This window comes from Mauremys mutica, chromosome 11, assembly GCF_020497125.1.
Source record: "Mauremys mutica isolate MM-2020 ecotype Southern chromosome 11, ASM2049712v1, whole genome shotgun sequence".
In the NCBI taxonomy this organism is placed as follows: domain Eukaryota; kingdom Metazoa; phylum Chordata; order Testudines; family Geoemydidae; genus Mauremys; species Mauremys mutica.
In genome coordinates, this window is record NC_059082.1 from 24,633,035 (window position 1) to 24,873,559 (window position 240,525).

The 240,525-nt window shown below is 41.4% G+C and overlaps 7 protein-coding genes and 1 pseudogene across 24 annotated transcripts; 3 read left to right on the forward strand and 5 right to left on the reverse strand.

Annotated features, from left to right (window-relative positions):
- Nucleotides 1-15,416: 15,416 nt before the first annotated feature.
- On the reverse strand, nucleotides 15,417-89,537 carry RAB27A (RAB27A, member RAS oncogene family). Of its 3 annotated transcripts, XM_044980850.1 has the most exons (9): nucleotides 89,416-89,537; nucleotides 70,473-70,665; nucleotides 63,868-63,988; nucleotides 40,388-40,484; nucleotides 31,797-31,970; nucleotides 29,602-29,687; nucleotides 28,265-28,368; nucleotides 26,520-26,643; nucleotides 15,417-17,743 (listed from the first exon to the last, which is right to left on the reverse strand). In XM_044980850.1, the coding sequence occupies exons 5-9, from the start codon at nucleotides 31,947-31,949 to the stop codon at nucleotides 17,545-17,547; spliced, it is 666 nt and encodes a 221-aa protein (XP_044836785.1). In that variant the 5' UTR covers nucleotides 31,950-31,970; nucleotides 40,388-40,484; nucleotides 63,868-63,988; nucleotides 70,473-70,665; nucleotides 89,416-89,537; the 3' UTR covers nucleotides 15,417-17,544. The 3 variants fall into 3 exon arrangements, with proteins under 3 accessions (XP_044836785.1, XP_044836783.1, XP_044836784.1); XM_044980848.1 differs by lacking the exon at nucleotides 40,388-40,484; XM_044980849.1 differs by lacking the exons at nucleotides 40,388-40,484; nucleotides 70,473-70,665 and having other exon boundaries at nucleotides 89,416-89,511.
- On the forward strand, nucleotides 54,790-56,956 carry LOC123344057 (annotated as a pseudogene).
- Nucleotides 89,538-95,608: 6,071 nt separating the features above from the next.
- On the reverse strand, nucleotides 95,609-112,386 carry PIGBOS1 (PIGB opposite strand 1). Of its 4 annotated transcripts, XM_044979534.1 has the most exons (3): nucleotides 97,461-97,593; nucleotides 96,720-96,845; nucleotides 95,609-95,988 (listed from the first exon to the last, which is right to left on the reverse strand). In XM_044979534.1, the coding sequence occupies exon 3, from the start codon at nucleotides 95,902-95,904 to the stop codon at nucleotides 95,743-95,745; it is 162 nt and encodes a 53-aa protein (XP_044835469.1). In that variant the 5' UTR covers nucleotides 95,905-95,988; nucleotides 96,720-96,845; nucleotides 97,461-97,593; the 3' UTR covers nucleotides 95,609-95,742. The 4 variants fall into 4 exon arrangements, with proteins under 4 accessions (XP_044835469.1, XP_044835473.1, XP_044835472.1 ...); XM_044979538.1 differs by lacking the exons at nucleotides 96,720-96,845; nucleotides 97,461-97,593 and adding an exon at nucleotides 112,364-112,386; XM_044979537.1 differs by lacking the exon at nucleotides 96,720-96,845 and having other exon boundaries at nucleotides 97,461-97,550.
- PIGB (phosphatidylinositol glycan anchor biosynthesis class B) lies at nucleotides 97,652-112,522 on the forward strand. 4 transcript variants are annotated; one of them, XM_044979522.1, is made up of 12 exons: nucleotides 97,652-97,840; nucleotides 99,449-99,584; nucleotides 99,982-100,099; nucleotides 101,172-101,276; nucleotides 101,477-101,607; nucleotides 102,529-102,669; nucleotides 103,174-103,225; nucleotides 104,652-104,863; nucleotides 107,411-107,475; nucleotides 109,402-109,615; nucleotides 110,390-110,567; nucleotides 111,167-112,522. In XM_044979522.1, exons 1-12 carry the CDS (start codon nucleotides 97,711-97,713, stop codon nucleotides 111,284-111,286), a joined length of 1,602 nt encoding a protein of 533 aa, XP_044835457.1. In that variant the 5' UTR covers nucleotides 97,652-97,710; the 3' UTR covers nucleotides 111,287-112,522. The 4 variants fall into 4 exon arrangements, with proteins under 4 accessions (XP_044835457.1, XP_044835458.1, XP_044835459.1 ...); XM_044979523.1 differs by having other exon boundaries at nucleotides 102,610-102,669; XM_044979524.1 differs by having other exon boundaries at nucleotides 97,696-97,723.
- Nucleotides 109,401-168,449, reverse strand: CCPG1 (cell cycle progression 1). 5 transcript variants are annotated; one of them, XM_044979519.1, is made up of 10 exons: nucleotides 168,210-168,449; nucleotides 143,384-143,454; nucleotides 133,613-133,730; nucleotides 129,618-129,697; nucleotides 129,212-129,419; nucleotides 122,403-122,657; nucleotides 118,382-118,509; nucleotides 114,016-115,427; nucleotides 112,364-112,455; nucleotides 109,401-111,837 (listed from the first exon to the last, which is right to left on the reverse strand). In XM_044979519.1, exons 2-10 carry the CDS (start codon nucleotides 143,441-143,443, stop codon nucleotides 111,821-111,823), a joined length of 2,370 nt encoding a protein of 789 aa, XP_044835454.1. In that variant the 5' UTR covers nucleotides 143,444-143,454; nucleotides 168,210-168,449; the 3' UTR covers nucleotides 109,401-111,820. The 5 variants fall into 5 exon arrangements, with proteins under 5 accessions (XP_044835454.1, XP_044835453.1, XP_044835451.1 ...); XM_044979518.1 differs by lacking the exon at nucleotides 109,401-111,837 and having other exon boundaries at nucleotides 111,870-112,455; nucleotides 118,388-118,509; XM_044979516.1 differs by lacking the exon at nucleotides 109,401-111,837 and having other exon boundaries at nucleotides 111,870-112,455.
- Nucleotides 160,916-202,420, forward strand: C11H15orf65 (chromosome 11 C15orf65 homolog). Of its 4 annotated transcripts, XM_044979533.1 has the most exons (5): nucleotides 160,981-161,005; nucleotides 179,438-179,546; nucleotides 182,969-183,017; nucleotides 194,514-194,626; nucleotides 202,258-202,420. In XM_044979533.1, the coding sequence occupies exons 2-5, from the start codon at nucleotides 179,484-179,486 to the stop codon at nucleotides 202,339-202,341; spliced, it is 309 nt and encodes a 102-aa protein (XP_044835468.1). In that variant the 5' UTR covers nucleotides 160,981-161,005; nucleotides 179,438-179,483; the 3' UTR covers nucleotides 202,342-202,420. The 4 variants fall into 4 exon arrangements, with proteins under 4 accessions (XP_044835467.1, XP_044835468.1, XP_044835465.1 ...); XM_044979532.1 differs by lacking the exons at nucleotides 182,969-183,017; nucleotides 194,514-194,626; nucleotides 202,258-202,420 and having other exon boundaries at nucleotides 160,916-161,005; nucleotides 179,438-180,036; XM_044979530.1 differs by lacking the exons at nucleotides 160,981-161,005; nucleotides 182,969-183,017; nucleotides 194,514-194,626; nucleotides 202,258-202,420 and adding an exon at nucleotides 168,532-168,676 and having other exon boundaries at nucleotides 179,438-180,036.
- On the reverse strand, nucleotides 168,989-195,905 carry DNAAF4 (dynein axonemal assembly factor 4). 3 transcript variants are annotated; one of them, XR_006572406.1, is made up of 10 exons: nucleotides 195,610-195,905; nucleotides 193,736-193,883; nucleotides 192,071-192,204; nucleotides 190,148-190,385; nucleotides 189,119-189,264; nucleotides 187,471-187,580; nucleotides 186,163-186,316; nucleotides 184,992-185,097; nucleotides 183,069-183,350; nucleotides 168,989-169,098 (listed from the first exon to the last, which is right to left on the reverse strand). XR_006572406.1 is itself a non-coding variant. In XM_044979526.1 (9 exons), exons 1-9 carry the CDS (start codon nucleotides 195,730-195,732, stop codon nucleotides 183,241-183,243), a joined length of 1,269 nt encoding a protein of 422 aa, XP_044835461.1. In that variant the 5' UTR covers nucleotides 195,733-195,905; the 3' UTR covers nucleotides 180,433-183,240. The 3 variants fall into 3 exon arrangements, 2 of the variants coding, with proteins under 2 accessions (XP_044835461.1, XP_044835463.1); XM_044979526.1 differs by lacking the exon at nucleotides 168,989-169,098 and having other exon boundaries at nucleotides 180,433-183,350; XM_044979528.1 differs by lacking the exon at nucleotides 168,989-169,098 and having other exon boundaries at nucleotides 180,433-183,350; nucleotides 190,151-190,385; nucleotides 195,610-195,904.
- A 462-nt stretch (nucleotides 202,421-202,882) lies between the features above and the next one.
- On the reverse strand, nucleotides 202,883-217,992 carry PYGO1 (pygopus family PHD finger 1). The gene is made up of 3 exons (XM_044979529.1): nucleotides 217,671-217,992; nucleotides 212,259-212,344; nucleotides 202,883-210,143 (listed from the first exon to the last, which is right to left on the reverse strand). The coding sequence occupies exons 1-3, from the start codon at nucleotides 217,717-217,719 to the stop codon at nucleotides 209,010-209,012; spliced, it is 1,269 nt and encodes a 422-aa protein (XP_044835464.1). The 5' UTR covers nucleotides 217,720-217,992; the 3' UTR covers nucleotides 202,883-209,009.
- Nucleotides 217,993-240,525: the final 22,533 nt, after the last annotated feature.

Here is a 240,525-nt window from a genome sequence, read left to right on the forward strand (position 1 = left end):
CCTGCTGTGGGGACCGTGTTTCTGTGGAAGAGATGGCCCAGACTGCACTAGCAGTGAGGTTCCCCACTGAGAGCTCAGCTGAAATCACTGAGAGCTGGGTGGAACCGCAAGAGACCAACTCACAAAGGTCACAGTGGCAGGTGGCAGCAGAAGGTGACTGCACAGGGCCATTGGCAACAGAGTGGTGGAGTGAAGGGTGGCAGAACAAACACAGTGGCCAGAGCAAACAGTGAGCAGCTGGAGGAATGAGCAAGGTGCCTTCTTGCCCCCTACCTGAGAGGTGTACTCATGTGAAAGCACCTCTGAACTCTGAGTCTCCACTGACCAAGGACAACACCGGTTAGTGGGGTGCGGTGGAGGGAAAAGTGAGGGGCATGTTAAATAAACATTTGTTGGACTATATTTTAGTGACTTTCCTCCAGAATGCTAGATTTGTGACTGGGGATAGAAACTTATATAAATGTTTCCCAGTAGGCCAAGATTTTTAAAATGCTTTATTTGCCAAGGTTGTTATCTCACATCGTTGCTATTGTTGCCTGATTTGGGGAGGGTTAGTAGGGACAGTGGAATTTATCCACTTAATTTGGTTGTATGTAATAATTAATTTTATAATTAATTAAGAGTGTTAGTAATAATTAATAGATATTAATAATATGGGTATGGCTTGCCAATATGTGTGATTAGAAGATAAAAGTTTGTCTTGAATTAGGCTTTACAGAATTTAATACAAGGAGATTGGGGTGTATTACAGGAATTAGGACAGAGACAGAGTTTAGTTAAACAAGACCTTTTATTTAAAATCAACAAAACAAGAAGTAAATGTAAAATGTTAAAAGCAGTATGAGATTACAAAGTTACAAAATATCACAGTTCTTTAAGAGATATAATATGATATTATACAGTTTTAAATGTACTCTACAGCGCTAGAGTAAATTTCACACCTTTGCTAGAGGAAGTTACAAAGAAACTGGTTATAAGTAAAACCCTTTTTTGTTTAACCTAAATGCTCTAGCAGAAATGAGAATATGTTTATACTTACAACTTTGAGAAGAATCAATACTACGACTTAGTATTAACAGCTTTTATAGGAGAAAAGGCTTTGAAGCAGGTTGAGACGACAAGGAAACAGAGAGATGTATTGCCTGCTCTAATGGTGGATTATCACACCTTTTATAGGGAGAACTCCTTCCTTTTACGCCCAAATTTGGCTTTCCCCATGGAAAGGTGAGGGTACCTGTTTTCATAGGCTGACCTTTGTATACGTATTAATGACAACTATCTACGTATCTTGTGGTGTACTTGTTAGGTCCTTTTGCACCTAACTAGGTGAAAGGTTAGCAGATATTCAGAAAGTCCCTAGACAATTTGCGTAGGTCTGTTTTCTATTATTACTTTTCTGAGTAAGGGTCTTAAAGGTTGCTTTCAGCGTCACAGAGGAAATAGGCCAGGATGTCTGGTCTAGAAATTTCTAGGTATCTTGCGTTTACAGCTATTGCAAATTCTATTAATCTATGCAGCCTACACACTTTTATCACAAAGACATTTTATACAGACCAACAGATTAATTCTTAGGGCTACACGCCCCCCTTTGACGGGGTGGTTTACATAAAGAAACCCCGTCACCTAGGACTTAACATTTGTGGGGCCCTTTTTAGTTTTATACCTGGGCAAATTTTGGTAGGTATTAGGAATGGGCACCATGTATATATATTCATTTTTATCCCCAGATGGTGCTCGTCTGTGCATTTGTTTAGGTGATTGTTTGGGTGTCTGTTTAGGTCTTTGCCTAGTTTTTGGCTTGGGTTTGTTGCGTTTATACAGCATATAACCTAACATAAGGAAATTAATTACAATCCCAATTCCTTGGATAATTATCCATACTTCTAATCCGAATTTTTCTTTAGAAGTTGTTGCAGGCTCATTCCCTTCATTCATTAATTGGGTAATAACTTGTTGGGCTTCATTCATATTGTTAGTAATTTGAATGAGGTGAGTCTCTTTACGAGTCATTAAGGATTTTAGTTGCAACCCTAATGGTGGAATATAAGCCAGAAAAGTAGGTGTGCTTTGAATAGTTAAATTCCGGTAATTAGGGTTAGACTGAATAATGGTAATGTTCTTAAAAATAGGAATAGGGGAAATAACTTGATTTCCTATTACCGTGGGTTGCTTTGGGGTAAAACAGAAATTTGGCTCTGTGACAGGACACTCCAAGGGACCATACTGGTACCTCTTTTGGTTGGTAACCACGCAAAATTGGTTCCTTCCAGCATAGGTCACCCTCTCCATCGGAGTCTTCCATGTGGTCAGCCTCACCAGGCATGACGATGATGAATTCTGTGCTTTCTCTCCCTGTAGTCCACACAAAACAGTGTCTGTTTCAAACACATTACACCTACAGATATACTGGGGTCCCTTTTTAGAACAACAGGCCATCTGTGGTACCTTCCAAGTCTGAGTTGGAGTGTGATAGACTACCAGGGGAGGTGCATTAACGCGTTCCCTGTAGATGTCATCTTCGAGGTGACCTATAGAATGGATAGCAGCCAATTGCCTGTACACATCTTTGTCTGGGTCAAACACTGGTAACGAGACCGTGAATGAAACATACAAAGATTGTGCCATTATACACTCTTTTGTAAGAGAACAACTGTCTTGGTTGGGGTGAGGTGTTACAGATCCTATCTCTCTCATAGCACCCACTGACAAATGCTGGCCTTTTCCAGCTTTTGAAAACATTTAGGACAATACCAACTCATTAGTTGTTTATTCTTAATTAAGTCAGGGACTTCTCCTAATTTTAAGGATCGCAATGCATCAGTAATTGTGCTTACAACATATTCCCCATATGCAGAACATATAATTTCTTTCCCCAAATGCTGATCTTTTTTCTGATCATTGTTTAAAGAAATTAACTGGTTAATTTTCTGTTGAGTTTTATTAAACAATTGGGTTATATTATGCATATTATAAACAGTAAATTGTTCTTCCTGTGCCAATTCCTTTATTCCCTGTAACATTGGATTGACTACTTGGTTAGCTTCCTCCTTTAACACATAATTTATATGCTTGCGGATTTTTCCAATATCCGCTTGGTTTCAAATTGACATGCCTGCACCAAATAGTCCAGTTAGGGATCCTAAACCTCCAAGGAGATTTAGGCTACGTTTTCTCCTAAGAGTTGGTGACTTAGGGACTTTATTATCCTTTAACAGAACAATATCCCGTACTTGTTGCTGATAGGCTACAATCCTATCCACAAGTCGTACTGAGAAGAAAGAAGCTACTTTGGTATGCTGACAATAGCTAAAGTCTCCCAAGTACCAATTAGACAAATTTAGCACTACAGGAATATGCATAAATTGAACTTGATTAATTATTTTCCCTATTATGGGTGTTGTGGTAAGACCACTAACAGGTCCTGGGCTTAACACTGGACAATTTACATCATTTATTTTTGACTGATCAACATCATAGTTAATAACTGGGTCCTGAACTCTAAGTTCAAATGTTATATTTTGGACATATTTTTTGTTTCCTGTTTTGGTTTGAAAGGTAGCTATAATGAGCACCTCATATCGCCCTTGGTCCTCATATTTAAGCTTATACAAGGTTAAACTTCCCCCTGTTATTAAATTATTACAGCTAGCCTTATTTTTTCAAGTTCCATAAGCTATACCATGTTTTAGGGAAGTTGAATTTATAAACGTCTTGCAACCACCACCCTTTGAATCCTTATTCAAGGGCCACATCTTTTTCCAACCACTAGAGGGTAGTGTAGTTACTTCTACCAATTGATATTCAAAAGTAACATCTTCCCCCCGAATTCCCTTAACCTGTTGAATTGGGTTGTTGACCAGTTCTGGATTAAGGATAATAGTCCGTTCCTTTTTTGTTGGTATGTTCTGTTGCTTGGGCTCAGATAACTGAGTACGATTCGGTCGTCTGGTTTCCTGGGGTTGCAATATTTCGGTTTCAGACTTAAGATTTTGGCATAGTCCTACCCTTAGAGCAACAATAAGGGTGTAATAAGTCAAAAATGTTAATGTCAATTTCATGGTTGCAAACTGCTGGGCTCCAATTGTTGCGATTTCGTTTGATCACTTAAGTCCTGAGGAGGAAGTTGCTCCTGCGACCTGGACGATCGATACAGCTTTAACTGGTTAGCATGATAAATCTTGTCTTTATTATGCTTTCCTCCTGTTATTCTGATCTTATATACTGCTGAACTGAGTTTATCAATGATTTGGAAAGGACCAATCCATCGATTACACAACCCATGTTCTGGTGACTTATATGACAACAACATTACTTGGTCTCCTACTTCCCAAGTATTCTCTCTCTGGTTTTTGTCAAAGTAAGCCTTTGCTTTACGTCTGGATTTTCCCAATTTAGCAGCTACCTGCAAATGAATGTGATTTAAATGTTTTTGCAGATTTTGCAGGTAGGTATTCATTTTTATTCCCTCTAATTGAGTGCCACTAGCTTGCCAAATTAAATGTTCTGGTAATTTCATTGTTCGGCCTGTCATTACTTCAAAAGGTGTTTTATTAGTAGATGCAGCCGGTGTTGCCCTTAATGCCATTAAAATTAAAGGCATGAGGGTGTTCCAGTTACGTCCATTGGCATCAACCAGTTTCCTCAACATCACTTTTATAGTCCGATTGGTTTGTTTCACCATCCCAGATGACTGTGGTCTATATGGGATGTGTAGTCTTTGCGGGACTCCCATCAATTTAAGACAATCCCTAAAGAACTGTCCTGTAAAATGTGATCCCTGGTCTGATTCTACCTTTGCAGGGATCCCCCAGCGAGAGAAGACTTGTTTTACCAAGACCTTGGCAGTGGCTTTTGCAGTATTGGCCTTAAGAGGAAATGCCTCTATCCACTTTGAGAAAGGATCAATAATTACCAATAGATATTGGTTACCTTTTTGGGTCCTTGGCAAAGGACCTACAAAGTCAATCTGCAAAGCCATCCACGGACCTTCATACACCTGGGATCTTAGTGGCGCATTTCTTTTGGATGGAGTAGGATTAGCTTGGGCACATGCCAGACAATTTTCACAATATTGTTGCACATCCATCCTAAGAAGTGGCCACCACCCTACAGATGCAAGACGTTGGACAGTTTTGTCCACTCCCTGATGTTCTCCTGTAGGAGTGTCATGGACCATGTACATCATTTCCCTCCGTAGGTGAGCTGGAACTACCCACACAGGGAAAGGACCTCCTGTATACATGAGAACTCCATCTACGACTTGTAACTGCTGTTCATGTCGTTTGTACAAAGGGTCTATTGTTAGTGATCCCTCTTTGTTTATTTTGGAAAGCTCTAAAATTACTTTTTTTATGTCCTTATCCAATTTTTGCATGTCTTTTAGATCTGGTATATTGGGTTGTACCAATTTAGTTGCAGCTATAGGACATTTAGGATTAGGGGTAATAACAGAATACTCCTGATCCTTACTTTCCCAAAATTTTCCTGATTGGGCTCCTTCACGGGCCAATTTATTAGCTTTCTCATTTTCCATAGCATAAGGGTCTAATTTTCAGTGAGCTTTTACCTTTTTTATTTTGATTGGCCGCTTTGAAACAGTAACTATTACTGTTAACCAATGGATGTATCTCATTAGTGATGCATACCTAATAGGTGTGCCATCAGAAGATGTAAAACCATTTGTTTCCCAATATGGTAGGAACTCTGTGAGAGAATTGCATACCCATGCAGAGTCTGAAAACAGACAGATATCTTGGTATGTGGTGGTGATGGAGAACTGCACACAGTACTCCAACACACAAGCCACTGCAGCTAATTTTGCATATTGAGCCGAATGTGGAGTGCATGAATATGCCTTTTCCCAAGGCTCTCCTTTCCCCTCAGGGGGAACTGCATAGATTCCGAACCCAGTATAGGGTTTGCCTTGATGGTAATAACTAGAACCATCAACAAAGAATTTATACCTATTAATGGGATCTGTCTCCTGGATTAAAGGTTGAAAGAGCTTTTGTTTTTCCTCCCCCCTTAGATCCAATTGAGCAAAGTTGGGACACTTGTGTGGCTCTCCCTGATATAATAGAGCTGTTGGTAACAAGGATGGTGTCCTAATAGGTTTGACTGCAATATTTTTTCCTTGCAGTAATAATGCCCAGTGAGCAAGGCGAGCATTTGAAACTTGCCCATCTTTTACCCTGTTGGACAGTAAAAACTGAAGAGGAGTGTGCGATGAGTGTAATATGATCGGGCTGAGGCCAATTAGAAAAGAAAAGTGTTGTATGGCCCAACTGGTTGCCAATAGATACTTTTTACAATTGTCATATTTGAGTTCAATTGATGACATTAAACGTGAGGCATAGGCCACAGGTCTGATTTTCCCATGCCTTTTTTGTGAGGCCACAGCCGCCAACGCATTAACACTCACCGCTACCTCCAGATGATAGGGTATTTCAGGATTTGGTGTGATTAACACCGGAGCCTTGATAATGGCCTGTTTTAGTTGGGATACTGCCTCCGTGTGTTGCTTAGACCATTCCCACTGTACACCTTTCTTTAGAAGTTGGTACAAAGGACCTGCAATAGAAGCAAAATTAGGGATGAAATCCCTGTGGTACCCAGTTAAACCTAGGAAAGCTCTTAAAGCCGTAGGTTCCTGTGGTAAAGGCAATGTTTGGATTGCATCCACCTTCTGTTGCGCTGGAGTCCTACCCCATTTTGTCAGGGTGAGGCCCAAGAAAGAGACACAATTAGCCATTAGCTGAGCCTTGGCTGGATTGCACTTTAACCCTGCTTCTTTTAGAATTTGCAGGAGCTCATCAAGTTTTTCCAAATGCTTCTTTTTTGTCTGTGTTGCTAAACACAGATCATTTACATATTGAAATAGAACATTTGGTTTAGAAAATGATGACAGTATTCGTCTCATTTGTGCATGGAATAAAGCTGGAGAGTTTTTATATCCCTGGGGCAAACGTGTCCAAGAATATTGCACTCCCTGAAAACTAAATGCAAAACGGTACTGTGAAATGTGTGCCAATGGTAATGTCCAAAAGCTGTTACTGATATCTAATACAGTAAACCATACAGCCTTTGGATCAAAGGATTTGATTAGATTTGGCATTTTGGCCACTGTGGGGGCACAAGTTGGTGTGACTTGGTTTAGGCGTCTGTAATCTATTGTGAGACGCCACGAACCATCCGGTTTCTTAACAGGCCAAATAGGTGAATTTGCAGTGGAAGTACATTTTTGTAGTACTCCCTGTGTCAGCAAGGACGTAATAGTCTTTTTTATGTATGGATTTGCTTGTTTTGGGTAAGGATACTGTTTTTGGGCTGAAATTTTTCCTCCTTCCACAAAAATAGTGACGGCCATGCATCCACAGTCATGTTTGTGTTTAGCAAAGGCATCTGTATGTTTGTACAGTAATGCCTGTAACTCAGGTTGGTTTGCATGTTTAGCCACTATTTTGTCCAAATCATACCCTTCAGGTTTAAAGTCCTCCACTGGAGATACCATGCCACACTTAGGTATGACCACTGGAGAGTCATCCTTTTCCTGTTCTACTGAAAGACACAATAATTGGTTACACAAATCAAGAACACATCCCTGTTTGTATAAGAAATCAGTTCCCAATAAGGAATTCTTTGGGTTTGCTAACTTCATTAATGCAAAAGTATGATTTTTTTTTAGGTGACCTATCTGTACTTCAAGGGGTGTAGAAAGTGTGGTAGTAACCTGATTACTTGCAAAGGTTGCAAGTGTCTTGGTACATCCTGATGATAGAGGAGAGGATCTAGGATCCTCGACATGGAGAATACTGATTGCTGCTCCAGTATCTATAATGAGATTTCTGTCTAGTCCCTCTATCACTGCAGATATTGTGGGTCTTTCACTTGTATCTCTGTCTAAAGGGGTTATGACTACACTCGGGGTTGTTTGTAGTCATGCAGCATATGCTGTCAGATAATCAAGGGGTTCCTCCTCTATTTCCTCAGAGGCAGCCAATTCTGGAGGAGTGGCTGTCCACTGGGGAAAAGGGGATGGATCGACGGAGGCCACTGGACGGTTCAAGGTTGCTGAGCCTTGGCCTTCCATCATCATTAGCTCATTCACACGGGCATGAAGTTTTTGGATAGCCCGTCGTTGAGCTTCAAGCGTCTGTTGCACTGTTTTAAACATTTTCACAACTGAGTCCTCAGTTTTGTGCAAAGGCGGTGATTTGGGTCTTTGCAGACGTGAACTGTTCTGTGCAGCATCTGAAAAGAAAGGAACACGATCCCGGGCTCCTGCATAGGATCCAAACGCATAACCCTGTCGAGGGGCCTGGCCACTCGAAGGTCCAGGGTTATTACGTGGGTTAGGGTCATTTTGCCAACGTTGATACTTAGGGAATTTAGGAACTCCTTGTTCTAATCCTGGCTGAGGTTGAGGTCCCTCAATCCTCACCGTAGGATTAGTTTGTGGTTCCTGAAGTACTGCAACCGGGGCTCCACGCCGACCTAATTTAGAGCCTCCCTGTGCATGTGCTTTAGCCAGTAAGGCTAATGTTCTTTTTAAAGAAATATCATCAGTGATATGCATATTAACCATTTCTCTTAACTGAGGAAGGGAATTATTAACAAGCAGACTGATATATGGCAGTTCATTTGTTTCTTCTTTGATATGACTTCGCCAAGCTGCACTTAACCGCAAATGAAACTGATGTGGAGTTTCATTAGGTTTCTGCTTTAAGTTAGACAGAATTGCTACTCCAGCTTGCCCTGGGTGCTGATTATGTTTCAATAGGGCTACTGTCTCTTGAAAAGTTTTCTTTCCTACCCTAAACTTAAGTGGCAAAGTACTCCACAATGCTTGATTCACTGTGAGTTGTAAGATTTTAACCCAATCCTCCCTTGGTAAGCCAAACACTTTTGCTGTCTCCTGCACACGTTGTGCATGCATAGCAACTGAAGAATCCTCCATCATTCCTACTTGCTTTGCTACCAGGTCTAAGGTTTTAATATTTGTAACAACTGCTACAGGACAATCAGAATTGGAACCTGCAGTTCCTTCTTCTGGATTTGAATCTGAGCTTTCATTTGAGCTTTTATTTGAGCTTAAATCTACAATTTCTATTCCTTGCCTCCTTTTACCTGGATTCACATTTTCCTCATCTGAACCATCAAAACTTTCCACTGGAGATAATTCTGGATATTTAGGATAATTTTCCATGAAATGTCTATGGCTTACATTCAAAGTGTCTTCACACTGACGCAGGACATCCCTTAGTTCACTAAAGTCTGGCGTGGTAGGGCGTTCTACCGATACACTAGGTGATACCAGCATATACCACGGGGGTGTAGAGGACCCACGAAATTTCTGGAGTTTAGGCAATGTTGATTGCCCGAATGCCAATAAATGTCCACCCAAAGGGACTGGATTTTTTACTCTATATGGTGCTAATGTAACATTGGGTGGAGGAGCAGGAATTCTATTCCCTGCTTGTTGTTGTAGCTCTCTTTGTAACTTAGAGATTACTACATCACATGCATTAGCTACCTGTGTTACTTGTGATACAGCCTTTTCTAACCCTTGAACAATGACCGATTCTAAAGGTACACTCACAGAAGCTGTCTCTACAGAAGTAGAGATTTTTTCCTCTTTCTCTGCTTCTTTGTTTGTGTCACTAACTGCTTCACTGACAGTGACACTTGTTTTCGCCTCCTGAACTGTCACTTCAGAACTTCCGTCTTTTATCGGCAGACTGTCAGTGACTGCTGCACTGCCAATTTCTTCTGACTCCACAGATTCAACTTGCAAATTCGCTTCTGAAGGTACTGTGTCTGCTTGAGCTAATTCTCTTGTTTTACTTCTAGTCACTGGTCCAATAGGATTTTCTACCTTTCTCGGATCTACCATACCAATAGGGATGGGAATCAATTCTTCAACCTCCTCTGCTATATTTTCTCCCTTTTCTAGTTCTTTAATCTTTTCCAACAGCCGACCGCGGTCTACTCTATAGGCTACTAGCATCTGCTGAACTTCCCTGAGTAACTCCATTTTTTTATCCAATTTCTTTCCCAATGAACTACAAGCTACAAGCAAGCATTCAACAGCTATTCCCTTCACCACCTTAGCTCTCTTCTTTTTCTGCTGTGTTTTATCCTCAAATACATTACTCACAAAACCCCACGGGTTTCTTTGCTTAGAAATCATTCCACTATTTCTCAGCTGCTCCAAACCTCCACCATGTTCCTGAATATATTTCCTAGCAAAGTTTTTCAAAGCTAAACTGCTAGAAATTCCAACACACTCCATTCCAGTTCTATCTTCACTTTTAACACTCTTACTACGAAATAGAGAATTCATCTCTTTCTTTTCCTAGTATATTCACTAGAATCTAGTATAGTCTAGTATATTTACTAGAATTTATTCTTTGTTGATTTACTTTTGATACACAAAAAGGCGTTCCTTTTACAGAAACAACAGGAATATAACCCCTTAACACCGGTTTAAGCACTGTATCATAAAAGTCCCAAGTAAATAGAGGGAGTGGGGGATACTCTCTTTTCTCTTCTCTCGATGGCTTATAGCAGATCGAGAGGTCTTTCCCCTCTGTCGGGACCTGCCAAATATCGGGGAATACTGAGGCAGACGGATCAGAGGTGCAGTCCGGAAGAGTTAATGGGACTAAGATAAGGTATCTTTGAACTATTTAAGTTCTGACTGATTGCGGCCTTTTTGGCGGCTATGAATACCTTGCTTTATTAACTCCCCGCCACCACTAGTGTGGGTCATCGGATCCAGATGCGGCTGCTATTATTTTATTCGGTACCATTTATTAATTTCTTCAACATATAAAAACCCCTTTCTGTGCACATATATCACTTTTAAAACAATATTACTTTAATATTCAGTTAGCTAATACAGTTAAAATCCTTTAGGCAAAAGTGAAAGTAAAAACCTTTCGGATGTATAACCACAATACAAAACGGAAATACTGGGCGTACTGCCAGCAACAATAATCACAGGAAGGTGTTTCTGGTTTAAGAGTTCCAGAGTGTACTGAAGTTAACTATTTACTTACGTTTCAACGAAAAATTCTTCAAAGGGTCCAGAAATATTTCTGGATTCCTGTCACACTCCGCAAATCTCCTCCTGGCTGGCTCACCAGTCTGTTGCCTGATTTGGGGAGGGTTAGTAGGGACAGTGGAATTTATCCACTTAATTTGGTTGTATGTAATAATTAATTTTATAATTAATTAAGAGTGTTAGTAATAATTAATAGATATTAATAATATGGGTATGGCTCGCCAATATGTGTGATTAGAAGATAAAAGTTCGTCTTGAATTAGGCTTCACAGAATTTAATACAAGGAGATTGGGGTGTATTACAGGAATTAGGACAGAGACAGAGTTTAGTTAAACAAGACCTTTTATTTAAAATCAACAAAACAAGAAGTAAATGTAAAATGTTAAAAGCAGTATGAGATTACAAAGTTACAAAATATCACAGTTCTTTAAGAGATATAATATGATATTATACAGTTTTAAATGTACTCTACAGCGCTAGAGTAAATTTCACACCTTTGCTAGAGGAAGTTACAAAGAAACTGGTTATAAGTAAAACCCTTTTTTGTTTAACCTAAATGCTCTAGCAGAAATGAGAATATGTTTATACTTACAACTTTGAGAAGAATCAATACTACGACTTAGTATTAACAGCTTTTATAGGAGAAAAGGCTTTGAAGCAGGTTGAGACGACAAGGAAACAGAGAGATGTATTGCCTGCTCTAATGGTGGATTATCACACCTTTTATAGGGAGAACTCCTTCCTTTTACGCCCAAATTTGGCTTTCCCCATGGAAAGGTGAGGGTACCTGTTTTCATAGGCTGACCTTTGTATACGTATTAATGACAACTATCTACGTATCTTGTGGTGTACTTGTTAGGTCCTTTTGCACCTAACTAGGTGAAAGGTTAGCAGATATTCAGAAAGTCCCTAGACAATTTGCGTAGGTCTGTTTTCTATTATTACTTTTCTGAGTAAGGGTCTTAAAGGTTGCTTTCAGCGTCACAAAGGAAATAGGCCAGGATGTCTGGTCTAGAAATTTCTAGGTATCTTGCGTTTACAGCTATTGCAAATTCTATTAATCTATGCAGCCTACACACTTTTATCACAAAGACATTTTATACAGACCAACAGATTAATTCTTAGGGCTACACTATCTTGAGAGGACATTATGTTGGGGAGTTTCTGTACTAAACATTTTGATTATAATAATTAATTTTTACATAAGAATGGTCATACTGGGTCAGACCAATGGTCCATATAGCCCGGTATCCTGTCTTCTGAAGCACCTGGCCTTGACCACTGTCAGAGAGAATGAACAGAACAGGTAATCACCAAGTGATCCATCCCCTGTTGCCCATTCCCAGCTTCTGGCAACAGGCTAGGGACACTCAGATCATGGTGTTGCATCCTTCCTCATCCTGGCTAATAGCCACTGGTGGATCTATTCTCCAGGAATTTATCTAGTTCTTTTTTTAATCCTGTTATAGTTTTGGTCTTCACAGCATCCCCTGGCAAAGAGTTCCACAGGTTGACTATGTTGTGTGAAGAAGTACTTCCTTTTGTTTTTTTTTAAAAACCTGCTGCCTATTAAATTTCATTGGATGACTGCTAGTTCTGGTCTTATGTGAAGGACTGAACAACATTTCCTTATTCACTTTCTTCACACCAGTCAAGATTTTATAGACCTCTATCATATTCCGCCCCTCCTTAGTTGTCTCTTTTCTAAGCTGAAAATTCCCAGTCATTTTTCTCTCTCCTCCTGTTTCATACCCCTAATCATTTTAGTTGCCCATCTCTGTACCGTTTCTAATTCCAATGTATCTTTTTTGGGATGGGGTGACCAGATCTGCACACAGTATTCAAGGTGTGCACCTACCATGGATTTATATAGAGGCAATATGATATTTTCTGTCTTATTATCTATCCCTTTCTTAATGAGTCCCAACATTGTTTGCTTTTTTGACTGTTGCTGCATATTGAGTGGATGTTTTCAGAGAACTATCCACAATGACTCCAAGATCTCTTTCTTGAGTGTTAACAGCTAATTCAGACTCCATCATTTTGTATGTATAGTTGAAATTGTTTTCCAATGTGCATTACTTTGCATTTATCAACACTGAATTTCATCTGCCACTTTGTTGCCCAGTCACCCAGTTTTGTGAGGTCCCTTTGTAACTCTTTGCAGTCTTAACTATGTTGAATAGTTTTGTGTCATCTGCAAATTTTGCCACCTGTTTACCCCCCCTTTTTTTCAGATAATTTATGAATATGTTCAACATAGATTGTCACTCTTAACACAGTAAAGGATAGCTCAGACCACACTTACAAGTTCTAGAGCAGTGGTTCTCAAACTGTGGGTCGGGACCCCAAAGTGGGCCATCACCCCATTTTAATGGGGTTGCCAAAGCTGGCTTAGACTTGCTGGGGCCCTGGGTGGCGGGGTTCAGGTTACAGGCCCCATCTGGGACTGATGCCCTTGGGCTTTGGCCCCCCGACCCAGGGCAGCAGGACTCAGGCAGGTGTGGGTTTCGATCCCGCCTCCTGGGGTCATGTAGTAATTTTTGTTGTCAGAAGGGGGTCACAGTGCAATTAAGTTTGAGAACCCCTTTTCTAGAGCTTGATCTTATGAGGTGCTGAGCACTCCAGCCCAGTCCAGGAAAGTACCTAAGCACATGAAGAGTCCTAAGTCAGTAGAACTACTCATGATTCAAGTTAGGTACTGCGTAAGTGTTTTGAGGGATTGGGTCACCATGCTCAGGACCTTGCAGGATCAAGTCCTTTCATGCAACTTATTCAGTGTAAGGGCAAGACAGGGCTGATTTCCTCAGTGGTTTTGGAGTCTTTGAGATGGGGAAAACAAAAAAACACCATCTTACCTTCTTCCTCCCCCAGAGAGGGCCAATAGGAGTAGGATGTAAGGAGGTACTCCCTGCACCTGCTTTCTGGGGATAGTCCTTCTTGTATTGTCACAAATGGGGGTGTCAAATTCACCCCTGCAGAGGACACAGCTGATATTCACCATTCCGCAATCTTCAGATTGCCGCATCTGATGCAGGACGGTTCTACTTCCCACTCTGCACCTTGCTGAAGGGAGATGTTGCTCCTACCTCTGTCCCTGGCATGCAGGATCTCTGCACCAAGGCCAGTTTACTCCTGCTTGGTGCAGGTGGGGTGAGGATTTGGACCAATTCACATACTAAAATATAAAACTATTTACCATGCCAGGTTACTCTGGTTTGGTCACCAACTCAGAAATGGGCTCCATTTACACCGAACTCTATGCTGAGTCTGTATGCTTTGAGTGAAAACCAGACTGACTTTGGAGCAAAGACAGCTTTCCCAGTCAAAACAGGTACAACATTCAGGCTTTGGCAAATTTAGTGTACAAAGAGTCATTTTATTGTAACTGCCACTAATGTGACTCTGGGGAAGGCACAAAATGACTATTTTCATGGTCAATTCCACCAATTCAAAATGGTGAAGTTGGCTCAACTGATAGGCACTGTATCAGCCCAATAAAACCCTTAACCATAGCTGTCTAGGAGTCAAATGGCTGTTTTCTAATCCCTCCTGTTTATTGATGCAAGGAGCCCAACTGTTTATGCCAATAGCATAAAATTCAGTATTTCAACCTTTTTTCCTAGTTTGGCACAAATAAATTTTAAAATATCAGAATTTTCCACACCATGGAAATTCTGATTTTTGACCAGCTCTAGATTGGTTTAATGGTGTCACTAACCGAACTGTTAAGAGACTCAAATCACTGGGCTTGATCTCTGATGAAAGTTGCAGTAGGTGCAAAGTTGTGCTATAAATAACTCAAATAAATTGAAATATTGGTATAACAGATTTTTCATACAGATATATATATTTATGGCATTACATCAAAGCAATTTCATGAAGATAGATTTTTGATTTTACAGCATTTTAAAATAGATACATACAAATGTAGGACAAATTATGGCAATTACAGTATTCAGTATAAAATCTAAACATGTGTATTCAAAGGGAAATATACTTAAGTAACCTCAGTAGTAATTTAAACTCAGTAGTTGGCTGCACTTATCCTTACTTTTTTCAGGAACTGGAAATTATTTTAGCCACACAACTCCTATTAACTTTAATAGGTGGCAAAATTCCATTGGAACCCTCTGAAAAGCGAGGGGTTACATTTCTGCATTAAAAACCCGGACACTTAAGTGCACTGAAACGTATTGTGCCCCACAGAGGGGCAGCTCCAGGCACCAGCATGCCAAGCACGTGCCTGGGGCAGCAAGCCACGAGGGGCGCTCTGCCGGTCGCCGCGAGGGCGGCAGGCAGGTTGCCTTCGGCGGCATGCCTGCGGAGGGTCCGCTGGTCCCGCGGCTTCGGCGGACCTCCCGCAGGCTGCCGCCGAATCCACGGGACCGGGGACCTCCCGCAGGCAAGCTGCTGAAGGCAGCCTGCCTGCCGTGCTTCGGGCAGCAAAATACCTAGAGCCGCCCCTGGTTCCACAGTAGAATTCTTGTTACTCTACTGGCCGCCCAGGCGATGGCAACTTTGAAAGGCACTCATGAATTAGACTACAGTAACTCTGGTCCACAGGCATTTTGATTCTTGGTATGGTACAGTAGAAAATACAGTAATTCATACAATATAAAATGCTTTAACTTCTGTCATAGTGCCTTAGCATTCAAGTTATATTGCACATGGTTATATCTCCTGGGTAGGTTGTGATAAAAATCTAATATTTACATTTTGTTTGTTAAAGAACAAACTCATTGCTTTATGGAATGTTTTTTTGACAGCTAGCAATGAGTTTTAACACTTTCTATATTTCTAAAAAGCAACTGAAAATTTACATCAAAGTTTCTATTCAATTCAGTGAAGATATCACTTTCTTCTCAGATACCTTTCTAGCACACATTTTTGGTCCTTTTAACATTCAATTTTTTAATTAAAAATATATTACATGACATCTCATGCTGCCATCTGACTGTAGAAGTTTGCCCGAGCATGTGGTAGCCAAAATAACTAGCACTTTTAAATAAATAAATATTTAATTGCTAAAAGCAGCAGTAGCTTTGGAGTTCTGTAAACAAATTGCTATGAGAAGTCTATAAAAAGACTCTGAATTTGGCATGTTGAGACTTTACTTGGCAATATTTTAGAGTTATATGAACCTGCTACAGTAGAAAACAGTTTATTAGGCATATCACATAATCAGGTTGAAAAGAAATGTAAAAAAATACTGATTATTCCTTATATCATATCTGAGGATAAATACAAATGATCATCCAGCAGAAAGAGTATTCCTTTACAGAATCAAAACATACTTTAGGTGAGACTTTAAAGGGAATGAACAAAACACATACAAAACGTGTACAAGATGTACAGGACCCAGAGGTAAACAGAAGAAAACCAGCTTTATAAATTTACAGATATACTAATTTAAACAGCATTGATATCTTAGGCAGTTATAGCTCACCAGAATAAGACCAATATTAAAATTTTCAGTCCAAATTTGAAGAAGAAATGTTCCAAGTGTACGCTTGGTACAAACACATTCAGTGCAAAGCACTAGCTCTGGTGAAATTTTGCTGGCATTTAGCTTGCCCTAAATTCCTGTTAAAACATAAAAGAGTTTGTATATAAAACGTATCCATTCATAAACACACCCCATCTACCATCTGATCTACACTGCAGACCTATATCGGTATAACTACATTGCTCAGGAGTATGAAAAATCCACACCTGAATGAGTCAGTTATCCCGACCTAACCCCTCGTATAGACAGTGCTATGCCGATCAGAGAGCTTCTCCTGTCGACATAGCTACTGCCTTAGAGGGCAGTGGCGCAGATGCACCAATAGATCATTTTAAGTGTAGAGCTGCCCTTGGTATGTATATGCCTCAGCACGTTCTTGAAATTCATGTTAGGTGATCTATTCTAATGTATTGAATCTTTCCTATAGTACAGTTGGAGTTTAGGAGATCAAGTTCAAGACTGCATGGCATAGCAGTAGTGCTGTACAAGTATCATCTTGGCATTTCTCCAGACAGCTTTTTATTCCATATAAAAATAGCCCTATTTTAGCTCCTGTCATTAGAAACGAATAATTCATGAAAAAACAAGAAAAGTTATTTGTCTGCTTTTGCAAAGCACATACAGTTTGCTGTTTATCATTACTGCTGTAATGATGGAACATTTCTGTTCAAATTGGACTTAGACCTCCATAGTCTGTAACAATGGTAAACCAGTCAAAGATACTGAAAGTTGAGAGTGTCCAATGTTGCACCAAACCTAAACAAACAAATGTCTGGCTAACTGCTAATAAATTAAACATTTGCCAAGCAATGGTTAATGTTGTTAGAAAGCAAATACCAATAATTAATACAGCTTTGTTACTATATATCCATATGGTAAGAGCTGTCCATAAATGAATCCATTAAGCTGCAACTGTACTATACTTTAACATAAATATGTTAATTTAATTGTTGCAATAAAGTTTGTTTCTCAACAACCACATTTGCCTTTATCTTTCTCCTCATGTAGCTGCTCAGTAGAGCTGTGTCCATTGGACCGTACTACCCCCTCGGGTATCCATGACTTGTCCACGCACCGTTCCATGCGCTTCATGATAAGGTCAAGCAGAGTTTCAACTGCCTTGCTCACATTAGTTCCATTAGCTGCACTTGTTTCAAAATATGGTATCCTGTAAAGGATCAAACAAACAAACAAAAAAACATCATAAATCAAGTGAGACCTTCCCTGGAAGGAATGCATTATATGGTTATGGCAAAGTGCATCAAAACATTCTCCTTAGAGAGGTCAACAGAATTCAACAAAAGATGAAACTAAAATGCAACCCTTTGTGACGTGCTTAGAGATGCAATAGCAGGACAAATATTAATTAACCTCATAACAGCCCGGTGAGGAGGGTATTAACCCCATTTTACTGAGGCACCAGTGGATTATGTGAATTCCACAGTGAGCCAGGAAAAAAATAATCCTGGAGTTCTGTGTTCCAGTCCTTTCTTTTAACCACAAACAAATACAACTGCTCTGCTGGGCCTCGTCTTCACAAGCATTTTTCTTAAAATTTACCACCATGGCTGCTCTACTGGTGGTAGCAATCATGGGAGTGCTACATATATGGGCTGCCAAGAGATCTTGTTCACTAGCTACCAAGGGTGTAGCTGAACTGGTGCGAAGCCAATGCTTATTAAAGAAAAAAAATGTATGTACCACAGCCACTGCATGTGTGTGATGTCCCTCCCTCAAAAGTTTCCCTCCAGCAGAAAAGAGCCAAGGACATAACACTTTTCACACTATTGTATTCCTCCGGCTCCTAAGGACCTCAAGGTCTTGGAGAACAGCTGTCTCTTCAACTCCTGCTCTAGGTGCTTCCTCCAGGGGCTCTCCCATTATGTGAATCTCACTATTTCCAGCACAGAGTGGCAGCTGCAAGGAATGCAGGGAGAATGGGCCACTTAAGGATTCAGATTTGGGGTGGTGGCAAACATCAGAGACAATGGGTAGTGCATGTGGGATGGTCAGTCATGGTCTCTTCACTGATCTGGACTCCCTGTTCCTCTCAGGACCTTAGGAGACTGGTGACTCAGGAGAAGAGGCATGAAAGCAAGATACGGGACAAAGATAGGCATTGAGGTGGGGGGGGGGGAAGCAGGAGAGAGAAAACAGAAGGAGGAAAGCACGTGAAAGTGGTAAAAGAGGAAAAGAAAGGGATGGACAACCCTGATTTGCGCATATTGGAGAAGAAAGACGGGAAATGGAGATGAGAATAAAAAAGATAAGAGTGAAAACACTAGGCAGAAATAAGAAAAGGGATATGGCAATGGAGGGATGGAGAGAGAGATGCAGAAACAAGAAGCAGATAATGAAATTGAGGGAAAGAAAAAGAAAGAAAAGTTAGTGACTTGGATACTGTAATACTATGGTATTTCTGAGGCTCCAAATATCCTGGAGAATGCTGCTACTCCCAAATGGGTCTCAAGAGCATTATTCTCCATCCATAAAAGATCTCTCCATCCATAAAAGGCCTTCACTCCATCCCTTACGGTATGGAAGTTCCCTGTTGTTTCCCTTAACTTCTATCAATGATGATGTACATCAGACAACCCCCTATAATAGCTTGGGAAAAGAAAGAATCTATGGGTCAAATGAAGCTTCCCTTCCCACCTACACCACAGGCAAGGGTGAACAGTAGCAGAAACATTCACTGGAGACAGAATGGCTGATGATGGGGGTGAGAGCATAAACAGAGAGGCATGTGGTGATAATAGAGAATATAAGAGGGTTTAAGTGAGATGCTGACATTCAACAAGAGGAAGCTACCAATTGCTTTGATGAAAGACAATGACAAGGTGCAGACGGAAAAAGGGAGCTCCGGGCAGTGATAAATTCAGTTTATTTCCAGGCTTTAAATGAAGAAATGCAGAAAATTCCTCATAGGATACTGTGCAGAAAGGGATGGAAGAGGCAGCTCTGGGACTGAGGGGTGAAGGAGGGATTCAATCAATAGTCCAGAATAAGCATCAGAAGTCACCAGCACAGTGAATCATGGGCCAAAAAAAGGGGTGGGGGGGCATACACTATGGAGAGAGAGCCTGTAGACCAGGGGCAGGCAAACTTTTTGGCCTAAGGGCCGCATCGGGTTTTGGAAATTGTATGGAGGGCCGGTTACAGGAGGAGGTCGAGGGCCGGTCCCCACCTCCTATCCACACACCCCCGCCCCAGGACTCCTGCCCCATCCAACCTCCCCATTCCCTGATGGCAACCCCCCCCCCCCCGGACCTCTGCCCCATCTACACCCTCCCACTCCCTGTCCCCTGGCTGCCCCCCACCTCCCCATCCAACCCCTCCTCTCCTTCCTGACTGCCTCCCCGGGACCCTGCCCCCATTCAACCCCTGTTCCTGCCCTCTGACCACCCCAACCCCTATCCACCCCCTGACCACCACCCTGAACTCCCCTGCCCTCTATCCAAGCCCCCCTGCTCCCTGCCCCCTTACCGTGCTGCCTGGAGCACTGGTGGCTGGCGGCTCTACAGCCGCGCCGCCGAGCCACACTGCCGCAAACCGCACAGCACAGAGCACCGGGTCAGGCCAGGCTCTGCAGCTGTGCTGCCCCAGGACCTCCCAGCCCTGCCACCCAGAGCATTGCGCCGGCAGCAGGGCGAGCTGAGGCTGTGGGGGAGGGGAAACAGTGGGGAAGGGGCCAGGGACTGACCTCCCGGGCCAGGAGCTCAGGGGCCGGGCAGGAGGGTCCCGTGGGCCAGATGTGGCCCACGGGCCATAGTTTGACCACCTCTGCTGTAGATTCATCAGCATATAGCATAGCTCACATTACAGTTGAGCTCATGAGAATAATCCACATACCAAGATGGAGGAGGAAGAAGGAACTCAACCCTGGAAACTGTATTAGCCATACAGAGCCAAGCAGACAGGAAATCATTTGGTTAAATCAAATGAAACTCCTGCATGAAAAAGCCATGGCATAACAGTGAAAGGACAGCTGTCCTCATCACTATCCTGATCCACACTGTGTAAAAAGATACAGCTTGGCCAGAGCAGTAGTAAATCCCAATTCTTTTATTTTGTCCCCCTTAATTTTTAAAAATTGTCCATGAGGGAAAAGGTAGCTTAAGACCCCTTGGACTCACATTTCACTTAAACAATAAGCTCTGCTACTTGCCATGACATCTGGGAGAGAGCCCATGATGCCAGCCTCCATTGCCCACTTGTTATATTTTTAAACAAGCACCCTCATGCTTTCTCCCATACTGCCCCTCATGCTTGGGAGGAGCTTCCCATAGATATCCTAAAAGCTACCTCATTATCCTCCTTCAAATCCCTCCTGAAAAGTTTCCTTTCTCCATGATGCCTTCAATACACTTGACAACAAAAATTTAGACTGTTGGTATGCTGAGACCACAGCGTACCATGCGGACCAATACTGTCTTATTGTTTCCTTATACTCCCTGCATATCTTGTCTTGGTAGCTCTGCAAGTTCCCTCAGATCCCTTGGGTATTTAACAGCTGGCCTAGGTTTGTGCCACTGCCTCCTCTTTCATAACTCCAGTCTCTGATAATACCTCATCCTTATTACCAAGAAAGAGTATGGGTCTCCACAACATCCTCTGCAGTGAAGATGGATACAAAAGTCATTTACCTATTGTGCAGTGTTCTTCTCCTCCTCAGCTGCTCCTTTTACTCCCTGGTAATCCAGACAACCCACTATCCCCCAACATTCCTGCTTCTTATATATTTAGTGAACTTCCTGAAAGTCTGTTTAAACATTTGAAGCTGTGCTCCAGAGCTAAAGAGGGGATAATCCTTGTTTATAACTCATTAATCTTCTGACACAAGATGCAAACACAGTGGAAAGAATATTAATTTGATGAAATAAAGGAAATGTGTTTAGTAAAAAGGAAGAAATACATTGTGCTCTTAATATTTTGAATCTGTTACTGGACAAAAATTCTCAGAGTAAACATACTTTTGAAGCCTTTGTCATGTATCATCTACAAATCTAGTACAATTTGCAATATTAATCCAATAAACAGGCTGCATATTAGTGAAATCCTAGATTTTCCTACTGAAATAAATCCCTCAGGTGAGAGTGGCCCAGGACAATAATTGGAAACTTGCCCTAATCATTGCTTTATACACTGCTCTTCTGGGCCAAAGTCATTTTGCCATAAAAGTACAGCTCCATCTAGAGTTAGCATGTCACCCTGCAAGGGTACCTGCACTCATGAAAACTAAGTTACAGCCTCAAAATTTACACTGTATAACACTAAAAACACTAGCATCTTTTAGGACTGCATTTATAGGTCACACAGCTGCTAAAGGAGTGAGGAGGAGAAAATTAAAAGTAGAAGATCCATTTCAGAAACAGGAGAGGCAGTTTCCACAGACATCAAAGTCTTGATTTGCTGTGATCTCTGAAACTGTTACTTGGGATCAATTCAGGCGGAAAACGTACACTTTTATCCTTTGTAAACTACTGCCATATTCCCCATGGAAACTGTTCAGCACAGAAATGTGAAATTCTCAGCCTAGCCCAAATAGGCAAACACTCGGAAAAATCTCAGGTGTTGCCTTACAGGAAGGGCATGTAATTATGTCATTTACATTTCAGCTATGTAATGAATCACCAAGCCATTCTTATTGCCAACAGAAGAATCCAACAAGTCATGTCTAAGACTGTAAGTGTAACTGGCAGCTTCACCCAAGTGAAGGGAGCTAATGATTGTTCCAGACAACATCACTCTTCCACTTCAAGACCTCTTCAGAAGCTGTAATACACAAAGCATTTTCCTTTCTCCACCTTGACATGTTACTGCTTTCTACTGTATGCAGTGTTGTTGTTTTAACCCTGTCGGTCCCAGGATATTAGAGACACAAGGTGAGATAATAGGTTTTAATGCTCTTTTCTCAGGCTCTGTGTAAGCTTGAAAGTTTGTCTCTCTTGCCAGCAAAAGGTGGTCCAATAAAAGAAATTACCTCACCCAACTTGTCTGTCTGCTTTCTATTTTGGCAGCCTCAGAATGCCAAAGGGGTGTGGTTGAATTTTAAAACCAATTGACTTAAGGAGGGGTTCAGAGAGGAAAGAACTGGATGACACTTCCATTTTGTCTCATTTAAAATCAGTTACTTCCTGATTATATGAAATGCAAAGAATAAGCAACATGATAAATTAAGCAATGTACACAAGACCAAAGGGAGATGGGGGAGACTATCCATTGAACAATTTAAAATCTATTAATTTATGGACTTTAACATACTACATACACGAAAATTAATCCTGATAGCCTGAGGAATGACTCAAGGACCCTGTTACTGGACAAGCTTGCTTTTTAAAATACTTGTATATAAATAAATTGGGCATCTATCAATGGAAATAAGGACCGGCGTATTCAGGTGCTAATTTTCACAGCTGAGGAAATGACAAGATGAAATGCAGTTGCAGGAGCAGAGACTATTTTTCCCAAGAGCTATCTCCCAACATGTCTTTTCAGGTCTGGATCTGAAAAGAACACGTGGATCTCTATTCACAGGCACTGTGCTTGGTGGTGATAAAAAACAAACAGTCTCTGTTCCTAGAATGCCTTTCCTGATCAAGCAGAAACAAACACAGGAATATTATGTGTGTGCCAGGAGGGGGCTTGAGAGTGAATCATGTCTAACCCAGTTGCCTAGTTCAAAGGTATACTGAGAGTGGTTACTCAAGCCAGGGACTCGGCCCACCAGGGCAGAGCACCTGTATTATGCAGTATATTTTAAAACAAGATAGAATTGCAAAATCTGTCCTGGCCATTTAAGGCCCTTAATATAAGAGGTGTGTTTCAGCCACTGTCCCCAAAGTAGTGGGCTATCACGCAGGCTGAGAGAGCAAGAGGAACCTGAACTTGTACCCAATTTGCCTCCAATATCCACCCTTCTCTCTCTTATCTCCCTTTTGACAGGAAGTCAGCAGCCTCCTGCTGGTCCCAGTAAAGTCTGATTATGGTCTGTCTTGGTTTACACAGTCCGCTCAGTTGCATTCAGCTTCCTGTCATCTAATTTGACTGAACATGTTTGTGAACAACCACAGTAACATTTTTAAATGGAGATGAGGGCTGATCATAACTAAAGCAGTTAGTCTCAAACTAGCACTCTCACTCTCTCTCTTTCCCTCATGTGCCAAAAGTGGATTTTAGCAGTATCCTTGGTGCTAGGTCCAAAAAGCTGGAGAGAGGTTTATTTAATACACACACTGCAAAGCGTTGGGCCGTATGTTAAACATGAAAGTGTTAGGAGGAAATGCTGGATCCTTCTGCAGATGATTAAGAATGACTCAGTAATTAATCATGGAGTTGAAACAAATGACAGAATTACCTGAACTTCCTGTAAATACAGAAGCATTTCTTCCTTTTCTTATACCCATAAAAAAAGTTTTAAGCCACTGAAGATCGAACCATTGGGGTAACATTTTACCAACCCATTTCATGAGAGGGGAAATCCTTTTCGTTAAAGATATTTTAGAGCCTCAAGGAACTCTGTCTCTTGGGCCCACTGCTGAGCAACCTACATGCTTCTGTCATACTGCGTAAATCTTCCATTCTCATTAGGTGAAGAAATAGCTAAGGTAGCTGAAGGTCAGGAATGCAAGGGTGGAGACTGCAAGAATGAAAAGCTTCAAATGACTTTCACCTGAATCCGTTGGTTGATAAGATTATGCTTCTGTTTATATAATTAAAGAGAAATGGGAGCCTGGATCTCTGTGAGAAACAAGGTAACTGGGCAATCATAGGGCAAAGGAACCTGTCGGATTAGTAGAGGGAGAGCCCTATTACTATTTATTTAGGCACAAATTTACACAGATAAATTATAGGTGGAATTTTTAAAATCTCCTCTCTTGCTCCCATGCATGGTAGCCTTAATAGGTGACTACCATCTGTAAAAAGCAGATAATTCTTGCCTGTCGTCTCTTAATTTGTGAGGTTTAGTTAATGCTGTTAAAATGCTAAGTGTTAAATATTTAATAATGGACTAATCAGTCTCCTAGTGACAGTCTCCTCTACACCCCACTCTAAATGCAACATTTACTGGTGGTAGGCATGGGGGGAAATGTTCAGTAGTATCCAGAATGGTTAGCAGTAGCAGCAGTTGTTCACCCAGTAAGGCAGGGTCACTCCTCTTTCCTACCCCAACTTTTGAAGATGTAAGAACATTCCTATTAATAGCAACCTTCCTCATCCACCTACAAGTACTCAGAACCATATAGCAGCTCACAGAGTGAAATCAGATCTACGAATCAGCCTTCTAGTTTTTGATTCCCACATTGATCAAGTTGGTATTTTGACCACAAGATTAACAGACATTTCACCTTCTGCAAGTAATATCTATGTATGAAGTGGCATGCAAAAAGATTTCGATATAAACACACATCATCTACTGCTTCACATTTCCCAAATTTCCATTCCTTTTTATAAAGGTACATGTTACAAAACTATGCTGGTTTGAGGTTAGTGCCCCACAAACAGAATTACACAAGCATGTAAGTCAGGGCAGGAAAAAGGAAGGAAGTATTATTGCACTAAACCCCATCTTGCTCTGTCCCTCCCTAATAACAGGGTTGACAAAATTGTGAGGCTAAGCTTAACTTTAAAATAAGAGTGACACTGTTTAGTACTGCCTCCAGTTTCTTCCAGAATTTAATGTGATGCACAAATGTGACTTGGTCAGTATACTCTTGGGTTTCACTGCACAAGGAAATTAGGCCCTCTGTCTACTGTAGTCATACTAAATACTACAGGGTAGTATTAATCGGATTTTGGCTTTTGACACAGTCCCATATGCAGTGGTGAAAGTAACTTAACGGACTTACCGGTACGCAGGGCAGCCTGGGTCCTGGGCAAGGTGCGGAGCGGGAGGGGGAGAGGGCCTCTGGGCCCCCAGAAGGGGCGGGGCCTCAGGCAGAAGGGGTGGGGCTGGGCCAGACTCCTGCAGCCAGCCCTTCAGCGCTGCCCGGCCCACGCCGCCCAGGGCTCTGGCCGCTACTGCGGCAGCAGTTAATTGTTCTGCTTTACTCAGCACTGGTGAGGTGTCAGTTGGGCTATTGTGTCCAGTTTTGGGCACCGCACTTTTAAAAAAGACATGGATAAATTGGAGAGTCCAGAGGGGGTAATAAAAATGATAAGAGACTTAGAAAACATGGTTTGGAACTAGAAGAGGTTGGAACTATGAGAAAAAAAAAGATTGAAAGAACTTTGCATGTTTAGTCTAGAAAAGAGAAGGCTGAGAGGGGACACGATAACAGTCTTCAAATATGTAGACGAGGCTGTTCTGACTAGGACAGTGATCAATTGTTCTTCATGTCCACTGAGGGTAGGACACAATTAAATGGCTTAATTTGCAGAAAGAGAGATTTAGATTAGATACCAGGAAAAGCTTTCAAACTCTAAGGATAGTTAAGTGCTGAAACAAGTTACCTAGAGAGGTTGGAGGTTTTAAAGGACAGACTAAGCGTACGCCTGTCAGGGTATACTTAATCCTGCCTCATCATTAGTTGGGGGAGGAGGGGGAGGAGAATGGACTAGATGATCTCGAGGTCCCTTCCAGCTTTATAGCCATCTCTAGGATTCTGTGGTGTGCTGTGAAGCTTCATATCCTCATAAATGAAATGTATTTTCCATCAAGTAATCGAGAGGTGTTTACTTTGTTTTCTACTGCAAGGGCAGAAGGGCACAAAAGATACCTCCCCCATGCTGGAGTATTGCTCAGTAAGGTGCACATCTTGGCTTAAAGCATGTGGCATTTGCCTCTGTCAGAGACAGGATATGAGATCAGACAGGTCCCTGGGGTGTTCCAAGACCAAGATGACCATTCTGATAAGAGCCTTCCAATACACAAAGAAACATCACAGACCTTTAAAAAAAAAACACATTTAGTTTTGCTTTAAACACAAGAAGAAGATACTTGCCCATATTTTTCTGCAAGTTCCTTTGCCTCCTCTTCTTTCACCATTCTCTGGTCTTCCATATCACTTTTGTTTCCACATAATACAATATCAGGGCTTTCACAATACGCATGCATTTGTAGCTGGCCTAACGGCAAAACAAACAGTAAAAGCAGGGCTTATCTTATTCTGTTATGTATAAAGTTCACTTAGAACATAAGTGTCTTTTTAAAACGGAAATGGAGAACTCTAGTGAAGTAATTCTCGGACATGAGAAAAATAAGTTTGCTGCCAATTTCTTACCTGTTTTCTTCCCCAACCCTTTTTTAATTTATTTTATTAAAAGCACTAGAGATATTTGCACCCCAGTGGGATCTTTGCTGCTTATAAGTTCATTTGGTCCTCCTGCTTATAAGACCCCCCATTACTATAGCATTCAAGAGCTTAAAATCCTTAATGTATTTACATTCACAACACCCCAGTGAAGTAGGGATGTGCTTTTATACCCATTTTACAGACGGGGAACTCTCTGACACAGCGATTTGCCAAAGGTCACACAGCAAGTCTGTGGCAGACCAGGGAACTCAGCCCAGTATCCTGAGCGCTAGGACACTAGACCACCCTGCCATCCACATGAAGTCATTACTCCATTTTGGGACAATCATCTCCACAACCGGTTGTGATACCAGAGTGGTTTGACATCGGGTGAAAGAAGACAAGCAGATTATCTCAAACAAAAATCCTACTCTAGTCCAAACATGCCTAATATTTAAAAAGCAAGAGAAATACAGAAAATACACGGAACAAGCCAAATCCATTCAAACGGCAATTCCATGAAGTCAAGGGCACAATATTTGATAAGATTTTCTACAACACTCTCGCAGTTCTTCAATTACAGTACTGGAGAATGCAGTATTTATGATATACAGAGGAAAGGACGTTGCCATAGACCAGTAGCCATGGATGGTTTTCGGTATTCTGTACACATGCCTCTTTTCAGTAACAATTCACACAAACTGGTTTTATTATGTGCAGATTTCATGTTAAGCACAATGCTCCTCCCCATCAGCCTGTAGGGGGACGTCATCCAGTATTGCCCATTACCCCTCCCAATAGTAATGGCTCTGACTGGGGGACAAAATGCACCAAATCTCTTGCTATGGTGCAGTGGAGTGGAGCTGGGGAACATGCCTGCACCCATTGCCAGCCAATCACTGGAAATCCAAATCACTGGGGCAGATGCGCCTCGTAATCCCTAGAGTGATAGATTGTGAACCCACAATCTAAGGATTAAGGATCTGCCTCTGAGCTTTTCCAGTGAGCTGCTGGTAATGGGAAAGCGAGTACTTCCCTGTTCCTGTCGTAGTTAGGCAAGTGTTTCCTGTCTCTTCCATAACAAACTCCAGAACAAAACTGCCAGGTGTTGACAAGCTCTCAATCAAAAGAATCAGGACTGAGTTTCAAGTTGGCTGATTTCAAATTTCGTTACTAAACATCACCCAATTTTACATTGTATTTCAAACATCAGGGGCATGAAACCCGCCTGACTGAGGTTTTGTGAGTGCAGCAAGCAAGTTAAAAAAGCCAAGGCTTCAGACACAGTGTTGGAAACCAGATTCACTCACAGCTATTTTATACAGGATTTCCATTTTGTTCCCTTCTAGAAAGCTTTAAGTCAAATATTTTTGGCCCTATCCCCTCTGTGGAGCTCCATATTTCTAAATGCAGCACAGGAAAAACAGTGACATACAAGTAAAGACGTGACATACTTATCCAGTTTCTGACATTGAGAAAGCTTTGCTCATTTGTCAGATCAAAGAGGAGAAGAAAGCCCATAGCATCTCTGAAGAAAGCTGTTGTCAAGCTACGAAACCTAGAAATACAAAGCACAGTTGTAGTTCATTTCCCTTTCATAAGGTATAGCTGATGAATCAATTATTTTGAAAAATGATCATACTATAAAATAGGCAGATAAGTGAGGTAATCTAAAATTTAATTGGACTAGAACCATCACTAGTCATGTCTGATTTCTACTGACATAAGGCCTGAACCAATTAAGTTACTACAGGCCTAATCCAAGTCCAGTAAAGTTAGTGGAAAGACTCCCATCAACTTCTGTGAGCTTTGGATCAAGCCTTACATAACACAGCACATTTTGATCAACTTGAAAAAAGCATCTAATTCAAAGTGAAATACAAATCATGTTGAAATTTATTACTTTACATTTAAAATTTGACAATATTTTAAAACATCAGACGAAGAATGTTGCGATGTTAAAGCCTTTTGAAACACAAACAGGACAGGTGAAGAACATTTACTTTCTATATGAAAAGAAACTGCCAGCAATATTCAGGACAAAAACTTGATTCCATGCAGGATAGAACATTAGAGAGTGACTCTCACCAGCCATCTATCTGATCTTTACAAAGGAAGGGATGAATCCTGCATCTCTACTTCCACATCAAAGACAATGGAGGGTCTGCCTGCCTAAGAACTGCGTAAAGACTGCAGGATGTGACCCAGAGATAGCTACTGGCTTTGGTCTTGAAAGAAGGCAATTGGTTGGAGATACAGTGCTAAATATAAATTTGCTAGCACAGCATTATATATATATCATCCTCAATAGTTACCATTTAAATAAATTACAGCCACTTCTAGCTGGCTACAAGAGCTAATGAAAGCTTAAACAGAGTGCAGGTCAATATAACCAAATATGCGCTGCAGACTTCTGGCAGACCCCTCATTCTGACTTCATGTGTATGGCTTCCACTGAGTCTTAATATCTTCAGAAGAACGAACGAAAGCACAAGAAGATAAACTAAGAAAATAGATTTGAGAGAGAGAGAGAGAGAGACAGAGACATACACACACACACACGGAAAATATATAGAAAATAGAAAAAAAAATTGTCTATAGGTAAGAACAAACTCCCCCCCCCCCCCAGGAAATTGTGATCATATTGCTGTTAATGTCAGAATAAAGGCACATTTTGATTCATCTAGAGTCATGCTCATAAAATACAACAGACAACAGGAGAATTCATGCACTTGAGTTCAGTTAATAGTTTAGTAAGCACAGTCACATTTGCTTCATATAAAGGCCAGACCTTTCCTGTCCTGCAGTATCCCACAGTTGCAGATGTATCCTCTGTCCTCTGCCGCTAATGCCATCTGGCCCATTGGATCTATACACCTATAAACAGACAATTTTCAAAGTGTCAGCAGTCCACTCTCAACAGCATAGCAAAAAACTGACATTTAAAATGTAATACTTTAATCAGTCTTGATGCCAACAACAATTAATGCATTGTTAATCTAAGAGTCAATACTACAGACAGACACCATCTCTTTGCCTTATGAGGCTGACTTGTAGGCTCCCACTTTGATCCTGCCCCTAGTAAAATATTTAAGAAAGGAAAAGCATCAAATGAGAGAAAAGAAAATGTTTCCAATAAGCTATGAAGACCTAAAGAGAAATTCAATGTGGCTATGATTTGCATTAGGCAGGCGTGATTCTTTCTAGTTTTTATTTTTACTGTTTCACTCTGTTCAAATTGAAACAATTATAAAAGCACAATCAGATAACGTAATATGGCAATATATTTGTACCATTAACAGAACTATGTCAGCAAAACAGAATATGACTGTAGAGATAATGACTTCTGTTTAACTGTCACAAGGTTGCTAAGAAGAATCTAGTGTAGATCTTATCATATTATAGCTTACAAGAACAGGAACTGGAATAAAAGCTCAGTAGCTTATTTAGCAGGTGAATATAAATAAAGACATCTGTTGAGTATGAAGAGAATCAAATGGAAATAGTGTTTCAAGTCAGTGTCTAGAAGACATCTCAGTTTGGATTGTCCTCTCCTTTTCCTATTGGTATTACTGAACCCAAGGATTAAAGAAGTTATGGATACACAGGCAATACCATTGGCACAGAATGTGTCACAGGATAATGGTCACAGAGCATCTGACAGACATATCAAAGCAAAACCATCAAGTTTAACTGTCTCTTGCTTGGAAAATATTCATTTTGAGAATTTTGTTTTGGTTACTCCGTTAGAACAATTACTCACCCATCAGCAGCAAGTCTGAACAAGAACATTCTGCACCACGAAAACTCCTTGGTACTCATGCATGTTGAGTGTGGGGTGAGTAGCCCAGGTAAAGTGACTCTGCCAAAAAGTTGTCTGAAACCCCTATATGCTGACAAGATGGGCTTGGTGCCAACTATAAATGCGCAAGTGTGGCAAGGAGTGGTGGTATGGTAATCACTGTGGTTCTACATTGCCTCAAATAAAAAATAACGTTTCCCATACATTTTAGATAATTTAAGAGCCACTTAAATTATCTGGATTCTTTGAAGACTATGGGAAAATGGGTTTCCCAGGTAATCAAGGCCCAGATCCAACACCCAATGCCAGATTATTTTCTATACTGGATGCCCTGTTGGTATATTAACATTATGGCATGAATTGTTTACAATATTTACTAACAGCATCCTCACTTCAGATAAAATTTCAGCAAGTAAAATTTTCCAATTTTATGAAAAATGTCTTTAAAATATTTAGTATGTATCACAGATTTTCTCTATAAAGTGATTAAAAAGGAGGAAATCTTGTAGACGTCCATTTAAATTCTGTTGCATTTAAAATTGAGACCTTGTTAAATAAATGTATTAGAATAGCTTTTAGTTTTCACATTTTGACCTCTGATGATTAGGAGTTTGGAAAACATAGGTACCTGCTTAGGAAACTTAGGAGTCCTACAAGCGCTGCCCCTTTCCTTTAGAAAGTATTAATTATTCACCACTGCCCTACCCCATATTTTTCAGTGGTGCAAAAAATTAACATGGTTGTCTTTGTTTACTAGCCACTTTGGCTTATAAAGAAATTTATGCCAATACATCTTTAAATGGGGCCAGTTCTGCAGGCCTTCCCTTGTGGAAAGTCTACTGATGAAAATGGCAGTTCAATTTACAGGGAATGGTCTGAATGCCATAGCATCATCCGTTGCTATCAGTACAGGTCACTGAACTTGGTTTATTAGTTAACTGCTTTTGCAGAAGGGAGTAACAAAATAATTCTTTCGTGGACCTCACAGAAACAGCCTTTTTTGTTTTATTTGCAACTCCTAGAGAGAGAAGAAGGTGATATTTTGTGCCCATGATATATGGTCAACTACGCAGTGATGATCAGGAGATCAGGTTTTAAAAGAGTAATTTTTATGCAGTTGATGGCTAGATTTTTTTTTAAATAATTGTACATTCAAAGCAGCACACAGAGTTGCTGCAACTTACCACTCTCTTTTCCCGAAAGTCAATACCCACTGTTGTGATAAATCTGGAATTAAATTTGCCATCTGTGTACTGGTAAAGGATGCTGGTCTTTCCTACTCCCGAGTCACCAAGTGCTAGGAATTTGATGAGGTAATCATAGTCTCCATCAGACATAGTGAGATCTTTGTAGACCACCTTTAAAAAGCAAAACAAAAAAAACCACTTCTCATTTCATTACACAAAGCAAATGGCAGTATTCTGAATACATACGTTTGTTAATTTTAAGTCTCCACTAAAGCTTTTTTGCAACTTACTTATTTAAAATAAGGATAAGAACGGGATTGATTTTGCCCTCCTTTACACTGGTTTTATTCTGGTGTAACCCCACTGAAGGTCACTGACGGAGCGGAGGCTCAGGCTTAACATTTTGAAAGGTCAATGCCAAATTCAGCTCTGACATAAAGGGACACAAATCTACTGACCTCAGTGCCTAACTACAACAGAACTGATTCTGGCTCATAATTTCAGAAGCTGTCAAGGGCCAATTCTACTTTAACCCCAGTTTTACACTAGGTGCAACTCCAACGGCTCTGATTGAATTACTCTTGATATATATCAAGAGTAATTCAATGTAAGTGAGAGGAAAAATCAGGCTCAATTTGTTAGATAAAGAGAGAAATCAGCTGTCTTGGATAAACTACTTGCCAGTCAATGGAAGGTGCAAGTGAATGCAGTATGGTCCTCCCCAATAAGAGCTGCTACAGATCATCACTTATTAGAAACAACAAAGGAGAACATGAAATTTTTTCTTTTTTACAAAAAGCAACGAAGTACAGAATTAAAGTACTCTGGAAAACCATGTACACAGCATTAGTCACAGAACTATTTTCATCCATATCTGAAAGTTGCAGCAGTTATATAAATGCATCTGCAGTATTCCTCTGAACTAGTATTCACCAGAGCATACTAGATTTGGAATACATGAAGAATCTATTTTATTCTCTTGACTTTGCCCACCACAAGCAGCAATTCAATAAAAGGCACTGTACTGCCATAAACAATCAAGCTATATTGCACTTTTTCTTTTGGGGGGGTGGGGTGGGAGAGAATGCACCATACCAAAAACAGCTTAACAATAAGTGCTCCATGTCTTATGCAAAATGAATTTGGCGGGAGTTTCAGGAGATGCTCCTCTGGATGGTCTATGAAGACTGACCTCTCAACCTAAGTGTTGCTTAAAGAGTTCATTTTCTTCATTAGTCATTGAAGGCAGATTATCCGAATAGTCTCTCCAACTCTTTCCATCCATGTTCTTGATGCCGAAGTCCATAATTAATATAAAAACTCACTACCCTTTTTATAAGGCATGATGGGAACACTGTTAGCAGCATTCAATATACTGAGTCACAGTTAAATTCAACCTACTTAAAATGCCCTTTATATACATATATATGGTATCTGTACTAGGCCTTTAAAACTAATTTGGGACTTAAATTGTACATGCATGGTCAAATTTTCAAAGGCCACCTCAGACTGAAGCCCAAATTCTCTATATCTACCTTCTTGTATGAAAACACTAGGATGTGAGCATATAACTGGCAAATCCAGGTTCATGTGTACACAAAAACTTGGTTTTAAAAAACCCCTGTGGGTGCAGTTTTAGAAGCTAGTTTGAGCTCCCTTGAAAAATATGGTGTTCTTTGAAAAGCACATGTGGACATTACAACACAGAAAATAGCCAGCTAACCAAAACCAAAACACTAGAACTGCCTGTTATTAAAACTTATTTTCCAAGATTTCACTTTCCGCAAAATTTTGAAGAATTAGTATTTTCACATGGAATACATGCAAATGAATGAGACTGCCTATGTGTCTTATGCAAAGCTATTTTTTCCTCCAAAACAGCTCGTTTTTCACTTAAAAACATATCTGAGTAACAGTTTTCATGAAAAAAGACCATTTTTGAGTTTGTAATGAAATAGAAGACAATTTTCAAGTATTTTTGTAATTTATTAATGATAGTTTGAACAGTTTTACCAACCCCTAAACCTAGGTGTTTGAATACACAACTAAAACACTACTACTGTATCAGTCACTACAATTTAAAATGTCTAGTCTTACCCCCTTTGGGGATCTTAAAAGAAAAAAGCATAAGATTTAAAATTTGAAGGGAAAATTAGGTGTTTCAAAATGCCTAGACTCTACAAAACAATTCCTAAACCAACCACATCAATTCCAGGAAAAATTCAGTGTATGTGAAAAAGACACATGGGGATTGTGCTCTAGTAGTTTCCTGTTTGAGTAGCTACTGATCTCCCCTTCCCCAAACCCAGTAGCTTGCTGCCTTATGCAGCTTGTAAAAGAAAACATCTAAAAAGAAACCTGAGGAACTCTTCCAAAAGCAATAGAAATCTAGCACAAAAAATTACCAATTACCAGAGGAGAAAAGGTATCAAAATATGAAAAGAGACCATAAATTGAAATACATTTTTGTTGCAAAATGTGCAATTTGGGCTTCAAATAATATTATTATTAGAACTGTAATAATATTTACTGCTCTAACTACACAAAGCTGTAAGGCTAATCACTTCATTAGGTCCACAGCATTTCAACTATATTCTTTGCAGTACAACTGTCCTCAATAGCATAGCATCAATTCAGTCCTTAGTCTCTGTTGGAACAAACTCCAGACCTCCAGTGTGTGGGCATCAACCACCACCACTAAGGTAGGAATGTAACTATCTCTGAGGCTTTGGCTTTATTGCAAAATTTCATATTGTAAACAGAACACGACTGTGATGAGCTTAGTTAGCCAACATGGTGCAGATCCCATGACTGTGGTCAGTGCAGACAAGAGGGAAGATTTTTCAAAGGCACAAGTGGAAGGTAGGTGCTTCATGGCTACTGACTTTTAATTGAAGTTCGGTGCCCAGCTGTCATTTGTGCCATGAAAATTTCCCCCAAGCACCACTCCTGTTCTGCATCATTTCAGCTACTCATGATGGAATCCTACTGGGGTCAGGGTTGATGAACAGCTGACACAAATTCTCCACCTCTACACTCAACACAAAGTCATGGTCAGCTAAATCAACTTTCCACACTCAAGTTTTAAAACATGATAAAATGTGGTCATGACATTAAGGCCTCAGATGAAATGAGACAAGACATTCAGAACTAGCAGCACGATTTCCATGCTGTGTTGCAGGCTTGACACTCCAGAAACACATTCACCTACCCTCTATGCTATAACATGAAGGAGTGCAGAGTCTTACAAGCAGCTAGAGCAGAAGGGAAGGCTTTACCTAGATATTAGAAGTCCTCATCCACCCAGGTGCTCAAAGACCCGCAAAATACTTTTGGGGATGAGCGAGGGGAAAAAAAAATAGGATCACACAGCAAGCAATTCCCCAGAAAAGTTTCCATTGAGAGGTATATATTTTTAAAAAACCCTAACGTTTTTTAAAATCTTCAGATTGACTATAAAAACAACAAGGAGTCCGGTGGCACCTTAAAAGACTAACAGATTTATCTGGGCATAAGCTTTTGTGGGTAAAAAACCCATTTCTTCAGATGTTTTTGTGGATATGGACTAACATGGCTACCCCCGATAACAGATTGACTATGACTCCTTCCTAATGTTTAGTTTGTGATTAAATTAATGCTTCCACATCTTCTGCCAAGCTACTTTGCAGTCTTTTGTAAACTTTTCCTCTTTTTAAATATACAGTCTGTTGTGCATAAATCTCTAAAATTACTAGTATTTTAAAAATGCCCAGATACTCAACAAGTGCAACTTGGGATTAGTGTGTTATGAAGACAAGTCATCCCTCTCCGGGAGCTTATCTACATGGTGCATTAGTCTGAACTAGAGAGGTGTAAATTCTAATGTTCACAAATGTGTTGGACTGCTGTTGTGAGTAAAGTATATGTGTATAAAGACCTCAGAAGATAGATACAACAGAAGTGCAAAGTATTATTAGCAGCAGCAGCACGTTTGGAAATGGAGGAAACTATTCTACGTCATCTCACTTTGTGTAGTTTGCTAAAACTTACTGTAAATAGCTACCGCCCTCCACTGAACAAAGGTCAGAGCTAGCACAAGATTAAATATATCTCTTCCAATACAGGAATTTGCAGAATACCTGTTTGGATAAGCTGCCACACAATACAGACTGCTTTTACCCCTTCTTTAATTCACCATATAGCTTGTAATTAACAATTTGCAAATGGCTGGGAACAGGGCCAGGAGTCCTTAACACAAAATAAAAGAAAAATGCATTCCAATCAATCCTTGACAAGGAAAAGTTCTTCCTCGGTCAAGTTACAGTGCATATCACTCCCACCTTTCACCCTACAAGATAAACCCAGTATTCAAATATTTCCAGGGTGTGTTTACTGTGAAAGCCTGAACCTAACCCTGAAGAGAAGCAAGAGTTATTTTCATAGTCAGTTCCAGCCCTGTCCTCCTCCCTGTACAAATATTTAAAAAGTGTTCTCCATCTTCCGCCTTACAAGGCTTACATTCCAGGAACCTAGAAGCATCCAAATTTCTACTATGTAAAGTGACAGTGTGTTAAATAACAAAATCCTTCAAGGAGTTAAAAAAACCCAAACTGATACATTTAAACACTTTTTATTGAGGTTTTTTTATACAATAGCCAGTGTCTGTTATTTTAAAAAATATGTATTACATGTTTTTATAAACCTTTACCCATTAATGAAAAAAAGGTGGAGATGGGACAGATGAAAGTGATAGTTTGGTGGCCCAAGTCATAGATTTAAAATATACAGAGGATGAATTTATGCCCCCAGTGAATCAATGGCAAAACTCCCACAGGCTTCAGTGAGGCCAGGATTTCACCCAGCTCTCTAACCACCAGCTCAGAACCTAGATGGGTGGGTTTAGTCCTTCATTCTTCCAGTAAATAAAACCAATTTCCTTGCCATTTGCTTTCAAAACAAAATTCTTGTCTGCTCAGGCTGGACGTTAAAAATGCCACGGAACTTCCATAAATTGGGGTTTGCCTGGATCCTTTGGTCAAAATTCCCCACCCACTTCTGTATGTTATGCATTGCTCAGTGTTGGTTGCTACTCTCTATACCAAAGATGCCCTCATTTCAGTGGCACCATATGCATACAGCTTGTGAAGCTCTTTGGAATCTATCAGGGTTAAAAGTCATATATAAATGCAAATTAGAGACAATAATTCAGCCTGTGTCCATCTTATGTCAAAAGGGGGAAGAAGAATTGTGGATGTTAAAATAATTAAAAAACAGAAGACATCTAACATAGTTAAGAGTTAGTATAACTCCTTCATTCACCTGTTTTTTAATCAAGCTCTCAGCACTGCAGCACACTTTTCAGTCCCTTCCATTCACATTAATGTGCCCTAAAGGAAGGCATAAGAAATCTAGGAGGGAGTTGGATATAATTAGAACCCAGCAGGAGGTCCAAAATCATTTTGGAAGGGACTTCCTCAACATTATTTTTAAGAGTAGGAAATACAAGAGCAACTCCTTTTTGCTGAGAACTGTAAGTTACCAAAGGAACAGGTGACATAGCAAGCACTCCAACCAGCTCTTCTCTTTTAATCAACCTCTCCTGTTGTGGTTACATTTGATACTTTAGTAAAACACTGGGATGGACAGAGAATATGAAAATCTAGGAAGCTCCATTGGCAGTTTGCACTGCTGGTATGATTTGTATGATCATATTATTATCTATTTCAATGTGGCATCTCCAAATAATTATGCCTACTCTACTATTTACTTCTTTGCCAATAGGAAAGACTACATGTTTCTTGAGGCAAGTACTGCTCCTGATAAATGAGTCTATTCACATTAGTATAAGGTGGTTTCACATGAATAGGCTTCTATCGGCTTTACATGGTCACGTTTCACCTAGGGTACAATTGGTTATAAACAATACCATGATGTTGCTGTGTTGTAAAGCTTCCTTACTCTTGAATGCTTTGTTTGTGGATAAATTAAGGAAATAAGCCTGGCATACACAATTTTTCCCTTTGTAGTGCAACATGCCCTCTGTACACAGCAAATTCATGTTTTCACTAAAAACATGTAGCTACTGATCGTGGGGGGTGGGATGGCTTCAAAACAGATCAGCTTACAGCAATAAGGGTGAAGCTCAAAACAAAAACAGACTAATCATGGAACTGCTAGTTAAAAATATATGAAGGCACAGACACATGCATTTTAAACTACTACCTGTATGCCTGCTCTTAATCAAGCTGTCCTCTACTATGTTAAACGCAATTTTATACCAAAAAATGTATATAAAACTTACCTCCACTCTGTTCAAGAAATGTGCTGGTCTAATCCGAGATACTTATTATTCCTAGCGGGAGTATTTTTCTAGCTCCACCTGTTTAGCACACAGCCGAGCAGCCTGTGTGTCACCTGTTTGCATTTGTCAGTGACTACAGATAAAAAGGTGTGCCTCATGTATGTATGTGTAAAGAAGGTGCTGGCTGGCAGCAGTGTGGGGGAGCAGTTACACACTTACAATATGTCCCGTTTGTTCTCTAAATGGAAACAGCACTTTAAGAAGGGATCTGTATATATCCCATCAGGGAGCAGATAAAAATGGCAGTCACACCTCTTATGTGTATCATAATAAATCTTAATATTTAATTGCCTGTTAGAAACAATCTCACTATATAAATGATATAGTATACTGATCACAGTCAAGCCACATTTTAAAAAGCATATTGATCTTAATATGTTTTGCGACTTTGCATCCCCTCGTCTTAGAGGAGGCCAACATGGCAGCAATCTCTGCTCTCTAGTGTTAGTTTTCATTTATTATGTGTTTCTCCTCTGTATATAGAGCTGAATGCACCGAAGAGCTTTGGGTGGGTCTGACAGGTACCCCAACTTGACCATTTATTTCTAAAGAAACTGAGCAAGATCTTGTAATAATGGAAGTGACTCATTGGCTGAAATCGTGAAAGCACATTTTCTGACAAACAACATATGCCAATATCAATTATACCACTCTAAAATGTCAAAGAGAAGCTATGTGTACTCTAGAATTTTGAGACTTTTGAAATCTGGAGATTGAGGGATGGGGCTAGTTTTCCCTCCTTTCCTCTCAACACCAGCTCTCACAGCAAAGCAAAGGCCATTTGTTCTCTAGGAAAACATGGCAAGTGAAACTTGCACCTCCCCCCACACCAAGAAGAAACAAAAATGTTATATGTTAGGATCAGTCATCACCTCCATATCTCTGCTAGCAAGGGCAGCCAACCATAAATGCATTGACTAATTTTCATGGTATAATTTACCACACAGAGAGACAGATGTTTAAAGAGTAAAACTAATTAGAACTTGCCAGATAACAGAGAACAGGCCTATATAATTAATTTATATGGTAACTATAATTTTAAAAGGTCACGTGACAGCCACCCTGTTCTTTGTTTGCTATTTCACAGGTTAGAGTCAGATACAGAGGACGTTTCCACAAGCGACATAAAATTTTCAGGCAGAGCTTACAACCAAAGAAAGGATCCATGTTTGTCAAACAGGGTCACATCTTTATTCAACCTTGCCAAGTACCTTGCCTTCTGTATTCAGCAAGAAATCAATTCTAGTATCATAGGGGGTAGATTAATTGGGGATTAGGTCAGGGAGGTGGGAGACAGGCTGCAGTGAGGTGTGCATATTCTCTCTCTGATTCAGGTAGCAGAAGTCAAGCCAGAGAAGAAAGAAGTGATTGTGGGAAAGAAAAGGGAGTATGTTTCTTGGGAAAGTGTTAGATTGACATTGGCATGTCATAGCAAGAGGAAATGGTAGGAAATAGACTGCAGTATAATCAAAAGGCACTACCATGTAGGTACGTGATAGGGATCTATTGCTGACAAGTACTCATTTGAGGAAAGCTACCAAAAATATAGTCTGCCACAAATCTACTGATACTTAAGTCCTAGAAAATGCTGATATCCAAGAAATCCCAATGTGTAGCTCTGCTCTGAAAAGCAACTCCATATGGGCTTCCATGTTTGTTGTCTCTTGCTGAATCCATACTGAATTTGCTCAGTTTACTGGCTGAAAGATTTTTTTTCCCCCTCCAGCTACCATCCCTGCAAAGTCATCATTGGGATGTGGGACTCAAACTGGGTTCTTTCAGGCATCACCATCAGTAGTGCTGATTCTGCAGACCAAATTAGACCTGCAGGGACACCTGTGCATCTCCACTCTTTTCAGTTTGCCCTCTGACATTTGTGCAACCTCATTGCCCATCAATGGGCTTTAAATAGAATTGCACAGATGTAACGTTGAGGGCAGAATTTAGCCTCCAGAACCTGTATCAGTAGTGATGAGGAGCACAAAGGAAATAACTCCGGCTGACTCAGATCCCAAACTGCCCAAGGTTGGCAGTTAGGAACAATAGCCACCATCATCATCTTTTTACTTGTAAGCTGTGTAAATTGGCTATAGAAATCATGGACAATTAGAGCTAATCCCCCAATAAAAATACTTCCCTCTGACAAATATTTTTAATTTTTAAAAAACAAAAAATATGCAAAATAGTTTTAAGTTTTTTGAAAGGGCATTTTCTGAAGAAAAATGTTGATGAAAAATATTTGACCAACCTCTAGGCACAATGAAGATGGAATCCCACATTTCACAACCACTTTCCAAGAGATATGAATGGTGGCTTCACTACTTCTGAAGACTCAATTCCTGTTTCTTTAAAAGAAAAATTATCCTGAGGTTAATATAGACCCCAGCCTCTAAGGCCCAATTTGTAGAATGTTTGCTCATTGAGTGCCCTGAAAAGCTTGGCCTAAGGGTGAAGTCATGTACTGAAGAGCAATGGAGTTACACAGGTTTTTAAAACATTGTGGACGTGCAAGCTAGTTTGCATTCATGTAGGGCTGAAGTTGTTGTACACAGTGAATTAACTACAGTAGAAGTTATAACTGACCTGGTTTGTTGTGATGGAAATGCCCTTATAGAAGGGGGACTCCCTAGGACTCACATTTAACCAACTGATATAGTGGACTGCCAGCAACCTTTTCTCATCGCCTGGGTAAAAAGTTCAGAATGGCCTTCCTTCATGCCAGCTTTTTAGGAGTGTGACCCTCTGAATAAAGCCTCATTTGGAACCTTAGTCCTTGCTAAGTAGTGTGACGAGATGGCCAATGTTAGTATGGTGGGTCCTGCGCTTTTCTTAGTGGGGGGGCTAAGATGCCACCCCTTGCCCCTGCTGTTGGGGTGCTGAGGGCCCTGCTAGTGGCCCAGGAAGATGGTAAAGGAGGGAAGCAGGGGAGTGGGCTGGGTTTACGCTTTACTCTGAGCCCCAGCCAGTCTCAACCCCTGTGGGTACTTACCCTCTTCCCCCTTGGGTGGGGTACCTTCGGTCCTTAGTCTCCCTCCCCTGCTGGGGCAGGGTCTCCCTTACTGTGGTTCTCTGATCTTTCAAGTCTCACAGCACACCTCCAAGCTCCAGTCCTCTCTCTTTCCCCCGGTCTGCCTGAAGCAGGTGTGTGTGTGTGTATTAGGTTCCTGACAGGGCCTTAATTGACTGCAGGTGCTCCAATTAACCTGTAGCCACCCTCCCTAGTCTACAGGGTACCATGCCTTAATTAGCCTTCGGCTTATATATTTCCCCTCTAACACTTTACCACTGCTCGCTGGCCCTCCTGTATCACAGTAGGTCAACGTAGTAGTAAACGGGGAAAATACACACTACTCCCCATTCAACACTTTAAAAATAAAATAACATGATTTTGCACATATGGCAGCTGTCAGCCAAATGGATCCTAAAACTACTTAACCATTTTTAAGCGATTGTTGTCTACTAAACCTCCAATCACTCATGCACATACTTAAATTGACATACAAAAATAGTGCCACTGAACTAAATTGATTTAGAAATACTCCATAGGAATCACTTCACCCTCCACAGCCATCTCTCTAGGGTGAAACAGAAAATATTTAATGATATACAGATTAGGACAAGAAATGAAAGATACTATAGCCAATAGAAATTACAGGGGGAATTTAGATAGGTAGACGCTGAAATTTATCCAGGACCCTGGAGTTATTATTACAGTAACTCCTCACTTAACGTTGTAGTTATGTTCCTGAAAAATGCGACTTTAAGCGAAACGATGTTAAGCGAATCCAATTTCCCCATAAGAATTAATGTAAATGAGGGGTTAAGTTCCAGGGAATTTTTTTTTCAATCAGAAAAAGACTATATATACACACACACACACACTATATATATATATATATATATATATATATATATATATACACATACATACACATACACACACACACACATACACACAGTATAAGTTTTAAACAAACAATTTAATACTGGTAAACAGTGATGATGATTGTGAAGCTTGGTTGACATGGAGGAGTCAGAGGGGAGGATATTTCCCAGGGAATGCCTTACTGCTAAATGATGAACTAGCAATTGGCTGAGCCCTCAGGGGTTAACTCTCAAGGCAGCAGGAATGGAGGGAGGGGAGAGAGCATTGTATGAGACCTTGTATGAGAGAGAGAGAGAGAGAGATGCACATTTCCCCTTTAAGTACACTGCCTTGTTAATTAGATCAGCTTGCTGCTGGCAGCAGCTGCGGTCTCAAGCTCCCTCCGTCCTGAGCCCTGTCATGTGTCCCCCCTGCTCTATGGAAGATGGGGTAAGTGGGGTACAGGAGCAGGGGAAGGGGGCACCCTGACATTAGCCCCCCTCTACCTCCTCTCCCCCCTGCACAGCAAGCAGGAGTCTTGGGGAGCAGCTCCAAGGCAGAGGGGCAGGAGCAGCACATGGAAGTGGGGGGAGGAACAGCTGCAATTGCTAGCCTGGTGGGCAGCTGCTGCACAGGGAACTTAGGGGAGTGGAGAGCTGATGGGGGGCTGCCGGTCCACCCTGGTTCCAAGCTCCCACCAGCTAGCTGCAATGGAGTGTACTTCCTGCAAGCAGTGGACAAAGCAGGCGGCTGCCAAACGATGTTAGAAGGGAGCATTGCACAACCTTAAACGAGCATGTTCCCTAATTGATCAGCAACATAACAACGAAACGACGTTAACCGGGATGACTTTAAGTGAGAAGTTACTGTGCTGCAAAACTGGGGTTAAGAGTAAAGTCTTATTGTCCAGCTGAAAGATGGCATGTCACTTGCAGTGTTTCTTAACACCATAGTGGGACACTGGTTCAGTGCTCATGGGAACCATACAAGCTACTGAATCACTTAACAGCTGCAGGACCTGAGGTTTTTCCCTAGAGAACTTCAGTTTCCCATCTAACTATTGATTTACCGCCACTGTGACTACTTTATCCAATCTAATGAGTGCACGGCCTTTAATGCTCACCAGGTCAGCAGAGAAACTATGTCACTTGTAGATATTCTTGATGGGAAACTATTAAATCTTTCCTTAACCCAAGTAATCTGGAGAAAGAAAGGGTTGGATGAAGTAGACCTAGCAGAACTTCTCCATATTAAACTTTCTTCATTACTTTGTGCTGATGGAGCACTGTGGGGAAAGCACAAAATAGACTTTCCTTAGAGAGAAGTGTTTTATATCTATATTAGACAATAGATATAAACAAGAATTAGTGCTTTTTTTTTTCCATATAGGTATTTCAAAAATGTCTAAGTGACTTAGGAGGCTTACACTGCAATCATGTGACTGCAGCTCATGTAGACATACCCGCACTAGTCTTAATCTATCTAATAGGGTAAAAGATAGCAGCACAGACCCTGGCAAGGAATGTGAGTATGTACCCAGCGTTCTGAGTCAGTTTGCACAGCCCATGCTGAAGCTTGCACTGCTGTATACTCACTGCTATTATTAGTGAGCTAAACTAAAGCTATCACAGGTATGCTGACATAAGCTGCAAAACAAACCACCGACTGCAATTAGACATACCCTATGTTCCACTTTCAAAAATGACTTTGGCCCGTAAGAGCCTGGTATCTTAGTCTGCACCAGTGGGGTATGAATTCCAGTACACACTAATGTAATGTGTGCAAACTGGCCTGTGTGGACCCTACTGGAGCACACGAAAAGCTCCCTTGTGTGCATTAATGTAGTCTCATTTCAAACAGTACTATGGTAACACCCACTAAGGAACTTCTAATCTGCACCAGTATGTTGCACATTAACTGGTCTGCGTGGACCCTGCTGGCATGCACTAGAATTTACTCCTAAACTAGTGCAGACTAAGGAATAGTGAAGATAAGCCCAAAGTCTTATTGCCTTTCACTTTTGAAAAATGGGACTTAGGCATAAAAGCAAAAGTGCTAACATTAGTTTAAAAAGCAGACTACTGTGCATCGTTCGACTGACACCGGAACTGCATACTTACTGTATCCTGTCTTCAACAGTGACCAGTGCAAGATACTCTAAGGAAGATGTAAAACCCCCGTAACAGTTCAATAACACGATTATGAAATTATCTTCTTGGAAGCTGACAGTTAGTGGTTGAGCTATCTCCTGAAGTATGAACCTTGACATCACTTTTCAATTTCTTATTTCAGCTAGAGAAACTGCTACAGTAACAGTTTTAAAATGTATAGCTTTTTAATGCATTTGCATGTCCCCCTCTCTTAATGCAAGACAAAGGAAAAACTAAGTGCACCTGACTGCTTTCCTATATAGCATTTGTTTTATACATTTATACCATATCACCTCTTGTCTGTCTCCTCTCTAAACCATAGTCCTAATGTTTTTAACTCTCTCCTCACATGGAAGCCTTCAAATGCCTCTAATCATTGTCAGTACCCTTCTGTTTATACTCTGTTTCCCCCAGCTTCCCCACCCTGAGTAGTTAGAACCAAACATAGTACCTCATGATGAAGGTATGTCATGAGTTTATATAACAATACGAAAATATTCTGAGTGTCACTCTATATTCCCTTCCTAATAAAAATCTAATACCTGGTTTGCTTTTTATGGCCATTGTTGCCATGCATTAAGCAGAACTTAACGTACCATAGTCTTTCCACTAACAAAATATCAGACAATTATGGGATGCAAAAAATCATCAGACATTTATGAGGTAATTTTTCCTCACTATTTCCAATTCATTCCAACCTTTATTTATATATATATTAGATAGATAGATAGATAGATAGATAGATAGGATAGATAGAGATTTGGATACTCTCAGTATTTGCATCCCCTTATTTGGCATTTGATTAGAGTGGAAGCTGAAAATGTGCACAGACCAAAGGGAATAAGAGGAATCAGATTCTTCAAGAAGCAAGGAAAATCTTGAGCCTTGAGCCCCCCAACTAGCTGCATGCAGGCTGAAATTGTGCCCATGCAGAGCCCCATTATTTCAGTGGGGTTCACTGTGGGTGCAAGGGTCTATCCCTATTAAGCCAGTTGTAGGGCTTCAATTCACAAGTAGCAATACCACACGTATCCCACCTGAATATATTCTGTGGCATCTGCATCCACTGTCAGCTTATTTAGCCCAGAATTGCAGAATTTTCCAACAGAATGGTCGAAATGAAGAGCAGGAGAAAGCAGGCATCAAAAAAGCTTCACAGAAAAGCTCTTTATTGTGAGAGAAGTCAGATGCCTTAAAACTCTATCCTCTTCCCCCAAACTCCCAGAAAACGGACATGGAAGCAGTAAGTTAAGCAATAGCTTTGCGGATGTGGTGTATAACTCCAATCTTACATAACAGGATAAGAGGGGAAACTAGAAGTCCTTGATATCATTTTGAGAAAGCCAGGGGACTTTTAGAAACGTAGAGGCTGTGGGAAGAGGCCAGGGACTACAGTTAGTTTCATAACTCTGGTGAAAGTAAGACCAAACCAAGGAAAAGTAAGAAGTTGAATTTCATCAGAGCAAGGCTTAGAGAAATTTGTAGGAACAAAATGGGAGGGCACAAAAGCAGGAGTTAAATGGAAGAAGTTCAAAGTTAACAGTGTCAGGGTTTGTGTGTGTGTGTATCACCTGTGATAGCAATAAAAGAGAAAAACCTATGCAGAATATCATGCATCTTCAATAATCATCTGTGCTCAAACACAGCACAACACCTCCACACCCATACTCTGAAGTCCTCTGATACTGTTGTAAAAATGAGATGCATGCATATGTATCAAGGAAACAATAAACCCCGAAGAAAGAAGTATTCATGGGTAATGGTGGTAAAAACAGTTAACACTTCTGTGCAATAGGTAGACTGGACATCTCATGGGACTGGCAGCTTTCTCTTCCTGGTTTCCCCTTTGAATCCAGCCCAGCAGATGAGTGCAAGAACTGCAGCTGTGCACTGCCACTGCCTGAATAAGACATGTGGGGAAGGTCTTTTGCACCCTGCCTGGAAGCAGCACAGTATAACACACAGTTGAGGCCACATTTGGGATAGTGTGCGCCCTTCTGCCCCCTTTATTATTGAAGGCCAAGAGTCATGGCAGTGATATGAGCCAAGCTAGTAAAGCTGCTCCTTTTCCAGCTCTACTAGACTGAACTTGCTGTGGAATTTGGGGTATTGCTCTTACAACTAAGCAACAAAAGGATTCTGATTGTGTTTTGATGCAACCAATACTAATATTTCTGTAGAGGCCTTATTAATGGAGAAATCTATAATCAGAATGTAGGATAATTTTCATCCTCTTTATCTTGTATTTTGGTTGAAGAAGCAGGAGACACAGCAAGTGGTTCAATCTTCCTAAAATTCTGCATGCATGTAGATTAGAGCTGGTTGAAGGTCAACAAATTCTGTCTCATGACAACTTTCAAGGTTTTGACATTCATTTTCATTTCATGTTGGAACAAAAACAAAATCTTTTGAATGACTTCATGAAACAGGATTGTGTCAAAACTGTCATTTTTGCATCAAAAAGGGAAGGTTTTCGATTTGGTTCTCTTCCCCATCATCTTCCCCCCTCCCAAAAAAAAAAAAAAAAAAAAATAAAGTGGCCAGAGAGTCCACCTCAAAAACCTTCCGGTCAAAAACGTTGTAAAAAATCTATCAATGTGTCTCTGTGAAATGTTTCAGCTTTGATATATTTTGTCAAAAATTCAGATTAGCTCTAATATAGATACAGGAGAATAAATTGTAGCATTAACATTCAATTATGATTGTGCTTCTAAAGGCTTTGGCCACTTCTAAACATTTCTCTCTATATGTCTATCTTTCATTGAAGCCAAACTGTCTGTACTTATGTACAGTGTAGAGGTCACTGTCAGTGATAAATGATATAACTTCTGGTAGAAAACTATTTGTACCCCACATAGTAAACTGCCCTAAGTTCTCCTGTAGATGTCACATATAGAAGATAAGGCAACGCAGCTGTTATGAGGTAGTACGGTAACAGTTACAGTAACTATACGTAAGTCAAAGCAATTTTTAAAATTAATTTCATCTCACTCCAATTCCAATGAGGCTTGACCCCTTTTTTAATTTGACTGCTATAGCTGCTTTGTCACAGCATACTGTAGACTGGAATGGCTTTAACCCATTTGTTTGAAACCCAACCTTAATCTCTTTAATACAGAGCAGCAACATAGCTGTCATGGCCAGTATTACATAAGAATTTGTAATGAATGACAGCATAGTTCCTAAGCTTCCACAGATGCCTTCTGATCTGTTTACATTTCCAACCTTTCCCCACATATTACATGGAATGACCGGAGGCAGAGGCAAGAACAGTTTCTGATCTATTTTCCACTACCCCATAATGGTCTGGTTATACAACAAGACTGCTGCTGATGAACCAATCCCACTGGGTTGGTGGGGAAATGCAAATGTCAGGCGGGAGCAAGAAGTCAAGCATACCACAGTGATAGAGCATGCAGCAGGGACACTCAGCCCATGCTCTACAAGTTGCAGGTAGAACATCTGGGGCCCACATGCAGCTCTCAGAGTCTGCTTATCAGACTGGCTTGACTTGGTCTGCCTGTGTCTCGGCAGACTGACACAGCACAGGTCCCAGGCAACTTTCCCACCCAAACACACACACAGGACAGTGTAGGGCAGGGGTTCTCACAACAAAAATTTTGGTAGCCTCAAAGTGCAGCCACCAACTCTTGCTGGTGGCCGCTCTGACAATTTTTCCTAAAATATTTACTTGACTTTAGGCAAAACAATAAATATGCACATATACATGTCCAAATCATTGTAATTTATCTATGTAGGAGTTTGGGTTTTTTGCACACTCAATAATAAAAATAATGTACAGTTGTCTCTATTCTTTACTGGACCTAAACAGAATAGAAACACAAATAGGGTGCTTTAAACATTCTTGTCTGTTTTCTTGTGGTTTCTTTTGCCTTTTTGGGGTTTTTTTTTGTTTGTTTGTTTTTAAGACTTGCTAGCTATAAGTAAGTCTACTGTGAAAAGTGATATTTGTATGTCTATCAATATCACTTTTCACAGCAGACTTACTCTGCCCCGGCAACCCAGGGACAAATTAAACCCTGGCTGGGGAGGTGGCTACAGAGGCAGCAGGGGCAATGGGGCACACAGCAGGGGCCAGAGGTAGTGAGGGATGAGCTCGGGGTGAGCCTGCCACAGTGCAGCCAGGGAACGGAGCCCAGAGCCCCACACCCAGAGGACAGGGCCTAGGGTCAGAGTCCCATGGCTGGAGCCTGCCGCTTGCCATCCCAGGGCTGATGCCCAATCCCGCCACCCACGGGAACATGGGGAACTCACTGACTGCATGCTCCTCCAGCTTGTGTGTCTCCAGAGGGGGGGCGGGGCCCCAACCACTGCTGGTGGCCCCTGGGGAGGGGCCGCTGCTCCCCCCCCCCCCAAATCACTGACCAGAAGGCTGTGGCTGCAAGAAAAGCCCCTGATGGCCACATGCGGCTACAGTGGCCACATTTGAGAAATGGTGGTGTAGGGTATCATATGACATTGCTAAATACAAAGTGATACTGTCTCCTAACACCGACTCTCACAATTAGGATAAGGAAAAAAATATTACCTAAATCAGCTGCTCTGTCTTTCTCAGCTTCACTACAGAGCTTCTGCCTAGAACTATTCCCTGCTGGACTTCCTGTTCAAACTTAAAGAACAATACAGAGTATTGTACATGAACTATCAGCTTAGGAGCCACCAGGATTTCCCTAATAAAAGACACACACACTTGCCAAAGGAAGAAGATAAACAGAAGCTTGTCCACCCTCACAGCAACATAGTGCTGATAGGGAGTGGAAACCACCATCTCTAGGGAGCTAGGAGAAGACAAGGAAGGGAGAAAAAACAAGCCCCCTCATTTCCTCACCCCACAAAAGCCTCTGGGGAAGAGGGTATATTGAGGACCAGTGCTTTAGATATTTATAGGAATTAAACTTTTCTTTAAGGGATGGCTGAATGCTCCTGGAAGAGAGGGGGGAAAAAAATGCATGTCACTGAAATTATGGTAGTAAATGAAAAAGCAGAGTGGAGGGAATATGAAAGGGAGGAAATCCCAAAACTGCAGGAGAAAAAAACAACAACTCAACTTCAAGTGTGGTTTGTAAATGCAGAAAGTGACATTGCCCTTCACACAAATCATGAGCAGGTTTGTATGAGTGTGTGCAGCTAAAGGCAACATAGATCATAAAATCTAATCTGATTGGCTGTTTCAGAAGACTATGCTATAAATTAAACATGCCAGGCTTATTTGTTTAATTTCTTTGGAGTGTGGTATCTGTAAACAGCCTTGGGACGATCTGCTTGAGTTTACTTCTGTGGCTACTGGGAACTTCTTTTTAAGAAATCAAGCAAGTTTGATGGAACACTTAGAAACCCCTGCCAGGTACTTCAAAATAGCTAGTCTGAGTAGGAGAGTACTAGACATCTTCTGACTCTTTACTTACGTGATATATCCATGATCATCCATTTTGGACATAATCCAGTCACTAAAGCTGGTTGGGAAATGTTTTTCCCCTACAAAAGCTTTTGAGTTGCGGGGTTGGGGGGGGAATAAAAAAATTTGTCAAAACACTTTCAATATTTCAATCTCAGCCAAATCCCAAATGCTCCTAGGATGCTTCATGGGAAAAGCTGTTCAGGTGTTTCATGCTCTCCATTCTCCTCAATAGGCCTGGCTGACTGCATATCCCTTGATGCACTGCAAGCTCCTCTCTTGACAAGGGGAGGTGATGCACCATGGCAATTATATGGGCATAGTGCATCATGGGAAATTTGTTTTCAGCTGAAAAACTGAACACATTTTGGTTCTTGGGCATTACATATTTTGTATTTCAAAAATTTAATTTTCCATGGAAAGCAGAAACTCTTCACATACAAAAATTGTTCTGTTAAAAACTCAACTTTCGTCAAACAATTTAGACAATTTTTTTGACAAGTTCTAAGAGTTGCACTCTGATAGTGTCTAAAGAGTAACTAAAAACTTATTCCACAGTTCCTGTTTAAAAAACAAACCAAAAAAAAAATCCTTCTTCCCTTAGGATAGGAAGGCTCTCAGCTGTCTTGTACCCTGATTTTTGGAAGACTGATGTATATGGAATATAGATAATCTGTCTCAAAACAGTCACATAGCCAAGCTCAGCAGGGATACAAGGTACATGCTGTATTAGAGGAGATCTGGCAGAGCCAATGACAACAATGACTATGGCCATTCGTAGTATATCAGGTGTCCAAGGGACAGATTAGGCATCAGTCTCTTAGAAGATACCTAGCAGGTCACTCTTGCGATTTCTCCATATAATTTATTAAATCCACACAGATACCATGAATTATAATACAAAATAAAACTAACTGATGTATCTGACATTATCGCGACCAGGACAAAGGGCTAACATGCAAAAGAGTTGCGGGGGGAGGGCATTTTTCAAAATTTGATCTGATCAGATTCTTTTCCTTATGTTTTTGATAGAGTTGCCTATTTTTTTCAGCAGCATAAGAATCTGTTCCTTAGTGGTTGGAGGGTTGCGTTTTTTTGTTGGAATACACCAAAAAGCACTTTCTTCTCGTTAGCTGTTATTTGCTAGCATGGAGCTGCTTCTACTTGATATTGAAATGCCCCCACCAGCTCTCTTATTTTTGGTACAAGAGATGTTTGTCTTAATGTCAGGTTTTTCCATATCTGATTTTGCTTTATCCATTCTAGTTTTGCTTATTCTATGTCAGTTTCATCTGATAAACAAATAAAAAACCAAAACTAGCTAATTGGGAGTCCCCCTAAGCCTTTGGGGGTATGAGTTGAGCTGCGTCACAATTTTGGCAATCAGTAAAAGTATCCTGTGTTGTGTTAATAATCTTTTGCTCTCAGATTTATCAACACCCAATTTATTGACTTAACTGAGCATGCAATCAATGGCCATTGTGACAAATTGGAAAATATCTTTGTATTATTTTTATGATGACTGTGCATGCCTTTTTATGTTTGCTTATAATGGGTTACTTGCCATAGAATTAAATCAAAAGGGGTGGTTAGAGAGACCAAGCAAAAGAGACAAAAACAATCACAGATGAGATTCCTTGAGGAAATAATGGGGAAGCTGATCATGTTAGAGTGGTTTACTCTTGCCAATCCTAAGCCTAGGATCAAAGGAGGATATTAAAGCATTACAGGACCCCAGGCCAAGGAAAGGAGTTTGAGTGAGTTGAAAGAGACTGCTCAGGGAGTGACAGGGATGAAAGAAGCATTCAAGGAAGCACTAAAGAAGCACTCAAGAAAGATAAGGCCATTGCAGAGAAACTAAATGAATTCTTTGAACTGCTCTTCATGGCTGAGGATGTGAGGGCGATTCCCAAACCTGATTCATTCTTTTTAGGTGACAAATCTGAGGAACTGTCACAGAATGAGGTATCATTAGAGGAGGTTTTGGACTAATTGATAAATTAAACAGTAATAAATCACCAGGACCAGATGGTATTCACCCAAGAGTTCTGAATGAACTCAAATGTGAAAATGCAGAACTACTAATTGTGGTATGTAACCTAACGTTTAAATCAGTTTGTGTGCCAGATGACTGGAAGACAGCTAATAGGATGCCAGTTTTTTTAAAATGCTCCAGAGGTGATCCTGGCAATTACAAGTTGGTAAGCCTAATTTCAGTAGCAGGCAAATTGGTTGAACTTATAGCAAGGAACAGAATTATCAGACACAGAGATGAACATAGTTTGTTGGGGGAAGAGTCAACATGGTTTTTGTAAAGGGAAATCATGCCTCTACCAATTCTTTGAGGGGGTCAAAAAGCATATGGACAAGGATGATCCAGTGAATATAGTGTACTTAGATTTTCAGAAAGCCTTTCACAAGGTCCCTCACCAAAGGCTCTTAAGCAAAGTAAAGCTGTTATGGGATAAAAGGGAAGGTCCTCTCCTGGATCAGTAACTGGTTAAAGGATAGGAAACAAAGGGTAGGAATAAATGGTCAGTTTTCAGAATGGAGAGAGGCAAATAGTGATGTCCCCCAGTGGTCTGTATTGGGACCAGTACTGTTCAACATATTCATAAATGATTTGAAAAAAAAGGGGGTAAACAGGTGGCAAAATTTGCAGATGATACAAAATTACTCAAGACAGTTAAGTCCAAAGTAGACTGCAAAGAGTTACAAAGGGATATCACAAAACTGGGTGACTGAGCAAGAAAACGGCAGATGAAATTCAGTGCTGAAAAATGCAAAGTAATGCCCATTGGAAAACATAATCCCAACTATACAAATAAAATGATGGGGTCTAGGTTAGCTGTTATCACTCAAGAAAGATTTTTGGAATCATTGTGGATAGTTTTCTAAAAACATCCACTCAATATGTAGTGGCAGTCAAAAAAGCTAAAAAAATGTTGGGAATCATTAAGAAAGGGATTGATAATAAGACAGAAAATATATTGCCTCTATATAAAGCCGTGGTACACCCACATCTTGAATACTGAGGGTAGATCTGGTCACCCCCTCTCAAAAAAGATATATTGGAATTGGAAAAGGTACAGAAAAGGGCAACAAAAATTATTAGGGGCATGGAACAGCTTCAATATGAGGAGAGATTAATAATTTCATTTGGTGACCCCCTAGTTCTTGATTTCCTTTTCATAACACAAGAACTAGGGGTCACCAAATGAAATTAATAGGCAGATTTAAAACAAACAAAAGCAAGTATTTCTTCACACAACGCACAGTCAACCTGTGGCCAGAGGATGTTGTGAAGGCCACGATTATAAGAGGGTTAAAAAAAGAACTAGATAAGTTCACAGCAGATAGGTCCATCAATGATTATTAGCCAGGATGGGCAGGGATGCAAAACCATGCTCTGAAGTGTTCCTAACCTCTGTTTGCCAGAAGCTGGGAATGGGAGACACAGGACGGATCACTTGGTGATTACTTGTTCTGTTCATTCCCTCTAAAGCACCTGGCATTGGACACAGTCGGAAGACAGGATACTGGGCTAGATAGACTATTGGTCTGACCTAGTATGGCCGCTCTTATGTTTTTAAGACACTCAGACCAACTGAGAATCAGAGTGTGCAGCAAACAGGCTGTACCTTGGTCTCCAAAAGAATGAAATCACGGCACTTCTGAGGGATTTGAGGGGAATGCCACATATACATAAGACACTATTTAAGTCTCTGTTTTAAATCCATTTTTCTGAGTGCTATGAACCTTTTGGCAAATAAACCATATGTTGCTTTGAAGATTCTGTTTCTCTGTCACTGCAAAGTATTACTGTCCACAGGTTCCCACTGGGCCTTTTAGGTATCATGGTTGACAACTGGGAGGGAGGTGCAGCATGTAACCCAGAGACACAGTCAAGAGCAGATGGAGTGTAGGGCCCACCCCAAAAAGAAGTGACAGCAGGGGTCTGTCACTTGAAAGGTGTGTACTTGGTGTTTGGAAACTGGTTCACCCAGCTTACGCAGAGACTGTAACAGTCAGTACCTTTGAGATGTATTTTCAGCCACAGCTGGGCAGGTTCCTACTAGTAATATATATCTGGAATTTAATTAGAATTCCTGATGTTTCCAGGTTTAAGTGTTATTTGTAATTCAGAAACATTTTTTCTGGGAATGTTTAACAAATCTGTTATAGAATAGACATACTATTTCACCCTGGACAAGAGCTAGTCTGTAGCTTGTGGGAAGTAACTTGTTTTCTTCAATGAGTTAGCAGCCTGTGACAGAAAAGCAGAGATCCTAACAGATGTCACATCAGGGCATATGCATTCTTGGAGCACAGTCTGTTACTGGAGGAATAAGTTTCTAATCCTTTTAAAAGGGAGCACAACTAGGATGTCAGTGTACTCCTGTGCAAGACCTTAAAAATCAAACAAACAGTCTGTTGCACGGGTTTGCCTCTCCTGAGAGTCACACTGTGCATTAGCATTGGCTATGCTCTTCATTACAGGTGCGAACTCTGCCAAAACTTTCAGGTTATCCCTTAGCAAAAAGATTATTTGAATTGCTATTCCAGTATAGTCAGTTTTCCAGAGCCATGAAAAAGATAACGATAGGACTTTAATGGAGGTATTGGTTAGGCAGGCTGAACTAGTCTGTACAAGTTGTCCACCCATACCAGCCTCTTCTCATTGTTCTTTTCATTTTACCACTCTTTGGGCAGGATCCTACATTCTGATGTGATCTATACTTCAATGAAAGGACTGACCACACTTGAATAGGACTTCCTGTTCGCCACATATTCATAGTATATTCTCTTGTTAAATCTACCTAGCGAGGTAGCCTTAGCAACTTCTCTTATTAGATTATTCCATTATCCAATTGGCAAATGAGGAACTTGTCTAGTATCTGTCCTGAATATACTTCCTCCCTGCTGTCGTCTGGTGTCTGTGCCTTGTCATGGCAGGACAGTTTCATGCTCTAATGATCCCCAGAGTCTGTGTCGGCAGGGGCTTTTTGCTCCTCGTAGGTTCAACCGTGCCGTACTGGTCTATGAGGAAGGGGCCAGACCAAAAAAAGACACTCTTGTTGGGGGTTAGGCACAGGGCTAACAACTCTGTCCCGTAAAAAACAGCGACTGAAAAATTGACCATTACTGTGGGTGATGGCCTTCAGGAGTCAATGACCCGTATGACTGCCAGTGGTGAAAGCTGAAAGGAAGCCACTGGCATGAAGACTGACGTGCTCAACACCAAGACAAAAAACAAACTTTATTTTTGGAACGTATGGACAATGTATGAAACAGGGAAGCTAGCTCAGGTCACAGCAGAGATGAGATGCTATAGCTTACACACCCTGTGTGTCAGCGAGAGCAGATGGACAGGATCAGGGAGATTAACAGCAGCTTTGGAAGAAACTTTGCTGTTTTCTGGATGGGATGATGGACATCATAAGGGTGTTGCCATCTCTTTGAAAAAGGGAATGGAGCATTTCCTGCTTGAATGGAAATCCATCAGCAGCAGACTCGTGAGAGCCAGACTGAAAGGGAAACAGAATAATATCACCCTGATTCAGTGCTATGCTCCGACAAATGACAGTGATAAAGAAGTAAAGGACAAATTTTACCTTACACTACAGGCAGAGTTAGAGAGAGTACCACGCCACAACCTAACTATCATCATGGGAGACCTGAATGCCAAGGTCGGTAAGGACAACACAATGACATGGGAAGACATGGGTGTGGCACCATGAATGAAAACAGAGAAAGGCTTGTTGATTTCTGTAATATGAATGACCTAGTCATTGGCGGAACCCTATTTGAACATCGTGAAATTCACAAGCTGACATGGTGTTCTCCAAATGGCAGAGAAGAACCAGATTGACCATATCACGATCAATGGTAAATGGTGACGCTCACTGACAGATGTGAAAGTGAGAAGGGGTGCAGATGTTGGCAGCGACCACCACCTCGTGACAGCCTCCATCAAGCTAAAACTGGGAAGTGTGGGTCTACCAAACAAGGGACAGACATTAAGATACTGACAGGCTAAAGTCCCTTGAAATACAGAAAGCCTTTGTTCTGCAGTTAAATGACTTTCAAGCACTTGTAGATCTTGATGAAGAGGAGGGGAATGCGGATGAGGCGATCAACAAGAAGTGGGATAAAATAACAGCAATTTATAAACACAGCAGCAAAGCCTGTCTAGGCTACAGGCAGAAGAGAAGGAAGGAGTGAATTACACCGAGCACATGGAATGCCAAAGAAACCAGAGAAGCCCTGAAGAAAAAAAGTTTTAGACTCAAAATCCCAGAAGCTAAAGGACAAATACCATGAGCAGTATAGCAAGGCACACCGGAAGGTCAAACGCCATGTGAGCGTGGACAAACGGCATTATATGGATAATCTTGCAACACAAGCAGAGGATGCAGCTGCTCGTGGTGAACAAGGAACCATCTACAAAATGACCCAGCTGATCAGTGGTAAATGGCAGACACCAACAAACACTCTTATCAGGAACAAACAAGGCCACCTACTAACAACCAAACAGAGCTTTTCAAAGAATTGCTGAACAGGGAGCCACCTAAAGAGGAAGCAAACATCCAGGAGGCAGAAGAAGATCTTGATATCAGCACAGACACCCCAGCTAAGGAAGATATTATTCAAGCCATCAAATCCTTTAAAAATAGGAAAGCTCCTGGCAAGGGTAACTTGAATGCAGAATTGTTCAAGGTAAATCCTAAATTAGCATCATCTATCTTGGCCCCTCTATTTACATCAGTCTGGGAAAGGGAAAAGGTGCCAGATGAGTGGACCAATGGGGTTATAATGAAGATACCAAAGAAAGGAACTCTCAGTGACTGTAATAACGGGCGTGGTATCACACTTTTATCTGTGCCAAGCAAAGTATTATGTAAAATCATAGTCCAGCATATATCAGAGGCACTTGATAGCATTCTCAGAAAAGAGCAAGCTGGTTTTCGAAAAGGGCGTGGATGCACTGTCCAGATCTTCATTCTACGAAACATAAAAAACCAGTGCTTAGAATGACAACCGCAACTCTACATAAATTTCATAGACTTTGAGAAGGCTTTTGAGAGCATTCACAGGACCAGACTATGGCGCATTCTGCAGGCATATGGAATTCCTTTCTGTATAATCAACGTCATCAAAAGTTTCTATTTCAACTTTACATACAGTGTTGATCACAGTGAGCTCAGTTTTGAAGTCAAAACAGGAGTATGTCAGGGGTGTGTCATGTCTGGCAACGTTGAAGAGGATTGCATCGACTGAGTAATGCGTCGTACAACAGAAGACATGCCAAGAGGCATTAAATGGACACTCTTCTCATCCCTTGAAGACCTGGACTTCGCAGATGATGTTGCTCTCCTATCACATACCCAACACAATATAATATACAAGAAAAAACAACTCAACTCAATGCAGTCAGCCAGCAAATTGGACTGAAAAATCAACCACAATAAGACAGATATCACAACCTTTAATATTGCCTCACCATCACCAGTACGGATAGAGGATTATGTTCTCACCAATGTAGAAACGGTCACATACTTGGGCAGCACCATCAGCCAGGACAGTGGAACAAGCCAGGACATCCGGAACAAAATCAATAAAGCCAGGAACATCTTCAGGAGCTTAAATACAGTCTGGAAATCATCAAAATACAACACCAAAACCAAACTCAAGACTTCTCAGAGCTGCGTACTTTCAACACTACTTTATAGAGCAGAATGCTGGGGAATGAGAAAGTATAACATGTCCCAACTGCTTCATTCCATACAACCTGCCTCAGAAAAAACTTCCATATCTTTTGGCCCAGAACAATCTCAAATCAAGATCTATTGACACAGTGCAGCCAAGAGGATCTGAGCACCATCACTGCCAGGAGGCATTGGAGATGGATCGGTCATGTACTTCGAATGGAAACTGATTCCATCACCAGAGTAGCAATAAAATGGACATCTAAAGGCAAGTGAAAATGAGGCCACCCAAAAACAGCATGGCGAAGAGCTGTGGAAGCTGAGCTGAAAAACTTGGGGCACAGCTGGGAAACTATTGAAAGACTTGCCAGAAACAGGAGGAGCTTCATCACAGTCCTAAATGCCAGAGGCATAATAGGAACATTGATGATGATGATGATGGAGGATACTTTCTCCCTGCCCCGCTCTCCAAGCTTCAGGCCAGTATTATTCAAGGGAGCAGGATGAGAAATGTGGAGCTCAAAAGAAAAATTAAGGAAAAGCAATCTCTAGTATATTGCTTATGATTTTCCTACTACCAATTGTCTTTGTTAGTTAACTAACTATAGTTAACACACATCTCCTTAGCTGTAAGCTGACAGACCTTTGTCATGTGATGGTTACTTTTCATAAAGAGTTCTTTCTTTATTTTGAAGAAACTGCATGGCCAGGGAGGTATTACATGACATTTTTCTTTTGCTATGTTCAGAACATTACATGCCAGACGGACTTCCTGCCCTTCTCCAAAGAGGCATTTCCCACTAATATCTTTATTCAGAACATACCTACATTGCCTCCAAGAAAGGTGCTCTACTGTCTTATACAAACATAAGTGCTGTGTATAGTTAAGAGATCTGGGGGTGCACATGTGCACCCTACCACTTTCCAGAGAAAGTGTACTAAATTACTCAGGAAAAATAGGTTGCCAGTGATCAAACTAATGTAACTAATGTAGATTCACCGCATAAAGATATTAGAGTATCTCAAAGGCAATGTTCAACTCAAGGAAAATTCAGACCAATAATTACTGTACAATCAAGATCAGCAAAGTCTAACACACATTAATAAGAATCAGAAGATCCCATGCAAACTGTAACCATCAAAATGAACACAGTGATCTGAACTTAACAGTTTCCACAAAAATTATGACTATAAAAAAAAGGTACTGAAACCCATGAAATGGAACTTGCATGATAAAATGCAAATAGATATGAAAGAAGACATTCAGATATGGATGTCTACCCACAAATCACAAGAGAGAAGCGGTATACAGAACATTTCCCAACAAATGGAGTTTGTCTGCTTCAACAGACCATTAAAATAAATGCTGCCTTTCATGGCCTGTATAAAGCAGTCATAGAATTACATATTAAAACCTAGGCCCCAGTCCTGTACTTGATCCATGAAGGCAGATCCCTGCACACATGCAGAGACCCACTGACTTCACAGGCTTCTACACAGGCACAAAAGTCCATCCATATGGATCCAATTGTGGAACTGGAACTCTAGGCAGGGAAAATGTCTGGCAATAAACATACTTGTCTCCCCTCTCTCTTTTATATTTGTACCAACATATAGGCTATATTTAAATCTAACCTTTCAGAAAATTGTTAAAAATTGAGATCTATAAGTAGTGCAGAATGCTTGTTACTATTTCTGCAGTTTCAAAGCATTAAGTGAAAGCTACTTCATCAAACAGTGAAATAGATCATCTTAACTGATATTAATCAGCACAGCTCCGCAGCCTGTAATGGAACTACACCAATATACACTAGCTGAGAATATAGCCAGAGAATCCCAAGCTCATTTTGTCGAACTCTTAAAACAGCCACATAGGACCCAATCCTGCTCCTATTTAAGTCAATAGCTGGCCCCTCTTTTATTAGTGGGAGCAAAGTTATTTGAGAAGAATGCATTATTCCTATAACACTTGTTTTAAAATGTAGAAAGAGGTCAAATATATTCTTGGTGATGAATGAAATCAGTCAGAAAGGGGTTAAAAGCAGCCCAGGGAGACTGGTTGGGTAGTCAGCCACATGTGTGGTTGCATGCAACTAGGGCACAGCTGGCCCAGATAAATGGGCAGGCTGAGAGAGGGGACTCTTGCTCCAGCTGGGAAGCAGAGAGGACCAGGCTGCCTGGGAGAGCAAGCAGGGAACCTGAGACAGAACAGGGCTGGGGAAGGGCAGGCAGAGCTGAGGAGCTCTGGCCTGGTGAGTCCCCAGGCTGAGGCCTTGCTAAAGGCCAGGGAAGGTACTAGAGCTGCAGGAGGCAGCTGGGGCTAGAAAGGCAGCATCACCTTGACAGTGATGAGGGGGCATTTCAGACTGCAGTATGCCTGAGAGAAGGGGCTAGATGACAACTGGCAGTAGCCACTGAGGCAAGGGAGTATAGGAGTTGGGGTTCCCCTGGGAGGAGAGACCCAGAGTGTGGGGGCACTGCTGTGGGGCAGTACCCCAAGGTAAGGGGCATCGGAGTCCAGGAGGGACACAGAACCAGAGGTGGTGGAGACAACAGGGCAGGTAACCGAGGATGAGAAACTGGCCAAAGGAGGGCACTCCTGAGCTGGATGAGCTAATTCCCGGACTAACTAGTAGGAAGCGCTGCACCAGTGAGTCGGCGCTCTGCTACATGGAGTTACACCAATTTGACCCAAAGTTGCTTTCTGCAGAATTATCTCTTTTCCTTATGACACTTCTGTTTCCTTTTTTACTTGAACTCATTTCCTTGATTCTTCTAGGATTTCTTCCAAGACTGCTTTTCCATCAAATGCTAAAGCAGAGTTCATTTTAGTTATTTAATTGGAGGAAACTTGCTTAACTTTTGTTGGTTGTCCATTTTAATGGATTAGAAAACTAGATCGCTGAATTGTTTGCAGTTTATTTGATTCCCTTCCTAATGACACCACTAACTAACCTCATCTTGACTAATTTTCCTATGGTTTAGTTATTTATTTTTAGCAGCACTGTGATAAAAGTTGGAATTAAAGAAAGTGCTCTGAGCAACTCAGACAGAGAATGATGAAAACAGAATATATGCTGGAAAATGGGCAAGTTCACCAACACCATCTTGAGGTCGTAACAGAAAGTGGGGGAAATTAGCCAGAATGATAGTAACCAAATACAGGGGATGCGGGGGAAATAAATCCCCAAATGAGTTAGTTTAAACTGTTTTTAAAAATTCTTTAAATAACCAGACAAACTAGAATGGATTACGAAACTGATTTCCAAACAGGATATTTAATACCCACTTTAAAATTATTCAGAAATATTACATTAAAAGAACAAAATGGGCACCTGAAATGATAACAGCACGTCTATCTAGCAGAGCAGGAAAAGAATTACAATGAGTCTGACTCTGGGAAAAGGTGTTTACAGGGAGTTTTGTTCTGGGCTATTTTACCTAATACTGTTTTGAACAAGATAATTCTTTATAAAAGACAACAGCATACTAATCCCAACAAAGAAGCTGTTCATGTATCTGCTTAATACATGGTTTGGGGCTCAGCCTTGTAAGTATAATAAACTGACTAAGAAAGGGACGGAGGGAAAGGGAAATAAGCCCAATGCCAGCGAGGTGGTTCATCCAAGTCGAAACATTTATAGAACCTAATTTTTTAGGCACTTACATTTACAATAGAAAGTCTGGTTAAGCTTCAGTGCAGTGTATCTGAGGTCTTTTCAAAACCAGACAAGCAGAATCTGGTGACTTCAAAGCTAAGAAGGACCACGAGTTTGGGAGCAGACATGTGATTTTCCCGCAAAATGAAGGATGATAATGGTTCCTTCTGCTCTGTGAATAATTCCTTCTAATTTATTTATGGTATGGTGAAGATGGCAGTCTTAGAGGTCACTACAGTTAGTTCTTTATCCCAGCTAGAGTTGAGCATTATGTGAATAATGGGGTTTTCAGGTCATTGATTTTTATTTAGGGTGGGTCAATTGCCGAACAAAATTTGTTTCAGATCAAACGAAAGAGTTTGTTTTAATTCTGAGCATTTCAATGTTTTTTATTTTAATAAATTGGAAGGAAATTTCTCACAACTCATTTCAAACCAAAAAATTTAAACATTTCATTTCAAAGATATAGTCTTAACATTTAGACTTGTAGAGGGGTGGTGTGTGTGTTGATATACACACACACACACACACACACTTCATGAAATTGTTCTGTGTTGCTGCATTTTTCACCAAAAAAATTTCACCTAGCTCCAATGAGCACTGTGATGGTAACTGCCAACATGTGCTCAGGGGCCATAATGGGGAGTAGTGATCTGAGGATCTGTACAATTTATGAACCCTGTATGCATCATTACCAAGCTACAAACTCCCTTCTGAATATGGAGGCTAAGTATCTTCTCTGTGTTTTTTTCCTTTATGTTGGATTTGAAATGCCAAAGCTGCTGACACAAGAGGGTTGCTGACTTCAGTGTTCAGCTACTGAAATGTAATTGCTTATTGCTCTAGACCAGTGCTTCCCAAACTTGTTCTGTCGCTTGTGTGGGGAAAGCCCCTGGTGGGCCGGGTCGGTTTATCTGCCGCATCCGCAGGTTCGGCCAATCGCGGCTCCCAGTGGCCCCCGCGGTTCGCTGCTCCAGGCCAATGGGAGCTGCTGGAAGCGGCACGAGCCGAGAGACGTACTGGCCGCCGCTTCCAGCGGCTCCCATTGGCCTGGAGCAGCGAACCATGGGGGCCACTGGGAGCCGCGAATGGCCGAACCTGCGGATGCGGCAGGTAAACAAACCGGCCCGGCCCACCAGGGGCTTTACTCGCACAAGCGGCGGAACAAGTTTGGGAACTATTGCTCTAGACAAAAGACTGGCTCTGACCATGAAAACTGATTTGTCAGGGAGAAGGTCTCCTGACAACAAAGTGTCCTGGATTTGCCTCCTCAGATGTCGCCTCACAAAGGGACTGGAAGGTTACAAAGGGCAGGTGCTGATCTATTTGGGAATTCTTCAGACTTTCACCAGCTCACACTGAGTGGAGCTGCATATAGGAAACTGATGAGCCCAGGAAACATGCCAGAGAGGCCAAGAGAGGAAACAGTGCTGCAGCCTGCTGAGACCCAGGGAAGCTTAAAGCACAGAGGGGACTCCATGTTGGGATCCTCTCAATCTGATCGCCACCAGCAGGGGGAGCCCGACCAGATCTGTGACATGGAGTTGGTGGGGGGGAAATGTGGCTTAAGATGGACCAAAGACATTTCAGGAGCCTCTGAGGAGTATCCTTTGGGCTGAGGTACAAAATCCCACATGGGTCCTTCAACACAGATATGTTTGCAGTCCTAAAACTGTCTTTTTAAAAATCAAGTTGCATTTGTTATACAATTGGCCATCCTTGTTCTTTTGATCACTCGCATGTTAATTATGTGCAAGAGCTGGCCCAACTTTGTAGGACGCACAGTTTAAAAATCAACCCACAAAGAGAAGCAGCTCATGATGTTTCACACATAAAACTACACACTCTTCTACCAGCAGAGATAGTAGAAAGGGAGAGCTAGTCTCTTTCCGAATAGGCTATTTCACACACAAAGATCCTGCATCAGGATCCACTAGCACAGACCCTTGTGGTCATGGAATCTCATCGATATACATTGATCTACATGAATACAGAAGTTTAGCCCAGTGGATCTTGATGCACGTTCAGGGCCAAAAATCAGATTTCTCCTTCCTGTAAATTGTTTTATCCTCCATAATTTAGTTTAGCTATAAAAAGCTTATGCATTACTGCCATACTTAGATTAAATATACAGCTAAAATATAGTTCTACCCTATAACAGAAATTCATACTACAAGATCATTTAAAAAAGTCATTTTTCAGTTTTGTTTTATATGTACATATCGGTAGTTATTATTTGCATAATATTTTGCTAATGTATCTTTACATAAGAGTTTAGGTAATTATAGTCTCAGACTATGGGCCAAAAAAATTCTACTCGGTTAAATACAGATTAAATATTTAATCTGTATTTATTTATCCAATGACTGACTCAGTTGTAAAGCAGAATATCAGCAATCTGAGAAATACTTTTCAATAGAAAGCATATATAAATCAAGAGTAAAATAAACTTTCCTGCCTCTAAAGTTTTTAAGACCATTTAGAGAGAAACCCTCTGCAGCCTGCAGCACTGACAGCCTTAGCTAGGTCTCCCACAACCTCAGTCAGGTTGGTTTTTACTCAAACATTTACAATCACTAAACACATCATTCTAAAACAAAAAAGCCATTTTACTCAGCACCAAAGAGCTGCATTTTGTTTAGCTCCTTACAAAAGATAGAGCAGCACATTCTACATAACACCATATACTGCATTTATAGAGTCTTCACTTCACTTTCACCTCCAGGACTTGAGGATTTAGTACAGCTGATTAAGTCTATATCAAAGATGAAATAAAAATGTTTAAAATCAACCTGTCAAAGTACAAGGAAATAACTGTGTTAAAAAAAATCACAGTATTTAGATTCATTTTTTATAAACTCTTATCAGCACCAGAAAGTAACACAGTAAATACGTATGTAAATCACTGAGAGAAAAGGAGTTTACATACCTGGGATTAACAGGAACTAGATCTGTAGTTTTCCAGATCTACTTTAATTACAAGTTTCCCAGTGCTGATGCAGTTTGGATCTCTTGAACACCACATCCATGCAAAGAAAGTTGGTTTTCATCTACAACGGATATCAATGGAGAAAAAACATGCAATTTAGAAAAGTATATTTAGACTCAAATCACCATTTGCACTCGGACGTTATGCTGCCTATATCGTAACATACAAGATCAACCAGCGCTGGAAAAACATCACAACCCACCTAATTACTTTCAGCTGTTTGTCATGTGGTCTTGCTGACTGATCAAGTGACTTCTTTTCTTCCTTTCACAAGTCTAGCAACACAGTTAACTAGCCCATTTCTACCATCTAAATGTAAATGTATCAAACCTTTGCTTAACCCAGGGACCAAGTCTGCGTGTGTGTAGCTAAAAAAAAAAAAAGTGCCTTTTATCTATTTTTAAATAAAACAAGCTACAAAAGGATGCTAGCCTATTATTGTGAGGGGTTTTTTTTTTTACAAAATGTTTATAAATGGGACATCAGCCAGCATCACGCAAAAGCTCCCCAAATGTAATGAGCAATATCAGCTCCAAGCATGCTGGGTCCACATCTTCCCTTACAACTGATCCATAACAACAAAAACAGATGACTTCCTTTAAAAAAAAAAAAGAGGCAGGGAAATCTTCAGTTAAATAAGACATATGACAGCAGTAGGACGAGAACAAGATGCCAGAGAATTTTAGTAAGTGTTTAACCAATCCTGCAATGAACATTGGACAGACAGACCCCTGCTCTGCACAGAGCACCACTGTAATCACCTCTGTGTGGGTGCAGGAATCCACCTGCATAGAGTTTGTTGCAGGTGTGGAGTATTAACCATTAAATACATATTTTCTTAAATAACTTTTTACACTTAAAATGAAGTTAGAGACATTTCATCAGTATTGAAAATTTGCAGAGTGGAGGACATGTCTATTATTTACTTCTATTTCTTCCCATACAAAAAAAATCACACAATACTAAGCAGTATAGCCATGTACATACAGACGTTTCCCCCTCACAAAATAATGTTGCAGGCTGCATAGAGGGCTATACTCTATAGCACCATTTTACTATGGTTTTCAGATTTAAAAGTAAAAACCTTGGCTAACAGTTGTGGCTAGCACTGTTTCAATTATAGTATAGATGTGACAGCTCTATGGGAGTGCAAGTCTTACTTCCACTTTGAACAGCTGGTCACATTAACCTCTTCTGGAGTATTTTACTGCTTTCAGCTGGTGGATTTAAATCTTTAGCTCAAGCAACAGAGGTTCATGCTTTATAGTGCTCTCTTGTGCAGGGCACTATACAGACAAGAGAATTTGTTTTACAGCTTTGTTCAAATTATAGTTACAAATTTCGAACATAGTATATATAAGAAAATATAAGTTTACGAGTTTCTTTAGAATTCCACCAACTCAATAGTATTGAGAGAACATTTTATAACAACTGTTCATTTTGCAAAAAGCTACAACAACGATCTAAAAGACAAATTCCATGCTCAGAGCTAGCATCATGGTGTATATGCATGCAGCAATATGTCACTTAATAAATTAGTATCACAGTTTGCCAAAACCCCACCCATACTGTCCCATTACATTAGCTCAGTCAGAAGGACAAGTTTAACAGTAGCAGGGTGGTGCCGGAGCAAAGCACTACCATCTTTTGTTGCGAGCGTGGGAAGTTAAGCATGAAAATTAAGCCAAGACTACAGGGTGTGAACGTATAGGGCAGTGTTTCCCGAACTTGGGACGCCGCTTGTGTAGGGAAAGCCCCTGGCGGTCCAGGCCGGTTTGTTTACCTGCTGAGTCCACAGGTTTGGCTGATCACAGCTCCCAGTGGCCGCAGTTCACTGCTCCAGGCCAATGGGAGCTGCTGGAAGCGGCAGCCAGTACGTCCGCTGGCCTGCGCCCGTTCCGCAGTTGGCCAGACCTGTGGATGATGCAGGTAAACAAACCGGCCCGGCCAGCCAGGGGCTTTCCCTGCACAAGCGGCGTCCCAAGTTTGAGAAACACTGGTCTAGGTGATCGAGATCCAGGAAGAGATTCCCATGAATTCATATGAACTGAGATCACCAAGTTTTCCACAGCTCTATAGCATCCTCACTTCACATATTGAAATGATTTCAGAGGAGTCCCTCTAACTCAGGGGTCGGCAACCGGTGGCTCGCGGCTCGCCAGGGTAAGCACCCTGGCAGGCCGGCCCGGTTTGTTTATCTGCCGCGTCGGCAAGTTCGGCCGATCGCGGCTCCCACTGGCTGCGGTTCGCAGTCCCAGGCCAATGCGGGAGGCAGGAAGCCGCGGCCAGAACATCCCTGTATGTGAAATTAGATGTTCAAATTTCACATACACAGCAGACTATTCTACGCCCCAACAGGTAGTAATCCTGAAAGAGGAAGAGGAGGGTATAAAAATAAGACTGTGACCTCATCATCCCTCTCTTCCTCCCATCTCGCTGTTCATGACATCAGTGAACACCTGAAGGACTCTGAACTGAAGGAGGGGTACATGGCTGAAAGGAAATCCAGTCTGTGAACTGTTGCAGCTTATGGTGAGAAAGTCATTTTGCTTTTAAGTTCATTTAGGTATTAGCTTGTGTTTTTATTTCTTCTGTAACCAATTCTGACTTTTATCCCTTATCACTTAGAATCTATCTGTAGTTAATAAACTTGTTTTGTTTTATTATTTTATCTAAACCAGTGTGTTTGGATTGAAGTGTTTGGGAAGCTCTACATAGGATGACAAGACTGATGCATAATCATTGCCCAGTGTTGGAATGACAGACTTACTATGAGCTTATACTGTCCAGGAGGGTACTGAGCAGTGCAAGTTGCACATTTCTGGGGAACAAGGCTAAGACTGAAGAATATGCATATGTAATTCATGAATGGCTGGAAAAGCATTAATGTAACATAGCTGGGAGCGACTTTACATGCTAGTGGCTGTATATGAACAGGACCGGAAGCGATGGCTGTTCACAGCAAAGCAGTGTAAAAGACACCTCAGACTAGAGAATTAAGGGGACTCACCCATTCAACAATCCAGATTGTACCCTGGGGAAATGTCACAGAGGGTCAGAATGAGAGGCTCTAAAATCACCAAGCCACGCGTCAAGCTAGAGTCAGAGCCAGGAATCCAAGCCGAGTGTCAGAACCGGGTTACCTGGAGTCAAGGAAGGCAGGAGTAGGGCTGGGTCTGAGGCAGGAATGAGGCTGGGACAGGGCTGAAAAAAGGGAGCGGTGAGACTTGAGCATGGCAGAAAAGAGGGTCTGGAACATGGCAGGAGCAGAAGTTAATGCAGCCCAGAGCCGAATGCTTTGAGCAGCCAGCACCCTGCTGCTGCCCTTAAGAGCAGGTATGCTAATCCCTTCAGCCAACTGGGGGAAAGAGGGTGTGTGACCAAACAGGCAACTCAGTTGGGACCCAGCTGTGCTCGTTAGACTGTCTGGGGGTTAAGCAGGCAGGTAAGCAGGCCAGCTACAGGCCCTTACATGAGACAGGCAGAGAGATGTCAAGCAACTTGCCTAAGGTCTTTCAATGAATCAGTGGCGGAGCCATTCTCAGATTAGACCATGCTTCCTCTGTACCTCTTCTGAAACCACTTGTCCCTGATCACAGTATGTTGTCTTTTGGGGAAAGAAAAAAAATACTGTGATCAGGGACCACTGAAAGTATTTTAGTCAGTGACCCAATTAACAAATTAGTCTGTTTTATATTAGGTAATAATGCTTATTAAATTCACTCTGCCGTGTTTTTTCAGCTTAGTAACTCCTTTAGGTTTTGTGAGGGGAGCTGGTTTGGAGCACCATTGGCTCCCTCAGTAATCCCAACATGATTAGTCAGCTTGGGGACAATTAAGACCACAGTAGGCTAAAGGATTTATAGATTCATAGACTCTGGGACTGGAAGAGACCTCGAGAGGTCATCGAGTCCAGTCCCCTGCCCTCATGGCAGGACCAAATACTTATTGAAGCACTGCTTCTGTAAATGTGGCAAGAGGAACAGGTTAAGAGATGGTGAAAGAAGCAGCAACAACCTCTTTGGCATGTTGCAATTAGCCCTCTATGGTGGTTATGTACAATGAGCATGTACAACCTACTTGTCTGGAAGGGTCTCAATATAAGAAGTAGAAGGATTTCAACTGGGGGGAGGAATAGCCCAGTGGTTTCAGCATTGGCCTACTAAACCCAGGGTTGTGAGTTCAATCTTTGAGGGGGCCATTTAGGGAACTGGGATAAAAATCTGTCTGGGGATTGGTCCTGCTTTGAGCAGGGGGTTGGACTAGATGATCTCCTGAGGTCCCTTGCAACCTTGATATTCTATGATTCTCTCCAATACATTAATATGTGTTCCCTTCTTTTTTGAAAAGGAACAGCAGGGGGAGTTAAGGGAATGGTTTATAAAGAATTTCCTTCCTTCCAGTAATTTACTTCAGGTAGTAAATTATACTTCCTAACTTTAGGGAATTCTTTTTTCATATGAAGTTGCATGGAGCTAAAACCGACTTGGAGGCAAATGGTGGAGAATAGAACTGAAACAAAAGGCAGCATGCAGTCCAGTGCATCAACAAAGGAAAACAATTAATAAGAGACTGGAAATTTCTAAATATACTTGGAAAGTCAAAAACTAAGAGCCGAATTGTAGTGCAGTAATTTGAGAGATTTTATGGAGCTTTGAAGCTACAATTCTACAGAGGAATGCCAAGTTCTTATTACATTTTCCTCCAACTTCAATCAAGCTCTTCTGACAAGATAATTTTAGCACTTGGAATTTGTGATCTCAGCTGAGCTCACTAGAAAGCTGTTAACTTTAATAAGGAGTCAATTATTTTTCTACTTTGTACAGACCTATGAACTTGAAAGGTGAGTTGGAGAAGGCCAAAAGACACACCTGCTCTGCTTGGAGCATTCTTAAACCCAAGTACCAGGAAGATGGTGCTGTGTACATTCATACATCTTCAGGGATGGTTTATAAAGAGAACAGAAAGTCAGTGGTCATTTGAGTAAGATTCTCCCCCCTGGAGGAACATGCCAGATCAGTTACATATTATGCCATGATTCCTACTGGAATCAGGGCATCTGACTGTGGGGGAAGGAAGGATCTACGAATGATAAACATTGTAGTCTTCAGATAATACTGCAGAACAATTGTTTAAGTCCAGTGCTGAAAGCAGTGTGTACTCAATGTCACTGCTGGCTGTCTTTGTTCTTTGGCAGAAGTTTGTCAAGGAAATTTTCCAATTCAGTTGAGGATGTCTATCATCACTCTTCTGACTTTTGCTCCCTTTAAGTCATTAAAATAAGATATGAACACACAACATGGGCTTAACTCTTCACAAGGCCACACAACAGATGTTGAACATGAGGCTTGCAAGGCTGGCAGGCTGAAAGCAAACAGTCAAGAGCCAAAGTTGATGTCATTTGCCAGCATCTACAAAGCCAATTTCTGCTACAGAGCCTCCCTGGCAATTAAACACGAAGCTCAAAAAGGTATGACACATTGCCAGCAGATCGGTCTTTACTGCCTTGACAACATGTATTAAAACCAAAGTGCAAGTTCAACTGATTCATGGCACTTTGTTTTTAAATCATTGACAACTAAGCAAAACCCAAAACAAAACTCTTAACCAAATGATAAGGGAACAGGACCAAAGGAGGAAAACAAGGAATATGAGACAGACTGGTAATGAAACTGATTCTTACTATTGTACTACAGAATTAGGTAAGATGCTAGAGAAATCTCCTCTGAAGAGAGAGAGCCTCTCAAAAACCATCATCCTTACTTGATCAAGCATCAAAGGTCAGACTCACTGGCAAAGTAAAGGAGGAATTGGCAGTTCATCTATGGATAAAGTACTGCAAAGAAAATCGGACCATATACTGTGTGAGTTCCGTTCAGAGCTAGTATTACGAAAAGTTAGTGAATGCAGCAACGCTCTCAAATATGCAATTCAGAGCTGAAAGCATTATGTTGATCCTTTTGTACTTGCCTCACTACAGTACAAAGACCAGATGACCATTCTTCATGGTAGAAAGGTAGAGATTAAACTTTGCCAGTATCTAATTGTGAAATGTCCTTGCAGTGATTAAAATAAATGAAGGTCAAGCTCTCTTTGAAGCATGCAATCCAAAAAACATTTTGGAAGCAACAAAGACACAATTGCTTATAACAGAGTACTCAGCAGCAAAAAAGGATTGAAGTAAAATTTCAATGTTCTTTCGTTGTAACTGACAGTAAGTTTAGGCATTATTTATACTAAATTACTGCATTTTACCATTGCAAATAAAAGTAGATGAGGTATGTTTAAAGTCAGTGGCTCCTTACTCCTATTGTCTCATATTAAAGAGCATAAAAGAGACAATCCAGTTTCTCCACTCTAGTAGTAAGTAACTAGTTCCCAAGGAATTAAGAGGTTACAATATTTAGTAAAAAGCTACAATTGTTATGATCTTGAAGACACACTTCACTGAGATACAAATGTCTCTTCAATAATACGACACACAAATGTACCACTGTGAAAAAAATACATATTTCAAAAGCACTTTTTTTTTTGTTGGAACTTACCTTAGCTTTTACCCCAAAAAATAGCCAAATATTAGCTCTCCTTGCCAGCTCTTCTTGATCAATCTTCATCAGCACTGTAGAGACTCCTAGGCTCCATTCTGCATTCCTACTGACTTCACCTGAAGGCAGGACAGGTAGGTCCTATTCTCAGCTCCTTCCTGAATCACTTCTCTCTGTCTCTCTGCTTCCTCATCTGCAAACATAATGTTATACTACTACTTATAGCCACCCAGGAGTTGGGGGAGGCTTAATTCTACTGGCCAATTTTTTTTTACCAAAATCATATTTTGACAAAATAATTGTGTGACCAAACTGAAAGTTAGAACAGAAAATTTTCACTTTGGTTGAATTTTTCTGGTTTTAAAACAAATTTTTTCCAATAAAAATGTTTGGTTTTCAAACATTCATCTGAAAAGGTAAAAATACCTTTGTGTGTGGGTTGGTTTTTTTTTAAATGAGTGTTTTTGAAGTTTTCCAGAAATTTTGAGCTTTTTAAAAAAAATCTTATTTGCTATTTTAAGTGTAATATTGAAGGAAATTACAAAATGAAGTTTATTTCAACCCAAACAAATTGAAGATTTCAAAAGTACTGAAACAAAACATGTAAACTTTTTCCGAATGGGGGGGAAAAAGGAGGATTGAGATAAATGATTTGGTGAAACGGACATGAATCATGAAACATTTTGTGTTGCTGAATCTGCACCTTTTCCCGAAAAAAAAAATTGACCAAAATATTTTGCCCAGCTCTACTCCAGAGTTCTCATCACAGCTCTGTCATTGACCTGCAGTGTGCCCTCTCTACCTCACTTTCTCCATCTGTAAAATTCAGGTGCTGACTTCAGATCCACATGAAAGGGACAAAAGTTATGTTAAGCCACACAGTATAACTCATGCAAGGCTGATCAGACTCAAGTGTTAAACAAGTTTCAATTTATAAGATGTTCAGTTTCTTATCTTGAACTTTTTTTTAAGATAAGGGAGGTAAGAGGAGAAATGTTGAAAGAAAAAAAAAAGTTGAAAGCATTCCAGCCCCTTATAGTGTAAAAGTAGAAATGGATTTTATTAAAAAGTTCTAAAATAGAGAACGAACAAACAAAAAGCGTAGAAAGAGATTAGAATACAGATTGCAACATCCTAGTCAAGAGTGTGTGTTGGGGGTGAGAGATCGGGGTTGGAAAGAGGTTGTTTGTGGGGTTCTTTTAAATCACAAGAAGGGGGCACAAAAATAAGTAAACGATTGTTGTTTTTCCAAATCAATCATGAGCTGAAAACATGTCATAAACTGGAACATAACAGATGGATGAAATGCAGTTATTAGCAGGCTATAGCTTTGGTGTGAGTGGGACATCTGCTGGTTTCGCTTTTTGTGAGTACTCATTTTGAGCCTGTTTTTATCAAAGTGGTATTTAAGCTAGTAAAGACTAAAAATAGCAAGCCCCCCATGTTCTTGAAAGAAGCTTTAAAAAAAACCAAAAAAACAACTTCATCTGATGCCTCTGCTTTCAGTATGAGAAGAGTTAGAAATCCACTATTTTTTTAAATAGATTGGTGATCCTTATCTGTATGGCAAAAAGGGGTGATGAGTCAGTGCATTTTTAATCTCAAAGAGAGATTGCAATTTACAGGAAACTGTGGTAGTGATGAAAAAAAGAATAAGTAACTGTACCACAGTTTCCTTAGAAAGAAGAATTTTAATATACTGTATAATACTGTGAAAAACTATAATGCAGTTTCTAGTTGTCTGGATATTTTTCTCCGGGTTTAAGCTTAACAGTCACATAGAATCATAGAACTGGAAGGGACCTTGTGAGGTCATCTAGTCCAGTCCCCTGCACTCGTGGCAGGATTAAGTATTATCTAGACCATTCCTGACAGGTGTTTGTCTCACCTGCTCTTAAAAATCTCCAGCGATGAAGACTCCACAACCTCCCTAGGCAATTTATTCCAGTGCTTAACCGTCCTGACAATTAGGAAGTTTTTCCTAATGTCCAACCTAAACCACCCTTGCTGCAATTTAAGCCCATTGCTTCTTGTCCTATCCCCAGAAGTTAAAAAAACAACAATTTTTCTTACTCCTCCTTGTAACAATCTTTTACATACTTGACAACGGTTATCATGTCCCCTTTCAGTCTTCTCTTTTCCAGATTAAACAAACCCAATTTTTTCAATCTTCCCTCATAAGTCATGTTTTCTAGACCTTTAATCATTTTTGTGGCTCTTCTCTGGACTCTCTCCAATTTGTCCACATTCTTCCTGAAATGTGGCACCTAGAACTGGACACAATATTCCAGTTAAGGCCTAATCGGTGCAGAGTAGAGCGGAAGAATTACTTTGTGTGTCTTGCTTACAACGTTCCTGCTAATACATCCCAGAATGATGATCACTTTTTTTGCGACAGCGTTACACTGTTGACTCATATTTATCTTGTGGTCCACTAGGACCCCCAGATCCCTTTCCAAAGAACTCCTTCCTAGGCAGTCATTTCCCATTTTGTACGTATGCAACTGATTGTTCCTTCCTAAATGGAGTCCTTTGCATTTGTCCATTTTGAATTTCATCCTATTTACTTCAGACCATTTCTCCAGTTTGTCTAGATCATTTTGAATTTTAATCCTATCCTCCAAAGCACTTGCCACCCCGCCCAGCTTGGTATCGTCCACAACCTTTATAAGTGTACTCTGTATGCCATTATCTAAATCATTGATGAAGATATTGAACTGAACCGGACCCAGAACTGATTCCTGCGGGGCCTCACTCATTATGTCCTTCCAGCATGACTGTGAACCACTGATAACTACGCACTGGGAATGGTTTTCCAACCAATTTTGCACCCACCTTATAGAAGCTCCATCTAGCCTGCATTTCCCTAGTTTGTTTATGAGACGGTCATGCGAGACAGTATCAAAAGCTTTACTAAAGTTAAGATATACCATGTCTACCGCTTCTCCCCCACTCCCATCCACAAGGCTTGTTACCTTGTCAAAGAAAGCTATCGAGTTGGTTTGACATGATTTGTTCTTGACAAATCAATGCTGATTGTTATGTATCACCTTATTATCTTCTAGATGTTTGTAAACTGATTACTTAATTATTTGCTCCATTATCTTTCCGGGTACAGAAGTTAATCTGACTAGTCTGTAATTCTCTGGGTTGTCCTTATTTCCCTTTTTATTGACAAGCACTATATTCACCCTTTTCCAGTCTTCTGGAATCCCTCCCGTCTTCCATGACTTTTCAAAGATAATCACTAACGGCTCAAATATCTCTTCAGTCAGCTCCATGAATATTCAAGGATGCATTTCAGCAGGCCCTGATGACTTGAAGACATCTAATTTGTCCAAGTCATTTTTAACTTGTTCTTTCCCAATCCTACCTCATTTTCACTGGCATCACTACACTAAGATGTCCAATCACCGCCAACCTTCTTGGTGAAAACTGAAACAAAGAAGTCATTAAGCACCTCTGCCATTTCCACATTTTCTGTCATTGTTTCCCCCCCATCCCCTATTGAGTAACGGGCCTACCTTATCCTTGGTCTTTCTTTTACTTCTAACGTATTTGTAGAATATTTTCTTGTTACCCTTTGTGTCTAGCTCAGGGGTCCCCAACCTTTTCAGCACCAGGGACCGGTCATGCCTCCGGAGGGAGCGCTTGTCCCGCGGCTCAGCTGGACCGCCCGCCGGCGTGCCTGCGGGAGGTCCACCGGCTCCGGTTGAGCTGCCGCAGGCATGACTGCGGACGGTTCGCTGGTCGCGCGGCTCAGCTGGACCGCCCGCAGGCACGCCTGCGGCAGCTCAACCAGAGCCGGTGGACCTCCCGCAGGCGTGCCTGCGGGCGGTCCAGCTGAGCCGCGCGACCAGCGAACCGTCCGCAATCATGCCTGCGGGAGGTCCACCGGAGCCCCGGGAGCAGCGGACCTCCCGCAGGCATGACTGCGGAGGGAGCGCTCGTCCCGCGGCTCGGGTAGACCTCCCGCAGGCACGGGATCTCATTTTGTTTGATCTCATTTTGTGCCTTGGCCTTTCTAATTCTGTCCCAACATACTTGTGTTATTTGTTTATATTCATCCTTCTAATTTGACCTAGTTTCCGCTTTTTGTAGGACTCATTTTTTATTTTTGGATCATTGAAGATGTACTGGTTAATCCACGGTGGTCTCTTGCCCTACTTCCTATCTTTCCTATGCATTTTGGATAGTTTGCTCTTGCGCCCTTAATGTCTCTTTGAAAAACTGCCAACTGTCTTCTATTGTTTTTCCCATGTAGGGTGACAGACAGTAAGTGTGAAAAATTGGTACAGGGGTTGGGTGTCTTATATAGGCACCTATTACAAAGCCCCAAATATCGAGACTGTCCCTATCAAATCGGGACATCTGGTCACTCTTCCCATGTAATCTTACCTACCAACTCCCTGAGTTTGCTAAAGTCTGCCACCTTGAAATCTACTTTCTTTATTTTGCTGCTCTCCCTCCTACCATTCCTTAGAAACATGAATTCGATCATTTCATGATCACTTTCACTCAAAGTGTCTTCCACTTCCAAATTTTCAACCACTTCCTCCCTATTTGTCAAAATCAAATCTATAACAGCTTCTCCCCTGGTAGCTTTCTCCTCCTTCTGAAATAAAAAATTGTCTCCAATCAGTGGTGAAAGTAAGCCGGTCCGGTCCGGTGTACCGGCAAGAGCCAGTACGCCATGCTGGACTGCACCGGCTTCCACGGCGGGGATTGAAAGGGCTTGGGGCTGCCCGCGGCTGCGGGCAGCCCAGAGCCCTTTAAATCCTGGCTGCAGCTCCGGCGGCCGGGCAGGGGCTTTGTCTTGAATAGAAGGGCCTTAGGCCTTGTCTACTCTGTCAATGCTTTGCAGAGCCTTTAGTGTAGATGCAACAGGAAGAATTTTTCTGTTGGTATAGTAATATCACCTCCCCAAACAACATTAAGGGGTTTTGCTGCCCTAGCAACGTCTGCCATGAGAGAGGTTTCCCTCCCCCCCACACTGCTGACCAACATAGCTATGCCAACAAAACTTTGTAGGGTAGACTTCCTACTGTAGCCGCAGAGTAACACCATTAGCTTGGTTTTAGCTCATGTTCTAGCCCAGAAAGAAGCTTAAGCTACAGTTTGACCAAGTAACTGGTGCAAAATTTTCAAAAACCATCTAAGTGACAGGCTCCTAAATACCATTTTCAAGAGACTAATGAGTTTAACTAACACGTTAGCTAAACTCAACCACTTTTCCTGTCAAGACAATGCCTGTGTGGACATAGTTAGCCAGGAAGCATTGTTATTTAGCGCTCTCTCTTGACCAGCAGACAGAAACAAACATAAAATTGCCCAGTCTTACATCTCAGATTAGACTTTATATCTAATACAAACTGAAGGAACATGCCTTTTCTTGGGTGACAGCCACACATCACATTTGTCCCATTACTGCTTAGCCTTTTCTTGTAGTGATGTTAACGAAGGTTGATCTCTTGTAATTCCCATGTATTTTTTTAAACCATCACCACATTCGGTACTGTCAACATAGAGAGTGCTGCATTTCCCCTCTCATTCAATTTCTCCCTCAATTAAGCATGTCCTACCAGGCTGACAGAGTTCTTCCTTCATTTCTATAAACAAATATAGCCCCACAATTCAAGACCCAGCATTACAAGTATTATTAGTTTTTTCCCCCCCAATTTTCACCCTACTTTTTTATCATTCAATTATATAAAAAAACCAACTTGTTTTATTAGGAAAATATAATACATTGCATGAGATATAGGTTTTACGATAATACATTAGTCTATGTAGAGATTGGCCGGAAATATAGTTAGTTCTTTGATTTTTGACAAATCACCAGATGTTTTCGACCGACCCGCCCTGGTGATTTTGTTTTCATTTTTTTATTTTGTTGTGAAGAACCCTGCACTCATTTTGGCAGATTTGGAGTTTGTAAAGTCAGCTTGTGTCAGTAAAACTTGAAATGAATTTGCACTTACTTGGAAGGATGTGGCAACAGTGAATTCTGACTCTGTTTCTTACTGTGTGAAGTTCACACAAAATGTAAAGCAGAATAAAAAAATCTGAATTGCTTTGTTTTGTCTTGCCTAGCTCACCTGCTGCATGTTTCTGCCTCATATACAACAGGTGTTCCCAAAATGGATGATTTGAAAAACTTTGTAATGAATGCTTGAAAACATCCAGCATCTAAGTGGGAAAAAAACAAAACACCCCCCCCGCACACACACACACGTCTATGATGTTTGCAAAGAGATCACGTTTGAATGCAGCATTCCAGTTGCAGTTGTACCGACAGGATAGTTTAGTATGTATTTGGCTGTACAGAGTGTTCAGAAGGCATGGGGAGTCTTAACGTGACTTTTAGACCACAAAGAGTTCAACAATGCAAAAGCCAAAAAGCTGAAATCTCAAGCAGCTACTCAAGAAATTAGGTAGAGCCTTTGTACAAAACTCGAATTCCTGATTGAAACATTTCAACTACTACATGAAGCACTGAAGGAATTGGATTTAACAGATGGCACATTTTCTAATACAGAGGTGTTTGGCATTCTGGTTAACAATATCTCTGCAGAACTTTCTCACAAAAGCACATCTGGGGAGATTCCAGAAAAAACAAATCTTTTCATGTCTGTGTTGCCAGTCACTGAGCAGGACAACCTCGCAAAAGCTTTCATACATTTTTACGAAGAGCCATCAAAGAAGTGGAAAACTACTGTCATTCACACTATGTCCCCTGAAGCTTTTCACAGTGAATCATCATTCTGGAAAGTCATTGTGATGTTTGACCCTCATTGTAAAAGTGTGGCCTCAGCTGATAAATTTAAAGAGTATGATCATATAATCTCCCCCTTTGGAGCTTCTAACGAAGAAAGTAAAAAACTGGAAAGTGAATTCCGCGCCTACATAGCAATGCTTTCCCCAGACAACCACTCCATCATTTCTCTTGAATTCTGGAAAATCCACCACACTGACTTTCCAACTTTGAGCTGTGCTGCCTCTCGCATCCTCGGTGTCCCACCTTGCTCAACTGATGTTTAGAGAGTATTTTTTAAATTCAGCTACATCCAAGACTGTAGGAGAATGGGCCTTGGAAGACTCCTTAAAAAGACTGCTACAAGCCTACGCTACGCAGGACTTTTGGAAATTACACTGAAGGACTTCACATAAAATAGTGAGTATTTATAAATATTTTAAAATATTGTGCCCAATTATTAAATGTAAATATTTATAGACTAATAGTTCAAAGTCTATAACAGTAAACTATTTATTAAAATGAAAAGTTTTATTTGGGAATTAGAGATATATTGTTTTCTTAAACTCAGAGATGGCATTGTGTTTTGAGTTCTGTTTTAGTTCTGCAGCAAACCACATGGAATTCCATTCATCAAAGCATTAATCTACTGAATAATTTTTCCCCATCCTTCCGTCCACCAAAATAACCCCCAATATTTACCCTGAAAAATTAATAGTTTTTTGCACCGATTTTCAGCTCTATTATACTACAACAACAAAAAAACACTGATAAATTCCCAGGAAAAAATAAATAAAATAACCAGAAATGAAGAGCCCTAGGTATATGATGTTATGCACCAGTAGTAGCTTAAAATACTGGAATCCTGCCTGAAACAAAAGTAAAAACAACTCATAGCAAAACCCAAAGAGGATTAAATCTAAAATACTGGCTGCACCCTGGGGCACAAGTCAATCACTATGAAGCCTAGTTTGAAGTCAGAAATTAAATACATAAATGATCTGCTCTAAAACCTGGAGAAAAAAATACTAACTTGTTATCACCATTCACACTTTGGACATGAGTGAGTTATATTTTAAAAAGTAAAAATATTTGCTACCGGAAGGCACTACTTGCTGCTGATAACACCAGTTTGCATTGTGTAACTTTTTACTGTTTTGTTGGATGGCTAATGTTGTAACCTTAGCATGAGAAGTGCATAGTAATTGTGGTTGTGTGTGTTAATTAAGTGAATCCCTTAAGTTTTCACAATGCAATGCAATGCAAATCTAAGTATCTATAATGCAGCTATCACCATGTGTTTACAGCAACATAGATGTCCCTTACTAATTATGAATTTGAAATATCATGCACACTGGTTTAAAAACAGGTGGAGAGAGAGAGAGATAAGAGAACCAGAAAAGCAGATACTCACTTTTCACAGGCATTAAAGCAAGTTAGCTAGCAAAAATATGCTACCTACAAAATCAGTCTGATTTGGGTAAATCACTAGCCCACAATAACCATCAAGTTTTTTTGGCATATCTATTGCCAGGAGGCTAGAGGAGTTTCAGTCTGTTAGTAGTCCTCACCTCTGATGCTAGCCTCCACTCTACTTTGTTTGAAAGGGTTGTTTTCTTCCTTCTCAGAGCTCATAGCAACCAATTTCATTATACCTGTTTGACTGGGCAGCAAGGAAGACTGAACAAAATAACCAACAGTTATGAAAGCAACAAGACAGCTGTCTCCAAGCTGACCTTGGTGCGCCACATGCTGTTCATTTTCAGGGCTGTATAGCAGCTGTCAAGCCAGCCCAGACACTTCTAAGTAGATAGAAATGGAGAAAAAAATATCTTAAATGAAGGTACTTCTGCAAATCAGCATCTACCCTTCCAGATAGTGCTGAGTGCTGCCAACTTTGTCAATGATCTTAACAGCAGTGTTCCAAAACCAATAGCTCAGGGAAGGACATTGCAACAATCAGGAGCAGGGCCACCCAGAGTGGGGGGGCAAGAGGGGCAATTTGCCCCAGGTCCCGGGCCCCGCAGGGGCCCCCATGAGAGTTTTTGGGGACCCCTGGAGCAGGGTCCTTCACTCACTCCGGGGGCCCCGGAAAACTCTCGTGGGGCCCGGGCCCCTGGAGCTTCTTCTGCTCCGGGTTGTCGTCGGCAATTCGATGGCGGGGGGTCCTTCCGCCCCGGGACCGCCGCCAAAGTGCCCCGAAGACCCGTGGCAGGGGGTCCTTCTGACCCGGGACCCGCCGCCGAAGTGCCGGGTCTTCAGCAGCAATTCCCAGGCCCCCTGAATCCTCTGGGTGGCCCTGATCAGGAGTACAATACTTATTGCTTTGTGATGCCATTCCTACAGGTAGCTCTTTCCATCACCCACTATGTGATTCACCAATAAGAGGACCTGAGTTTCAGAACTGCAGGCATGGAATTATTTCCTTGATTTACATGTGCAATTACCAAAACTGCATGCACAACATAGGTATTTTATTTGCACATACAAATTGCTAGTTAAATACTGTCTTGGCAACCTATACACCCATATACTGGATACTTGTGCAGAATCATAGTAAAGGTGTGCGCAAGATTAGAAACCGAGGCACAAACTGTTCTAACATTCTAAACAATTCATGGATCCCACACATTTATCACTTGATAACGAATCATTTGTATCCTCAAATAGAAGTCCAGCACAAAGGGTGTCTCTGATAGCGGTTCCCCATATTCCTTCCTCAGTGCTCAGACTTTGGGGGGAGAGGCATGAAACAGAGAGCTTTAGTTTATAACAGAGGTTCTTTAAGGACCCTATCTAGGCTATGCCTCCTCCTCAACCAGCACCATGCACAGGCTCAGTTCTGCCCTCATCACTGGAAGATTGCAACTACTTTCTGTAACCAACCACCCCTACCCCCAGGCAGATTTTGCATTGCCTGGTTGAATCCAGCTTATTGACTACATTTTGCCTTAAAATAGTATTTTTGTGCCCATCATCGTGGTATCTGGGCACCTTACAAGGCTTGAGGGCTCAGACATCATACTCACTCCTGCTGCCTGCAGCTTTACCAGTCACCTATGAAACTAGGTTTAAATTAGTTGGCAAGGTCTTGACAAAGAGATGCACCCTGCATCTGTTTCTAAGGGCAAGTCTACACTATGCCGGTATAGCCGTACTGGCAGAGCCCCCTACCATAAACACTGTGTATGCTAACAGAAAGAGGACTTTGGCCAGCTGAGTAACACCACCTCCCCAATTGACAATAGCTATGCTGACAGAAGCCCTCTTCTGTTGGCATATCTACATCTACACTGGGGGTTTGCCAGGATAGCTATGTCAACTGAAGAAGTGTTTTTGTTTACCCCCTAACTGACACAGCCATGCTGACAAAACTTTGTAGTATAGATAGGGTGACCAGATGAGGGGGAGAAAATATCGGGACACATGGGGACAGGGGGGATGTCTGCCGGCAGAGCCAAAAAAAAAAAAAAGGCAACTGCTGTCAGTGGAGCAGCAAATAAATAAATAAATAAGGCGAGTGCTGCCGGCGGAACGAAATCTCAGGACAAATTGCGTCCCAACCACAAATCAGTCAGGACGCGGACAAACACCTAAATATCAGGACGTCTGGTCACCCTAAGACATAGCCTAAAAGGGGCCAGGCTCCTGCTTAAAAATAGCAAATTACATAAGTGAGGTCCTACTACTAAGAAAACTCAGCCTCCAACATCAAGATTCTTAGTCCTAAAGACATTTAATTCCAGTGTTCTAGATAAGCATAGCTTGCGCAGTGGGTGAGACATTGCCAGCAATGCCTAAGACAGCCTAGCATGCTACATTTACAATTAAATAAAAGTTTGTATAACAATTTCAGTATTGTTCTAATTAACAGAATTAAATAAGCTCACAAACTACTGAGGCTATAATGAAACAATTGCAGGCTTTGTTCATAGACTTAAGCTGCTTATTCTTGTAGTTCATAATTAGGGATAGATGAACCAGTTCATAGAAAGTTAGAAACAATTCCCAGATTGAATCCTCACCTTTAAGGTTCACATTAGTTTGGATAAGGAACTCCATGGCTCCATCTTCTGGATGATTAGCTAATCTGCCTGTCTTCCGCAATGCTGGCCTGCAGATTCCTACTAAAGCTCCAATTCATTTTAAAGGGACTACTCACACACATGCGTAAAGATAAACACGGGTCTGCAGAACCACAACCTACGATGCTACCTGTTAGTTCCCTCTTCCTCCACCAATGTAGGATGCTACCCATTAGCCTCCCTCTTGCCTCCTCTTACTCATTTTTCTCAGGTCAAGGGAGGACTAGTGTGTGGGTGAAAAGCCAGGAGCCAGTCATTAAGCAATTCACCAAAGTAGTATTTTGGCATTTTGAACATTTTTGCTCCTTGATTTCTCCAAAATTAAGTTCTCTCAATTTCAATACAACATTTTGCAAACAGCTGGCCCGCAAAAGAAGATTAACCATTTCAACATCTGCAAAACAAGCAAACTAAAAAATACCCACCCACCAACCTGGTGGCTCACTTATTGGCGAGAAAGTACTGCCATACGTACACTGTGTGGTAAAAGAAAAATGTGTATACTAACAGAATGTTCTACATTATGTGCATTATGCATCGTTTGGATACCTAGCCAACTACCATTGTTTGCATCCAACGAAGTGGGTATTCACCCACAAAAGCTCATGCTCCAATACATCTGTTAGTCCAGGGGTCCCCAACCTTTTTAGGTCCAGGGACCGGTTTCGTTTGCCGGACCCTCCGCAGGCGTGCCTGCGGGAGGTCCAGCTGAGCCGCGGGACGAGCGCTCCCTCCGCAGTCGTGCCTGCGGGAGGTCCGCTGCTCCCGGGGCTCAGCTGGAGCTTCCGCAGGCACGCCTGCGGGAGGTCCACCGGCTCCAGTGGAGCTTCCGCAGGCTTCCGCAGTACGACTGCGGAGGGAGCGCTCGTCCCGCGGCTCAGCTGGACCTCCCGCAGGCATGCCTGCGGAAGCTCCACTAGGTCGGTTCGCGGCCCGGTTTCTAAGAGGCCGCGGACCGGTACCGGGCTGCGGACCGGGGGTTGGGGACCCCAAGGTGCCACAGGACTCTTTGCTGCTTTTACAGATCCAGACTAACACGGCTACCCCTCTGATGATTGTTTTAAAAGGAATTATAGATAATAAAATTGAAGTAGTATCTAGTACATAACCTTTGGACTCTAGAGGATAGGTCAGAACTTGAAAACTTTACCAGACACCTCCATTCATAGATTTTTTTTAAAGCTATAAGGGACACTTATGATCATCTAGTGCAGTGGTTCTCAACCAGGGGTATGCCGAGGTCTTCTGGGGGTACATCAACTCATCTAGATATTTGCCTAGTTTTACAATAGGCTACATAAAAAGTACTAGCAAAGTCAACACAAACTAAAATTTCATACAGACAATGACTTGTTAATACTGTTCTATATACTAGATCAGCAGTTCTCAAACTGTGGACGAGTTCATTTTAATGAGGTCGCCAGGGCCAGTGTTAGACTTGTTCTGGCCCAGGACAGAAAACTGAAGCCCAAGCCCCACTGGGCCGAAACTTGGGGTATGCAAGAAAAATCAGACTCCTGAAAGGGGTAGAGTAGTCTGGAAAAGTTGAGAAACACTGATCTAGTCTGAACTCCTGCATAAACACATGACAAAGAACCTCATCCAATAATTTCTGCATCCAACCCTGAACTTCTGTTTGAACTATAGATTTTATATTGATATCCAGTCTTCATTTAAAGTCTTCAAGTGATGGAGAATCCACCACATTCCTAATATAAGTGTTCCAATGGACAACTTTGACCCTCACTTTATTGTCTGTGTTCTGCTTCCAACCACAGTCTCTCAGGATATGTCTTCCCTACCAGCCGGCTCAGCAGGCAGCGATCAATCCCCGAGTGCTCTCCCATCGACTCCTGTACTCCAACTCAGCAAGAGGTGCAAGCAGAGTCAATGGGGGAGAGGCAGCAGTCGACTCACCGTAGTGAAGACACCACGGTAAGTCGATATAAGTACATTGACTTCAGCTACATTATTCATGTAGCTGAAGTTGTGTAAGTTAGATTGACACCCCCACCCCCACCCCAGTGTAGACCAGGCCTCATTATGCCTTTTATAGCCATAGGATTAAACCTACTATCATCCCCAGCATGAAGGGAAGAAAAGCAGGTGCTGGTGAGAGAGGTGGGAGGACCACCACCAGTATGGGACAACCAATCCCCAGCAGTTGTGAAGGGGCGGAGTTCTAGAATTCCTGTGCCTAGATCCTGCTTGAAAACTCCATCTTAGTTATCAGCGTCTGGCTAGTAGGTACCTGAAATCTACGAGTTCCTTCCCTCCCCACACCAGTTGCTGGAAAAGTTATCCTCTCCACTCCCCAAGATCCAGAGCCTCCTCACTGTTTGGTGAGTGGGATACTTAACCTACTTTCTACCTCTCTCCTAGCCTCCTGGCTTCTGCAAAGTGGAAAGAAAAAAATGTTTCTTCTCTACCTTTCTCCAGACTTTTTTTTTTTTTTTCAGATCCAGCTCCCACAAATGCCAGTAACAGCCTTTACTCAGTTTTGTCAGAGGCTGTGTGAAATTGTTGATTCTTGCACAGATTGACGGACTAGTTCCACTTTCACCAAGGAAAGCTGCCCCTGAGCTGTCTGGTGAGTAGCAAATGGAATTTCCAGATCTTATAGTAGGCAAAATCCTGACAAAGATCATGTTGTGCCAATTCCCAGGAGCCACAATCATGGTAAAATTATATTATATATCAAAATAAATATATGGAAGATCAATTACAAAAATGAAGCATTTGGGTTGCTACACCGATCAAGGCTTCATCCACAGTGAAGACAAAAAGTGTGTTACCAGAATTGGTGTAAAGCATGGTTCAAGCTAACCCTGAATACTCAGGAGTGGTGTGACCTTTGAAACAAATTCCATAAAATCAACTTTCTGCTGATTGCAAGAGATTGTTTTTGATGCACACCAGTGCCGTCCCCCTGTTTAAACTGTATTTCCTTGAACCAGTTTTAATCATGTTTAAGCCAGATGGGTGAACACGATTTTTTATTTCCAGCACGGATGGGGTTTTCAAGACAGAGGAGAAACATGCTCCGGAGCAGACATAATCTCAATCCTGCAAAGATTCATGCACATGCTTAGTTTTAAGCACACAACTAGTCCCACTGAGCTAAATGAGTTAAGCACAAATTTAAATCTCTGCAGAATCAGGGCCTGTACATGCAATAAGCTAAACACAACAGTGGGAAAATGTAGTGTGAAGCAGAACATTTAAGAATGTCTCTTGCATTTTTTTTAAACCAAAAGGGTTTTTTTATTATTTTTTAGAGACACTTACTACATCAGCAAAGACTTATAACTAATAGAGGATATAACCAATAACAACTAATGTGTTGTACCACTTCCAATGGCCATTATACCGGCTCCTAAATAAAATACTCACTTTCTAGACCTCACAAAAGGTAACTTGTTCTAAGTAACATCTATTGTGTGTGAGCAAGGGGGTGTGTGATGGAGTGATAGACTAATTAACAGATACCTGGCAGTAATAGAGCTATTCTCCAAAAACAACACCTACAGAAAAGTCACTGATTACTACCAAAAATATTTGTCTGTGTACCTAAATCCAGTTAAAAATCCCTTTAGCTCAACATTCTTCTCTTTGGAAGGAAAAAAACCCTGAGTGTTTAAGTGATAAACCAGCATGTTTCTGCCTCATACAGAGAAGAAAGAGCTTAAAACAAAAGCCACATTGGGCTCAAGGCTTTAAAATTCTAGTCTGTAATGTGTTATACCTATTAATAATTTTAAATGACAAATTCTAAGTTACACAATGTACCACCAGTGCAGAACTACTTTAGACTCTGAAATAATAAGACCTTTAACAACAAATTTGAATCCTTGGCTAGACACAATAGCATATTAAAATACCACTATTCATTTTTATTATACATTAGAGATAGTCTTTCAGCATCATAAACTCTATCACTATACTCCTTTTCAGATTGTGTTCTTTTGTGCCAGCCAGGAAAACAGTGACAGAAGTGCTATTAGCACCTAGCATAATGGGGTCCTGGTCCATGACTAGGGATCCAATTCACAGGGTTAATAGAAATAATAAATAATAAGGAAAAAATAGCTTTGAAAAGGCACAGGGAGGGAATACAACACAAGTGACAATATATGTCCAAGACACAGGATACTTAAGGTATGCTAGTTATATTTTAGAAATTAATGGGTTCTGCTAATTGAGTTGTTTCCATTTAAATTGAAACATTTTTAGTAGGTCACAAACAAATCTGACATCATACTGCAATTCTAGAGAAAATTATTTTTCCAATAGTATCTGGGATAACCTTTTACCAGGGCCGCCCACAGGATTCAGGGGCCCTGGGGCAAAGCAATTTCAGGGGCCCCTTCCATAAAAAAACATTGCAATACTATATTCCCGCGGGGGCCCCTGCAGGGCCCGAGGCAAATTGCCCCACTCCCCGCCCCCTCCCCCCCAGGCAGCCCTGGGAAAAATAAAACCTTCCACATCTTAGCACAAACCCAGTTTTGAGAAAACTTCTTTTCAAGTCACCTTTACAAGGTATCACTGGTTCTCAGCATCAGCTAGTGCTAAAAGGCACTAAAGCGCATTAGAAGGGTTGGACAAATATTTTCCATCAAAACTTTTTTTGGATCGAAAACTAGGGGTTTTTAAAAAGCAGAAAAAAAATCATGGATGATGTCTGCTTTCCTTCAAAATTTGTTGTGTTTTTTTTTTAATTGAAAAGCTGAAATTAGTCTGTCAAAACCTGAACATGGTTTGGGGTTTCAGAAGTGTGTGGCCAAATATTTGCTGCTCGCTGTGTTTGTTTAAAGAAACAATAAAAAAAATTCTGCTTAAAAAATAATCCAAAACTTTTGAACCACCTCAGCTTGTGACTAAACACTTGAGCCCATCCAGTCAGTCAGAGATTTTTCCAGGTTTCTGATACTCTGCTGGCTTCCTTGACTCATATCTGTCTCCATAACTTTGGGTTCATTTAGCTTAGAACATAAGAATGGCCATACTGGGTCAGACCAAAGGTCCATCCAGCCCAGTATCTTGTCTACTGACAGTGGCCAATGCCAAGTGCCCCAGAGGGAGTGAACCTAACAGGTAATGGTCAAGTGATCTCTCTCCTGCCATCCATCTCCACCCTCTGACAAACAGAGGCTAGGGACACTATTTCTTACCCATCCCGGCTAACAGCCAGGAAAGGACTTAACCTCCATGAATGTATCTGTTTCCTAGAGACTGGCTCCATGGGGTCCCTCACAAACTGGAGACGGTTACTGTGGGTTTGTCTTTAGTACAGCTTATGTCCATACTCCACGAACTGAGCATTTGAGCTTGTTCCAGAATCTGAGGTGAGCCTATGTTGTGAAAACTGAAATGCTCAAAATAGCACATGCATGTGAATGGACACAGGGTGCTAAAATTAAATTAACCCAGGGGTTCTCAAACTGTGGGTCAGGACCTCTCAGGGGGTCATGAGGTTATTACTGGGGATCACGAGCTGTCAGCCTCTACCTCAAACTCCGCTTTGCCTCCAGCATTTATAATAGTGTTAAATATATTTTAAAAGTGTTTTTAATTTATAAGGAGGGGGGTCACACTCAGAGGTTTGCTACGTGAAAGGGGTCACCAGTACAAAAGTTTGAGAACCACTGAATTAACCCCTCTGGAGCCTCGGGGAATGCGGGGGAGGGGGGAATGCCCCTGATCCAACCCCCCAGAACCTCCACCCCCTCCCTGGCCCCAGGACTCCCTGCCCCTTATCCAAACCCCCCCCCCAGCCTCCTGCCATGCTACTTACTCCCACCTCTCCCGGGGGCTCAGCGCGCCGCATCCAGGAGCAGCCCTCAACAGCGCTGCAGTGGCGTGGCTCCAGCGGGACCTAAGTTCCCGCCGGTCGGCCCGGAGCTCACAGCCCCATCCTCTTACCATGCGGCTCCAAGCGGGGCGGAGCTCAGGCCCTGCTAGAGCCATGCCGCTTTAGCTCTGTCCAGGGCCACTCCTGGGTTACCCCCCTCTCCCCTCTCTCGGAGCCTCAGCGCGCCACGTCCAGGAGCTGCCCTGGCCCCTGAACAGCGCTGCCGCGGCCTGGCTCCAGCGGGACCGGAGCTCGCAGTCCCGCCCCCTTACCATGTGGCTCTGAGTGGGGAGGAGGCCCCACCCAAGCCAGGCCACTTTAGCTCTGTCCAGGGCTGCTCCTGGACGTGGCACGCTGAGGCGCCGGGGGATGGGGGAAGGCGGAGGCGGGGCCGGAGAATTCTCATGGGGGCCCCTGCAAGGCCCGGGGCAAATTGCCCCACTTGCCCCCCCAGCCCGGGCAGCCCTGCCTTTTACTCCTAGTAAGGCTTTTCTATCATCAAAGTATCTAAGCATCAGTGGTTAGGAGTATGTCTCTGATCATTCACACAATCAAGATGTTCAAATTAAGGTATGATGATGCAGCTCAAAGCAGAGACTGAAATTAAAGTTGTTGATTTCAGACAGTGAAGACATGCCCTTTTAGAATGTACATTAAAATAAGGTCAAGGGTACTGTTATCTGTTACTATGAAAGTTTTACACAGCCAGGCTAAAGGAAGGGGAAGTTATCTTGATTACTCTTTGCTGTTCCTTAGTTCTAACATGATCAAAGTCTTGGTTCAGAGATGGCAGGGCTATTATTAGGTAATGATGAGATTTCGAGTAGTTATTATTAGTATGTGCATAACTTGTTGACATACATTTATATTTCCCCCTTATCAGTAATTGACTCACCTCAAAAGTCTTTTTAAATTACGTAACCCCATTAATTTTAAGTCCTCAGTGCTGGGAAATGTGCAGTTTCTTTAGCTGCTGTGTGCTAAGGCCCTGATCCTGCAAGCTGGACTACTTGCCATAATAAAGTTAAGCAAATGCATAAATGATTGCAATATCAGGGCCTAAAAGTTCTTCCCTCCAGTACGTGAATTTGGCACTGATCCTGCAAACACATACATATTTATTTTAGGCATATAATCAATCCCACTGACTTCAGTGGGACTACTCCAGTGCATAAAGTTAAGCATGTACTTAAGTGTTTGCAGGACAGAAGCCTTAAAAAGTTCACAGCAGAACTGAAAGAACATGGAAAAGCTTAATTTGCACCTGGCAAACCAGATCTCGAGAAAACCAAGTCCAGCAAAGCTCCCTTTAAATGATTCATTATTTTTGTTTTGCAAAGTTCACCATGTTTGCTGAGCCTGGAGGCACAAGGAAAACATATCTTGATTATTTAAAAAATATACCCCAGGACAGCTTGGGACCTATTTAATATGTGTTACAATTAAAAAGAAATCCTCTTTGTCTTTCACTCTAATTCAACTCCGGATTGGCAACATTAAATAGCCTAAAGCAATAACACCTGTCATTTGTTCTACTCCAGAACCCCGGTCTAGCCCCTCTTTGATAGCAAAGAAGAACAAACGCAAACTATGAAAAGTTATTCCCAGCCCCTCACGTCCGTCTGGAGCGTCTCCCTTGTGTTTTGTTTTAGTGCAACGATCTCTCCCCTTGACACAAAGTTTCTCCCAGGGCTGTTTCTATGGGAGCTGCCAAGCTCGGGTCAATCCGCCGAGGGAGATTTCAAACGGCTCCACACGCAGGGAAGGGAGGTCACTCCGCATCCAGGCCAGGGGAGAGAACTCGCGCTTGGCAGCGCCCTTCCCAACGGGGAAGGCTCGGGGGGGGGGGCGCAGCGGGTTTCTGGCGGGGTAGGCTCGGGAGGCACTTGGAGGGGTTTATTCCCCAGTGTCCAGCAGCTTTTCCTGAGGCCTGGCGGGGGCTGGGATCCTGCCCCCGAAGGGCCCGTGGGGTTTTATTTCGAAACGAAGCATTTGGTCGCCTCACACCTGCGCAGGGGCCACGCCCCGTAACGAGACGGAGCGACCAGCTCCCGCCGAGCCACAGCGGCAAGGACCCGTCCTCCGCGGAGTAACCAGCTCCAGCCCTTCCCCCTGGACGCTGCTGCCCAGCCCGGGCTCCAACCCCTCGCCAGGGTGCTCCTGCCCGGCCCCTGGCTCCGCGCCGGGCGCGCCGCGCCTCACCCCTCGCCCCGGGCGGCCAGCGAGCGCGCCGGGCCGCAGCCCCCTTACCTAGCGGCAGCTCCCCGCCCTGCTCCGGCCGGCGCCGAGTCCCTCTGGCCCCTGCCCTGTTTTAGGCAGCGAGCGTGTGTTTTCCGTCAAGGCGACATCACTTCCCGTAAGCCCGAGCGAGGGGCGGTCACTGCCCCTCCCCGCCGGGCCGGGCCGCCCCGGCACCCCTGGCGGAGGGAGCCCTAGCCACGCCCGGGCGGTAAGTGCTGAGCTCCAGGCCGCGGGGCCACAGCGCCCGGGACTGGCCGCCCTGGGAAGCCCCCCTGCCCTGGCCCTCAGCTAAATTCACGGAGAGGAGCTAACCTCCCTCCCTCGGGGCCAGCTCCGCTGTAGCGCACCTTTATAGTGAAGTCAGGGGTGCTGGAAGTGGGGATGCGGCCACAGCCCCTGGCAAGAAGTGGTTTCATTATATGTAGGTGACCAGCTGTCCTGATGTTAGAGGGACAATCCAGATGGTTGGGGCTTTGTCTTCTATAGGCACCTATCTCCCCCATCCCAATTTTTCACACTTGCTATCTGGTTCAAGGGATCTCAGCACACACACATACACACCCTTATAAAAATTCTTTCAGCACCCCTGAGTGAAGTTGGGGTGCTGTCTAAACCCCCTAGGCCTTATGTACAAGGATAGTTGCCCTGGCCCAATAGGATCCTGGGTGAGGAAGAGGGCTCCTCAGTGCTATATTAATAACAAATCAGCTTTTTAAATTATAGAGTTAAACTGGGGCAAACCTCTCTGTGGAGAGTCTTATTGCAGTTTAGTGACTTATCACAGGGCAAGCAAAGGCCCAAAATTGCACCAGTTCAACATCACATCTTTACTTAATCTGTTGCCATCTTACATAGATATGTAAGAGTGATCCTAGCATATGCCTCAATTGCATTGTAAACACAGGTTTGTGGGACCCACTGTCTCTAAACTTACACCTGAGCAGTCACACTCCATTGTAAACCTAGGTTTAAAATTGCTGGATCCCCATCCCACAACCAATCTATTATGCCTATACTACATTATGCAGACTTTCTGACTTGGCTTGAGCTGGCTTGAGACTTTCTGGGTCGGGGGCTTGAGCTGCATCTCACACATACACAGCAAAAAATGACAAGACTTGAACCTGAGTAACATCGGGATTCTTACTCTCCCTCTCCCACCCCCCCCAGAGTAGGGGATTTGAGACAGGTTTACAATGAATCGTAGACATAGCCATAGTCTGATATTGCACAGGCCAAAGCTGGCTCTAACTTACTCATATTCTAAATAATAAATAGCAGTTGTCCCCAATTACTGCAAAGCCTAGCTATTTTAGATCTTGGATTTGTAAACCCTATGTCTACTGCTAGTAAATATATTACATGAAAGAAAATCTTGTTGCAAATAAATGGCAAAGCATTTTACAAACTAGGTATAATTAGTACCAATTAAGTGCAACTTCCTCTGGGGCAGAGGCCAAAGTGGGACACTACATAACACTGCTGAAATTTCTTGAGCACAAAGTAGTAAAAGTGCAGAAAGGTGAATAGGTGATCCTTTTTACTTAAAAAAGGTGTCGTTTATTCCTCTTGTACAATATATCTTTTTTCAAAGCATCTTACACTCCTTGAGTGTGAGACAGAATGCTTATTACAGGAAGATACAGCAGGCGTCCCGGGGTAAACATCACTTTTTGCCCATAGTTAATTTTGATAACAGCTAACATCGTGAATCGTTGCTGCCCCCTGGCAGCTGTTTTCCTTTCGAAACCAACCCAAAACAATTGCAAAAAATTTTCTCCAGACTGTCCCTCCCCCTTCTGTTGTAAAACAGGTGCTCTCTCTCAAATATTCCCCACCCCTGATATAATGATATGCTGCTTTAGTCATACACCTTAAAGCAGGCATACACTAGAACAACCTAATGCAAAAGTGCTTTGGAAAACTGACAGATTGCATGGCCTAGTAAGTCAGACAACCTCAGTTCTACTCCTGGCTCTGCCACATACCTGTTGTATGACTTGGGCATACTTCACCATAATTTCTGCATTTGTAAAATGGGAAATAATGACACCTCCCTTTGTAAAGGTCTTTGAGATCTGTGTTCTTAGTGTCAGAGGAACAGCTTAGTTAGGCTGATAGTTGTGGAAGAGGATAGTTTTGTTTCGAGGATGAGTTTTGTGATGGAGGGTTAACTGGTGTTGTATTAATTGTATTTTTAATTCATAGTGCCTAGCGTATAAAATAAACCTGTTCTATATATTGAAAAATCAAAATAAACAAATAAAAAAGTATTATTTCTTATACTGTTGCTATGCAGTAGGTACAACCCCTCTCAAAAGAGTTTTGAACATTTCAAGAACCACGTAACGTACTCAAATGCTTGGGAATATGCTTCAGTTTTCCATGATCTTTTCAACTATCTGCAGTGAGAGAGGGGTTGGCACAACTACACACAAAGCCCTGTACACAGCTCAAGATTTTTTAATGTATCTAATAAATTAACTACGTATGCCACTGTTAATCTCCCTCCCATCTCTTACACCATTTCCTGTTCAAAACCGAAAGCCTGAGTTTCAGAGGGTGCAAGTTACCTCGCCCCTCTCATTGACAGAAAACTTAGCTATAAAGCCAAACAGGAGAGGCAAATTTTGAATCTGGATTTCACACCTCAAATAAGTGAAATGAGTCAGAATTAAGTTTTGCCGTACAAAAGAATGCAACACCAAGCTTAACAGCAGACTCTGGCCACTTTAATGATTTATTACTAGGGAATGAATTAAGGCATAGTGCAGGAGCATGTAGTTCTTCATAAGTCAAGAAGAACAAATAACAGACACGGATCACAAACAAAGCATCAGCAATGCCTTCAGTTTCCCATAAGAAATGGAACAAGATTCCAACATTTCAGATAAATCCATTTGCCATCTTCCAATGATCTTGCTCAGAGCACAACATAGCACCAGCATATGATTTCAGTCCTTTCTAATTTCTTATCTGCCCCTGACAAGGTATACACCAGGTCCAGGACCACCAGTGGTATCAACACACCAGCGGCCTAACAGTTGTCAAATATTTTTGATTGGCTTCATGGTAAAGAAGAGTTTTAAAGGAGGAACATGGAGCAGGATAATAGGAAATAGTTGTGTGCATGATTACAAGATGCTCCCCCAAGTCTGAGGGGCAGCATGGAACTAAGGGGCTAGTTTGAAAATTTAACAAATGGGGGATGGAAAGTGGTAGCATGGGCCAATAGGAGGTGTGAATCAATACAGAAGAGATGACAGGTAGAGGGGTGATAGACTGAGGAGCCATGAAAGCGATAAGCAGTTTATATTTGATGTGATAGAGTAGAGGGAGCCAGGGAAAGAACCCAACGAAGGCTGACATGGCTAAACAGATGAGAGAGGGACAAGACTAAATTTCTCAAGTCAAGAGATGAGGTTACACTAATCAAGATGTGAGATGATGAAAACTTGGACAAGAGTTTTAGCTGTGTGGATGGAGAGGAAAGACCACATCTTAGAGATGTTATAAAGAAACAATTGGCAAGATTTAGACATGCCCAGATGAAGGCCTAGATAACAGTTCAAGTCAAAGAGGAAATCCTCATTCACTTCCTCAGTCTGGGGTGCCATCTTGCTGATTGGTCAGGTCATTTTCCTTTATCAGTCTCCTTCAGGCTGCGCAGAGCTGGAGGGCTGTCTCATCCTGTCATGCTGGTGCCTTGCAGTGCAGTTTGTCTCCAGATCAGGTGAACAGCATAGAGCAAGACAGAGAGAGAGTATGTACGAGAAGAGAGAGGGAGGGGGACCAAAAGGAACATAAGGAAAGACAGACCAGCATCTTATGTATCAGACCGAGGTCCTTGCTGGTCCAGTGACATTGGTCAGGAGTCCTCATCAGTGCGATTGTTTAGACATCCCAATGATCAAGGCTCCCCAGTGAAGGACAGGCTCTGGGCTGGACAGAAACCTATGGTCTTCCCCCCGCCCCAGTCTAATCCATTCTGTTGATCACCAAAGGCACTTTTTGGGGGGGAAGAGGGCAGATCCACAAAGGGGCGGGACGAGTGGAATACAATATCCCCTCAGATTTAATTGAAAAAAAACAGACCAAAATTGGTGTATTGGGAGTTTATTAATTTCCAAATTTCATTTGCCTCTTTACCAGTCATGATTATAACAGTCCGTAAGTTGTAGGAGTAGCCATTTACATTTGAAAAAAATTCAGATTTTTTTGTCATCTTATTGTAACTTTTCTATCAACACTGATTGTTAAAGATTGTTGTAACATTTTATGAACTTTCACCCACTTGAACTCACAGTTAAGATAGGCTTTCTACACTCCAGTTACTACAACTGTAACCCTCTCCACTCACTACCTGCCCGACCTATTCCACTCCTTATTTTTCCTGTCTCATTTCACCTGCTATTAACCCACCAAAGAATCCAGCTGCCACTTCCTTCAGTCTTAGGAAGGGAACTGATTAAAAGTTTAATACTAAAATGTTATGAGTTGAGGGAAATACACTTTTCTTGTGCTGTCCAAATGGGATTCCATATGGACACCACCTGGATTTGAATTAAAAAAGCTCTTCCAAGACAGTTATGCTTTTAAAATTAATACTATGAACGTGCGCACTGCCATTTCACCATAACACCAGATTTTGTTTATTATGGTGACCGTTTTCAAATTCACATATACAACATCTCAAACTTTGTGCTGAAGTAGTCTCCAAAGGGTGACTTCTTAGACTTCCGCATTGACCCCTAAAGAGTCCCATCAAGTAGAACATTAGAACCACAATGGACAAGACATTAAGAAAATAGTTGGTAGGGAGCAATCCTGCACTGAGAGTGGAGGACAGACTAATAAGCACACCTACTACCACCAAAGCACTTGACATTTACTAGCTATCTAGTCACCACAATTCCCTGTGAGAAATCACAGGTAAGCATTAGCCCCATTTTAGTAACAATGAAACTGAGGTACAGAGAAGTCAGTGACTTGCCCCCCTACCCCCAACAAGACACATTGAAAGTCAGTGTCAGATTTGAAACTAGAACTCAGCAGGCCCTGACCCTTTCAGCCCTCTGCTCACACCATTAGGAAGCATCTCTCCCTAAAAGGCACTCTTCATGCTGTAAAAGTAGAAAATTAAACATAGAAGGTTGTAACATGCTGTTAAAGAGCTAAGAAACTCAGTGTTGGGTAACACATTCCACTCTCAGATCACACATACACCTTTACCCCGATATAATGTGGTCCTCCGGCACCAAAAAAAAAATCTTACCGTGCTATAGGTGAGATCGTGTTATATTGAACTTGCTTTAGCCCCCTGCTCCTTGTCCCCTGACTGCCCCCTCCAGAGACCCCTGTCCTAATCACCCCCAGGACTGCACTCCCTACCCAACCCCCCTGCTCCCTGTCCCCTGACTGCCCTGACCCCTATGCACACACCCCACCCCCTGACAGGTACTCACTGGCATCGGTGGGAAGTGGAGCAGCCCAGCCCCAGCCCGCTCCACTCTGCCAGCTTCCCGCCACCAGCAAGAGCAGGGTGGTTGAGGAGAGGATGGCTCCTATACTCACCTGCAGCAGGAAGCGGAGCACCAGGCTGATCCGCTTCTACTGCTGCCAGTGAGTGCAGGGAGATTGGGGAAAGGATGCCCTCCGCACTTACCTGTGGCAGGAAGTGGGGCGACGCGGCCTCAGACCGCTCCGCTTTCCTTGCCCCGGCCCCAGACGTGTCACTGGGGTGTGTGTGTTGGGGGTGGGGGGGGGAGGGAAGGCCCCACACTCACCAGCAGCAGGAAGCAGAGCAGCCCAGCCCGCTCCACTCTGCCAACTCCGAGCCGCGGCGCTCTGCTTCCCGCTGCAGGTGAATATAGGGGGCGTCCTTTCCCCAACCTCCCCGCGCCCACCGGTGGTGGGAAGCAGAGCACCCCGGCTGGGAGCTGACACGCCGATCTGCCAGAGTGCTGCTTTACCACGTTGTATGCAAACCCATGTTATAGCGGGTCGCGTTATATCGGGGTGGAGGTGTACAAGTATGCTTTCTATTCCCAATGGGGTTAGGACTAAGGGCAGAGTGACAGACCTAACTCTAAATTTGCATAAGACTAGAAACCTATAATTTTAAAGAAAAATGTCAGTGGAATCAAATGCAATTCGGTCAATGTACGTGGAGCTGGCCATATTAGAAAATAACACATTTACATTAATTAAAAAGCATATTTATTCTTCACCAAGATAAACCAGTTTCATTTTGAATAGACTTATTTTGTTTTGATCTCAGAACAAAAGTTTACAGTGTCCAAGCCAATATCACCAAGCAGATCCATGTAATCTCTGCTATTCTTTCTTCTCTTCTAGTTCTGTTGCTTGCAGCTTTTCTTTTAAGTTATTCTGTTCTCTGCGATATTGTTCAAATATTGGTTTATAGATGTAGAATCCTCCTGCAACTCCAAGGAGAGCCCCCAGAAAGATATGAGGTAATGGCACTTTACCATTCATTTTAATAGCCAAAGCTGTAACTTGCCACACCTGTCTTCAAAGATACTCTAAAGACATCTGAGTAGCCAACCAAAATCTTCAGATCTGCATATAAATGAAAGTGAATGTAAATTGTTACTCATTGTAATGTTTGTTACAGTCCAAAAAGAATGAAGTATGGACACATGACTATCAGTTACTGTGGGTAGGGGCTGCTATACAAAACAAAAAACAAAAAATATTCTGCCATCACCCATGCACACGATTTCCACTTAAATCAATTTGAACTGTAAACAGATGGGTCTAAGACCAATATAAATATTTATATTTTGCACCTAAAATGAGATAGCATAAGAATTATGGCTCTGTTCCACTTTTCAGAGCAAGAACTCCAATCATGATTAACAGTGTTCAGTTACTGATGGTAAGATAGAAGTGCTGCTCTCTTGTAAATACTGCTTCATGTAAAAAGCAGGTTTCTCTTGGTTTCATGGAGGAGCTGGATCACACATTCTGTACTGTATAATACAAAAAGATCAGGAGCGTGGAGGTCTTTTTCCTCTCTCTCCAGTACAGGATTGAGGTTTTTATGGGTACTAGCTCCAATATCATCCAATAGATCACATTTGCCTGTCAGCTCTTCAGTAGAGGAGATGTGTTTGTCCATTCTGTAAAGCACTGCCATAGTTAAATGATAAACACACAAAAATTACGGTAGTAAACTCTCTCAGCATTTCCTAAAACTTTTTAGAAGTTCAACTCCCCTTCAGAACGGGGAAGCCGATTACAGTCTCCATCAACAGCAGCGTTAGTAGGGCAGGGTAGGGAGAACTTACACGGCCACTGCTCTGTGTCCGTTCGCAGTTAGTGTCTCCCCCGAGGCAATGCCCCCACACGGGGGCACGCTGCCTTAGCGCACGGCAATCCGGCTTTCCATGGCGGTACACTAGGTGTATTGGTCACTAGGTGTAATGACAGAAGTGCTACCTGAAATCCCTGTTACCGGCGCCTCGGTGACAGGCGCCGCACGGATGAAGGCTCGGGGCCACGACCCGCCAGCTCTTTCCAGGCGCCAGCGGCGGGACTACCCAGGCAGGGCGGGCAGCACAGAGCTGGGCACTGAAAGCGCTGAGCTCGCCGGGCACGGGAGAGCTGAAGCCCGAGAGGCGCCTCAAGACGGGAGCACCCAGCTTCCCGAGGGGGAGGCAGCGTGCGGGAGAGGCGCTTCCCGCGGCCCTTCGCCCGCCCACGAGACCGGGGAGGATTTAGGGGCGGAGGGAGAACGAGGGGGCGGCGCCCCATGGCCCGAGCGCACCCCACCCGCGGGCCGCCAAGGAAGGGCACGGAGGCGGGGGCAGCTGTGGGGGGAGCCGCACGCGCCCAGCAGCCCCCGCTGCCCCGTGCAGGGCTCAGCAAAGCTGAGGGGGGGGCACAGACACGTCCCCGCCCCCGTCATCAATCGGGGGCCGGGATAGAGAAGCGCGAGGAGAGACTCCGGGAACATCAGCCCCCGCCTCCCTGCCCAGAGCCCGGCCCCGCAAACCCCTCCCACCGCGGAGCCGCGCGCGCCGCCTTACCTCCGAGGCCCCTTCGTCGAACCCATTAAACCAGAGAGATGAAGCCTCCATAGGCCAGACAAGCAACCGGAAGTACAGCGCCTGGCCCCCGCCCCCAGGGAGGTTACCTCTCACTCCGCTGAAGCGCCCGCCCCTAACTACTCTGCGCACATGCGCTCAGCCAGCCCCCGAAAGCTCCGGCATGGCCGCCCCATGCGGACGGGAGAGGGGCCCGACAGGCCTCTAGGTTCCGTGCAGAGCTGAGTCCGACATGCAGGCGGGGGGTGAGGGCGGGTTCTTCTCCCGCCGCCGGAGCCGCAGTGCCGACACCGTGCGGCTCCGCCAGAGAAAATCTGCGCTGTACAGCGCTGCCCCGGGGGCCGGCGGGGAGCGGGGCCCAGGTGAGGGGCAACCGGGGGAGGAGAAGCTCTGGGGGAAGGGCCTGAGGCCGGACAGGCGGTGGAGGAGGCAGAGAGCGGTGTCGCGCTGAGCCCTCTGACCCCGGGCGGCAGTGATTGGAGAGGGAGCTCCGCCGCTTAGCGAGACACCCCTACGGAGGGGCAGGCTTTACCCACCGGCTGCTTGGGCCGGGGGTGGTCTCGGCGCCCTCCCAGCCAAGAGGGGGCCAGGTGCCTGCAGTCTCTTGTTAGTTGTGCAAGTGGGAGGAACCCAAGGGGCAAGTATTTTCTGCAAAGGGCGGAGGAAGCAGTCCTTGCTGAAACTCTGGCCTCCTCGAGACCCCAGCGTGAGATGTCATTTGCAGCAGATTGTGCACTTCAAGACTTCGTATATATGTTCTGCTAGACTTCACCATTGGTTAGGATAGAATAGGCTACACCCATGATTACATGAAGACGTAAGAAAAGTAGCATGTTCCCAAAGTCAAGTGTTGACATTAGAATCTAATACTTTAGGTTAAAAAGTTCCAAGCTCACATTTGTAAAGAGAAACTGGAGAACTCTGTATAGCTGATGTGCTTGAGTTGAGTTTGTAGCCAGTCTCCAGCAGAGGGGAGGAGCAGCAGTTGCAGCTAGTGGCAGTAAGGGAGGGAGCAGCCTGACCCGGCAATCACCACCAGAGCAGATTAGGCCCCTAAAGGTGTCATTCTGCTGCCACCATTGCTTGGGAAGAAGGAGGCTACCATAACTGACCCTGTAGCAGGGGACTCTGAAGAACATTGGTTGCAACCACTGGAACCTTGGGAAAGTAACACTTTTTTGGTTGCTCCCCCTGTCCTCCATCCATTCCTCACTTTTCTTACATGCTTTGATAAGTTGTGAAATAGTTAATTCAAATGGACATCAGAGTCAGTAATCAGTGAAATGAACAGGACTACTCACCCCTCTCAGCCAATTTTTCAGATTCTGCAAAATCAGACACTACTACAGCAGTTACATTCCATTCATGTTTACAAACTTGAGAGCCAGTGGCTTACTTTTAAATTTTATATATATATATATATATATTATATAAAAAATAAAAGCTGAGATTCCAGAGAAGAGAGCAACTTAAAAAAAAAAAGGTGGGGGAGGAAGCCCACTGTGGGGAAGAATAACTAACCCAAAGCCATTAATGCTTTCTTCTCACTAATAACTGTCCAAGGTACTTGGTTGAAAAGTTCTCACTAAATTCAGTTTTAATTTGGATTTGGATCCTTCTTCAGTCACTGCAATTGATTTGATAATACAGTAGTTTGCAATCATTTAAGACTTCAACATGGAATCAAACTGGAGGCTATGAGGAATAATGCTGTTAAAGTGCAAATAGCAAAATGGGACATAAAATGATGGAACTTCTTGAGAAAAGATTAAGTATGATGGTATTTTTTCTTATAATGAAATTTGTTAAAAAATGCTACCATATATCTAACTTCTAAGATCAGGCTACAATACAGTTCAAAGCTATCATTTTAAAGAGAATGCCTTTGTTCAATCATCAGTAGCCATAGCAATTATTATTTCAGTGACTATAACAGGGACTTTCTCCAAACTAATGTTTTGCTTTCTCAGAGCTTTTTGGCGAAAACATTTATCTGGTCTTGTTTACCATAAGTCTGCGAGTACTTAACTGCTTTTTAGTCCAGACAAGCTTTGTTCCAGATGAATACTGGCAGTCGCTTGAAGTTGCACATCATATGGTTTTCAAATATCCTTTGCTTTTTGAAGTTAAAATGAGTGGAATCTTTCTAGAACTGAACTAAGTGTGCTCACTTTTTCATTTTGTTGTAATGGTGTCCTCAATACTGTAATAACATCTCTTTGTGATGACTTTATTGCCCCACAATGCTCTCTCTGCTCCATGCTTTTATATCCTAATAACTTTCCTGGAGCTATGTCACTACCACTGTCCTTTTTTTGGTAGGAGGGGTGTTAAGCTAGAGGTTTCCCTGGCAGTGAGAAATTAATATGACCATTGGCAGAAATCACTAATTGACAATGGCCACAGAGTTAAAATTTTTGACATAGAATCAGGAAATCCTGAGAATAAGCAGAACACTAATAGGAAAACTTTTAAGTTCTTTAAATATCCTTAATATTACTAATTATGGCTACTTGACCTGGGAATGGGCAGAAGGTTTAAGGGGTTATTCATACCCACTACTCTTTGCAACTATCTACAGAGTTTTACAGCTACTGGCAAAGGATGATGTTCAGCTGCTGGTAAGTATAAAGGAAATATTTTTTAAAAGCCCAGCTACTACTTACAATTAATTTAATTTCAAAGCATTGTAGGTAGGAAATTTAACTGCCCTCCACATAAAATGAAAGACCCTGGTTTGGCCATTGGAGCCATGTGAGTGAAACGGTTGCTGGTGCATGAAGTCTCAATTAAGTTAATGTGGCTCTGCCTGGCCACAAGGGTCCACTTGCATGGCTCCAGTGGCAGGAGTGGAGCTGAAGACTGTAGATGGTGATTCTTGCCCTCTATCAACCTCTTCAAAAGTCAAAGAAGATAGTGTTGTACCACTAGTAAGGTTAAAATTTTGTCATGATTATTTTTTGTAAAAGTCACAGACAGGTCACAGGCAATAAACAAAAATTCATGGAAGCCTGCAACCTGCCCATGACTTTTAGTACAAATAATGGAGTGAGGGGACTGACAGCTCCCACCCCTACTGCAGCCATTGTGGCAGGGGCTGTAGTCACAGAGGTTCATTAAAGTCTTGGAATTTGTGACCTCCGTGATTAAACCATATCCTTAGCCATTAGACTCAGAACATGATTTACTCAGTAGTTCTCTAATTAGTAGATTACTTTGGCTGCAAGTATAAGACCAGGTACTGCAAATAACTAACAACTGAACAGAATCTGAGGGTAGGTTTTTTTCAAAAGCCCTCAGTATTGACATAGCTCTGCTTCCATTGAAGATAATGAATAAAACTCCCACTGACTTCATTTAAAGATGAGTTACATCATTGTGGAACAATTTTGAAAGTGCTGCCTTGAGTTTCTGGAAACTTTCAATTGAATGTCAAATTGACTCACTGTCTTTGAGTGGTTTTAATAGAAACTCTGGACTCATCTGTCTCTAGGACTACGGTATTTAAAATAAGAGCTTTCCACCAAAACATAGGACAGTCATATACCTTTAGTTTCCTCAGTGGATTGATGTTTCAAGAATCTCCTAGTTTTATATATTGCAATTAAACTTGGGAGTTAATAGGGGCTTCAGAAACAAGAGTCAGAAAAATAAGTAAACTTTCTCTCTCTCTTTTTCTTTTTGTTAATATAGATTTGGATCCCTAGACTTGTGCAAGCAGTTCTGTCAGCTCTAGCAGACATAAAGCTTTACTCATTAGTGAGACATCTAGAAAATGCAGAAACAGCAAAGTGGGTGGTGAGTCTCAGCCTTGAAATACATGTCGTGTGTATGGGCCTTTAGTATTTTAGCATACAGTGTACTGCCGAACTTAAGAAATGGGTTAATGATATTATTAAATGTCTGAAAGGTTTATCACCACTTTCATTAAAGGCTATACAAATATTGTATTAACACTTCCCCACCCCCCATTCCCTGTTGTTCATAATTGTTTTTAGTACCTTTGCCAGTTGTGCTCTTGGTTTACATGGTATTGCTGTACCAGAACTCTAACAAACACCATGGAAACTGTTCTCACCATCTTTGCTCTTTTCTACTATCCAATGGAAGGCTCAAAGACGAGGAGCAGGTGAGAGAATTTACACTAACAACATTGGTAACCTTTGGTTGGGATAATCAAAATGGATGCAACTGTTAAAATAATGCTTTCTGTTCATCTATAAACTTTTCCTGCCTTTTTGTTATCCTCCCTGATGTCTTACATCTGTCTGAACAAGTGCACAGGCTTCTGAATTTAGAAAGATTAGTTCAACTTGTATAAAGCTAATGTAGAAGATAACTATTCCTTTTGTTACTGAGGGTGAAATTCATCCAAAGGTTCAGTGCAGTGGCATGCAAACCAATTAAGCCTGAAGGCAAGAATGCATAGATGGAACACTTGCAAGTTCTCTATGTGCCAAGAGTTCTTTGTGCTGGTTCCAAATAAGATGTTGGGGATGGGGCCATAGGAAACTAATCCTTAGTTGATCCAGCAACCCAAACCCCTCAGTTTGTGGAGAAACTGCAGCTGTTCTAGTTCCTGTGTGGAATGGTAACTGGTGTTGCTGCTGCACGTCTGCAGGGGATGACAGTGGGTGTGTAAAATTACTACTCTGCTGTTCCTCATTTCAAACCAAATAATCACCTGTGCGGGACATTAATTTCACCTAAAGGGCAGTGTAGAGACACTTAATTTGTGAGAACTTAGGAAGGACATGAAAGATGGTTACTCAAGCCAAACAAGTATCAGAGTCAATGTATTAACTATAGTCTTGCATAGTTTAATTTACTACACAGTTTTTTCATAGAAGCAGGCCAATAAGTAAGTGTTTGCACCCAAAGATTCAAGGTTAAAGGCAGAGCTGTGTACAGAAGTCTGTATGCTGTACTTGCCTGAGTCAGTGTCCAGAAACATGGTGACATGAAAAATATGATACTCCTGTCAATGAAAAAGCAATTAAGTCTCTTTACAATTGTACTCTGACTGTTTTATTATTTTCTTCATTTCTAGTTGCAAATATTTAACTTTCGTTGCACTTGCATTTATTATTCGTCCAACTGCTGTAATTCCATGGATACCTTTGGTGCTCAGGCATTTCTGGCAAGAACAGAAGAAGGTAGACCTTGTTCTATACAGCTGTATTCCAGTAGGGTAAGTGTTTTATTAATTCAGAGAATTTTGACACTGTGTATACTAAATAGTAACTATTATATGTTACCATCTAAAACCGTACTAACAGGATTCCTTTTAGGCATTCTGCTTATCAATATTTTTTTTTTAAACTAATAAGACTGTAGCCAGAGGCAGGACATCTCCTGAATGTTTCAACTTAGGGAGATGTGCAAAAGTGAAGAATAAAATACTGTGGCAGCAGTTTGGAGAGGGGGCTTACGCTGTGTTTGTACAGGAAGCATCCCCCACAAGAGGGAGGTTTCATGGAAAGAGCTCATGAGGGGAAAGTATGAGGACCACCTCCAAGCCAACCAGTGATTGTTCCAGAAAGGATAAGTGTTGGTGATTCACTCAAATAACTGTGACTAGTTTAGGGGACAGTGACACACACACAATAAATTGTAGAGGCAGGCTGAAGAAATGTGTAATCTAAACATTCAGAAGATGTCAGTAATACAAGGAGCTTTTTCTTGATTTTTGCAGATTGGTCACTCTAGGGATTTCTTTAATAATCGATCGTGTATTTTTTGGTGAGGTAAGTTGCCATACAATGTCTTAAATTAAATTTGTAAGCATTTCTAACAATTTTGTACTTGGGCAGATGGTTCCACACTTTCCTAATTCAAGAGCTATTGCTGTCTTAATAATCTAAGATCTGTACATTCCGCCTTTGGCATCACCTCTAACAACAATTTGTCTGTATCCTATAATCTTATGAGTATAATTCTAGCCATTAATATCTATGCTTATGTTAAATCACTAGAATGCCATTTCAAATAGGACCAACAATGTGGCGGCTTCTCAATTCACTGATATTTAGTGTCAGTGTTCAGAGATATTTGCATGTTAATTTAATGATGCACAGAGTAACTAAACTTTACACTGGTATTCTCTGCAGCATATCTTACGTTCTGGGAGAGTTGTAGTGTTATGGTTAGCTCAGCATTAATTTCTGTTAGGATGGCTCAGTTGTAGCGTTTTGGTATTTATTTGCTTCTATAAGTATTTACAGATCCTAGTTAGCACTGTCCTAGTAAACCTGCTTGTGAAACTTCTCATTTCTGACATCTGGTGTTACCATAAAGTATTCGTCAGCTTAATACTTACCTACAAAAGATGCTTTCTGTAGACAGCATCAATTATGTAAAACAAAGATTAGCAAAAGTCATATCCTGCATGTTTTCAACTTTCACGTGGGTAAAGATGCACAGCTCTCGAGGTAAGAAGTGTTAAATATATTGATGACTGTTGCCAGCATTACTGTAAGATGGACAATTTTGGCAAACTTGAAGTTGTCCATCTAACCCAATGTCATATAATATGTAGAAAAGATTTTTTCCAAACAGGAGACATTACAGAGTTAACAGAAGTATTAGAGCAATATTCAAGTGTGCAGAGGAGAATTCTATAGGGCTTGAAGGGATGTATGAAATATTTAAGGTAGGATTTTCAGACGTGCTCAGCATTGATCTAACTGCTTCCATTGAAGTAAATAGTAACTTAAATAGGAGCAGATTACACCAATATTGAGCAATTTTGAGAATCCTGCCCCTAGTTTTTAAAAAAAAGTTCTATGGACAACCCGTGTCTCATTTAAAGGATTCAATAACTCTAAAAGATGAGCCTATACTTTTTGTGGAAGTGAATTAGTGACCACATAAAACTGATTGTGTGTAGATTTTTAAAACATTTCACATTTGTCTTGTTCAGCATAAGAGGCCTGTTCTGTATGATAGAAAAGTCAAAAACTTTCAAACCATAAAGCTTGTAACTAGTATTAACTGCTGAAAGTAACTAAATTGCTTTCACAAGATAGTTTTTACTTTAAAAACTTGCTGTAATGATTTTAGGTAAAAATTTAAATCATGGTATCCTTTAATGGCAGTGTTGCATAACAGAACCGGACAGACTTAATCTAACGTTTTCATACTTAACATTAATTCATTTTTTTAACCTTTTAGTGGATACTGGTTCAGCTGAAATTCTTGAAGTTTAATGTGCTACAGAATTTGGGAACATTTTATGGTTCTCATCCTTGGCATTGGTACTTGACCCAGGGATTGCCGGTTATTTTGGGCACCCATCTACCCTTCTTTATTCACGGCTGCATCCAGGCACCAAAGAGGTATCGCATCCTTCTAATGGTAGTGGTTTGGACAGTGTTAGTATACAGGTAAGCTCCCTTAGAGGTAATTAACTTTGAACTAGTCACATTATTTTTAAAGTCAAAGTCATAACTTATTTTCTCTAGAACAAATTTTTGAAATTAATGCAAAGAAAATTTAATTCAAATTGCAGTGTCCAATGAATTAAACAAATAATCCAAATATTTGACAATAAATTACTCAATGGTATGACATAGCTGCATTTAACCCTACTACAGTGGCTTAATGGAATCATTCTAAACTGTTGGTGGTGGCACAGTCAATGATTAGAGAGCAGATTGGGCATTGCAGAAAAATTGAAAACTTCATTGAATCACTAAAAGGTGTTTGCTTTCAGCAGCAGAATGAGTTTGAAAGTTTGGTTTATCTGAGGCCTGTTAAAGACAATCACATTATTTTGTTTAATTTCACTCAAGATTTCTGAAATCTTCTGTAAAGACTTGCATATGGAGCAATTCAAATATTACTACAATATAAAAATCAGTCCTGTCTTTTGTCATTTTGACAACAACCAGAGGTGAAGGTCGCAGGGGATGAGAAATGGCAGTGAGGATTAGTTTGTTCAGGCTCTTCACACACAACTCACTGTAGAAACAGACAGTTCCATGTGAAGGTGAAACAGGTGACAGTGATTATTTAAATATCAAACAATGTTAAAGGCCTTCCCCTGCTTCAGAACATGGTATTAATAAAATATAGAAAAAATTTGTAACTGGGTCGCAATTGTGACATCAGTCGTTAGTCCAACTCAAAACTGAGGGATGCAAAGATGGTTTTAAACTACCTTGCGCTGGCCCAATCCTCTACGGCTCCAGTCCCCTGGCACAAGTTAAAGTAGTCTGATGCCCTAATCATGCCCCCTACACTACCTGCAGGGGGGACTGGCATAGGAGCCACTGTGATAGTTATACATCACTTGATCCAGGTATAATAGGGTGGGCCTCCTGTGGCTGACCCCACAAGTTATAGGACTGTATTGAGTAGTAGTATGGTGCACAGCTGTCCTAGCTTAGATGAATCTTGGCTCCATAGTTGTTGTGTGCCCAGCTAAGTTTTGATTCACCATCAGCACTTTTCCTCACTTGGAATTTTGAACAGCACCTTATGACAAGGTAACAGTCTCTCCTTACAGGTTGCATCGCTGACCATATCTTGATAAATAGCTATTGATGAACCTACCCTCCTTGAACTTACCTAATTCTTTATAGTTTTGGCCTTCACAACATCCCCTGACAAAGAGTTCTATAGGTTGACACTGCGTTGTGACACATACTACTTTCTTTTGTTTTAAACCTGCTGCATGTTAATTTCATTGGGTGACCCCTGGTTCTTGTGTTACGTGAAGGGGTAAATAACCCTTCCTTATTTACTTTCTCCATTTTTGTTGTCCTTCTCTGTACCTTTTCCAAGTCTAATATATCTCTGAGATGGGGAGACCAGAACTGCATGCAGTGTTCAAGGTGTGGGCGTACCATGGATTTATATAGTGGCATTATGATATTTTCTGTCTTATCTATCCCTTTCCTAATGGTTCCTAACATGATTAGCTTTTTTGGACTGCTGCTGCATATTGAGCGGATGTTTTTGGAGTACTATCCCCAATGGCTCCATGATCTCTTTCTTCAGTGGTAACAGCTAACTTAGACCCCATCACTTTGTTTGTTTGTATAGTTGGGATTGTTTTCCAATGTGCATTACTTTGCATTTATCAGCACTGAATTTTATCTACTGTTTTGTTGCCTACTCACAAAATTACTAAAGTACTAATTATGATCTAGATCAGTGTTTCCCAAACTTGGAACACCGCTTGTGTAGGGAAAGCCCCTGGTGGGCTGATCGCGGCTCCCACTGGCCGCGGTTCGCTGCTCCAGGCCAACGGGAGCTGCTGGAAGTCACGCAGGCAGAGGGACATACTGGCCGCCCTTCCTGCAGCCCCCATTGGCCTGGAGCAGTGAACCGCGGCCAGTGGGAGCTGTGATTGGCTGAACCTGCGGACACGGCCGGTAAACAAAGTGGCCTGGCCCGCCAGGGGCTTTTCCTACGCAAGCGGCGTCCCAAGTTTGGGAAACACTGATCTAGATTTTAATATGTTCATTGCCAGGGTGTAAAAACACCTACCTGTAGGCAGTATGTGATTAACGTCACAATAGTCAAGCATGATATTTATTGTACTCCTTTCTTCATGTAAATGGGGTGACTGAATGCCTCCAACAGACAGATAAGGAGGAGCAGTTGGCATATGTTAGTAAAGTTCCTGGAAAATGTTAGTTTGTTTGCAGCTGCAGTATGCTCCTGTCTTCTAAAACACTATTATCTGAACTACCACATTAACTGAATCCCTTCCTCATGCCCCATATATTTCATGCTGGGGGACAAGGAATGGATTCAGATAGAGCAGAAACCTCCAGCCGAGACTGCAAAGAGGAGGCTCACTACTCAGTTTTTAAAAAAATCTGTTAAAGTTGTCTTTTCTCTCCCTACATGCTATTGAATTGTCAACAAACCTGTGATTTATATAACTTTATTTCAGTAGTACCATACCTGTTTTGTTACAGCATGTTGAGCCACAAAGAATTCAGGTTTATCTATCCCGTACTGCCATTTTGCATGGTGTTTTGTGGTAAGCATTTGGATTTTAAATGTTGTGTGGTGATTACCCGGCTGTAGAAACTTTTTTACATGAAATATAGGCTGTAGATTAGTTATGGTCAAGTTGCATGCTAGTCATAGCTTGTTTAGAATTAGTCTTCTATTCACTTACAGCCCCACCAAAACAGATTGAATCAGAGGGGCAGGAGCAACTATTGTCTAGGTGCACGGCTAAATGTTACCTCTAAAGCAAACTACGGCCCGCCAGCCGTTTTAATCCGGCCCTCGAGATCCCGCTGGGGAGCAGGGTCTGGGGCCACTCCGCGTGGCTCCCAGAACCAGCAGCACGTTCTCCCTCCGGCTCCTACACATAGGAGCAGCCAGGGGGCTCCGCTCTGCAAGTTGACTCTGCCCCAAGCCCCGACCTCGCAGCTCCCATTGGCTGGGAACTGCGGCCAATGGTAGCTGCAGGGGTAGTGCCCATGGACAGGGCAGCCAGCAGCAGAGCTCCCTGGAGGACATGCTGCTGCTTCCAGGAGCTGCTTGAGGTAAGTGCCGCCCTGAACCTGCACCCCGATCCCTCTCCCACCCGCTGAACCCCTTGTTCCCAGCCTGGAGCACCCTCTTGCACCCCAAACTCCTCATCCCAAGCCTAACCCCCAGCCCTAGCCCTGATCTCCCTCCCGGCCTTCGAACCCGTCAGTCCCAGCCCGGAGCACCCTCCTAAACCCCAGAGCCCCTGCCCCCACCCCTCATCCCCAGCCCAGAGCCCCCTACTGCACCCTGAATTCCTCATTTCTGGCCCACACCCTGGAGCCCACACCCCAATCCAAATTTCATGAGCATTCATTGGCCGCCATACAATTTCTATACCCACGTGTGGCCCTTGTGCCAAAAAGTTTGCCCACCCCTGATCTAAAGCCATAAGAATAATAAGGGCCCTGGTGAAACAATATCACAAAAGCCATGAATGCTGGGCAAAATTACAAAGAATAGATTTTTTGGGACTTGTTAACACACACATTTTAAACAGCTTTATTTAAACCAGGGCAACCCTGTGTGGACACTCTTATTTCAGTTTAAGCCAGGCTTATTTTGGTTTAGTTTACATTCATTAGAAATAGCTGTAACTAAAATAATCATGATTTAAGCTTAAATAAGAATGTCTACACAGGAGTTGCCCTGGTTTAACAAAGTAAATTAAACTGATAGAAGTTGAACTGGTTCATCTTAAGTTTGTAGACAAGGTCCTAGTCAGGTGTTTTATACCATCTTGCTTTTTTGTTAACAGCCCACTTAACTGCAGAAAGGTAGCCTTTGATAAAGAGTCAACACCCGTCACTGTAATTTTGAAGCTCCCTGCTGCTTTTTTCCCTTCATCCCAGAGCTGCTGAAGCATTACTTAGCACCTAACCCCACTTCCCTTGCTACAGAAGCAATTCATTTGGAGTACAGTGACCTGCTTCGGGCCTTTTTAAGTGTTGGAGAGACCAGAGAACCATATTACTGACAGTGGGGGGAAGTATGTTCCTTCCTTGTTGCCCCTTGAACCAGACACTTCAGTAACAGTCTTCACTTATTTGTTCAAACTGATTCACTTTCCTCTTCTTAAATGATTTCCCATCCTATGGAATTAAATACAAGCCTAGAAAAATTAAACATTGGCTTGGGTGAACCTGTCCTAATTGCAGCTCTGAATCACAAAATAGGTTCGAGGGGTTAACATCTCATTAACTTTAGAGTGTGGAATCCATATGAAACATGCCCCATTTTTCAATTCTAAACAAAAAACTGGAGTGGGCAGTGACTTTGACTATTTCAAAACAAGGAACTGTTTTGCTTCTAAGTTAACCATGACTAATCAATTTTCAGTAAGTTGCACTATGTCAAAAGAGAGCTGTAGACTAATAGTTAACACTTGTTTATCTGCTTAACTATTTTATATTTCTCACTTTAGGATATTCTCTTAAACAATTGAAAACATGGAAGAAATCAGCAATAACCTTCCTGCTTTTATCAAATTTACTCCCAGCCCTGTACACGGGTTTGATTCACCAACGTGGCTCTCTTGATGTCATGATTCATATGCAGCAGCTCTGTAACAATTCTTCTAACCAATCATGGGCTTCTGTCTTTGTAATGATGCCATGCCACTCTACTCCTTTTTACAGGTAATAAAGTAGCTAATACAATTTGTAATACTAAAGCTACTCAAGCATACAATTTCCCCCCCCTCAAATATATTGAATTATTTGTGGGCTAATGTGCATCTATTACTAAATTGTTCAGTCTGTGTTAACTCTGTATGAAGTAAATTGGAAAAGTGGATCTTTCATATTGTTTACTCCACCCAGCAGCTGCATTTTTTCCTGTTTTACCAAAACAGCTTAGTGTTAGACATATGTTTGCCCTAGGAGTTTGCATTGCTTCACTCCTTCTCTAATATTTAACTACTGCAGGAAGTCAAGATTTAATGCTTATTTCCTTGACTTCTGCTACCAGGTTAACAGATAGAACTATTATGTATGACATGACTAAAGTAACTCTTCCAGAACTATGTAACATCCTGATATATACAAAATTAAATAATTAACACAACATATTTTCAAAATGTGCTCCAGTAAAGGACTGAGGTCACTCAGGATGGTCTTTTTGCTATTAAAATCTACAATAAATCAGATTGTGGATTATTGCTTCCTATGAACCTCTCCAGTTGCAACTACACTCACTACTGGCACCTCATTTTACTTTCTGTATGCTTATTTGAAATACAGAGATGAGAAAAAATTATGTATCTAGCACAGAAGGGAAAAATGCACCTACTGATAATGGGAAAATAAGAGAACAAGAAGTTTTACAGTCTACAATATAGCATCCTTAATTGAAACTAAGATCTAAAGTGGTCACTTAACACTGGATCTCAACCATTTTTCCCCCCCTCCTAGCCATGTTCACTGTCCTCTACCAATGAGATTCCTTCAATGTCCTCCAGACCTAACTGGAAAAGAGAGTTACCTTGACGAAGCAGATATATTTTACTCTAATCCTCTCAAGTGGCTTAATGAGGAGTTTTACAATGGTACATTACCTACTCACTTGGTCTTCTTCAGTGTGCTAGAACAGGTATGTTAACTGCAAGTTAACTTTATCTAAATCACGCTAAGAACACAAATTTTCACAAGAAATAGAAATGAGAGCTGAAATTGCAGCTTTGAAAATGTTCTTTAGCCTTTAAAAATGTATGACTTGTAGCTATGCTGTATTTGGGCAAATGTTCTATTGTCACTGTAGTGAAGGGAAAGATCCCAGAGAGGGCATGCATGGGTACCCAGCAAATCCTTCATGTCATGAAGTACTGCTGTGAGGCAACTATCTTCCAAACAGTGCCAAGGCAAGTTTGAGGTGCACAGACACAACCTATATGGTTTGCCTTGAGTGACTTTATGGGCATGAAGTGAGCAAAGTAGGCTGCAATCAGCAGAATTCCTTCCCGTTCAACTTTTCCGTAAAGTCCATTTACTCAAGGTTGCGGGAGGTGACCAAGATTTCACTCTAACCAAGGGTCATGATATGGTATGGTTGATATTTCTTCCCACAACACAGAACCTAACTTCCATGGGTAGCTGAGTGGTTGGTTTAATAGAAGTTCAGGAACACAGTTATGTACCCCACCAGTATAAAAATGCCGGACTGTTTGGAAACGAAAGTGTATTTATTTACAGGAAATATCATCGTTTCTTGTCCTAAATGGTTATGAGAGAACAGCTACTGTCTTTCACACCCATATGCCTCAGGGACGAATTGGAAGCCACATCTATGTCTACACAAGAAGGGTGAAATGAAGCATGCTTCAAGATCAGTTTCTGAACTGGAACCAACTGAACTCAGTATTGTACAGTGGTGTCTTGGTTAAACAACCTTCTAGTACAGAACAGAGGGCCGTGATACTTGAAAATAGGTAAGAAAAATTGACAGGTCTGGCTCAAATGTACAGCCAGTAGATAAGGATTATACTGGGCGTAGTGTGTTTAGTGATGCTTCTTCACTGGTGGAAAAGTGGAACTTCAGTGGCAATATTCTCATCTTATCTCTTGGTGTTAAGAGGGGAGGGAAAAAACAAGGTTCATCCGTCTTAGGACATTTATAAATAATTAACAGAACATCAACAGCTACTGCATGACATTTGTGATTTAGAGGAGAGGAGTAAAACAAGACTTCATAACCTCTATGGGACTGTACATCTATGCTAAATTTGTTTATGAATAAAGACTTTTACCCACAACGCCTCTTTATTTTTCTTCCACAATATGCAGATGTGCAAGAAATTTCAAGTGCATATGTCAGTAAGCTGATTAGAATGCAGCACAGCAAATTCTTCATAAGTCAACAGGCTCTTGAACCCCCAAAAAAGACAAGAAGCAAGTATAAGATTACAAAACATTCACAGATGCATTGCCATAATTTAGATCTACTTTCTGAAGGATGAGATGAAGTTAGTACACCAAACCATGTTAATTACATGTACATTATGGATGATTCAATTTTGAACTATACTAATTAAGCCTATTTTTCACACAAGTCACAACACACCTAGTTTCCATAACAGTACAACTACAACCAAAATCATTTCCAAAGAACAGTAAAGCAACACTAGAGAAAATGCGAGTTAGGAAGTTTGATTGATGCTTTTGAACAATAGGGTAAAAATCAATCTGTATGAAGAAACACTTGCACCTTGCAGTTTTGTTGAAAAACAATTAGTTTCCATGGAGGAACCACTAGAAATTATCTACTTGTATCTTCCTGATTTTACCATACACAAATTACTTAATATTTTGGATCAAAGGGTAATTGCCCCAATTCTATTTCAAGATTTGCCATATGTCTTCCATTAGTGCGACCATGTTTATGCCATTTACCTTCTCTCTTATTACGATGGTGTTGCTTCTGAGTTTGTTTTTCATGTCTGGAACTTTCAGATTGTGTGAAAGTAGGCCTTTTAGCAGGTTGACTGAAAGGAATAAACAAAACTTGGTTAGGAACTGTTGAAAATATCTTAATAAAATCAACTACATACATGATTATTATTTCACTACCACTGCTCAAAGAAGAGTTACAGTTGATGTAAAGATGATGGGTTTTATTTAATTATTTTTTAAGTATGTACATAGTACTCTCAAAATAGATTACCCAAAGCCCTAGTTAGGGTCACGGTAAATAAGCTCCAGTGCAAATTTCCACACCACTCTGCTTGACTTGCAGGGAACACAACGCTGGCTAGGACTGAACAATACTCTTACGTGAAGACATTTAGAACATACGCAACCCAAGTTTCAAATAGAAACATCTGCACCATAATATGTCTGTATGTGCATGTGTACACACACAATACAAGGATTTAGGTGGAGGACTGGAGCGTGCTGTTAATAAACCATTGTAGCTCATCTTTGGTGTTTTTTGATATTACAAAAACTCCAAGGAATTTTATCCTTGTATTACAGTCTCACATCCCACTTCTGAAGCAAAAGGCAAAATATTGCCTAATATTCTTACCAGTAGAGATAAATAATGAAGAATCACTAAATACATTTTAAAATTAAATGCCTGTACCAGTAAACTGATGTTTTAGTCTCATTCAGACCATAGAACAATAATATAGTAAGTCATGAAAAAATCAAAATATTAGAAAGCTGTTTTAATAATGAAATGTGACAGGCAAATTAAAATCTAGATAAATAAATACAGCAAGTTAAATGTGTGCATTTGCCAAAACCAGGAATTATAAACTACCCCTTGATCATTATTACCAATAAAGAGAAAGCTTAAAGTTGTTCTCTGAAAGTTAAACTGCAATAAGAAAAAAAAATTGCAAACTATTTCAAAAATAACAAAAAGATGAGTGCGAAAGGGAGCAGTCCAGAAGACAAACAGTACATTTAAATATTTAATATAAAACTGCTCTTGGTCTAAAAAGGTTAAATATGCTTTATAGAGTGTAAGGGGAAAAGAGTTCTGTTACTGCCTTACTGTTTACTGGAAGAAGAGTGAGAATGTAACTTCTTTTAAACACATTAGCATAACTTTGCCTCTCTCATCAGATCAAAATGGACTTATTTTCCTCAAGAGGCTAAGAACAGTTGAAATAGAATTTAATATATAAGTGGAATAACTCAGTAAAATTATTAAAAATCCAAGCAAAATGCATCATCAGTAAGAAGGGACTTAAGCAGGGGAAGAAAGTGATTACAACACGGCTGAAAAAAATTACCACAGCTGCTCAGGTCAGTAAGCAGGCATGCTGTTGCATTCAGCAGCTGCTCCAAGCAGTAATGCTTAATCTTAATCAACAACTATTTTCTAAGGGAATCCTCCACATATTAAAGCTGTAAAAGGTACAGTGGAATCTGTGCTAATGTCACTTGCCCCAACAGCCAATAAAATCTGTCCCAATGAGACATCCCACCACACTCATTTTAGGGTTAAAAGGTCACCTGTTGTAACAATGACACTAATTCCTTTGGTGTCCTTAAAAACTATATTTTAATTCAGGAAATATTACATAAAAACCAACCTGGGTCCATACTGAGGTGAATTATCATAATGAAAGTAGTATCTGTAGATGTATTTATCCAAATCCTCAAACATTCCTTCATGGTCACTTTGGTACTCCTTCATGTCCTCAAGATAATCCTTAACATCACTAACGAAGTCCGTGAACAGCATCTGGTCATGTATAAAGATCCCATTATGGAAAAACTTATTGATGAAATTCTCTAGTTCTCTCCAGTGATGGAAACGGTCTACTTCTTGCTGCAAATATTTTTGCATTAACTGATTAAATTCTTCAGCCCTAATAGGGTCCAGTACTTTGTTAAACAGGCTAATAAATTCCTGATGAGCGCATTCAAAAATACCAGAACAGCCCTTTAGGACAGAGTGACGTTTTCTGTTACATTCTGGGTTATTGATGCATTTCTGTGAATTAGTATCTTTTTCAAATGTAAAGTGAGTTGATCTTTCTTTTCTTCCCTCTCTGAATTCTTTTTTCATACTAGGCCCTCTATGGTGTGTATGCTTAGAAGGATTCTCATGAGTATTATATTCCCGATAAACTGTTTTACCTTTTTTGTTTGCCTCATATCTTTTAGCACCAGACTTCTTCTTTTCATCAAAGATGTTTTTAGTTGTGTCTTTGAAGTGTCTGAATGTGGACTTCACAGAATCAGAGAATTTTTTCAGGTTTTCTTTCACTGCTTCTTTAGCCTGTTTAATCTTTTCTTTATGGTGTCTTACAAACTCCTTTGTGGAATTCTTCATGGCATCAAAAGTTTCTTTAACTGAGCCAAAAAATGATTCTTTGGACTTCTTTTTGGTCTTACTTGTTCCTTTACCATCTTTCTCTTGTCCTTTTTCATTAGCTTCCTGTTTTTCGGTTTGGTCCTTCACTTCAACATACAGTTTTTCCCACAAATCAGAGCGTTGTTGTTCAAAGTTTAGCTTCTTTTCCAGCTCTGTTAGTCTTCCCCGCAAAGTTTCTATTTCTTCGTTCTTCCTCAATGTATTGTCAGTGTCTGTGTTGTCGGATGTCTGATGAGAACTTAACTGCTCCAGTTCTTCTCTTAGAGCTTCAGTTATATGACGTTCTTTGTCTAGTTCTCTCCTCAACATTTGTGCTTCTGCAAAAAGTGTCTCCTTTTGCTTAAGAAAGTTGTGTATTTTTTGCTTTTCCTCTTCCAAATGTACCTTAAGCTTTTTATTTTCCATGACAACTGACTCTGTACTAGTACCTTTATCATCTACGTTTCTAATTTGTTCTCTCAGTTTCCTTAACTCTTCCTGCAGCAAGTCCAAAGCTTTTTCTTCCCTCTCCAGAGATTCCCTTAAGTGCTGGTTTTCTGCCGTAAGACTTTTTTTCTGAGATTCAAATGATTTCTTTTCTACCTCAGTAGAGATCAGACATGTTGCAAGGTCTTGTTTTAGTGACTAAAACAAATAAAAAGGAACAAGCAAATTTATTAATCTTAGAATTCATACAATTTAAGTTTGAAAAAGGTAAAAGATTAAAAATTCATAGCATCATCCAACTAGTCACAAAGCATGAGTGTGATTCTAGAACATACAGTACACTGAATAACAGTCCTAAACCACTTGCTATACTGGAATGACTATTGGTCAATCAAGTCTGGTATCCTGATTCTAGGAATGGTCTAAGATTTTGTCACGGTTATTTTTAGTAAAAAGTCACAGACAGGCCATGGGCAATAAACTAAAATTCACAGAAGCCCATGACCTGGCCCTGACTTTTTACTAAAAATAATTGACAAAATGGGGAGGGAGGGCGATCTTGTCCCCACTGCTGCTGCAGCTCTGGGGTCTCTGCTGCCACCCATGGCTGCTGGGAGCTGCAGGGTCCTTGGCTGACAGCTCCAGGCCCATTACTGAAGCGGAAAATGTCAGGGAGGTCTCGAACTTCCATGACCTCCATGACATAATCTTAGCTTTAAGTGTTTGATGCTTCAGAGGAAGGTGAAAACATCCACAATCTGTTTCAGGAAACCCAGACACCTATATATAACTATGTAATGCTCCATCTGGTATTGTGGTGCAAATTCTTCCTAACAACTGCAAGAATAAGCTCATATACTAAAGCATAATATTTTATTGGCTTTATCTTTGGATGCGTAGTTAAGTTAAACATTATTTAAAAGATGTTTCATTTTGGCAATACTACAGGGGCCTCGTTTTCAGAAAGTACAGAGTTCTAGACATTAAAAATGGAGGTTACTTGTCTTATAGTACCTGGAGTGTTTCAAGATGTGTGATCCCCATGGGTGATTCATACAGTAGAACCTCAGAGTTATGAACACCTCAGGAATGGAGGTTGTTTGTAACTGAAATGTTCGTAACTTTGAACAAAATGTTATGGTGGTTCTTTCAAAAGTTTACAACTGAACGTTGACTTAATACAGCTTTGAAACTTTGCTATGCAGAAGAAAAATACTGCTTTCCCTTCATTTTTTAGTAGTCTATGTATTGTATTGTATGGTATTTGCTTTTTATTTTTTTGGTATCTACTGCTGCCTGATTGTGTATTTCCAGTTCCAAATGTGGTTGACTGATCAATTCGTAACTCTGAGGTTCTACTGTATGTTCTCCGTGTGCCTGAAACCAGAAGATTTTTCAGTTGCAGCGTTTGGCTGCACCCACGCCCTATGCCACTGAGAACATAAGGGGCAGCTTGGGTGACTCCCAAGCAGTACTCACTGTGGAGGGGAAGCTGCAAGGAAGAATGCTACACCACAGATTCTAGGATTGGTGAACCAAAGGAGGTGTAATGCCTAGTAAAGATGTGAATGCAGTCCCAAATCGCCACTCAACAGATTTCTGAGAGGGGAACTCCCTGCAGGGAAGCCACTGAGGCTGCTTGTGCTCTGGCTGAGTGGATCCTGACACTGAGCAGAAGGGCCTCCATAAGCTCACAGCAGATGAGACTAAACCCCAAAATCCATTTCAAGAGTCTTTGCAAGGAAATCGTTTCTCCTTTCATTCTTTCAGAGATGGATATAAATAGCCTCAGGGGCTTTCTAAAAGGCCTTGTCCTTTGTAAACAGAAAGTTAACGCTCTCCAGCCATCCAAAGAGTGTACCCTCTGATGCTTCCGAGGGGGCTCACAGGGCCTTTGATGATAGAAGGACTGAGAGGCAGGATAGCGTTTGCAAAGGAGCAGCTTGGAATTTTTCCTCTGGGTTGCTGGGGTATATATCACAAAGGAGCAGAGAGTTGGGAATCCAGGCCTCCACTCTTAAGCAATTCTGATGAAATACTGTCAAGTCTCAGACACATGGAGTACATATGCACCCATAGTGAATACCCATAAGGACCATCACTCAAAGAATAACCAATATCTTGAAGTCAACTTCAACCAATAGGCAGACATTACAGATCATAGAGGTTAATGTGCTTGCAAGAACAACCACTTAACAAGCAGATTGCTGGATTCTGCATCAGCTTCCATGTCTGGATGGATTTAAAATGTAATCCCATGCAAAACACACTACAGTACTCTGTCAGGGTGACAAAGGGATAAATAACTTCAAGGTCTACATCCAAAAAATTGTTCACAATTTTATGGCTGTGATATAATGAAAAAGAGTCAGCCTAGTTGTTGCTGCTATCTGCTCTTCTAATAGATGTGGGGAATCTAGCCAGATCCCCAGGATGTAAATGCAATTGGCAAATGGCTCAAAGGGGCCAATATTATTCCGACCACGTCTTCCGGTTACTTTCCTCATCCACCTGGTCAAGAGATACTAGAGTAGTGAATAAGAAAATCAAACCCTGCTCTCCCCTTATCCAAAACAGGGTGAGGAATTAAAAATGGCACTGTATGATGCCATGTTTATTGTGTCTCACTGATTCCATTTCAGGTTTGCTCCATTTACAAATAAAATGTAGGGCTGTTAACTTTACAAAAAAAACATAGCCCAACTGGGCTCTTAGAGCTCACCTTTCTTCTGTCCCATGCATCATTACCTGTAATCAATATACTGCTAACTGAATTCTTCGCTCTGTGACTCCTGTTACTTCAAAAAGCTATTTTACTCTGAAAATTTGATCAAATTACAAAGTTTTGGCAATAGATTAAAAAAAACCCTTTTTTCAGTTTACAATAATGTTATGTATGAATTTAAGAGAATTTCTGAAGAAAAATATTTATTATACCGGTATATGTGTACTGTTGAGATGTAAATTAAACGTCAAATAAAGGTCCAATAAAAAATACAGCTGAGTTATCTGTAGAAAAGAGTGGATTCCATTGTTCTTAGGGATAAAGCATTCTCTCAACATATAGAAATAACAGATTCAACATTAATGTAAGGTACACACATGAGGAGGTAATATTCCCCAATGAATTGTAATGAAAAGATCACACCTACCCCCACCTTATAGTCTGCTTTAACTCCTTGCTCTCGTTGGCACTGGTAAAGGTCATCTTTCATACCATTTAGTTCATCTTCATGTGTCTTTTCTACCAATTGTTGACGTTTCTGGATCTGAATTGTACCTACAAAGACAAAACTGTTAGGTCATTTCCATCTCTAACTACTGAGAGTCAAACTATCAGATGATGTCTTTAGTTTCCTGGCAAATGAAGGAACATTCTGATATTGTATTCTGTTCTGTCTAGTTTTATAATTGTATAGTCTTATAATTGTTATATACTGATTCTGTTGTTTGCAGCAACAATTTCAAACATATCAGTACAAGCAACTTTGCTATACTTATGTGTTTGGATAAAAGCAAACATTTTTTAATGCTAAACAGATGGAATGATGTTAACTAGAAAATATCTATATTTAAATATAATCAACCAGAAGCTATGCAAAAAATGTTATATGTACATTTTAGTAAAGTGAAAAACTGACACAATAAAAGAAATTAAACAAATCCACATTACAATGTTTTGAAATTATAGCTTCACATTGTCAAGCAATGCTATATTAATAATTACCTGGATATTTGCATGCTAAACATTCATGCAAAACAAAAACCCCAAAAAAGTAAACTAAACACCCCCTACACGCACAATTCTTAAACAGGTTATAAAGCAATCTGAATAGCTTCACATAGGACCCAATCTTGCAATCCTTACTTGCAAAACCAAAGGTGACAGAATTGAGCACATGCTAATTAATTATCCATCTTCTCATCATTCCAGTGTCTGTTATTTTTCCCCTATGTTTTTCCAATATATGCCTTCATTCTTACTAGCTACATATTCACTATTAAGTAATATAATATTTTCTTTAGTAATTAGCATTCTCCTGCACTCCCTTTTACCTGGAAGTCTCAATGCACATACAAAATATAGAATTTGTGTATGTTGGCTTTGATGCTAGCTTAGTTATTAAATAAAAAGTCCATAGGATAATATTAGGGTTTTTAAAAAAAATCTCTAATTTTAATTTCTTCTGCATTGGATCCACTGTTCTGGACTGAAGTAACAAAGTATGGGATATTTCTGTCCAATCCAGTGGAATGCATGTAGAGTTCCTTTTTTGAAACAAAGCTCCTCCTTTCATGTTTTACTAGTATTACAATTTAAAGAACTAAAGAACTATTGAGGTAACTGTGACATTTTAGCCTCATTTAACATTCTCCCATGTCCTGACTTAAAGACAAGAGAATCCCATCTTAAACCAAGCATATACAGAATATTCCTCCTCTCCCAATATGAATTTATGAGTGTTGTTGAGAACAATTGCTTACTTCTAGGAGAAACTACAATTGCAAGAAAACTAGTTTTGCCACTCTCGTTAGCTCCACTTCTCTAGAAATTATAATTCAGGTGGAGTAGATAGTAGTGACCACAAGCCACAAAGAACAAGTAATAAAACAGTGAACAAGCACAAAATCAGTCAACTTCAAACAGAGAAGTGACTATAAAAAGAACAGATACAGACTAACACGGCTGCTACTCTGAAAGAAGTGACTATGTGTCTAGAAACAAAAGTGACCCTCTCAAACTACAATTAACCTGACATTAAAAGGATGTTGTGAAGTGCTTCTCTCCAGTCCAAATGCTTAAGTCCTGGAAAATATAAAGAGAACATCACTTCCCAGAGAAAAGGAATCCCTTGTAAAAACCTTTTCAGAGTGAGCAAAACAGTAAACATTTCCCACTCTGTTGAGGCAGAAACACTGGAGAAGGAGTGGTTGAGTTAAACTATGTGAGCATGAGGAGCTTTCACTTTTAAAAAATAGCGTAATTTCTGCTGGATTAGAGAAAAATATGTCATCAATGACAACTTCTATCTAAAGCCATGGATTCAATGAGGAAAAAATAAATATTTGAAAATATGGTCTTTACTATATAAATAAAAATAATAATAATAGTCAGTGCTTTTTATCCATACATCTCAAAGTGCTTTATAAAGGTAGGCAAATATCATAATCCCCATTTTATGGCTGGAGAAACCGAAGAAGAGCGATACGAAGTGACTTGACCAAGCTTTGAAAGCAGAAGGCTGGCCCAGACTGGAAAGGAATTCGGGCTTCCACTGGACCACACTGCCTCAACCATACCAACAGACACTATACATTTGTTTTCCTGTTAAATAGCTGAAAAGGCCTGCAAGCTCTACACAGAAGTATTTTATATGACTGAGTTACTAGTCATATAATCCTGAACATAGTAGTAATTGTGAAGCCTTGATTACACAACCATATATATTTTTTAAATCAATCAATCTGATTTCAAGCACAGCATCCTCCACATGGCACTCACTATTTCTTACCTTCAGGTTTACCTGAGAACAAAAAAAAATATGTTCAAGGGTAAATTAATTTTGAAAGGTTTATACTAAATGTTAAAATTTATGTAGTTCTAATCAAAATCAAGTCCAATAAAAAAAAAAAATATACATTCCCATTTTGAAACCGAATTATTTTAGTGTGGCATCATATTTTCATAACAGACTATAAATATCATACAATGAATACAAAAGTCCTCATTACCCCATTATTTAATGGGGTAATTAATAGTACCCAAAAGCCATGCCCAGGATTGGGTCTCCATTGTGTTAGGCAGATATGGAAAGCCGTTGAGCTCTGCACTTAGCTATTTTGATAACATAGGTAGTTACCATCTATTCTGTTGTTCCTCTACTGCTCAGGTTTGAAATTGGACAGAAAAGAATCAACCTTAGACACTGTACTAAGAAGCCAGAGAGAAGCTGCTGCTGCACTGGATTCCTTCAATACACTGAGAAATTGCATTGAGAGTTATGGTACATTTTCAAGGGCTACTTAATATTTTGTCCTCCAAACAAAAGGTAAAAGGGGAGAGAGATTCTGAATTGTTCAATAAAAGTATACAGTATCTAGTTCTCTCATTCAGCAACTGACGAATTACTGGATGAAGGCCAGAAATGTCTTCCAGTATATTGCCAGCAACAATAAGGGTACCACAAGACTAACATAAGGAAGTAAAGGATTAAGAAGGTGAATAAATCCAAAGTATTACTACTAATAAACAGGGATCCTAGTTTTCCATGATAAAAACAAATTCTCTGCTACAAAAAAATATAAAAATCCACTTTTTTCCATGATTAAAATGAAATGCTGAACTTTAGTTTCCCTAGCCATAATATATATAGGTATCAGCTGAACAATGTTTTATTGATATATTTACAATTTTTAAGATGACAGCTGGAGCCCCACCACCACCTCCTGGGGCTGACAGACAGGGCCCTGTTCGTTCTTTTAATTATCCAAATTTCTGATTATCTGATCTGGCCCCAGTCCCAATTAGATCAGATAATTGGGGTTCCACGTTATGTGATTTTATTTTTTCACAAAATGTAAAAACTAAAGATTCTCTGTAAAAATGCAAATTCTGCGTTTTTCTGTGTCAAACGGATTTCTAGGATCCCTGCTAATAATTTTAGGGTGACCGGACAGCATGTGTGAAAAATCAGGACGGGGTGGGGGGTAACAGGAGCCTATATAAGAAAAAGACCCAAAAATCAGGACTGTCCCTATAAAATCGGCACATCTAGTCACCCTAAATAATTTAGTCAAGTAAATGTACACGGTGCTTTATGAACAGAGCAAGACATTTCCTTTCTGCAAGATCTAACAAGATAAAAGAAGAACAGCTACTGTAAGGATAAGGTAGAGACCTTCGAAGTTATATTAATATGATTTATATTTAACAGTGCCATAAGCTTGTATCATACGAGTTAATAAAGTATTGGACAAAACGTTTAGGAATCAAAGGTACTTGTTAGTACAATCTGTACTTCTGAAGGAATAATAGAAAAAACACTAAGGAGCCTATGACATGAATAAATATGTTGAATGAAAAATCTGAATCACAATATACTGGTAAGTCAAATGTACATTTTGTACACCAGCTGTCAATTATGTGATTCTACTCAAATTTCACTTACTTACCATAGAAGTGTCCAAATCCCATGCTGATTGCTATCACCAAAGCTAGTATAATGCATCTGTTCAGGCCACTACTGAATTGGCGTTTCTGTTGCTGTTCTTTGGGAGGTTCAGTTTCCTGTTCATTAGGTGCCCCGCCCTCAGGTTCAGAGTTCGAGACAAGCCTCTTCTTTGCACGCCGTCTCCTCAGTGTGGGACTGGATCGATTGCTTGTTTCGTCACTACTTGATTCATCATCACTAGGCTGAGGTGGAAAAACTGAAAAGTGAACACAACTCTATAACAAAAGAATTATGAAACATCTGCAGTTTTCTGGACTATATTGGAGTTAATTAAAAATTTATCTGCCATACCCACTAAAAGTATATTTTGGCACTTAGAGTTGGAAAACACAGTACATCATTTACTCCACAAACTGTCAGATAGAAAAAGCTCCTTTTTTATTTAGAATGCCATCTTTGATTAAAATCTCCAATTTATTGAAACAAGTAAAGAATCAAGACACCACCGTGGTAAAAACAAGCTATTTCATCTTACAGCCTGACAGTTCCCAAGCCTGAGAATTCCATTTATTAGAAAGTTTTACATTCCTAGGCCAATTGTACCTTTTAAAACAAAACAATGGAATATGATTATAAAAGTTAGAAAGTGAAAAATTTCATTTCCATTCCCATTGCACATTCTTGTGAACCGTGAAAAAATCTGAACTGTTAAATATATAACTCTCTCATATATAAAAACTGCTTCCTGCAAAAGAACAGAAGCTGCTAGTACAGAGGTCTACCAAAATATAACACATGCTAGTTGATACGGTTTTATTATAGTCTCTAAAGCAATGCACTCAACCCTCTACACCCAAAGACCACTTCATGGAAACACTTGCAGACACAGGAACTGAACATTTAGTATATAAAAATATATGCAGATTATAAAATACTTAATACAAATAGCTTTCTATTCCAGAAACTTTATTGAATTTTTTTCCACTTACTTTGAATAGCTATCATACCTCTCTACCACAATCTTTTCACACTTCCCCAAAAAGCCACTTTTCAACCACTACTGCATAGGAAAGGACAAGGCTCAGCAGTTGGGTCTGTGTAACCACAGATCAGAGGCAGCAGGTGAAAGAACCCCATAGTTCTAAGGGCATACAAGGCCTGGAGCCCCACAAAGATTGTTTTATCCAGCACCCTGGAACCAAAACACTTGCTGCCAATCACACGTTTTGCCACCAAGATTTGAGGAGACAGGATTCATAGTGAAAGAAATGTTATCAGAGGATAGCAACTGTTTAAGTCTTTTTGCACGTATACAGTACTAGATTTTATCATTTGTTTACTACGTATGTGTGACGATACCTCCCATAAGGGTCTATGGAAATATGCTTAGAATGTGTTTTATGCTACATATGCCATGTAACATATCTCTGTAAAGGTTATGATCTACTGATCATCCTATTTGCATGCAGGTATCATTTTTGTATTTGACGTTATGAAAGTTGGCCATGTACTGGCTTGATTTCTAAATAACCTTAGTAGAGCATTTGGTCAGTTCCTGGAGAAAGGAATGTTGAAATTAAGTACCTAATCAAGAAACACTTAAAGGACAATTTTCAGAGTAGCACCCGTGTTAGTCTGTATCCGCAAAAAGAACCAGGAGTACTTGTGGCACCTTAAAGACTAACAAATTTATTATAGCATGAGCTTTCGTGAGCTGCAGATGCATCCGAAGAAGTGAGCTGCAGCTCACGAAAGCTCATGCTATAATAAATTTGTTAGTCTTTAAGGTGCCACAAGTACTCCTGTTCTTTTTAAAGGACAATGGATCTTGGAATGCTCCAATCCACATAAGAAGTCTAGTTGAGGACTTTCAAGGTAGCATGTAAACAATGGATGCTACCTGTAAAAACTGTGAGTCATGCATGTACATGTGACTTGCCCAGGTGATTCCTAAACTCCATCTTGGAGCTGGACTTTGCACAGGAGTGAGGAGGGGGCCTCCACCCACAAGAGAAAATCTATTTAAACCCCTGGGAGACCCCTCCATTTTGTCCTCAGCTGGCTAAAGAGAGAGCCTCTCCACCCCCTAGGATACTTGGAAGAAACTGGAACAAAGGGCAGTGACTGCAAGGGGTGTGAGTGATTTCTGGACCCAGGCTAAAAGGAGATTAGTCTGTAAAAGGGAGCTTTCTGGAACTGGTGAGGATGTTATCTGTATTCAGTTTGATTAGACATAGATTTGCGCATTTTATTTTATTTTGCTTGGTGACTTACTTTGTTCTGTCTGTTACTACTTGGAACCACTTAAATCCTACTTTCTGTATTAATTAATAACTAAAAAGTGATTTTATTAAACTCAGAGTATGTATTAATACCTGGGGGAGCAAAGAGCTGTGCATATCTCTCTATCAGTGTTACAGAGGGCGAACAATTTATGAGTTTACCCTGCATAAGCTTTATTCAGGGTAAAACAGATTTATTTGGGTTTAGACCCCCTTTGGGAGTTGGGCATCTGCGTGTTAAAGACAGGAACACTTCTGTTAGCTGCTTTCAGATAAACCTGCAGGTTGGAGCAAGTAATTCAGACCCTGGGTCTGCATTGGAGCAGATGGGCGTGTCTGGCTCAGCAAGACAGGGTGCTGGGGTCCTGAGCTGGCAGGGAAGGCAGGAGAAGAAGTAGTCTTGGCACATCGGGTGGCAGCTCCCAAGCGGGGTTCTGCGATCTAACCCATCACAGTATGCATAAGCATAAACATTTACTGCCTCTTGCCAGAATACCACTGACAATAAGATGCAAGTATCTCTGTGGTTCTTCTCCTAGTTAAACAAACAGGTGTTGGCATTAAGGCCACAAATATAAAAGTCGAATTAAAATATCTTTGTGGGGCTAATATGAGTCAACATATAATTTCACAACTGTAACAACCACACAATTAAGCAAAAACATGCAAATCTCACTGAATAGACAAGCAATGACAGCAATAATCAGACCAAGCATTATAATTTAAGTTTCCTCACTGAAAATAAAATCCAGATCCTAATTTTTCAGATATAAAGAGCAGGGCCAATCAGGCCTACCCTGAGGCAGATTACAAAATAGTAATATCTGGAATACTAAGATATACTATTTTGGACTTCCGTGGAAAAGTAGCATGTTAGATTGTGAAAGAGAATTTTCCCCTCATTAGATAATACGTTCCAGTTTATATCCCTGACTGAACAATTTTTATATGCATGGGTAGGAAAACAGGAATTTAAATTCAGTTCAACCATGTAGGCAGCTTATCCTGAAGTGCAGACACTTTTAAATCAATTTAAATTTAACAAAGAAGGTCTTTTATAGAATGGATCATTTAAGTACACATGCACTTCAACAACTGAGGACAGGGAAAGCAAGCATTCAGAAATGGCTCAATCTGATGAGAAAAAGTATTTGAACTAGAATTCAGTGTGGAGCTCAGACACAAATGCACATGTTCTGTATGTACACACTTACAAAAGGAATATTTCACAAGATAATAAATGGCTAGAAAAATAATACTTAGTATTTTCAAGGTTGGTTCAGCTAGCAGAGGAAGCTTACACATGCGGAAAATAAACTGTTCAGAGGAATAATGTACTCTTAGGGTATATCTACACAGCAACTAGACACTCACAGCCGGCCCATGCCAGCCAACTTGGACTGGGATCAGGCTGCAGTGTACACTTCCTAGCTCCGGCTGGAGCCCAAGCTCTGGAACCCTCCCACCTCGCAGGGCCCTAGTGCTCAGATTCCAGCTTGAGCCAGAAAGTCTACATAGCACTGAAACAGCCCCACAGCCTGATCCCTGCAAGCCCAAATCAGCTGGCACAGGCCAGCCTCAGGTGTCTGGTTTTTTTGTGCGAAAAAAAGAGCATCAGAAAGAAAGGAGAAACAGCTATAACACTTGAAGATATTTAAAAGCACCAACAAAAGCACTTAATGGCAAATTTTCAATAGCACTACCCTCAGATAAGAATGACACCTTCCTACAATAGCTATGAGGATTCAGTATAGTGCCATACTGCAAAATACCCACAGAAAGATAGTGGATAAAGTATGATCCTTAGAGGAAATCCTAAATATCATTTTCTGGTTATGATCATAAAGGCCAGATCTATATTAGAAACTTTTGACAGCACAGTAATGTCAATACTAGGCTGATTTTTTGGTGACATTTCTGTACTGGCTAAAGCCCTAGTGTTTTTTACTAGCATACAAATGCTTTTGTGGCTATGCCTTATTTCATACAGGGAACCAGTATAAGCTATACTGACAAAAGTCCTTTTTTTGCCAGCATAAGCCGTGTCTACATTAGGAGGGTTTGCTGATATACCTATACTGGCAAGCATCTTCTAATATATACTTGGCCCAAGACCCTGCCTTGGGGAAGCCAGTTGTCCTAACTGCTCACAGCATAAAACTCAACCAGAGTTTAGACAAGCAAATGAAGAGTTCACACTTGGATGCCATGTATTACCATTAACGTAAAGAAAAAAGGTAGAATTTCTTCATGCCAACTGCTAAAATTACAAATGGCTTTCCAAACAATGCAAACATGCTCAACACACTTTACAACAGTGCACAATCATTTTAATGCACTGTTTGAAATCATTTAAATTAAACATGGAAGAACGTCTCTCTATGGCTATAGATACATTTGGACTCCAACAGCAGCCATCCAACTAACCGGTTAAGCAAATATATTAAAATATTGCTTTTATTGATGCTCATTCCAAATTAAGGTACAGTCTATTTTTTGAAAAGCAAATCAGACAAATAGAGCCTAAAAGCTTAGCCAAAATCTGTAATATAGACAGGTTTTGAGCACCTGTTTGGAACATTACCACTATAACAGCAAGTCAGGTAGGCATTAATACTTTAAAAGCACTCCATGCTAGGCACAAGCAGTCAACTTTATACAAGCTGATCAAATGTAGTCACACCACCTTGGAAAGGAAGGCTGCCAGACACATGCTCTTTCAGGTCATCACCCCATCCCCTTACACATTCTGGAATCTTCCTCAGCTTCTCCCACCAACCTTCTTTTATATATCAAAACAGAAGAAAGATTTTAGAATTTATCATAAAAGGAAAAATCAAGATAACAGAAAATAAAATCAGATAATGAGGAAGATTTTAAAAAGTTGATGACACCTTTATTAACAGTCACAAATGGGTCAGATTTTGACACTGGGCTGTTTGTCAATCTTTTGATGCATATGGACATTTATAAGCACAAAGATATGGCATATATGTACCTACTCAATACACATTCTCTGCTCCCAAGTTAAAGCAGTGATTTTGAAAGTCATTCCTTCTCGTATGTTACATTCCAAATTACAGCTTAATACTAAGAAGGGGATACAGCTTGGAATAGGGTTGCCAGGTGTCTGGTTTTTGACTGGAACACCCAGTCAAAAAGGGACCCTGGTGGCTCCGGTCAGCACTGCTGACCAAACCACTAAAAGTCAGATCGGTGGGGCTAAGGAAGGCTCCCTGCCTGCCCTGGCTCCACGTGGCTCCCAGAAGCAACCAGCATGTCCGGCTCCTAGGCACAGGGGCGGTACAAGGGCTCTGCACACTGCCCCCACCTCAAGCGCCGGCTCTGCAACTCCCATTGGCTGGGAACCCACATGCCCAGACAGAGCCTGCACACACACCCCAATCCCCTGCCCCAGCCTCATGAAAGTGAGTGAGGGTGGGGGAGAGCAAGTGACTGAGGAAGGGGGGATGGAGTGAGCAGGGGCACGGCCTCGGAGAAGGGGTGGGGCAGAGCAAGGGTTTTTCGGTTTTGTGCCATTAGAAAGTTGGCAACCCTAACCTGAGTCATAGAATATTAGGGTTGGAAGGGACCTCAGGAGGTCATTTAGTCCAACCCCCTGCTCAAAGCAGGACCAATCCCCAGATTTTTACCCCAGTTCCCTAAATGGTCCCCTCAAGGACTGAACTCACAACCTTGGGTTTAGCAGGCCAATGAGTATCAAACCACTGAGCTATCCTTCCCCCTCACTTGGAAGCAGTATAAATGTGTGTTATGACAGGGAATGAGTAAGAGAAGAGGCAGTAAGAGAACGCAACACAAGTAAGCAGGATAATGGAGCAAGAAGGAAGCACATGAAACTAGAGAAAAAGGTAGTCAGGGAGAAGACAAATGTAAAAAAACCCCAAACTTCGCTGTAGTTTCATACCCTTCTTCCTACATATCATGCTGTGTGACATTTGTACAAATTAATAAGAGCTTCAACTCCTCTACAAGATATTATACATAGTGCAGTATAAGGGGAAGAGAGTCCATTTGTGGCATGACATTGTTATTCGTCTTTTATGCCCCAAACATCAACATATGATACTTAATTGGTTACTGAGATATAATTCCATCTATCTCAGCTCTTTGGCAAATCAACACATTTCCAAAAGGAAATATAAAAGATTTCTAAGTAAGAAATCTGAAGCATGAAAGGTAAAAAAAAATCATATAAATCCTCTAAAACATGTCAGTAATATATTTTGTATTTTAGCCAGCATGCATTTCACAGTCCTATAAATGCTTCTAATTTAGCAGTACTTTTGAAAAGTACCATAAAGCTTATGCTAGCGCAAAGTATGAGATCAAGAGTATGAAATCTGCAGACATTTGGGATATGTTTTCATACAGACTGAGACGTTTCCCAAAGAGAACTATACAAGCAGGAAATAAGGCTCTCCTAATTTAGTCACTAAAGGAGATCCCAAGCCCGCCCTTTTTTTGTACCATTTGTACATAGTTCCTCTGCAGTTAATACTCTTACCAGTTTCTGGTTGACAGAATGTGTACTGGCTGCTGGAGGAAGAACCCATGTTAAAATCATCTGAACCTTGAGCTTCCTCATCAACAATTGCAGTTTCTTCCTGCGTTCCAATTTCTTCTACTTTAGGTGTTTCAAGGGTAACAATGTCAGAATCATCACTAATAGCCCCAATACAGGAACCGTGATCAGGCAATCTTTCTTTCTTTACCTAAAAAAATCAGTAATATAAAAAGAGGTTATTCAAACAGACATACAGGAAGTAGAGCATTTTAAAAACAGAAAGTAGTTAATGCTTTAGGAGCAAAAGAGGAATAATAACATCTTTATTTTTGTGTCTTAAAAATACTGCTTGGCATTGTAAGGTGGGGTTCATTTAAGTCTTTGAGCTATACAATATATAATATACCTCAGAAACTGCCTGGGTTTCCTCCAAGGCAGCATGAGAAGTTTCTACCATTGATGCCACATCATCTTTGCTGCATTCAGCTGTAGTACAAAGAAATCTTCAATTAATGTGGGATTAAAAACATGGACTCCACTTTTCTTCAGTAATATCAAACAATTTCAAAAGCTAAATCATTCCTGAATAAACATTCTTCAAATGTATTAAACTTCATTTTTAACATCCCTCTAAGAAACATCAGAATCCAAATACTTTATCACTAGGATACGATAATGTGAGGATGCTTTTATTTAGACACTCATTGCATTGATCATACTAGAAGCAACCTACACCATAACCATACACTTGATTAGACTCAACAGTATGTCCTCAGTTATCCAGACATCATGACGGAACATAGATAAATCTGGATAATCCAAGGACTTTTCAAAATATTGAGAGACCTGACCCCGCTTTGGATAATGGATTCCTGGACATTAAATCAAAATTTTATTATATTTTACCATCTGGGGTTTTGCATTAACTGTGTGAATCATCTCACTGTTAAAACTCATTTAATAAAACTTACCAAGAATGGTCTTAGCTTCATAATACAAATTGGAAAAAATATTTATCCTATTCAACCTATTTATAAAAAGATTAAATAGGGCAAATTAGTTTTTTCCGATTTATATTATGAAGCTAACTTCAAAAAATGTGCATGCCCAAATTCATGCACTCAATCTAGGTGTGCAAATACATGCATATAAGCTGAGGTTTGCACATGCTTTGTATATATGGAAACCAGGACTTACATATGAATTGGGATAGGGTATTTAAAATTGGGCATTCCAAAATGCGCATGCACATTTTGGAAGATGTGCCCCATTACCTTGTAGATAGCTTCCACTGAGAGGCAGAGAGGTCCAGTTGACAAAGCACTGACCTGGGACTCAGCAGGTCTGTGTTCTATTCCCAGTTCTGCCACTGGTCTGCTGCATGACCTTGAGTAAGTCACTTCACCTTTCTGTGCCTCTATTTCCCTTCCCATCATATGTCTGACAAGGCATCATCTATTTATATGGTAACCTTCTTGGGACAGGGACTGTATTCTATCACAATTGGACCCAATCTTGTTTGGGCCATCTAGGCACTACAATAACAACAATTATTAAATATCACCCAAAGAGATTTCTACTGATAGTTTAACTGGTCTTAATTTCTGGATGACAGACCATGTATTGGCTGCTAGAGGAAGATCTCATGGTAAAGGCCTCAGAATGCTACGCTTCCTCATTAGCATATATTTGAGCATGCACAAAGTCCAACTTTGCAAATTCTGTGTTTTAAGATTTGGTTGGCACTTCAAACTCCACTCCTTGCCACAGAGACAGTGGATTCCCTAACTGAAGTCCCTGCACAGCCCTACTCCTCCCATGCTACTCACATAGTTCCCATAAACCTCATTCAATCCCTATAGCTCCACTCCATGCTTATAGGCCCTCACATGGGCGCACACACCCTATCAGCTCCCTTGCAGCAGTGCCATTAGGTGTCTTTGAAGCACTGATGCCTCAGTGCAGAAATACTGTGCTCTCTTAGTGTACCAGGTAGCAGAGCCACAGAGGGTGGGAAACAAAACGGGACATGGATAAGCAAAGAGGGAGAGCTCCAATTTGACAAACTCCCTATTGTTTGTCAGAACACAACTTCTCTCCTGTCCTTTTTGAGATCCTCAGGAGAGGAAAATATGGGGGGCTATGCACAGGGCATAGAGGGGAAATGGGGTTGTGTTGGAAAGCTTCAAAGGAGAAGGTGGCCATTATATATCTGAGCTGAATCATAACCTTCAAGGGCGCTCCCATGCTGTTGCTGCCATGGGTAGCATCCCCTCAATACCCCACTCTCTTCTGATGCCCCTCATAGCTCCCAGCACCCCTTGCCATATCACTGCTGTCCAGCCTAGCTCCTCAAGCTCAGGGCTTGGGGAGGTGTACACAAGGGTTGATCTGTGGATTCAGGGAGACAGGCTCAACTGCAGAGAAATAGCAGCTAATGGAATTTAACAGCTCCACTCTTTGTCTTTGCAGAGCTCAATTAAGTTATGATAATAACTATACATTTTAGAGTATGATTTGAAAACTCTCTTATCCCCAAGATGGTAGACTGTGTAGGACAGAGAAATTTGAAGTTTCAAGGGATTGTGGTGGTTTGAATATAAAACAAAGAGTCAGTCCGAAAAAATGTGAGACTCAGGAAAAAAAGTTTCAAAAAGGTCTCATTTCCAACTGTTAGCTCTGGCAAACTTAATAAGTCTTCGATAAAAAATATTATCGAAAACTCAATTGCTCTAGGAAGAGAGAAAGTGTTAAATGTTGATACAAAATTCAATAATTAAAGTATAAAATGGAAGGATTTTCATTCGGCTTTAAACACAAATCTCAATGCAATTTTAACACAGAGCCACCTCCATACTACCAATTAGTTGAAGTTTATTTAACAACTAGTGATGACCCACAGTGACTGCTCAGATTTATAGTAAGTATAAGGGCAACTGTTTGTGTTGTGATGGCAGATTTTGTCTTGATTTGTGTTAACTTTGTGTGGCTAATGAAGGTGTTTATTGCATTGAGGGACTAAATGTGTTTGGGATTATTGTGTGTGCTGGTTGTGTTTTACTGGAATATTTGTGTATGCCGATTGTATTACTGTGCAGGTGATTGTGTTGCGTCTGGGGGTTTTGTAGGGGTTACTGTGTGTGATAACTGTGTTGTAATGTGCGTGGTTGTATTGAGTTGCATCGGGGGGATGCTGGGAGATCTGTGTTGAACTGTGCGGGTGGCAAATAAGGGAAGTATGCTACAGTGAGGGGTAGTTTGTGTTTCGTATTATTGTGCGTGCTGACTGTGGATGTGTTGATTTGTGTCTGGAGGGTTGTATTGGGGGATTTTGTGTTTTGTGCAAGTGAAGAATAAGCAGTGGTTGTGTGGATTTGTGCATGTGGGAGGTTGTGCTTGGGGACTGTGTTTTGCATGGGCTGCGCTTGGAGATTTGTGCTGACTTGTGTAGATGGTCAATGAGGAGTATGTGCTGCAGTTAGGGTCTCTGTGCATTTGCGATTATTGTGTGTGACGGTTGTGTTGTTGCGTGGGTGGTTATGTTGATTTTTTTTCCAGGGTGTACAGCTACAGAAGACACTGAACAGATTTAATTTATAAAGTCAAATTGGCTCAGAACTTAAAAATTGGATGGTACTAGTCCACAAAAATCCAGTGATGATTCAGCCTGGGAATATTCTGAACAAAAAGAAAAAACGAGGAGTCCCTGTGGCATCTTAGAAACTAACATTTATTTGGGCATAAGCTTTCGTGGAATATAACCCACTTCATCAGATACATGGAGTGGAAAATACAGTAAGCAGGTATAAATATACAGCACACGAAAAGATTGGAATTGCTTTACCAAGTGGGGGGTCGGTGCTAACAAGGCCAATTCAATTAGGGTGGATGTGGCCCATTCCCAACAGTTGACAACAAGGGGTAGCTCTCAACTATCCCTGTAGTGCTCCCAACACTTCACACTGACTCCACAGATATTTTAGGCTTCAAAGTGACATTACTGAATTCTTATTATAGATATAATTCACATTTGCTTCTAAATTATCCTGATTTTGAATATGACATAATTAAGGAATTTTAATTAAATCATGATTTATGTATCAATAATTATATAGCTATCTTTCAACTATACAAATAGGTACTCTTCGTTAACATGCCTGAAGTAATGCTTCAGAAATATGCGCCATACTAATTATTTCATTCCCATATACACTTTAAGAAGGAATATATTTGTAATTCTAATTACTGAAAGTTGTCCACAAGATGGATAAAGAAGTAATGTGACACAGGCCTATACACTGTCTTTATTAAGGTTTACATATAGAATATCTTGGACAAAACTAATCGCTACAACAGAAGTCTTGCATATTTTGTAGAATAGCTCTGCTTTTAATATCTTACCTCTCAAATCAAATGGTTGCTCTTCTTCCTCCACCAAAGTAGCATATTCTTCTGATGCAGGCTCAAGATTACTATTTGTTCCTCCATTTTCAGAGGTCACGGTCTCTATATCAGACCCCTGAAGAATAGAAAGCTTTACATTATATTTACTGAAATAACAGCCTTTTTATTCCAAAGTACTTGAAAAGGGTTACAGAGAAAAATAACAAACAATAATGAACAAAAATAACAGACCAAATTGAAAACTGGTAATCTCTAAAACTAAACAAAGTAGGGCAGTCAAGCGATTACAAAAATTACTCGCGATTAATTGCGTAATTAAAAAAATTAATTGCAATTAATTGCACTGCTAAACAATAATAAAATACCATTTATTTAAATATTTGTGGGTGTTCTCTACATTTTCAAATATATTGATTTCAATTACAACACAGAATACAAAGTGTACAGTGCTCACTTTATATTTATTTTTGATTACAAGTATTTCCACTGTAAAAAAAAAACAAAAAAAATAGTATTTTTCAATTCATCTAATACAAGTACTGCAATGCAATCTCTTTATCATGAAAGTTGAACTTACAAATGTAGAATTATGTACAAAAATAACTGCATTCAAAAAAAATGTAAAATTTTAGAGCCTGCAAGTCCACTCAGTCCTACTTCTTGTTCAGCCAATCGCTCAGACAAACAAGTTTGTTTACATTTGCAGGAGATAATGCTGCCCGCTTCTTGTTTACAATGTCACCTGAAAGTGAGAACAGGCGTTCGCATGGCACTGTTATAGCCAGCGTCGCAGGATATTTATGTGGCAGATACACTAAAAAGACTCATATGTCCCTTCATGCTTCAACCACCATTCCAAGGGACATGTGTCCAGGCTGATGACGGGTTCTGCTCGATAACAATCCAAAGCAGTGCAGACCAACACATATTCATTTTCATTATCTGAGTCAGATGCCACCAGAAGAAGGGTGATTTTCTTTTTTGATGGTTAGGTTCTGTAGTTTCCACATCGGAGCATTGCAATTTTAAGACTTCTGAAAGCATGTTCCACATCTCGTCCCTCTCAGATTTTGGAAGGCACTTCAGATTATTAAATGCTGGGTCAAGTTAGAAATCTCACATTGGTACCTTCTTTGCGTTTTGTCAGATCTGCAGTGAAAGTGTTCTTAAAATGAACAACATGTGCGGGGTCATCATCCGAGACTGCTATAACATGAAATATATGGCAGAATGCAGGTAAAACAGAGCAGGGGACATACAATTCTCCCCCAAGGAGTTCAGTCACAAATTTAATTAACACATTTTTTTAACGGGTGTTATCAGCATGGATGCATGTCCTCTGGAATGGTGGCCGAAGCATGAAGCGGCATACAAATCTGGCACATAAATACCATGCTATGCTGGCTACAAAAGTGCCATGCAAATACCTGCTCTCACTTTCTGGTGACATTGTAAATAAGAAGAGGGCAGCATTATCTCCTGCAAATGTAAACAAACTTGTTTGTCTTAGAGATTGGCTGAACAAGAAGTAGGACTGAGTGGACTTGCAGGCTCTGAAGTTTTACATTGGTTTGTTTTTGAGTGCAGTTATGTAACAACAACAAAATCTACATTTTTAAATTGCACTTTCATGACAAAGATTACACTGCAGTACTCGTATGAGGTGAATTGAAAAATACTATTTTTTGTTGATCATTTTTATAGTGCAAATATCTAATCAAAAATAATATACACTTTGATTTCAATTACAACACAGATTACAATATATATGAAAAGACAGAAAAACATCAAAAATATTTAATAAATTTCAATTGGTATTCTATTGTTAAATAGTGCAATTAAAACTGCGATTAACCACGATTCAATTTTTTTAATCGTGATTCTTTTTTTTTTAGTTAATCGCGTGAGTTAACTGTGATTAATCGACAGCCCTAAAACAAAGTGTTACGGTACAGAAGGTGGAAGAAAAAGAAATGTAAAAACATTAGATATGGTACTAATTACAGAAAGGAAAAGATGTTAAAGGATGAGATTTAAAATGATTATGAATGAGAAAAGCAAAGGAAAAGAAATGTAGAAAGTGAAACCATGATACTTATAAAAGCAGCAAAGAGTCCTGTGGCACCTTATAGACTAACAGACGTATTGGAGCATGAGTTTTCGTGGGTGAATACCCACTTCATCGGATGATACTTATAAACATCAATAAATTCACAATCAGGCTTGTCACCTAGCTGTTCAAACTCGGTAGCTGTACTCTTTAGTTGTTTGCAGTCAGTTAAAGTATCCAAATGTTTTATTTTGCTAAAAAAGGTAGAATTTAGAGAGATTAAATATATGGTCTTTATTAATGTAGTTATCTTATTCTGGATCCCTTTTTCTCCCAACAAAATGAGGCTGAGGGGTGGGGTATGCTTAAACTTCAAAAGTCTGACATTAAGTCAAGCTAAACATAGTAACACACAGACAAAGGAATATAATGAAAGCAACTTAATTTTCAAAAACCAGAAGACACTAATAATTCAACAGGGTTTCAAAAGTATAACCTATTAGTACTGTATCATACAAGCTCTGATATGTTTCACAGTGAACATTTCCAGGTGTACATCGAATGTTTAAAATAATATTTTTACCCTAAAAGAATGATCAGTTTCTTATCTGAAAATATTCCCTGTGAGATTCATCAATGCAAACTAATGGATATCTTCATGCCACCCCTGTCAATCAGACACAGCCAATCAGGTTGAAAATTGTCCCTTGCACCCACATACTTTTATTCTTCTCCATCAGAGAACATACTTACTTGTAAAAGGAAAATAGAGAAATAGAGAAAGCAGCATCCAAGCAATGGGTATGCATAACCCAGGATAAACAGAAGATGACCAAATTCTTTCATGTGGATAGATGGATGGATGGATGAATGGATGGATGCATGGATGGACAGACAGTTATTACTGCCACCTATAGTTAAAGATGTCCCCCATTCCTATTATAAGATCCTATTTTACAGCTGTTTATAGAAACCACTGACAAATTTTAACCATTTGGGCTTTTTCTCCATGTTGAGCATCTGCCTCAGGATGTGTTTTGTTTTTTTCCTTTTTTCGGGGAAGAGGCTTTATGTTCCCCCCACCACCACCACCACCCCCTTTTTTTTTTTAATTTCAGTAAAAATGGTTCAGCCATTCCTAAGAACAAATGTAAATTATTTTCTCTCACATTCAAAAATTCTTGCAACTGTTTCACTGAGAAACTCTTGCATCTCCATGCTTTGGAGCAGGGATTTGAAATTTGGCAGGGAGTCACTGTGGTGTAGGGATGTATCTTTTGCTGTTTTTGTGAAAATCCATCAAAATTTGGCCAAATTATAAGCCTCTAAAAATTCACAGATTGCACATGCTCAGTAGAGACTTGTTAGTTTGGCAGCTAAATTATCCCAAGAAGATTCTGTCTCCAGTGGCCATGCTCCAACCCTGGCTGCAGGAGGGGAGCAGGACTTTTCCTGCAATTGCTCCCCACTGCTACAGAATCAGGCCCCGCGCCTAAGAGGGCCCCGTGCCCTAAAGAAGAGCGCCTAACTTAGGCACCTTTTTAATTTTTACTCACCCAGCAGCACTCCGGGTCTTTGGTGGCATTTCAGCGGCGGGTCCTTCACTAGTTCCAGTGTCGCCGAAGACTCGGAGTGAGTGAAGGACCCGCTGCCGAAGTGCTGCCGAAGACCCGGAGCACCGCCGGGTGAGTCATCCCTACCAGGGCCCCGTCAAAACTATCTGAATCGGGCCCCGCACTTGCTAAATCCAGCCCTGGCTACAGAGCCAGTTACAGAAACGGAAAATGGGGAGGTTATCTTTCCTGCACTCTCAGTGCTCCAGCTGCTCGTGCCCAGACAGCAAGCAAGAAGAAACTGGTGCACCTGAGTACAGAAATATGGGGCGGGAGGAGGAACATGTCTTGAGTCTTGTGGAAAAAATATTATATGAATACGTAGTTAAAGACTGCATCATAATCTATATGCACAAGGGACTAAATTAAGAATGTACAGGCAACCATAATACTAGCATGTCCTAACTTTTGAGTGCACCACTTGCAACTTTAACACTGTTTTAACATAGGAAATTAAATTTTAAAAACCCCTATGTTTTTTAAAACACAAATTGAAAAAAAGTCCATCACGTGGAACCATACTGACCTCTATGTGGTCCACCAGCAGGGTTGAGATCTTTAAATCCACAGCATCGCCTTCTATCACTTGAATTAATAGAACAGGTAGCAATAGAAGGCTGCAGACTATGTGGACTTGCCACTAGAGGAGGATGGAGACACGCTGCCATTGTGTTTCCTTTGCTGTCAGCAAATAGCTATGAATGTTGAGACTCAGGACCTGGATTAGATTCCAGGTTCTTTAGATGAGTGTTTTCCAGTGTGTTACAGACCTTTCTGCCCTTATCCCCAGCTCTTCCTCCTTTCCTCTAGTTCCTGCCCATCCTGCCTGTGTTCTGTCCCCAGCCATAGCTCCTGCCCTACCCCCCCCCCACACACTGCTCCTTCCCCTTTGCCCTATCATTGTTACTACCACCATCTTCTGCTCCCCCTGCTCTTGCCCTTGTCCCCTTGCATCTACTCCTTTTCTTCCTTCCCCCTTTTACATTCAAATCAGGCTGCTTCCTCCTTGTCTTCCATGCTGCCTGAGCCCCACCAGAAGCAACACTGAAAGCACAGGAGAGAGACTTCTCCTGCTCTCTGTTTCAGTGTCTGGAGCCCCTGGCAGCTCGGAGGAGAAAGGGAAAATCCAGCCCAGCCCAAAGGATGGCCCAAACACAATCCAACTGGTATGTAGGAGCTATAAGGGGATGAAGCTTGATGCTCACTGAAATCTTCAGAGAATTTAGCGGCCACCTTCTTACAATTCTCTACTGTACTTGTGCAAACTGATTTTTTCCCTTGGCAAATTTGAGTGACTTTTCACACAGACACCAAGGTCAGGGCCGGATTAAATCTCCTGGCCCAGGGCTATTAGATTTTGTGGGACCCCTGTATACAAGTCTTTTTCCTAATTTAAAACAAAATGATCACAATTATGGCATCGAGGCTATTAATGCTATACTAAACTTGCCTTTTAATGAACATAAAGCCGTTCTGTGGATACATTTCAGTTTTAAAACATGTAAAATATAATTCAGTTAATTCAAAATAGCCTACTTCTTACCTTGGAACAGTTGTAATATTAATTTCTTTGTGGGAGGGAGTTTGGGTGCAGGAGGGGGATCCAGGCTGGGGCAGAGTGTTGGGGTGCAGGAGAAGGAGAGGGGTGCAGGCTCTGGGAGGAAATTTGGGTGCAGGAGGGGATTCTGACCTGGGGCAGGGAGTTGGGGTGCAGGAGGGGGTGCGAGGTGCAGGCTCAGGCTGGGAGGTGCTGTGTCACCAGACTTTTAGCAGCCAGGAGATCGTGATCAATTGGCAGAGGCTCCAGGATTGTCCAGTCAATCGTGATCGACGGGTTGGTGACCACTGAATTGTATATCATTATGGATTTATTTTTGCAGAGCCCCCCTTAGCCCGAGGCCCTGAGCTGCAGCCCCTAAAGCCCCTGCGTTAATCCGTCCCTGACCAAGGTGACGTAACATGTGTAACACACAAGAGGTCAACAATACTGGACTGCAAAATAGCTTTTAAAACCTGTCTAAATTGGATTTCTCTCTTTAATCCAGGAAAACACAGATGCCTTGGCTGCAAGTATCTGACCACTTTACAGCTAAATGGAGACTGAAGATGTACAAAGCTAGGCAACTGCCTGGGACAGAACTCTCAATATGGTTGGCAGTCTTGCTTGATTAATCAAACTGTCTGGATAGTGAATCTTCATAATGTAACATTCCTCAAAAAACAAACAAAAAAAATACTGAGGAAATTCATGTAAGACTGTTAAAAAAATAGAGCCCAAGTGAAAATGTTAACTCATCCTGGATCAAGACCAACTCCTATTTTGTAAACAGAGAGTTGGCTATTTTTGCAGCAACAGGTGTGAGATTACAGCAACAGTAATACTTCAAGATCATTCCCCCTCTACTCCCTCCTCCAGGAGTTAAGCAAACAGGTTTGTTTTTGTTTTTAAAGAGTGCTTGTGTTAATCACGAGCTTTAAGAACATTAGAGATCTCAAAAAACATTCACATTAAATACTTTTTGAATAAAGAATAAATCTGTACAATCCTGTAATAAGGTTATTACCAATTTTGAAACCTTTTTAAAACTAAGTAACCTGTTTTTGTAGTTTAGCAACTGTTTTGTGGGGGGTTTTTCTGTTGACTAAAAAAAAGGACCGTGGCGGCAGTCAAGCATCCGCCGAAATGCCGCCGAAATTTGGCGGCATTTCGGTGGATGCTCAACCGCCGCCACGGTCCTTCGTCTGGCACCCGCCAGACAAAAAGGTTGGGGACCACTGATCTAAAGAGACATCTCAGTTAAATAATGCAACCAGGGGACTTTCTGAAAGCTTGCTTCCAACCGCTGAGAATTTTTTTTTTTTTTAACTTTCTAAAGGAAGAGGCTGGACAAGTTTTTCCATGACAAAATCACTGAAGTGTGGTGGGAGGATGCTATAGTGTAGTAGTCCCCGCTATGGCGCCCACTGGGGCATTTATGTGCGCCCGCCTAGTGCCCAGCAGGATAGAGAAGCCACGGCCCTGCACCTGCTGGGGACAGAGAACTCCGGGGATGCAGGCGCCAGTGTTCTCTGTCCCTGGCAGACGCGGGGCTGTGGCTTCTCTCCGGCTTCTCCGGGGCTGCAGACTGCGGGCGCCAGTGTTCTCTGTCCCTGGCAGGCGTGGGGTTGTGGCTTCTCTCTGGCTTCTCCGGGGCTGCAGGCTGTGGGCGCTGGTATTCTCTGTCCCCGGCAGGCGCAGGGCCCGCCTAGTGCCCAGCAGGGGAGAGAAGCCAGGGCCCCACGCCTGCTGGGGACAGAGTACTCCAGGGCTGCGGGCGCCAGTGTTCTCTGTGCTCCCGGCTTCTCTCCGGATTCTCTCTGCATTGCCCAGAACTGGCGCCAAAACAAACAAACAAACAAAAAAAACCACACAAAACAAAACGCTCCGACTCTGCAGAATGGACGGAATGCTGCTCCGTAGCATGTGCTGCCCCAGGCACGTGCTTGCTCCACTGGTACCCAGAGCCGGCCCTATATGTGAGTAATTGTTGGCGCCCGCCACACTCTTCTGAAAACATGAATTTGCTACTGGCCACAAAAAGGCTAGGGACCACTGCTATAGAGGTCCTTAGTATGCTTGAACCTACCTTGAAGCTCCTTCTTAGGCATGAATCTATTCACCGGGTTGTTCCTGACACTAATGAAATATTAGCCCACCAGCTTTTAACCACTGCACAGGAGAGCCTTGTTTTTGCTAGGTGGTGTATAGAGGAATATAACGAACTAGTATATACACTCGATCATAAGCTGGTTCGTTTAGAAGCCGACCCCTCCAAGATGGATAAGTAAAAATGGAAAATTTTTATGACCTGTTCATAAGCCAACCCTATAATTCAGGGGTCAGAAAACTTTGGCTCCCGGGCCATCAGGATAAGCTGCTGGCAGGCTGAGATGGTTTGTTTACCTTGAGTGTCCACAGGCATAGAGGTAAACTTAAGTAAACACAGTGTCCCAGCACGCCAGCTGCTTACCCTGACGGACTGGGACAGCAACTGGTGGGGAAATTTTTTTTGGGGGGGAGAAGCTGGGGGTGGGGTCGGGGGACTAACCCCTGTGACCACTCCCCACATGCCCCCTCCCGTAGCCTGGGACTCCCACACTCTCCCCATTCCATCCCTTCCCACCTTATCTGGGGAGGGCCAGGGGAGGATGTCTCTGGCCTGGCTGGAGCTGCTCTGGCAGGCTGGGCAGCATGGCTGCAGCCTGCTCCGGCGGGCCAGACCGGACAGCACAGTCGCAGCATGTTCTAGTGGGCTGGGCCAGGCGGTGCGGCCACAGCCTGCTCTGGAGGGTGGGGCTGAGCGGCACGGCTGCAGCCTGCCAGCCCCAGAGCTGCAGCTGCTTCAGAGGCTGAGGGGAGAGCAGCGTGGCCAGAAGCGGAGAGACTTTGGCCCCGCCTCTTCCCTTCTGGCTCTGCTGCCTCTCCTTGCTCCCTCTGTTGTGGGGAGGGGCTGTGTCCCACCTCTTCCTCTCTATACCCGTTCATAAGCTGACCCCCTTCTCTGGTGCTTCCCTTTTTTACTAAAAAAATTCAGCTTATGAACGAGTATATACGACAATTTTAAACCACTGAGAAAATACGGTTTAATTTCTGAACATCACTGAACAATGATAACATTGGAGCTCTTTCTTTGCAGAATTTGGAACAACTCATTGCATTCATTTACGCTCAATTCATCTTTGGAAGGTTATCATAGCAACCATACAAGCTAGGAATCTGATTCATTTTTAAAGGAAAGTTTAAATTCTGCAGAAGTTGATGCTATTTAACTTGTGAAATATTCTTATTCACTGTGGGCAAGTAGATTTTTCAAACTCTGCAGATGAAGACAGAAGTAGCCAAGGAATTACCACTGAGAACCAGAAGCATGGATCTGCTTTTTTAACATGAACTTTGTTTGTCCCATAAAGTTATTGCTTCTTTGAACCTCATATCAGAACACATAGGATTTACCTATAGCAGCCTTTTTTCCCCTCAAATTTCCCACCATTGCTATTGTGATGACAACAGTTGTACCTGGGGGCTGTAACAGATGACTCACATGATCTGTGGACTGGGCACAGATGGGGATGCATAACACACACTGACTAATGGGCTGTGTTACCACTGATTCAGCTCTTCTAATAGTAGCAATACAGGAAGTGTTGGTGCAGAAAGAGTGTCAGAGGCCGCTAATGTTTTTCCATCATGTCATCTAGGTATGTTCTGAAGAGGGTTAGACAATACAATGGTTAAAAACAACAGTAGGTACCAGAACCCTGTCTACACGAGCATTCTGACTGTTGATAAACCTCCAGTGGAGCTGAATCAACTCTTACCCAGTATATCTGGAATGCCAAAATACAGAGGACTAATTAGCATGTCCCTATAAAGAGGCGCATCTGACTAAACCCTTGTAAACAGGAACATAAAAGATACTGGTTGACTCAAAGGCCCTTTACCACCACCTTGTTGTCCACTGGATTTTTGGCCTCTTGCCATGGTTTTGCACAGAAAGAGGAAAGGAACCCAAGGCTGGAGATGTGATCAAAAGCCATGGTTGATGAGGCAAGGTTCAAGTTGCTTGGTGTAGTAATATAGACCTTGGAGGAACCACTGCACTGTCCACGTCCCACATTAGGTTTAAGGAGAGTAGAAATACGCTGGCAATGGTAAACAAAAGTGCAGATGACATACAATGTCAATGTTTTTGGGGGAAATGCACCAAAGAGAAAGTGGGACCAAAATGCTACGAATTTCTTAAAGGGACATCAACTTGAAATCTAATCAGCTTTTTGTTTAGTTGGGCTTTTTTGTTGCTGTCGTTGTTTTAAAAGTTAAAAGCTGTATCAGATGCTATACCAACCCCCAAGTGTATCTGCCAAATTCTATAGCTTTGCAATCATATTTTCCTATTTTAAAAAAGTTTCTTTCTCCTCTACATCTGTGTGAAATATCCACACAAATAGGAAATTCACTAATTATAGAAGGGAAAAGGTGCAATGGACTATATAGAATAATGTAAACTGGAAAACAAATGTGACTTAAGTTAACCACGTTTGTTAATATTAATTGAGACTAAGTACCTCATGATTGATGACAGTCCAGCCACCAGATGAATCACTGTCACTGGAATTTTCAGACATTTTCAAAGTAGCTGCAAGTGAAAGTAAATCATGTTAGCATGCAACATACATCGTTATTGTAATTTTTTTCTAAAAATAACAATTAAAAATTTTATCCAGGTTAGAAAAACACAGATCACAGTTATAATACTTCTACAATACTTTACAATTTACAGAATTGGAATAAACTGGAATAAAAAGAGCAGGTCTGTTTTGAAGAAAAAAGTATACTTTTGTATTTCAATATTTAAAACTATATTCTTGTAAAGGTAAGTAAATATTGAGTATATGGACTTTCTATATCAAGACCATGGGCAGTGTTTTTGGCCCTCATGGCTACACACCCCTTTTATCCATCCAAAATGCTCTAAATGTGATGAAAAAACAAAGTGCAATTACATAATATATCCCAAGAATATTTGCTAAAAATAGACAAACAATTAAAGATTAAAGGTAATGCTAAGTCCTTAAGACACCAAGCAACTATAATGAAATCTAATTAAAACCATTACTTGTCATAGCAATTATGGTTCTCTGAGATGACTGCTTATATGAATCCCCAGTGTTTGAAGTCCAGCATGCTCCAAGGAAACAAACTTGGAATCTTTTAGAACAGTGGTTCTCAAATTAGGGCTGCCGCTTGTTCAGGGAAAGCTCCTGGCAGGCCGGGCCGGTTTGTTTATCTGCTGTGTCTGCAGGTTTGGCCGATCGCAGCTCCCAGTGGCCACGGTTCGCCGCTCCAGGCCAATGGGGGCTGCGGGAAGTGGTGGCCAGTAGGTCCCTCGGCCCACACCGCTTCCTGCAGCTCCCATTGGCCTGGAGCGGGGACCCGCAGCCACAGCAGGTAAACAAACCGTCCCAGCCCACCAGGGGCTTTCCCTGAACAAGCGGCAGCCCTAGTTTGAGAACCACTGTTTTAGAAAGTAAGGTCTATTGGAGTTACTTCCACCTCAACCCTCAAAACCAGGATAAAATCATTCTTCAATTCCTTCCAAAGAAGTGGGGAATGTGATGTGGGTATAGGAAGTAGATTGATGAGAACAAAACAATTTAAAGGTGGAATTTAGTTACAATAAACTGTGAATTTATAATTGCTGCTATAAGAGAGGGGTTAAGGAATGATTTTCAGAAAAGTAGATGTATGGTTGCAATTGATGTTTGTTTATTCCCATTTACCAATAAGATCCTGTTTTCTTTGTTGTTAAAATACAATCTAAGTTTCTAAGCACCCAAAGACTAAAAAGAAAACTGTTACAAGTTCTTCATTTTTAGAAAGATCTAATCTACTTAAAAAAGACAAAGTGCATCAAACTTTATAAACAGTGTATATACATTTATCACTTATTAAAAAAAATTCCAAGTAATCGGAAAACTATTGAATCATGCTGCATTAGCCATCCAACAGAAAGGAAGAGTCAGTTTATGGATACCAAGGTTGAATAAAACCTCTACAGAGTGATGATTAAATTAATAACACAAGAAAAGAGAGTTATAACACTTTGGTTCATAAATACGCACTGTTTATCAGAAATTTTGCCAGTTCAAAATATCCCTGATGAGAGTACAAAAGTAGTATCTTGTTTAAACACATTTACTTCACTTATTACTGACCCTGCTGCCTTTATCCCTTTCTATATATTTAACCACATTTAGAATATATGAACTAAACATGAAACAGAACTCTTTTCAAAGATAAATGTCAACGTTACTCCATATGCATAGCTGTAGCTAGGAATTTACAGGGGGGGGGGAATTACCTAATCTAGCTCCCTATTGGGTTTCTTAAGAGTTACATTTGTTCAATCGCTGCAGTCACTGCCAAATTTATTAACAATTATTTTATAACATTCCATTTTCTCATTAAATTATGCTAAAATGTTTAGGGTTTCTACAGAGATATGGTAAAACTCAGAACTGATCAGTGCTAATAGATTAAGAATTCTTAACAATTAATAATTCAGATATCAATTTAGAATACTGAAAAACCAAAATAATTAAATTTTGGTCCATTTTAAAGAAAGGAAATTTACCTAACGCAAAATACATTCATGCTTTCCATATAGATCCAGAAAAATACTAGCCAGTCATTGGCTAACATATTTAGATTACCTAGAGGCCTTATTAAAAAAATCCACTAAAATCAATAGAAAGAGTCTCATTAAAATGAATGCGCTTTGGGGTCAGATACAAGAAGGCTACCAGATTGGATCTAAGTGGATTACTGGTGACTGGATGACTGGATTACTAGTCACTACTCTGGTTTGAAAAAACCTAACACACAACCCCCATTCATTACAGTGAACTAACTCCGCATTTATTGCGAGATCTAGAATCCTCTTTCAAAGTGAAGTAAATTTGCTCCAAATTGAGTTAGTTCGGTTTATTGTTCATGTGCACATAATGCTGCTGTGCATTACTTTGTCAGGCCTCTAATGGCTCTCTCATTGTTTTGCGGGTAACCACCACTGACCTGTTTGTTTAACTCTGTGCCCTTCCTTGGTGTGAAGGTGACTGGATGTCTCCACCCCTGTTTAAAAACTGGCAGGGGGCCAGATTTTGGCCACTGGATTTGATTTGGTGCACTATTATTCAAGAAGCCCTACAACCAGGGCCGGCTCCAGGCACCAGCGCAGCAAGCTGGTGCCTGGGGCAGCCCATGCAAGGGGGCAGCACATCCAGGTCTTCGGTGGCGGGTCCCTCAGTCCCTCTCGGAGGGAAGGACCGGCCGCCGAATTGCCACCGAAGAATGAAGCGGCACGGTAGAGCAGCCGCTGAAGTGCCACCGATTGCGACTTTTTATTTTTTTTGCCGCTTGGGGTGGCAAAAAAGCTGGAGCCAGCCCTGCCTACAACATGATTTGTGCAGCTGCTTGGAGCCATGCTGAGACCCTGGATCTCATCACCATCTAGGGAGACAGGAAGTTCTTGTGGTCAGCCACCGGAATAAAGATCTTTTTGTGGACATAACTAAGCAGATGACTGTGAAGGACCACAACCAGAATGCTGAACAAAACAAGAAAAAGAACAAACAGTTTTACAATCTCTGAGAGGAATTTCCCCAAGACTGGGAAGGAAAGTCAGAAATGCATATGAAAAAAATGCTATCATAATCTCTCTGGAATATGAACAATAACCCACTGTGGGTTTGTCCTACTCTCACAGCCACGGGCCCTGCAGTGGCTAGATCTCAAGGACAGGGCCTTTATCAACATCTCAGCGTCTGGCTAACCTGAATGGGAGAAAATGGAAAACTCAGGATGAAATGTTTGCAGACCACACTGCACAACCCCAAAGAAAAACAAAAATAGCGAAGAGGTGGAGGCGGTATTTGAGGACAGAGAGGAAAAATGATAGGGTGCTCTCCAGAGAGATTATGGGAGTGGCCAGAGACAGCATGGTAATTGCCAGGGACAGTGTTGCCACATCAAAAGACAAGATTGAAAAGGATAGGGAGATGCAGAGGCAACACAAAGCCAGAATGCCCTGGTGCAGCACATGTTGCTGTTAGGGCAGCAGGCAATGCAAAATGCAAAGCGGGACCCAGCCATGTTATGCAACTCCAGGACAACACAGGCTACTGGGAACAACACTAACTCCTCCCTGCTGTATCCCTGCAGCAATTGCTTCCAGAGGCCATTCCCTTCACAAACTCCAAACTCAGGGCAGTGAAAACAGTTGCATCTGACAGTCCACCTCTTGTGAGCCTTCTAACGCCCCTGGTAACTTCAAGCCTCGCCACTCAACTCCAGAAATACAGGAAGTACTACTTCACACCATGCACAGTCAGCTCGTGGAACTCATTACTAGGGGATGTTGTACCCTAAGCTTCTAACTGCCAGAAGCTGGGAATGAACGACAGGGAATGAATCACTCAATAATTGCCCTGTTCTGTTCATTTCCTTTGAAGCATCTGGCATTGGTTACTGTCTGAAGACAGGATACCGGGCTGGATGGACCACTGGTTTGACCCAGTATGGCCATTCTTATGTTTAGAAGGCCCATGAAAAAGAAGTACCAGAGGATAGGCATATACTTGCCTGCGACTTTAAACCACTCCCTGCTTTATGTTCTGCCCTGCATTGCACTGTTTACTTCAATCTTTTTGTTTCACTATTGTTTTAAATAATTCTTTGTAGTTGTTAGATAATAGATTGCTGTTTAATGTATTGTTTAAAAAGAAGATCCCACCGTTGCAGTTAAAGGTTTATTTTTGTTCCATACTGATTATTAAATAACAAAAGCCTTTAAAAATTCATTCATAAGGAGTCACCAATATGTTTTGCACAGAAAATCCTTAAGTTTGAAATAATTCATAGGGTTTTACAAAAGTAGCTAGGCAAAGACAAGGTAAAATAAGGACTGTCCACAATGCCACACTTTCACTGCCCATAAAAAACACTAAACCACTCACAATCCATCACACCCTTCTTCACATGTTAACAGCTGGAGGTACAGCTGCCAATTTTCAGGTCACAGAATAAAATAAAATAAAAACAATAGGCTACTCTGACAATATTGCCTTGGGTGTTTCCATTTTCTACTAAATATCTTGTTGACTGCTTAAACTGCTGAGCAAGTCTCTGCACTTTAGCCTCCCACCCGCTGGTAAGGCTTTTTCCATTACTCTCACAAATACTGTGCAACATGCAATTATAATCTTGGCCATTTTTTTTTCTGCAACTCCCAACCTATTCCACAAACAGAACCATCTTCCTTTCAAATGGCCAAATGCACGCTTGACTGTCATTCTGCAATTACTGAGGTGGTAAACAGTTCCTTCTTTCTGTCCAAACAGCCTATGGATGGCTTCTTTAACCAGAGAAGCAGAGGATAAGCCGGATCTCCTAGGATCTCCACACTGTCAATGTCCATAATCAATCCTCAAGCAAGACGACTGTATCACATACCCACTGCCTGTGTGTCGGTCTGTAACTAGGAACTTCCAGATTTCACTATCCTGTTCCTATCACCACTCGCCACTGGACTTTTGACTTATGCAAATGTTATTTTCCCAAAAACTGGAAGATACCTGTGAGGGACTTCTTTTAAAGTGTGGAGACTGGTGCACAACAGTCACCACACTATCCTTAACAGATAGAGGACTTGAAACCAATGGCATGGACACCATGACGATTGGAGATCCTTTATCTGCTGCAGCCTTCATCCACCTTCACAGCCATTGTAATATTACACAACAGTTTCACCTCCATTGTGCAGTTATCCTCCGTCTGCGCTGCCATTAGGGACTTCTTGGATCACACTTTGTCTGGAACCTTGCCCTTGACCATTCTGCCATGGATAGCCCTAAGAGAGTACATAACTCCAGGCAGCATCGCTCTCAGGGTCATTGAGACACGTAAGCCTCTCCACCACTACAAGGTGGTGATCCATGGAGAGGATCGGGTTGAGCATCTCGGCAGCTGCACCCACGACTGAGCAGTCCTTTTTAGGATCCACTCTGCTCACCCCATATGGGGAGGCGGTTAGAAAAGGTACCATAAAAATAGTCTTGCCTCTGTTTTTTCCGGCTGGATAGCCGCATCCAACAGGATCACCACCTCAGCGGTTGAAAATGTAAGAAACTTTTCAAATTTGGAACGTATGTACCCTGATGGACAACTCAAACAGCAACCGACCAGAGCAACGTACAGCCATTACTGCTCGTGAACTGAGTCGGTTTAACATCGATATTGCTGCTTAGTCTGAAACTAGAAGAGCTGATGAAGGACAACTGCGGGAGGAGAAAGAAGGATACACCTACTTCTGGAAGGGAAAAATCTATAGATAAACCCTGATTACATGGAGTGGGCTTTGCTATAAAGAACAAGCTCGTAAGGTACCTCTCTGAGGTACCAGCTGGCATCAATGAGCGGTTTATGACACTCCAATTGAGGCTCCAAAAATCAACAGGCAACTATTGTGAGAGCCTATACACCAACACTGGATGCCGATGAGAATGTAAAGGATGATTTTTATTCTCAGTTGGAAACCATTTTATCGGAGACCCCTACAGAAGACAAGATCATCCTTCTGGGGGATTTCAATGCACGTGTTGGGCGAGACTCAGACCTGTGGAAAGGAACAATTGGGAAAGAAGGAATTGGCAAAAGCAATTCAAATGAAATTCTGCTCCTGACCAAGTGTGCTGAACATGAACTTACTATTACAAACAGTCTTTTCTGACAAAAGGAAAAGTTCAAAACATCTTGGAGACACCCATAGTCAAAGCACTGGCATCTTCTCGACTATGTCATAGTTCGTGCCCGAAATCATAGTGACGTACTTCTCACAAGAGCAATGACAAGTGCTGATGACTGTTGAACTGATCATCGCCTTATTCAATCCACAATGAAAATTAAGATCGCTCCCAAATGGAGGCTGCAAAAGAAGGTCAGGCGCAAGTTGAAGGTTCAAGATTTGAAGGACCCTATTAAGCGTGATCACTTCCAAGCAGTATTAGAAGAAAAGCTCCCATCAGAGTTTCCGGAATAAATTGAGGAACACTGGAGCCAGTTGAAAGCAGTAATCATCAATTCCTGTGAGGAAACCATAGCCTACCACACCAGAAAACATCAGGACTGATTTGACGAGAATGATGCAGAAATTGAGCAACTCATCAATGAGAAGAGAATGGTATTTTGTTTTTGGCAGAACAACATAAATTATAATATAAAAAGAGAAGCCCATGCCGAGGCGAGAGCGGAATTCCAACATAAAGCTAGAGAACTCAAGAACAAATGGTGGCCTGGGAAAGCGCAAGTACTCCAACATCTCGCGGATATCCATAATACATGTGGTTTCTTTAGTGCCATCAAGGCTATTTATGGGCCAATTTGCCATGGTCTGAATCCTCTTCGCTTTAAGGATGGAACCACACTTCTGAAGGACAACAAAGCCATCAATTCTTGCTGGAAAAACATTTTGAAAATCTCCTTAACCGTAATTCTACGGTTGCAGATGAAATCTTTGAGCAAATCCCTCAATGACCATTTAGGGATGAGCTCAGAGACCCTCCCAATTTGTATGAGGTACACAATGTCACCAAGCAGAACAACAACAAGGCAGCAGGTCTAGATGGGATCCCCACTGAAATCTTTAAAGATGGTGGACCAGAGCTAATTTGGCAGCTTTACCTGCTTATCCTTAAAATCTGGATAAAGGAGGAGATACCCAGTGAAATGGGGGATGCCCTGACTGTCACCCTCTACAAGAAAGGGGATAAAGTAGACTGTGGAAATTATCATGGTATCTCCCTCCTAGCCACTGCAGGCAAAGTTCTGGTGCGGATCCTTGCAACCCGCCTTCTGCCCCTGTCAGAAGACATTTTACCAAAGTCACAAAGTGGTTTCCGACCACGTTGTGGAACTGTGGATATGATCGTCACAGCATAGTAGCTGCAAGAAAAGTGTCAAGGGCAAAACCAACCACTGTACATGGCTTTTATTGATCTAACTAAAGCCTATGATTCAGTGAATCGCTGTGCCCTCTGGATTGTACTTTCCAAGACTGATGTATTTATCAGGACATCCAATGTCCTAAAATTGCTTCATGACAACATGAAAGTGAATGTTCTGAGCAGCAGTGGCTCCCAGAGTGACCCTTTCAAAGTACAAACAGGAGTCACACAGAGCTGTATCATCGCTCCAACCATGTTTGAGGTTTTTATTGATGTCATTCTTTACCTAATTGCGGGGAAGTTTACAGATGGCATTGAAATAATTTACAGAATGGACGGAAAGCTGTTCAGGCTTAGCAGACGGAAAGTCAAGAGTAAGATCTTCACAACATCTATTGTGGAACTTCGGTATGCTGTTGACAATGCAATCTTTGCTCACTCTGAGAAAGATCTTCAAAGTATCTTGAATGTGTTTGTCAACGCTTACGCATGTCTGGTTTCACTTTTAATATCAAGAAGTCTAAAGTGCTCTATCAGCCCTCTCCAAAAGAGGTATTACATGCCCTATCTATCAAAATCAATGGAGGGGCACTGGAGAATGGCGATCATTTCCTCTATCTTGGAAGTCATCTTTCATCCAAGGCAGATACTGATGCAGAAATTCAACACTGCCTGAGCTGTGCCAGTGTAGCTTTTTCTCATTTATGGAACAGAGTTTTTGAAGATCACGACATTCGAACAGACACCAAGCTTCTTGTTTATCAAGTCGTTATTCTCCCAACACTATAGTATGAGTCTGAAATTTGGACAACATATAGACACCACTTGAAAGTCCTTGAGTGGCACCATCAACGCTGCCTTCATAAGATTCTGAAGATCAAATGGAAAGACAGGCGCATGAACATTAGTGTTCTGGAAGAGGCAAAGACCACCAGTATCGAGGCAATGATCATCCGTCAGCAATTCCGCTGGACTGGTCACACTGTCCGGATGCCAGACCATCGCCTCCCAAAACAGGTCCTGTTCTCTCAGCTGAAAGAAGGGCACCATAACGGGAGTGGACAACGGAAGCATTATAAGGACTTGCTGAAGGACAGCCTAAAAAAGTGTAATATTGACACTGACACTTGGGAGATACTTGCCCAGGATCGCTTAAAATGGAGTGAAGTACTACGTGATGGTCCCCTGCATTCTGAACTTGCTCGCCAACAAGCTGAAGAGGACAAGAGGCTCAGGAGGAAGGAGAGACTGGCTTCCAGTCATGGTCAACAGCCTCCCGCTGAGCCTGAAAACATCTGCCCTCATTGTAATAGAACCTGTGGTTCAAGGATTGACCTTATTAGCTCCCTGAGGATGCATAACTCCCATGGAAGATTAATTGGTTGGCTATGGAGTGGTAACATTCAGGTGTGGTCAGCTTCCAGATGGCACTGGCAACCCACTTCTCCACAGGTATGGATCACCAGCTGCGTACTCCTCAGTTAGTTCAGCCCATAAAAAAGGTTGCCTTCCCCACCCTGTAATCTCTCACCACAGTTGGTCATCCCAGAGCCGCAGAATGTTGTTTTTTCCCCACTAATCTATGCTAGTTTCCCAAACCTCAAAATAGCACTGCAGTGTGAAGCTGCTCCAAGATCCACTCTTCTACTATCAATTGTTCCTTTTTCCCTTGTCCTCATCCCACTTCCTCCCACACTGAAACTGCTGGTGGAGGAGCTACTGCCATCACCACATCATCTGTTTGACAGTGCAGTGGACGGAATCAAAGCCAAATTTATCTGCTTTGAGGAGGTGCAATACAGCCCAAGCAGCCTCTACATATTTGCAGTTGCCAGAGTAGCAACATGGAGCACTGTCGGATCCATGCTGGCACTAGTCGAAAATGGCACTAGTCTACCCAGACAGGAAAAATGGAGCAAAGGCAATGAAAATATCGGATTTTAAAAAATTTGAACCCACCTGGCTTCTGCTATATATCCCGGGATATACACTATTCAGCAGAAAAGCAACAGATTCCAGGATGTCCAACCAAGAATACCATGTGTTTAGTACACAGCCAGCTGCTGCCATGCGTACACACAATAAGAACTGAAAGACAGCAGATGACCTATATGCATGCTATTATTTTGTCTTGGATATTATGAGTTACCTGATGTACATCAAAAAGCTGCAGATTAACTCCACAGCACAGACAAGCCCTTATGGGCCTGGACAAATAAACTTTAGTCAATAGTGAGATCCTATTCTCTGATGCCACGTCTTTCAGATGTGGTTGGTGGTCTCCTTCAAACCTTCTCCCTCTACACTTAATCTTTTTCCTCTTTGAGTGGCCAGGCAGGAAAAATTTTCTTTTTTACACTGTGCAGTGTGTTGTTATACCAAACAATGCATGACCACATGGCAACAATTGCTGTTCAGGATTCTGATGAGATCATAATACATGTGTGTTGTATCATCAGCTCATTTAGATGCAATTATATAAAACTAACAGTCATCTTTTGGGTGACGGTGACTTTCAACATCAGCACTTGCAGGGAGTGCACTTGCATGTCTTTGACAATTTTCTTAGCTAAAATCGAATAAACAACACAGGTGATCTCAGATACCCAAGTCTGAGGCTTCGTATCCAAGACCACATCAAAGAAGGAAATATATATTTTTGTATTAATATTACAATTAATATTACTATACATTTCAAATCTCAAGTTTGTTTTTTCCCCACAATAAGCCCCTCATTATCAGCAGAACACATTAAATGCATACCTTACTTCAAGATTGTAGCTTAAAAGGGCCCTCAAATAGTTGAAATATTGTAAGACTGGTTTCTTCACAGTAATTTCCCCTGTATTCAGCTGTCCATAATGTATTAGAGTAGCAAATTTAAAGATGCTAGCTCAAAAAGTAAAACATTTTAGATACATGTTACTGCAAGATTTTCTCAATACATGGACAGCACAGCTGCTCCATCAAGTATCTGAACCAAAACTATGCTGGTGGATTTAGAAAAATGGAGCGGAAAAGATGGGAGAGAAAGGAGAACAGGTAAAGAGGGAGCAATTAGAGAATGAGAGGACAGAAGGAAGAGGCACTATAAGAAAATTAGACCAGTTGAGTGACTTTCTGGAAATCCTCTGTCTTGCAATGTAGGAAGCCTGAGTTAGTGTCTCAATCCTGGTCTTTCACTCCTGAAACATGGGCTAGGAAAGCTGTGGTGACCACTTGCTAATCATGGGTGTGGGAGGCAATGCCTTGTATAATTCTACAGCAACCCACCACCATAAATGGTCTCCAGTCTTCCTGGGCTAGAAGGACTATAGCTACAAGATGTAGTCCTGTAAAGTGGAAATCTAAGAGTTCCAAAAGCTTAAAAAATGGAGGATGGGGGGGAACCTTACAGCTTCCAAGAGAAGACTTATAGGAAATAAAACAATGTCACGGTCTGACAGAAAATGGAGATTCCAATTCTTCTATCATCTAAGATCCAGATGTGCCTAGTTGTGGGAGGAATAGTCATCACAGCTAATGTTTACCCATTGTCCTGGCCACGCAGAAAGACAGACAAGATGCAAAGTATGTGGTTTACTTAGGCTGCAATGTTATTAACTCATCTGGGAACTATCTAACAATAAATTACAGTGCAGGTTATCACTCCTTTCTTAATTGCTTCTACCTGTTTGAAGAATGCCATCAGCCCACCCCACTCCAAACCTGATCCCATCACCAGGACCCCCACCACCCTTCCCCATATGACAATTAAGGGGACTAGGGAAAAAGGGTTCTCTCCTAGCTGTACCACAAATTAAGAGCCCCAACCTCCATTCCTCAGCTTATTTAGAGGATGCCTTCCCCTCCCTAAACTACCTCCTACTCCAGTTTATCAGGGAATCATGCCACCTATGGAACGAATAACTGCTCATGACACCTGTGCTGATCCCAGTGAAGGAGGGCTCTGGCTGGAGGAATACGTGTTTATAGATCTCACCTTCCCCAGCTGCACAAGGGCCCAGTGGCCTCCCTGAGCCTTTTCCAGTCAGCCCCTAGCCCAGGTGATATCACCCTGTCTCTCCACCCTCAGGGATGGAGGACCCTGAAGGGGGCCATGACCCCTTTCTTCCCGCTGACCAAAGTCTCCCCCATCATTCAAGAGTGCAGGGAGCACATTAGAACACCAAGAAAAAGCTGTGCTCAAGCATGCATAATAAAAACATTTTACATGTTAATCTGTCATACTAACATCCTCTCAAAACAGAAAAAGAGCCACCCAGGGGTTGTGCAAATCCAGTAGCATTGTGATCAGATGTGCAGGGACACAGCACCACTCAAGTTTGGCCCAGCTGCCCCTCTGTCATGATCCAGGGGCACCCAGGCCAAGCATGAGTGGCATTGTGACCCCTTGTGCCAAGCTGAAACGCCCCAAGTGGAGAGCTGGGCCCAGCCCCATGGGACAGGAACCACTGCGATGGGCTCACTCTCCAACAACCCCCACAAAGCCTCCCTTCAGTCGTAATTTTTTTTGAGGGGGGAAGCACAGTTTCAGATTTTGCCCTCGGCACCCAAACACCTGTGTGCAGCCCTGAACTTAAAAGAAAGAAGTTAAATTCAAGAACAAAATTAACTAACAAATACCAAAACTTGCTTTTATTAAAATCTCTTAATACTTAAGACTCTAAGATTTGATTTTATTTTTTAATTCTGTTCCATCATAGTCTTTTGGACAATACAGGTTATAATAGCTATTACTGATTTCCTTGTCTTGCAGTGATCATAAGGGGTACCTAATTTATATACTTTGAAAATGAAATCCACAAAAGATGCATAGTAAGGGAAGTTATAGTACAAGTGGACTGACTTAGATGAACCATGTAAGGGTGAAAGAGTACATTCAGGGCTTGTCTACACTACCAGGTTTTGTTGACAAAACTTATGTCAACACACAAAATTCAACAAAACAAAAATTGCCAAAGGGTGTTCACACTTGCTCCCTCTGTCGACAGACCATGTCCACATTGGGGACACTATCATCGGCAGGGTGAGCAATGCACCGTGGGTATGTATCCCACAGTGCAGTGTTGTGGGAAGGAAGAGCTGATCGCTGCGCATCTTGGGATTCTCTCCAATTCTCTCACAGTCCCCTCAGCTGCGGAGAGCAGCATCATGAGCAGCTCTGTGAGCTCCCGGTGCTGAGGAATGGCAAAGCAGCACAGTAGTCTGTCTCCCTCTCCCTGCGGCAGCAGTCTGCCTGCTGCTGTGTTCCTAGTGCAGGGCAGAACAGGAGCATTCCAATGATTTGCTCTTTGTTTGTTCCCCAAACAGAGCAGCACACAGATAGTTCCCGGAGCTTTGAAAGGGGAGGGGTGCATGCCAAAACACTGAGCAGAGCAATCAGGGCAGGCATAGTGGGATACTGGCGGAAGCCAGTTCTGTCGACAAAACAATCAGTAGTGTCTACATTGGCTCTTTGTCGACAATAAAGAGAGGGGAAAAGACAAAAGTCCAGGGGTGGATAACCTGAGCCTGAGAAGGAGCCAGAATTTACCAATTGTACATTGCCAAAGAGCCACAGTAACACATCAGCAGCCCCACAATCAGCTCTCCCCCCACCCCACTCCCAGCGCCTCCCGCCCATCAGCAGCCCTGCCAATCAGCGCCTCCCCCTCCCTCCCTGCACCTCCAGATCAGCTGTTTCATGGCGTGCAGGAGGCTAGGATGGGGGGGAAGGGGAGGAATGAGGACATAGCAGGCTCAGGGGAGGGGGCAGGAAGGGGTGGAGTGGGGGCAGGGCCTGTGGCAGAGCCAGGGGTTGAACAGTGAGCACCCCCTGGCACACTGGAAAGTTGGAGCCTGTAGCTCCAGCACCGGAGTCGGTGCCTATACAAGGAGCCGCATATTAACTTCTGAAGAGCCGCATGTGGCTCCAGAACCACAGTTTGGCCACCCCTGCAAAAGTCTCTCATGGGGTGGAAGTTTTTTGTTGCCAAAACTGGGCATTTTTCGCAACAGAAGTCCCATTGTAGTGTGTATGCTCTTCCTGTTTTGTTGCCAAAAGGCAGTTTTTGGTGACAAAACTTGCCAGTGTAGACAAGCCCTCAGTCTCCACAGACCATTAAACATTTGATTTCCCTGCTGGGACTGCCTGTGAAGTGGATACCCAGCAATTACAAAGCAAACTGAAACAACTTATTTCATACAGACCAAAGAGCCAGCCATTAACTATTCTGTCACTATTTGTTTTCCTGAGTTAGATTGCAAGTGGTTACAGAGGTTAAAAGCCACAGATCCTATTTTTAATCAAATGACTTTACCAGTATCACACAGTTAACTATGTCTTCTAAATCTAACTTCAAAGTAGCAAACTTTTTAAATACCATAAATTGGTCACATTATTTTTTATATTATTCTCAAACTAAACTAAAATCATGTAGATTGCTAAATGAATAGATTCTGCAAACAGTATGCATATTTACAATGATCTTCAAAACAAGTAAAATATTGTAGCAATTAAAAAAAGATATCTAAAAGAACAAAAATCTTTACACAGGAATAATATAACAATGCAATCAGATGTACATACTGAAACCCTACACAACAAATCATTTAATATCCATCAAATTAAAATTAAAATATATCCACAACACACAAACACCGAGTTACTCATACCACTGCATTATAAATAACTTGATCAGCAGACATGACTGAATGCACATTATTGCAAGAACAAATTTAACAAAAATATCTAGAAACCATATGTAAATCTGAGGTCATAGATTATACACCAGTACTTAAACTTGACACAAGTTCTCTGAATATTAAAAAACAAGACAGACAAAAACAGGAAGTTAGCACAGGAAGAACAGCTAGTCTTCTCTCCCAGATATATGCCTCAGGTCATGTTAACATATTAAAAGAAATTCATTAAAAAATTAAGTAAACAATTTGAAGTTGTGTTCCAATATCTGTAATAAGGGAAGTAACTGGAGTTCAAATTGTGGCCTTGGGTAACCAACTGTACTGGTATATTTGCTACTAATAAAAAAAATGGATGAAGTTACAACTTCAACTACACTATTGCTGTTTCAAAAATATAGCAACACTTTCTACTTACTGTTGAAGGTATTCAGCAAATGGATACTTTTGCATGCTACATAAATGTCCATCATGATAAAAAAAATTAAAATCCCAAACAATGCATTTAAAAGACGACTAAGATTTTGAAAATCATTCTATTAAGAGTATTTATATTATTCAGCATGCAAAAGTATGTGTGTGTCCAATACTCAACTCTCTGTGTGTATATGTGTGTGTGCATGTGTATTACAGGTAGCAACACCTACAGGTTACCCAACATTTATCACTATAAGACCCTGTTTTCAATGGTTTGTAACTTTGCCAAACTTTAACCATAAGGACTAACATTTCTATGCCAAGTGTCTGCCTCTCGCTGAATTTTTGGGGAAATTTCAGCAAAAACAGGTCAGCACTTGCTCAGGTCAAGGTTAGGAACAATTACATTGTTTTGACCACGTTAAATTCTTACAGACATTTTGTAAGGAAGCTCTAGGGCCTCCATGTTTTGGAATAAGGAAATTTGGATGTGTCTGCTGGTCTGTCCAGCGTACATTTGTTTTATTTTATTTCTTCTTTTCAAGTGATTTTGCAGAGAGGAAATATAAGTGAACCCTTACCAGGAAGGAGTAGGTATCCCTTTAAGAGAAGTCCTTGCCTGACAGAAATCTTTTTTTCTTAAGTAAAAAAGAATAAATTAGCAGAAGATGCTGATAAAGGGTGAACTAAGCATATCTAAGGCCTAGGTGAGGGTTGGGGGGAGGAGGAAGAGGAAGAGGAAGAGAGTTCTAACATATAGTTTGTGCATTATTTTTCCCCATTCTTACCCTGTTGTTTTGTTAAAATAAACAAACTGCAATTTTTTCAGTGAGTGCATGCATTTTTATTATGAAAGCTCTGGGATTGGGTAACCCCGTATCACAAGCTATAACCCTATCTGAGTCGTTTCAGAGTAGCAGCCTGGTTTGTCTGTATCCGCAAAAAGAATGAGGAGTACTTGTGGCACCTTAGAGACTAACAAATTTATTTGAGCATAAGCTTTCGTGGGCTACAGCCCACTTTATCGGACGCATGTAGTGGAAAATACAGTAGATAGAGAGATAGATACACAGAGAAAACATGAAACTATGGGTGTTACGAAACACACTATAAGGAGAGTGATCAGTTAAGGTGAGCTATTATCAGCAGGAGAGAAAAAGAACTGTTTGTAGTGGTGAAAATGGCCCATTTCCAACAATTGACAAGGAAATGTGAGGAACTGGGGGGGGGGGGCAAAATAAGAATGGGGAAATAGTTTTACTTTGTGTAATGGCCCATCCACTCCCAGTCTTTATTCAAGCCTAATTTGATGGTGTCCAATTTGCAAATTAATTCCAATTCAGCAGTCTCTCGTTGGAGTCTGTTTTTGAATTTTTTTTGTTGTAATATTGCGACTTTTAGGTCTGTAATCGAGTGGTCAGGGAGATTGAAGTGTTCTCCAACTGGTTTTTGAATGTTATAATTCTTGACATCTGATTTGTGTCCATTTATTCTTTTACGTAGAGACTGTCCGGTTTGGCCAATGTACAGGGCAGATGGGGCATTGCTGGCACATGATGGCATATATCACATTGGTAGATGTGCAGGTGGACGAGCCCTTGATGGCATGGCTGATGTGATTAGGTTCTATAATGGTATCCCTTGAATAGATATGTAGACAGAGTTGGCAACAGGCTTTGTTGCAAGGATAGGTTCCTGGGTTACTGTTTTTGTTGTGTGGTTGCTGGTGAGTATTTGCTTCAGGTTTGGGGGCTGTCTGTAAGCAAGGACTGGCCTGTCTCCCAAGATCTGTGAGAGTGATGGATCCTCCTTCAGGATAGGTTGTAGATCCTTGATGATGCGCTGGAGAGGTTTTAGTTGGGGGCTGAAGGTGATGGCTAGTGGTGTTCTGTTACGTTCTTTGTTGGGCCTGTCCTGTAGTAGGTGACTTCTGGGTACTCTTCTGGCTCTGTCAATCTGTTTCTTCCCTTCAGCAAGTGAGTATTGTAGTTGTAAGAACGCTTGATAGAGATCTTGTAGGTGTTTGTCTCTGTCTGAGGGGTTGAAGCAAATGCGATTGTATTGTAGAGCTTGACTGTAGACAATGGATCGAGTGGTGTGGTCTGGATGAAAGCTGGAGGCATGTAGGTAAGTATAGCGGTCAGTAGGTTTCCGGTATAGGGTGGTGTTTATGTGGCTGTCATTTATTAGTACTGTAGTGTCCAGGAAGTGGATCTCTTGTGTGGGCTGGTCCAGGCTGAGGTTGATGGTAGGGTGGAAATTGCTGAAATCACGATGGAATTCCTCAAGGGCTTCTTTTCCATGGGTCTAGATGATGAAGATGTCATCAATGTAGCGCAAGTAGAGTAGGGGTGTTAGGGGACGAGAGCTGAGGAAGCGTTGTTCTACGTCAGCCATAAAAATGTTGGCATACTGTGGGACCATGCGGGTACCCATAGCAGTGCCGCTGATTTGAAGGTACACATTGTCCCCAAATGTGAAATAGTTATGGGTGAGGACAAAGTTCAGCCACCAGGTTTGCCATGACATTATCGGGGATACTGTTCCTGACGGCTTGCAGCAAATGTGGAATGTTGGTAAGAGGGCTTCTACATCCATAGTGGCTAGGATGGTGTTTTCAGGAAGATCACTAATGGATTGCAGTTTCCTCAGGAAGTCAGTGGTGTCTCAAAGATAGCTAGGAGTGCTGGTAGCATTGGGCCTGAGGAGGGAGTCTACATAGCCAGACAATCCTGCTGTCCAGGTGCCAATGCCTGAGATGATGGGGCGTCCAGGGTTTCCAGGTTTATGGATCTTGGGCAGCAGGTAGAATACCCCTGCTCGGGGTTCTATGGGTGTGTCTGTGCGGATTTGCTCTTGTGCTTTTTCAGGGAGTTTCTTGAGTAGATGGTGTAGTTTCTTTTGGTAACCCTCAGTGGGATCAGAGGGTAATGGCTTATAGAATGTGGTGTTGGTGTCTGAGTCGTTATAATCATCACCATAGCAACCAACAGTGATGTCAAAGGATTAGGACTTCAAGTGAGGAACAAGTGGCAAAGGAAGCAGAACAAAACTGGGAATAAAAGATCCTGTTTTCATGCAAAATGAGTAAGTAGATTGGGAAAGGGAAATACAGACTATATAGGAAAATAACTATGTAGTGAGATAAGATGAGTTCAATCAAATTGCGTGCTAGTTGTAGTTGTTCTGTGTGTCAACCCATATTAGAATCTAGCTTAAATGGTAGTGTGTGTTTTTGGTTTACCACACCTCCATATTAGTGCCAATTTAAGAGGAGTTATCCCGGCAAGAAGTCATATATATTCCGTTTCTATCAAAGGAAGCCAAATGAGGAAATAAATAAAAAATTCTATACTCTCTACACATACACATATTTTAAGGAAACTAATACACTTGGCTTGAAACATTTCGCCAACACTTAGCCTAAGTTTTAAGCCTAGTTGCCCATCTTACACACAACGTAAGAAAAATATGTGTTTCTTTTATAAATTAGTTATCTAGCATGATTTCAAACACGCCATTAGCATCTGGTGTTATGGGTGTTGTAATCTGGAGTGTGACTCTAAATTATGACAGGAACAGAGAACACAATCTTAAAGGTGTTAAACTGTGTCTACATCAGGTGTTAATGGGAGAGTTTCAAATCATGTTCACTAATTAACAAAAAAGCACCTCCTTTCATCATTTAGATCAGGGGTCTCAAACTCCCAGCCAGTGGGCCATCTGTGGCTAGTGAGCCTCCCCCATGTGGCCCGCGGGGCTCCAGCAGTTTTGGGGCCGGGTCTCTCCCTTGGCCCCACCAGCCGCCAGGTGCTCCCCCCTCACTCCAGTGGCTGCTGGCCCCTCCCTGCCAGCCCAAGGGTGGGACGGGATGGGGCTGTGCCTCCGTGCTCTGCCCCTGTCCAAAGCGCCCCTGCAGCCAATGGGACGTTGCGGGGGCAGTGCCTGGGGGCAGAAGTACGTGGAGGCCCCCCGGCCCGCCCCACCTTGGAGCACCAGGTAAGCGCCGCACCCCCGACCTCCTCCCAGAGCCTGCACACACACCACACAAACCCTCTCCCGCCCCCACACTCCCTCCCAGAGCCTGCACTCCCTCCCCACGTACCCCCTCCTGCCCCAAACTCCCTCCCAGAGCCTGCACCCCCTCCCCACACACTCCCAGCCACCAAACTCCCTCCCAGAGCCTGCACCCGACCCCCTCCCCCACCCAAACTCCCTCCCAGAGCCCAACCTCTCACCCCTTCTGCACCCAAACTCCCTCTTAGAGCCTGCACCCCAATCCCCTACCCCAGACCTCTTCCCCCACCCAAATTCCATCCCAGAGCCTTAGGCCGGTGGGGGGTGGAGTTTTTTGGGGGCGGGTTCTGGGCGGCACGAGTGACATTGCCCTGCTGGAGGATTGGAGGACTGGCACTGGCCCTAAGACAAATTGAGTTTGAGACCCTTGATTTAGATAGTAAAGAAGTCAGTGGGAGCTGTTTGGTTCCCCCTAAATTGTGCATTTCCATACTATTTAATGTTTGGTTTAAGTTATAACTTTACTGTTAAATTTCCAGGCTAAGTATGCGGCTTGAGAAAACTATTACTTAAAGAGAAAGAAAACATTATGAAAATAAAAGCTAAATATAACGATAACTCCTTAATGTTTTCTGTTCTGGAATTATTATCTAGAAATAGAATTGCTGTTCCTTTGCCAATAATCTCATTTAAAGTAATGTTACCCTTCTTGGAAACTAATCTAATTTAAAAACAACATTATTCTTCCTTACCAACATCATTTAAAATAGATCTTTTAATATATTTCTAAATAGTACTACCCACCCCACCCCACAAATGCCAGCCCCACCCAAAAGGTAGTGGAGAACAGATTGATCTTGAATACAGGGTTTTAAAATAAAATTGCTAATAACTTCACATTATTTTAAAATACTTCAAGTACCACTTGTATCCGTACCACCTTATTTATTTGCAAATAAACTTTATATTGCTAATCCATGCAAGGATAAAATATGACATCTGAGTTGATGGAAACTATCCAGAAGTCTGTATTAAAAATGATAGTTCCACTTACTTTAAAAACAGAAGCATGATTTTAGCTTTTCTAGTACTTAAGGTAGAAAAACAACTTAGACATTGAGAATTTGGATTAAGATCCCTCTCAAACTTTTACAGTGCAAGCAGACTGCTGATATGAATGTGTACTCAGACAAAAGAAAAGTTTGGAAATGAAAGAGATTCTGTTTAGAGTACTTATTTTATTATTTTAGACCAAGAAACAAATGAGGGGAATGAAAACATGAAAATTAGTATATGTGGGTAGAAAATGGTAATACACCTCTACCTCGATATAATGCTGTCCTCTGGACCCAAAAAATCATACCGTGTTATAGGTGAAACCACATTTTATCAAACTTGCTTTGGCCCACCAGAGTGCGCAGCCCCACCCACCCGGGGCACTGCTTTACCGCATTATATCCGAATTCGTGTTATATTGGGTCACGTTATATAGGAGTAGAGGTGTATTGTTTAAATTGTTCTTTCATCTGCTATATAGTACAGTTCAACCTTTTGTGATAGATAGCACTTAGGACTCAGTTTCAAAACTGACCTATAAAATGACATTAAAATTGGACACTACTTAGATGCGTAAGGAGATCTAGTCTTGAGAACTAGTATAAAGAACAGAGCATCTCATGTTCAAGGTTGGCCTGTGAAAAGTTGTTGTCATGAGAAAAGCGTGTAATGGAGTGGTTTGTTTCAAAGCAATTGCTGACTAGCTGTAGTTTAGCAGGAGCAGGATTCGGGAGCTTTAAAACTTGTCCCAGCTTTCATGGTCAGTTTAGCCTGTGTCTTTCGCTTAGACAGAAGCCTGCTCAGCTTGGGACTGAAACTGGCCTTGGAGCCAGGATAGGAAAAGAGCTTCCCAGAACATAAAGTTTGTTCTAGCCCTGAAAGACTGCTCAGCCTGGGGCTTTGGTTTACGAAGAGGCTGACTCCACTTATTTGATATATTCCAGTCTATTAGCACCAAAGAGTAGAAGTCTTCCTTTGGACTAGACCAAATAAAATTCACTTGAGCAATAATTTAAAACTTTCTAAAACACCTGTTAAATGAAAGGTTACAAATGTTCATTGTCCTGCCTACATTACATAAAATAATCCATTTCCTTCTCAAATAGTCATCAGATCTACATGCCAAGCTGTCAGAGAAAGGGGGAGGAGAGAATAGTGTTACATCTACAATGTGGTTAGACTTGTGAGAACATCTCATTTTCTGAAATATTATTTATGTAGTGCCCAAAGTGTGCTGTGTATCAAGTCTTAAATCATCTGCATGAAATATCACTTCTTTCAATTACAAAAAATCCTCAAAAGATCTACACACAATGTGCTTCAGAAGACCCCAGAAAAGATCCATATGTTATACACTACACTGCATTCAACTTTACATTTTATGTTTGCTTAAAAAGGTTTTTCTTGCATTTCCCATGCAACAGTTAGATGCTTTCTTATGTTCTTAAAAATCAGACAAAAATCTATTCAGCAAAATTATGAATGACTAAGGTTGTACTGCGTCTTGCAATCATTTCTATATAGTAAAATTTACATATATTACCTTTGATTCAAAGTTTCACTATCAAGGAATTCTGTGCTATATCATTCCCCAAATCATGGCAAAGAAGCCAGGAAATCCATGAGGTTGACTTCACAGATTTTCCAGGAAACTGACACTTTGTGTAGAATATTTTTTGGAGGGAGTGGGGAGCTTCCCTACACCCACCCCAAATTCTGCGTAGATTCCAGAGAGTCAGCCTTATGGAGGAGTTACAGGACCAACTGAACATAAATTGCTATAAAATGTAGTATTTGCTCTCTATTTTAAATGGGCCCTTCTAGAATACAGATAAGAGGCATAAAGCTATTAATCACATTTTAGAACATGAGAAGCAAGGCCACCGTGTTCTTGTTTACAGTATTTGCTTTTTTTCCCCAAAATAGGTATTAAATTACATAAATACAGCCTAACGCTAAGTAGCCCATAAAAAGAACCTAGTGCAGTTTTATGATTATCATCCACGGAATACCTGTTCAAAGAGATCTTTTTTAAAATATTAATGTACAAAACCAGAGGGACTGGAGAAGTTCATCACCCAACTGTCCAGCCATTACCATCCACTAAAAGACTTACAGGGACAAGGTCAGCTTGAAATCTAGTAAATTAAAAAAAAATTAATTAAAAGCAGTTTAAAGTTCTATGGCTGCTGACCCTCCCAGTCCTCCTGTGGTTTCAAAATTACATTTTCTTATTTTTAAAACGTGTGTATTCCCCCTTCAGTGAAAGATTCATGTGAACAGGGGAAAGACTGAAGACGACTACATACAAAGTGCTACAAAATGCACAAAGTACACAGTCTGAAAAATCTTTTTTTTTATTATTTTGGTTAATTTACAGTAAGCCGAGTTGTTATTATAATAGCTAAATTTCAGTGTTATTTTTAAAATGACAGCCCTATAAAAACAGAAACAGAAATAAACTTTTTACATGGTATGTTTTACCAATACTGTATTACAATCTTCTAAGAAAGCTGTCTACCTAGTCTTTCATTCATCTATTACTACTACTGTTATTTAACATTTATATTATGATACTACCTAGACACCTCAACTAGGTTGGGACTCCACTATGATAGGCAATGAAGGAAACATATTAAACAACAGTTTCTGCCTGAAAGAGCTTACAATTTAGTGGGCTTTGGGAAGTCTCCCCTGTAGCTCTTTAAAGTCAATTGGCATCTTCTTACTGACATCAATGGGCTTTGGATCAGACCCCAATACCCAAGGTATCAACAGTGAAGCTACTGTAATTTTATTCTTGTTTGTGATAACCAACTACTTTAAAACATTTAGCTTCTTATGATGAAAAGGTAATTAAAATACACTGGGCATAATCTTGAAAATATTGGATGGATGCTTTTTTGAAAAATATGATTTATGTTAGCAGCTTGCCTACAAACCAAGGTTACCTAGAAATGTAATATATTGTAATTGTTTTCCAAATGTTGCACAGTAGTGACAAAGCTATCATTTTACTTTTGTCTTTTTACTATTTTGTTGGCAGTAATTAAGTAGAAATTAGTTTATCTACTTCCAGAGTTTTGGTTCTTTTGTCTTGAAAGAACATGTTTAAAAATATTCTGCTCCATCACCAGCAGCAGAAGCTATGATGCAATTGACTGAATTCTCCACAACTGCACAGTAAATGCTATTTGAGGTAATTATAGGGTGCACACTAGATAAAGCTCCTGTAATGGCATGAAATCTAACACAAGATTAAAAGAAATGTGTGTGTGTGTAGAGATATGAAGGAAAAGGAAAACTGAGTAAAAGAAATAACATTATTCTAGTTTTAATCTTAGGAGTATTTAGACACAAGTAAAAGGAAATTCGTTTTATTAAATATATATATATTTTCTTAATTTTACAGTGTATTGACTGCTGTAAGCAAATTTGACAGTCTCATTTAAAACAGTTTATTCACATCACTGTATACAATGTGGCAGCTCCATTAAAGTTAATAGAGGAATAAATATTCAGAGTATAAAATAAAGATTTTAGTAACTATTGACTTCTGCCTCTTATTGGTAATACAACAAAAATGTAAAATACTATGTCCAATTCACCAAAATTTGAGTGCTGGAATAAAACAGCTATCCAACTTTAAACAGCATAATAATAATTCCATTCTACATATAACTCCAAAGTTCTTCCATCTTGAAACAAGACCTGTCAGACCAGAAAAACCTGAATAAATATTGACAAAGAAGAATTAAATGATTAACAGTGAAAAGGAACTAATTTATGATAGCTAATTATATTCCACTTTTAACTAGGGAAACTAAGGATTCTGTTCTACAGGAATATCTTATTTCTATTGTACAAAAAAAGTCTCAGAATAAATTATAACGAAGGTAAATATGCTATTGCAGGATCTTCATGCAAATTTATATTACTTCTACTAAGCAGTCTTCTATTATAATAGCACTTATAATAGCCGCCTCAGATCAACATATTTCTAGGAAAAGATTTCTGACAACTCACAATTTTGTCATTCTAATTTACTTACTGTACTGTGATATTAGTGTTGTTTGAATTCCCAGAGCATGATGTGAACACACAGTTCTGTTTGTGCACCTGCACTGCTTTACTAAAACGTAACAATCTCTATATTAGGTTTTGTGCTCTACTAATATATTATTGTTTTTTCTCTCATGAGTATGACGTTTTGGCTACAGATAAAGTAGAATGGTGCCAAAACAACTTAAGTGACATTCAGCAGTGTAAACTATCACATCATTTATGAAATATAATACACTGCATTGGTCACAAGCATGTATGGAGATGATGAAACAGATGGAAGTTGGGAAATCATAATGCAGAATATTCAAGATCTAAGAGCTAATTTCTCTTTTGACTGAACATACATAAGATATATTAAAGTAATAAACAGTGTCTCCTTTTACTGACCAATATGGTAAGCAATTCAAGTTCCTCTTGCTGTAAATACTACAAACATGCATATACCCATTCACCACGAGGGGTGGCCTGCTATTCCATTTCTTATTTAAATCTAACCACGATGAAGCAGACTAAATTAAACGCAGCACCATTTGGCAGACATGGCAGAGGACACTTGTTTTCTAGAAAAAGTGCCCAGCACCCAACACAGAGTAGTACACCCATGGGATTCTCTCTGATGGCCCTGCCCTTTGCCAACAGCAGAAGTGCTTCGCTGTCTTCATCCTGAAACCCCCTTCCCAATAGCGGACATTTACCCTTACAAAGCACAGCAAATGACAGCAGGAGTAGTTATATAAGTGAACACGTTATTACCTGGGTATTGCGCTAACACGCGCTTACCACGTAAAGCACGGACGTCTAAATACCAACCTGCTGCCTCGAGCCAAGCTGCCTAACCCGGGGGCACCCTGGGGCCAGCAGGGGCCCTTCTCGCTCAGGCACAGAAACCTGCGCCCCTGCCCGCGGCCCTCGCTCGAAGGGGCCCGTTCTTCCCCACACCGGGGGCCCGCCAGAGAAAGGGGAGGCGGCTGCCGGTGCGCGCTCGCGGCCAGGGAGATGAGGGGCTGCCCCCGAGGAGCGCTGGCACTAGGGAGCCCAGCGGGAAGCGGGTGGCGCAGTCGCGCCATCGGCTGAGGGAGAAGCCGAGATGCGCTTCCCGAGCGGAGGGAGGGAGGATTCGCCTGCCCGCCCGCGACCGAGCGGCCCCTCGTACCTGAGTGATCGGGCCCGGCGGCGTCCCCCGCCGCAGCCAGCCGGGGACGGGGGCACCACGGGCTCGCGCTGCTAGCTCTTGATGCCTTCACAAAACAACAAACAAACAGCAGCAGGGGAAGCGGCGCCTGCGCATCGCAGCGGCGCCCGAGCACCCTGGCAAGTGTAGTCCGCTCCCCGCTCACTCGCTGCGGGCCGAGCCCGAGGGGAACTACTGGTCCCAGGCAGCAGCGGGGCGGCGGCGCAGAGGTCAAAGGCCAACGGGGCTTGTCAACAAAGGAACCGTCAGCGGCTCCTTGAGGGGCTGGTGCTATGGCAACGCCGCACGCCCCCGACGCCTGAGCGCTGCAGAGCGGGGGCCACGGTCCAGAGCCGGCTGCAGCGCCTTGGACAGCAGCAGCAGCGGGGCCAGGCTGAGGCGGACCGCGGGAAGCAGTGGCAGAGCGCGCGCCGGCCCGGCCTGTCGCGGTGGGTAGTTGGCGCCTGTTCGTCACAGAGCTTGAGAGGTGGGGTGAGGCCGCGGCCCCGCTGCCGGCGCTGTAAGCGATTGTCCGTCCGGGCCCGGCCCGGCCCAGGCCGCATTTCTCAGCTGTAGGAGGCGGGAGAGGGTAAAGGCCGTGTCGTGACGGCTGGGTTCCTGGCTGTTTCGCCAAGTCCCGGCTGTGCAGCTCCCGGGAAGCATTTTAAAGATGGGGAAGAAAGGGATAAAAATATCCCTGTTATGTAAAACAGGCAGTTACAAAATCGGCCCAGGAGACGAGACATTCCCATGCACTTACTTTTAATGCCAGACAGCGGGCACGGATATTTAACAGCCAGTGCAGCTCGGGGAACTTGACAGTGCACGTGGCTGTGTAAACTACAGACTTCATGCCAGCTTATCGGCTCATCTGAAAGGAATGCGACAAGGAAAGATTAGTGATAAGTAAACTGGGTATTTAAAGTGTTGCCAGTTTTAATCTACCATTCTACTAGCAGCCGAGGTAAATAAATGGTTTGTTCAGAATTTTTAAAAATTGACAATATCCCACTTACACCTAAAGTTTAATCTAAACCAATCAATGTATATGTTAGAGAGACAAGGTGAGGCAATAACTTATTGGACCAACTTCTGTTGGTAAAATACAAGCTTTTGAGCTTACACAGAGCTTTTCTTCAGGTCAGCTGAACCTCTACAGGTCACCAGGCTGGAATGACTTATTTCATTAAAATGAATTAATACAATTCTGGATCAGTTCTTATACCACACACATCACCATAGTATCAGCGCACCCTCCAGTCATGCATTAAACCACATGACTAACATCTGCCATACATGTTCTCTCATCCTCTCCCTAGGGGGAGAAGTGTACAGTAGAGTATCTTGTTTTGGTGAGGCTTTTTTTGTGGATAGTAGGCAGGAGTTAATATGCAAGTTACATATCTGTTAGAAAAGGCAAATCAAAGAAAATACCAAACCTTTCAAAACTTGAGAAATTTAGAGTATAGATTTTTAAAATGTATTGATAAGGGATCTGTTTGTTGTCAGTTCAAACAGTGGAAAGTGCCTTCTCTCTGAAAAAAAATTTACTAAACCACCTATATAAACTCCACAGCAAAACAGTTGTTTATAGAAATACAGAAATTCAGCAAGTTAATCCTTAGTGTATACACGCCTTAGCGTGGGGGGAAAAACTATCCTTTTGTGCACTTCATTTGAAGAATAGCAGTATAGAAAAGTTGGTAGGACTGGCATTTCAGTAGTTTTCTTCTCTAGAGTCATTCGTTTGTTATCATGCATTTAAAAATAAATAAGCTGAGTGCTGGTTTCCTATTTTACCTTTCATATAACACTTATCAGTTAGAAAAGGTTGGTAAAGTAAATGTGGCAACCCTTAAATTCTCTTATAAAGGTAGCAATTTTGCACTTATATGGTTTTATACATGTTCAAAGCACTGGATAGATATTAAGGCCTTCTGTACACTCAGGAGTAGCCTCAATTCAGTAATGAAGGGTGCAAACTCCACCTTGTCCTTGTCTAGTTATACTTAGTTGCACTGGTATTGAGCCCTATGCCTACTGCTGACCATTGATTGCTGAATCATAAAATCATAGGACTGGAAAGGACCTTGAGAGGTCACCTAGTCCAGTTCCCTGGAATCATGACAGGACTAAGTATTATCTAGACCATTCCTGACAGGTGTTTGTCTAATCTGCTCTTAAAAATCTCCAATGATGGAGGTTCCACAACCTCCCTAGGCAATTTATTCCAGTGCTTAACTACCCTGACAGTTAGGAATTTTTTCCTAATGTCCAACCTAAACTGACCTTGCTGCTATTTAAACCCATTGCTTCTTGTCCTATCCTCAGAGATTAAGAAAAACAATTTTTCTCCCTCCTCCTTGTAACAACCTTCTATGTACTTGAAAACTGTTATATCCTCCCCTCAGTCTTCTCTTTTCCAGACTAAACAAACCCAAATTTTTCAATCTACCCTCATAGGTCATGTTTTCTTTAGGTTGCTCTTCTCTGGACTCTCTCCTATTTGTCCACATCCTTCCTGAAATGTGGTGTCAAGAACTGGACACAGTACTCCAGTTGAGACCTAATCAGCGCAGAGTAGAGCAGAAGAATTACTTCTTAAGCATTGGAATAAACTGCCTAGGGAGGTTGTGGAATCTCTGTCATTGGGGATTTTTAAAAGCAGGTTGGACAAATGCCTATCAGGGATGGGCTAGATAATACTTAGTCCTGTCATGAGTCCAGGGAACTGGACTAGATGACCTCTCAAGATCCTTTCCAGTCCTATGATTCTCATGTCTTCCTTATAACACTCCTGCTAATACATTCCAGAATGATGTTGGCTTTTTTTTCCCTCATCATCAGCGTTTCACTGTTGACTCATATTTAGCTTGTGGTCCATTATGACCCCTAGATCACTTTCCACAATACTCCTTCATAGGCAGTCATTTCCCATTTTGTATGTGTGCAACTGACTGGTCCTTCCTAAATGGAGTATATTTGTCCTTATTAAATTTCATCCTATTTACTTCTGACCAATTCTCCAGTTTGTCCAGATCATTTTGAATTTTAATCCTATCCTCCAAAGCACTTGTGACCCCTCCCAGCTAGGTATCATCCACAAACTTTATAAGTGTATTCTCTATGCCATTATCTAAATCATTGATGAAGATATTGAACAGAACCGGCCTCAGAACTGATCCCTGTGGTACCCCGCTCATTAAGTCCTTCCAGCATGACTGTGAACCACCGATAACTACTCTCTGGGAATGGTTTTCTAACCAGTTTTGCCCCCACCTTATAGTAGCTCCATCTAGGTTGCATTTCCGTAGTTTGTTTATGACAATGTCATGCGAGACAGTATGAAAAGCTTTACTAAAGTCAAGATATACCACATCTACTGCTTCCCCCCATCCACAAGACTTGTTACCCTGTCAAGGAAAGCTATCAGGTTGGTTTGACATGATTTGTTCTTGATAAATCCATGCTGACCATTACTTATCACCTTATTATCTTCTAGATGTTTGTAAACTGATTGCTTAATTATTTGCTCCATTATCTTTCTGGGTACATATGTTAATCTGACTGGTCTGTAATTCTCTGGGTTGTCCTGATTTCCCTTTTTATAGATGGGCACTATATTTGCCCTTTTCCAATCTTCTGGAATCTCTCCCATCTTCCATGACTTTTCAAAGATAATCACTAATAACTCAAATATCTCCTCAGTCAGCTCCTTGAGTATTCTAGAATGGATTTCATCAGGCCCTGGTGACTTGAAGACATCTAATTTGTTCAAGTAATTTTAACTTATTCTTTCCCTATTTTAGCCTCTTCTGATCCAACCTAATTTTCACAGTTATTCACTATGTTAGACGTCCAATCACCACCAACCTTCTTGGTGAAAACTGAAACAAAAAAGTCATTAAGCACCTCTGCCATTTCCACATTTTCTATTATTGTTTTCTCCCACCTCACTGAGTAATGGGCCTATCCTGTTGTTGGTCTTCCTCTTGTTTCTAATGTATTTGTAGAATGTTTTCTTGTTACCCTTTATGTGTCGAGCTAGTTTGATCTCATTTTGTGCCTTGGCCTTTCTAATTTTGTCCCTACCTACCGGTTTTATTTGTTTATATTCATTCTTCGTAATTTGACCAAGTTTCCACTTTTTGTAGGACTCTCTTTTTTATTTTTAGATCATTGAAGATCCCCTGGCTAAGCCAGGGTGGTCTCTTACCATACTTCCTATCTTTACTACACAGTGGGATAGTTTGCCCTTGTGCCCTTAATTATGTCTCTTTGCAAAACTACCAGCTGTCTTCAATTGTTTTTCCCCCTTAGTCTTGCTTCCCATGGGATCTTGCCTACCAACTCCCTGAGTTTGCTAAAGTTTCCCTTCTTGAAATCCATTGGGTTGTTTTTTTTGCTGTTCTCCCTCCTACCATTCCTTAGAATCATGATCTCTATCATTTCATGATCACTTTCACGCAAACTGCCTTCCACTTTCAAATTCTCAACTAGTTCCTCCCTATTTGTCAAAATCAAATCTAGAAGAGCTTCTCCTCTAGTAGATTTCTCCACCTTCTGAAATAAAAAATTGTCTCCGATAAAGGACATCCCAGAGTGTAGAAAAGGCCTAATCTTTGCAACACCACTCTGAGATAGTTGGGTAAACATTAATATTTTACAGATGAGGAAGCACAACAAAGTACAGGAAGCGACTTGCCCAAGCCATGCCACAAGACAATAGCAGAACCAGCATTAAGCCTGCTGATGCTGAACCTTGTGCTCATTCCTCTTCCACATCACGCTGTCCTGAGCCAAGCAATAGCGCATACACAGATTAGACTGTTTTAGTGAAGCTGGAAATCTCAGCAAGGCATCAATCTTATGCCACACTTGAAAACATGAGGGAACTTTCACCTTTGACAGCCACGTGAGATCTTGGTTAGAATAGCTCATCCAAGGACTGCCACTTCTAGCAGTTGTTTAGTCCTGAATTATAGAATCAGAACAGTATTAGACAAAAGGTCTATGGCAGTGGTTTTCAAACTTTGGGTCGCAACCCAGAATGCAAGGCACTGGGTCGCCTTGCTCAGCTCCCAGGGACTCTGGCGGTCGGCCAGTAAAAAATAGTAGTCCCTACCTGTTCTGAGACCACGCTGCACCCCGGAAGTGGCCAGCAGCAGATCCGGCTCCCAGGCAGGGGGGCCATGGGGCTCTGCACGCTGCCCCTGCCCCGAGCACTGACTCTGCATTCCCATTGGCCAGGAACCAGGCAATGGGAGCTGGGGGGGGGCAGTGTCTGCGGGCGAGAGCCACGCAGAGCCTCTTGCAGACCTCTGCTTAGGAGCTGGATCTGCTGCTGGCCACTTCCGGGACACAGCGTGGTCCATGGTACCAGGACGGGCAGGAAGCCTGCTTCTGCACCGCTGACCAGGAGCCAACAGAGGTAAGCCCGCACCCCAACCCCACGCCTGAACCCCAGCCAGGGATGAGGGATCTGGGGTGCAGGAGGGGGAGCCCCCTCCTGCACCCCAGATCCCTCATCCCTGGCTCCACCCCAGAGCCTGCACGCCCAACCCAGAGCCCTGACCCCCCTCCCGCACCCCAACCTCCTGCCCCAGTCCAGAGCCCCTTCCCACACCATGAACCCCTCATTCCCAGCCCCACCCTGTAGCCCTCACGCTGCACCCCAACCCTCTGCCTCAGCCCCCTCCCACACCCAAACCCCTCAGCCCCAGCTCCATTGTGTTGCAGGCATCAACAATTTTCTTCAACTGGATCGCCAGAAAAAAATTTTGAAAAACCACTGGTCTATGGAACCTGAACTCAACCTTCTGTCTCAAGGGAAAAGATTTCTTCCAAATGTTCCATAGTGATATCTACAATGTTGTTTTTTTCTTTTTGAGATGGTAAAGAACACTAATGCTAGATATATTTAAACTTTAGTGAATGCTATAGTTCAAGCAAATGGCTGGCTGGGACAATAGCCACCATGTCACAGCTGATAATCATTAGTTAGTAATTAACAATTACTGATTATTTAATGCTATGGAGTACTCTTTACTATGGAATGGAGCCTTCGCAAATAAACTTATGTCCACGGATATGAGAAAGGTATGGTATTTTAAAAAATATTCCAGGATTATCACGTCTCTGCAATTTTCCACACATTCTAAAATTTCGTTTGAAAAAAAATTCTGTCCCCACTCCAATATAGTAGGCCCTCCACAATATAAATTATAAATGCTGCTCTTCTAAACTGACAGAAAACTAGAAATAGTAGAAACAAAAATGTGAATTAGCCCCTCCTTCACTTCAATGCCTACAGAGGATTGTATCAGTAAGTTACTAGACTACTTTAAAATTACACTTATTTGGAATCAAGCCATTTAAAAATAAATGTAAAACGTTAGGACAAAGTTTAGAATTATGCAAAATGCCCTGCTTCTCCCACAAATATAAGCATCATTAAAGTATGCTTGTTTAGCCCCTTCTGCTGTGCAAATTAATCTTTCTGAATTATTATAATGAAGCTGCAACATGCTGTACATGTTAGCATTATTATTCCTCCGACCCACAAATCTAACCCACTGAGGGTACGTCTACACTACGGGATTATTCCGAATTTACATAAACCGGTTTAGTAAAACAGATTGTATAAAATCGATTGCGCACGGCCACACTAAACACATTAAATCGGTGGTGTGCGTCCACGGTCCGAGGCTAGCATCGATTTCGGGAGCATTGCACTGTGGGTAGCTATCCCATAGTTCCCGCAGCCTCCCCCGCCCCTTGGCATTTCCGGGTTGAGATCCCAGTGCCTGATAGGGCAAAAATCATTGTCGCGGGTGGTTCTGGGTACAGCCTCACCCCTCCCTCCCTGAAAGCAGCAGACAACCGTTTCGCGCCTTTTTTGCTTGGTGAACTGTGCAGACGCCATAACACAGCAAGCATGGACCCTGCTCAGCTCAATACCGCAATCGTGGATGTTTTAAACACCTCGCGCACTCTCGTGCAGTATATGCTGAACCAGGACCTTCAAACCGAGTCGAGGAGGAGGCGGATACGGCAGCGCGGCGATGACAGTGATGAGGACGTAGACACAGAATTCTCTCAAACCGCGGGCCCCTGCGCTTTGGAGATCCTGATGGTAATGGGGCAGATTCTATCCATTGAACGCCGATTTTGGGCCCGTGAAACAAGCACTGACTGGTGGGACCGCATTGTGTTGCAGGTATGGGATGATTCCCAGTGGCTGTGAAACTTTCGCATGCGTAAGGGCGCTTTCATGGAACTTTGTGACTTGCTTGCTCCTGCTCTGAAACGCCATAATACCAAGATGAGAGCAGCCCTCACAGTAGAGAAGCGAGTGGCGATAGCCCTGTGGAAGCTTGCAACGCCAGACAGCTACCGGTCAGTCGGGAATCAATTTGGAGTTGGAAAATCTACTGTGGGAGCTGCTGTGATGCAAGTAGCCAAAGCAATCACTAAGCTGCTGCTACGAAAGCTTGTGACTCTGGGAAACGTGCAGGCCATAGTGGATGGCTTTGCTGCAATGGGATTCCCTAACTGTGGTGGGGCGATAGATGGAACCCATATCCCTATCTTGGCACCGCAGCGCCAGGGCACCCAGTACGTAAACCGGAAGGGGTACTTTTCAATGGTGCTGCAAGCACTGGTGGATCACAAGGGACGTTTCACAAACATCCACGTGGGATGGCCAGGGAGGGTTCATGACGCTCGCGTATTCAGAAGCACTATTCTGTTTAAACGGCTGCAGCAAGGGAATTACTTCCCAGACCAGAAAATAACAGTTGGGGATGTTGAAATGCCTGTCGTTATCCTGGGGGACCCAGCCTACCCCTTGATGCCATGGCTCATGAAGCCATACACAGGCAGCCTGGACAGTGGTCAGGATCTGTTCAATTACAGGCTGAGCAAGTGCAGAATGGTGGTGGAATGTGCATTTGGCCGTTTAAAGGCGCGCTGGCGGACATTACTGACTCGCTCAGACCTCAGCCAAACCAATGTCCCCTATGTTATTGCTGCTTGCTGTATTCTCCACAATCTCTGTGAGAGTAAGGGGGAGACCTTTATGGCGGGGTGGGAGGCTGAGGCAAATCACCTGGCCGCTGATTACGCGCAGCCAGACACCAGGGAGATTAGAAGAGCACACCAGGAAGCGGTGCGCATCAGAGAAGCTTTGAAAACGAGCTTCATCAATGGCCAGGGTACAGTGTGACTGCTGTGTTTGTTGATGAACACCCAACCCCCCTTGATTGACTCATTCCCTGTAAGCAACTCACCCTCCCCCTTCGAGTACAGCTTACTTATGCAAATAAAGTCACTCATTTAAAAAGCATGAATTCTTTATTAATTCATTATAAAAAGAGGGAGAGAAGTAAGGGTGTGGTTTGGGAGGAGGATAGGAAGGATGGAGAAGGCCATTAAAAAAATTTCACATTAACGACAGCCTTCTGGTTGGGCTGTCCACGGGGGTGGAGTGGGCGGGTGCACGGAGCCTCCCCCCACGCGTTCTTACACGTCTGGGTGAGGAGGATATGGAACATGGTGAGGGTTGAGGGTGGTTACACAGGGGCTGCAGCGGTACTCTGTGATCCTGCTGCCGTTCCTGAAGCTCCACCAGACGCTGGAGCATGTCAGTTTGATCACGCAGCAGCCCCAGAGTTGCATCCCGCCACCGCTGATCTTCCTGCCACCACCTCTCATCTCGGTTGTCCCTCCTGTCCTCACGTTCACTGGCCTCTTTCCTGTAATTTGATACCACGTCCTTCCACTCATTCAGATGAGCTCTTTCATTGCTTCCATAATATCCGAGAACATCTCATCTCGCGTCTTCTTTTTCCTGCGCCTTATCTGTGCTAGCCTTTGGGATGGAGGAGGAACGCTTGAAATATTTGCAGCTGCATGAGAGGGAGAGAAATATTTAAAAAGATACATTTTACAGAACAATGGTTATACTCTTTCACAGTGAACAGCACTATTCACCTTACATAGCCCATGTGATTTCCCTACAAGGTCGCATTTTTCATCTTAATACTGAGTGCCTGCAGCTCTGTAGTTACAGATCTCACAGACACAGGTCCAGGCATCAGAATTCAGCTTGCATGCGGCCATGGTAAGCCACTGTCTTTCGGCTTCTGCAGTGATTTACCCCTCCCCCCAATGCATGGCTAATACCACGCTAGCTCCCTGCTAATCAACAACCTTCCCACCCCCCCACCCACTGCGTGGCTGGTAGCTTGGGGAAGCCCCGCTGGCCAAACACAAAAAAGATCATCGGCATTTCATTCCTCCCCTCCCCCTGCTTGGCTACGTGGAGGAAAGGATTTTTTTTAAGCTGCTGCAGTCCACGAACCCAGTAGGAAAATGGCCATCCACCTTACTTAAATTCCTGATTTTTAACCAGGTTATCCTGAAAGATATCACTTTGCTGAGGATAACACAGCGAGATAAAGAGCGGATGCTTCTTGAATGCCAGCAATCACCGGGACCATACGCTGCTATGCTTTGCCACGCAATGATACCGGATTACTTGCTACATGCATGGCGTGGTAAAGTGTCCTACCATGGTGGGCGGAACAAGGCTGCCTTGCCCAGAAACCTTCTGCAAAGGCTTCTGGAGTACCTACAGGAGCGCTTCATCGAGATGTCCCTGGAGGATTTCCTCTCAATCCCCGGACATGTTAACAAACTTTTCTAAGTAACTATACTGTCTGCGAATGCATCCCAAGTCCTCAGGGCAAATCAATCATTAAAAAACACTTGCTTAAAAAACAATGTTTGCTGTTTACAAAGGTACACTCACCAGAGCTCCCTTCCATGGCGTCATTGTCTGGGATACTTGCTTGGGAGGGCTGGGAGGAGGGTAATTCCGTCAGGGTGATAAAAAGCTCCTGGCTGCTGGGGCTCACGGAGTGCTGTGTGCTGTCTGCTAGGTCTTCCTCCTCTTCTTCATCTTCATCTTCCCCGTCTGCATAATCCTCAGCCATGGCAGAGATTACAACCCCCACCTCGGAATCCACGGTCAGGGGTGGGGTACTTGTGGCGCAGCCCCCTAAAATTGCATGCAGCTCAGCATAGAAGCGGCATGTTTTTCGACCTGCCCCGGACCTTCCGTTTGCTTCTTTGGTTTTCTGGTAGGCTTGTCTGAGCTCCTTAACTTTCACTCTGCACTGCACTGAGTCCCTGCTGTGGCCTTTATCCGTCATAGCCTTAGAAATTCTTTCAAATACTTTTTCATTTCGTCTTTTGGAATGCAGTTCTGTTAGCACTGAATCCTCTCCCCATATAGCGATCAGATCCAGTACCTCCCATGCAGTCCATGCTGGGGCTCTTTTTCGATTCTCAGGAGACTGCATTGTTACCTGTGCAGATGAGCTGTGCGTGGTCACCTGTGCTGATGAGCTCTCCACGCTGGGGAAGCAGGAAATGAATTTCAAAAGTTCGCGGGGCTTTTCCTGTCTACCTGGCCAGTGCATCCGAGTTCAGAATGCTATCCAGAGTGGTCAGTGGTGCACTGTGGGATACTGCCCGGAGGCCAATACCGTCGATTTGCGGCCACACTAACCCTATTCCGATATGTTAATCCCGATATTAGCGCTACTCCTCTCGTCGGGGAGGAGTACAGAAACCGATTTAAAGAGCCATTAAAATCGATATAAGGTGCCTCCTAGTGTGGACGGGCGCAGCGTTAAATCGGTTTTATGCTCCTAAAACCGATTTAAACCCCTAGTGTAGACCAGGCTTGAGAAGGTGTTATAGATTTGAGTGAAAGAATGAGACTGAATCTAAGCATGGGTTTTGCATGCTACATAACCCTCTTTTCACGGTGCTACTTTTTGCTGGAGCTTGCCTACTTACCATCTTTAAAATAACACACCACTAAAGTAACTGGATCCATGTAAATAACTGAATAATGTGTAAGTGACCTGTACAGTACACTGCAGAAGCATACAACAAAACTCTGTGAAAAGTTGGAAAAATTCCTTCAAGTTTCATGGCTTAATTTCCCTGCAGCTTTCTCCTTCAGGAAACACATTACTTTCCATACACAAGTAATTAAACTAATAATATACTTATGTACTGATCAGATTCCTAATATGTTTGTTTAATAAAAACAATTATTTAATATGAATCTAACTGAAATATTATTTTCCCTATTTATAAAGAGAACTAACTCATTAAAATTATCTCTTAATTAGGAAAAGAAAATGACTTCTGCTGAGACGCTACCAACGAGTACCAACAATGAGAAAATCAAATCTGTTCAACTGCCTTCCTGTGCAAATCCTGGCAATCCTGTGTTTTCCTGTATGTTGGACCCAAAGACACTCACTACCAATAATTTCTTGACAAACCCTCAGCTTTTACTGTTTAAAACAACTTCGAGTGAATATGGTGCTATACCACCTACGTCTCAAATGGTACCATGTACCTACCATCCAAAGGATGAATCATTTACAAAACATTTGTTAATTTGTGGTTTGACTCAACATAATTATATAAACACTGCCATTGACAGAAGTAGGGTATATGACTACCCAGATATGCAGCATACTCTGTAAAATTGTACTATCTTACTTTTCTGACATATTTACTGAAAGTACTAGTCATTTTACTTTTGGGGAAACAAAACGCAGGCTTGTTATTTTTGTTGTCCATTTTGGGAGTAAAGTGTCAATACATATTACAGTAAAACACTTTTTTACTACAAGGATCAAACAGGATTTTAAGTGAATATTTCTTAATACGTTTCTGTGCATCAACCCATACAGGAATAAAGTATATCTCTTGAAATGAATATGTTAAACACAACACTTATTGTACATTAAAGAGCTTAGTGCAACAGAAATTCACCCGAGAGGATAGATCTTTGAGGTTAATGTTCAAAACAAGTGTCAGATCCCGTGTTACAAGGCCAGACTATTTTTTTTTAAATGATCAGATCCTGCCAATATTTCCACCACCTGCAACCACAAGGAAGCCAAGAGGGTAAATGAGTGCAGAATTTGTCTCAATATAACTTTGATGTGAGCAGGTTGTCCTTTAACAGGTTTGTACTCTGCTTCAGTCTTAGTAATTGTACTGTGCAACTTACGCAGAGACAAATTCTGCAGCTCCTTCCACAGTTGAGGAAAGTCAAAACCTTAAAGCTGTTCCCAACATTTTTTGCATAAATGTTGCAAAAAATGGTACAGTTCTGCATGGAGAAGAGGTTCAGCAGTAAACTTTCTGCACAAAACATGGGGAAAGTATTTTGCATAGGTCAGGATAACAGCCAGTGGATCTGATAAATGCACTGATCGACTGGAACACAACACAAGTCAGGGAGGTGATGCAACAGTTTGCAGCTAACCTACTGGCTGTAATGTAGTGTTCAAAACCAAGCTATGCACACTGCCTCTGAGTTGCTGAAGGGGGGATGCCATCTATCCTTAACATCAATGTAGTTTTCCCCATGTACAGCCCTTTAATTTGAGGTTTGCATGTGAGACAAATGTTTTAATCTATAGGTACTGTTACAATATGTATCTTAAAATACTAATTTAAACCAAAGGGTACACAAATATGAAAACAAAAGTAACTGAACTTCTATATTTAAACATGGATGGACCATATTTTTAGCAGTGGGTAAATGGGAATTCACTCATACAAATCTTTGTTAGGTACACAAGTTTGCTTGAAAAATAGGGGTTTTGAAGGCACAAATATAGAGGTTGGGTTGAGGGCAGCTAAAAGTTGGGTTGGGAATTTTATGCAAGTATGGTTCATTTTGTCCTCATATGTAAAATATAGTCTGAACAGAAGATTAAATATAAATCACATACTCTGGAATAAAACATTCACTGTATGGAACAGACAGCTCAGAGAAAAAACGCATAGAATAAATGAAAACTTCAGGCAGCTAATACTTTGTGAACATCAGTAACCGTGTCTTTGCCACTTCTTTGGGACCTATTCAGAATAAGTGAGAAACAAAAAGTTAAATTTAAGCAAAAATCGGTGAATGCTAATCACAGCCCTGCATTAGGGATAACAAACAGAGGGAGAACTGGGAGGCATTATGCAGAGCTGCTTCACCATGCTTAAAGAGGGCGTAATATAGTGTCTACTACTGGTTCTAAGGAGTGGCAGGGCCCTCTTGCATAAAATTCCCAGAGTGTCAGAAATTCCCAAATTGTCAAATCAGGAACAAATTAGTAACCTAAGAAAGAAATTCAGAATGAGGTCAAGTAATGCATCATAGCTGTTCGCCATCAGTGCCAAGCATACTCAAAATAACAGTCAAAAGTTTAAAATAAGTATAACAGTATCCCAGACCACATTAACAAACCCAGTGGGATCCAGTTTTTTCAGCCTAAGGGCCAAGCTTTAGTTCAAAAAACATTCTCTGCCCTGTTCCACCCCATTCAGGCAATGCAGATGGCATAAAGGGAGAAGAAACCATTCACATATCCTCTAGGGATTCTCCGGGCATAGGAGAGTCCCCATGGGGCATAGAACAAGTGTAACCTGCTTCAATGCTTCCCTCGCTGCAGCATGGAATCATGTTGGGGTGGAAAGGAGCATGTCAGGCACAGGGAGAAAGTGGCTTGAGCATAATATGCTCTCGCTATATCCAGCTGGGATGTAGTCTTTAGGAACCATAACCAGTTGGCACAAATTAAGGCAGCCTCCAGGCTGCTCTAACCTGCTCTGGGGCTGGAAGAGAATCAGGGATCCACAGCTGGTTATTGGTTCTCAGCTTCTCCTCTTTTCCTCATCTCTAGGGCTTCCCAACTTGGTTTTGTTTGGGAAGATAGTCATATTTTGTTGGGGCTCCCTAGACTCAAACTGGGCCAGTTAAGCTCCTATCCTGTTATCCCCAACACTCCCACAACCACATCTCCCAGAACCCAAGCCCAAATGTCTACACAGCAATTTTAGAGCCCCACTGCGCTGCAAGGCCAAGTCAGCTGACCCAGGCCAGCCACAGGTGCTTAATTGCTGTGTAGATGTACCTTAAGATCCTGGCAGGTTTAAGTGATCCATTAACAGGACACTTTATAACAACATTAATTTAACACCATTATGAAATAAAAGATCTACAGATGTATTCAGCCAACAGCAGGCTTGCTGTTTTTCATTTAAAATGCATTACTACTGACAAAATTACAATTGCATCATAACTGTTTGGTCAGTTCAATCAATATATGTCAAATTTTTTTGAATGGGTTAGAAACATTTAATATATATTGCTTAACACTCAAATAATATTTTACTGCATTTTACAAGGATTATATTAACCCTCTCCCAGACCAAGATTTTCCAAGTCGTGTGCCTGATATTAAGCACCTAAATTCAAAGTTAGGCACCTAAATACATAGCCTGATTTTGAGAGGCACCAAGCTCTGAAAACTTTGTCTTCAATGGGAGCTGAATATTTTGGCTCCAGTTTTTTAAGAAAGTATTTTAGGGTTGGTTGTTTGGTTGGGCAAATTCATATACAATATGAGCATTATGTAATTTCTAGTCCTATGTGAAATATTTCTAATTGGATGGCTTCTGATTTCACAACAGTTCTGATGGCTGTTCCTTTCTACATTAGCACTTTAACTTTGGCAGCAAAACTATGAACATGCTTAATAATGTTGACTAACCACTGAAGTTGTTTTAAAAATCTATGAGACTACATCTGATTGCTTAATAACAGATTTGAAATTAAATATAGTAAATTATGTTCTGTTATTCAGGCTAGCCAATATTTCATACAAAGAAAACAAATGACAATTTTGGAAACAGGTAAGAAAATAAAATATGTATTATTTACTTCTCTTTCTGCACTATATTTACCCAAATTATAGTAGTTCTTATGAGAAGTATCTTCTCTTTTACCCAATTTTATAACTGGGATGAGTGCAGCAACAAAAAGTCTGGTGGCTTCACTGGCTTAGGCAGAATTTAAAATAAGTGTTTTCCTGTTTCCAGTCTGTTAAATACACCACCATGCTGATTCTTGACTTTGTTAAGAATCTTGTGCAGTTCCCTGAATTATATGTTGAATCTTCTCAGCATCTTGTTTTAAAGTTTTATTTGTAGGATCGATCTTGAGAGCAGCATCATAATCCTGGAGACCTAATATTAATACAGCAAGCAAATTATTAATCCTATATACAACAGTATTTATACTTTTAAATAACTAGTTGGAAGTAACTTTCCCGAAGTTATATGCAAGTAAACGTTTGGGAGCTTGAATTTCAGATAATTTTACTGAATGGGATTTGGAGCAGAACAAAATATGGTCTTTAACTTTGGGCTGTATGCATGTATTTATTTAATAATTTCATAAAACTGAAAATTGTTTTTAATGGAAATATCACACAGCTATGTAAAAATCTTAAACTATTATTAAAACTTAAAACATTATTCTAAAACAAAAACAGAACCTTTTATATATCTACCTGGTGCTTTGCAAACTCACTTAGTCACATTCTTTGCCCTAAAGAGCCTGCCCTCCTAAGGCCTCAAACCTGCAAATGGATCTGCACAGACAGAGACTTGAGTCTCTGTGGTACTCCACTGAAGTTATTAGGTATGCACACAGGCATTAAGGTCCAACCACATGGATTTGATTGCAGGATTGGGGTTTAATTTAGAATAGACACACGTACTGTTCAGATAAGCAATGATGCAGTGATTATTGAGGAGAAGAAAATAATATTTCTGGAAGAAGTGGGTTTTGAAGAGCAGAAAAAGGATGTAGGAAGGCATGAAGCTGAGAATGCAAGAAGAAAACTCAGGCTGTGTCTACACTATGGACCTTACAGCGGTACAGTTTTAAGGTTACAGCTGTGCTGCTGTAGAGATTCCTGTGTAGCCGCTCCTAGCTGGCAGGAGAGAGCTCTCCTGACAGCATAATTAAACCAGCCCCAACAAGTGGCGTTAGCTATGTTGGCAGGAGAGGCTCTCCTGCCAACATCGCAATGTCCACACCAGCACTTTTGTTGGTGAAATGTATGTCAGTCAGGGGTGTGTTTTTTTCAAACCCCTGAATGACAGAAGTTTTACCAACAGAATTGCTAGTGCGGACAAAGCCATAACCTGTGAATAGAGTAGTCTGAAAGGTCGTAATGAGTTTAAGGGGGAATAAGAAATTATAAAACAGATGTAAATGGTGAAAAGGTTTATATAGTCTCAAACTGGATACAAAGCAATAGGAGAAAAGCCGAAAATGATTCAAAAGGAGAGGACATGACAAGAGTAGAGGAAAAAGAATACAAGTTTAAATAATAGCATTTAAAAAATTTTCTTCATACCTTCTCCCTCACTTTTAACTTTTCCTTGTGAGATAAGAATGGCATATTATTAGAAAGCTCGATAAATACACACAATTATTCCAGATTTTCTAACAAATACAGGAAGAAATATTTTACCTGTCAAAAATTTATACATTTCAGAATAAAAATAATGTTTTAAAAAGACATGTTGCTGATGACTTCGTAAGAAAATATTTACAGTTCATATTTTTACATCTTTGGAAAAATTTGGGAGTTTAAGTTTTTTCACTTTTTGCAGTATATAACTGTAATGTTATTATATAACTATTATTTAACTGTAATGTTTCATATTATATATCTATATATATCAGCAATAAAAACAGAAGTTCTTTAAACATTATGGCCCCAATACTGAAAAGATTTAAGCATATGAGGATTACTCTCATGTAATTCTAAACACATGCATAAGCGTTTGCAGACTCAGAGCCTGAATTCTTACCTTCAGCATACAATTCCAGCTGACAAAATGCTGTCCCACGCCTCACGTAAGCTTTCACTCTAGCATCAGCATTGTCTGGAACAGGTGGTATCAATAATTCTAGTGCCTTTACAAATAAAGATATTTAGAGACAGATTTTCTGTGGCCTTACCTCCCATTTACAGATACAACTGCACCCACAAAAATTTGCATTCTCGTTTAATCACCTGGTTTGTGGTGTAACCACTAAGATTTGCATTCAAAATTTGTTTGCAGGTACGAAAATGCAAGTGCAGTTTTACAAGTGCAAAGTGTCCCACAATAGGGAATCTGGATCTTAGGTTGATGCATAAAGTGTTAATGATTATTTGCAAACAGAAAATATATTCCATTATCATAGTCCAATATCACTAATAGTGCTACAAACAAAATATTCATCTCATTACTACAGTCACTAAGAAAAACAAGTTTAGAGCCTCATGGAGTGCTTAGTTAAAACAATGATTTTGAGGACCATTTTTTCCAAAATATCCATATGGGTCATGTAATGAGTTTTGTTTTGTTTTAAATAAAAAAAGTAAAAACACAGTACAAGTTGTGCTGAATCACTATTAGATAACAGAACACAGAGTTTTTCTGTCTTTCCACAAGCAGTGGTTGATCAAATACTGAGAAGTTCCAGCAATCTTTGAAGAGAATGTTTTGGATTATTGTTGGGTTTGGTTTTTTTATTTCTTCATACTGTGCAGAACTACATGACAGATTATGAAATGTATGTGGGTATATTCTATAAGCCTTTGTCACTAAACGTTTTTTTTAAAGAGTAAGTATATCTGTTTATGTTCTTTTCTTGAAGGGCACTATTCTTTTATTAAAAATAGAGTTACTGTATCTATCAAGTCCCAACTTGTACAATTACACTGCATAAACAAAAATTTTGAAACCATCTTTAGCCAATCATTTCTCCTTTAAATCAACCTTTTAATAGTCATTTTTATCTATCATTAGAGCTGACCAATCCAAAATGTTGACACATCATTGTCAGTGTATCTAACTTGAGCTGTTATAGAGTGTCCATAACTATTTACATTCTTGCTTGACAAAAAAATTAGTGATATGTTAGTTTAATATCATATCCATGTTATAAGGAGATTAACTATAAAAATCTACTTTATGTGTAATATATTTATACCTTAGATGAATCTTCAATGGTCTTGTGCAAGTTTCTCAATTTAAGGTGACAAGCAGCACGATTCAGATATAGTACTGGAATCTTATTATTTAACAGAATTGCCAGGTTATAGGCATTTACAGCTGCAAGATAGTTTCCTGTTGCAAACATTTTGCTGAAAACATAATAAAAAGTACATTTTAAAACAAAGAAAAACATAATACAATAGAGAATGCCTACCTGTTGTAAACAATTTGCACTAAACTAACAATTTCAAACAAGTTGAAAAAAATTCCATTAAAAACTGATCATTTATGACGTTTTTTGGATGACATAATAAACAATGTAGATACAGTCTACTCAAACTTCATGTTAGCAGCCAGGTTGGCAAAAGTTTAAGACAAAGTAAAGTAACACAGCATTGAAGAACAAGAAAAGCAGAGCATATTTCCACGGATATGGTGCAGACGATTAATAGACTTTAATGCCAGACTTTTCTCAGATAACGATCACCTCGTCTAAACTCCTGAATAACAGAGGCCATAGACTCTCACCCAGTAATTCCTGCATCAAGTTGATAATGTCTATTTGGGCTTTATCATATTTTTATACAGATACTCAGTCTTGATTTAAAGACTTCAAGTGATCAAGAACCCACCACATCACTAGGTACATTGTTCCATAGATTAATTACCCTCCCTGTTAAAAATTCGCAATTTACATCTCGTCTGAATTTGTCAGCTTCCAACCATTGGATCTTTTTTGCATGATTAGAGAGACATCTGCTATTAGGAATCTCTTCCCGATGTAGGTACATATAGATTATGATCAAGTCCCCTCTTAACCTTCTCTTAAATAAACTAAATAGATTGAGCTTCTCATATTATAATAATAATGTTAATATACCATCTAGTTGTTATATAGCACTTTTTATCCATAGATTGCAGAGTTTTACAAAGGAGGTCAACATCATTATTCCCATTTTACACATGGACACAGGGAGGGAAGTGATTTGCCTAAGCAGGCCAGTGACCTCGCAGCCAGTGGCAGAGCAGTCTTCCGAGTCCAATTCAGTGCACTATCCCCTAGCCACACACTCACTATAAGGCATTTTTCCTAGAACTCAAAGATGAGTGTATACATTATTTGTAAATCATCCAGTGAAAACAATGATGGAAAATAAAATTCTACATGGAAGGGTAACATACAAACTAAAAATTTTCTACACTAAAAAACAGAATCAGCATTTAATTTCCTAAAAATAATGCATTTTGTAGTTATGTTTCTGATACATGATTGTAAGCATATCTTGGAATGAGTTTAACTCACTTTCCTTTGTCTTTCAACCAGTCTGGGTTCTTCTCCTCCTCATTTAAATCCTTCAGCTCAGAAAAATTAGCATTCATTGCTCTACGAGCCTCTGCTTGTTTATGCAGCCACTGTGGTAGGAAGATATGTGTGCAACATGTTAGCATTTTGTTTCTATAGGATTTACTTTTTGAGATTTAGGTTTTCATTTTGCTTTCATCCTTTCACTTACTTATCCAGGAAAAAAAAAATTATCCCATTTTTGGTAGAAACACCTACTTGTCAAGTCAAGAAAAGCTCTAAGTTTTCTCATATATTTTGTTTCTAAATGAGCAGCAAGGGTGCAGTACTGCCTGGCTACTAAACTGTTTTTTGTTTATCTATTGTGATTACAAAGAAGAATGTATCAATGCTCATCCAACAGAGTCCCAAAGAACAGATTGTGAATTTAGACCAAAAAATGTCATAATCTAGTTGGATCTTAACTCCACAGAATGCATTTTATCCTTGTATGTGAAGTGAAATTTGGTATGGAATTCAACTATAAATGTATAATTCTTTAAAACAGTTTAAAATAAAAACAAGCTATTTCTGTAAATCTGAACAATCACATCTTAGGTGAAAAGTAATTTAGTTGGAAACATTTACTTTAATATTACACATAAATAAGATTGAGGAATCAATGGGAAACCGGCATCTTTTCAGCACCCATCTGGGGCTGAAAACAGGGGCTCCCACTGTCGGCTTCCTGGGGGTTCCACTGTCAGCCTCCTGCATGGTGGGGCTCCTGCTATCGAAATTGCAGTGGAAGCCAAATATTGCAGGATCCACAATTCTGCAATATCATTAATTAAGTAGGTCCTTACTTATAGTGCATATTCAAGGTGATTACAATAACTTGGTACAGTTGTGTTTCTTTAAAAAATATAATTTCAAGAAATAACGTGACTGTTTTTACACACCAAAATTTAATATAAATTATTTCAGTGACTTCAATTTATAGTCCTGTCTTCCCTGCTATAATAGTCATATTACACAGTACAACCAAAGTTTCAATTTGCAGTTCATCCATGATGGAAAAATTGATCAGTGATATAGAATAGTTTACTTTTCAAACTAACTTAGCAACCTATACATATTCAGCAGGAAATTCCTAGGAAATACAAACCTGGAATTTATATAACAGGACTCAAAGAAATATATAAAGGATGCTAGGAAGGACCAAAGCAACATTCAGCACTCTACAACCACAGGAAATGGATATTAAGGGATATAACTATCTTAAGTTAAAGGTGGATGACCACTGCTCCACACGAGTACAGAAGAGAGTATATTTATATCTCAGTTAAATTAGAAGTGACCATTTCAATTGTTCACAATATCTCTAGTTTAAACTAATTTCAACAAAGAAATGAGAAGTACATATGACTTCCTGAAATGACAGGAAGATTGGTAAAGCTCTATCAGTCTCATGTCAAGAATAAGACTTCCACATTGTAACTTCTATTTCCAACAATATTACTACCAAAATGTGAGCTGCTCTGCTTTGTTTAGTAAAGCAATAGAAGATTCATTCCTATAGACTGTAGATGGCTACATGAATGAATAGCACAACAAGCACCTCTGAGTACAGCGAGAGCACCCTCGAAAAATGGAAAACTATCCGTACCTCTTCCTCTTCTGCTACTCTGGATTCTCTGAGTGCCGTAGGAAACACCCGAGATGTGAAATTAATTTGAATAGTACCAGCAGATCGAGGAGCAGGGAAAGATTCTTCTTTTAACTTCTCTGAAAATATACTTCCAGAACTACCAGCTGCAAAGATAGAATTAGAACAACAGAAGAAAGCAAATTTGTTTTTCATTTTCTCTTTTCCCATCATATTTTCAAGTAGACCTAATTTAGAGTTTTATAAAGTAGAAGTACACCTCAAGTTTTTCTGTTTTGTGTCCTGAAGAAATAGCTCTAAAAAACATTAAATTGTGCTGTTTTATGCAATGGTTATATCGTCATACACAATTATACTCAGAGTATGTAAAATTCCTGTAGGATGTACAAAAAACCTTTGTAAAATTTGAGTTTCATATGAATCAGTTTTGGTTTTCAGATGAATTTCAGATACAGAGACAGATCTGGAGTTTGGAAAATGGGGGCTTACACTGAAGGGTATATCCAGAAGTCACCCAATCATTTTGCAGTATATTTTACATTGAATATCATTTAACATTTTGAGGGACTTCCGCTTGTATCAGGAACTTGGTAGCTCTGTTCCATAAAAGAGAAGATTGTTTTAATCCAATACATCTATGGTTTAGGAGTGTACAGAAATCACTATTAAATTAGCATCAAGCAGAAGCATTTAATGGAATGGTATTATTTGTAATGAAGAATAATGCCACCTCTCCTTCTACACGCACCAAAAAGAGAGCATTGTGTTGAGAGGCTCGGGAGGAAAGAAAGGATCAAAAAAATGCTAAGAACCATAATCGGCCCTTATCTGTGACTCAACACATTGACAGCACGTAAACAAGAGACTAAACCAAATGGAGTCAAAAAGCAGAATAACTAGTTCAGTACAGTACCTAGATATGAAGGCAGAAAATACCTGAAATGCCTAGAAAGGTTTAAGAATTGAATGTTTAATACAACATAGTATCTAGTTTATAAAAAAAAGTAAAAAACTTTATTCCACAAATACCACCTCTTGTAGGTATACTTCTAGCCTTGGAAGTTCCTGCATTTAGAGTTTTATTTATTTCTGACTTTTTCTTCTCCTCTATTAGTTTCCTTTCTCTACGTATTTTCTCTTCACTTTGTATCCTTCTTTGTTTCTCCTCATTTCTCTGCTTTTCTTTCCATATCTCCAGCTCCTCAGTGACCTTCTTTCGCTCCTCTTCTTTCAGATTTTCAATTCTTTTTCTCTCGGTTTCTTCTAGCTGTTTGAATTGCAGAACTATCAGAACATGTAATGTTTGGTGAAAATGAGCAGAACAGAAATGAGAGTGCATAAGTATCTTCCCAATTCTATACAGCACTATTATTAATATGTGACATTATATACAGAGTTAAGGGATTCTAGAAAAATAGTTGGAAAAGGAGGAAACTGATTGGCTTATACGTATTAATACTTAAAATAAGTCACAGACCTTGAAAAATATATGCCTTGAGCTATATTAATATCACTACTAAAGGGGCAGGCTTAGAAAAAATTAGAAAAGTGTGATGCTCATGGAGTTGTTTTATTCTGAATAACCTACATTTTTCTTAGCACTTTGGGCTGCTTTATAGTACTTGGTGGGAGACTCACAAAGAATATGTAGAAGCTTAACATGTAACATTATTTTCTTTGATTCAGTAATGGACCATTCCTCCAGCATGATACTTAGGAATACTTTGCTACTGGAGCTGCTACATCCTTTTGATGGAGTCTCTGACCACTTCTGGTTACAAAAGATCCCATGGCACTATTCAAGAGAGTAAGGGTTCTACCCCAGTATCCTAACCATATTCCAGCTCAGTATCTCAGGGAAATGTAGAGCTGTAAAATATACAGTTTCATTTGAATACATTATTCTTAATTTCCCATTTCTCCTGAAATTTAGATGCTCATGTAAAATAGCTGCCACATTTCTACTCAAGAAATAATTCAATTTGCCCAACGGTGAAAATGATTCCTGCATATGCAATCTTGGAAGTCCTAAGATTCTGCTTGATATGTTTTTAAAAGCTATAAAGGTCTGACAGTAAGGGTAAGTAACCACTGAAACAATTTACCAAGGATCATGGTGGAGTATCCATCAATGCCAATTTTTAAATCAAGATTGGATGTTTTTCTAAAAGATATGCTCTCGGAATTATTTTTGGGAAGTTCTATGACCCATGTTATACAGGAGGTCAGACTAGATGTTCAGAATAGTCCCTTCTGGACTGGGAATCTATGAATATATAGATTCACAAAAAAGTAACCAGGATTAGCATATTTATAAGGAATTATTCTGAAGAGGGGAAGCCAGGAACATAGTCCTCTTGCATTTTATGATTATCTTAACACAAAAAGTTAACATAAATGGTCATTTCATGTGGTATTCAGAAAAGCAATTTGGTGTGAATAAAGACATGTAAAAGTTACCATTTTTGTGAGTGGAAGCACTGTAGAACAGAGGTAAGTGACTAAGGATGAGCAGTAGTGCAAAAGCTGCATACCACCAATTTTATATTCCAGAATGAAGGTGAATAAAATATTTATTAGAATCTACATTGTTTAATCCATATATAGAGCTCGCCTTACCTTTTGTGCCCCTTTAGATACCAACACCTGCCTGATCTCACAAAAAAAAAGTCAGTTTATAATATAGTGTGCTGACAGTCCTAATTTTTTCATAATTTTTCATAATTGTTTTCCTTTATATGGTTTCCAGACCTCGCAATGGATATACCCAAACTACAAGTAAAAGAAGAATTAAGAGTTATGCAAACTCTCCTGCCACTTTAATAAAGATTACTACTTTAGAAAAGATATTTTTAAACAACATATTTAACCCCAAACCTGTCAAATTAGTTGGCAATTATTTAAGATTATATTTCTTGTATTTAATTATTGTAGACTTGCATATAAATTTACCTTCATTGTGGCCTCCAGAGCTAATTTTTTATGTTCTCGTTTTGTAACAGCTTTTGATTTTTCCTCTTCATCTGCCTTCTCTTGGGCTTTTATAACAGCATTCTCTCTTATTCTCTGCATTTTCTCTTTGTCACCTGAAAGAAAATCATTTGAGACTGAGGTTCATGTGTTATTCATTGTGTACACAAAAACAATTTATTTCATTATTTTATCTGAGCCAGAGTGGCAAAAATTTCAGAGTGGTAGCTGTGTTAGTCTGTATCAGCAAAAAGAACAAGGAGTACTTGTGACACCTTAGAGACTAACAAATTTATTTGAGCATAAGCTTTCAAGCACAATGCAACCCTCTGTTAAACACATCTTTAAAAGCAACAATATAAACTTAACTTAAACACAAATACTATGTTTTATAACAAGGTTCCACAAGACCTATAATCTGTAGAAATGTTTTTTTCTTTTTAATTATCACAAAGAATGATTTGGTTTGGATTTAAATATTCATCTACAGAGCTTGCTATCCAAACATTGCACAGTACAAGACACAGAAAGCAACTTTAACAAAAGTTAAGCTAATTTATTTTCATCGTCAAACATAATTGTAATGCAAAGAGGAAGCAATCAGCAAGAATGGAAAATGGTAAAATGAGATATCTATCTATCTAATCTAAGGTTCCTGGTATTTCAGGGAGAGAAAAAACCCTCAAGAAAACCTGGCAGTTTTCTTCAAACACACACATACACTCTTCTGTCCCCAAACAATTCATAAACACCATCTTCCCCAAGCATTGGAAAATATGGACATGCACAGCTGAAGTCACCCAAACAACCTTTACTTTGCCCCATGCCATTGCCAACATTCCATGTTCCACACAACATATATTTCCACACTTACTACATAAGAGGTAACCTTACAAAAATTAGTTTTGAAAACTCAGATTTATTTTCCTTAAGTCTGCAGTCATCTCTAGGATATTAGCTTTATACACATATCTGAGACATCAAATGTGATCCCTTGCCTTTCCAAAACCCCATACTCTTGCCACATTGTCATTTCTGGTCTTTGATTTGTTTGTGTATATATGGACTATTTATGGCTATTTTAAATACAATAAACCAGAAATGTCCAACAATACTTATATATTTGGAGGCAAAAGTTTGTTTGGAGATCAGTGAAGAAAGTTTGCTTTTATTTATCCCAAAAGCAAGTTTGTATACTTCTGTGGAGTTCAAATGGCTCTTCATAAGCACAAAGTCATTAGAATTTGTGATGAAACTGAAAGATGCACTTTCATTGAAATGGCAGTGAGGAATCACTCTCTAGCATTAAGAATAAATCAATCCAATAAAATGTGTTCTTACATTTGGAAGTAGCCTGTGTGTTGCTATCACCTCACATTGCCTACGTTTCTGGTTCTTCTCAAGGGGTCGCTAGTAGGGCAGAGTTAAGGTTCTTTGACCCTGGATTTTCTAGGTTAATATTTGTTTCTTTTACTTTGTTCAACTGGGGCTTGAGATTGGGGAAGGAAGTACTGCATGAGTTTTGTCACAAAGAAAAAAACTGCAATGTGCAACTTCATGTATCTACGAATTCTTGTGGGGAAAGGGTTTGGGTTTTCTTTGCCTGTTTTTAAATAGTCAGTCTATGTTCCACAGCAGACAACTTACCATTTTCCATAACCAGGGATTCCCACATGGCCACTTCTTTTTTATATAAAGTGAAGAAAATGGTCTCATTTCTGATCTTTGCTGTACTACTAGTGTCATCAACAGGAGCATACAGAATGGCTTCAAATAAAAATGGAGGAACATTTACCTATAAAATGTAAATAGCAAATAAATATACATGTGTATTCATTTGAAAAGTGTTTTGTTAAATAAAATGTTTAATAAGATTGGGGATTTATTATTTAACCACAATGTATATTTTAAATATTTAGCAAATGTTTTCTCATAATAAACCAAGAAAATCATAACAGCTGGTAAGAGTGAGAGACTCCACTAACTAGACTGTAATTTGCTGTAGAAGAGATAATTTACCGTAACTGAACCTGTCCCATTAAAATATTAATATTTATGAGTTCAAATTCTAGTATACAGTGTGAAATGCCAAATAATATTGAAAGAATTAGAGCTGCAGTGATAATGCAAATTATTATTTGCTTGCAAATGCTTATGGTATTAACCAAAACAAAAAACTAGTAATAAAATATATTACTTTGTAACACTAGTTGCAGCTTTACAATTTCCATTACATATACTGTATTCACAAAAAGTACAATAGTGAAAAAAAAACACCCGGCAAAGTACAATGAGAAACATGGGACACTGACAACTACTTTTTAAGAAAAAGATTTAGTTTAATACAAACTAAAAGTGTATGCACAATTTCCCAGTAATTATTGCATTGATTACAATGTTGTTGTATTTTTTCTTCTTGTTACAGTAAAGGAAACTCTTCGAAGACATAAAAGGCAGTTTGATGCCCAACTTCCATTGAAAGACTTCCAGTGGGAGTTAAGTGCCTACCACCCAGTGATTGAAAATCTCTCCAAAAAGGTGCCAGAATCTGCCCTTGGTTTTTCGTGTGTAAACCACAGGGTTGCAGACCTGTAAACGAGTGGGAAATTTGACCAATGGATTACAAATAATTAACTGGTGGAGTTTGGTTTAAAATCCTGAGTCTACCCTATATCTGATTTTAAGGCAATAATAGAAAGAAAAATTTGGAGGTAAAGGATAACCCCAGAACAATTACTACATGTAGTTAAAGTGTGATACTCAGGAGTGGTGGTTGAAGAAAATTTCCCCAGACACCTATCAATTTAACAAAAATACTGTTATATTATGAATCAATACTTAGTTTTTAATGGTTTCCCCCCCATAAATTGTAGTTTGTTTGGGGAAGACAAACTCCTCTCTATCACTTTTCCCTTGTCTAATTCATTAATTTATGTATATAATATACCATATTTGTAACATAAACTAACATAGCTCCCAAAGGTTAATGTCTGTCTGCCAACAAGCATCCACGTATACACGGTGGTGGCAGTCGCATGTGTCTGTGCTGAAGAATAACAAAACACTGTGCTTGCGACACATCTGCCACCTTAAAGCAGTAAGTCTGAAGGCTCCTCCTTCCTGCTTTAACGAATTCTATTCTACCTCTCCCCTCCAAAAATCCTTTTCAACTCTCTTAAAGAGTTGCTCGGCTGGTGGCACAGGTTGAAGAGCATCAGCGACAAAACCCTGACCTCTGGCAGGCTTTGTGCCCAGCAGCGACCAGGAATCGTTGCTCGCGTTCACTTTGCTATTGCTGCCACAGTATGGCAAAAGGGAGAGACAGACAGATGAGAGTGGAAAGGACGCGGCAGGAGGGATTCCTAGCGGGTGGAGAAGATGGGAAGCGGAAGGGGCGCTGGGCCCAGGAAGGTCGGTGGTGGCTAGGACTCCCCCGAAGAGGCGAGTGGGAAAGGCGTAAGGAAGACAGGGCATGGCTTTGCTCAGGCTGGAGCGGGGGAGAAGGGCAGAAGCCGCCCCACCTTCAGATACTGGTCAGTGCAGAAGATGTTTGCCTGGGTGACCCGGACACCCCGCATCGGCACGGAGAGGAAAACAGCCGTGTCCGTCTGCCGCCAGCTGTAATCCCGCACCCAGACCGGCATGGCCGCCGCTGCTAAGGGCGCTCCGCAGCGGTTGCTAGGGGAGGGCTCAGACTTTCCGCTGCCCTCCCACTAGTACTTCCGGGTCTGGAGCCAGGCCTGAGTGGTGCCCCGCTGTTCCGTAATACGGGAAAGGAGCGGGGGGGGGCTCTATGGCGGAGGACTTCGGCCCTGGCAGGGCACCGTTGCATGCTGGGACTTTGGGCTGTCCCCGCCCATGGGGGAACATTGCACGCCGGGATTTGTAGTCTGCAAGGTGCCGCCAGCTGCCTGTGCTTGCGGGCGAGCCCTTGGCAACGAGGCCCTTATGCAGGTGGCTAGGGAGTGATGAACGGCATGGCCAGACTCGAGTGACCAGATGTCCCAATTTTATAAGGACAGTCCCGATTTTTGGGGCTTTGTCTTACATAGGCACCTATTACCCCCACCCCCTGTTCTGATTTTTTATACTTGCTGTCTGGTCACCCTAGACCAGATGCATCATCCCGCCCTCGGGGCGGCTCTAGGAATTTGGCCGCCCCAAGCACGCCCGCAGCTCCGGGGGACCTCTTGCAGACGTGCCTACGGATGGTCCGCTGGTCCCGCAGCTCCAGTGGAGCATCCGCAGGCACGCCTGCGGGAGGTCCACCGGAGCCGCAGGACCAGCGGACCCTCTGCAGTCATGCCTGCGGGAGGTCCACCAGGTCCGCTGGTCCCGCGGCTCCGCTGGACCTCCCGCAGGCATGACTGCGGAAGGTCTGCCGTAGCTGCCTGCCGCCCTCCCGGCAAAATGCCGCCCCAAGCACGCGTTTGGTGCGCTGGGGTCTAGAGGCGGCCCTGTCCCCCCATCAGGGGAGCGCGGAAGGGCTCTGGGACAGAAACTCTTCAGTCTCCAATGCCTCAGACCCCCTCCAGCACCTCAGCTCCAGCTCCGCATTGGGGTCTCTCTCTCCCCGCGCAGTCCCCAGCAGGCCTCTCACCCGCTGCTGTACGAGACCCCCACTCCCCCAAGCCAGGGGACGGAGCTGCTCTCCCACGCTCTGAAAGGCGCAGACCGTCCCTCTGAGAGGTCCCGTCCCTTCAGCCTCCTGCAGTGACCGCGTTTGGGCCCAAGTCTTTCCAAAAAGTTCAGATCAACCAGTGTCAGCTGGAAGTTGACGTAGCCCCTTAAAGTCCCGTCTCACCTCAGGCAGAGGAACTGAGAAAAGCCGAGGGCCAGAAGCTGTGCTCTGCCGGGGGCCTCTGTGCATTACTGCGGGTGAGACTGGCCCACAGGGAATTCCCCCAGCTCCAGTTCCTGACTCGGCTCAAAAGCTTAGACAGCTCAACTCTATCACCTCCTCCCCTTTGCATTTTCCAGCACGCTGGGAAGAGAGGGTGGCTGAGCTGAGCACACGGTGCTCTGGCTATTTTCACCTGAGCAAGGCCCATGGAGAGTCCAAGAATAAACCAGTTAAACCTGCCATGATGTGCAAAGGAGCCTAGAACTACCATTTTAGCTTCCTGCCTTCCGGGTCTGCCCAAAATTCAGGAACAGAGAATCAGGGCCACCAGTACTTTGTGTTTTTTTTTGTTTCGTGTAGTTTGTAGCTGGGGAACAAATAGGGTGACCAGGCAGCAAATGTGAAAAATCAGGACAGGGGTTGCAAGGGGGGGGGGGGAGGAAATAGCCTATATAAGAAAATGACCCAAACATCGGGACTGTCCCTATAAAATCGGGACATCTGGTCACCCTAGGAATGAACTTGGGTAAATAATTGTGGAGTACTAGTTTTAAATTGTGGATTTTCCAGGATTTTTAAACGTTTTAACATGAGGAAAACTTCTCTCAGGTGCAACTGAGTGATAGCTGTAGCTTTTCAAAACCAATCACAAGTGTATAATGAGAAGCTGTTTCCAGAATCCGGGCTTAAATTAAGCAAATCATGCTCACATTAACTTTTGTGAATCTTGCAATGGGCTCCGTGGATCCCTGTGCCTGTGAAGAGCCAGTTGCAAGAATGAGGCCTTAGAAGACCCTTATCCTGCAACTGATTTTGCCTGGGCAGAGTCCTGTTAACTGCATTTGAGCTCTGAGTTGGTGCAGGGATCCACCCAAGTACTGGGTCATTACACATATTGAATCTATTTCTCCATGTTAAGTATCCTCACGCCTTCTTGTCAACTGTCTAAAATGGGCCATCTTGATAATCACTACAAACGTTTTTTTTCTCCTGCTGATAATATCTCATCTTAATTAGCCTCTTACAGATGGTATGGGTCCTTCCACTTTTTCATGTTCTCCGTATGTGTGTGTGTATATATATATATAATATATAAAATCTTATTACTATATGTTCCATTCTATGCATCTGATGAAGTGGCTTGTAGCCCACAAAAGCTTATGCTCAAATAAATGTGTTAGTCTCTAAGGTGCCACAAGTACTCCTGTTCTTTTTCCAAGTACAGTAGAACCTCAGAGTTATGAACATCTCGAGAATGGAGGTTGTTCATAACTCTGAACAAAACGTTATGGTTTTTAAAAGTCTACAACTGAACAATGACTTCATACAGCTTTGAAACTTTACTATGCAGAAGAAAAATGCTGCTTTTAACCATCTGTAAATGAAACAAGCACAGAAACAGTTTCCTTACCTTGTCAAAAAAATTTAAACTTTCCCTTTATATTTTTAGTAGTTTAGCACAGTACTGTACTGTATTTGCTTTTGTCTCTGCTGCTGCCTGATTGCATACTTTCAATTTCAAATGAGGTGTGTGGTTGACCGGTCAGTTCATAACTCTAGTGTTTGTAACTCTGAGTTTCTACTGTACAAGAAATTGCAAGATATAAGCCTTAGCTGTTAGATTATAAAAAAAAGTTTGGGCAGGAGCCCTCTCTATTGTGTTCTGTGAACAGTTGTGTTAAATAATGAAAATTTACCTTCCATGGGGCTCAAAATGTTACTGTGGGGGAAATAAATGCAATTTTAAGTACTATTTTTAGGTCTTTCTATAATGCTATAGCAAAGGTTAACTGACAAATAAAATCCTACTGCAAATATTGCTTCATTTACTTACCAAGATCTAAGGTCAGGCACACAGTTCTGCTTTTCATCACTCACACTTAAAGCAGCAGAGAAAGGAATGCAGCTCTTGTTATCCAAAGTATGTTTCCATAATAGACTGCTAGTAGTTTTAGAAATTCTGGAAAAAAACTATTAAAGGCTGCTGATAAATGTAATAGTGATACACGGGAAATTCCAGATGTCATGTGAAAAGTAATTCGGCTGTATTTGTCATTCCAGATATTAGCTTAAATAGTTTGTCTATTTGGATTCACTCTCTTTCCTAAATTTAGGATATAGTTTGTGGATTGCTGTTTGACTTACTCCATCAAACAAACAATAATAGATCTATCTGCCAAAGTTAGGTCTAATATAGGTGAACGAGTAAATAGATCCTGCTTCTGATCTACATCCCTTGAAAGTCAGGCCAAACACATTAATCTCACACAATGTAGATTTTCTACAATTCAAACTAGATTTTTAGTTGCTCAGAAGTATACAGTTCGCTGGAGCTAGTTGCAAATATCCAAAAGAAGCAAGAAGTCCTCCTTTGACTTACCTGTTCTAGTGTGAGCTAGAGAAATTGAGTTCAACCTTACACACACACAATTAAAAAGTTAATTTAGTGTTTGTGAAGGATACCAGATTTTGTTTTCTTATAGTTATGTAATTTATATTTTCAAAGAATTGTTCAAAGAAAAAGTGGTGTGTGAGAGTTAAGTATTGTTATTTATTTTATCCACATATAATCAGGAATTGTAGGGATTCTAAAACTTCTTCGGATCATGAACCACATATTAATAGAGATTTTTCTGTGGATCCTTTCCTCTTTATTCACCTGTGGCAACATCAGCAGTTGCTTACACAGAAAAGGCAGGGGACTGGGACTGAGATCAGAGTTAAACTTCTGGTTCCATGAATTAAATGTCCAGGGGGAAATCTTCATGGAAAGTCAATAGGATTTACTCTCCAAAGTCACTTCTGAAAAATGGGATTTAGGCACTTGGAAACTTTGCCCCATATAACCTTTAACATGTGACTTGGGCATGAAGCTGCAGTAATGAAATGTGAGTTTTGCCATTGACTTCAGTGGGAGCAGGATTGGACCTTGAATATTTCTGTGCCTCAGTTCCCCATCTTTAAAAAGGGAATGAAAATATTTTCCAACCACCTAGGAGTGTAGTGAGAATAATTCATTAATTTGAGGTTCAGATGCTACAGAGATAGGTAGAAGATAAATCAGCTGATAAGGAAAAGGTGGAAAGACTGTATTTTTAAATTAAGGTGGCTAGCTGGCAGAGTTCCTGTTTAAATGTATTTTAATGCTTCTGGGATTTTTGTTGTAGTACTCTTTCGATGCTAGGAACCAGGAGTCTTGATTATTACATTTAAATAAATAAATAATAAAACATACCTATCCAGAGCCAAGCTGTGTTCACTCCAGGTGCATACACCACTTTTTCCATGAGCTTGGAGGGTTCATTGAGGAAATGAGTCCTAAATCTATCCTAAACCCTGGTCTTCTGCTTAGGTTGCTAAGATGTATGCTTTGGTTTAAAAAAATTAAATGATGCAATCAAAATGAAAGTACTACAGACAAACTGCTCATTACACCCCTACCCTGATAGAACGTGACCCGATATAACATTAATTCAGATATAACGCTGTAAAGCAGTGGGGAGTCCTGGGCCCTTTAAAGCGCCACCTGAGCCCTGCTGCTTTACCGCGTTATATCCGAATTTGTGTGGAGCCCTGGGCCCTTTAAATCACCACCCAAGCCTGGCTGCCGGAGCCCCGGGAGCCAGGCTCGGGCGGTGATTTAAGGGGCCAGAGGCTCCAGCTGCTGCGAGGAGCCCTGCTGCCGGAGCTCCGGCGGTCATTTAAAGGGCCTGGGCCTCCCCGCAGCGGCTGGTGCACAGGGCCCTTTAAATCCCTGCTGGACCTCTTGGCAGCCAGGCTCGGACAGTGATTTAAAGGGCCAGAGGCTCCAGCCGCTGCGGGGAGCCCCAGGCCCTTTAAATTCCCACCTGAGCCCCACTGCGAGAGCTCCAGCAGTGGTTTAAAGGGACCAGAGCTCCCCACAGCAGCTGGAGCACCGGGCCCTTTAAATTACCACCGGGGAAGCCGGTCCAGTCTGGCATGGCGTACTGGCTCTTGCTGGTACGCCATACCGGACCGAACCCGATATAACGCGGTCTCACTATAAGGCAGTGAGATTTTTTGGCTCTCGAGGCCCGCATTATATTGGGGTAGAGGTGTATTTATTCTTCCCCTACAAAGAACATGCTGTAATTACAGAGTATAGTTTCTAGAAGGGAAAACTATAATTATAAAAACAACAAGGAGTCCGGTGGCACCTTAAAGACTAACAGATTTATTTGGGCATAAGCTTTCGTGGGAAAAAAACCTCACTTCTTGTGGATACAGACTAACATGGCTACCCCCTGATACTTTAAACGGGTCACGTTCTAGGCAACCTGCGGCACGTGAGCTGATTTTCAGTGGCACTCACACTGCCCGGGTCCTGGCCACCGGTCTGGGGGGCTCTGCATTTTAATTTAATTTTAAATGAAGCTTCTTAAACATTTTAAAAAACTTATTTACTTTACATACAACAATAGTTTAGTTATATATTATAGACTTAGAGAAAGAGATCTTCTAAAAATTTTAAAATGTATTACTGGCACGCAAAACCTTAAATTAGAGTGAATAAATGAAGACTCGGCACACCGCTTCTGAAAGGTTGCCGACCCCTGCTTTAAACTATAATTATAGTTACATCTGCTTCTTTGGTTACACCAATCAGCTCCATGTACCACTTAAGAAAAAATACCTAACAAATTCTGATTTGTTTACTTGTGAGCTGGGACTCTTAATTAAAGCAATAATTAAACAGCATTACTTTTACTAGTAATGAAGTAATTAATATTGATTTTTTTAAATTAAGCTAGGTCTGCTTGTTTGTAGACCCTTTAACAGAGAGACGAAATGGGCTTCATTTCAGACCTCCTTCATGAACCACATACTGGTACATGTGCATTGACACTGCCTTCATTTCAGGCATTCCACCTCTCTGGCTTAATTCTGCAGATGATTGAGCTGTTGCTATGATGACTCATAGGAACTGAAACCTTACAAGGCTTGCCATACTGGACCAGACTAGTGGTCCATCTAGTGCAGTATTCTGTTTCCGCCAACTGCTTCAGAAAAAAACAAGAAACTGAAGTATGTAGTCAAGGTATAGTATACCCAAAGGGAAAGTTTATTCCTAATCCTCAACAGTGACAGGTTGCTTTGTTTATATCCTTTCCAAAATTCTTATAGTAAATTATTTTTAAAACAACAACTCTGGATCTTCTAGTTATTAATATAAACATCCAATCCTTTTCTGAAAATTTTTAATTTCTCAGCCTCAACAACATCTTATGGCAACGAGCGCCACAAGTTAACTGTGTGTGGGGGAAAAAAATACTGATGTTAAATTTGCTCTCTTTGAATTTCATAGGATATCCCCTTCTTCCTGCTCCTTTCAGATATCCACCTCTGCCTCTCTCTTTGGAACTTTTTTCCAGAGAAGCTTTCATTGTAAGTAATGCTTTCTTGAGTAGAATCCAACCCCTTGGCTTTAAACATGGGTCCGGTCCATAGCACTGGGCTTTTAAACATTAAATCACAGACTTACTATGTTTTAACTGCTTTATATTATACAGTGACCCAAGCAGGGTGAAAGAGCTTTATAAATTAAATAACTGTTAGCACTTAACATGTTCAAAGAACTCCACAAACATCTGACCCCTATGCAGGCAGGCAATAGGGGCCAGGCTGCAAGAAGCCTGCCAGCATTGCAGCATCTGCTCCAGGGTTGCTTTGGCTGGTGCCCCTACAAGAGAGTAACCTCTCCCAAAGGGGCAGGGACAGGGAGTTGGCTGACTGCAGAGGACGTGCTGTCTCTCTAAAGGTTGCCACATTAGCTGAACACCCCAGAAGCTACTGTGCCCGAGTTCCTTCTCAGAACATTTACACTGTTCCCTGCCCAAGTTTGGGTCTTAACCAAATTAATCTTCACAATATAACTGCAAGGCAAGTTAAAATTTGTGCAAGCTGCATTGTCTGCATTAAATCAACAGGCATTTCCACCTCAAAAATTAGCTTTATTTTGAAAACAACTGAAGCTGAACACCAGAAATGCAACACTATTACATGCAGCGTGTCAGAAAACTTGCCATATACATTTTCTACCAATGCTGGACCTATAATCTCATAAACATGATATACCTACTGCTAGACAGAGTTATAATATTTTTTGTTTTAAAAATGAAATGTCAACAATATTTATCAGCTCATGTTACGTAGTGTCTGGATGGCAGTAGATCTGTAACTTCCTTACATTAACTCAACTTTACACTAGGGAAAAAATCTGCATAATGGACTAAATATCAAAAGGCCATAATGAAATGCAATATCCACTTCAAACTCTATACGTGCAAGTAGTTAGGAAGGATTGTATGTAAATTTTACAAATCCACAGCTATATTTTTCATTTTAGAACCAGAAGATTCCAACATTAAGAAAAATGAAAGAAAAAGAAAAGAACAAACATAAAAGAGATGAGAAGTATAATTGCCCTCTGTATATTACACAATTGTTCAGATTTTAAAATGATCTTTGACATCCAGGTATACCAGGGAAGGTGAATGGTTGAGAATATAAAAGACAAATTGGCATTGTCAATGCTTTCCTTTCATTCTTCATAAAATATAATACAGCACAATGAGTAATGCTTAAATTATATTTCTCCTGAACCAAAATAATCTAGTTTGTGACAAAAAATGCAAATAGAATGTAAAAATTCTCCCTGTGGAACTTAAGTCACAGCATTATCTTTCTCCCTGTGAAACATTTTTCCCCTCACAGTTATCTTTGAAGGATGAGAACATGGAGCTGAATCCATAATCATTCAAAGACTTACAGCATGTGTCAATACAAGAGAGTAACAGAAATCTACAACATAGGCCACACTCAGACATGTGAAAAGAGGTATTTCTTATGCTCTGCAGGTGGCTGTGCAGGGTTATACACCTGGACCAGCCAAAATACAGGACCACATTAATACTTCTATGCTAAGCACAGAGAGGTGCTGAGCTCCCTTAATTTCTAATTAAGTTAATAAGAAATGATGACACTAAGCACTTTATTGGCTCCGACCCTAAAAGCACTTAGAGCCTGAAATGGAACCTTTATTTTACATAAAAACACACGCCTCTGAGAAAGTATCCTAGTTCAATGCAAATGAGAGAAGACTCGTATGCCAAATGTAGTGCATGGTAGTTATATTGCCTTGTTTTAGAGTTCTGCTTTTCAGTACACTTAATTCACTCTCGCTTTAAAGAAGAAAGTATTCTAATATACCAAATCCTCAAACAAAAATTGGCAATTGACCATTACAAGAATAATTTTAAAATACATTGATGTCTACAATATCCTGCATTTTCATATCTGTGTCCAAAAGAGAAATAAATCAATGAAATTATTTTTAAACCACACAGAAAGTGATGTAATGGGATTGTCACACTTGTTATATGCAATCAAATGTGCACTCATTTGTTAGCAATATGCTGTGAAACTCTTACTAACCAAAAACACTTATAGCAACAAATTTAAAGATCAGGCACATTGTACATAAATGCTATGTGTTTTGAAAAGTATTCACTCTATTAGTTATCATGAATTGCTACCATCTACCATATCTCATTCTATGCAAGGATACCAGGCCAGCTACCAATCCATAAAGTGTAATGTTTCACATACTTCATAGAGTAGTTTAAAACACATCATGATATGAAATAATTTGTATTACATAGTAATTTAATCCCTTGCAATAGGGTTAATGTTGGACAAAGTCTGGACACTTTTCTTCCAATTTGAATTACATACATTAACTTTGCCATACACCACAGAACTAATGCATGTATTACTTCAGACATGCTTTAATTTATAATCAAAACAAAAAAGTTGTTGCAAAAATACATGTCACCAATGTGGAACACATTCAAGATTGTATAAAAGTACTGAACTGATATCCCAAAACAGGTATATGTAAGCAGTACATAAGGAAAGACTAGTTTTAATATGAAACAGTCATTTAAGTCACATACAACATAAGAAGCATGACCTTTTTATAAAATGCCACAGATACTTTTAGGCAGGCAATAATATATATAAATGAGAAGTAGTTATTTTATGCAGAAGTTATTAATAATTTCTATTAAGTTGGAATAAAGAAAATGTAATAAGGTGCTCAATTTCAACACCACTGATTTTGTAAACATCTCAAACCAAGAAATACATTTAAGAATATCTAATTATGAAATCCAAATGAAGGCCCCACTCCTGCAAGCACTCTGATTTTTTCTTGACTTCATGCACATCATTTCACTGATTTCATTAGAACTATTCACTTGCTTAAAATTAAGTACATGTGTAAGAGTGTTTACAGGATTGGGGCATAAGCAGAAATGTATACAGATAGCAAAGTATCTTATTGAGCAGCCCTGAAAATTATACTTTTTTAATAGAGCAAACACAAAATATGTTATAATACTTGGCACTTCTACAGTGTCTCTCATCTGAAGATTTCAAATATTAAGCCTCTCAGCACCCTGTGAAGTCAGTTTTAATCCCATCATACAGATAAGTAAATTGAGGCACAGGTAGTTAACTGATTTGTCTACGGTTACAAAGATAATCAGAAAAAGAGCCAGGAACAAAAGATAGGCTTTTTGACACCCATCTCTCTCTAATCCATAGACAGCAGTGCCTCTTATCCCACCACTAATTACAACACAATATTAGAATATTAAACCGGTACATAAAATATTTGCACATTTAAAATGGTCTAAGGCAGAGGTTCTCAAACTTCATTGCACGTGACCCCCTTTTGACAACAAAAATTACTACACGACCCCAGGAGGGGGACTGAAGCCTGAGCCTGCTTGAGCTCCATCACCTTGGGCGGGGGGACCAAAGCTGAAGCTCAAGGGCTGCAGCCCCAGGCAGGGGGCCTGTAACCTGAGCCGCGCCACCCAGGCCTGAAGCCCTCGGGTTTCAGCTTCGGCCCCTGGCAGTGGGTCTCGGGCTTTGGCTTCAGCCCTGGACCCCCTAACAGCAGCCCTGGCAACCCCATTAAAACAGGGTTGAGAACCAATTTGGGGTCAGGAGAACCGCTGGTCTAAGGCAAAATAAGTTTGTCAGTGTTACTGACTATATAATTAAGTTTCCAAGTATTTATTTCATCTGGGATTAAAAATTTTAAAACTTGGACAGCCACACTACTGAGAAGTCATTCTATGAAGCAGCATTCTGAGCCATTTTATAAAGGAGATGAGATTGAGCCACTTCCTCTATTCTCCATAAAACTCCAGATTTGCAGATTTACAAAATCCTTACAATATTTTGGTGTGCAGCACCAGTACAACCTAAAACACTAACATTGAAAGAATTACATGATAGCTCAATACAAATTTTTTCACGTAGAGTATTACAAAAATCAGGTATACTACCCAACCCTCCTAATCCCATAACTAGCATGGTTCTAATTTTAAGCAGGTGACATTCCTACTACCCTACTAATATATATGATTGTTCTTTTTTTCATACATACTTGAAATACTATTAGCTAACACACTCTAAAAACAAATGCATCTGCTCTCTGTAAATAGAGTTCAGAAATACTGAGACCACATCAATATCAATGCTATGATAGCTATTTAATTTTGGTACTTTGATGGCATTTGCTAATTCCTTTTATTTGTAGGACTAAACATTCGGGTGAAAACTCACAGGTTTTCACCCCATGCCTACTCCACATGTTAACCAGTTAGTACATTTGGTTACATTCATATGGAAATATTTTGCTAACAAATGTAGAAAGCTACTATGAAATACTGGAATTGGTAGACAGGGGAGGTGCAGGAAATTCTATGGTCATTTTAAACACAGTATCTGACTCCTGCACTGGATTGTAAAATGTTCAGTGGACTTCTAAGGACAAACACTGGAATCTTATGTTTGTATTAGGAATCTTGAAGAATTCACATCATCACAAACTAGCCAAGAAAGCATCGTCCCTTAGCCTCTGGCAGATTTCTTAGTCGCAGAGCAGAATTCTGATTTCTGTTACATCAGTGTAAATCTGGGGTAACTTCACAAGCTTCACAATTTGCACTAGTGCAACAGAGATCAGAATCTGGCCCACAGGAACCTATATTATCTGAACAAGGTTTTGGTTTTAATTTCTACATCAATACTACAAACAAGTTAGAATTAAAGTAGTAAGCCACAGGTAAAATTCTTGAAGACATTACTTTAGCAGAGATTACTACTGTAAGTCATCAAACCAGTAAGAAAAATAGCAAAACGGAAGGTTATTGAACTTTGTATTGAACTCGTAATGTTGAAAACACAGGCCCAAATTTGCCTTTACACCTCTAGGAGTTTCCTGGTGAGGCGATGTAAAAGGTGTGAGAAAGTACCACCACCTGTGGGCATCATTCTCCAGATACCGCAGAAGGTCCTTTAATAATGTAAGCAAGCCGTATGTAGCCCTTTACGCTCATACATAACCTATAACATTAATGGGGAGCTACACACATACACCAAAAAGGACAGCACATCTCCAAGTAATGTTTAGAAGCACAGTTACGGTAGAACCTCACAAATTCACACTCAGTGGGGGAACCTTGTAAACTACTAAATTAGTAACCAATCAAAATTAATTAAAAGAATGATGATGTATCACAAAGTGACCTTTATGTTTCAATTCTATTTAGGTTCTTATACCATCCTTATCACCACAGTATCTGAGCACCTTCACGTAGTGCTTTAAGCAACATGACTAGCAGCTGTCATGTTTGACAAGTGTGGTTTGGTTTTAATGATTTATTATTATAACCCATTTGCATAAGGATAAACATAATAGACAGATCTAGTAGCACTAGCTATTATAAGGCTACCCAACACCTTTCACTATAAAACTTCATTTTAGGTTGCTTATAACTTTGCCAAATTTTAACTGCTTGGGTTGAATTTTCATGGTGGGTGTCGGGAAAATTCAACAGTTTAGCTGTTTCCAAGAACAAGTTTAGGAAAAATATCCTGTGTTGCCCATGTTAAAATATATCTTAGAATTATTTAAATTGAGAAGCTCTAGCACTTCTGTACTTTGGAGCCGGGACTTGAAGTTTGGCAGGTGGATCAAACTTTTCCAAGCCCTATACAAATTCACCCAGGTTGGCCAAATTACAAGACACTGAAAAAAATCACAGTTCACACAAGCTCACTAAATATGAGAGCAGGGAGACGGTCTCTCTCGTGCTGTCAATGCTCTGCCAGCTGATGCCCTGGCACCTAGGAGGAGGCATGTGATCATGTAAAATTAAACACTATATCCTACTGTATATGCACAGAAGGGCCCTAATTCTGGCATTCCCTAACTTTTGAGTGCTTGACTTTGCAACCCTGGTGTTATTTTAGTGTTTTTAAATGTAATGCTATGATATATTTTGTAAAAATACTGAATTTTTAGTAACGTAAGACTTCACTAGAGTTCTTGGCTATTAAATATTTGCCGAGAAGCCAGGAGGCACTGTAGTTTGAAGTGTAAACATCACAAATACTAAAACAATCAAATGCAATGTTGATTCATTGTTTCAGATGCAGAATAAGAAAAAAAATTAAAATCCTTAGTGCTCATCTTAAAATAAAATTCATCAGTACTCCTCTTTCTCCATGTCACCTCCTCCACCTTTTCTCCTACCCATAGGACAGATAGCATTGACATGAGCAAAACAGTAATGGACATTCATAAAACATAACAATAATGAATGCTTCCAATATATAATACCATCAAGGCTCAGCACTAGCTAACAGCCTGTATTCATCGAGGCAGATGTTCTGACATCAATAATTCCAGTAATTCATTTTTTAATGGAAAACTTGCTTGTGATCAAACAAATACCAGACATATTTTGGATCTTCAAACGTTATCTGTGTTTCTGATCAAAGTTTAAATACTCACATAAACAGGCATAAAACAAAGAACACAGAAACAGATGGAATTTCATGAGTGAAGATAGACTAAAAGCAAAAAAAACCAAAACAAAAACCCAAACCAACCTTGATTGTCTATAGAAAATGACGTATACCATTAAGAGCAATACCTCTGTAGTATGTATTTCAATACTGCATCAGTGGATGTCATCATCCATCAGTATTCAATGCAGGTGGCCCTGCAGTCTCCCTAGTACGCATCAGCTGGACATCCTTTTCAGCCATGCAAGTATCACAGCCCCATACTGCTGATGCTTCTGCAGTGAGGAGGCCATAAGCAGACTCAGTCATGCCCGTACAGATCCGATGAAACCATTTTTGACAAGAAGCTTCACACAAGATGGCATCCTGGTCATCATTAACTTCATGTGTACAAATTCCACATGGAAAGACTGGCTCAGAGGATGAATGACCATGACGACTGAGGTGGAGAGATGTTTTGCTGCTCTTTTCAGAGTTGCATCCTTCAGCTGTAACTCTAGGTTGACGGGACTTGCTCTGAGTCCCATTAGCATGACTACTGTTAGTGTTATCTGCATTATGAGAATGGTTGCTCTCTTGATTTACTACACTGTTTCGATTAACGTTTTTTAAGTCAGCACTACCTTGGTTCACGATGTCATCTGTTCTGTGGTGATGCTGATGTGTAGCGGTGTTCTGGTTGGAAGTTTTGCTTGCACCTTGACTGAAGTCTTGCTTTTGTGCTGATGTTTTTGTCTGATTGTAGGTCTTGGGTGGTGGAACAAAAGAATGGTTTGATTCTAACTGGGAATTAAAATGTGGATTGCTTGCAGGTCCAAAGTTAGATGTCATGTCAGGGTGTGGTATTTGACTAGTATTTTGTGGAGGAATGTGACCAAAGTTCTCACCAGGATTTGGTCTGAAGTGTTGACTGGGCATATGGACATTTTGATTCATTTGACCACTGTTATAACATGGCTGATTTCCAAAACCTGTGTTATCATGTGGACCAAAGTTGAAAGCATGAGGTCGAGTAAAACCCATTCCCACAGGGTTCTGGGGAAGTGGGTGTGGCTGGTTTCTGAGGGTGTAAGAACCACCATAAGGTGAGGACATTCTGGGCAGCATGTGAGGTGGCATTCTGAAAGTGTTATAACCTCCAAAACCAGGGTAACCAGGATGGTTAAAAAAAGGACTTCCTGAAGGTAGAGGTTTATAGGAGACAGTATTATAGTTATCATCAAATGGATTAGCCGCTACAAGGTGGTCTGAGCTTGGATTCGGCGGTGGAGCATATTCAGATGGAGGAGGAAAGGAAGATCCCTGAAAATATTTAGAACATTTAAATTAACATTCGTATAAACTTCCCTACAAGAACTTTCAACCATATGGGCTTTCAACCATAAAGAAGCTGGACTGGCAGCATGAGAGAACCAAAGTCTTCTATTTATTCAGTCAGGAGCCACATGGGCAGCAACAATCAGCATAAGCTTCCCCACACTACTCTGGCAGTGAGCCTTAAGTCTCATCAGAAAGGAAGAGAGAGAATAGTTCAGGGTCCAGGCTCATTCCTCCCTGGGCCTCTCTTACAAGACTGCCAATATGGGCACCAGTTGTGGTGATTTTTGTGATACGGCATCCCGTGGAAGAGTGGATCCCTTTGCAGGTATACAGGTCTAATGCCACCGTTGGTCTTTATATTATTAGGAGCCTGATCCTGCCATTGTCTCCCACACAAAACCCTGACTGAAACCAACTGAGTTCTGTGGCTGGAGTACATACTCTTATTTTATAAAGTATTTTCTGAGTTTGTCTTACGAGCTAACTCATGATGCCATTGAAGTGATTTAGACTAATTTCATTATTTTTAAAAACTGTGCAGCTGTACAACATGCTGCCAAAAATGCTCACCGTGTAGTTTTGTTTCCGTCTTTTATTTAAGAAATGCAGGATTCCCACAAAATCATAGAATTAAAACATAAAAACTCATGTTTAAATGCTGTTTAAAAAACAGATTTTCCTTGGTTTCCTCTCAGGCTAAATTTACTAAATTAAAGGTCAAATCTTTCTCCTGACCCATCCCACTTTTGATGAGGCTATGCAAGACTTAAACGATAGCAATACTACTGTAACCATGCTGCAAGGTGTACAGGCAGGAGACAGTCTGCCCAGCAGGACCCTCCATCTTCTGTTAACCAGAGGGATCTGCTCTGTGACAGCACTTTGTGGAACTGTGGGTGGGCTGGGAGCATGGGGAGTTTAGTGGACGCAGAGGCTGCATAAATGACTGTAGAGAGTGACTGTACAACTGACTATCATTTTGGTCCAGTTTGTGGGGAGAGTTCTGGCCTGCTCACCCCCACATAGCTCCCTCATGCACAGTGTGCACAGAAGACGAGAATTTGGCCCCAATTATTTAGTAGCCTAGGCTGGGGAAATGATTCTGCAGATTTCTGTTGCCCTGCAAACCTTATTAGAGGTAAGAAAAGAGGAGGAACTTATCTGCAGGACCATTATATTTATCATCATTCTGCAGCGAAAGGAAAGCTTCATTACTAGAGAGAGAACTAAGAGATCCAAATGCCTGAAATTAATTGTATATGCCTACAACAGTGGGTTCACCACTACTTGAACAAGAAAAAGCAACGGACACCCAGGTCAATGGGAATCGGGCATGCATATTATAAGGTGATAACTGGTCCAATATGGATAAAATTATTCTCATTATTTGCCACTAAGTAAGTAATAGCAGATATTCTGAGACACAGTGCTGAGTGGACACAGAAGAGGACAATTCTACTTTACAGGTGATGATCAATATCAATGTTTTGCATTAGCACCCAAATCCTATGTCTTCCCACATTCTCTCAAAGCCCCATTTCAGTAAATGGAAATCATACATTTCTAGTGCACAGAAGAGCCAAAGAGCATAAATTCAATGTACCAGGTGTGCCTCATGGCTCCCTGCATTGGAAAGCACTATGAGGGTGCACTAAAAGCGTGGCCAATGGGTTCATGAACTGCATGGACCCATTAGTCCACAAATCTTCATATATGGGGAAAGCAGCAGCCCGCAGCTACCACTCATACCCTGAAGATTCACACCAATCAACTGAAGGCTGGGGATTAAATTCTGAACAATGTTCACATGACTGACTGAACAGCCTGTTCACTCTGTGCATATTTACCAGAGACTTTATATTCTCCTCTTGCAGGATACATGCAAATCTCCCAGGATTAAAAGAACTTCAATAGGAGTTACTAGTAACTAGTGTGGGGATGGAGAGAGATCTAAGATTTTACGTAAGCACTTAATTATAAGATACTGGAAAGCTACTAATCTGTGCCTGTGATTCCTAGATGAAAGAGATACTCATATTAGTTAGCAACATCTGAGTGTGTTATTTATTAAAAAAATCGAGATCAGAAGCAATTTACCTGTGTATTTGACTTGCGCTTTTTCTTATCTGGGCTTCCAAGTTGTACTCCTGGTCCTCCTAACCCATCCAATCCACTGTCACCACCTACAAAATTTCAATCAATATAATTCTGCATTTGTTTCAATACAGATTTTATATTAATGTGTGCCTTTCTGTGTCATACCAAGAAAAGCCTGTGACAAACACCAAAGTATCACTAATTCTATTTTAAAACTACAAAGTCTATAGAATGAACACACCTGGAGGTATAGGGAGCTGTAACACAACTACTGGAGTCCATCTCCATTAGAACATGAAGGCCTGATTCAAAGCCCATTAAAGTCAGTGGAAAGACTTCCATTAATTTAATTGGGTTTTGGATCAAGCCCTTGGTGCTTAAGGCTTCTTCTCTCACCAAAAAGGAATTATCTAAGATTCATCTCCCACTTAACTTACACAGATGTGGATTTCATCAGCCTGGGACTCCCAGGGCATAATAGGCAGTTAGAGTATGTAGTTAACAAAAGAGCAAGCAGAAACAAGTCTATGAATGAAAACCTGGCTTTCTATTAATGAAAATCCCTGAAAACCTGGCATACAGCTGAGACAAGACTCTCAGCTTGTCATTTCCAAACTCCCATAAATTAAGTCTTGATCATGCAAAAGGTCACCCCAGGAAAAATCTCACTATAATCAATGAGCCAGCACTAGGGGATTCCTTTGCAGAGGCCATATATCCTTAAGTAGCAGTTAACAAAAGCTATTTTGGTACAAATACAGTTTCCTGCAATATGAGGGATGTTTAGCTTCTTGATCCACTTATTTCATTTTAACTAAAGAAAGAAAATCCAATGCTTCACTTGAAGTTCAGCTACACCTTTCATCAGAATGTGACAGACGCCTGAAGCCCTACACGATCCTGTAGTACAAATTATGACTTTTTATTTATAAGTCCCTTGTAAAGTTATAGATCAGTGGTGAGCAACCTGTGGCCCATGGGCCGCATGCAGCCTGTCAAGGTAATCCTCTGGCAGGCCGCGAGACAGTGTTTACATTGACTGTCCACAGGCATGGCTGCCTGCAGCGCCCAGTGGCCATGGTTTGCTGATCCTGGCCAATGGGAGCTGCGGGAAGCAGCAGCCAGCACCTCCCTGCAGCCCTCACCGCTTCCCGCAGCTCCCATTGGCCAGGAACAGCAAACCGCGGCCACTGGGAGCTGCAGATGGTCAATATAAACACTGTCTTGTGGCCCGCCAGCGGATTACCTTGATAGGCCGCAGGTTGCCCACTGCTAAAGATGGGTAGAGGAGATTTTAGTGATAAATGTCCCATTACATTGGTAGTAGAAATTATTAATTTGTTTTGGGAATGAAGAGTAACCTTGAGCCAAAGCCTGAGCATTTGGAAAGTCATGGACAGACGATGTTAAGGTGACAGATTTTAACCTGGTAGAACCATCAATATGAACAGACTGTATTCAAGTTCATTCTTTTTCGTCCATGCTCTGTCTACATCTTTTCTAAAACACTATGATAAACAATGATTCTTTGCTGCTACATTCAGTGGAATGTATGTAAACTGACCTCAGATTGGTACTATCATTTGATTTTTTTCAGAAAAGTGTGATGTCTCCCTATGTTTAAAATTCACATTAAAAAACTAGCTGTTTTGCTGCACATAAGAATTTGTTATTACTGAATGCAACACTCTCATCTGGTTACATGGGGTCAAATTTTAAAAGTTATTTAGGCATCTACAGAGAGGCATCTAGTGCTGCTAAGCAGGGTAGGTGCCTAATTCCCATTGTCTTCTGTTTAGGTGCCTTTGAAAGTCCCATTAGGTGCTGTCATAAATATAAAGGGAAAGGTAACAACTTTTATGTATGCAGTAACATAAAATCCCTCTTGGCCAGAGGTACAGAATCACTTACCTGTACAGGGTTAATCGGTTCAATTAACCTAGTTGGCACCTGACCAGAAGGACCAATGGGAAAAGAAGATACTTTCAAATCTGGGGATAGGGTGACCAGATGTCCCGATTTTATAGGGACAGTCCCGATTTTGGGGTCTTTTTCTTATATTGGCTCCTATTAGCCTCCACCCCGACCCGATTTTTCACACATGCTGTCTGGTCACCCTATCGGTGGGGCGGGGGGAGGAAAGGTTTGGTTGATGCTCTCTTTGTTTTGGTTCCTTCTTGGGACAAAGAGAGAGACCAAGCAGGTAAACCAGTTCCTAAAAGATCCTGAAATGATACATCTAATATTATCAGAAATTGTAATTAATAGCAAAGAAATGCCTTAGATTACCTTTTGTTTTAGCTTCTGAATTTTCTCTATGCTAAGAGATAATTTTGGTCCTGTTTTGTAACTGGGAAGCAGTCAGAGGGAAATCCTCTGTGGTTTAAATCTTTTTATCTACCCTGTAAAGTTATCTTCCATCCTGATTTTGCAGGTGTGATTCTTTTACTTTTTTTTTTTTTAAATAAAATTCTTTTAAGAACCTGATTGATTTTCAGTGCCCTAAAAACCAATGATTTGGTCTGTGCTCACTTTGTTAACCTATTGGTTGGTATATTATTCTCAAGCCTCCCCAGGAAAGGGTAAAACGCTGTGTCCTCTTATGGTGCTATGTAAAGTATAGCAGCCCATAGATTGTAAATATTAAATATTCCAATAAAAATTCTGCAGGAAGAAGGGATCATTATAAATACTCCCAAAATTCCAGCCAAAATGTCCTAGCTTGGTAAACGATAAACTATCTCCTCAAATTTTTCCCTGTTTTCCATCACCCAGGTGTTCTAAAACATTCTTATAGACATATCACAGTTTAACAGAGAGATTGTCTTATTGACACCTTCTCTTTCATTCAGAATTACACAATTTTCTCTCCCACTCATGTTCACATAGCATCCATGTGTCAACAAGAGCAATTGCTAATATGGAAAAATATTATCTGGAAAGTGTTTAATGTATTTTAGCTTCTTTTAATGAAATTCAGCAGCTGAAAATAGGGAGTGTGTTAAGTATGTGACCAGACAATTCTCTAAGGACCACCAGCAAATGCTCACCTTCCTGTAGCAGTTCAAAATACAGCCTAAAGCTCTGTAAGTTTTGTCAAGTATAAAACTAGTACTCAAGGATCTGATCCCACAAACATTTAAGTACATGAAATGGGACTACTTACATAATTAAAACTACTTGGATGCTTACTGATTTGCAAGACTGTTTGATGAAGTACTAAGATTTTGTGATCTCATCTTTCTCTATGTGAGGCCAATAATGTAAGTTAGGCCTGTGAATTTATGTATTTTTCCTTTTGAATTTTATAAGAATTTAATTTATACATAAAAGGAAAATTAATGTTAGTCCTCACATACCTACAAGAAAAGTGAACAAGCATCATTATCAAGCAGCCAAAATAAACTTTCCTGAAAGTCACTTCTTGTATCCACAGTCTTTTCATTAAAAGATACACTGAACATTTTGCTATTTTGCAATATACTAGAGTTAAGATTGCAAAATGGTTTCAGCATAACCGCCACTCTTGGCTTTCTGTAAAAAACAAAACAAAACCCAAAGCATTTTGGCTTAGACTTTCTATGCTTGTCACATGTGAAAGCTATTATTCCTCCTTTCAAGTTTTTGAAAAAAATGTAGTTCACCCATTTTTGAATGTTGGGAGACTGGGGGAATAAATCTGCACGCTCTTCTATTTCACACACACACACACAACAGGTGACGCTTAAAACTTTATATGTAAATAAACAGGCCCTAATTCTACAAAGACTTCTATGCAACTTTACACAGTAAGCACAGTCCGGTATTTTACAGGATGTGAAGTAAAGCACATGTAAGTCTTTGCAGAATTGGGGCCACAACCCTTGATGAGTAAGTAGTCCCTTGGCTAGGTATGGGTTTTGGTTTTTTTGTTTTAAGAAACAACCAACCAAGAGACTACAGATGGGGATGAGGTGGCACTGGTTCAATGGGTATTTGCTGTGGCCCTAATCCTGTAATGATTTATGCACCTATGTAACTCTATGCCCTTCGGCAGTATCCTATTGAAATCAATTGGCTACTCACAAGTATAAAGCTATACGTGTACTTAAGTGTTTGCAGGATCAGAACCTATTATTTAAATTATCTTAATGAATCCCAGTCTTTCTGTGACATATTTTCTCTGCCTAACCTGCTAGGTAAAGTAGTGCTGCTCTACAGCACGCTACAGTTGCTAGAACAACTGAAAGAAATGAATTGTAAATATCTGAGTGAAATACACACAGTAAAATCCTTGTCCTCTTCCCCTCCCCCCCCACAAAAAGCTACCATAAAAAACATTAGAAAAATTCCAAGGGTGAAGGGAAAAGGAGCAATGAATCCCCGACTTTATCATTTCACCACAATTTTCGATCCTTTCACGGATACTCTGTACATTCCAGTATCTCATTCCAAAACAAATGTCTCTCTTTTGCCATTGCAAAGATACAGCTACCGCTCTGTAAAGAGATGTGCTGCTGCCCTGTTAAACCAGCCTTGCAGAAAATGGTCTCCAGCCAAACAGCAGCAGCAAATAGGCAGACAGGGATGGAACTGTACTTTCCCAGTACATTTCAATGAGGTGTGAGCTTCACCGGGACCATACAAATACTGCCATTATTAACAGAAGGTATTTTTTTTCTTCTCTTTTCCAACCAATTAAAAAACCACAAATATTAGTTTAGTGTTAAGGGTGAGAAAGTGAAAACTCGAAGTTTGGAAATACAATTTACTCTCGCGCAGGGGCGTTAATATGGGCACACGGCGCAGCCTGTATGCTGCACTACACCTATTTAACAATGCACACTAATATATTACACCTCAAGAAAACGAGTAGAAATACCGCGTGTGTGTAACATGGCTGGACAAGTTAACAATACTCCTGTATCCTTTAATATCAACTTTGGTACTTTACACCCCCAATCCTAAACATGGATCCACACGGCGGCAGGGGCCCATCCAGGCAGATCCGTTCGCAGGATCGGCGCCTCACAGGACAGACTCAATCCGGCATTCAAAGCCACGCAACTGAGCAACGCTACTTTCAAAGGCATCTGGATACCAACGAGCCCCGGCAATGCAGAAAATAGACGGCAACAGTCACACGAGTCAGCCGGCCACAGCAGATAAATGACACCCCCGCACGGGGTGTAATACGAGCTGGGGCGAGCGGGAGCCCCGAGTCCCGCTCCCGGAGCAGCTCCCTGCCCAGAAGTGCGCCCGGAGCGCAGGCGCTGCCTCCAGCTCCCCGCGGCGGCAGGGGGCCGCGCTGGCTCAGACTGCGGGCGGGAGGATGCAATGTCTCCTCGGCGGAGTTAGGCCCAGGACCCCCCGGCTGTCCCTCCGCAGTCCCCAGGGTGCCGGCCCGGCTCCCCCCTCCCCGGCCCGCTGTACCTCGGGATCTCTTCAGCGCGATGGGATCCTTCTCCTGTTCCGCTGACATTACAGACGGCGGCGCATGGCTCCCACGGCAGCAGGAATCGAGGCGCTTTGATGTTGCGGCGGCGGCGGCTGGCCCGCACCCCGCCTCCGCCGCCTGCTGCTTCGCCTGCCGCGGCCGCCGCAAGCCGGGCCGGCCACGGGGAGCTGCCAGACTTTGCAAAGTTTGCGAGCGGGAGGGCGCCGGGGCCGCCTCCGGCGGGCGAGGCGCAGGGCGGGCTCCGCTCAGCGGCGGCCCAGGGGCGGCTGCTGCGGGCAGAGCGGCCGGGGGACTGCTCGCGGGGGCTGGGAGCGCGCAGCTGGGCGAGCCCCCTGCATATCGCAGGCATGTGCCTGGCTCGGCGCCCGCTGCCGCCGGCCTGTCAGGCTAGCGCGTCCCCTTGGCTGCGTACAGCGCCCTCTGCGGAGACAAACCCCACGCCTGCCCCTCGGAGCTGCAGGCGCCAAAGCCCTGCAGTGGGGCTGGGGACAGCCGTGGTTTCCCCCCTCCTCTGCCACGATCGACTGGGGAGAAGCCCGGGAAAGGATCCCCTCCAAGCCCCTGCTATTTCCAAATGGGCCATAGCGCCCGGGAGGGGGTTTTACCCTGGCTGCTCCTCTGTGGATTGTATTATCCATCGGTAAAATCTGTAACAAATCCATAGCCACCTAAAGCCATGAGTCTGCCCTCGGATCAGTACAAGCCAACTGCGTCCACGTGGAGACCACTGAAATCTTTAGGTTTCTGTTCTTCAGGCCCGTCAGTGTCAACCACCACAGTCAGCTGGCAGGATCAGGGTTTGGGCTACACTTAAAAGTTAGGTGGACATAGCTACAGTGCACAGGCATGTCAAAAATTCAGGACATAGACCCCTATAAATATGTAAACTTAACACCCAGAATGTTTCCATCAACCTACCTACCTCCACGCTGGGTTAAGCAATGGAAAGTCCCTTCCCTCACTGCAGAAAGTGTCTACAATACAAAAAGGAGGAGTACGTGTAGCAAATGTATTTGAGCATAATCTTTCCTGGGCTAAAACCCACAGGTGTGTAGCTGCAGGGTTGTAGCCCTACTACTATGAGCCCTGGTAGTGTAGGCATAGCCTGAGACCTGGTCTACGCTAGAAAATTAAGTCAGTTTAACTACAACAGTTAGGGGTGTGAAAAATCCTCAAGCCTAAGTGGCACAGTTAAATCAACCTAACCCCCAGTGTAGACAGCACTAGATAGACAGAAGAATTCTTCCGTAAACCTAGCTACCACCTCTCTGGGAGATGGATTACCTATGCTGCTAGGCAAACCCTTCCCGTTAGCATAGGTAGTGTCTATGCTGAAGTGCTACAACAGTGCATTGTACTGCTGTAGCATTTCAAATATAGACAAGGCCTAAGACTTCACAGTAGCACATTCTGATGCTTAGTGGGCAGTCACTGCAGCAGCAGAGCTAGAACTCGGCATTACCTGCTCCAGCATACACTTGAGCAAAATCTCCCATTACCATTAGCAGCACAGGTCCCGTGCCACTCAGCTGAGCGGAGTTCTGATTCCATCTAGTACAAGGCAGCAGGCAGGACATAGGGACTCAGGGGGGAGGGATAGCTCAGTGGTTTGAGCATTGGCCTGCTAAACCCAGGGTTGTAAATTCAGTCTTTGAGGGGGCCATTTAGGGATCTGGGACAAAAATCTGTCTGGGGATTGGGCCTGCTTTGAGCAGGGGGTTGGACTAGATGACCTCCTGAGGTCCCTTCTAACCCTGGTATTCTATGGGCTTGGCTACACTTACAAATTTGCAGCGCTGCAGCAGGGTGTGAAAACACACCCTCTGCAGCGCTGCAAATTGCGGCGCTACAAAGCGACAGTGTAGTCAAAGCCCCAGCGCTGGGAGCCGCGCTCCCAGCGCTGTCCGTTATTCCCCACAGGGAGGTGGAGTACGGACAGCGCTGGGAGAGCTTTCTCCCAGTGCTGGTGCTTTGACTACACTTAGCGCTTTGAAGTGTAAGTGTAGCCAAAGCCTCTGATTAAGACTAGCCACTCACTACAATATATTACAACCCACTATGCACTTCACTTCAGTCTTAAAGAGCTGTGTATCTCACAGTATTATTTATGTGGATTGCAGTAGTGCCCAGAAAGTGCTAGGCACTTTCCCAAAATCTATCCTCTTCAGGAGTATGGTAATCTGAAAGAAAGAAAAAAAAAGGAGGGTAATAAAACACACAGTCCAGGGGTTCAGAGTGATGGCTGGCTCACAGATTGGTACATGCACTTTTTGTGTTATTTTATTTTGTATTTATTGCAGGCCATAAACTACCCCCGCTGTTCTCCTGTCTAGACATTTCTAATTATACTATCTGTTGTTCCCTGGCTTCAAATGTACAATCACTTCCCAACACTTGGGAATATATTTTTGCTCCTCAGCTCTGTATATTTCTGCCATTTATTTACTCCTGAGCAATGTACTTATACTGAATTCTGTAGCATAGTCCTGCCCTTAGCTGCTAAAGTTCAGGCAGATCTGAACCAAGAACTGATCCCTATTGGTTTGCTCAATGTTTCTGATAAATAGCAAATAGTTAAAAAGGAAAACCATTTCAGTGGTCAGCAGGGTGCAATTTAGCATTTCCACAGTTGAAAAAGGCTCTTGGGAGTGCTTTTCTCTTGGCCTATCCATATTTCAAAACCCTTTTAACATTGGACACGGATGCTCATGCTTACAGTTTATGGGACAGAATTTCAGCTTGGCTGCCCTGCTAGCCCTGACTCTGAGAATGTAGCTGTGGAAGTCAGACTGGAAAAGTTGTTACAGAGGGTACGGTAGATGAATTCCAAAAGATTCCTCAGGGGCTGACTGAAATGGGCCCCTCCCTGGTGCTTGACAGAAAGTCCATCAGGGAGTGAAAAATCCCACAAGGTTTTGGGTAGGACTAAAAACCAATGTGTGTTGGCAATGTGAAAACATCTTGACAGAAAGACACTGTCCATATGCATATGGTTAACCTTGTATTATTTTTAATTGGTCAGACTGTTTATTTTCTTTCGGTTTGGGATGGGTTATACTGGGCATGACCATTTTGGGCACAATGGGTAGAGTTAAATTGGGGGTGCAGAATGTGATGCTGAGAATGGATTTGAACCTTTTTGAGAATGGATTTGAATGCTCCCTTCAATTAACATAAATGTCAGAACGAGTTAATCAGAAGCCACCCACCCAAGACAACAGGAGGTAATGAAGCCGCCCAGGAGTTTGGACTGTGTGGTGGAGGGACGGGGGTTGGGGGGAGTGTCTGTGTGTGGAAAGCCAAGCAGTAGCCTGTTATGACAGTATGTCCCTGGAAGAAACTAGAGAGAGCTTTTGAGTCTGGTACTGGCTAAAGAGGCTTGGGAACATCAGCTAAAAACCTGCCTCTTTTGTTCTTGGTTCCTCCCCTGCATTCAGAGAAGCAGTACTTTGTACGTTCCTTCTAAATAAACAAGACTGCATCAAAGAAAATACCAGACTCCATCAATTTCTACTTCCAACAGGAACATCCAGGGCCCTGAGCTTTGACTACCAGCTCACATAAAAAACGGGGAACAATAAGAAGACAGTAGAAACACAGAGTGGAAAAATACATTCAGATCAAAGAAGCCAATTGGAATTTAAAGGAATGCAAAAAAGAAAAAGGGAGAAATCCTGGCCTACTGAAGTAACTGATAGCACCCCATAGACCAGCAGGGCCAGGATTTCACACAAAGAATAAATTTGGAAAAGAAGAAAAGAAAATATAAATGGATGCCTGGAATCTACAAAAATTATATTCAATTATGGTCAAACTTTTATATTTTTGCTGCATATAAATGATATTTATTTTAAAATAAGTATGTCTTCCAAATTTTATAAGATCATAATTCTATTGACATAACAGCACCTCACAATAACTGCTCTCTCTCATGCACTGACACCAATCTTTTAATGTTTGTATATTTGAATTCCACTATTTATATAGTAACTTTTCTCTCATAGTACTGCTAATGCAGTGTATTTATTAGCTTGATTAGCGGTTTCTTTGCTCACAATACTGACAGTTAAGCCTGCTTTATAACTTGGAATGGACAAAGCTGCACAGCCTTATAAAAATTTGTACTTATTAAGTTGTACTTATTGTCGCATAAGCTAAGCAAACACACTGAATCTTCCAGGCTCTCTTGCATTACAAGAACTATTCTTCGGCTTAAAGTACATTTGAAATGACCTAAAGAACATTAAGCACAAAACTGCTACACACATCTTAATTATTGCTGAGTGTAACCGCTGCTCAATTAATCTTTACAGGCTCTCTGCTAGCTGAGCCCAAGTGCTTTAACAAGTATTCTGGGTAAATCTTGCATATTACATTTATGAAAATGATGAACACGAATGTGTCACATCGGTCACGTGGCTAGCTGCTAGAGTACACAAATGAGTAGAATTAGTCAAAATGGTATGTTTTATTAAAAAAAATTGTCAACATTTTTGAAGTTTCTAATTTTTTGACAAAGCCCCTGAAAATTGAAAAAAATCAGGGTTTTTTTTGCTTTCTCCCCCTCTCCCTCTTTTCAGTGGCAAAATGGAAAGAAAATAGGGTGGGGTGGGGTGGGGGTGGTGAGAGGCAGGAAAAAAACAAGCGAGGAAGAGAAACAAAAAAATGGTTTTAGTTGTTTCTTTGGGGAAAGTAATCAGAATAACATTTTTTTCTATACAAAGGCCACTTTTAGTCAAAATAGTTTTACAAATTAGGGTCCCAATCCCGCAAACATGCACATATTTAACTTGACTGTTGTGAGTAGTTCCACTGAATGTTACCATTGAACGGTAATAAATTTAAGAATGTATGTCAGTATTAGCAGGATCAGGCTCTATCAGGATATCCAGATACATCCTTTTTGTGCTTTAGTCTTGCACTATTTGCATCCTGTACCTTATTGGAAACAGGAGTTCAATTAGGCTCTCTCTCCGTCTATCTGACAGGAAGTGTCTGCTGCCAAGCCTGTAGAAACTCTGCTAAATTTGTTTCAAGTGGAAGTCACTTCTGGTATTTACTACAGAGCAGCTTTGCTCACTTTCTAGTGAGTGGTCTATATATGGGTGGTGTAAATCAAGGCTTCCAAGCCCTACATACTGTTTAATGTATATTAATTTCTGTTGATTAAAACAAATGTTTTAAGCAACCATCTGCATACTACAAAAGGAAAAAATTAAATAAGAAATCCATAAACTTGATATTAGCCATTTATATTTCAACATTCATATAAAATTAATACAAAACTGTACTTAAATTTGTAGGAAAAATAAGTGCAAAACAGATTGCCTTGCCAACTAGTCAATGAAAAGAATTTGTGTGTAATTTAAAGCATTTGTTTTCTTTCATATGATATGCCCTCCAGCTAAGTAAACATGCAAGCTGAGGCAGCATAAGACTTGGAATCTAGTCAAATACTTTAGAAGTAATCATCCTTGTTTCAATTCACAAGGCAAAAATTATCACCAAATGTTCAAATGCATTTTTCTAGACAACCTGTAATTTGAGGCAAATTGATAGCATAACAAACAATGAATGTCCCAGAAGTTCATGTTTAGGGCATGTTAGAGGTGTATTTATGTTGGAATAAAATAATTTACTTTCAGGGCCAAAATTGTTGACAAGTCTTAAACCCATCATGCACAGCTGTCAGCCTAAAATTGTGCTTCTAACTTTTTTGTTCATGTTCAAACAGATTATATCCCAGATTCAAAATTTTGCGTGCACAAAAATTAGGCCTGGTCTATACAACAAACTTAGATTGATGTAAACCGCCTTGCATTGAGCTGGTTGTGCATGTATCTCTGCTTAAATTTGTCTCCCACCGACATGGTAACACTACTTCTCCGAGCAGCGTTGAGCCATGGTTGATGTACTGAGGTCGATGCAGTGCGACTGTAAACACTGCCTTAGTTATATTGACCCTAACAGACCTCCAACAGCTGTCCCACAATGCCCCACACTGACTGCTCTGGTCACAATTATCAACTCCACTGCCCAGGAGTCACAGAGAGCAAAAGGCCTCCCCCACTCTACCCTTTAAAACTCTCTGAATGTTTGAAATGCCTTTTCCTGATTGTCCAGCTTGGTGAGCACACCTACCAAGTCAGTGCTGCATCAGACTTCAAGCAAAGGGCCTGGAGGGTGAACATTGCAGACACCCTGGAGAAGAAAAGAGCAGACAGGACAAAGGTTCAGGAGTCCCAGCAGGAAAAGGAGAGTGAGATGCATGGACAGGAGATGGAAGCGAGATGCTTCTCCTGCAGCAAACACAGATGCTGCAGACTCTTGTGAACTTATAGGTACAACAATCACAGGCTTGCCTCCCTTTGCAGTCCATAGAGAAGTCCATTGCAGCACCTCCCTACACTCTTCCCTCAACATTCCACGTGGCATCAGGGGCCACATCCCTTCACCTACCACTCCACCTCAGGACATGAAGGACAACCACAGCTTCACATACACTGACCTGTGAAAGCCACAGTTGCTGTATGTGTAGGTAAAAGGGACACAAATGAGCTTTCCTTGTTACATTCTGTGCCATTAATTTATTAAGTTATCTATTTGCTTGTAAATTGCACAGATTTTTCTTTGCACTGATTCTGTTACTGAATACAATTCTATTATTTGGAAAATAATTAATCTTAATTAGTTTACAACACATGCTGCAGAGTGCCTAGTAATTCTGAAAGCACCCACTTACGTCTTATTGTACAATGTGATGACTCATCGGATCAGTGACAAACACAGTGTAATCGTCATAAATGTTCAGCAAGCACCACAAAATTAATAGGTGCAATGACAGTGTTATATTCATAGATGTGCACCAGGCACAGTTCTTAACAGGCCCCAAATCATCAGACCAGGTAGAGCGCAGTCCACAACACATTACTGTGGCTCACTGTTAAAGTGCTCTTTCAAAGCTTCCCTGAGCCGTGTAGCTCCACACTGAGCTCTTCTAATAGCCCTTGGGTCTGACTGTTCAAACTCAGCACACAGCTGCTCCAACTCCATCTTCTACTCTGGCAGCAACTTTTCCCCTTTGCTTCACAGATATTATACAAGACACAGCAGGCAACTGTAGCCATTGGGATGTTTTTTTCACTGAGATCCAATCTCGTGAATAATCAACGCCAGTGTCCCTTCAATCTACCAAAAAGGACATCCAACAGTCATTCTGCACCTGCTGAGCTGGTAGCTGAGTCTTTCCTTGGTGGTGTTGAGGAAGCGGCCAATGTACGGCTTCATGAGCCAGGGGAGCAAGGGGTAGGCCAGGTCCCCCACGATTATGATTGGCATTTCAACATTACCAATGGTAATTTTCTGGTTGGGAAAGAAAATCCCTGCCTATCGCTTTCTTAACTTTCACTTTCTGTGAAACTTTCATTTTAAATCTGTGTTCTTAGCGGGGTATTATGCATCTTCCCTAACCAGCCAACACTGATGTCAGTGAAGTATTCCATCAATGTCTGTATAACCATAGAAAAGTAGCTGTTGACGTATTCTGTGGCAAAGTGGTCTGGTGCCATGTGTGCGCCATCAATTGTTCCACCACAGTTCGGGAACCCCACTGCTGCAAATGTATCCACTATGTTCTACACATTGCCAAGAATTACAGTCCTCCATAGTGGGAGACCATTAACGGCCTTGCACACTTGCATGACAAGAGCTCCGACTGTGGATTTCCCAACTTGAAAATGATTTACCACTGACCAGTGGCAAGCCAGCATTTCAAGTTTCCATAGTGCGATCACTACTCACTTCTCTACCATCAATGCAGCTCCCATTCCGGTTTCCCTGCATTGGAGGGCTGGGGTGAGGTTGGCGCACAGATACAGGAATGTAGCATTGCGCATCGGAAAGTTCTGCAGCCATGGCTCATCATCCTAAGCCTGCATTACGATGCCATCCTACCAGTGCTAATTTTTCAAGCCCAGAAGTGCTCCTCCACCATCTGCAGCTGCTTCATGACGTGTCCACCACCAACAACTTTGAATTGGTTCTCGCTGTCCCACAGCAATCCGTCTTCCAAGAAATTGTCACTTTCACCGCTGATTTGGTTCTTCTTATGCCTCTGCAAATACCAGAGGATCATGGGTCCTGTGCTTGCAACGTTGATGGCAATAGTGCAGTGCTGTGCAGGCACCATGCTTCTGTCAGAGATGGCAGACAGCAAGGAGGGCCACATGAGTTCATGGGATTTTTAAAAAAGATGAGAAAATCATGGGAAATTATGGGATGGAGACAGTTGCACACTGGTATGTTGACCCCTTGTTCCCAATCACCCCTGCACTACTCATTTCTGCCCCACCATGCATAGCCAAAACGTCCCAAAAACAAGAGTACTGGATGGTGGCAGGTTGCACAGTGGGATACCTACCCATGGTGTACCACACTGTGCATTGACAGAAGCACTCCTGGTAAGTATGTGCAGCACAGATGCAAAAAGCCAAATACACACATGCACAGGTGGTATGCTAACTGCAGGGGGTTTATGCATCCACCAAAGTCTGTAGTTTAGACATGGCCTAAAATGCCAATACTTAGGAATACAAGCTGAGGCATGCAAGTTCAAAGTTGAAGATTTGTCTGATAGTGTTAAACAGCAAAAAAAATTATGTATAACGTAGTGTAAAATTAAATAAAATATAGACACTAACATTTTCAAACCTAAGCAAGGACTGCTAAAAATCAGGTCCCACTTATTCAGGAGCCTAACCATGGATTAATAATAATTTTAGGCACCCAAGCCTGAAAATTTTGGCCAAAATCACAGAAGTTATAGGTGAATAAATTCCCTAATTATATTCTCTAGTCATCAAAGTGCATAATGTTCCTTTCCTCTCTCCATCAAGGACAGATAATACAATGATAGCAGTAGTAGTAGTGATAATCAAATGTTTAATCATAACTCTGATAATCTAATCTTTGAGGCCAGCTTTTTTAGATGGGCAATTTCTCTATTCAAAAATGTTTTCCAGCTAAGCCATGAACAACATAAGGGCGACGCTCTGTGGGGCAATGGAGGAAATGCACTTGCTTAGTTCTTTCGGATTGTCTGAAGTGGGTTTTAGTTATGCTTCTGCTTAAATAAATTTGTTAGTCTCTAAGGTGCCACAAGTACTCCTTGTTCTTTTTGCTGATACACTCTGAAACCTATCTCCTTTAAGCTTTTCCATTTGTTTCTGTTTATCATGAAAAAGAAGGCAGCTCCTATTTAAATTCTCTCAGTCTTCTCAAGAGTCCTCTGTGGGCTTTTCCAAAGGCTGATCTGAGTTTTGTAATAATTGGTTAGGCACGTGCTCTTGGAGCCCAGAATCTCCAAATGCCTTTGTTAAGTGTTATAAAATCATAAATCCTCAGGGCTGCTTTATGCATCAATGCACTCATAATTAATTTATTTTTGGGGAGACGACACCATTGGGACTTGAACTGGGGCAATGCCAAAGTGAATTCTCTGCTATGAAGCCAAAGGAGCAGTTATGCTAAATTCAGCCAGCAGTCTCGGTTGTAGACGTAGCTTTCCATTTTTTCCCTTAGAGCATGTTCTCAATTTTAAAGTCCAGGCATGTCACTGCATGGGAGCTGGAGGGTTGGCAGAATGACTACACGTGGGACCCTCCTCATTCCTTGTGGGTGTACTTTGTGCTAGCTGAGAATTGGCTGGCATGGAGGATGCTGGCAAGGGAATGAAGGTCAGGTGGGTCCCAGTGAACTAGTGGCCAAGAACCTCTTCATAATTGACTCTCAGAGTCTGAAGCCAGTTAGCAGAGATGTCTCATACATCTTTGCAAGACAGGCAAGATGGGGCTTTGTACCAAAGAGGACTTATGCTTAAAGAAATCCTGCTGGATCGATTTTTCCTTTGTTTAACTCATAGGTGGTTCCCAGCTCTTTGTGTACTGAGCTATCCAACTCATGTCACTGAAATCAGCTGGCAATATCTGTACAAAACTGAAAATTCAGGGGGCAAGCCACCAGAGCCCACAACAAAATTCATGTCTTGGTTGGTGGCTCCAGAGTCCTGGATTCAGAGTCTAGCCTCTCCCCTCTGCCTGAAGCAACTATTATTATGGTTCCTCATTGGTTTCACCTACATCGTAAGCTTGTTGAGTTGTTTAACCTCTCATGTTTCAGGAACAAAATGGTCCTGCTAATCTGTCACATGCATACTCCATTAGAGGACTCCAAAACAGCAACTGGATTTCAGTGAGTGTATTTACATTGCATTGAACAACCTTGCAGCCAGAGCAAAGGAATGATATGGTTTGCCCTTTTCTCCATAGAGGAGAAAGGTAGCTACACCTTTGGGCTGCATTTAGTATGTCCTTGAGGGCAAAAAAATTAGTGGAATTGAAGCAGGATGCTCCGACATCAGCCCCACGATTAAACAGCAACTGAGGCCAACATCTTAGTATCAAAATGTAGTTTTACAGAATGACTATTATTACCATAGCACTACACTTATTTGCATTAATCACTAGGAGATCCATTCAGCATTGCCACAATTTTCTAGATTAGCAAATAAGTGAAGAAACATGATTAAAAAACCCCACCAATGTGACCGCCTGCAAAATTTTACTTTGTTAATTTGTTTTTACAACTGTCGTTCAATTTTAATTATTTGGGATAATACTTCAGAGTATACACTAGTAAGCATCCTGCAGTGAGTCTGTTTTGGAAAAGTAATTAACTCTAAGTAACATGAGATCTGCAGAGGAGCGGGGAGAGACTGATTAGTGGTTTACGGGAGAATTCTGGGGGAAGGTTCTGGGGCTGTGGCGGGTGCACAGAATGTGCCCCTTCAAAAGCAGTGACATTCCTGCGCACACCCCTGCTTGCTGGTGACCCATGATATTGTGTTTATTAGACCATCAATACTACTTACAAAGGCAATCACACCTCCATTGCATTTGATCGTTCACAACAAAAGGAATAAAGGAGCAAGCTATTATTCTCTGAGTAGAAAACACCATTGACAGAACACACATCAGGTACAGTACAGTGCATGGTACACACACACAGAGGAAGTTAATTCAACATGAAGAGAGGCATGACTCACAAGTACAATATCTGCACCTCAGCGGTGGTAAGCCAAGTCAACTAGGTGTAGTCTATGTAGACTACTTCCACCCTCAAGACAGTTAAGTAGAGGGAGCCTCCACCTCTTGCTAGCAATCATGGCTTCAGATGAATTGTGGCAAATTAGCCGCTCTTTTGTTGGCCTGCCTAACACAGAATATGAATGCATGACAGCAAGCAGATCCCAGGGCTGTCTGTAATTTAACTGTCTGTGGCTTCCTTAACTAGGCATCCCAGTGACCTAGATACATGAATCCAATTAAAATACTTAATTAAAAGTGGCACTACAAGAAATCACGACCTTTCTAATCTTTCAGGAAAAGGGCACCATTGTGTCCACGGGTGATGTACTCTCTTAAAATATCCCATCCCGGCAGTTGCTCTTAGATCTAGGGAGAAAAAGCACCTGTGATTAGGCTTTGTAGGGTGAGGACAATAGCAATAAAAGAAGCTAAGACTGGGGTGTTCTTCATTAACATTTTTGCTTGTTTTTTGCTGTATTCACCCACCTCTACCTTTGTAGAGGCAAGTAGTAGTCCTGATCCCTTGTCTAAAAATCCTGGACAGTCCTGAAATTAGACAAACATTAAATCAGTTATTTCAAATACATTGTCTGCGTTTGAACACTAGCCTAGATGAACTTCCTTTGCACTTACCTGCGTTATGCCTAGTAAGTAGGACATTAGAGGTGTCAGTCTCTAAATCTGAAAGCTTCATGCTCTGTTAACTGCTGGGTGGCTCAGGGAGCTCTACTGCTGTGTCTAAGGGAGTCACAGCATCTAGTCCTCCATAGGTGGAGACTAAGGATTTGAAGTGGGGGCTAGTGGGATTAGAGAGGGATTACAGAGGGAAAACATTGATGTGGATCTCCAGGGCCTCTGTAGAGCACAAAGCAAAGCTATGGAGAGACCCCCCACGAAGAGGATAAAATATAACTAAGGAGACAGACAAATTAGGTGAACAAAGGAGGACAGCTATTGAAAAGTAATGATGGGCAAAACTACTAAAACAGGAGCATTGAGCTGAAACCAAAACTATGTACAAAGCTTTACAGGACAGTGAAAGGAAGAATCTCACCTCAGCTTTCAAAGTCCACCGTGGCAGAGGCTTTTTCTGTAGATGAGCACCAACCTAAGAGAAAATAGATTAGGCTGGTTGGACATGGGAGATACACGACAACCTCGGGAACTTAATATGCTAGGTGGAACTGGCAGTGTCACCTATAGTTAAGTTTGCCTGATACTTCTCATTATACAATTGCATGGACCACCTTAATTCTGGCATTTCCTAATTTTTGAGTGCTTGACTGTACAACATTAATGGTCTTTTAACATAGCTTTGTTTGTGTAATGTATTAAAACAGTAATTCTCCTACACATTGTTGCTTAAGTCACCCTCTAGTCCTCCTCTTTTCCCGAACACCAGCTGTGCTGGTCACATGCATCAGAATCTATTCACTTGGAGCTATGCAAGTTCCCTTTTGAAGTTGAAAATTGTTAACTGCCTCTTTATGCTGTTGAGGCGCAAGTGTTCTGCAGAGGAAGGGTGCACAATTCCACATGGGATGGCAACTGATTAGTCTGAAAAAGCCTGAGCTAGTTTGTAAGGCCTTGATTCTGCAAATGGCAAACCTCCTACTGATTTCAAGGGTGCAGAATCAGGTCCTTACTGGAGAGGACTACTAACCATACGGAGAGTGAAAAAAGTGACTGCGGACAAAAGAGATCCAAACAGAATCATTCAAGCACCGAGGTCAGGTATTAAATAAACTGGCAGAGCTATAGGTATGAAGGTCAAGACTGGGATAGCAGGAGCAGGGCCGCCCAGAGGATTCCGGGGGCCCGGGGTCTGTGGCGGCGGGGGGCCCTTCCGTTCCAGGACCCGCCGCCGAAGTGCCCCGGAGACCCGCGGCGGGGGCCCCCCCGCCGCCGAATTACCGCCGAAGCGGGACCCGGCGCTGAAGCGCAGCCCAGTCTTCGGCGGTAATTCGGCGGAGGGGGGCCCCGCCGCGGGTCTCCAGGGCACTTCGGCGGCGGGTCCCGGAACGGAAGGGCCCCCCCGCCGCCGAATTACCGCCGAAGACCGGGCTGCATGTCGGTGGCGGGTCCCGCTCTGTCTTCGGCGGTAATTCGCCAGCGGGGGGTCCTTCCGCCCCGGAGTGGAAGGACCCCCCGCCGGCGAAGACCGGGAGCGGCAGAAGCTCCTGCGCCCGGCCGCACAAGAGTTTGCCGGGCACCCCGGAGCGAGTGAAGGACCCCGCTCCAGGGGCCCCGAAAAACTCTGGTGGGGGCCCCCGTGGGGCTCGGGGCCTGGGGCAAATTGCCCCTCTTGCCCCCCCCTCTGGGTGGCCCTGAGCAGGAGTGTTAGAAGCCAAAACTGAGGTGCAATGGTAGAAATTCAACCTGGCACAACTGATTCTGCCACCAGGCAGCAGTACAGTAAATTCCTCATTTACAGACCCACATCTTAGTTTTTACCTTCTCCATCTGTGGCTCTCTCAACTAGAGGTGAATTAGAAGTGGTCTCCCTTTTCCATCAATCAGAGGATCCCTTTCCTCTTAAAACAAGCTCAGTCATCGTTCCACAACATTCTGTGGAGTCCAGTATCAAACTGTTCTTCTCTTGTGGGTTTAAACATACACAAAAATCCTCACTTCCAGTTTTGCAAAAGAATTGGAATGGAAAGTATTTGGAAATCAAACTTCCAGTCAGTATGATCCCTGAATTTGGAATCTTGATTTTAAGAAGTTCATTATACCTCTACTTTGTGGGTTTTGTATGAAGCTGAAACCAGATTGTTTTCCTTGGTAGAAAATGAGTTGTTGCTTTTTCAGCATTCAATATTCTAAGCATGCGGGAGGCTGACATGATAGATGTCATCATTCATGGAAATGCATATGAACTGGGTTTTTAATTTTTCAATCTGTTCTGCAAACTAACCAGCCTCACAAACTCTGCTGTGTTCTACACTATTCCAACTGAGTCAGAGCATTAACTAGCATATTAGGCCAATGCACTACAGATCCAACAGCCGTCCATCTCCATAGCAGATAGTAGTGTTTGCCTCCCTAATAGAGAAGCTGAGCTAGCTTGTTGGTGCATGAGTAACATCAGGGCCAGCTCTAACATTTTTGCCGCCCCAAGCGAAAACAAAGAGTGCCGCGCCGCTTCGCCCCCCGAGCGTCGCGTTGCCCAAGTCCCCGCCCCCGAGCGTCGCCCCAGTCCCCGCCCCCAAGCGTTGCATTGCCCCAGTCCCTGCCCCCGAGCGTCACGTCGCCCCAGTCCCCGCCCCCGAGCACCGCGTCGCCCCTAGCCCCCGCCCCCCCGAGCGCCGCGCCGCCCAAGTCCCCGCCCCCGCCGAGCGCTGCGCCACCCAAGTCCCCGCCCCCCCAGCACGGCGCCACGCCTCTCAAGCCCTGCCTCCCCACAGCACCGCCAAGCCGAACCAAAAAAACCCCCAAGTGCCGCCCCCTCCCAAGGTGCCACCCCAAGCATGTGCTTGCTAGGCTGGTGTCTGGAGCCGGCCCTGGTAACATGCACCTTCAACTGGCAGTTTACACTGCTCAACAATCTAAGCATCCTGGGGAAGCCCTAAGCCTGCCCTCCCCATTCTGTATTTAAGGATTGAGAGAAGGTCAGTTTCTGAGGAGCCAGTTGCAGAGAGATCAGTGTTTTTGCTGCCTTCAGAGGGTGCAGCAGCTTTGGCAGCCCTGCCATGATCTCCTGGGTAATCCCGAAGCCCCACATTTTATGAACTTTGCTGATGAAAATATCAGAGCTTTTCTCTCCATGATTTTGCCCTGCAGACAAAGAGATTCAAAACAATTTTGTTAACATGACTTTCTGGTTGTTCACACTGATTTATTTCTTTATATGTATAAAGCACCAGTACAGTGCTCAGAGCGCTGTATAACACTTTAAAACAATTCAGTTGAATAGGTCAAAGACAAGAAACATATCCCTCAAGCACCCCACAGATTAACTGCTCCCGTCATTTTAAACTGCAGGAGGAGATCCCAGCACCTAACATTTCTTGTCCCACTAGATTCCAGCCAGCACCCTGCTCAGCCTCCAATTATCCCTCAGACTCCTCCCCAGGGAAACAGGAGGATCTTTTAGTGTGTCCCAAAAGTCACTCAAACTGGGTTCAAATAGACCAAGTGGGAAAACACATTAGTGAAAGGTCTTTTTATGTGTAAGGCCATGTCTACGCTACCAGTTACATTGGAACTGCTGCGATCGATGCAGTGGTGTCGATTTAGCAGGTCTGGTGAAGACATGCTAACTGTGTCGATTTAGCAGGTCTGGTGAAGTGCTCTCCCATCGATTTGTGTACTCCACCTCCCTGAGAAGTGTTAAGTCAGCAGTGTAACTTAGATTGATTTATTGCGGTAGTGTAGACCAGCCCTAAGAATGTCTTATTGACAGCGGTCACAGTTCAGGACAAGTGCACCTGTATTCCCCTTCTATGGCCCACCAAGGACACCCACTTTTAGCCTTCTGGTTCCCCAGCCATTGCCATTCTTGGGTAGAGACAGGCATTTCTCTCCCTCCTGATTGGGGCATTTTCAGGCTGCACAATCCTTGCCTACACTGTGAATTCCCCAGCAAAGTCAGGCTGCCTAAGCAGGTGTGCTTTACTTTCCTCCTTTGAGAGGGTAAACACAGTTAAGCCCCCACACAGTTCTTTCTAAGCAAGCACATATATTCTTAAGGTAAAAGTATTACAGAGAAAACATTATGATCCTCTTCTAAAACAGCCAGGAAATAAGGTAAGGCAACACTGTGTCAGCCCTTCCATTTGATAACCATTTCTTTCATATGCTCAGTTGTCATTGTCTTTAATAGCTACAGTGGGAGGGGATATTATTTTCCTTTTTAACATGAGCACCTCCAATTACTTCTGCTAGTCCCACAACAGGGGGGAAGACAGGAATTTTCTCTCAAGTAGACAGGACTCTAACCATGTAGGGCTTTAAAGGTCAAAATCAATACCTTAAATATCCCTCCAAAATCAATCAGTAGCCAGCACAGACCTCATAACACCAGAGTAATTGGTCTTTCTGCATAAGACACCTCTTAAGTGGGTAGCTGGATTCTGCACTGGCTACAATTTCCAAATGGTTTGAAGATTCAGCCTCATGAAAACGGCAATAATCTAACCTCAGTGTGTAGTGCAATGCTTATGGCAATTAAAATAAAGCTTAAGAAAAGCGCTGTGCTTGCAGAATGAAATGAGGTTGTTTCTCGCAAATTGAACTTCACAGATTGAGTCCCTATTAGCGTCTCGCATGAACAAAGGAAAAAGTGACTGGAAGTGAAAGGTAAATCATGGAATGGGAGACACAAGCCTAACATGGGTTTGGAATAAGATGTGTGTGTGTAGGTCAAGCATATTGTTCAAACAAGAAGCCTACAACAATTCATATTCTACAGCTTTCTCCCAACGTCCCTTGTATGCCTTTTACTTTTGAAGTATGATATGGACTCTCAACCTTAACTCCCTTTTTGTCTTGGAATTTTATTGCTTTTTAAAAATTATTAAAAGTTGCACATGCAAAACTAAATGAAGGGCTAGTTCTAACAATTTGAAGATATGTAGCATCAAAGTTAGCAGTGAAGTCAATGGCAAAATTCCCATTGAGGTGGTGAGGATTTCACTCTATTCTTTTTGTTAACTGTTAAGGGCAGCTTTAATAGTACACCTGAGCAGCTTAATATAGCCTGAGTGCACTGGCCAGTTAAGCTGGATTAACAGATGAGTGCTGCCAGAAAACTTTCCAAATACAAGCGTGATTAGTGGCAAACCCCCCCAAAATATAGGGGGGTGGGGGCAGAGGTGAAAGGGTTTGAATTTCTATGCCATGACACTGGGCAGAGATTTGTGTCATAATGCCAGGTGGGGCATAAAAAGCAGCCCATAAGATAAACAGCAAAAAATCGCTGCCATTGACTGTATAAAAAATGCCAGCCCAAAATGGACAAAAAGAAGCAGAAAATCACTTGTTTTAAGTAGACCCAGCACAATACCACTTAGCTGTAGAACTCATGATTAGTTGAGTTTCCTCTCATGTCACTTAAGAATTAGTCCTTTTGCTGCTATATTCATGAATCTGACACAAGAATAGTATTCATGCAAGTCTGAGAAGAATTCTAATGGATTTGTTTTAACAGCAGTTTCATAAAGGCAACTTTTTCCCTGCAATTTCATGAAACCATTGATTTTGTCCATGCTGTGAAATGTAACTGTCAAAGGGATTAACTGCCCTGTAGCACAAGTACCCCTTTCTGACTCAGGGCCCTGAAGGAGCCTTCTTACTCCCTATGGTGGCTGCAGGCATTTGCCAACAGCAACCTGCAGCTATGTCCCCTTTTATAAGGCCCAGGTGCCTTCCCTGAAACCCAATTGGGCAGCAGGTTCAGTCCAGGTGCAATGGACCCCGTTCCCTCTTAAAGGGGCCAGTCACCCTGTGACAGTAACAAAAATGAGAAATAAAAAGAAACATGATATATTTAAGACCCATTCATTTACTATGCATACAGGAAGGAAAATCAAGTTTAAACCACATCACAGTTCCCATTGTAAACCCTATTTTCAAGAATTTTAAAATGTCTATAAAATAGCATTTCCTTCCACATAAATGAATTTAGTGCCTGTGAAAGGTGCCAGCCTGACAGCTCATAGCTACTGACACCCTCTGTGGGCAGTGGAAGAGCAGGCTTCTTTCACATTAAGGTTTTGGAGCTCCAGAAAAATTGTGAGAGTAGTTCAGTTTCTTCTTCTCTCCTGGGTCTGTAAACAAGGGGGTCAATTATTGTGGTTTTGTCTCATGTATTGTAAGAGCTGATTTGAAACCACCATCTTATTTTCAACTTAATTCACACAGGCCACAAAACAGACATCGGATGGTACTAACCCCCTTGTTTAGTCATTGGCCTGGGCTGCATTTCAACTGCCTTCAAGGTGATAGTCTCTATACTCTGTTAGCAATCCAAGTCATCCAGTCCCCAAAGAAAACATCATTTCCTTGCTAATTAAACTGGATTCATGTTAATCTAAAATAAATTCCTCTCCAGAATGCTTTTCGATTAACAGCAATTGCATTTTAACAGTGTTGTCATAAATTGGTACACAGGATTCAATAGACAAGTGACAAAAATGTTGTAAGTGAGGTAGTTTGTGCCAAATCAACAGCGGCAGGCTTTCAAAATTTTGTGGCAACACACACTGGAACCACAGGTCTCTATCACTCTCAGTGAAACTAGCATGCCAAAGCAGAGAACATGTGTGGTAATGGGAGGAAGACATGAGATTTTGAGGTGGATGATAATATCCTATGGTAGATCACATATTAGCATGTGCTTTGGAAACATTAGGACACATGGTGGCATGATCAGTGCTGTACACTCACAGCCTGACTTTGTGAATGAAATGCTATGGCACACAATAGCACAAAACTGTGCTCAGTCTGAAAAGAGGCCAACAAGAACCTAGACTTAAGCTCCCTCCTCCAAAACTTCCTAAGACTCATTTCTGTGAAGAATCCATCCTACTTTGTTCTAGTCACTAATAATCTCTGTACCCTCCTTACCTGACCTGTTGTCCTGTATCTTGGTTTGTCTAACTGCAAACTCTTTGGGTCAGGACACCCTGTATATCATAAAACAACATGCAGATTTATGGCATTGTACAAATTATAATATCCTCCCATGCTTTGAACCTCTAGCCACAGAAACTCAAAAGAAAATGACTTACTTTAAAAAAGGTATACTTTTACTAAGGAAAACTTTTATTTAAACTGTGCAATCAATCAGTATTTAGACAGCAGTTTCATAAACATTTTGGCATTTAAACTTCTATTCATTTTTGGCATGACCTTTGGGTAGTACATAAACAACCCTGAAAAAAAAACAAAAAAACCACTAGGTAACATTTACTAGAATGCTATAAAAAGAAAAACAAATCCACATTATTAAACAAAATATTTTTAAAAAGACATTAAAAAGGTACATTCAAAATCAAGGCAAGCATTAGCCTCCCTCATGCAATGGAATTCACAGAGCTGATCCCCTGAGTCAAATATAAAATTAATATAATTCAGCTCTATCCTCCATTAGCAAGTCAGCCATTGCTGCCCTTACAAGAAAAATGGCATATAGGAGTGAAAGGATCCAGAACACCCACAATATGAGACACATAACTGGGTCCTACACTTGCAATTAATTCACACCTTTAAAAAACAAAAAGAAAAAAAAGTCAAAACAACCAAAAAGCAACATTTTTATATATATAAAAAAAGTAAGTTTCATATACAATCAGTTTTTACTGAAAACACCAGGCAGATACAATGAAGGTATATGTAATACCAATGTAATAGCAAATTCCTACAATGGGCTCAATTCACTAATAAAATTGTAGGATTTCTGCTCTCAGGCCCCAGTTCAGCAAAGCACATAAGCACGTGTTTAAGTCCATTTAAAGTAAATCAGGGCAGATGTTACAGTGGTGTAAATCTAGAGAAAATCCATTGAAATAAATTAAATCACACCAGATTTATACCAGCACAGCTGAGAGCAGAATTTAGCCTGAATTCAATTCATTTTTTGATGTTAGAACCATGATGGATTTAACAATATGATAATATGAAACAGGTACTAGTTCTTTAAGTTAGTTACAGACACGCTCTTAAGAATTCCTAGAAATAGGCAGAGAGTCCAGTCTCCCTCCCCTGGTAACTACTTGGTACCAGCCGCTCTAGAGTTTCAGTAGCTAAGCTCAAGATACTTAGTAACATTAACTGATAAACGGTACACTAAGGTTAACCAGAAACATTGGAAGACACTGGAATTAGCACTTACCTGTCCCTGAAAATATATTTTTTAAAACCTCCAACAAGGACAGATTGCGTAGTTTCAAATACTTAAATTTGTTGATTATTTATTAATCCTACTTGTACAAATCATTAGTAAATTGGGCCCATTAAATGCTGACTTAGGTTATATTTCCAAAGACAGTCTTTGAAGTACCTTATGAACAGGTATTTATTGGGAATGAGCATTTAAAATTCTTTTTTGTTACACTGAACTTCTACCTATCCCAATAATTATAAGTATCTGGTAAAAGGTTGCTTTAAATCACTATGAGAAAAAAAGGCCTTTTGAGGTTACTGCATTACAGTGTCACTTTCCAAAGGGTTTGTTCTGAATTATAAAACCTTAAATACACACACGAGGCAGCATACTTTTTCACCACATATTAGTCTAGATTCTGCTCTCAGTTGTATCAGAGTAAATCCAGAATAACTTTGCTGACATTAGTGAAATCACTTCTGATTTATACCAGCGCAAATGAGATTAGAACCTGGCCCTGCTATGCTGTGTTTTCAGAAGACTTTTGTACAATGATCTTGATCGCTGCATACTGCTCCCTCTGATGTCAATGGGAGTTTTGCCACCAATCAGAGTGATGTTATGAACAACAGTCCCTCTGCAATAAATGGAGTGAACATGATCATGCAGCTCTTACTCAGATTTTAATGGCAATTTTACCTGAGAAAGGATTGCAGAAATAGGCCCTTTGAAGTATACTTAGAACACTGAAATACAGTTTTTAAGGCCCAATTCTGTTTGTTCACATCATGCAAATAATCCCACTGAAATCAACGGAACTATTTATGGGCCTGATCCTGCACCACTGAAATTAATGTGAATTCTGCCATTGACTTCAATGGGAGCCGGAGCAGGGCCTATGTGAGCCAGACAAACAGGATTCAGCCCTTAGTTTAAAGCAATGGGATAACAACACAGAGCAAAAGAGTGTTAAAAATAATATAAACTGGTACACACACTTCAGAATACTTTCTCTGTCAAAATCCCATACGTCTCCAAAGAAGCAGCTCAGTAAACTGATGTCTACACTGTGCCGTAGTGTGGACTATGGAGTTGTGAAGTGTTATGCTCTAATTGGTCCACATGGACAATGCTGGTATGAACTAAAAAGTACCTAAGTTTGAGATTATGTAGTGCTCTGTGAAGGAGGTAGCTAGGGCACAAGACTGTGTGCTCTGCAATTCAATTCACACACTCCACAGTCTGCGCTGTGGCACAGTGTATTTAAGCCCGCAGTCAGTTAATAAAATTATAAATGTAGATTTTACAGTTTCTTTTACAAGAACAGATTTGTGAAAAAGAAGTTCGGTTGAGATGCAGCAATTCCACAAGGGAAAACTGAAAGGATTCTCCAGTTTTCCAGGAGAATTCTTGAAAGCTGGAAATTGAAAGACTTTCATGGTTTCTGAAATGCACAGAAAATAAATCGATGCAGCCTCAAGCATGCTGGGTCTTTTGGTGTGTTCCCAATTAATTAATCCACTCAGTCAATGTTAGGATTTTCTCTGTAAGTTTTTACATGCAAGCTTCCAAGTCTCTTCAACTGAATTTCTTTTTTAAAATACAAGGGTTGCACATACGCTCATTACACCAGCCATGGCTCTTTAGTTCCTAACACATTTAACAAAATCAATTCACATGGTGTAACAGAAAATTCCACATTTATGTTCATCTTCCAAAACATACTCAGTAAAATTCATAATTAGAGAATGGGTGTTTTCTCATCTCCAGAACCCAGGATCAGTGGACACAGACAACAAAAATTTCTGGATATTCTATGATTATTTTGCCTCTAGAGTTTTGTCAGACATTCCTATGGCCAATGGAATGGACAAAGTCTGCATATGAAAACTGCCCTTTAAGAATCATAAATGTATTTGAAAGTTAATTCCCATAACTGTCAAAGTAATTACATACATTATTAATCATACTGCGCCCTTACTGGCTCTATGTCCTGAAGGATACCACAACATTTCAACTGTGTGTCTGATTTTGCTCCCACCGGAGTCTAGAGGAGTGCTGCCATTGATTTCAATGGGAACAGCATCAAACCATATGTGTAGGAATTACCTTGCTCACACGAGGCTTCTCCTGAATTGTAAGAAAATTTGTTTCCCATAAAATACTATTTTTGTGATAGAGTCCAAATTATCATCAGGTCACATAAATCTTTGCTGTGATCATGCTCTTTGTTCCATAGGAAGAATGTATATTAGTTTGGATTAGGCTTATGACAAAGTAAAGGGAAGTGTGTCCATATGGGCTAGGTTCTGGAGATACATATTATATTTGGTTAACATAAAACAAAGAAAAAGACAGAACAATTTATTGCCTAACTAAGTTTGCCTATATGCTGAGGTAACCTTAAATATCTTTGGTTTTCTTCATTTGCTGATAAAAAGTACTTGAATAACAATGTATGGATAAACAGCACTGTGGACGTATTGCAATTTAGTAAATTTAATACTTTGATCTCTTTGGCTACTGAGGCTAGCTACACTCTCTATCAGACTGAAAAATACGGGTATCTAATCTGCTCCTCTCTGATTATTCACAGGTTAACCTATGTAGCTGATCTTTGGCATGAAAAAGTTGAGGAGTAGAGTTAATAGTAATGTATGGCATAAAAGTGATATCAGTGTATCAGTACTTACAGCAAACAAGTCTTTGGAGAAGAAAAATAGTTACCCTTTGCATATCAGCCCTTTTTGAGTGAAACACTAAAATGAGGCTAATCTGAAAGAAAAAGCGTGAAACTTCATGCTATGGTTACACATTATTATCTATTTTCAAAGAATTCACATTTTAGCTATCTAGAAA

Coding starts and splice junctions, on each gene's coding strand:
- PIGB (XM_044979522.1), top strand. CDS start 97,711: ATGCAGGCGGGGGGTGAGGGCGGGTTCTTCTCCCGCCGCCGGAGCCGC. Junction 101,277..101,476: donor CAGAAACAGCAAAGTGGGTG/GTGAGTCTCAGC, acceptor AATTGTTTTTAG/TACCTTTGCCAGTTGTGCTC. Junction 103,226..104,651: donor ATCGTGTATTTTTTGGTGAG/GTAAGTTGCCAT, acceptor TTAACCTTTTAG/TGGATACTGGTTCAGCTGAA.
- PIGBOS1 (XM_044979538.1), bottom strand. CDS start 95,904: ATGAATGGTAAAGTGCCATTACCTCATATCTTTCTGGGGGCTCTCCTT.
- C11H15orf65 (XM_044979532.1), top strand. CDS start 179,447: ATGACTTCTGCTGAGACGCTACCAACGAGTACCAACAATGAGAAAATC.
- DNAAF4 (XM_044979526.1), bottom strand. CDS start 195,732: ATGCCGGTCTGGGTGCGGGATTACAGCTGGCGGCAGACGGACACGGCT. Junction 190,386..192,070: donor CTCTGGAGGCCACAATGAAG/GTAAATTTATAT, acceptor CAATTCAAACAG/CTAGAAGAAACCGAGAGAAA. Junction 185,098..186,162: donor CCATTGAAGATTCATCTAAG/GTATAAATATAT, acceptor TTATTTGTAAAG/GCACTAGAATTATTGATACC.
- RAB27A (XM_044980848.1), bottom strand. CDS start 31,949: ATGTCTGATGGAGACTATGATTACCTCATCAAATTCCTAGCACTTGGT. Junction 26,644..28,264: donor CAATGTCAGAAACTGGATAA/GTATGTCACGTC, acceptor TTTTGCCGTTAG/GCCAGCTACAAATGCATGCG. Junction 17,744..26,519: donor GAACTTGCAGAAAAATATGG/GCAAGTATCTTC, acceptor GATCCTTTACAG/GATACCATATTTTGAAACAA.
- PYGO1 (XM_044979529.1), bottom strand. CDS start 217,719: ATGTCAGCGGAACAGGAGAAGGATCCCATCGCGCTGAAGAGATCCCGA. Junction 212,345..217,670: donor CGCGCTGAAGAGATCCCGAG/GTACAGCGGGCC, acceptor GAAATTTTGTAG/GTGGTGACAGTGGATTGGAT. Junction 210,144..212,258: donor AGCGCAAGTCAAATACACAG/GTAAATTGCTTC, acceptor AAATATTTTCAG/GGATCTTCCTTTCCTCCTCC.
- CCPG1 (XM_044979516.1), bottom strand. CDS start 143,443: ATGTCTGAAAATTCCAGTGACAGTGATTCATCTGGTGGCTGGACTGTC. Junction 129,698..133,612: donor GCAACCATTTGATTTGAGAG/GTAAGATATTAA, acceptor TTTGTACTACAG/CTGAATGCAGCAAAGATGAT. Junction 115,428..118,381: donor AAGCAGACTATAAGGTGGGG/GTAGGTGTGATC, acceptor TATTTGTTTTAG/TCACTAAAACAAGACCTTGC.